The following is a 288,358-nucleotide window of genomic DNA, read 5'->3' as shown; positions in this document are numbered from 1 at the left end:
GACAAATTATAATAGTATAAACAAAACTAACAAACTTAACAAAACGCTATTCGCTATCCGAGTCATCCTCGGTACTTTGAATGTGATCCAAAATGAATCATTCAATCCCGTGATCTTGTACATTTCTGATTAAATATTGATGAATTTCAGTAAAATCGCAAGATTTGCTTTTTGTTGTCGTTTCTCGAGATATTTCAATCTCTTCAGATAAATCGTCCACCCTGTATAATTATTGCAAAATTGTATTATGCATAAAAATGTTTATTATATGATTATTAATAACAATTTCCACCCTAATACGCATGTTTTGCTAAAGAAATGTATTTCATATCGTGATATACACGAATATTCAATTTTTCTGTGGCGGACAAATGGCAAAATTTTGTACAAAAATCCAAATTTGTTTACGAATGTATATGTATTGTGGTAATTATTCGCAGAAAATGAAATTTAACGATATAACTAATAAATTTAAAAAGAAATTAACGAATTTTCCACAATACAACATAAAGGCAAGGTACGGGCACTTATTAAAAAGTTTATAAAATTAAGAGTAGCAGTTAGTTGCAGGCTAAACTATGAAATTCTTAAACTACAACAAGTGATATATCCGAATATGTCAAAATCTCAGGATATTTTTTGCCTTTCTCGAGATATGTTAATTTGAAGTTTTATATGCAAGTAATAAATAAAACCACCGTTGAAAATTTATACAAAAAATAAATCTACTTTATTAAATGTAAAAAGAATGCATATACCTTGGTGAGCATTTTCCATTGTACAGAATTATTATTGCAACACTGATTTACAATTAATGTAATATTATTTGATTTTTTGGACTCTAGAGAGTGCGACACATGGTAAAATTTTTTATAAAAATCTAAATTTGGTTACTAATGTCAATGCAATAGTAATTATTCACAAAAAAAAAATGTAACAATAAAATTAATAAATTTAAAAAAAATATTAACAATATTTATGCATAAAAATTATTGTTATATGATTAATAATATCAATTACCACCTAATAAAACGTTTTGCCAAAGGAATTTATCGTACATCGTGATATACACGTGTAGTGAGATATGCCACGTTTGTCCGCACTGTGCGCTGGGGCCCCAAATGAGAACCAAGATATGCATGCGTTTGTCACTTGATACGAGACTGTCGCGCGCCTGTGTGACGTACGCAACGTATACTTTTGTTAGAAGTGTTGCTGCATTTTAGGCGGATTTTTAATTGTTAATAACTAATTAACGAAGCCGAAGTCGCAATTTTTTTATTCTTCATTTTCGTCTTATATTATCGTCGAGAACCACCCCTTAAATTTTCTCCCACCTGTAGGTAAACACCCTGTATATATGTATAAGTTTGAGTTTTATATGCAAAATAGGCTAATTTTTATTCAAGGCAACCTTTACATCTTGATAAAAAAGCAAAACAGAAAAAAGTTAATTACTTTACATGGTAATCTGCTATTAAAACCATACAACTTTCGTTTCTCTCAATAATTCTTTTTATACAGGGTGTCCCAAAATTCCTGCATATCCCGGAAATGGGAGGTTCCTGAGACCATTTGAAGCGACATTTTTCTGTGCAAAAATGTTATCCGCGGCTTTGTTTACGAGTTATTAACAAAAAACACGGACCAATCAGAGCGCGACCTAGACGCGAATTGCCACAGTCGGCCCGGCGCGCCAACTGTCTATTGGCCGACTGTGCCAACTCGCGTGTAAGTCGCGCTCTGATTGGTCCATGTTTCTCGTTAATAACTCCTAAAAAAGCCGCGGATAACATTTTTGCACAGGAAAATGTCGCTTCAAATGGTCTCAGGAACCTCCCATTTCCGGGATGCGCAGAAATTTTGGGACACCCTGTATATATACGAATTAATTTACGAGTAATGTAGGAGGTATTTACACGTAGCTGAATCACCTTGTATATGTTTTCATTAACAAAGAGAAGCATTGAGAAGCAGAGACTGTTTTGACGTTCATTCGAGTTTCATTAAAATAATAATATGAACACAACTGTTGTCTTCATTATTTATTAATTATGTTGTATACATTATTTGTATATTGTTATATTTCTACATTACATTTGTATTTTATTTGCTACATCGAACGAATTGATATTTCAATACCATTTTGCAGTAGTATGCATACACATATACGTATACATATATGAATGTAATTATACATATATGTACATATGTGTATGTATAATCGAGAAAGTACACATAATGCTGTTATTCGATCATCACGCAAAGCTGGAGTTAAAACTAATACTAGAAATGTTCCTAGTGTAAGCTACAATGATTTGAGCGAGGTATTGGCTACAGTTGAAAAAGTAACATGCTTGATGCACAATGCTTACCACAACTTAGCCCTTGTGTGCATAGTCAACCGGGTACCCGGGTACCCATTTACTGCATTTCTTTCAGCAAACACACTTACAAAATTTCTCTGAATGTCCATTCTTTGCTCGCTAATATATTAATTAATAGTTTGTAAGGGGGTCTTTTCTAGCAGACGACTCTCGCGCGTGAACACTCACACACCGCTAGGGTACACTCACACACCGCTAGACCACGTATACGTACGCGAGGATTGCAAGGGTCCGGGATTCCACTTCTCATTTCTCGATAATGCAAAGACGGGGTTTTGTAGTACTCAAAATCGCTACATGAAAGATCAATCTTGGGCGCTGTTTGCCTCAAAAGTCCTTCTTTTACGTTTCCGAGCAATGGTTTTGCAATATTTGGCTGCATGTTGCCCGTCGCATGTTGCCCGTCAGAATTTTTTTAACAATGTTCGTGAAGGACTATACTTTGATGAGGTGCTGCGCGAAAATCGTCACTGTCACAATCAAGAATCCTTATCTACAAAGCCCAATAACTCCGATACTTCATCCACCCATACCATAAATTTGCATGTCCCAGCTGAGTTGCCGACACTTCTTAACCCTAAACCCTAAACCGCAAAATTTTAAACTGTAAATCTGACCCTGAGAATTACCAATTGAATAGAATTACATTCGGCACTTATGAGACTTACCATTAATTTATTGATCCAACAGCAGCGATTTCGCTTCTTGAGAAAAAACTTCCTTGTGCTTGCCATCCTTTATTCGTAGAGGGCTTATAAGTGGATCAGATGATAATAACATTAATAACATATGCCGTATCGATGAAAAACTGAGTTGTCGGCAGATTTTTGTCCAAAACGATCGGTTTCTGACCCACTGTGCGGCGTATTAGCCTCTCCGACGGGCAACATGCAGCCGAATATTGCAAAACTATTGCTCGGAAACGTAAAAGGACTTTTGAGGAAAACAGCGCCCTAGATTGATCTTTCATCTAGCGATTTTGACTACTAAAAAAACCCCGTCTTTGCATTATCGAGAAATCAGAAGTGGAATCCCGGACCCTTGCAATCCTCGCGTACGTATATGTGGTCTAGCGGTGTGCGAGTGTACCCTAGCGGTGTGTGAGACTTCACGCACGAGCATCGTCTGTTGGAAAGACCCCCTTCTTGTTCAAATATGTTAACAAAAGGTTATAAATAATCTACACATTTTGGTTCGCTACGTAAGGGTTAATACGAGAGAACATTTAAAAGTTTCTCTTAAATCTTCCGTCGTAATTCGTCTGTCATTGATGGAGAGTTGAACAGTACATAATATTTTTTCGACATCCCCTACAAAAAGACATCTAGGGGATTTAAATTTAAAAAAAAATATAGGAGGCCGTCGTATTATTTAAAAATTTTCGGATGTTGGGTACAAAATATGTTGCAGCTCTTTGGCGTATAAACCACTGTTGCAATCTTTCACTAAGAGGCATCGGGGGTAATACTAACGGTAAAGTATTTATTAAAAAATTAAGGTAAGATGTGGCTGTTAACCGGTAAGATACGACACGATAGTTCCCGAAGAGAGAAAGTTACTAGCTTCAACTGAAACAAGAATGATTTATAACTTTGAAACTACCAGTTTTTTAAACTCATGTTTATTAGATCTTTCCATTATTCGGCAAGTATCTACATGCTACCTGCTCTAGAAGTTATGAAACCCTTGTTTTCTTAACCCTGTATAATGGCTATACCAGCACTTATACAACACTACAATGAACTAAAATATGATGCATATAGTTTTTATTAGAATTATATTATATTATTTTAGTTGCTCTTAAATAACTTTACTTATTAAAATGTAAATAATTATTGCGTGGCATTCGCAATAACCTTATTATTGCAAACTGGAACTTTACAAATTTGCTTCCCTCGTGCATAAAGAATTAAATTACTACCACCATAATATGGCATGTTATTCAGCAATTTGACAGATAACATTATTTATTTGTACACTTGACGGTGCAGTTATCATTTAAAATGTTATTTGTTACGGTCATTACCTTGTGTACTGGGTGAGTTACGAAATACACAACGTTCAAACAACCTTGTTAGTATCAAAACTGAAAGGCAACGTTAAATTGTAACTTCAAACCAAATTGTTTTTACGGGACAAATATCATGACACAAATAAATTCCTTTTTGTTACTTTGAGAGTTATTCCAATGTAATCGATATCTCTTTAAATTACATGTTGCATTTGTAATTGAACAGGGTGTTCCATTTAAATCGACCAACTCGAATATTTTTGAAAATATTGACGATACAAAATAATGTTTCAGACATAAGTTACATGATTAAGTAGCTGTACAAATTAAAAAATTCTCTGTGGTAATAAGTAATACGTAAATTTAATAAGCTTTATCAACCCGCTATATCTTTCTGATTTGATTTTGTGACAAATGATTTTAAGGAAAACGTAAAAATTTCTAATTTGCATCAACATAGAGAGTATTCTTAGCATAATTGACACAGTAGTTATTATTATTTTTACAATCACCATATTTTATAAATCGAATCGAATAAAAGGCTTTGAAAGACAAAAGGATATATTTGGAAGTAGTCGATAATGTTTATTAAAGTTATAAATAAGTTATCTAGCAGGAGTTTTTCGAATTATAATACTGTGTTCAAAAAAACGTCAACGTTCTTGTTTTCCTCCGATTTAAAAACATTACATTTGACTGCGGCATCATTATATAATTTTCGTCTAAATGACATCCACTACCATCTTTATAAGATCTATTAAAAGTAAAATAATTGATTCAGCTAGCAGTTGGAACTAAATTGAAATGAATTAAATGCTCTGTAATGAAGTATCACTTTAATCGTTTAATCTTGAAATATCGTTCCTTAGAGTTCAGGGAAATTACAACTTTTCGTATTATAATTCAACATTGACCAATGGGAACGACATTTTATCGTATTTCGTTCAGCTTGTTTCTTTTCTTTCTATTCTCAACAGGGCCATATTAGTTTCATTCTGCTTTTATGACCTTTTCCACAAAGGTCCTATCAGAATTATGAAAATGTATATATATATATATATATTCGTAGAATTGTGCGATAAAATATAATGCAAGTTTTCTATTGTCACGTTTACCGACGTGTTGCCATAGGTTAACCCTTTGCACTCGGACCTATTTTAATTGGAAAATTAAACATTTCTTTCGACCTAGACTAATTCCATTCTGTATTAATTCTTTTCTTTGTATAATATGAACATGAAATTGATATAATACCTCACACAGTACTTAAGTGTTTAGTAATTGATTAGATACTAATATATTTAGTAATGTAGTGGCGCCTCAGAGTCGCCACTCGAGTGCTAAGGGTTAATAAGAGTAGGATATTGTAAGTATAGTTATTAATCACATAATATTCGTTAGGGATAAGTATTCATACTCCGGTACGATCATCACATCCGGATCCCACATCCGCAATAATTCCCAGTAATCATATCCTGTTATACAGGGTGTCCCAAAATTCCTTCAACAGCCGGAAATGGGAGGCACCTGAGATCATTTAAAGCAACATATATTTTCCTTTATATAAATTTATCTTATTTTCCTTTGCAAAAATGTAATCCGCGGCTTTGTTTAGGAGTTATTAATGAAAAACACAGACCAATTAGAGCGCGACCTAGACGGAGTTGGCACAGTCGGCCAATAAACAGTTGGCGCGCCGCACGTAGTGTCACGAAATGCCTGTTTTCTCGACAAAATTCAATAACTTTTGTTCTGTTTATGATAGACACATGAAACAAAGTGGGATTTTTCATTTATATTGAAAGCAATCTGAACATGATATTACTATAAATAATGTTATTTATTTAAACATTGTAAAACGATATTTATAAACAAAATTTTGTTTTATTGCTGGTTTTCAATAGATGAATTCTCAGTTCAGTTCTTCCGAAACTGAAACTTCGTTTTAAACTCTTATAACATTCGCCTCCTCGACACACATACACTCTTTCTCTACTATGCCTGCCGCAAAAGTAGGACTATTCGCTCTAGCCTAAACATTCTTTAATCACAATTCGCTTTTATAAACAAATGTGCAGTCATGCTTAATCAAAGCTTACGAGTACATAGTATTTACAATTTTTAAGTATCATTATTAATATATAAGCTATCAGAATTCGTAAATACCCTCATTTTACTGCGGGAAAATTTACACACTTTAACTCCCTAGGAGAAAATGTGCAACGTGTTTTTAAAATATATAAAAAGTAGATTAACTTTTTTAATAACTTTTTTTAAATAACTTTTTTATAAACAACTACCGGCGAGTAAAACATTTACAGCATTATTCGGAGTGATGACCTGGACAACATATTAAAAAATCAGCGAGATCGGAAGGTGTTACCTTCTTGTCAATAATTGTCAATGGTTATTACGACATTAATTTTGCTTTATTTAATCGTATCTGTAATGTATGTAATATCAAAATTCTTTTATTTATTCAGTAACCGTATCGAATCTCATATGTCTATAAGTGGATATCCGCGTATTCGGCTGCTGACCAGTTCTTGCTACATATTTTGTTAAATAACTCTGTTTTTCGCAAGACTTCGCAATTAAGATTTACATATATCAAAATATACTATCTTACTAATACAACGCAAAAAAATCCTCGAAGTGTTTTGAGGTGTTTTTTTTAACCTCTTCTAAAGATTAGGGAAACCAATAAAACTTAATGGTTTCATTTCAGGTTAATTATTAGCCATCATTTTCTAAAAAGATTATTTCTTACAAACATCTTTTGTTCATAACACAACGTAAACAAGTTACGCTATGAACTGATGTACTATTTCATCTTCCAAATTTTCGTTTACAGATTCGCTTGTAATTAATTTTCTACAGAATTTTTTGAATTTTCTTTCAAAAAATGATTTATTTGGATATTTTGATATAGTATGAACATAGTTTTCAATCGATATGAAGCAGTGACTTTTCCGATTTTTGTCAATTGCTCGTGACACTGTGCGCCGGATCGACTGTGCCAACTCGCGTCTAGGTCACGCTCTGATTGGTTCGTGTTTTTCATTAATAACTCCTAAACAAAGCCGCGGATAACATTTTTGCAAAGGAAAATGTTGCTACAAATGATCTCAGGTACCTCCTATTTCCAGCTGTTGAAGGAATTTTGGGACACCCTGTATTCTCAGTAATCTCGTTTCCGATAACCAACCATATCTACTATAAGCATCCTGTCCAACCGTATCTTACTATAAGCACCCTGTCAGTAGCGGACCAAGGCAAGTAGAGGCCCTAAGCGGTCAAAATTTCGACCCCCCCCCCAACAAAAAGTTTCAAGAAAACTCTCATTAAGTTATAATCAAAAAAGAAAAGTAGAGATGTTATGACATTTCTACGAACATTGCGCCGAAGGGCGAACAGAATGATGCCATGAACGTCTCACAGTGGGACCTTTCGTCCAAATCGGAGACAAAATCAAAGAACTTTCGATAGAAATGAGGTAGAGCGATGAAATTTTTTAAAAATTAAAGCTGAATCTTTGCAGAATATGGGAAAAATAGGGAGATTATGGTAAGAACGTTTTTTAACGTTGAGAAAATTCGTTAAACTTGCACAATTTCAAGAAAATTGTGGTTTTTCCAATACCACGCGCGGAAAAATTTTTTTTTGAACATGCTGTACTTCATTTCCCGTAGATTTTTTCACGCTGATTTCAAATCTGGTCTCAAAATTTTTCTACGACCTCAGGATATTGCAAAATCGATTTCTTGAAATTGTGAAAGTTTAACGAATTTTCTCAAGGTTAAAAAACGTTCGTACCATAATCTCCCTATTTTTCCCATATTCTGCAATGTTTCAGCTTTAATTTTAAAAAAATTTCGTCGCTCTACATCATTTCTATCGAAAGTTCTTTGATTTTGTCTCCGATTTGGACGAAAGGTCCCACTGTGCGTCGCGTCGCCGCGTGCGTATGTCCCGCATTCGTGCGCGCGATCGTTCCTTGAATTGATGGATCAACCGCGAGCATTCACTCAATAAACTGCCAATATTTTCTGTATTTCGCGACTAACGCATAATGAGTATAAATATACGCCGCTGCAGCTTCCATACTTAGTTGTTCGCAAGAATTCTGGAAATTGCACAAATCCGTCCCGTTCGCCGTTGTGCGCGGTTCGTCGAAATGTTCAGGTCTGTACGAGACATTACGTTTTGTTCACAAGAACATAAATATTGTGACAAAAATATGTACAATATGTATTTATTATTTATATTAGATTTTTCCGATTATTTTATGGAGGGTTTTTTTTAACCTTTTCGGTCATTTCCAAAATCTTTAAGTTAAGATATTTTAAAAGCTCGGGGCCCCTTGGTATCTGGGGCCCCACGCGACCGCTTAGTCCGCGTACCGTTAGATCCGCCTCTGCACCCTGTTATAATAATCGTAACCATACAATAATGTATTCGCCATAGCGTTAAATATAAGTCACTTGTTATGGCTAAGGACACATCGCGTAGAAGATAGGATGCTCCCTAACATCTATATATATTCGACCTCACGAGCCTAAAGAGTGCAGTCAGTGCAGTTCAATTCGGACAGTCAGTCTGTCACTTTCGCCCAGACTTCAGTGAGGCTCGCCGCCTCCTGGACGTCTCGTTCCGGACTCCGACGAGTCCTCGCTCTCATCCGCCTTCAAGCGATCTTACTATCTCACGCGCTTCTAATTCATTGTAATTCCATTTCGTACGTTACAACTATATTCCCAGTTATTAATTTAATAAGTGAGTCTCGCTTAGTTCTTCTACGCACATCCTCGCGCTTGGGATACTCTCCTTTTCAATTCGCGTTCTACCTGCTTCTGCATTTCCACCTCGCACGTTTGAGCCTAACCAGTTGCTCGGTGGATTCCTCTGGTTCCAACGGGAAACGCAGAAGCCACTCTTTATTTCAATATGTCAATTCCACGTATTCTCTAATTAATACGAGTATCTCATGCCGCGCTGATCCACAGCGAAAAAGGGCCAAACTCGATTCAAAATCAAAGAACTTCGATACAAATGAGGTAGTGCGATGAAATTTTTAAAAAATTAAAGCTGAAACTTTCCAGAATATGGGAAAATAGGGAGATTATGGTACGAACGCTTTTTAACGTTGAGAAAATTCGTTATACATGTAGAATTTCAAGAAAATGTGGTTTCGCCAGTACCACGCGCGGAAAAAATTCTTTTTTAACATGCTAAATCTGCTCTCAAAATTTGTCTACGACCTCAGGATTTTGCAAGAAACCGATTTCTCGAAGCTGCATATCAAGACGAATTGATTCACGTTCAGAAGTGATAGAAACATTTTGCATGTTGTGTATTATTATACACTTACGTATGTTAACATTCCGTGTTCAACGCGACTTCCAGTAGCAGGAGATTTTATGGTTTCACGTTCTCATACGGTATCTGTTGTTACAGTTAAAGTGTTTACTTCTTTGTACAGAATGTATAGCATTACTTCCGTATTATTTCACAAAGCGTTCGCTGACACTGTGCGTTATTTGAGAGAAGAGAATGGTGCGTATTTAGTTCGAGCGCGATAGAGAAAATGACTTGGTAAATTAGAATATTCAGACAGAGTGATACTAAGTGAAAACCAATTTATTTTAATTGCAAAACGTCTGAATGAAACAAATCCATGGAAAATAATAAATCTTTGATTTAAAAAACGGCACTGTTAAAAATATTGTCAACGATACATTGCCCTCAAATGTAAATGATTTGGAAACGAAAATAAGAGACCCCTGTGTATCGATGTCTCAAATGTAAATAGCAGGAACCACCAGAAGTGTATTGTGCATAGAGTATATAAAAATACACTGTTAGGTAGTTTATCGAAAACAGCACAACTTTTCTCCCCAACTGTTTCTTTAGTGGTTACCGTTTACAAGAAAAACACTGGCTAGTAAATTGCTGAACGCCCAATATACCATAAATAAAAGTCACTACAACTGTGAAAGGATATTGGTACAATTATTAACGTAATTCATTCTGCTTTCAAAAGAGAACACTTTATTTGTAAAAGAACATACAATTATCAACGTAATTCATTCTCAAAGTGTATTGTCGTTTTCAGCGCACTGGTTCGATCTGATGTTACTATGCAATTTTGCAAATTACCACAAAAATGTTCAACGTTTCGGTCTATTTTTAGACCATTTTTAAGAAAAAATTTTTATATAATTGCGTCCGTAAAAATTACTAAATCAATGTATAATATGTAACTTATGTTACATTCTGCACAATAAACCAAATGTTCTAAGAAACAAACCTACTTCCTAAGTGAACAAATTATTTTAAATTCTTTATACTTTTATAACCACGTGTTGGCTCCATGCCTGTGATATACGAACTGAGGTAAACGTTAGGATTTGAAGAGGCAATGAATCAGAAAACATCGATCGACCAATCGATATTTGGCGGTAAATATGAACCGTGAAAAATCCAAGCACAAGTTTTCACTGTTTGTATACCATACAAAGTTGTGGTAATTTATTAATTGACATTCAATCTATACTTTTGATGTACTTTAAAGCCATTAGCAGATTTTATTTATTGGACAAATAAGTATTTATTTTTTTTCAGAATGTGCAGAATGTAACATAAATTATATATTATACATTGATTTAATAATTTTTTACAAACGCAATTATATAAAAATTTTTTCTTGAAAATGGTCTAAAAATAGACCGAAACGTTGAAAATTTTTGTGGTAATTTGCAAAATTGCTTAGTTAGTAACATCAGATCGAACTAATACGCTGGAAACATCAATATACTTTGTTAACAAATTGTCGATCGAGATAAAGGAAACAGTTAGTAATTCATTCTGCTTTCAAAAGAGAAAAGAACTTATAAATAAACCTGAGGTAAGTGCAAAAACGTGATTTTGAAAAAAACGCACTTTCTAGTGCTATTGCATCGGTATAACGATTTCATTTCTATCCTATAACGATTGTAGAAACTTTCTTGTACAAACAGAACTATTTTTCACTGACAAGCAACAGCACCTATACATCGCAACCATCGATTTTGATGAAACTTTGCACATTTATAGGCCAGCCAAAAATATTGGACAGGTATTTTTTTATCACCCTCTATTCAGGTCTAAAGAGGGTGAAATTTCCCTCTGAAAGTGAAAGTGAAGTTTCAAAAACATTACAAGCACAATAACTCGAAAACTAGCAGACATTTTACATACTGTCTTGTATGGGGTTACATCAATTTTACCTACTATTTACTGTTACGAAAGCTCATTTATGAGGGTCAGGTCTAAACAGTTAAAAGACTAAAAGAATAAAAATAATACATAATATACAGGGTATTTCGTCTAAAATAGGACACCTAAATATCTCATCTATCTCTGAAAGTACAAAACATGTTTCTAACGATAATCTAAATGGTTTCAGAAGACGAATCAGATGGAAGAATCGTTTTTTATAAATCGTAATTTTTTAATCGTTGTTTTCAAGGTCACTCGTGTTTTTTTTACATATATACACACATTTTTTGTTGTTGTATGTTATAACAAATATTATTGTGCATTCATCCATGTTTAATAGCACAACCTTGAAATGACCGTGAACTCTAAAATTTGCTAATTAATGCAGAACTTACTTTCAGCAACATGTCAGATTTCAACGGTAACAGAAATTCAAAATTGTCTTCTAAATAAAAATTGTTTGATACGAAAGTTAAATTATGCTTCATACTTGTAGGAGAAATTAAATTAGACTCGTTTCATTATTATGTGTCGACAACTTGACTAGTATAGACTAGACTAGACTTTATGTGAATTTACAATTTCACAGAAATTGTAAAAATTCAATGAAATTATAATTTGGATAAACTCGTACTAAATATTATTGGACTTGATGTTTCAAAATTGTTAGAAAATTTGCAGTAATAATCTCATCTGTAACAATAACTCTAGTTACCACTGATTTGTTAACCGAAAATGTCAAAGCTGTCGATAGTGACAGCATAGTGTTAGTTCTTGGACATAACGTTACGATTCGCATTCCGTGTTCACCGATATAAATCAATCTCGCAGTGATAGGTGTTTGTTCGCGGCAACCGTAGCCGTATGAAAATTAAAACGGTATATCATGTCGAATCTCGTTAAAAGCGAACCTACTTTAGAAACGCGTTATATGCATACCGTGGCACATTTCTTCCTTATTTGTACACGTCGAAAACTGAATTCTCCACTGGTATGAATACGGTTTCACCGAGTGTCATAGAAATTTAGGTCATTTGTTTCATAGAAATTCGTTTGGTGTACCATCGAATACTTACACATTCATGAATTATTTAACACCAAACTGGCACTCATATAAAATACGATATAAAAAAACATTTCAGATACGAATGTTCTATTTTTGAAAATTCCTGTAAACTATAACATTTATGAAACTTGTATCTGGTAAACATAAAACCTTGTTTGGCAATCGCGAAAACCAGGTTCGCAATTTGGTGGTGATTCGTAAGCCACCGCTATTCAACAAGAGCCCACAACATGGGTGCTCACGAGGTACATACCTCGTGCGGTTAGGCTACGATGTCTGCCTTGTTACGGACAGTTGTCTGCACTGTAATGAGCTACAACAAAATGGTTGGGATAAGCGAGCATCTGGGTGGGATACAGATTGCTAGAAATACATTGTACATATGTAAGTATTGACTCGTAACGTTTAACGTTCCAAGTTAAACAACGCTAAAGATTTGAACGAAACGACAGTTTAGGTATACAGTAAAGTCATGATATTTCTCCCATTGTCAGTTCCGAGCGCAGGGAGAAAAATCGTGTAGAGGCACTATTTTTTATATGATTGCGTCTACCGCGCCGAAAGTAAAAAGTAAGCCGAATCTACAGGGTGTCTCAAAATTAGATCCGGAGCCGAAAATGGGAGGTTCCTGAGATCATTTCAAGCGACATTTTCCTTTGAAAAAATGTCGTCCGCGGCTTCGTTAACGAGTTATTAACGAAAAACACAGACCAATCAGAGCGCGAGCTAGACGTGTGCAGCCCGGCGCGCCGGCAGCCGAGTGTCGGTGGCACGCCGCGATGTCGTAACGAACAAAAGTTTCTCGATGATGTGAATCCTCACCAATTTCGATAAGCTTTGGATATGTTGTCAATACCATGATTCTGAACAACATTTCCCTTTACAGTTTCTGCCGATCGGCTTTAGTTTACGATATTATTGTAAAAATTTGTAATTGTAAATCAATCGATGTACTATTTCCTATCTGATTTCGATAATCTTTGGATATGTTGTCAAGACCATGATTCTGAACAACATTTCCCTTGACGGTTTTTGTCGATCGGCTTTAGTTTACGATATTATTGTAAAAATTTGTAATTGTAAATCGATCGATGTACATACTATCTCCTCGCCGATGTCGATGAGCTTCATTTCAAAGGAAAAAGATATTTAAAACATCGAATTTATAACATATTTCAAAGTCATCGAAATCGGTGAGGACCCACATCATCGGCAACTTTACCCGAACGATAGAAGAAGCACAAACTTATTGAATCAAAAATTCACTTATTCAGCCGTAAATCCATTTGACTACCACATACAACCACCACACTTTTACATAATTGTTGAACTCGTAGCACACTTTTATAACTCGTATCGATATCGAACGAAATTACTTACTCCGACGCGGAAAGAGTTCGATGCTCTTCGCGATGCCGCGCGAAACTGTGCTCTCCCAGCGTACAATGTATTCGATGAAGGCGTCGTTTAAAACAAATGAAATCGATCCCAAGGAGATATTGATTTTTCGAGAATCATATGGCATTGATTTTTCGAGAATCATATGATTCTCGAAAACACCGATTCGAAGATTATGTAAAAGTGTGGTGGTTGTATGTGGTAGTCAAATGGATTTACGGCTGAATAAGTGAGTTTTTAATTCAATAAGTTTGTGCTTCTTCTATCGTTCGGGTAAAGTTGCCGATGATGTGGGTCCTCACCGATTTCGATGACTTTGAAATATGTTATAAATTCGATGTTTTAAATATCTTTTTCCTTTGAAATGAAGCTCATCGACATCGGCGAGGAAATAGTATGTACATCGATCGATTTACAATTACAAATTTTTACAATAATATCGTAAACTAAAGCCGATCGACAGAAACTGTAAAGGGAAATGTTGTTCAGAATCATGGTATTGACAACATATCCAAAGCTTATCGAAATCGGATAGGAAATAGTACATCGATCGATTTACAATTACAAATTTTTACAATAATGTCGTAAACTAAAGCCGATCGACAGAAACTGTAAAGGGAAATGTTGTTCAGAATCATGGTATTGACAACATATCCAAAGCTTATCGAAATTGGTGAGGATTCACATCATCGAGAAACTTTTGTTTGTTACGACATCGCGGCGTGCCACCGACACTCGGCTGCCGGCGCGCCGGGCTGCACACGTCTAGCTCGCGCTCTGATTGGTCTGTGTTTTTCGTTAATAACTCGTTAACGAAGCCGCGGACGACATTTTTTCAAAGGGAAATGTCGCTTGAGATGATCTCCCATTTTCGGCTCCGGACCGAATTTTGCGACACCCTGTATAAAAGGACAGCATGTAAACACGGATCGCGCGGCCGAAGCGTATCGGTGTGAATCACTACTAATCCAATTACAAAATTTCTTTATTTTTCATTATTGAAGTCAAACTTCTTTGCTGTGGGTGCTACAATTTTCTAGCGTTACGGAAGTGACGCGGTCGAGCATTACGGAATTGACGAAATTTCGCGAATAACCTCGAATTTGACAAGTAACATTTTCATAATTAATTTACTAACTTTAAAGACTTCATTCGTGAACTTTTAAGATTGTAGAATGTAAAATGAAGCCTTGGCTACATTCCCATTTCAGTTTTATGCAGGTTTGATGCTTAAATTGTTAGTTATTAACAAATTTTGGAGAAGTGGTATGTTATGTATGTCTGTCCTTGTCACACAGTTCGACCCTCCTTGTCTTACGCATTATGGGAACTTCCGAAACAATCAGCCCGCGCAACAATTGTTAATAACTAATTAACCAGAGTTAATTTGTGCACATTTGCAATTGGATAACATAGAATCAACCTCCAGCTACTTCCACATGCAGTTTCTCATCGGATTTTGTTCCGACTGAAAGATTTATAAACAATTATCCAAACCCTTGTTCTAAACTAACCTGAAAAATTTTACCAGGTGTCAGGTAAGTCAAAAATCATACGCGTGGAGAACCACGCGCGGCAGAAGTGAAACTTCTTGCAGTCTAGTAATGTTTAGAAGTAAATTAAGATTGGAAATGGTAAATAATCCTAATGAAGCGACAACAAGATCAGGAACAACTCTCGATGCAGTATTTGCAAGACATTTAGACAAAATTGAATCAAGAATATTTATATCATATTTTAGCTATCACAAGAGCCAATTGTTTCAATGACAGAATCATAGAAAATCATAGTATGGGAAAGAAAGAGACACAGTTCATAGCATTTCCCGTACGCTCTCCTTCTTTGCGTCGCAAATTTTGATCGTTCATTATTTTTTCTACGATTTTCTATGATTCTATCATTGAAACAATGGGCTTGTGATAGCTAAATTATGATATAAATATTCTTGATTCAATTTTGTCTAAATGTCTTGCAAATACAGCATCGAGAGTTGTTCCTGATCTTGTTGTCACTTCATTAGGATTATTTACCATTTTCAATCTTAATTTACTTCTAAACATTACTAGACTGCAAGAAGTTTTACCAACTTATTTGTGGCATTTTTCTAATTAAAATGACACAAAAAAGAATACAATTTGGCCCATATTTACTCTACATGTGAAGCATAACTTTAGGTACTCCATATTCTCAATTAAACCACTAAATACAATTGAAATTATATCGTGTTTAGTGTCGTTCTAATAAGAAAAATGTCAGAAATAAGTTGGTGAAAGTTCCATAAACAAATAATGAGAAATAAAAAAATTTTGAAATTGAATTAGTAGTGGTTCACACCGATATACTCGAGCCGAGATCAGATTATGCTGAGATCAGCTCGAGCTTCTTGGCTCTTGCGGCGTTGCCGCGTCTGTGGAGTGGGTAGGCGAGTAAGAATTTTTGTGGAGCCTGTTAGGGAGGTGGGGGTGGAGGGTCAATTATGGTGTTATTGAATAGCATTTTTAAAAATTTTAAAAAATTTTTAAAAAACGCGTCTACTTTTATTTTTCTGATCTGATGTGTATTTCTCGAGGTAACCCCCATTTTCAACGATTTTTTATCCATTTTGATTTTTGTCGATTACAGCGCCATCTGTGAACCAAAATGCAAAAACTCGTAGGTCAAATGGGGATACTTTTTTCTGGATAATCCAAATCTGCAACAAAAATAGGGATTCCCATTTAAGTTTTTTATCATCCCCCACCCTCACCCCCAGGGGGTGGCGGTGTTGGTTCGAGGTTTTTAACATTGGATGTTCCCTTTCGAGACGAACAACTTTCATTACCCACCTTTTTTGATCCGATGCATAGTTCTCGAAATATTTCAATGTCTTCAGATGAATCGTCCACCCTGAATACGATTGTGACACTAGAAATGCCATGTACCACAACATCACAACTTTGGTTTTTGCGAAATATGCTGTAAATATAATAATGTAGAATCTCATATGTATGGGGTGTATATTCATTTTTGACTCTCACTGTACATACGGGAATTTATATCGATAATGTCTCTTTAACTATTAGATTTATGATAAATGAAGGTCAATACTTTTTTACGCAGAATTTTGTGCTTCGTCTGAGTTCAATAAAAAATATTCGGTATTCTATTTAAAAAACTGAACTTGACCTTCAGATTTTGATAAAAAATTGATGTAATGCCCCCCTGTATGCCCCCCTAGGATCCATGCAACATTTATTTGAACATTTGTTTTGTACAACAAATAACTTACAAGTTATTTGAGGTCGTCCCGTTACGAGACTCACCCTGTATAAACGTTTGAAACAGTTATTTTCAGAACCGTTCCAATCTCTGGTTTAAAAGCGAGGTCGGAACTCCCAATTTAGTTGATGGTATGATACACAGAATACGTACATAAAATTTCATTATAAAATAATTTTATTTTCATGCGAAATAATGAACGGAAACGCAATTCTTACAACACAGCAGACTGATTGTGAGAGTGTAGTATAACAAGCCAAACTAACTGGGAATTACACAAAAGTTTCAAGATACCATCAGATATGTATCTTCAAAAAAGGATATTAAGAAGGAAATATTAGAAAAGTGAAGTGATATGAAAAACTCTCTAAACAATACCATATTTGAAATACTATATCGTTATAGCGATTATTTAGTCTAACAAGGGAACATATTCAGATGCGAAATTCGGATTTTGATAAAACTTTGGGAGTTTATAGTTCTTTGAAAAATATTTTACACGTATTTTTTTTATCGGCAACCATCCACTTTGAAGGGGTGAAAACAGCCCTCAAAGTTGGGGGTCAAAACCATACTTTTTGAGATATCTCGGAAACCAGAGGTCGAAAAAATTTGAATTTTTTTTTAAATTGTGTGTTTTTCAATGGGCAATGTAGTCGCGCAAGAAAATTTTAACAAAAATTTTTTGTTTAAACAATATATTAAAAATTTGATTTCTTTTTGTAGTTTCTCTTATTTATTGTTAGTTAATTTTAATGTAAACTTGGGTGCGTGATCTTTGATCCAAAATAGGGGATACGTGTTTCAGGATTTTCTTTTTTTTTGCCATTTAACAATAATTATGCATAATGGAATATAGTCTTGCACCTGGCGTGTGGGGGAATTCTGGCTTGTTTTATCGAAATATAAGCATTTAGTATAAACGTATATAGTATTTTAAACAATACCACTGGATTACATGTCGTTTATTGTTTTATCAGCAGCTAAAGAAGGTGGCGCAGGTACCAGCGTGACCTGGTGCTAATTACCGCGGCGGAGTAAGGGTACCGACTTGTATGTATAGCCAATTCGTCTGCGAATTTCTGCGGTCGTTGGGCTTTCGGTCAAAATATACCTGGAGCCTTTTCAAATACACTGTGGATCCTTCAAATAATTTACTTTTACTGATTGTTTATTTTTAGATTCGTTTTTACAAACATGAAGGTCAATCTGATGAACATTATAAACATTTTGATGGAAACATATCACAGCAATAATAACAAGGAAACACCCAACAACCGGAGAAATTTGCAGGAGAATTGGCTATATATACCAGTCGGTACCCTTACTCCGCCGCGGTAATTAGCACCGCGTCACGCTGGTACCTGCGCCACCTTCTTTAGCTGCTGATAAAACAATAAACGACATGTAATCCAGTGGTATTGTTTAAAATACTATATACGTTTATACTAAATGCTTATATTTCGATAAAACAAGCCAGAATTCCCCCACACGCCAGGTGCAAGACTATATTCCATTATGCACAATTATTGTTAAATGGCAAAAAAAAAGAAAATCCTGAAACATGTATCCCCTATTTTGGATCAAAGATCACGCACCCAAGTTTACATTAAAATTAACTAACAATAAATAAGAGAAACTACAAAAAGAAATCAAATTTTTAATATATTGTTTAAACAAAAAATTTTTGTTAAAATTTTCTTGCGCGACTACATTGTCCATTGAAAAACACACAATTAAAAAAAAAATTCAAATTTTTTCGACCTCTGGTTTCCGAGATATCTCAAAAAGTATGGTTTTGACCCCCAACTTTGAGGGCTGTTTTCACCCCTTCAAAGTGGATGGTTGCCGATAAAAAAAATACGTGTCAAATATTTTTCAAAGAACTATAAACTCCCAAAGTTTTATCAAAATCCGAATTTCGCATCTGAATATGTTCCCTTGTAAGAATAAATCCAATATCTGTTGTAACAGCTGATGAATGTATGGATCTTTATGCATTTATAGCAAACTTGAGTAGATGATATTCAAAATTAAAAAAATTTGAAAATGGTAATCTACGATTTCTCATCTATTAAAATTATTAAGGGAAGAAATAACATTCAATTTCGATTCTATTTTTTGCAACCGACGCAGACAATTTTTAGTTCTCATTAAGATGCGCATATTGTGTATCTGCATATTTCTAGCAATTTCGAAATTTGTATTAACGTTGTTACAGAACGTACAAATGTTTCATTATTTCTGTAGAATTTATTATAACATTATTGTTTGAAGAAAAATAACGGAAATATGAAATAACCTTTTTATTGAAGCTAATCATTATACGAATACTATCTGTCCCCTTGTATAATAAAGACTGTCCAACAAATTTCACCTTTTTTTATATTCCCTAATTACTGTTGGGTCCTTCTTATAGAGTTTTTTGCGCTGATTCCGAATCTGTCCTTAATTTTTCTCCTATACGCACAGTTTTTGAGGAATATGGCTTTGAAAAAAAAACATATTTTTCAACTTTAAAGAAATATTGTGGTGTTATTATAAAAGATATTGAATTGTTCTTTATAGCAAAAGATTCTGTAGACTTTCCCGAATACAGTGATATCCAATATTAATACATTATGATTGTATAAACATGTTTAAACAATTACTAAAGGCGGAGAGACAACACCTTCGCACTAATTTTTGAGGATATTTTTCAATTCATCTGAAAAAATAAGGGTCCAGCGGAAAATTGAACTATATCACTCGATAGAGCAGACTTTTATCTTGAGAAACCACCCTGTTAAGTTTGGAACGTCGACGTTTTTTTCGAACCAGAAAGCAAAATATCTTTGCCCGACATGAGTTGCCGCCAGTAGCGCTTACCGCTAGAACGGGTGTTCCACGGGATACGGCGCGCCGTAAGATATTTTGCTTTCTGGTTCGAAAAAAACGTCGACGTTCCAAACTTAACAGGGTGGTTTCTCAAGATAAAAGTCTGCTCTATCGAGTAATATAGTTCAATTTTCCGCTGGACCCTTATTTTTTCAGATGAATTGAAAAATATCCTCAAAAATTAGTGCGAAGGTGTTGTCTCTCCGCCTTTAGTAATTGTTTAAACATGTTTATACAATCATAATGTATTAATATTGGATATCACTGTATTCGGGAAAGTCTACAGAATCTTTTGCTATAAAGAACAATTCAATATCTTTTATAATAGCACCACAACATTTGTTTAAAATTGAAAAATATGTTTTTTTCAAAGTCATGTTTCGGAATCAGCGCGAAAAACTCAAAAAAACCACCCAACAGTAGTTGTGGAACAAATTTGGTGTTGGACAGTGATAATTTATACGTTACCGACTATGTTACTATCAGTTTCATCAGGCATCTACTATTCCCAATTAAGTCACAATGAGTTAGATGAGCCTGTGAGAAGTGCACAGGGATAGAAGTTCACGCTGAATACTGTACGCGCAAAAGAGATTAGGAACGTACATTATCGCAAGAAGAAAATATCTACATTGAACTAGTAAATGACATATCTACATATACATATGTATGCTGTGCGGCACCGCTTTGAAATTCTGCAGGCCAAGCGGAGTTGTTCAACGGGTCGATGGTCAGGCGATTGCTAAAAAGGGGAGGTTTAGAAATTGAAATTTTCGACAGCAGTATGATCGACATTTTCTCGGGATTACAGTACTCTCATATGCAGAATATCAGGAAACTCGATTTATATGAAAAAATAATCCATGCTTCAATTGAAAGAAAATTCTAGTTGCGCTTTCCTGATTTAATATCGAAGTAATAAAAGTCTACAGCTTGCATATTTGAATTATATTGGATAATTTACTCAGCGTGGTATTGCTTTTTTACCGTGTACACAAAAATAACTACAATACAACGGTTCCTATAGGTTTCAAATTGTTCTTTCGATAATTTATTTCATGGTAATACTACTACGGTAATAATAAAATTTATTGTCTACGTTCTATCGATTTCAACGATGTTAGAATATGTTGACAAGGCTTATTCCCCTGAGTAACTTTACTCATACACAGGATGATCGAGGTAAATTGGATCACAGTTTTTCTCGTTAAACAGTAAGTATTTCAAACAAACGAAAGAGAAAGAATTAACATGTTTTGAACAAAAGTATGTTCGATCTACATATATTTCTTGTATTTATGACCTTCAAAGTCATCATTACACTGCGGATTCTTTATACAAAATAAAAATTGCTTGCATCGATTGCAAGAAGTAGAAACTAAATTGAATGTTATTTCTTTCCTTAATGATTTTAATACACATCTTCAATTTTTTAAAATTTACAACAATTTTCAAGTTCATCTACTCGATTTTCCTATACATACATGCATACAGATCCACAGTCTGGTCATTATACATACTACACATACCATACAGCATATACATACAAAATATACATACAGCATTCCTTGTAAAAAGCCGGAGGTTACCTTCGTTTCTCGAAAAATAATGTAAATATAATAACTTGACATGGACTATCCCGTTGTCAGTGAGATATACTGTAAGTTCTTCCTTTTCCAGTTTTCTGAAACACTTACTGTTTAATACGAAAAACGCTGGCCCAATTTCCCGCGAACACTCTGTATACAGTCAGCGGCAATACTAAGTGGACACCCTTAAAAATCGCATAACTTTTTAAAAATTGGTCCAGAGGACTTGAATTTTTTTAAGATGTTAGACCGGCTAGTTCGCTAGAGAATAAGTAAACAAAAATTTATTAAGATTGCAATTGGTAGGAATCATACAAAATTTAAAAAATTATGTTTTGTCAACTTTTTTATCCGAGTCTGTAACGATAATTTAAAAAATGCGACGTAACATCATTTTTAAAATTTTGTATGATTCCTACCAATTGCAGTCTTAATAGATTTTTGTTTACTTCTTCTCTAGCGAACTAACCGGTCTGACATCTTTAAAAAATTCAAGTCCTTTGGACCAACTTTTAGAAAGTTGTGCGGTTTTTAAAATGGCCACTTAATATTGCCGTTGACTGTACATAGATATCTACATTCAAGCCACTTATGACACGATACTCTGAAAACACGGTGCAACAATTGGAATAATCCTATTATGATACGATATGCTTGTAACATATTTTCCTTAATAAACTTAGTAAACTTAGACAACCCTCTAACAACTCTCTGCATTTCCCTGATTTGTAGTACTTCCAAGTTTCACTTTGTACGGTATCGATACAACACGGAACGAAGTAACCGTGTTACAGGAGGAGGTTTCTATGCATATGCCATGTGAATACACTCCGCGACAAAAAGATAGCACACTATCCAATTTTGTAAATTTTCGTAAATATAGTTGAACTACAGCGTAATTTGCATTATTCGGAAGCATACAACTGCGCATGTATCTATTTTTATGGGTAAACTGCTGCATACCTACTCAAAATTTGTGCCTTTCTCCGATAAATTCTGATGTACTTGGTATGTAATCCAGTAGATTTGTACCCGGGGCGGCTGCAGATCGAAGTTTCGATCCTGTAGGATCAATGGTTCAGTAGCTATGCTTGCTTAAAGTTGTCTCTTTTTCAGTGTTTTTGATAGGTAAGGGTGCCGCCATATTGGCCTACAGTCTGCAGTGACGACCGCGAGCCGCTTACCGAGCAGGACCGCCGCACAGTGGGCCAGAAACCGATCTTTTTGGAAAAAAATCTGCCGACAACTCAGTTTTTCATCGATTCAATTGGAATTTTTTTAAAAATGTTCGTGAAAGACTATACTTTGATGACGTGCTGCGCGAAAATCGTTAACTGTCACAATCAAGAATCCTTACCTACAAAGCCCAATAACTCCGATACTTCACACACACACACATCCGCCCATACCATAAATTTCTGCATGTCTCAGCTGAGTTGCCGACACTTCTTAACCCTAAACCCTAAACCGCAAAATTTTAAACTGTAAATCTGGCCCTGAAAATTACCAATTGAATAGAATTACATTCGACACTTATGAGACTTACCATTAATTTATTGATCCAACAGCAGCGTTTTCGCTTCTTGAGAAAAAACTTCTTTGTGCTTGCCATCCTTTATTCTTAGAGAGCTTATAAGTGGATCGGATGATAATAACATATGCCGTATAATATCTATATTTGTCTTTTTGCGGCAACACCGCAATTATTATTTGCCTATTGTGGCTCTTCGGAATACAAACCAATTGGCAGTTCAAATGTAGCAAGTACTTCACTTCCATGTTGCAGTACCTTATGAACTGATGGAGGTAGTTTATACCATGGATAAATTTTAATGCACAATTTAGCCATCTCCGAACAATATTCTTTAAATTTCACAGAATCAGCTTTCTTGTCACATGTAATGACCTGAAGAATGTTATGCAATCTTGTGATAATAACCGTGTTTAATCCAGTCACAGCAGCAACCGATTCGGCTTTTCAAAAGAAAGTTCGGGCCATGTTCCCAGTATTTGATGTACAAGCTCTCTGTTTGACAACATCAATTGTGATTGATAGCTCTTTCAAAGAATTTTGCATTTTTTCTTCCTTGCCGCCTTTAATTTTGTAGCGTTGTAGATAAGAATTCTTGATTGAGACAGTTGACGATATTCGCGAAGCACGTCATCAAAGTATAGTCCTTCACGAACATTTTTAAAAAAATTCCAATTGAATCGATGAAAAGCTGAGTTGTCACCAGATTCTTGTTCAAAAAGATCGGTTTCTCGCCCACTGGTCGCCGGTTCTTGCTGGAATATGGCGGCAGAGCCGTAACAAGGGTTTGAAGCGCCTGTGGCAAGTGTCTAACTTGCGCCTCCCCGTAACCCAATAATAACAAAAAAATTAAAAATTTTAATGTAACAAGTTAAATTTTACTAAATGCAATATATTAAATACTATTAACCTCATCAAAATGAGTTGCCTGTATACATATACAATCATGTATTATATTTGTCAAGGTATTTGTATGAATAAATAATCTATAACCTAAATAAGAACAAATTTTTATTCATATTCAATGACGACAAAATAAAAGAAATACAAAACATAGGTATACGTTAAAATAATATAATAAAAACATAAAACAGTTCAGCATATTTTATAAAGTAATTTTTCTCGTTTTTTCATTTGCAAACATATCTATTATATCGTCATAATTTAATGTTATGGCACCATCTTTTTCAATTGATATTATAGGCATATTTTTTAATCGCTCTTGTCCAATAGAAGAACGAAGGTAAGATTTTACAATTTTTAATTTGCTAAATGAACGTTTGCAGGAAGCTGTTGTTACAGGCATTGTTATGAAAATCCTTAATTCTATGTCTAGATTTGGATACGTGTTTTGTAATTAGAGTTCGTAATTTTTTTGCAAGATTTGAAAAGCGTCCAAGCGACCCTCAACCGAGTCGGTATTCTTTGTTTTGCGCCCTAAACCGTGTTGCGCCCGTGGCGGGCGCCTCTTTCGCCACGCCCTCGTTACGGCACTGTATGGCGGCGCCCTTGCCTGTCAAAAACACTGCAGATTTCTCAACTTTAAGCAAGCATAGCTCCTGAACCATTGATCCTACAGCATCGAAACTTCGATCTGCAGCCGCCCCGGATATGAATCTACTGGATTACATACCAAATACATCATAATTTATAGGAGAAAGGCACAAATTTTGAATCCAGTAAAGTAAAGAGCAGCCATTTTCATAATTACACGCTGCCGAATAGTACAAATTACGCCTTGTAAACAAAAAAATGGGACTTTTGAGGGCGATAGCGCCCTAAATTGATCTTTTATCTAGCGTTTTTGACTACAGAGAAACCCCATTTTTTGTATTATCGAGAAATGAAAACGCGAATCCCGCACACTTCCAATCCTGGAAAAAGGAGTCTACTCCCTTAAGTCGGAAACGTAAACAGTGCTGACTGGTGCAGACTGCTGCGACAAAAAGATAGCACAAAATAAAATATGTATGTTTCCAGTTAGTGTCAAGACGTCAAAGTGTTCAGGTCGGCAAGTATTTAATACTGTGCGGGTTCTAGAATTGAAATGTTGTGAACTTTTCAACAATAGGTCGCGGTAAAAGATTGACTGGTCCAGAAATATTAACAATTCAAAATTTGCGTAAAAAAATTGTTCCATTGCAAAAATTGCTAAACTGTTGAATCGTAGTCGCAAAGTTATTTACAATTCCTTAAAAAATGTAGACGGATATGGAAAAAAAGAGCGCAGATCGTCCAAAGGTGACAACTGATCACCAACGGCGTGCAATTTTAAGAACTGCATTAAATTCTGCTGTTACTGCAAGATAAATTGCAGCAGAAGCTGGAGTGAATACTAAAATACGTAATGTACAACGTATTATAAAAGAATGTAAATACATAAAACGTCAAAAATTAATGCGTAAACTACCGCTAACTAAGCAACATAAAGAAGCTCGATTACAATTTTCTGAGAAGTATGTTCATTGGAAGAAAAAATGGCGAAAAGTTATGTTTAGTGTAGATAGATTTGCTCCATTTGGGTTTAATCACTCAGTATATAGATTCAAGTTGTTTATAAAAATAATAGAGAATCGTTCCTTTGCGACACAAAATATCGATTTATCAAGCCAGCGTATTCCCACTCTTCTATTTAACACAGTTCTGTTCAGATGTACTTTTGTATTATGTTTCTTCTATTACAATTGTGTTCGTAATTAATATTGTTCGTTAAATGATCTCTGGGTTGTTTGATTTAAAATCTCCAACATTTAGTGATGAAAAGAGATTAAGGTTAGATGGACCGGATGGCTACCGTTGTTATTTCTACGATTTGCGTTAAGAACAATAAATTTATGCAGTCGACAATTCGGTGGTGGTGGAGTAATGGTGTGGGCGAGAATTGGGTACTATGGAAACACGGAAATTAAATTTATAAGTGGAAAAATGAATAGTGCACAGTACATTAGTTTAATCTACGAACAATTGAAGAGACATGCTGTAAAAATTGCGGGCACAAACTTTATTTATCAGAAAGATAAGGCAAGACTTCATGACTTCATACCGCGAAGATTGTAAAAGAATATTTTACACGCGAAAATATTTAAATTTTGGAGTGGCCAGAGAGAGAGAGAGAGAGAGAGAGAGAGCCAGGTCTCCAGATTTAAATGTTATAGAAAATTGCTGCGCCCATTTAGCCAAGTCGGTATATGCCGACGGGAGTCGATTTCGAACCCTCGACGAATTAAAAACTTGTAACGAACGAAACTGGGTATCGTTAAGCTAAAACGCGGTTAAATAATTATATAAATCTATACCAAAACGTTTATTCCAAGTTACACAAACAAACGGCGGAGTTACAAAATGTTGAGACATTATTTTTTTATACATCTTACTTTATTTTTTATAAAATAATCCCGATTATCGATCGTAAATGTTAACTATTTAATACTTAGTAAATCTAGCAATTTTGCAATAAGTTTTTCTTCTTTCCTAACGTTTCGGTTCTGTTTTGAACCTTTTCAAAGGAAAAAATTTGCGTTTGCTATAATAACTTTAGTTATGTAAATTGAGCATTGAAAAACTGATTTGTACACGCTGCTGGTTTAGAACGTGCTTTATTTTTTATCTATTTTAAGAAATGTATGCTATCTTTTTAACGCACCGATTTTTCGTTTAACATTACATATTTTCCAATGAAATTGTTTTCTTTCGTAATAAATGCATAGAAACATATTGAAATAATGTTTTATCCTTATTACCCAGTATCCAGGTCACAAACAATGTAGTATACTACTTGAAAAGCTGAAAAACCATTTATCTGTTTAATGTGCTATTTTTTTGTCGCGGAGTGTATCTACTTAGAAGTGTGTGAGATCCCGAAAATGTCGAGTCGAAATGTCGAGACGGATTATAAAAAATTTCGGGATTCTCGATTATGTCGAGATTCTCGAAGGTCTCGAGATTCTCGAAATTAACGGGATTCTTGAAATTATCGAGATTCTCGAAAATTTCGGGGTTTTCGGTATTCGATTACCGTTGTAAGACTCGCTTTAAAAGCAATCGTGGTATGAGATTTCCGATACTTGAGGCGTTTCCGAAAGCCACATTACAAAATTTATTAATTGGATCTTCTTTTTTTAATCTCGATACTTTCGAGAATCTCAATAATTTCAGGAATCCCGTTATTTTCGAGAATCTCAACATAATCGAGAATCCCGAAATTTTCGAGAACCCGACTCATCTCGTCTCGATGTCTTCCCGACCCGCCTCAACCATCGAGATCCATTTGCGGGTTCTCGCACACCTCTAATATCTGCTGAATTCAGCTGTAGCTTAGCTCTAGCTCAGACCTGGACATACGTTTTATGAGTTGAAGAAAGTTTCGTTCAAATCGGACGCGGTAATGAAATTGTGGAAACCGAAACATGGAATTTGCAGTATTGCGAATGTGTGGATTGCGTCTAATTTACTTTGGTTTCGCTTCAATCTATGCTAGGTATGGGTTAGCTCTGAATATTCGTTTATTTAAAAAATCTACTGAATTCAACGTAACTATTGCATTGTTTCCAAAATTTGTTCAATTATCATTTGATTTGTATCTATTAAGGTGGAGTGGAGTAAGTGCGTCAACGGGGCAATTTATTATAATATGAACGAAATTTCTCTAGCTTGGATTTATTACTGTAGTATAAGTTAGTATGAACTATTCGACATAGATGTCGCCCAAGAATAAAGGTGTTCTCCTCGCTAAAATAAACCAATGCCAAATAGTCACGTGCGAGGTACACGTACAACTTTGAGGTTACCCTGAACATGCAATAGTTTACAAGTCATTAATATATTCTGTGTTGTTATTTTAGGTAAGTACAATAAATATTGATGTAGGTTTACATTAAATAAACCGTTTTTATTGTATTTTTTCAAATTTATTGAGAAAAACACTAAGATGAGATGATCTTGCCCCGTAAATATTACTACACGGGGCAAGTGCGTACTATCACGGTGGGGTAAGTGCGCACTATATGGGTAACTATAAAACTAAACAATATAATTTAATGCAATAAGAAGCATTTTATAGCAGACTTGTTAATCATTCTTTTCTTGCCCCGTATCACTTGAAACAAGGTTTGAAAGCATTTTTAACTCTCAGAGACGCTCTTGCCCTATTTTCGGGGCAAGTGCATAGTAGTTGACACTTCGTACAATATGCTGTCAAAATGATAATTTTCAAGCAAAACTAGAATCCTACATTAATACTAATTCATCAGTAATAACTGTGGCAAGAGTTTGATACCAAGAGCGTTAAGTTTTTACATGCCAGTCTGAAAATACATCAGTTTAAAGTCCAACTTTGCAAAAACTAGGGCGCATTTACCCCACTCCACCTTAATGCTTTTTAACATCAAATATGTCCGTGACTCATAATACGAGATTGATGCAGGTACTGTTTACGTATGTTTACGTATTCATGCTAACCAATTTGATGAAAAAAATAGTCAATGCAATACTGAGAATTGAAAATATTTTCACGTTAGATCTCTAAAATTGAGGGTCAGTAACAGTTATACTTATAATTAGTTGGGCCAGTGGTCGGCAAACTCATTAGTCGAAAGAGCTAAATGTACAGTGTTTCGTCTAAAACAGGACACCTAAATATCTCTTCAGGTTATTGTGATGCAAAAAATATTTGTTACGTAATGTGCATATCATCAATGGACCAAATATCTGGCAAGAATATTTTTTTCCAAAGGTCATTTTTTTCGGAGTTATCAAGGTCATCGATGTATTTTTATGCATAACTACATTTTTATTTTATTGCATCGGGTAACTGATCGAAAAATACATTCAGATATGTATAATAACATGACCTTGAGCTGGATCTGAAGGTAAAACTTTATTTTCGAAGATCAGGATCATTTCAAGGTCATGTTATTATACGTATCTGAATGTATTTTTCGATCAGTTACCCGATGCAATAAAACAAAAATGTATCATAGATATAAAAATGATCTTCGGAAAAAAATATTCGTGCCAGATATTTAGTCCATTGACATCATGCACATTACGTAACAAATATTTTTTGCATCACAATAACCTGAAGAGATATTTAGGTGTTCTTATTTAAACGGACCTCCCTGTATACCGGTAATATAAACCGGTTGACATGTGATATCCATAATCTTAAATTTCGAATTCACTTGGTTTTACTGTAGGTATTAAAAATGCTGATTGCCAATTTCTATGCACTTCTGTACACGAAAAATAAATGATTGCATACACATTTCAACCACGTCAATGGAGTCCGTTGAATTCGTCTCCATGTCTGGAAAAATTCTCCATGTGATGGAAAAAAATTACAGCGTTCTACATACACATTTGAAATTTCATACATATTGTATAGAGCAAGAAATGGAATAAAAAGTTTGATATCAAATTAAGACACTTGAACATAGGGAACGTGCAACAAAAACTATCACAAAAGCATGGTCATGCAAAATAAATTATTACCAACATTAAAGATCAAAAATGTCCGATATTGTAATGTCAACGTCGATCTTTTTTAATGTTAGCTTGTTAAAAATTGTATGAACTTAGATACATATGCATATGTATATTATATTTTGTATCGGGCAATAGTTAAAGAAAAACTAGAATAATTTTAGTTTCAGAGAATTAGATTTAGAAAATATTTTCATATCAGTGTGATCATTTTTTTCTATAAACGGTAAGATTTTTCAGAATAATCATAAGAAAACAATTCTAAGGTTTCTTTGCTGAATCGACGATTGGTGTTGCTCGTTTCTGAAAGTCTCGCTTTTAGTACTCTTTCGCAAGAACACTTTGACTCTTTTCTTATTTCGACTCATAAAAGAACGTAACACGCCAAGCCTTAAAAAAAACTTTCACCCTTAACTCGTTAAAGTCGATACCCTCGAATTGAGTTCTAAGACTTCCATAAAAAAGGGATTGAAAATAGTATCGCGCATCGTGATCGCTAAAAAAGTAAGAGAATATACTTTCTTTCATTAGCAGGTAAATTGTTTGTTTTCGAACAAACATAATAGATTTCTACTTGTAAGTCAATAATTTTGATTTTGAACAACCTTAAAACAATTATTTTTATATTATACACATCGCAAGAGAACTTAAAAATATTCAATCGTGCAAACTCAGACTTCGTGCGAAAAGAGGGTCGAAATAACTTTTACCGAAATACCTTTAGTAATAAATACAATGGAAACACAAATATCGATCGAGCAAATAAAAAAATACTGTTGATAAAAAAATTGTATCAATTGTTTTATCAAATACTGAAGAGAAACGATAAAATAACCGATATGAAAAACCAAACTGTCTTCTTCCTTTCCATGTTTCTCCAAATATTAGAATCAAACCAATGTGTCAACTGTTCTAAGAACTGATCCTTAGATATTGTATTAATTTAAGATGAAAATATAACGTAACAATATTGCGGTTTTAATGTCTGCAATGTTAACAACGATTATAGTTTTACTAATCCGTCAATATTAATCAGGTCAATAAAAATATGACTTGTAAAACCAACCATTAAAATATTTCTTTTACATATATCTTTAGTACAGAGCATTTCTTATGAGATTTATATTTGAGCTATACACTGGGTTTGATCTTTACAATTACACATTAAATATACATTAAATTTCTACATTACAGCTTTCCAGGAAATTATAAATATAAAGACAAGCAATAATATTAGGTTGCTGCATTTCATCTTGTTGTAGATGTTCAATTAACTTCTCGCGTTATTCATTGTAAAAATTGCATTGCCACACAATATGTTTTATACAATAATTTTAATTTCGTTATTACATTTACGTTTGGTGCCTTCAACCTTTTACATGCATGCAAGTGAAACATTTAAATTATAATGGTCTATTCTATATCGATTTATAGTTACAATAAAATCACAGCGCAAGCCTCTGTTTGCTCACGAAGGCTTTGATTTTTGTGTACAACAATTCTGTGTTGGGGCTCTGGTAAGCGTCCATACTACAGTGGCTTTTGTTTACTGTTGAAGAAAATTTTTTCAAAATTTTGTTGGGGCACCCCACAGGATTGTTCCAATTAATAAACAAAATCTGCGCAAAGTTTCGTGTTGACACGCACTGTCCTCCTTTACGTTCGGCGTGGTCATAAAAAATAGTAGAACTACACGATCTAAGAAACAGTACCCGCAGGTTGTTCTTAGATCGAACCGTGACGGTATGTGAATCCTTTGAAAAATGTCTCTTCCGAAACACCTACAGTGAGAGTCAAAAATGAGTATACACTCCACACATATGAGATTCTACATTGTATTTACAGCATATTTCGCAAAAACCAAAGTTGTGATGTTGTATTTAGTACATGGTATTTGTAGTGTCACAAACGTATATAAACACACTTCTTAGTAAATATTCCGTTTTGTCGATCGTAACGAATTAATAGAAATTAGTTTGTTATCGGCGCACAGGTTCGATCCAAACTCAAAACAAAGCAATTTTGCAATTTAAAAGATTTTTCTCAACAACTTATATTAATGTACTGGTTCGATCTGATGCTACTACTTAAGCAATTGTGCAAATTACCACAAAATTTTCAACGTTTCGGTCAACTATTTAGACCATTTTCAAGAAAAATTTTCATATAATTGCATCTGTAAACATTATTAAAATTAATATAAAGTGTAATTTATGTTGCGTTCCGCACAAAAACCAAATGTTCTAAGAAAAACTCTTTACAACTTTATAACACATGTTGATTCCATGCCTGTGATATACGAACTGAGGACAAACGTTAAAATTTGAAGAGGCTATGAATCGGAAAACATCGATCGACCCATTGGCCAATCGATATTTGGCGGTAAATATGACCCGTGAAAAATCCAAGCAACAAGTTTCTACTGTTTGTATACCATACGAAGTTGTGGTAATTTATTAATTGACATTCAATCTATACTTTTGATGTATTTTAAACCTTTAACAGATCTTATTTGTTAGAAAAATTCATCATAAAATTACTGGTTCAGTAATGTTGCGTAACATTCATGTATCTCACGTGTTTCATACCTAAGATTTACGCTCTGATGTTTAATCATGTGAATTGTTTCTAATAAAATCCTTTGGTGTAAATTGGCTTCTTTTTCTACTATTTTTACATTTTCGAAACCAAAAGCATGGTCAAACTCTTGAATGTCTCGTCAATGCAGTGTGTTGTGCTGGAGGTAAAAATATGTTATGTCTATGTTCTCTGACCCGAGTTTTGAAGTCTAGACGTTTGTCCTATGTATAGTTGGTTACAACCATTACAAGATAAATATTTTTCTCAACGTTTCGATCCAAGTATGGATCATCTCCAAGACAATTTTGTGTCTGAAAAATACTGAATATTGTACAGAGTGTTTCACAAGATCAATAATAACCACAACATAATTTTTCACCGTACTTGCTATGTGTAAATTGTTTATAAGTATTTAAATTTGCAACTGTATTCCATGCTGGCACGAACTAAACTGAACCATGTGAACGTTAAGAGAGAACCAGTGCAAAAAGAAAGGAACGACGTATATCGACAACCAGCCAATCAGACACGATGATCGAAAAGTTTTTGAATCGATACTTGGCGGTAAATACAAATTGAGAAACTGCCTTTCCTAACCCAGACACATTTGCTTGTATACCATTTGTTCTTATGGTAAAGATTGATATTCAAAATATTTGACCCAACGATTCTAAAACACCGAGTGTTTATTTGGTGGATGAGAACAATTCTTAGAACTTGTTATATGAAGGAAACTTCATCATATACACATTACTGGTTCAGTAATGCTGCGTAATATTTATGAATCTTAGGTGTTTCGTACCTGAGATCTACGCTTTGTTGTTTAATCATGTGAATAGTTTCTAATCGTAATCTTTGTTGTAAATTAGGTTCTCTGTCTACGATTTTGGCATTTTCAAAATCCAATGCATGGTCAAACTCAAGTGAATGTTTCGTCAAAGCGGTGTGTTGAGTTGGAGGCAAAACAATATTTCGTTCGTGTTCAGTAATCTGTGTGTCTAAATGTCATGATGTCTGTCCAATATATGCGTGGTTACAACCCTTACATGTTATTGCATATACTATGTTACAACTTTTTGAAAGTGGCAATTTGTCTTTAACCGGTGGAAAACAAATTTTTTAAGTTCGTGTCAGCATGGAATACAGTTGCAAATTCGTCGTTTAATATTGCTAAATACATATTAGGTTGTCCCAAAAGTTGGTTTGCTAAAACATTAACATAAAGATTATCGCGTTGTTTGTATATATTTAGCAACATTAAAGGAACACATTCCGAAAGGAACTTTTGGGACAACCCAGTAGAAGAAACTTCCAGGGAAGACGATGCATCTTCTAGTACCAAGACTGTGTTGAGCTTTATGGTATTTACCTCAGAGGAGCACAAGGAACTGAAAGAACACAGATCGTGAGCTATAGCTAAACTTTTATTTTTAATATACCCATTAAAATTGATATTCACGCTCATTCAGACCATACCGTTGAAATCGATAGCAATTGAGTCATCAAGCGTGACAGTTATTTCCGCTTGACCCATTGCATGATTAACTAATCGCAGCGGATATATCAGTTTTCCCTGCTAGATGGGTTAATACCGACACAAGCGCAATAAAAATGTACCACTATAAATAAAATTTCCTATGAATGGTTGACTGTTTCTGGATAGTTTCAGTCGAATAAATTTGGAATTATGATTACTTATACATATGTTTCTTACATACATACAGGCAGCATAGTATAGGCAGCATTCTAAGGAACGGGGATTGTTACATTATTAAAACATTATAGCGATCGGTGATTATGGCATAATTTAGAAAAATCTATGGTACATGGCTAAACACTTTTTAATGGAACCTTCAATAGCAACAGCAATTTTTATTGTGAACTAACAAGTCACCCTCAATAACGTCATCTAATAGTTTCATTTAAGATTGCAATGTGAAAGAAAATTTCTATGCTTTCTTTTGGTACAGCACAATTATTGAAAATCCTATTAATAAACTTCCGGTAGGTAAAGTGTTGAGAGAAAATCAGATAACGGTTTGTATTCAAACGTATCGTCGTTTATTATTGTTGAAACTTTCAAATTTTCATTATTCGTATCCCACGTAATAATTTCTTTCCGTTTTTAGTATACTATAGTATAATAGAGATACCTATTTTCTGTGTTAATAACAGACTGTTTACTTTATTGTTTCAACATCAATGTTTGAAATTCAAATCGAAAATACAAAAGGAAATACAGATATTCTTCCAAAAGGAGTCCGCTCTCGAATACAATTACGTCTCTAATCGCTTTTAATCGCACAGACAACTCACAATATTTATACTCTGCCCCACTGCTTCCTCTCTTACAATTAGTAGTAGGGCAATTTTCGGCTGAGCCCCCTCTCGCCGGCCTCACCTGACCTAACAGCCCCGGTTCGATCCTTACGATCTTACCGTGCTCGTGGACCTGGTTTCGGAAGGGGTCATCACCGTAAAAGAAATTCAAAAGACGAAAATAGTAGCCACCCTAATAAATAGGTTGCCGAAGAAATAATACAGTTTATTCATATTAACCCCTTGCCCTATGATTTATTTTCCGGTTTCAGTGATTAAATCTTTTTTGTAGATCGTAATTTCCTAAAAAAGGAGAAAATTGATATAAATTGTATGCCTATATGTTTTCCAACAGCTGTATATGAATAAAACCGAAATAGAATTTTATTTCCATTTGGGTATGTTAATCGATTTCGATGAAATTTTCAGTATGTGTATAACTAACATAGATCTACAAAACATATATTTTAAATTTTCATTAAGGTCCCAAATAAAAAAGCTTTAAAAAATGCTTTTCTTATTTTTGCATGCAGCCTTGTAAATTGTAATTTTTGAAAAATCTTTTTTGCAGATCATTTAGTAAACTAATGCTTCTAATTGGTTACAAAACATCAGGTCGTTTGGTACAATTATAAAAAGGTTATACTGTTTTAAAATGCATTCATGTACTTTCGTGGCTCACTCTACATATTACTTATTCTCACTAAATAAAAATAAAAATAAAAATACGATGCTATTCAACATGTCATTGCGTAAACATTCCGTAAACGGAATTGATTGCTTTGCCCGTTGTATCTATACAATAAATAAATATGGTTTACTTTCCTCCGCATGGAATACTGTCTGAATATTCATGTCCCTCTTTGCTATTACTGCAGTTAAGACGCAGATATCAATGTCTTGCTTGTACTATGTATACATCACATCGTCTTTCTAGTTTTCGCATTTCAAACCAGCTAAAGCACCTAAAGGAAACCTTTAAACGCTTAAACGCTATGCGAGACTAATGTTCTCTCTAACGATCAGTACTTCTCTCAATATAGAACCAGTTCGCATGTAAACTTCAATTTAATCATCTCCCAAATTCAGAGTTATATCGAATTATTAAAATTAATTCCTCTTTTGGAAACAAATCGCATGTATAATAACTACACTACGTAATTGCCTCTGAAAATATTAAACAGACTTATCGTATTTATATGTATACATAATTATTATACATATATTGATGTACATTTTCAATAACAATTTTGAAAAATGGTGAAAACTATTACGAGTATTATATGATGGTCGAAATTTATAATTTATCTATTCGTACTTAAATAGCTTCTTCATGTATTAAAACTGTTTACGTAAACAATGAAATGTTTTGACAAAAAGTATGATTAATACAGCCTCGCTTTAGATTTAACGAAATACGGACAAAGATAATATCTCTCTTGGTATGAGAGAAATATTTATTTTTAAACATTTGTTACATTTGTACAATATTAGATGTACATTGTATATCATGTACGTTTAAAAAAAACAGAACATATAATACTTAATAGTCTACTATTATAGGTTTTAAACTCCAAATTTATCCTTTTGCAAATAAATTTTACCTTTTTGTAAATTAATTTCACTCTTTTGCAAATCAAATTCAACCTTTCGCAAATCAATTTCACCCGTTAAGAATATTTGAAATTAATTTTAATTATTTACTTCGATTAAATTATATATTTATTTAGACACACACGAGAACGGTATATGGCGACCTCTGGTTTCCGAGTTATCTCAAAAAATATGGTTTCGACCCTCACTTTGAGGGCTGTTTTCACCCCTTCAAAGTGGATGGTTGCCGATATAAAAAAACACGTGTCAAATATTTTTCGAAGAACTACGTATCTGTGGTTGTCAGGAAAAACGCCGCATGTCACAATTTCAAAATGAGTTTATGCGTTAATTGAGCTTTAGAGTATAAGATTTACGTATTTACCAGAAAGAAAGTCATGAAAACAAATTCGGAAGGCACAAAAAAATAATGCAATTTAACTATATCTCACGTAAGTTTCATCAGAATCAGCTTGTATCAACTGAATTTGTTCCCTTGTTACTAATGCCTCTTTAGATTAATTGCCAATTGACCACATTTGATTAATTAGCGTAAATAATAGGAGTACTTTTACACTTGCTAATTTTCTTTTTAATTGAATTAGTAGCCATTCAGAATTTTCTCTAAACTGTCCCGTGGGAGCTATCATTACTGATTTACAGGAATAGCAAGAAAATAAAAACATGGTAAAATGAGGACGAGGAGCAACCAAGATGAATGGGAGAATTTAAAACGGTTCATCGCGCAGAATAACGAGGGTTTAGAAACCATGGATTTAATGAAGGGTCCGTACCCAAGTATAAAAGGCATCTGTCTGCGAAAGTCGGAAGGATGTATGATATTAAATTGATAAATCCCCTCTACCAGAGAGTTTTTCATATGAATGATTTTATTAGTGTGAATATCGTTTTACTTCGCAGGCAGTAAATTGAGAAACAAGTTCAATTATATAGAGTTTAGTTGAATTCAAATCAACTACATATTTGATTACAATTATAAATTATATTATGCTTCTCGTTTCATTACTCGTTTGTAATAAAATTATTTATGCAACTATGTAACTGCTACACACAACGCGTCCAAGAATATTATTCCATTCGACATTCCTTGGTGAATGCTCGTTTGCATTTTACAAAATGAAAACAGTTATACTAACGCTGGAGATAAAATACATACAATGGCAAGCATATAAATAGGGAAATTGATCCGCAATTATATAACACGATATAGTTGCTAAAGAGCATCTTCTCTGGACAAAGCAACAATCCCAATTCAATTCTTTCGGATTAGATGGAAGATGTTACGTAAGACGGCGAGTAGGTGAAGAATTTGATACAAAATGCTTGAAATCGACCGTTAAAGGAGAAGGAGGTTCTGTAATGGTTTGAGCCAGCATGACTATAAACGGTTCTGGTCCAGAGTTGGGCAAAATGTAATTTCAATTACAATTACAATTACTTATCAATTATTGTAATTTGAAATTGCAGAAATAAACTTACAATTACTGTTGTGAGCTTATGAGAAGATCCCTGGTAGGAATGCGGTGACGTAGGCAAGAATGCGCACCCGATTGGTTGGCTTGGAGGGGGGGCGCCTAGGCTCGCACGCAGTTTCGCCTAGAGCGTTCTATTGGCCGACGCAGTCACCCCCACTACTCGAGTCGCGTGACGAAGAGAGGGAATCAGACGTACCCTAAGGTACTCAGTGAGGGTACTCAACGGCGTAGGCACAAAATTCAGAATACTGCTGAAAAATTGTCATGATGTAAAACTTTCTTATTTTCCTATTCTTATTATAAAATGTTCAAATCAGTATTGACATTAACATTCTACAGCACATATTAATAATCGTATATATATTATAAGCTCTCTCTCTCCCGCTCTCTCTCTCTCCCGCTCTCTCTCGCTCTCTCTCTCCCGCTCTCTCTCGCTCTCTCTCTCCCGCCCTCTCTCTCTCGCTCTCTCTCCCGCTCTCTCGCTCTCTGTCTCTAATGTAAAAAGCTAAAAAAAAAGTATAAAAAAAGTTACCACGACGGGACTCGAACCCGAGTCCACGGCATAGCAGTTCAGCTCGCTGCCGCTACGCCACACCATTACTTACAATTAGTAAAAGAGTGAACTATGTAAACTGACATGTTGCGTCCACAAAACTTTAATTTGCAAATATCTTGAAAATTACTGAATAGTTGCCTCTATAATGGGGTATATTCGTAATCAGGGGAACGAGATCTGTAACTCTGTAAAGTCTCAACTAAATCTGTGACGCGAAGGCTTTGCATTCTCCTTGTGTAAATTGTCACTTTTCATGACTGCAATAGGATCCTCGTATTCATGGCATTGAATATTGGCTGTAAGTCGTGAAACATCGTAGCCCTCCGTAAATACGGGAATCCTGCTACTATGCGTCGTGTGACGTATCAGCTGAAAGGGCGTGGTCACGCGGCGAGTACGGGACCGTCAGAGGTGGGGGTAGGCGGCGAGTACGGACCGTCAGAGGTGGGGGTAGGCGGCGCTAGCTGGAGACCCCTCTTGCCTCTGTGCCCCCCCCCCGGGGATCTTCTTGTCAGCTCACAGCAATACAAAACAAGAGATGTAACAGGCCAAAATACAGATCGTTTTGGCCAGAACGTACAATAAAGAGCGTGAGATGAAAAGAAGATGAGTTTATTTTGATTGATAGTAGTGATATTTACGTTTAGCGTCCGTGAATCCCGTTGATAGAGCGAATCGACTTACTCGCGAGAACCGGTCAAGCGACACGCGACGTTTTCGGTTAGAGAGAGCGAGAACGATTGAAGAACGTTGAGATCGGAGTAGAACAGCTGGCAGTTTACCGTCACCGTCGAACTAGTGATTGGCAGATCGATAATGCGATCAGCCAATAGAAATACCCATTTTGGGGTCGATAATCGATCCTAATCGAAGCCCGACGGTGCTGGTCTAAGCTACTGCGAGCTGCTTATTGACTCTCAATCTCGCGGTTACGTGCGGGTCCGCCAATAGCGGGGCGGCGGCGCAGTAAATCGGCGCGTTCAAGTTGCCGACACGCTCAGCCAATCCCAAACACATGTAATTAATTACTGCCCAACTCTGTTCTGGTCCAATTTGCAATATCAATGTGTTGACATCCTGCATGAACATTTGATTCCTTTTACTCAAGTAAATATGCCGGAACATTGGATATTTCAAACAGATAACGATCCCAAAGACACGTCGCAAAAGGCGAAGCGGTTTTTGGAAGAGCATAATGTTAACGTTATGTGTTGGCCATCACAGTCGCCCGATTTAAATTTAATCGAGCATCTTTGGAATGATGTAGATAAAGAAATTAAGATGAAAAAACCTACGAATTTAAACAATTTATACGCAATAATCGAAGGTGCATGGAATAATATTTCAATCGATTGCTGCATTCTCTCGACTTGTTGATTCTCTGCCTCGTCGTTGTGCTGAAATCATCAAAAAGTAGATGGCCCAACAAAGTATACAGGGTGTCCCAGAACAAGTGTAGTTCCCGGAAATGGGAGGTTCCTGAGACCATTCTAAGAGACATTTTCCTTTGCACCAATGTCAACTGCGGCTTTGTTTAGGAGTTATTAACGAAAAACGCGGACCAATCAGAGTGTCGGTGGTACGCCGTGACATCGCATCGTGACGGCGCACTGTGGGGTATTTGACCCGAAAAAGTGGAAAAAACTATTGTAGCGTTATTTATAGGTTCAAAGTTATAATATTATATATCGTTGGATTCGTCTTAAGATCAGCTATAACATTATGAAATCCAAAATACATTTTAGTATTTAAAAAATAAAATTTACCTCAATTTTTTGAAAAAAAAAATTTTTTTTAACTTTTACATATTGAAATTTGTAGACGACTAAATACTGTTCCTCTTTTGTTCGAAACATTTTTTCCTCAGATTATCGAGAACCCATGGAAGACCGTGGCGATAGTGGAATATTTGCACCGAAAAGCTGAAAATAATTATTTTTACACATAAATTATATGGAAATGATGTAAATTATTATATTTTATGCAAAATATGTGAATCTCGAAACTTTTTAGTAAACTTTGACACTCTTGTGACGCGTTTTCCCTCTTCGGTGAAGTTAGTATTTGTTGATAGCAACAAGATTCCTCGAATTGATATTTTACGTATTCCATAAAACGTTACATGTATAAAACATAAATATAAAAAATACATAGTTAGAAAGTAAAAAATAGTTTGCAAGATTATATTTAAAAACTTTTTTTTTTAATCAAAAATATCGATGAAAATTAATAAAAAATTATTGTTTAACAAATGCAAAAAAAATTTTATTTACCTATAGTTAAAAATTGCAATTTTTTAAATAATTTTAGTGAAAATTTCATTGCAATATCTCTACTGGTTCTAAAGTTACAACAGAATGGGTCACGATTTTCCAATCCAGACCAGCCGTAGCAATCGTAGCCGAACATGCAGGCGTACGCGAAACGCTGCTAAACGCTTAATACTAAATTAGCTATAAAATTTGAATCCGGACATATCCGGAATCAAAATTTGTTGGCTTATAATCACAAATCTTTACCGAATGTAATGACACCAAAAAGAGCACTCAATAAAGCTTTATACTATAACAAAATTGTCAATAAAGTTTTGTAATTTTTGAAAAGCTAACAGAATGATTGGTAATATTCAAATATTAATAACTATACTAATTTAGATGATAATAAAATAAAATCTATGCGAAAGTGCTCTGTATACCTACCCGAACAACTTTTGTAATATAAGAATTTACAGAATTTTCCTTCAAACACTTGAAAATAGCCAATGAACAGACGCTGTCTTAGAGAGTTTAAGAACGCCAAGCGCGCCTTAAAATCTCTCGACTTTCGATGAAGTTTACTACTTCACGGGTGTACAAATAGAAAAAATAATATTGCAGCCTTATTCTTCAGACCTTTAACTACAACGAACAACAAAAATTTTATGCCATACGCAAAAATTTAGAAATCGAATTTTTTCCACTTTTTCGGGTCAAATACCCCACAATGCGGCGCGGCGGCCCAGGGCGTGCAAAGGAAAATGTCTCTTAGAATGGTCTCAGGAACCTCCCATTTTCGGGAACTACACTTGTTCTGGGACACCCTGCAGATTACATTGCAAAATAAAATACATTCACAGTACATAAATCTGTATTTCCCTATTTATATGATCCCTAAAAATTTTCTTATTTTAAATTTCGTATTTATTTTATTATACTAACAATTAAGCTGAGTTAATTATCAAAACTTTATGCAAGAGTTAGCTTAAGGAGTATACTCTTTTAATATGTACAAAGAAAAAAGAGACATAATAACTACAACATCAGAAAAATGTGGTATACATTGACGGGCCAATTTCATTATTTATATGCTCGCCACAGTAGATCTAAATCTGCTCATCTTTCTGTAGTGGATAAATAAAGTAAACAAAATTGTTAAGAGCTCATTAATGGCGCCTATTAATCCTTTGCACTCGAAGCTATTTTAACTCGAAAATGAAACGTTTCCTCTGACCTAAAATATTTTCATTCCCTATGATTTTTGAAATTTATGAAATGAAATTGATATCATATCGCATACAATACCTGAATGTTTAGCCATTTATTAGATACCGACATATTTAATAATGTAATGTGTGCTGTAGCCGTGTTCTGATTGGTCTGTGGTTTTATTGATAACTGCGCAACAAAGTCGAAGAACATTTCGCAAAGGAAAAATGTTGGGATAACGAGGTTGGGAGATCAAATATAACCTTATACAGGATGTCCCGTAACTGGTGGTACAACCGAGTAGGGGGTGATTCTACGTGAAAAATTGAATCGAAAATGTAGAACAAAATTTTTTCATATGACGCTTTATTTTCGAAAAAAATAAGTTTGAATTTGTCCAGTACGCGTGCACTTGAACCAGCTTCAGCTCGACGGATTTTACTATCATACTGTTCCGAGTAGGAGAGTACTTCCGTGCTTCTTACACTGTTTACAAACATTGTCAACATGATGATATCGACAAATTTTCAAACTTATATTTTTCGAAAATAAAGCGTCATATGAAAAAATTTTATTCTACATTTTCGATTCAATTTTTCACGTAGAATCACCCCCTACTCTGTTGTACCACCAGTTACGGGACACCCTGTATATGTATTTAGTATTTATTCAAACTCCACGACATAATGAAATAAACGTCTATCAGTTGTGAATTACATTAGTATGTACTGTTCGCATATAACACAATATGATACTTTATAACTATTACATTGAAATGGAACTATATTGACGGTTAGAAAAAATTGATTCTGTGAGAGCTGTTGCTAGCTCGGTAGGCTGGCTCGGACTGACTTGACCGTTCCTTCTTAGTGTGGATTTATAGTGGAGCTGCGAGCATCGGTGATAGCGGCGCGGTGAAAAGAAACCAGCATTCGTGACAACATTTCGACACATACTAATGAAAAAGTATATATGTATTTTCTTTGTTTTTCTTTTTTTCACCGCACAGCTCACCTCGCTGCTCCACTATAAATCCACCCTTAGGCTCTGTAGTGCGGAAAAAATGGCGACGCTTGAGGTGTAATAAACGGCAAGTCGAAAGAGACCTTTCCTCCTCCGCATGTTCCGTGCATTTCGGTGTATACTCCAACAAAAAAGTTACTTTAAACCTTAAATGATGTGAGAAATTTCCCCTTCCAAGGTCGTACTACATTTTGGGGACACCCTGTAGATACAATAGCTATCCATCCTACTTAGGTTACTTCAAACTTGCAATACAGAAGTGGAGTGGGCAGCAATTATGGCTATGAGCATACTTAGTTTAGGTGTATCCTTTTTGAAAACAGATTATCATTGTGAACACTCAGCAATATTTACAATAGCAGCTTTTAGGAACCAATGTTTTCAAATTTATTATTTTTTAAAATATGTCCTTTATCAAAAAGGATCCATTAGCAAACAGCTTTACAAACTTGAAGAAAAATATGTCCATTGTAATGAGGATATTAGAATATGTATACTATTTGTATGTACTATTGTATGTACGGTATTGTATACTATTAGTATGTGAAATGTCCATACCAACTTTTCTTTTAGAAAAATAACTTATTAAATACTTGAGGCTTCAATTACCCGAGTTTTTTTTTTAATGTTCGAAGGTATAGATTCCAGTACATGTCTAACAAAATTTTCGAGAAAATTGTATTCGATCGAAATTACGAATAAAATAGTGAGTGTCCCTTTTTCCAACATTTTTATACGGCTTCTAATAAAAATTAAATAATAATATGTATGTAGTATTATATCTATGTATACATAGATACAAGATACATAGGAAAAATAATTACACTAAAAACTATGAGAATACTCAGATTTATTAATGTTATAGTCCAGGGGTTCGCAACCTTTTTCCTACCCATTTTAAAAGAATGAGATTTTCTTCATCACAACCCCCTTACATTTTTCTCTATGTATAATAAACTGCATACACCATAATCATAATACTATGTAATAGTTACACATACAAAACGTAAAGATAATACTTTGTCTAAGAATATGAACAAAACATTAGAAAAAAGTGGTTTATTAGATTTATGTTTTATGATTTTTGTACTATTGTCATATTTACTCTTTAGTTTACTTAAATAAAAGCCGACGGCGACATATTCGGCGCATATACAGGGTGTCCCAAAATTCGTGAAAATCCCGAAAGGGGGTGGTTCCTGAGACCATTTCAAGCGACATTTTCCTTTGCAAAAATGTTATCTGCGGCTTTGTTTAGGAGTTATTAACGAAAAACACGGACCAATCAGAGCGCGATCTAGACATGAGTTGCCACAGTCGGCCAATAGACAGTTGGCGCGCAGGGCCGACTTTGCCAACTCGCGTCTAGGTCGCGCTCTGATTGGTCCGTGTTTTTCGTTAATAACTCCTAAACAAAGCCGCGGATAACATTTTTTCAAAGGAAAATGTTCCTTGAAATGGTCTCAGGAACCACCCCCTTTCGGGATCTTCACGAATTTTGGGACACCCTGTATAAATCGGGAGAACGAGCGGGCCATTCCAAAATATTAAAATTTTTTGAAGAAAAGGATTATTTCACAGATTTTGCAGTATGGATTGCTGCATTATCCTGTTGAAAAATACATATAGTCACAGCGCGTGATACGAGCTGCTGGCTTGTTTAACTGATCTGCTATTAGTTCAATATATTTATTACTATTCATCTGGCCAACAACCGTAGTCCCGTTGAAAGCACCGGTTCTCGTTAGATCACCGAAGTTAAACAACGTGGAACGTGACCGGCACTAGGATGGGTGACCGACCGTCTGGTCAAAAACCGGAAAGTGACCCACCCGGGGTGTTTTTCACGTGTTGTTGGCAAAAGGTGGTTCGGAACCCACCATAAACAGTAGGTCCCGCTGAAAAGGCGATGGTGAGAGTGGAAAGAGGAAGAGGATTGGTAAATGAATTTGAAACCCTGAGGGGACCAAATATCATGTCCATACCATACCATACCATACCATATTACTATTCATCTGACCTGATAAAAAGTATATAATATATACATAGATCGTTCGACGATCGCGTGACATATCTGTAGAAACAGTTGACGAACGGTCGCATAATGCTGAGCCATACGCACAGCACGGACGTGCACGTATAAGGCAAAATTCAATGTAATTCATTAGTCAGAATCTTCACCCTGACAACATTAAAAAATCGGTGAGGTGGGACCTTTTATGCGTAATTACCCAAAATTGTGATTTATACTATATCAGATTTTAAGCACTTTCGTTTTTATATTGCCTAGATTGGTTAAGTAGAAGTTTGTAAATAGCAAACTCGAATGTATAGTTACAGTGTATGTATCTATTAATTCACTGTACAACAAATTTCAACTTTTTTTATGATTTCAATATACTGTTGGGTCCTTCTTATAGAGTTTTTTGCGCTGATTCCGAATCTGTCCTTAATTTTTGTCCTATACGCACAGTTTTTGAAAAACATGGCTTTGAAAAAAAAACATATTTTTCAACTTTAAACAAATATTGTGATGTTATTATAAAAGATATTGAATTGTTCTTTACAGCAAAAGATTCTGTAGACTTTCCCGAATACAGTGATATCCAATATTAATACATTATGATTGTTTAAACATGTTTAAACAGTGATTAAAGACGGAGAGACACCACTTTTGCACCAATGCAAAATCTCCGTCTTTAATCATTGTTTAAACCAGGCATGCACAGCTCTTTGCTCTCAGAGCAGCTCCCGTGCTCCCAAGTTGCTCCCCGTATGCTCTCAGAGCAGATCGGACGTATGGAAGGGGAACCCACCAATTGTAAACGGAGCACGAAAGAAGACTAGAAGAAGAGCGTATGAGAGTGGGGGCGGCGTCTACGTTGTTGTAGTCTGACCATTACGGCGCGCTCTGCACTTCCCCACGCCCCTCCTACTCGTCTTCTCTCGTGCTTTGTTTACAAGTCACGCTTAGTGGGTTCCCCTTCCATACGTCCGATCTGCTCTGAGAGCATACGGGGAGCAACTTGGGAGCACGGGAGCTGCTCTGAGAGCAAAGAGCTGTGCATGCCTGCTTTAAACAATCATAATGTATTAATATTGGATATCACTGTATTCGGAAAAGTCTACAGAATCTTTTGCTGTAAAGAACAATTCAATATCTTTTATAATAACATCACAATATTTGTTTAAAGTTGGAAAATATGTTTTTTTTCAAAGCCATGTTTTTCAAAAACTGTGCGTATAGGAAAAAAATTAAGGACAGATTCGGAATCAGCGCAAAAAACTCTATAAGAAGGACCCAACAGTATATTGAAAACAAATTTGGTGTTGGACAGTGTTATTAAAGTATTAAAAAAAGGAGGCCCTCCAACATTTTTTTAAATGGAAAGTATTACTGACTTTTGTTATTGTGATACCTCTCATTGAACTCAATAGCATTTACTGGAACGTTTTTTTATTGAAACGTAGAATCGTTGAAGAAACGAAACAAAACCAAAATATCATAATATACATATGATCAGGATCACATACTACATTTTATGAAATATTCCGAATCTAAGCAAGAGTAACACTCTTGACAAAATGTTCCCGGAAGTCGCCCTCGCATTACCAAGTTGTATGTAGGTACATACATAATTATATTGCTTCTAAATTGCTTAACTTGCCCGTAAACATATTCGCAAAATCAATTTCAATTGTTCGCTATAACATAAAATTAATACATACTAAAATATTAGCCCTCCTTACCCATTTCATTCCTTAAAAAATTAATTCGATATCTTCATTAGATTCTGAGAAGATAGCTTGTAACACTTTATCTGTTACACCCTGTATATTGTCATGATTGCTGTTTATTAATCCTGGAGCATCACACGTATTTTTGAGACATGTACTTCACACTCGGGTCTCAGAAACCCAAAGTTCCTTCTTAGAAAAAAAGCAGAAATGTGACTATTTAATGGTTTAGTATCCCACCTCGATGTTTCACTAGAATGCAAACAATTATATTGGGTATGGGAATAAGTTTCCGCCCCTTTTTGTTGAAAAGAAGCGTATAAACAATTCCCATAGCGTGAAAACGTTTTCCAACAGTAGATCGATCGACGTTTAATTCAATTGACAGTTCTGCAAGTGTTTGACGTGGATTTCCATCAAGTAATGCTGGGAAATCTGTATCTTCGAAGTTTTTGGTACACCATCAAAATCTTTGCCCTTACGTCGAAATCATGGTTTTTAAAGGAGCATCGTCCCCGTAAATATATAATAAATATAATATAGTAAATATATAAAACCTTTCTTTAAAACAAAATAATGCAACATGACTTCCCGCAAATGCTGCTTACTTGGAACAAAAGTCGACATTTTTCACGCAAAAATTGACTGCTGTTCACGCTGGAAACAATTGCCACTAACTGCGTTTTGAAGCTTATGTTAGACATAGAGCTTTCAAAAACATGTATTAGGTACTACGTTCCATCAAATACGCGATCGGTACTTAAGTACAACGACATCTGTCAAAAGGGCGGAAACTGATTCCCATACCAAATAATTAATGACGCTCTGGGTTTCCGAGACCCACAGTGCAGTTCCAGGGTTAATTGAAGGATTATATATTTCTCTTCTTGATGAAAATCGTTTGAAAGAATTTTACCATTGTACATACCAGAAAAGATTCCGTAGAAGTAGGAGCGAACGTCTCCGAAGTGGGATAAACAAACTGTTAATACCTTGTATCTGGGAAATGGCACGAACTTCTGGAATGACTTGATAATGTCATGGATCGGAAGTTATCTAGAACAAATCAACTGGTAGGTCGGTCATGTAAATAAAACAAGATCGCGGTTAAGTGGTAAAACGGCGAAATCAAACAGTCGGTCGTCCAGGACAACGAGGATTCAATCAGAGATCGACAAGCAAGGGATGAAAGTTATCTATGCAAGTGGAAAAGGGTGGTGGCAAGCGTGTGAACGACAGGGTCGAAACTGCCGGCACACGCAACCGTCACGAGGGGACCTCGCGCTTCATGGTACAAATGACTCTTCCTACTCGCATGCTGCGCCACATCTACACCCCTGCACCCTGCACCCTACACCCTACACCCTACACCCTACACCCTGGTTGCTGTCTACTCCTTAACCGGTTACCCCTACTTCCACTTCTCTACCGAGTGAGCCTTCTCCCTCTGATATCTGCTACCCCAGGGGAAAAACGTGGTCGGCCACGTGGAACTACCGACAATCTTCTGCGATCGCAATTTGATATTATCCGATGTAAATCAACGCCAGTACACTTCTCAAACCACGCATTCTCGGCTATACTTCGTTCGGCAGTTATCTATTCAACTTTATATCTTTGAAATACGGGTCAGCCGAGCGGAAAGGATGTCGTTAGAATTGCACACGTCATTTTCTCTCAATTTCCTTCAAGGCTAACTAACGCTTAACCCTTTGCACTCCGAATTATTTCTCAATTTTGCTGTAAACAACTCCCTACTATTTTCAGGATGTACTGGAGGTACAATGGGAGACAAAAGTACAAGAAATTCGAAATCCATCAATATATTGGCAATGAAAGCCATTCATGAGTATATTTTGCATTAAACTTTTGCGAATACTCTACCCTCTGATTGTATCTATATTCTACACAGTTGTCTACACAGTTGTCGCGTTTCCATGCTAGTAAGAGACAACACGATAAATTTCACGTTTTGTAACAGTTTATAATTTTTTTGCTCTGTAACTGTTTAGTGAATCCTAATAAATTTTGAACTTAATTAATTACATAATTTTTACTACATTTAAAAAAACTGGAGTTTCTAGTTGCGTTTTTTCAAGGTTTAAATAGGGTTTGAAGTGAAATTTGATGAATTCTCCATAAGAAGACGTGTTAAAATGTGCAAACTTTAAGTTGCTATAATTCTTAAACGGTGCAGTGAATCGAACCCAAATTTTGGTAATTGCATGAATTTAGTAAGAATTATATCTTTTCAAATTTTCAAAAATTTCGTTGTGTTTTTATATACCTCCAGAACATCCTTAAGTGTTTTATTTGAAATTTACTGCAAAGGGTAGTTCCTTGACTGCTACTTGTTTTAAACAATTTTGGTCAGTAATTATATGTTGTAATTGATATTTGTGAAACTTCTACTTGTTTTTACCTAAAAAATAAGACAATCAAATAAAGAAAGAAGAACCTAATACACATAAAAACCCGTTTTATTTACATTTTTCTTCCTCTGATGTCGGGTCACACTCGACAAAGGGTTAATGGGTTAAATATTCATTTTTTAAATCGGCTTCGGCAAGAATTTTTGTATGATTTAATGTACAATCTAAAACATGTGTATTAGATAAAACCCTGCTTGATACAATGGCTTAGGCAAAGTGGTTATCACGCACTTCTAATTTAATGTGTCCTTCAATTTTTTAACAAATATTACATAATATTGTATAATAAGATGTACACATATTAATATTCTAAAGAAACCTAATTTTATATTTTAAAAAATTGTTGAATTCCTCCTATTTTTTCAACCGTTCAAAGGTATGTAACCCCTTCAAATTATAAGATAATTATCGATACCTCCATTAATTCCTTTTATATTGGCGTATCTTTAACTATTTAATAAATAACATAAAGTCAATAATTTTTGGAGATGACATTTCTTAAAAATTGTATTCAAATTGTTTTATTATATATATTAGTTTTTAGGATAAGAATAATGAAATTCTTTTTTTAATTTACAATTTCAACTGATTTCAATTGGACAATGTACAATTTCTATTTTGTCCTTCGAATTAATGTTTAAAATGAAAATGATCCAATAATTATAATTTTTCTATTTTCTTTCATCTTTAAAAACTTCTGTAAAACTCGACACTGGATGGTAAAGTTGCGATAAAGTACTTTTAGTAAAAATGCAAAAAATTATTATCGTATTTATGATTTTAAACTTTAACAGACTTTTGCAGTGATTCCAAATTCTAGTAATAATTGTTGATACATACTAATATCCAATGAGTTGGATATTAATTAATTTATTAATATTAAGATATTAATAAATATTTTGCATAATGAATTCCTTCGGATTTGTAATTAAAACTTAAAACAGAGGTGTGTACGAAATTCACTCATAATTAGAGACCGGATTTTTATGCAAAATAAAAATGTTCTACCTGAATTCCAACAAGCTGGGGCGGAATAGACATTTCTTTTCTTTCTTAAAATGTTTAATAGGTTGAAAATAATATAACAGTATGCATTTTTAAATTCCTCTAATGTTATTACTGTTTTAAATTACACCTACTCATTCTTGTCATAAATGCATAAAATCCGCTGTCTACTCATAATAAGTAGATGTAGAAAAGGAATATTGTTTTATTTGAAACATACCTATATATATTGTATAAGAAACGTTTTATTTATATAATTTATTATATACATAAAACGTTTACCATTGTTAGTTACTAATCGTTGGAATAGTATTAAAAAATGCAGCAATCACATAAATATTTAATTCTTCTGACGAAACGGGGGAAATTCACGAAGATTTTCGTAATCGCACTATTCACAGGTTTTGGAAGATTTTCCCGCTGAAATATTCGCACACGAACAGTCGCTCGCATCATTCGTTTCGAATTGCTCGTTCGAAAATATTCACACAGTTGTACAGTGAGAGTCAAAAGTGAGTATACACCTCGAGAACACGGCATTTATTTAATGATTATTAAATATATGTTACATTAATGGAAAAGTTATTTAAAAAACATAAAGTGTAGATTGATGGTAATTAAATGTAGAAAACGTAATTCAATATAATAAATAATATTTGAGATACATCATAAAATAGTTGAGGATCTGTAAAAATATGAATCAAAAGTGAGTATACACAACTAATCAAGAATGATTTATCTTCATTTATTAATAAAATGACGTACATTTAATACTTTGTTGGTCCACCTTTAGCTTTAACTACGGCAGCTAATCGTCATGGCATGGATTCAACCAACTTACGTGTTGTTGAAACAGAAATATCATTCTATACTCTCAGTAGTTCGATTTTAAGGTTTTTCTTGTTCGTAATTTTTACTTTGCGTAAGTTCAAACCTAATATTTCCCACAAATTCTCTATTACATTAAGATCTGGAGATTGCAGCGGATAATTCAGTTGATTTGGAGCATTTTGTTATAACCAATCCCTAACAATCTTTGCTGCATGTTTCGAATCTCGATGTTGCTGAAAGATCCACGAATCTGGCAACTGAACTCTTCTAACTTCTAACACTTGCAACTAAATTTGTTCTTAAAATATCTAGATATTGAAATCTCTTGCAGCCTCAGTAAAGTAAGATTCTCGATAAAATGGGGTACCTTGAGCACCCCGCAGAATTTGAAAAGATTTGTATGATTTGATTCTGAAAAATGAATGTATAACATGTGTATTTGTGTATATTTTGTAACTTGTAGGACACGTCCTGAAGTTTTTTTGTCCGGAACAGATTGTTTCAGTACTTTCGCGCCAATATAACTGTCTCAAGGCGCAGGGCTCCACTACTCGTCATCATAGATACGTTACTGTTTTTTCCGCGCAGCGCCACCAGCGGCCATCCATCGTACGAAAAATCTTGGACGATATCGGAACACTGCTACCGTGTAGACCTGATATTGCCACAGACGAGATATAGGAATAGACCTGACATGCAATGTATTTTGGTGTCCGTCGGTATTGGTGCGCTAGCACCCCAGAGTGACTCCCATTGAGGCCCATTACTATTCAGGGGCAACACCTCTATAGAATTAAAAAGATGTATTATTATTATATATATTTCTAGGTGCACAATATTTATATCCGGTTTAATAGCAAATTATGGACATAATTTAAAGAAAATTATTGCTATCACTGGCATTTTAAAGTGTCGGTACTACAGATTCCTGTGGACACCAAGTCCCATAAGGTGTCAGGTCTATTCCTATATCTCGTCTGTGATATTGCACCAACAGACTACCATTTGTTTCGGTCTCTACAGAACTCTCTTAATGGTGTGAAGTTGACTTCAAGAGAGGCCTGCGAAAATCACGTGTCACAGTTTTTCGCCTAGAAATCACAGAAGTTCTACTGTGACGGGATTATGGCTTTACCTCAAAAGTGGTAAAAGGTGGTCGATCAAAACGGCACATCAGTGCCGTAACAAGGGCGTGGCGAAAAAGGCGCCCGCCACGGGCGCAACTGGGTTTAGGGCGCAAAACAAAGAATACCGACTCGGTTGAGGGTCGCTTGGACGCTTTTCAAATCTTGCAAAAAAATTACGAACTCTAATTACAAAACACGTATCCAAATCTAGACATAGAATTAAGGATTTTCATAACAATGCCTGTAACAACAGCTTCCTGCAAACGTTCGTTTAGCAAATTAAAAATTGTAAAATCGTACCTCCGTTCTTCTATTGGACAGGAGCGATTAAAAAATATGCCTATAATATCAATTGAAAAAGATGGTGCCATAACATTAAATTATGACGACATAATAGATGTGTTTGCAGATGAAAAAACGAGAAAAATTACTTTATAAAATATGCTGAACCGTTTTATGTTTTTATTATATTATTTTAACACATACCTATGTTTTGTATTTCTTTTATTTTGTCGTCATTGAATATGAATAAAAATTTTTTCTTATTTAGGTTATAGATTATTTATTCATACAAATACCTTGACAAATACATTATTGTATACACAGGCAACTCATTTTGATGAGGTTAATAGTATTTAATATATTGCATTTAGTATAATTTAACTTGTCACATTAGAATTTTTCATTTTTTTGTCATTATTGGGTTACGGGGAGGCGCAAGTTAGACACTTGCCACAGGCGCTTCATACCCTTGTTACGGCTCTGCGGCACATACTTGATTTAATAAACTTCATTTAAAATACGGAAAAAGCTTGATTCATTTCTGCATTAAAATACGCAGAAACTTCTTCCCCAAACCCAATACGTATGAAATACTAACAATAAGTCAGTCAGCAGTGTTCGGTCGACAACTTTCGCTCGACAAATATTATACATATGTATGTATACACAAACCTATTGGTCGAAACAACCGCTGGCATGCTCTGTTGATCCAATTACTCAATATTAATTGGCAGGTAATAGTGTAGTGAATCGTAGTTGAATCTGGGATTTGTGACCGCAACTGAATTCAAAAGGACAAGCTTATCCTATTTGAACGTGATCTATATGTAAGTATATTTTTACAAATACCTCGATTTAAAATTTGATTATTATTAGTTATTTTTACCCTTAGTACTCGAGTGGTGATTCAGAGTCACCATTAAAAATTGCTGTACCATTATTCAAAATATTGTTTACATTATTTTAAGTGGTATCTAACCAATTACTACACATAGAATGGAATTATTCTAGTTCGGATAAAATGTTGAATTTTTTAAATATAACAGCTTTGAGTGCAAAGGGTTAAAGAGAACGCTGTGATGTTTGATGATCAGATATTTGTCGTACAAACTCATATAAACACATCATGTTTTCTGTTTAGGTGTTGTTTTTACTTCGAGCTTGGCAGTTTCCGAGAATTATAATTATTAGGTCGGAAAGAAAGTTCTTACGGTTTTTGTACAAGTATTTTCATAGCTATTAAAAATTCACAATCATAAATTTTCAGGACTATCTGTACTGGCTGAGGAATCTGTATGGGGCTGGGAAAAATTATTTTATACTTTTGAGTCCGTTTTAAAAACGTGGTATTTTTTAAAAATTTATTTTTATTTGAAGAATTGTTCAGTCCATGAGCAATGGCGAAGCCAATAGGCGTTAAGCTGAATTGGAAATCCGGCGTCAGGCCCGCGTCCATGATATACGTTCCCGCTCATTCCGTTGCAGTCCGTTGATAGACATGTAGAGTAGCGTACAGACTACAGACATGTGTTACATATTAGAAGTTCTCAAAGCATTTATACTATATTACATTATATATACATTTTCTATTAAATCTCTTTGCATACAAACATAAATGAATATAGTTTTATTACACGAACAACCCTAACATTATTTAAAAATTAATGAAATTTTTTTAAAATTAAAGCTGAAACTTTGCAGAATATGGGAAAAATAGGGAGATTATGGTACGAACGTTTTTTAACGTTGAGAAAATTCGTTAAACATGTAGAATTTCAAGAGAATGTGGTTTCTCCAGTATCACGCGCGGAAAATTTTTTTTTAACATGCTATGTATCATTTCCCGTAGATTTTTTCACGCTGATTTCAAATCTGGTCTCAAAATTTGTCTACGACCTCAGGATTTTGCCAAATCGATTTCTTGCAAAATCCTGAGGTCGTTTACAAATTATAGAACAGTGTAACTTATTTCGACAAAACGGTGTCAAATTGATACGAGGGATGGATGAGGGTTAAGTATCCAAATGTTTGAAATTTTTGTGTACTATGAAAATTGGGTAAAACATTGTGTGATAAAAGAAGCAATAATCAATTTAGATCCCCAGGGAAGGGTAGGAGTGGAATGGCTGAAGAAGGTGGATGAACGGAGAGAAAAAAAGGCAAAAAGTATTGGGATGAATGAGGAGCGACGGAAGATGGGGTCTCTCTCCACGGTTAGTGAAGGGTGCGTGTGCGTGGGAATCGAGGATATTGTGCGTTTAGATGTAAGTTAGTAATATCAAAATTCTTTAAGTTTAAGTTTAATTGTAAACAATTGTATAGTTAAGTAGATATAAGATACGTTAAGTTAAAAATAAGGTTAGACTAAGAGCGACGGCAGGGGTAAATGTGGGAAAAAAGGGGTAGGGGAGGGGAATTGAAAAGATTGTAACCCCGAGGGGATCAATAAAGTGATAAATGTATATGAAGTAGGACCTCGATTAACCGGATCCCGATTGTAAACAAATATGCGCTTAAATATGATTATATTATGAAGGGAAATAAATTTTCAAAAATAACAAATTTATTTTGGAATACAATGTACATTTTAATTATGTCCCCCGGGTCTCGATTATCCATCGGGCTTTAATTTCTCCGGGCTGTTTGTGTCCCGATCAAGCCGGTTAATCGAGATCCTACTGTAATTGAGATCCCTAGATAGCGAAGAGTATAGTATTTAAAAGATTGTAACGAACTGCAGCGAAATTAAAGAATATGACAAAAGAAAAGAGTTGCTTATACTACGTATACTAAAACTTGATTCTTGCCAGTGATGTCGACAAGCGTGTGGACTTTCCGACAACTGGCTGCGATCGTAATTCGATATTATCCTACCTAAATCAACGCCATAGAGCCATACGCGCGTTTTCTCTGTCTGTTTCACATATACGAAGCACATTGCGGAGATCGATCGATAATGCATTGAGATTTATGGGCCCGCGAAGCGCTACTAGTCTAGGCTGCTGTCGGATCTTCTCGACCGTAGGTCAATCTCGTGAATCATGGCGGATTTGCTTGCAAAGGTTACTCGTTACAAAGATATACGTACGACGCGACGGTGCTCTTCCATTTAATCTTTATAGTTTCGAAATATATTATGGGGTTACTACATTCTAGTAGTATCGATACCTAGTCAAAACCAAAGCTTAAAGGTCTTTGCACACTATACCGTCACGGCAGGTAACGGCAACGGACCGCGCGGTCAAAAAGGCACCGCGGTGGTGGTCTTTCCCGTACACTACTGATCGGCACCGCAACGTCACTGAACGACACTTTCAGTGGCGCTCACCACTGGCGCGGGCGTTCGCCGCGCCGTAACTGGCCGTAGCGTAACCCATCGAACGACCTTATCCAGACCGTTCTAGTGGTGAACACCACTGCGCTGGCGGCAACTCGTGTCGAGCGAAGATATTTTGCCAAGACACCTCTGTAGGTTCGACGGTAGGGCACCAGTTCACTATACGCAGGTAGACGGTCCGGGTGCAAGTTCGACAATAGTAATAATGTTGGGGCGTACGGTCGAGTTTTTATTGCTCTATGACTGTATTGTAAAGACACGCTGTAGTGATTTGGTTATTGCGGATTACCGGGGTTTGGGCGCAGTTACTTTCGAGTGGCCAGCATTGGCACTGCCTACACAATCGCTTCTTATTTTACTGTAACGACTACGATTTTATTAGAGGGATGAAAAGAAAATTTTCGAAGCTCGCGCGAGTCGTTTCTTTTCTTTTCCATATCAATGTGCCATTTCGGATATATCCACAAACAGGATCTTGACTGGGATCTATTCTGACTCTCGCATAACACTAGTTTACAAAATGAAATTGATTTTATGTACATTTGATGAGAGGTAACTTTTCCTATGGATTTTCTCCTGCTGAATTCGAAAATAAAGGTGAACCTTCTTTTTACGGAACAGCTTTTAAGATATTTTGATTTTTTCAATTTGTTCACTCCTTTTCACTTTAAAAACCATACCTGGAGCTAGATGTGTCCGATTTGGTCGTTCTTGGTACCAAATGAAAGACATTGAAATGATGAGTAAATATGTATAGTGGCATCTTTAATTGGTTAAGCGGTTCAAAAGATATTGATGAAAATACTCCAGATTTTTAAAAAAATTAAATTTTTAAGCTTATTCTGTGGCAATAGAAACCGACAAAAACGTCCGCTTTCTCTTTATACATATACGTAAAGCAAAAAATAACACCAACCAGAAGTAAATCGGCCGAAAAATGATACAGTTATTAGCGATTGAGTGAATAAATCCAAATCCCACATTTTCTGAATATATTCATTTTTCGACAAGTGGCCATGCCGGCAATGGTTTCTTTTGTTCTCACGTTGATGCCACTGCTACAGCGAAAACTTATTTCGTTTTGAATAAAACAACACATTTTTGATTGCAAAAAACATACGAAAGAACCCAACTCTCTTTATTCTTTAGAATATTTTAGTAATAGTTTTGGCTCTTGCTCTGTCTTCGGTTGGTTTTGGGATCCGTTTCTCTCGCGAGGAACGATATGTAAAACCCTTGATAGCATCGCTCAATGGTCTTAATCTATTGGTGAAATCTCCCACCGTGTACTCTCCTAAATGTACATGAAATCAATTTCATTTTGTAAACTAGTGTAATTAGTAGCCCAATAAAATTTCTGTCCTCGACAATGATTACTAATACTAATAGCCAAAAATTATTTCCATCATCGATAGCGGTTCCATATGACCAAAAAGAATTGTTGTCCGTTATAATGGATATTTATCAGTCAATGATAATGTCTATCATCGATAAATGCAAATTTAATATTTTCAATTAACTAGATTTCCCGAATAACTTTTGTGAAATCCAACGATTACTGCATTCCTTGTGATAAAATATGAACTTTTTATAAATGATTTTTTTATCAAATTAAAAAGAGACTATTGTTTATGGCGTCTAGATAACAATCATCGCAAAATTGGCAGTATTTTTATGTTATGCGAGTAAAATTTCTTTTATAAATATTTAAAACTTTAAATAACTAACTACAGTATAACTAAAATTGTCATGAATTGACAAATATACGAAATCAACGAACCAATTCTATTGTTTGCGATCTTCATTTTATTCGTTTAGTCGTTTTCCGTTCGAACACCACATCGAGCGGCCGGCAAAACATTCTCGCCGAGAATGTCCCTTTTGCCAAGACGTTGCGCGTCGTGTCGGTGCCAGTCTAGTGCGCGCACCTCCATGGAAACTATATAGAAGAAAGTGAACTGTCGGCGCTTGCCGATATCGTGTGCGCACTTTTTCCCGTCCCGATACGTTGCCTCTCTATCCCGTCTACCTGCTGCGGCGATGCGGCCTATTGTCCGCATCCCCATTGAAATACAGAGGAGAGACCCAAAACGGCCTAGCGGTCCGTTGCCGTTACCTGCCGTGACGGTGTAGTGTGCAAAGACCTTCAGGCTTAACGTATAGATTCACCATGATAGACAATATCAATGAACTTTTCTTGTGCACCTTTCTTAAATGCTCTTGGCACAACCCAGAAAGATGCCAGAAAGATGGTAAAAGATCATCGAACAAAGTGGAAAATATTTTATTGATTAAAGTTAATTGCTTGCATAAAAAAATTGGGCTATATTACACAGATAGTGCAAACATTATTTCGCCAAGATTCATTTTGAAGGTTACATAAGGGACATAAAATGACATTTCTTGAAAAAATGTTTCAGACAAAAGTTTCTTGTTTTTTCGCATAAAATCCGAATCCGTGATCAAAAATACCATGTTCCATTTAAAAAATGTAACTTCCGCTCTCAATCACCTATTTCCGGCCGAAACCGGAAATGAAAAATATCACCATTTGATACAACGCATCTGATTTATAAAAGAAACACTTTGAATTTTTGAAAATAACATATTTTCTAGATTATAAATGGGTGGTACATGTATAATTGTATACATAGTTTTATATGTGGTTATACATATACTACTTATGTAATATTATGCGTCGCGTTTAAAAAGAAATAATTGATCAAGAAGGGACTTGATATCCCGATAAGAATTATTAATTAGAGTCGTAAGAAACACTGCACTGTACATTATACCATTATAATGACGTAATTCCATTTGTTTTTCAATATTTAACTATGTTCCACCAATCCGACCATCTTGAAACTTTTTTATATGTTAGATAAGCAACAGAACATTGTTCTTGAATTTTTTGGAAGTGGTCACTCCAAGGGTTGCTTGCAATTCCCACCCCTAAAAAATTACATGATTTTTTCTACCCTTAATAATTTGATCACAATGGTGAAAAAAATGTATGATATGAAGGAGGTAAGTTCGAGTATTTTCGTTTTTTTTATCCTCATATCTTAATTAACAACCGAGAAAAAAAATGATACAGTTAAGGGTATTTATCCTCATATCATCCTTATACGAAGGGTTAGCGACTTGAAATTTTAGCGGATTATCTTTCAACCCAAAACCATTGTTTTCCATACAATATCAATAAAAATTGTGGGTGGGGCTGCTGGACCGATCTTAATGAAAGTTGGAAAAACATCGTTTTTAAAAAAAATTGAGGTGAATTTGATTTTTTACATGCTAAAATGTATTTTGGATCTTATAATGTTGTAGCTGATCTTAAGACGAATCCAACAATATACACTTGTGCCTATAAATAACGCGAAAATAGTTTTTTTTAAAGTGGAAACTTGTTTAAAGAGAACGCTGTGTGATGTTTGTTGATCAAATATTTGTCATACAAACTCATATAAATACATCATGTTTTCTGTTTAGGTGTTATTTTTACTGCGAATGAATATTTATTTTCTTATGGATTTGCAACTTTGAGTATACTATTTTAATTGTAGATATTTGTGAGACGAATATGAATCTGTATTTTTGTTCAATTTTTCTTCGTGAAGAAGACGCTCAACTTTGGCGACGTCGCGCGTCGTGTGCTTTACAAACAATATTCATATATTTCTGACTTGCATAGTACTTTGTAGACTGTTTCGAATAAGGTGAAACAGTATAATATTATGTCGTTAGTATGGAAATATGATTAAACAATTCTTAGAATAAAAAAGATACCTCAAGATTATCAATCTTTGTGGATATTTTGTCAGTGTATGTATTATATTTCAAAATCTAAACCTGCAGGAATTATAATACTTTACACGAAAGTGATCCTTTGGCATGTGAATGGTGTTGGCTGAAGTTAGAAAGCATGTATTGTTTTCAAAATATAAATGGAACAGTTTTGTAAGTCATATCATGCCGGTAGTGGTACTCAACGCTATCGCTGAGGATATGTATTTTATTGCACCCAAATATTATTATAATACTGAATATACTGTAGTATTCAGTAATATTCAATCAGTTCATTCAATAATACTGAAAAATATGACAGTCCTATTGCGTTGAGCAGTCCGAAAAAGAGAAACTGAAGAGTCTCGTCGCGCGAGCGTTGAGTACCATCACCACCATACCACCGTGATACATCTTGCAAAACTATTTCGTCTGTATTTTGAAGATGAAACGAGATTCCTAACTTCTACCAACATCATCCGTAGCTCGAAGGATTGCTCTTTCGCGCGAAGTAATTAGATTTCCTGCTGCATGTTCTGCTTTCGAAATAAATTTAAACATATCCATACTTTCCATACTCTAGTTGTCTCTTTCATTTTAATCATTGTTTCAGCACGTCTCCGTACTAATAATTCTAATATTAAAACTGTGTATGTCATCTTATTCGGAGGAGTCCACGAAATGCACATGAATGGCAATGCACAAGAATATTAACCCTTTGCACTCGGAACTATTCTAATTCGAAAACCCAATTTTTCTTTCGGCCTGAAATATTTTATATGATTTTCTAAATTTTATCGATGTAAAACTAATATAATACCTCGTACAATACTTTATTTTTAATAAAGCAAATAATATTTTGAGTAATGTTATAAGAATTACACTGTCCAACAGCCAAAAAGTATTTCGATTCCCACTATGCGATTCTTGTAGAGTTTTCCGCGCTGATTCCGAATCTGGTTTTAAAATTTTTCCTATACGTCCAGTTTTTGAGAAAATGGAGTTTAAAAAAAAGACATATTTTTCAACTTTAAACAAATATTGCGATGTTATTATAGAAGATATTGAATTGTTCTTTACAGCAAAAGATTCTGTAGACTTTCCCGAATACAGTGATATCCAATATTAATACATTATGATTGTTTAAACATGTTTAAACAATGATTAAAGACGGAGATACACCACTTTTGCACCAATTTTTGCGGATATTTTCGAATTTATCTCAAAAAATAAGGGTCCAGCGAAAAATTGAACTATACCACGCGAAAGAGCAGACTTTTATCTTGAGAAACCCCCCTGTGAAGTTTGCATGGTCGACGTTTTCTTCGAACCAGAAAGCAAAATATCTTCGCCCGACATGCGTTGTCACCAGTGGCGCTCATCACCAGAACGGTCGTTCGCCGCTCCGTATCCCGTCGCTGCGCCGTATCCCGTCCCGAGCGCCACTGACGGAAACTCATGTCGCGCGAAGATATTTTGCTTTCTGGTTCGAAGAAAACGTCGGCCATGCAAACTTCACAGGGGGGTTTCTCAAGATAAAAGTCTGCTCTTTCGCGTGGTATAGTTCAATTTTTCGCTGGACCCTTATTTTTTGAGATAAATTCGAAAATATCCGCAAAAATTGGTGCAAAAGTGGTGTATCTCCGTCTTTAATCATTGTTTAAACATGTTTAAACAATCATAATGTATTAATATTGGATATCACTGTATTCGGGAAAGTCTACAGAATCTTTTGCTGTAAACAACAATTCAATATCTTTTATAATAACATCGCAATATTTGTTTAAAGTTGAAAAATATGTCTTTTTTTTAAACTCCATTTTCTCAAAAACTGGACGTATAGGAAAAAAATTAAAACCAGATTCGGAATCAGCGCGGAGAACTCTATAAGAATCGCATAGTGGGAATCGAAATACTTTTAAAAAGTTGAAATTTGTTGGACAGTGTTATTACTGGCGCCTCTCCGGGTCACCGCTCAATTGCAGAAGGTTAATAAATGTTACGGATTCGTATTCAGCTCGTGAAGATTTAATAATGTTTACCTACCCAGAGTTACAAATCCAACTATTGGTTCAATAGTGTGATTAGTAATACATGAAAATTTAGAGGAGCATGAATATATAATCAATAGATCACAAAAATACCGAAACGTTTAAGCTTCCATATTTGAGTAATTGTGTTATTGCATTTCAAGTGTTTACATATGTATATCCTGTCTCTTTGGAATCCAAATTAAAAATCTCGAGGAAGTGTAAAATAAATTTCTTAATTATTTACTCCATTACTCCATCAATATGAATTTGTAAATTTATTATGAACAATTGCAAATGTTATGGTATAATTTGATCGGTGCAGAAAAAGGTTGTAAGTTTGTATGAGGTAAATTTAGGTAAATACATTGCATTGCTATGTGTACAATTTTGTTAATTTTCGCAAACATAGTTGAATAACTAACAGTCCCTGTATTATACAGGGTGAGGCGCCAGAAACAGGCCACCTGAATAACTTGGCTGCTATTGGTGTTAGGAAGAAATGCATCAGGTGGAACTTGCTTGGTTTCGAGGGGGCATTAATCAGATGTTAGTAGCTTTTTTGTAGGTGGACGCGTAAAGGACATATGAAGGTCAACTTCATTTCTTTAAATGGAATGAGGCGTTTTTGAGCAAGTTTCATCTGATACATTTTTTCCTAACACCTATAGCAGCCGAGTTATTCAGGTGGCTTGTTTCTGGCGCCTCACCCTGTATATCTGTGGTTACGAGGAAAAACGGCGCATGTCACAATTTCAACTTTCAGTTTATGCATTATTTGAGATTTATAGTATAGGATTTACATCTTTATCAGAAAACATAATACAATTGAACCGATATCCTATAGCAAAGCATTAGTGACCAAAACTTTAAACGGCAATATCTCGAAAGTAAAATTATGTGACATGCAGCGTTCTTCCTGACAACCACAGATATCATTGCTTATTTAGTAATAGGTTGTATCTGTGCAGGGTAACTGCTTGTTTTCTGTCTATAGGTTCACGATTAAGTTGAAAATGTGAACAGTAGTGTTACCTGCTGCGTCAAAATGGTAGCCCAAAGTCAAATTTGTATGTTTCCAGTTAGCGTCAAGCCGTCAAAGCGTTCAGGCCGACAAGTATTTAATATTGTGCGTGTTCTAAAATGGAAATATTGTGAAATTTTCAACAATGGGTCGCAGTTTGGTTGACTGGTCCTGAAATATTAACAATTCATTTGCATAAAGATAATCGATCCATTGCTAAAATTGAAAAATGTTGAATCGTAGTCGCAAAGTTATTTACAATCTCTTAAAAAATGTAGATGAATATGGAAAAAAAAGATCACAGGTCGTCCAAGAGTGAAAACTGATCGTCAACGGCGTGCAATTTAAAGAACTGCATTAAATTCTCAGATTTACGTTAGATAGAACGGATGGCTACCGCTGTTATTTTCACGACTTACATAAAGAACAAAAAAAAACATACGCGTGGAAAATCACGCGCGGAAAACCATGCGCGGCAGAAGTGAAACTTCTTGCAGTCTAGTAATGTTTAGAAGTAAATTAAGATTGGAAATGGTAAATAATCCTAATGAAGGGACAACGAGATCAGGAACACCCCTCGATGCAGTAATTGCAAGAGATTTAGACAAAATTGAATTGAATAAAAAATGCCTCTTTTATTTTTGCATGTAACCTTGTAAATTATAATTTTTTGAAAATCTTTTTTGCATATCATTTCGTAGTCGTAGACCAATGATTCTAAAAAATCAGATCGTTTGGTACAATTATAAAGAAGTTATTCTGTTTTAAAGGGTGTGCAAACACTTTTCTCCCTCACTGTACTTATACAATAATATAATTATACTATTCTGCGAATTTTATGCATTCATGCCAAAAATACGTAGGTAGGTGTAATTTAATATTCCACGTAGGTAGTAGTAATTAGACTACGGATCTTTATGAATTTTTTTGACAAAAATCAATCGGTGTAATTTCAAGGAGTATAATGATTAAAAGAGTTCGTGAACACACTTATTACAGATTAATAAAACTACTACAAAGAGAAATGAATACCCATACGATTTCTTTGTCTTGCAATTAACGCTAACAATCTTTATTTTGCGTAAAGAGTTGCGGTAGAAATAATCTAGTAATAATCATTGAAGCTCAGATTTCTTCGTACAATATGTACCAGTGACTCCCACTAATGTTCGGACACTTAAAAAGACGATAACTGTTTTAATATCACACCGTACAATTTCAACTTCTTTGAGAAGTTAGAATAATTGGTTTGTGGTACACAACGTGATCAAAATTTTTGAAAACAATTGCAAGTTGTCGGAATTGCAGAGGAAATACTAAAAGTTGTGTCTTGCAACTTTTTTATGTGGGCTTATTTAGAAAATTTGGAAAACGCGTTTCATAGAGCTGTATCTACATATGTTCGATCTGTATATCACTCCTCAAAAGAATTAATGGATCACTTGTGCGAACCCGAAAATTCAGAGATGTCATGCAGCCGCTGTACGTGGCGCGCTAATTTCTGCGAAGCACTAACTTCAAACACAGCTGCCATAGGTAAAAAATTGTCGCAGCGAGTTCATATGGTACTCAGTCGAATCGGCAGAATCTCTGTTTCAATCTGATGTTCGGATCATGGTATTACAATCATTTCTGGTCGAGTTACAGCGAGTTAAAGGAAAAATGGAAATTGTGCATTTTTTAAGCATATTTTTAGAAACGCCTGGTATATCGAAATGTTAATGAAATTGAAAAAACAAAAGGAGTGCCTTGAAGAGAAAGAAACGCTCTTTCTATTCCTGTTTTTCACAAGATTCTACGATAATTTTTTCGCTTTCTGGAGCCAGTTAAAGTTAAAAAGCCCATATTTACTTCTATGTTGAGTAAGTCGAATAAAAAAAAATCGCACAATATTCAACAACCATACAATTTACACAGGAAAGATAGCCCTTCCAAATGATATTAACGCGATTTATCAAAAAAATTTGTTGCTCCCCATGTGATGTTCCAAAGTTGCAGAAAATTTTTGTTAACCGTCAATGTTGTCTTCATCTCGATATAGCTTTGTAAAAAACCAACATAGTAACTATTTGAAACAGAGCGTCTGAAACTAGAGGTTTCACGCTTTCAAACCATTGTTTAACGATATCGATACAGCAATTTTTGACGGAGTTATGATCACGTAAAGTGGGACCAATTTTTCGGGTTCGCACAAGTGATCCCTTAATTCTTTTGAGGAGTGCATTACACAGGGTGTCCCAAAATTCGTGAAAATCCCGAAAGGGGGTGGTTCCTGAGACCATTTCAAGCGACATTTTCCTTTGCAAAAATGTTATCCGCGGCTTTGTTTAGGTGTTATTAACGAAAAACACGAACCAATCAGAGCGCGACCTAGAACGCGAGTTGGCACAGTCGGCCCGGCGCGGCGCGCCAACTGTCTATTGGCCAACTGTGGCAACTCGCGTTCTAGGTCGCGCTCTGATTGGTTCGTGTTTTTCGTTAATAACACCTAAACAAAGCCGCGGATAACATTTTTGCAAAGGAAAATGTTGCTTGAAATGGTCTTAGGAACCACCCTCTTTCGGGAAGTTCACGAATTTTGGGACACCCTGTATATTAATGGGAATCACTGCATTTTTCAGTCGTTCCTAACAATATCACATATTTGAAGTAGCATGATCCACGATAATGACGATAGTATTCTGATGGTTCTAATTTACTGATACATGCTTACTTAATACAAATAATGAAAACCAGATAATTAAACCATTCCGGGAGACTGGTATGTGCGCCTGAACAATTAAGAATGAGTACATAATGATAAATGTAATCGAACGATGCGGACTATTTGTGAATTATACGGACGATAGTCATAGGTAAACAACAGTTACAATGACCGCGCTAACTAAAGGGAATTTAGGTATACGCGCATGGAACAATTACGACATTAAAATTACAGTATAATAATTATAATGAGAATACAATAATAACATCGGACGTACCTAATGCAGAGTCGTGCACTTTACAATGTCTGTTTGAAATTTCACTGTATGATGTATGGCAATCGAAACAGATCGGCGAACAAATGTTGCGATTTACGCTTGGTCATGAAGGATGACCATCTGTTTTTTATTTTCTTACGCGATGATTCGCACGCAAGAAATTCTTCTATCCGACCGTCCGGAGTAGTTTATTAAAAGTTGAAATTGGTCGATGTTCGTTTTGCTTGATTTTCCTTCGAAATAATTCCTGCTCTGTATCTACAAGCCACCGCCGACTTAATCGATCACCACGTGGCGAAGTAAACCCACAACTCATCCTGTAATTATTGTGCACGATGTCAATAATATCAACGCGAAGCATCGGCCTGAGAGGAGAGAGGCAAAGAGGAAAAGAGAAAAAAAGGAGAAGAGGAAAAGAGCAAAACAGAAGCAGAAAGGAGAAGGAAACGAGAGAGAGAGGGAGGGAGAGAGAAAGAAAGTAGAATCCGCTGGAAAAATGGCGGAAGTTTTCAAGAAAGTTAGTTCGATAGGGCGACGTCCCTTAAATGTGTCGACGTACTTACATGAAGGAAAACTGATTACGCGTTTTATCAGGTTTCAAGGTGTATGTTAGGGAACTTTGCTTCGATCTCTATCAGCGTCGCAAACTTTGGTATCTCTCATAATCGCGGCTCATCCTGCCTGGTTTTGCATAATGTGATCTTTTAACCTTGGATTTGATCCACTAGGCTACAACAACGTCTCGGAAAAATAGAGAAATATGTGACAGAATTAGAGAAAGATTCAACAATTCGTATGAAATACTGGATTCGTGTGAAAGATTCAAATCTAATTCAATAGTTGGATCAGGTTTGTACTTTTGTCACGAAGACACAACTGATAATATTTGCCAGTAATTACGATATTATTAGTTGTTTGAATTCAACGACTATTGTAATTGCTTCTAATGAGACCTTCTTTAATTAATGAAATGATGATATTTCCCTCGTTAGTTGTTAATTTGACAAATTAACTGAATTTGAAAATGTCTGAACGTTAATATCACTGTCCAACACCAATTTTACGTTTTGATAACTATCAGGCGACACTTCATTGTTCTGATTATTTCTGAGGGAGAATGATTCGCACTATAGCGCGTGTGACGTACCTATAATATTTAGATTGTGTCTGAAAATAAATTACAAAACTTCTGAACAAATATTGGCGTTTTAAATGTTTGTTTAAATGCTTGCAATGTTATAAAGTGATGACCGTTCTATTTGGGAGAATATAGAACAATTTGTTGAACGTAAGACAATCTTAAAAATGAGCAGACTTTTTAAAATTAACAACAAAAGTTGCCTGGTTGTTATCGGGGCGCAAGAAAGGAGTCAAAGTTGGTTGAACAGCTTATTTAGTGATACGTAAGAAGTGAAACGATAAATATTTAAATGATGAAATAAAATAAAATAACGAAATAAAATAACATCAAATAAAATTCATCTACAGTGGTCGAAATTTCTATAAAGTCATCTTCTTTTTCATAGATATTTTAAAAATACCACCATTTTTGTTGATTTATCGTATCTGGTCTTGTGCCTTGTAGACACTCGGATAGAGGGACTGCGTACTCTAGACATTCTACGAGTACTGCGTACTCGTACATTGTAGAACATTTCCTTAAATCATATTGGTACCAGTTACCAGCATATTGAACTAAGGACGAAACTCTAAGTTTCTAAGTTTCTAATCGTTGGGAGTTCGGGAGTTGGTACAGCTTGTGATTCGTCCTAAATACTATTAAGAACGTCTCGTTTATCGTTATACAGCAGGGACCCTAACTATTATAACCAAAAAGAAAAAAAGTCATGGAATAACAAGTATTTCATCGACTAAAATCGTATTGGTTACAAATAAGGATTATAAGTAACTTAAAGTAACCGAACATTTTTTCTCATGTTTGTAAATGTTATCGTTGAGAGAAATTAATTTCGATCGCTCGTAACAGTTATTGATTTGTAATAGTTATTACTAAATAGTACAACTTTAAAATGGTAGACAATCAATTATTTCATAAATATTTTATTCATAAAATTAATTGCTACAATCAAAATCTAAAGTGACAAACATGAGTTTTTCCAAAATTTCTCCTGACAAATTACACCGCAAATCATCCAGCGTTAATATTAGAGCAGAAAAGGCTCGTTCATCGCTAATCTGAGTTGCGGGCACAGCGTGAATTATGCACGCTAGTAATTACAATTCTTGGTAAACTGCATTAATTTTTTCATTTTCGAGATTGATTGACATTTAGGAAGCAATACAAATTTGTTAGAAATCGATATGAGAAAGTTGACTTTTTAGATAAATGACACCAACTTCTTCGATCCGGACTTAATCTCCTGATAAGAATCATGAATTAGGATCGTAAGAATCACTGCACCATAGAATATTGTAATATTATAATGGCGTAATTTAAAACACCAAACCGATTGTTCTTGAATTCTTTGGTTGGTTTCACTCAAAGGATTGCTTGCAACCCCTACCATTTAAAAAAATATATGAAATGCAAGAAGTAAGTTTGAGTATTTTCTTTTTTTTTCATCTTAATATCTTAATTATCAACTGAGAAAAAAATGATAAAGTTTAGGGTGTTACCTTCATATTACCTTTAAGGGCCCGTTCAGACACGGCGGAATCCGCGCGTTTTCGACCGCGCGGACCTTATTTACATTAGTGTTTATGTATTCGTTCACACGCAACCGCGCGGTCGAACAATCAAAAACAAAAATCACGCGGTCGAAAACGCGCGGTTTCCGCCGTGTCTGAACGGGCTCTAAATAAGGGGTTAGTAACTTAAAAGCATTGTTTTGCACGACATCAATAAAAAATGTCGTGGTGACCGCTGGACCATACTTATCTCGCTAGACTTGTAACTTGTGACTTGAGAGTTTCAAAATTCGGCAAATATTGTAGTAAGCAGTCAATTCATTGTAGGAATATAAACGTGTCTACCCTAGTTAAAATGTGGGGGAACGATTTTATAAGAATTCGAAAAGATTGTGATGAGTGTATTCAGTATGCGCTATTCAATATTTAAATGGTAGCGTCTTTAACTTTCCGTGGTGTAGTCGAGTTTCGTAACGCATTACCGACCGGTGATTATTGCATAATTTTGAAAAATCTATGGTACACGGGCTAAACACTTTTTAATGGAACCTTCAATAGCAACAGCAATTTTCATTGTGAACTAACAACTCACCCTCAATAACGTCATCTAATAGTTTCATTTAAGATTCTAATGGATAAGAAAATTTCTATGTTTTCTTTTGGTACAGCACAATTATTGAAAATCCTATTACATAATAGGCTTTCATGAAATTTCATAGAACAGTTTTCGTCACACTATGGTATACATTATACAATTACGCTTGAGTTTTGTTATTTTGAATTTGTAAAATTTCTTGTTATTTTCTTCGGCCTGTGACATGAAGTCCAATCCGACGACAGCATCTGGTCGTCATCGCGGATGGAATTTCGTTGACTTCGGACGAGACAAATTAACTTGACAACACGAACGATAATAGACAATTTATTACGATTAAAAAGGGACGTTAACAATTTGCAACTCGCACAACACAGTGTTCTTTCGCTTCCTCGTCTACTCTGTTCGATCCGCTATCTCGACTGCTCTCTACAACTCTTTTCGTTAGACTACTTCTCGGTTTTGGAATTGTCGTCGGTTACGCGTCGCGGGCGTTTTTTGCCTCCGCAACGGCCGATGACAACTCCTTCGCGACACCGAGCGACAACCTTACTGTTTGATGTCGCTTGCACATACACACACACATTCATACGTCACGCAACACACAACATACAGTTTGGGGGTCTTCGACCCCGCGCTCACATCCTACATTTATCCCACGAGAGTTCGGACTCGCGTAAAGACCAGCTTTCATTCGTCGCTGCGTATCTTCGGCCTAATTGGTTCAAGAAAGTGGGAGTGGGTAGTGGAATGAGAAATGATGGGCTCGCTGCGCCCCCACAATCTTCCAAGCTGCGCGAATCGGGTCCGGACTCTCGTGGGACAATGTATAGTACATCTGTCAACATTGTACATTTCGTTAAATTATCCCGTTTCTACATAATATCGAAAAAATGCAACGTGTAGCGTAATTAGAGTTTTTCGGATTTCATTTTTCCTTTAATCATAATTTAAACTTAGCGCATATTAATAATGTAATACGAAATTGGGTTATCTTGTTTAAGAAAAGCCGTTATAAATTGAAATATTGGAGTCTTTTTCTAAATTAATTAGTCCAAATACGTATTGAACAGTATAATATACAAATACATGTTTCTTTCGGTATGAATAATCTGAACATTTATTTGTTACAGGTACGTATTTATATCACCAATGTGACAATATCTAAGAAACAGTTATTGTGGGAGCCGTACATAGAACAGGAACTTGTAAGTAGAATAATGTATTGCGATAAGTAATATACATACATGTAAATAAATTTCGTATTTTGAAGGCCACGTGCTTTTCTAAAAACTGAACTTTAATAATTATGAGATAGTAGTTAATTGCGTGCGTTTAGGGGAGATAGTTCCGATGTCCTTGTTGGCGGATGGAATAAATCTTCACATTGATGTCTCAGACAGTTTTTTTCGGATACAAAAGACACGAAGGAATTTCTAAACCAGGGGCGGCCAATCTTTTATATACCATGCGTCAATTTTTTCCACACATACCTTCTTACGTTCACATATCTTCTACACTTGACTCCAAATAAGAATGTACTTACTAGCCGACCAATTTAAGACTCTACTGCGCATCTGACTCTAACGGAACTCGTTCATTGGCTAATCCCCCTACTCGTAACTTCGCCAACCACGCGATCATTGGCTGACGCCATCAATTTTATGGCTAACGCGCAACGACTTGCGCAGTACAAGTACATTCTTATTTGGAGTCAAGTATACATTACATTCATTATTAGTAATATTAAATTTACGTTGTATACAGATATTTTTATGCAAGCTAATTGATGTACATATTTAAATAATGAACTAATTCAATCGAGATGGCAGTGAGAAAATTCACTCCAATTGTAAGTTAAAAAATCAACGATTACAACGTGAATGAACTTAAAATCACTACCGTGATCATGATTCTGCGATCACTGTGATAAATCACATTTAGTGATTTTGAACGCCATCACTACTCTTGAGGGACTATGTTATTTTATCAATGGAATGGAAATTTATGTGCTAACTCTTTTCTAGTGTCTATAAACTAAAGTCTAAAGGAAACAGTTCCGCTGTATCGTCTAGTGTAGTTGGATTTTTCGTTGGACAGAATTAATGCGTTAAAGGCGTTTCGCTCTCTCTGAACATTGTTCAAATGTATTTCAAGTGTTCATAATACATATTAGAAAAAATATTTCCTTGTATTTCTGAATGTTATGTGCAGCTTTCACAGTTAAACCGAAAAATTGGTCCCACTTTACATGATCATAACTCCGTCAAAAATTGCCGTATCGATATCGTTAAACAATGGTTTGAAAGCGTGAAACCTCTAGTTTCAGACGCTCTGTTTCAAATAGTTACTATGTTGGTTTTTTTAGAAAGCTATAGCGAGATGAAGACAACATTGACGGTTAACAAAAATTTTCTGCAACTTTGGAACATCACATGGGGAGCAACAAATTTTTTTGATAAATCGCGTTAATATCATTTGGAAGGGCTATCTTTCCTGTGTAAATTGTATGGTTGTTGAATATTGTGCGATTTTTTTTATTCGACTTACTCAACATAGAAGTAAATATGGGCTTTTTAACTTTAACTGGCTCCAGAAAGCGAAAAAATTATCGTAGAATCTTGTGAAAAACAGGAATAGAAAGAGCGTTTCTTTCTCTTCAAGGCACTCCTTTTGTTTTTTCAATTTCATTAACATTTCGATATACCAGGCGTTTCTAAAAATATGCTTAAAAAATGCACAATTTCCATTTTTCCTTTAACTCGCTGTAACTCGACCAGAAATGATTGTAATACCATGACCCGAACGTCAGATTGAAGCAGAGATTCTGCCGATTCGATTGAGTACTCCATGAACTCGCTGCGACAATTTTTTATCTATGGCAGCTGTGTTTGAAGTTACTAATTCGCAGAAAATAGCGCGCCACGAACAGCGGCTACCTGACATCTCTGAATACGCTACCGCGCCGCGCCGCGCCGCACAGTGGGCCAGATCGACGCGCTAGCTGTTCATGGGCCAAAAAATCAAAGTCCTCATATCGATTTTTAACCAATGCACAGTGATTCTTATATGTCCATTACATTCGAAAACGATAATATTAATGAAAGTTATTAAAAACTCTTGTTACAATAAGCGTTCAAAGATCAAACTTTTTCAGATACGATTTATCGCCGAAAAATTCCTTTTCTTCATAACGGTGTTCTGAAAAACCTACTGAAGATTAAGTGCCCAATTTTTTTTATACGAAGAATGTATATCTATGTTGAGAACGCACCAGGAACTAAACATTATTGTTCATAATTTGTTATAAAAAAAAATACTGAGTCAACTAAGGAAAATCGTCAAAGTTTTTCACCTTTGACAAGGAATAAGTTAAAAAGTGATCAAAAGTGATGGCTCTAACAACGTGGAACATTTTCAGTAACATCTCCTCTAAATGATCCTGCAAAGTTCGCGGCCCCCCTCAGACCACCGTGAAAATTATGATGGTTTAAAGCGTCGCGTGACACGCAATTCCGCGGCGAGTCGCGTTGCACGAGACGCATTGACGACCACTCAGCGGCTCTTAGGAGTCTAAAGACCTAACCCAGACCTATCTTATGATTTTTTTTATTATACTGCCATTGATAAACATTCGAACTTCTTGCTAGCTTAGTTAAATAATTTGTATTTGAGAGACTATAGTAACAGCATCGTAGTATAGCATCACAGCAGTTTTTCCATATTGAAGACCTGTATTTTACCTTTGTTAAGAGGAATTATTGTATAGATTTTTGTTTATTCATAGATAAATAGAGTTATAAACGGAAAATATGATCAACTGAATATAGTCAGTGACTTTGTAAAATATAATACTTAATTTCGTTTAAATTTTTGTAAATCTTTAAATATAAGGCAGTAATAACACATTTTTGTGCTATTTCATTAAATGTAATAAACTTCATTCATTCAAAAATTATGGATTGCTCTTGTTTGAATGCCTGAATAGCCAGTTTCCAATTATTATTTATTATTCACACGATTTTTCAGACATTTCCGGTGGTATGACAAAAAAATGTTTTGTACAAAAAGTAATCAGTACTCAGTCTTCTACAAATCTCAATACAAAAAATTTGAATAATTTCTTTTTTTAAATAAAAAATTGTGGTCACTTTCAATATTTATTTATAACTATATATTTTTTATTTAATAACATTATAGCTGACGCCAAGACGAATTCAACGACCTATTTAATGTGGTCTTTAAGTTTTGAAATAATGGTGAAATAGGCGTGAACAGCTACCGAGCCATTCTGGCCAAATTCAAAATTTGGACCAAACTCGATTCAAAATCAAAGAACTTTCGATAGAAATGAGGTAGAACCATCAAATTTTTGTTAAATTAAAGCTGAAACTTTGCATAATATGGGAAAATAGGGAGATTATGGTACGAACGTTTTTTAACGTTGAGAAAATTCGTTAAACAAGTAGAATTTCAATAAAATATCGTTTCTTCAGTACCACGCGCGGAAAAAATATTTTTTTAACATGCTATATATCATTTCCAGTAGATTTTTTCACGTTGATTTCAAATCTAGTCTCAAAATTTGTCTACGATGTCAAGATTTTGCAAAATCGATTTCTCGAGATCGACTCAGACAAGTTCTAAGAATTGTTCTCATCCGCCAAATAAACACTCAGTGTTTTAGAATCGTCCAGTCAAATATTTTGAATGTCAATTTTCATCAAAACAACAAATGGTATTTAAGCAAAAGTGTCGGAGTTAGGAAAAGCAGTTTTCAATTCGTATTTACCGCCAAGTATCGATTCAAGAACTTTTCGATCACTGTGTCTGATTGGCTGTTTGTCAATATACGTCGTTCCTTCGTTTTTGCATTGGTTCTCTCTTAACGTTCACATGGTTCAGTTTAGTTCCTGCCAGCATGGAATACAGTAACAAATTTAAACACTTAATATAAACAATTTACACATAGCAAGTACGGTGAAAAATTATTCTGTGGTTATTATTGATCTTGTGGAACACTCAGTACAATATTCAGTATTTTTCACACGCAAAATTCTCTTGAAGATGGTCCATACTGGGATCGAAACGTTGAGGAAAATCTTTCTAATTGCAAAATTGCTTTGTTTTGATTTTGGATCGAACCTGTGCGCCAATAACATAAACTAATTTCTATTAATTCGTTACGATCGACAAAATGGAATATTTAAATAGTTCTTAAAATTGAAAAGTTGACTAACTTCTTTTAAGAATTAATTATTATTGCAGATATTTCTAATAAGAACATTTAATTTACCTTTCAAAGCTCTTTATAAAATTAAGATGGCGTTATTAATGTAACAATAGCAATGTATCTATGATACAAAGATACGATGTATCTATGATTCATACATGAGTATGAAATATTTAAAATTGCCGTATACATATTTATTCGACAATGTTAAAACAAGTAGGCTTTAAGTAATTTCTTAATTACCAATGTTTTCATTGTTGCAGAGGTAACATACTTAAAGTAACAATATCTTCTGTACTTGATTCAATAGTGTTCAATTGAATACTACGTCTGTTCGGTGCATATCGATTGTAGTCTAAAGTGGAAACTCGTGATTAAAAGCAATCGTTATCATTCTGCCTTTTCCTTCGACAATCAGAGGGTTCTGAATGGCACTCACGAGTTATCAGATACGCTTCAACGTGATGATATAATGCCACTTTTCGCGTATCCCAGTACCATGTAAACATATATGCATCGAGTGGCGTTCCCATTGAACAATATTCTAATTATATGCAGTGTGGAATCGTTTTAATTGGGTATAAGTTCACACTCGTTCTTCGAATTCTATTGGCGTTAACTATGTTCTGTGGTATTTCACTGTTTTCTCGAGCGTATAGAAAATCCAGAATTTACAGAAAATCTTCAATCGTAATAAAACGCTTTAATAATTTTGCTTTACAGAAAAAAGATATGAACAACAATTTTTAGGATACAATTTCGTGTTTTACCTGGGAATACATGCATAATAAAAGATACGTTGTATGTTACCGTTTCTATTGTTTTATCAGCTGCATTACGCGCAAAAAACGCATCATTACTTATTATTGAGTATCAATTTTTAAGGGTTTATACTTGTAAAAATCTTGATTTCTCGATGAAATTGCCCCACGATTATATCGAGCCCAACGCTATTCATTTTGCGATGATTTAATTATTTGTTAATTTAATATTTTCGTTACATTATATGTAACACAAACTTTTACAACATTTGGAGCTATAATATTCTGCTAGATGCCGCTAGTTAATATTTCAATAGCTAAAGGAAGTGCCGGGGTTGACTGTTATGGTCAACACTGAATGTCGTTCCCGTAAGACATAATTATGCGTTTTCAACATAATAAGAACAATATTGATTGAATGGATTTTCGTATTTACAAAAATTTGTGCGAGAGTCAACAAATAGAAACAGTAATGGAATGACATAACAAAATTATTTTTGTGGATACTCTTGGTTTCTTCTCCGCGTTTCTAACACTACGCCCGCAATTGTCATAATTAGAATTGACGAATTCTAAGAAAGTGGAATAAAATAGAATCTTATTTCCAGTGGTATATAGTAGCCTTTGCAGATCTGAAATAAATAAAAATTGTGCTAAATTCTGTCGGATTTTTATACTATACCCTATTTGTAATAAAGATCCGTAGTCTAGTCATAATTACGTTATAAACATAGATTAAGTCTGGTTTATCTGTATATCAGTGTCAAGGTGTGAATTTGAAGATCCAGAAAGTGGTAGGGGAGAGGCAAAGGATTATTAAGGATCTACGTTTGATTAGTTTGTATAGTTCGATATCCATTGAAGCGGGAGTTGAAGAATATTCCAACAGCAAGTGTTTGCTCTTGAGATATTTCTAGTAGATCGTTTCTTAACTTGTTGATGAACTCTGTTTTTAATGCAGCGATCTTCTTATAATGTACGGTGAATTGTTTTTATCACTTGGTGTAGAGCTTGTATATCCTGTGTGTATGAAAACATTTCTAATTTCATCGTCAAGTCTAGTCTACATGTTTATTGTCACTAAACGTACCACGACCGGTCAAATGACCAGTTCTAGATTTTTTTATCTCACAATTAATAAAATTATATACAGATGACTTCATAAGAAATGATTCAATAAATATCTTTATTAGAGCACATGTTATTATAAGAACGACGCAAAATCTAAATAAATGAATTTTTGTCAATTTTATAGGCAACCACTAATAAAACAACCCTAAATTTAGAGTACACAATGGATGCACAATACAGGATAAAATAAAAGGCTGTCAAGGATTTCGCGTGGCGATAGAAATGTGATACACTCCGCGACAAAAAAGATAACACCATCCAATTTTTATAATTTTCGCAAATATAGTTGAATAACTTCAGTTCTCGCGCGCGTATTATATGTATACATATCATTGCTCAGTTAGTAATAGGTTGTATCTGTGCAGGATAAAGGCTTGTTTTCTGTCTATGTATAGTGTAAAATGATTACACAAAGTCAAATTTGTATGTTTCTAGTTAGCGTCAATACGTCAAAGTGTCCAAGTCGACAAGTATTTAATATTGTGCGTGTTCTGGAATTGAAATATTGTGAAATTTTTAACAATGGGTCGCGGTAAAAGATTGACTGGTCCTGAAATATTAACAATTCAAAATTTGCGTAAAGAAAATTGTTCCATTGCTAAAATTGCGAAACTGTTGAATCGTAGTCGCAAAGTTATTTACAATTTGTTAAAAAATGTAGACGAATATGGAAAAAAAGCGTAGGTCGTCCAATAGTGACAACTGATCGTCAACGGCGTGCTATTTTAAGAACTGCATCAAATTCTGCTGCTACTGCAAGGTGAATTGCAGCAGAAGCTGGAGTAAATACTAAGCTATGTAATGTACAACGTATTATAAAAGAATGTAAATACATAAAACGCCAAAATACGTAAACCACCGCTAACTAAGAAACATAAAGAAGCTCGTTTACAATTTTCTGAGAAATATGTTCACTAGAAAAGAAAATGGCGAAAAGTTATCTTTAGTGATGCGAAGGGATTTACGTTAGATTGACCGGATGGCTACCGTTGTTATTTCCACGATTTGCGTAAAGAACAACAAATTTTATGCAGTCGACAATTCGGTGACGGTGGAGTAATGGTGTGGGCGGGAATTGGGTACTATGGAAACACGGAAATTAAGTGTATAAGTGGAAAAATGAATAGTGCACAGTACATGAGTTTAATCGACGAACAATTGAAGAGACATGAGGTAAAAATTGCGGGCACAAACTTTATTTATCAGCAAGATAATGCAAGTGTTCATACCGCGCAGATTGAAAAAGAATATTTTACACGGGAAAATATTCGAATTTTGGAGTGGCCAGCCAGGTCTGCAGATTTAAATGTTATAGAAAATTGCTGGGCCCGTTTAGCCAAATCGGTATGCGCCGGCGGAAGACAATGTCGAACCCTCGACGAATTAAAAACCTGTATTGAACGAAACTGGGTATCGTTAAGCAGAAACGTGGTTAAAAAATTATTTAAATCTATACCGAAACGTTTGTTCCAAGTTATACAAACAAAAGGCGGAGTTACAAAATGTTAAGACATTATTTTTTTATACATCTTACTTTATTTTTTATAAAATAATCCCGATTATCGATCGTAAATGTTAACTATTTAATTTAATGATGCTTTCGGCGCTACCGTTTCGATCACTTAGTAAATCTAGCAATTTTGCAATAAACTTTCCTTCTTTCCTAACGTTCTGGTTCAGTTTTTAACCTTTTTGAAAGGAAACATTTGAGTTTGCTATAATAACTTTAGTTATGTAAATTGAGCATTGAAAAACTGATTTGTACACGCTGCTGGTTTAGAACGTGCTTTATTTTTTATCTATTTTAAGAAATGTATGCTATCTTTTTAACGCATCGATTTTTCATTTAACGCTACATATTTTCCAATGAAATTGTTTTTTTTCGTAATAAATGCATAGAAACATATTGAAATAATGTTTAATTCTTATTACCCAGTATCCAGGTCACAAACAATGTAATATACTACTTGAAAAGCTAAAAAACCATTTATCTGTATAATGTGCCATTTTTCTGTCGCGGAGTGTACCGTAATTGGGAAATATGACAATGCGTCGTTTCGACGAAATATTGTCGCAGAGCCGACTGATAGCTGGGTGCTGCGTAAAGACAGAAGGATTTCGATGACACTTAAGACACTCGAGTTACACTTGGTAGTAGCGCAACAATGCGCGCATGCCACGATGCGCGAACTCAATCGCATTATGACGAGTTCTCGTGTGCGGACCCGCGTATCTGCGGTACGGAACTGCATCCGGCCACGAAACCGTGTCCCACGTGCTACAGCGGTCTCATTAAATGGAATGCATATTTATGGAGTCAGTGGTTGGCGGGCGTACTACACGTTCACAGATTTGAGGGATGCAGACGGCGCGGCGCGGCGAGTTGTAGAGAATAAGGAGAAAAAGGGGGGAACTAGAAAAAGAGCTACGGAAACAGCGCCGTCAACGCGTCTGGCGGAGCCGTGAGGCGTTACAAATCTCAATGGCGCACTCTGTGTTCCGATTGCCAGCCGTATGCCTTTTGATTTGAACCCCCAATGCCGACAGCCTCGTGGCTCGCAGTACTTTTATCGGCGGACGCGTTCGTGCGCATGCACGCGCCACCGCATGCGGGTTTTCGTTTTCGTTTTAGTTTTCGTTTTCAACGCTTCCCGTGATTATGATCGCATTTTCTTTAGTCCAAGCAAACGGATTTCTCCTGTTACCACGATTACACGCTGAAATTTTCGGTATGCAGTATGCAGTGTGGAGTATGCAGTTTAAAGATATGAAAAACAACACCGATTTTTTTCAAACAGGCCAGCGTGTGCTTTCAAAACGAATAATATACTTACACACGCAAGCACACGAAAATATATCAAAGAATCATGTATTTTCACTACAATGGTAGCCGATTTGAAAATTGAAAATATTTTATACTTCCTGTTTAACGTATATTCATGTTTCAAAGTTCAATCGGATTAAAAAAATGCGTCATGGATTTGTTTAAATTGCAATTTTAGTGGTGAATACACACAGATTCGACGCAATCACGTTGCAAACGGTTTAATTAAAGAAAAGTTCTTGTTTCGTTTCAGTTTACCTAACATCTTTGAAAAAATGTCTCTGTATTTACAATAGTTGGCGTATAGCTACGTAAAAATTATAGCTACGCATGTTTTTGAATATATTGTTTATTTGGAAAGCTTCATTTTCGAGAAAAACGTTCAAAAGACAAGCGTGCTATTTTACTGTAAGTACTGGCTAACTTATCTTTGCACATCACCTACAGTGTCTACTTTTGATACATAGAAATGCACGCAACATCCCAAATTTTAATAGCTATAGGATTTTTAAGAGAAATACACATCAATCCCAAAACATAATGCACTTAATAATATTAGCTTCTTGATATTGACAGGTGGATACCTTTTTAAACAGAATTATCAATTGAAGCGACTAACCTGGTAAAAGAATGTGACTCCATATTTAAAAAAAACCAATTTGATCTTCATACGTCCCCTACACACCCCCATACAAAACACTGAGTACGTCAAATAACATCTCCCACTAAATTGAACTTTTATTTGAAATATTTTTCACTGAAATCATTATTTATGCAGTAATCCAAGTGGATCCAGTTACGTGCTCCACTCTGTATAATGAATGAAATAACTTTTCGATACTCCCAAGCAACTTCTTCTTGCTAATTTTAGGTTGTAACCTGTAGGGACTCCCTCTTCTAGTATGTTCTGTTTCTTATTAATTGTAATGTGACCGTTCTAAAATTAATCCTGAGTATTACTCGTTGTTAATTATACAGGGTGTTTCGTCTAAAACAGGACACCTAAATATCTCCTCTATCTCTGAAAATACAAAACATGTTTCTAACGTAATCTAAATGGTTTCAAAAGACGAATCAGATGGAAGAATCGTTTTTTATAAATTGTAATGTTTTAATCGTTTTTTCAAGGTCACTCGTGTTTTTTTTACATGTACACACACATTTTTTGTTGTTGTATGTTATAGCAAACATTATTGTGCATTCATCCATGTTTAATAGCACGACCTTGAAATGAACGAGAACTCTAAAATTTGCTAATTAATGCAGAATTTACTTTCAGCGACATTTCAGATTTCAACGGTAACAGAAATTCGACCATGAAATTGAACTATAAATAATCACATTTATTACAGCAATAAATGTTCGAAATGATGTCCTTTCGTTGTGATACATTTCGTGAGGTGAAAAACGACAGATTGTACAGCTTTTTCGATGATTCCAGGTTTCATATCAGCACATGCAGCAATTATCGTTCCTTCATATTTTCTGGCGTCGTGGGCTGCTCTTGATAAACCGTACCCTTTAATGTCCCCCATAAGAAAAAATCAAGTGGGGTGAGATCGGGTGAACGAGCCGATCATGATACAGGTCCATTGCGTCCAATCCAACGATTTGGGAATTTTTCGTTGAGGACACGTGTTGCAATATGGGAAAAGTGTGCTGGACACCCATCGTGTTGATACCATAATACTAGACGGTCCCTAAATGGTACATCTTCTAATAAACCTGGAAGAATATGTTCTAAAAATTCAGCATACTTCTGCCCAGTTTGCGTACCGTTGATAAAATATGGCCCAATTATCCTATTATTTAGAATACCACACCAGACATTTATGGTCCATGGTCTCTGCTTATCGAGTTGTCTCAACCATCGTGGATTTTCAACCGACCAATAATGCATGTTCTCGAGGTTCACCTGACCATGATTTGGAAAGGATGCTTCATCCGTAAACAATACTGTTTGGAAAAACATTTCATCACTTTCATATTTCCGCATATCCCATTGAGAAAAGTGTACGCGGTTTTCAAAGTCTCTTCTATGGAGCTCTTGGTGAAGAGATAAATGGAAAGGATGAAATTTTTGTGAATGAAGAATCCGGAATATGCTTGTCACACTAATACCGGTTTCACGTCCAAGTTGCCTTATACTAACATGCGAGTTTTGATTAACGTTAGCGATGATATTGTTCACATCTGCTTCACGAGTAACAGTCTTACGTCACACACGAATGTTTCTGTTGACACTACCAGTCACACAAAATGTTTTAACAATACTTGAATATGCAGAACGTGATGGACAAGAACGTTCTGGAAATCTGTCTTTGTAAATTCGTATTGCTTCTCTTAGACACTCTTGAGCTTCACCGTAAATTAAAACCATTTGAATTTTCTTCTGTTCTGAATAACGCATTATGGATCGCTTGTCGATACACTGAGAAATCTAGTAGTGAGCAAACCCTTAAATACATATCTCTCTCACTCTCTATGTACACAGAGGAATGATACAATGTGTTTATTTACAAGTTCATGGTCGAATTTCTGTTACTGTTGCAATCTGAAATGTCGCTGAAAGTAAGTTCTGCATTAATTAGCAAATTTTAGAGTTCACGGTCATTTCAAGGTCGTGCTATTAAACATGGGTGAATGCACAATAATGTTTGCTATAACATACAACAACAAAAAATGTGTGTATATGTGTAAAAAAACACGAGTGACCTTGAAACTAGAGGGTTATTGTTGCTCGCTCGCTTCGCTCGCTCGCGGCTAGGACTGCTCTTGCGAGAGGGTTAGTGGTACGCATGGCTAGTAGGGCCTGCAGCTATTAATGTTTTTTATTTGGTGTGTGACTCTCCAAGAGCCACACAAAGAACTTCCCGATTCGTTAGTTGCAGTATATTATTATCATTATTTTTAGTACGTTTTCAGGGAAATTCAATAGTTTTCTACTTATCAAAATGTTTGCTATATGGCGTCGCATTAAACGAACATCGTAGGCTCGTTGCTCGCTTGGTTCCTTGTTATAGCGTACTAATGTTGCAAAATAAATTGTCTTAATTAGTTTTTCGCAAACGATACAACTTCTCATTATCCGGGTTTGCAGTATTGATCTTGGTTTTCTTCGATACTGTTCGTGGATCGGATGTAGGAATTCGGGAGATCGTCGTGGGTGAACGTTGAAGCAACTGTGGTCGTAACAACAACACTTTAATGTAATAACTATCACAAAAGGTACATAGAGTGTGTCGCAATAAAGTGATGGCCCACGATTGAGAGGAACGCGAGGTGGGACCATAAGCGCGATGCGACGAGACGTGTGTCGTATAGACGACGTGTAAGGACGCGTGTATTGACTACTGCCAACGGTTATGTGTCGAACGCGGTGTCCGTTAACAGAGTGTAGAAGAGCTCTCGATCAGCCGGTGCCTGCCGAAAATCGCGTGTTCCGCGGCCGCAGGGTGGGGGGTGCCGCGACGACGTGACGTCACCCGATCGTGGCCACGCGAGGTCGGTAAAGCCGATCGGATGCGCACTGGTTTGCCGGAACAGATACTGTTAATTTAAATTGTCCCAAAATATATAAACCGCTCAATTTTGAAACTCTGCTCAGTGCTACATACAACATTTGTAAAGTTCGTTTTTCTGATGTTTTAAAATTCAAACATACTTGTCTCCTATGTTTGTCCCTGACTTTTATGATTCGTAATCGCTTCAGCTGGAACCACTGGGAATTGACTACGTGTGATTTGATATTTTTCCTCACTCGACATATTTACAGGATTCGAGATTTTTACCACGTTTTTAGTATTGGTGTTAAATTTTGATGAATATTTGCATTTTTCATATAATCACGATAACGAGTTCTTACTTTCACTCCTACTCTGGCCAATTGAAAATCTAACCACAATATAGACGAAATTTTAGTATTTTCTTGAAAAGTAATAAATTTTAATATTCCGCATGTGTGTGTGCTCCATTAACCAATCCGTTTTCAACATCAATGTTATCAATAATTATCATATAGTTTATATTAATTTTCAATTTAATCTCAGTTATTAATTTGTTTTGAACTGATTGTTTTTTTAAAGATTGTAATATATAATAAATTTTTTTTGTACTTTCATCGATATTCTTTGAAAATGTATTCTTGGGAGTAGAGATGATTAACTCACTCTTGCATTGGGATAATTTTCGATTATTGTAAGCGGAAACATTAGCGTAAGGTACAAAAAAAATTTTTTTTACAGTAAAAAAATTTTTTTAAATTAAAAAAAATTTTTTTGTGTAATTAAGTTTGTTTCTTCGGTGGAAACTTTCCGTTCTCTCGTATAAATTGCATTGTTGAATGAACTCCTTTCGAAAAAAACTAAAAATCTAAAAAACTACTTGACCAATATGGACCAAAATCTAATCAGCTCTAAGATACGACGGGGCACATCGATTACATCATTCATCATTCTGATCGCGTTGTTACTTTTTCAGAAAACGTGAACGAAAAATTTGATACCATAGAAACAGACATACGCACGCACACACACACACACACACACACACACACGAACATTTTGTTGAAAATAGTCTAAAATGACTGCCATGAAACGTGAAGATCTGCAAAAAAATCGATTTTCGATTTTCGGGGTCATTACAATAACTTCCCTATAAAATCGGGAAGTTAAAAAAACGATTAACAAATTACAATTTATAAAAAACGATTCTGCCATCTGATTCGTCTTTTGAAACTATTTAGATTACGTTAGATACATTTTTTGTATTTTCAGAGATAGGGGAGATATTTAGGTGTCCTGTTTTAGACGAAACACCCTGTATACTGAAGAACAATGGATCAAAATACATATAGGGTAGAATGCTTTTAACAGTTATGAGAAAGGGAATACTGAGTTTAGCAATTAAGATGACAAAGAATAAAAGAATTTGTTGGAACCGTGTTCTAAAATTCTAAAGCTCAAGCAAGTGAAACGCATAGTGAATGCAATATACCAACTACAAGGATTGGCCACATGAAAAGTGCATTAGCCAAAACACTTTCTATATTTGCTACAATTGCGTAACCGAAAATTAGTTAAGGTGGAGTGGGGTAAGTCCGCCCTAGTTTTTGCAAAGTTGGACTTTAAACTGATGTATTTTCAGTCTTGTATGTAAAAACTTAACGTTCTTGGTATCAAACTCTTGTCACAGTTATTACTGATGAAATAGTAATATGTACGATTCTAATTTTGCTCGAAAATTGTCATTTTGATAGAATATTGTACAAAGTGTCAACTAGGACGCACTTGCCCCGAAAATGGGACAAGTCCGTGTCTGAGAGTTAAAAATGTTTTCGAACCTTGTTTCAAGTGCTACGGGGCAAGAAAAGAATGATTAACAAGCCTGCTATAAAATGCTTCTTATTGCATTAATTTATATTGTTTAGTTTTATAGTTATCCATTTTTAAACAAATAAGTACTTTTATGCTGAAATATGAAAGGGGATATAGTGATATTAATACAAAGTTTAAAAATGCTTTCGATTCAAGAGTGCAATGGGGCAAGAAAAGAATTATTATCAAGCCTGCTACAAAATGCTTTTTGTTGCATTAAATATATTGTTTAGTTGTATAGTTACCCATATAGTACGCACTTACCCCACCGTGATAGTACGCACTTGCCCCGTGTAGTAATATTTACGGGGCAAGATCATCTCATCTTAGTGTTTTTCTTAATAAATTTGAAAAAATACAATAAAAACGGTTTATTTAATGTAAACCTACATCAATATTTGTTGTACTTACCGAAAATTAGAATACAGAATATATTAATAACTTGTAAACTATTGCACGTTCAGGGTAACCTCAAAGTTGTACGTGTACTGTTGTGAGCTGACGAGAAGATCCCCGGGGGGGCACAGAGGCAAGAGGGGTCTCCAGCTAGCGCCGCCTACCCCCATCTCTGACGGTCCATACTCGCCGCCTACCCCCACCTCTGACGGTCCCGTACTCGCCGCGTGACCACGCCCTTTCAGCTGCTACGTCACACGACGCATAGTAGTAGGATTCCCGTATTTACAGAGGGCTACGATGTTTCACGACTTACAGCCAATATTCAATGCCGTGAATACGAGGATCCTATTGCAGTCATGAAAAGTGACAATTACACAAGGAGAATGCAAAGCCTTCGCGTCACAGATTTAGTTGAGACTTTACAGACTTACAGATCTCGTTCCCCTGATTACGAATATACCCCATTATAGAGGCAACTATTCAGTAATTTTCAAGATATTTGTTTTGTCGCGGAACTGTCGGTTCGCGAATATTCGGATCACTGCCCGCCAAGCTAATCTTGGGCAGGTAATTCAATGATATGATGAGCATAAAAGACAACAATTATTTCGCATGAAAATGAATGACGTTAATGGAAGCGTTTCGTCCCGGACCTGCTAGTGGACTCGTCAGTAAGGCTGATCTAGCAGGTCCTGCCTTATACGCTTGGTAATTCGTGACATTTACCTTATTTTGTCGTGGAAAGATTATTGGTGATGGAAGTTTTGATTACGAATAAAAGAGTCGTTTTGTTAAATCGATCGTAACTGTTTTTTATGGGGGGAAAAATTTGTTATTTGTTTTTGATTTGTGCCGAAACCTTCTTCATCGTGAAGAAGGTTTCTAATCAGTTTATGGCTGATTTTAATGATGTTTCATGAAAATGCAAGGCGATGTGTTGATTGGGCATTGCCGAATGTTTGCAAAATCCATTCAAACACACCCTTGATGACTCGTCATCCTCCACGGCCGACTTGAGCAGCCTTCAGGTGAAAGAAGAGAGTCAAAGAATGAAGTAATCGATATTACTCCAGTAAATGGTCTCTTGTGATCGAGACAAAACGCATCTAAATATCGTCCGAAGGAAATACGCGAATATTGTTCCTGCGCGACGGAACAATATTTGCAAATTAAAGTTTTGTGGACGAAACATGTCAGTTTACATAGTTCACTCTTTTACTAATTGTAAGTAATGGTGTGGCGTAGCGGCAGCGAGCTGAACTGCTATGCCGTGGGCTCGGGTTCGAGTCCCGTCGTAGTAACTTTTTTTATACTTTTTTTTTAGATTTTACATTAGAGACAGAGAGCGAGAGAGAGAGAGCGAGAGAGAGAGAGCGAGAGAGAGAGAGCGAGAGAGAGAGAGAGAGCGGAAGAGAGAGAGAGAGCGGGAGAGAGCGAGAGAGAGAGAGCGGGAGAGAGAGAGAGAGAGAAAAACTATTTTATATAATAGAAAAATATATAAATATAATAGAAAGATTTTAATTTATGGTGTTAATTAAAGATAGGATTATAATACATATACGATTATTAATATGTGCTGTAGAATGTTAATGTCAATACTGATTTGAGCATTTTATAATAAGAATAGGAAAATAAGAAAGTTTTACGTCATGACAATTTTTCAGCAGTATTCTGAATTTTGTGCCTACGCCGTTGAGTACTCTCACTGAGTACCCTAGGGTACGTCTGATTCCCTCTCTTGGTCACGCGACTCGAGTAGTGGGGGTGACTGCGTCGGCCAATAGAACGTTCTAGTCGAAACTGCGTGTGAGCCTAGGCGCCCCCCCTCCAAGCCAACCAATCGGGTGCGCATTCTTGCCTACGTCACCGCATTCCTGCCAGGGATCTTCTCGTCAGCTCACAACAGTACCTCGCACGTGACTGTTTATTATTGGTTGATTTCAGCGAGGGAAACACTTTTATTCTTGGGTGACATCTATGTAGAATAGTTTGTACTAACTTATACTACATTAATAAATACAAGCTAGAGAAATTTTGTTCATATTATAATAAAAATAACCAATTAACGGACTTGCCTCGTAGACGGACTTACCCTACTCCACCTTACAAATTTTACTTTCTTCCACACCAGTGGTACCAGGCAAAATGACTGGTGTTGGTATAAGTAGCCATGCTACAAAATTATTTTGATTCTGAATAAATTGACCAAAAATAAAATTCATTATGTTACTTTAGTCGAAAAGTCATCACATCATTGCGGAAAAAGAATGTAACATGAAGTAAGAAATCCAAAATGACATTGTAAAACCAGTCATTTTGACTGGTGTGCTAATTCTAGTGTTAAACAATATTTTGAACAATGACACAGCAATTTTTAGTGACACCTCAGAGTCTCCAATCGAGTGCTAAGGGTTAAGGATGTTCTGGAGGTACAATGGGAGACAAAAGTACAAGAAATTCGAAATCCATCAATATATATTGATTGTAGACCACTGAATATATGTAGATACAATCAGAGGGTACAGTATTCGCAAAAGTTTAATGCAAAATATACTCATGAATGGCTTTTATTGACAAGGAATCAAATGAATGAATCAACGAATCAAATTGGCAATGAAAGCCATTCATGAGTATATTTTGCATTAAACTTTTGCGAATACTCTACCCTCTGATTGTATCTATGTATATTCAGTGGTCTACACAGTTGTCGCGTTTCCATGCTAGTGAGAGACAACACGATAAATTTGACGTTTTGTAACAGTTTATAATTTTTTTGCTCTGTAACTGTTTAGTGAATCCTAATAAATTTTGATCGTAAATAATTACATAATTTTTACTACATATAAAAAAACTGAAGTTTCTAGTTGCATTTTTTCAAGGTTTAAATAGGGTTTGAAGTGGAATTTGATGAACTCTCCAGAAGAAGACGTGTTAAAATGTGCAACCTTCAAGTTGCTATAATTCTTAAACGGTGCAGTGAATCGAACCCAAACTTTGGTAATTGCATTAATTTAGTAAGAATTATATCTTGTCAAACTTTCAAAAATTTTGTTGCGTTTTTATATACCTCCAGAACATCCTTAAGCGCACCGCGTACACATATACTGGCAAGTAAATGAGTCTGATCCGTCGCGCTCCAAGGTGAAACGCCATTCGGATAAATTGGAGGGGCGAGTTTAGCTGAGCGAGCGAGAAACAGACAGGTGTGCAATCGGCATAGAAGTTTTCACTTCGGTCGTGCGGTCTTATGCGCACAATATCGATCTGTTTTTTTATATCGAAATAAGAAGGTAGCCCCTCTTCTCTTTTTGAAGTTGTTTGCTCGAAAAACAGACTCCATAAAACTACAAGTACATATGTACTTAAATATGGCTTAACTGTTGTTTATAACTGTTTAATGAATCGTTAAACGACCCATATCTACATAACATTTCTTTCTTGTTTAGAAAGTTTGGCACTTTAAATCTCGAACACCTGTATAGACATTGTGTAGATCTTGTAAAAAAGTTTTAAAAGTATTTAAGCTGGAAGATTTGATCCTTTTTCAAAATTAAATTTCCCAGAAAATTGACGGTAAAACTCATATTCAGTAAAAGAGAATCCATCAAATTTCTCAGTTGATTATTTATTGGAGCACAAAAGGATAATACAGTCAACGGCAATATTAAGTGGCTATTTTAAAAATCGCACAACTTTCTAAAAGTTGGTCCAAAGGACTTGAATTTTTTAAAGATGTCAGACCGGCTAGTTCGCTAGAGAAGAAGTAAACAAAAATCTATTAAGACTGCAATTGGTAGGAATCATACAAAATTTTAAAAATTATGTTATGTCGCATTTTTTAAATTATCGTTACAGGCCCAGATAAAAAAGTTGACAAAACATTATTTTTAAAATTTTGTATGATTCCTACCAATTGCAATCTTAATAATTTTTTGTTTACTTATTCTCAAGCGAACTAGTCGGTCTAAGATCTTAAAAAAATTCAAGTCCTTTGGACCAATTTTTAAAAAGTTATGCGATTTTTAAGGGTGTCAACTTAATATTGCCGCTGACTGTAGCTTTACACACTGAGAAAAAAAAGTAGTTACTTCAATAACACGCGTGTTATTGTAATTTTTTTACTTCGATGAATATCAATGTATTCTTTTCAATAGTATGAAAAGAAGCAAATCGTGATGTATTTGAATTGTCTATCATGAAATGATTGAAAATATTATTCGATTCAATACCGTACATTATTATTCGTAATATTTCTCTTTTTCCTTCAATCAGATATGTTGTTAAAAAAATTTGAGAAATGTATTGATTTATACTGGAATTGGTTTGAGGCCATATCTTATTTTTTTGAAAACATCGATGTCAAGCTATTCGCTTATATGATTGGCGGAAATGAGTTTTGCTATTGAAATTCAATAGTATTAAATATTAAAATAAGTTCATATGATATTGGCACTATTCAATTGTACATCTTATTGAATCAACATATTATATATTTTTTTTGTTTCGACAGGATTTTTTTCTCAGTGGCACAATACATGTAATTCACTATACATATACGTTCTGTAATGATAATGTCAAATTGTTTATGTCCAATAATTGCTCCATTGAAATTGAACAAGCAATTTGATTTATCAGTTTGTTGAAAAGTAGTTTCTGCTAGAAAGAATCGTAAAGTGGTCGTGTAACGTAAGTAGCCGATATCGAAAAACAAACTCAGATTTGTATCAGGTCTGCTACCTGCCGTATTCACTAGCCTAGAAACACTGGCGCGGTTTATCGTCTTGATTGCGACCGTATTTTATTAAGAAGTTTCTACTTCATTTGCGGTCCTCCTAAAGTTACGTTCTCAATCTGTTTGTGTAACTTCGCGATTGAATTTCAGAGCAGTTGAACGTCGTAGTTAGGATTCGTTTATTATGTCTAGTACGCACTAACACATACAGAAGAATTTTAAATCCTTTTGAACTCTTTAAGTGAAAACCGTGAAGAATAATTATATGTATAGAAGATTATCTATCACAGTTCAAAATAAGAGACTTTCGATTATTAATATATAAAAAAGTCTACCAAATATGTTTGTTAATAATATCGTTTAAACCGGAATAAAATTCTATTTTGTCGTTGTCAACATACATAGACATTAATTTTCTTTTACTTAGATCTTAATTTTATATAAAAAATATATTTGAGAAGTTCTATTATCATTAATAATTATATTACATATAATATAATTGTTTATAACATTTATAAAATATTTAATATTTAGGCGAAGTTTCCGTTTACGTCCAACGTCAGAATTGGATGAAATTTCGGGAATAGGTTCTTTTTAGACTAAACTGATAATTGGCAGAAGGATTTTTGGCGACTCGAAAACATTTTTTTTTCCATTTCAATGTCACTGGCCTATTATAATATATAATATATAATATTATATAATTTTATATAATAATAATATATAATTTATTAATATATATAAATTATTATTTATTCATATTAAATATACAGGGTGGGGCATTTAAATGGGAACACCTAAATATCTCGGTTATTATTAGTCTTACAAAAAATCTCCACAGAATAAAGTTGTACTGTTTCAAGGGGCGAATTTGACGATAGTAAAAATTTTTTCTCAAGGTCATCGATATTTTTTTTAATGGAATGAGGCATTTTTTAATACATCAATCGATGCAGCTGAACATTCGTTATAAAAAAGTAGAAACCTATGTATGTCGAAAAGTTAGTAGTTCACGAGATATTTCGATTTAAATAACTCTAAGATGTTAGCGTTTAAGTACTTACTTGTGTAACGTTTTAGTACGACGGTAATGGTGTTTTAGAGTTATTTAAATCGAAATATCTCGTGAACTACTAACTTTTCAACATACATAGGTTAGTACTTTTTTATAACGAATGTCCAGCTGCATCGATTGATGTATTAAAAAATACCTCATTCCATTAAAAAAAAACATCGATGACCTTGAAATCTTGTAAAAAAATGACCTTGAGAAAAAATGTTTACCATCATCAAATTCGCCCCTTGAAACAGTACAACTTCATTCTGTAGAGATTTTTTGTACGACTAATAATAACCGAGATATTTAGGTGTTCCCATTTAAATGACCCACCCTGTATATTATTATACATTATTATTATAATATAATTATATATTACATTATAGGTGATTCTATTGAAAAATTGATAAGTATAGGTAATACACATATGAATTTAGTTAGGTAGTAAAGGAGGAGGGAAGATTTAGTTCGAAGTACTTTAGATCGTAGAAAAAAAATTGTATGTGGGAAGAATGTAAGAAGTGGTTCGAAAAAAGGGGCAACAATGGATGATCGTGTCGAGCCGATAAAAAGATTAGCCAAAGAAGTAGGTAAAACAGACAATGCAGTCGATAGGAAAGTAACCAAGGCGAACACAGACGAAAGCGTAAGCACATCAAGGACAGAATGTCTTAGAAAAGCTCTAGCAAGGAAAAGAACAAGAAAGATAACGGAAGTAAGCACACACTTGAAAGTAGAGATCTAATAGAAGAAACGCAAATAACGCAAACAAGCGGACGGTTATCAAGGGCTTGTATCACCGGATCGGTAACACCCTGTATAAAATGTGAGTCGTAACATTTTCACCGGAAATACCTCCATTGTTTTTAATGATACGAGAAACCGTATAAGAAATAAAACAGACCAATATTGTGCACATAAGACCGAAGTGAAAATTTCTATTGCGATTGCACACCTGTCTGTTTCTCGTTCGCTCGGCTAAACTGGGCTCCCCCGAGTTTACCCGAATAGAGTTTCACCTCGGAGCGTGACGGATGAGACTCATTCACTGCCTAGCAATTGTGTACAGTGTACACAGTGCGCCTAAAGAAGTTTCATCTCAAAAAAGTGATTTACTGTAGTGAGGCAATTATTGTGGTAGAGAAAAGTTATTTTCGAGATCATATTTTCCGATGTTTCATATCGAATGTGTTCCGTCCTACGACTAGTTTTCTTCGAAATGCCGTTACGAACTCGAAATGTAGTTACTTGAATAAAATTGGAAATAATACCATTTCCAAATAATTCCTGTTGGCGTAGAGAGACAATGTCTATTTTTTTAAACGGATATTATTCGCTTAATTAATAGTATCAGCCATGGAACTGATACTTGTGCCGTAACCCTCCGTTTAGGGGTGTACTTCGTAAATTTCAAACTGCGTGTTTAAACACGTATAGTTTAACATAATAAAGGTTGCATTGACATTGTATGTGTCCCTGCAAGTGCGCTTGGTGTATGCTTTTTCTATAAGAACCCTAAATCTCTTGATATTTAAGAAAATGTATGTGTCTTGACAGTGGCAGCACTGTCGCGCCGCCGCTCGAACTCCGCTACATGCTGCCTAATAATGAAAATTACGCCTCCAAAATGCAAAAGTAGGCCATTTTAGACACCAAGCGCACTTGGTGGGTCTTTTATCTAGCGATTGTGACTACGTAGGGGCCCCAAATGTGCATTAGCGAGATGTGGTTTGAAAAGTACGGGACCCTTGCAACCTCGTGTATTTACGTATAACTGGATCTAGCGGGTGTGAGTGTGCCACCTCACTCTCGCTCGACCAAGGCCAACTAAGGACCGACACCCTCAATTGATATAATCCGAGCGGTAAGATTGTATCGTGTGATGACGTTCAATTACTTGATTAGGAGTTTGGGAGGATAATTATGGGTTTAGTGATTTGCACGAATTTACCAATAAACACAAATATATTGTGATTATAAGAAATGTATTACATTTGTGGAATTGTCGTGACTGTATAAAAAGGAATTGATATAAAGATATTATTATCTAAGACAGGGATGGGCATTTTTGCCTCAATTGAGGCAAGACTGTCCACACCAGGCTTGCCATATTCCACGCGTGCCAGGCCCATTACCGCTGCGCCCCTCGCCCATCTGCTGGGCTAAGCCCGCCTGGCTTGCCCCACTCGTCGCCACGCGTGCGCGTTGAGCAAGCTAACGGGTGTCCCATAAAGACTTCACTTTCACCCAAGCCAAGCCGTTCGTGGCGTCGCGCGGAACAAAAGAACGCCCGTTAGGTTCCCTACCTGCTCCCACTGGCGAGGAGTGGGGCAAGCCAGGCGTGCTTAGCACAGCAGATGGGCGAGGGGCGCAGCGGTAAGGGGCCTGGCACGCGCGAATATGGCAAGCCTGGTCCACACCACAGCGCCCACTGCCTCCTACCAGCTCCACCGTTACCATGGAGAAAGAACGCGCTTCGCCCGTAGCGAGCAGTGCGCATGTCTCGCGAAGGCTTCGCGCATCGCGGCCTATGCGACGAAGGCGCGTGTTGCATGGAAGAGAGGTTGGTGGGAGAATCAGGCGTTTGAGGAGCCCCACCCGTGCCCATCCCTGATCTAAGTAAGATGTACGGTGTTGACGCACTGGCAATGCGGGGGTCTCGGAGCAACTTTATAACTGCCTAATAGATTTTATACCGGACTCGCGGAATCTATACGGTTAGCCTTGATATGAAGGGGAACTTTAGCCCGATCTCACTAACAAGTTAACTCTACGAGATGCAGCACGACGTGACACGATTCGTGACCACGCTAGTACTAGCCCACGAGAGTAAAAATCTAAGGGTTTATATACCCCTAAAATGAATGGGATGGTTTGTTCATAATCTGAGGTCACGTAGGGCCAGGCTCTCTTTTTTTGTCACTTCCAATTAAATCGGGCCAGAGTTCGGTCTTCGTTAAATGGGTCAACTATGATACGAAAGGTTATCCAGGACGCCTTCTACCAGAGACGATCTTGAAGAGATTCCCGTGAGAAAGTCTAACGGACTCTGTACTCTGTTCTCCATCTGTAACAAACGCATCCTATCGACGAAATTTATTGGAACGAAAGTTCGTAGCGTTTTTAAATCAAAATTCAAAGATAAAATTCAGATATTTATTCATAGGTTTATTGAATAACATCCAGAAGAGAATTGAAAATATGTTATTGAACAAATGTGTGTGTATGTATAAATATCCTAATTTTATCTTTGAGTTTTAATTTAGAAACGCTGTAAACTTTCGTTCCAAATATGTATATGTAGTATTTTCCTGCAAAAAGTACTTACTCTCACCCTAATACGTTTCTAATAGCTTATTTATTGGATAATGCTCATTAATTAGAACGTATAGCTAACGTTAGTACAGCTAACATGTAGTCCCATTAAATGGCAACACCCAGTGTGTTTTGTTTAATTAGTTAGATTTACTACCGAGCAAAATATATTCTAAACGACATTTAAATTAGTCAACTGTATTGTAAATCATACATGAAATAAGAAGCCTAATTCATTGCAATAGCTTTATGAAATAGTATTTAGAAATAGTCCTTTCGTTGAAATGTGCGGAAGACAGTGGTACTTTAAGTTGAAATATTGGGTTGGCAAGAAAGTATTTTCGGTATTTTAAGGTGAAATAGAAAACTAAAAGTCAGTTCTAGCGCGAATAAATTAAAAATACCAACTAACGTAAATTTGTTAAAATTTATACTTGTATGCCAGTTTGATATGTATACTACAATAACAGTATTATTGTTGGCAAGACTGTCAACATTCCAGCTAACCACATTTTGTTTTTCTGTGTTAGTCAATTGCTACAAATCATAACCTCAAAATATCGAGTTCTTTCTTGGATATGTATGATATTATCAGTATGGCTGTAACTGGAAATGGTAGGTTTACGTTTCCTTTACACACTTTATGATTTATTTTATGAACTGATACTTTTTAAGAAAAATTATTAGAATGTCATAAGTTTTACAAAGTTTGCACGCATTTGCACGCGTTGCGAAGTATTTAATTTGAAAGCTTACTTCATCTCCATAAACAGCAAAGAGAAAACGCAATCCCCCGCAATCCCATTATCATTTTATTTTAATATTTTAGTGAACGTATCTACGATCTCCCGCTTAGAGTTGTTCGAAGAATGATTCAAATTGAAGAATTTGAACCGAAAGGATTGCGTTAGTGGATTACTAGAGGTTATTTTTACCAGAAGGAATGTGACCGGACACAATATTGAAGGAATTTTAGAGAACTTTATCAAAAATATTCAGAAACGTTGGAAAATAGACAATAATTATAAAGATGATTTCTGTCAAAAAATAAGACTGTTAGAATAGACCATAGTATTCCCCTTTAAGGACCCTTTAGTTTGCCACAGCATCCGGCCGCCACCAATGCTTAAGGATAGGGCGACGGACATCGGCAGCACCGGTCCGATTTCTCTCCGAAATTTTTCCTCGCGCCGGGCCGCAGCCGTCAGGTCATAAACTCTCGACGGGGGTCGCCGCTGCCTGCTGTGCGTGGCACAAAAAAAAGGTTTTTATGTGCTCTACAACTCCTTAGGTAAACTATCGGTAGGTCTCCTTTATAACATCATGGAAGACGGAAGCGTTCCTACCGCTTGGTGAATTCTTCTTAAATAATGATTTAAAACAATTGCTAAAAAATATATTAGAGACATATCTTTGTTCTGCAAATTTTCCACCGGATCTAGTGTGAAAAAATGTTTAAATATATGGTCGTATTCTACGATTCTTGCTCTTTGAAATACCGTTCTTTTTTCATTGTTCGTAACAACTTGTTGCCATCATTCAGGTTACCTGTCAATTCCCGTATCTCAATGACTAATTAGCAACATGTGTTTTCGATATACAAGTAAAATTACTTGCTTATTTAAAATGCGCCATAACTCTTTCCTTCCAACCTAATACACATATAATATCAAAAATTATTTCGGATACACCGGAAAATAATAAAACGTTAATTTTAGGGAAACCAATAGTGTCATTTCGTCCACTACGATACTTTGCAACTGTACGCATCATGTAAAAATTTCATACGACACACATGAGATGTGAAATACTCCAGTAACTACAAACAGCTGTTAGGTTTGAATTGTTTGTTGTTTCGGGTGAATAAAATTGCTGAATATTCTTTAGACATTACACCTTCCACGTAGTGAAAAACATTTTCAATTTGTTTATGTCCAACAAGTAGTCCAATACACTGTCCCGTAAGTACGAGCGATGGGGGGGAACGGCGCAGTGGGTTCAGATATAATAAACCGCTACCGCCCACTACTACGCGATTGTAGGGACTGGCAAGGCGCCATCTCGTATGGGTCCGAACTGTTGACATATGTACCCCGACGGCACAGTCTGCCCGAGCCCACCGCCGGACCCAGCTAGCCGAGCCCCAGCCCGACACGTTACGGGCTAACGCAATGCTTGGCTCAGCGTTGAGACCAAATCAGGACGATTTAGCCTGGCCCCTGTGCACAAAAGGGCGCGATTTTCACCTGCCGGGGGCTCGAGCCCAGAGCCTGACGGCCGGGCTGGGATTCAGCCTGTTTTTGAGAGGGCAGCACGGTATCACACTAATGTGGCCAATCAGTGCTTCGATTGGGCCCAACTTTTCTCGCGCATGCGCGACACAGGGCGGGTTGCATCAATGTGGCAGTACTTTGCAAATGCGTAGCAGTCTCCCTTGTTACCGACAAAAGTATAATAAGTTAATAAATAAGACCTTTGAGGGCGATTGCTGCCTAGAAGGACCTTTATCTGGCGTTTTTGACTACTGAAAAACCCGTGTTTGTATTATCACGCAATGAGAACGCGAATCCCGCACCCTTGCAATCTTGCAAATCGGCTGAATCCTAGCCCGGCCGGCAGGACCTGGGCTTAGAGCCCTCGGCAAGTGAAAATCGCGCCCTTTTGTGCACAGGTGCCAGGCTGAAACCGAGCCGGTGTGCCGTCGGGGTATTGATGCGAGCCTGAGAAGAAGGTTCCCAGGCAGGACGTATCTAGGTACGAACGCGCGGCCGATTGGATCAGAGTGGAGGAGGCAGACCTCGTTTCACACGCACTTTCGGCTGTCGTCGAAATATTGGCTACACCGGCCACACATACTGCGTAGCGTCCAACGTCAAAGTGAAAACATTGGGGCTACAGGCGCGGGGCTGTGGTGGGGATGATAGCAAGACTTAGCGATAGGCTCGCTTTGTTTATGTGCCGTTCCCGGGGCTGTTCTCTATGGAGAGGTGTATCACAGTTCATTACTATTGAGTTGGAAGTCGGCACTTTCTCGGGCAACATTTGTTGACTGTAAAATAATTTGTAGGCGCCCCGACTTCTCCGGAGGAAAATAAATGTAAAAATGCTACATACAGAGCGACTCCCACTAATATTCGGACGCTCAAAAAAGACGATGACTTTTTAAATATTCTACTATACGATTTTAACTTTTTTGTGAAGCTAGAGCAATTAGTTTACTACAGGATGGGAAAAGAAATTTAAAAAAAAAATTGCAATTGATCGGAATTGTAGAAAAAATACTAAAAGTTGCATTTTACAATTTTTTTATGTGGGCCTATATTGAAAATTTAAAAAGTACGTTTTGTAGGTCTGTGTCAATTGTGAAAGTTTCATCGAAATCGGTTAAAATTCGTGAAAATTGAAATTTTCAACATCTTTGAACGTTTGCAGCTTATTGCAACATCGACTGATTTTGAAGGAATTTTCAGAATTGACACAGATCTACAAAACGTATGTTTTAAATTTTCAATATAGGCCCACGTAAAAAAGAAAAAATTTCCTTTCGCGTCCTGTAGTAAATTAATTGATCTGGCTTTCTAAAAAAGCTCAAATCATATAGTCCAATATTTGAAAAGTTATCGTCTTTTTTGGAGTGTCCAAATATTAGTGGGAGTCATTGTATGTAGTCTTCGAGAACACACGTAGAGGGGAGTATGCACAGGAAAGTAGTAAGTAAATTGTTCATTTTACACTACGATACTTTGCAACTTGATTGACCTTGTACGCACCGTTTAAAAATTTCATACGGTACACATGGAATGTGAAACATCCCAATAACTACAAACAGCTGCACATAGAAGGTGTTCTCCTGTTCGTCCGTTACCTTAAGTCCATAAATTTTATTACAGGTAAAGACAGGTATAAATGAGGGTAGCGTAAAAATAAGTTTCGTTGACGAGCATAAATTACTTTATGACCACCGTCCGACAAAAGCCAAAATAGTTTGTCCCGACATTTCGGGCCAAACACCCCACTGAGCGATGGCTTGTTTAACATTGGTCCCCGCGAGTTTAATTTTTTTGAAAAGTACAATTAGTACAATTAATAGTACAATTAGTATAATTAATAGTACAATTAATTGACATAAATAGTACAATTACTTGACAACATGACGTGAAAAAGATTTGTAGAAAATTGCAATTGGTCGGAATTGCAGAGGAAATACTAACAGTTGTATTTCGCAATTTTTTTGGGGTGGCCCTTTATTGAAAATTTGAAGAGCACGTTGTGTGGATCTACAGGGTGTTTCACGCTATTCCTGGCCAGCGTTTTTCTTGCAAATTATTAGAAAAACATGAAAGAGGAAAAAGTAGTACATACTGTTTTTTATACGCACAACGCAACGACATATGTAATTATTCTGTGTTTATAATATTTTGTTAGATACGAAGGTGACCTTCAATTTTTTTAAATAGAATGCTTTATTATTTCTTATGTCACATGAGAGCGCGTGTCTAGTCGAATTCATTCGTATACTGTGCAGTGACCCTCAAGGTCATGCAAGGTCAGAAACGAAAGAAGCATTTTGAAATACTTGCAAACACATTGGTATTAAATATTCAAAATGCTTTTTTCGTTTCCGAGCTTGCATGACCTTGAGGATCGCTGTACAATATACGGATTTACATCTAACAAAATATCATAAACACAAAAAAATTACATATGTCGTTGCATTGCGTATAAAAAACAGTATGTACTACTTTTTCCTCTTTCATGTTTTTCTAATAATTTGCAAGAGAAACGCTGGCCAGGAATAGATCCACACAACGTGCTCTTCAAATTTTCAATAAAGAGCCACCCCAAAAAAATTTGCGAAATACAACTGTTAGTATTTCCTCTGCAATTCCGACCAATTGCATTTTCCACAAATCTTTTTCCACGTCATGTAATCAATTAATAATTGTACTAACTTTTCAAAAAAATCAAACTCTTTGTTATAACGTTTAAATTCCTTAACAACGTATTCGCCACCTATTGACACGACAAACTCTGACAAGTTCTAGTCAATAGCTTTTTAAATAAATACAGCATGTTATATTCTGCCTATGCCACGCCGGAGCGGCGCCGGAAAGATTTCGGAGAGCTTGGAATTTCTCCGGCGACGGACCGGCGACGGACCGGCTCTAGGATAGGCATCTCCTGAGGTGTAGAGGGGAGTAAAAGATTCAGGGAACCCCTGGGGTTTGTCCGCGAACCCCTGGGGTAAGACACGATCCCCAGCGCTTGGCCTTTGTGCGAGCCTCACGAATTACGACCAGCCCACCGGACACCAAACTAAATGGTCCAACATGTCCGCGCGCCGGAGACGATGCAAACTAAAGGGTCCTTTAATGAGATTGACATTCACGAACTTGAACCTGCAAGAGTTGGGAGGCCATAACAAAATTTTAATCGATGTAGTATTAGATTAATAATTATTATATTAAGAAACAAGTAGTCAGTATTGTAAATTATGTTTTATTTACTTAAAAATATTTATTAAAAATAATTTTTACACAAAATGCCAATTATTTCCTCGCACAATAATTAATTCGCACTAGAACTGACTTCTAGACCACTGTGCGCCAATAACAATTGCTATACCGTTATTCAAAAAATTGTTTGCATTATGAAATATGTTGTTATCTAATCAATTACCATACATTTAGGTATTGTATAAGGTTTCATACCAATTTCATATCCTTAAAATTTTAAAAATCATAGGAAGTGGAAACATTATAGGTCGGATGTTTCGATTTCGAGTTTATGGGGGAAGACTCCGACTGCAGGGAACTATAGGAAATTATGCAAAGAACTAGAATCTAACTAGATTTTGGGTCGAAACTTGGATTTGTGGGACGCGGCTTTTAATAAATAAATATGCTCCTTATATGAGCATATACAAATACACTGTGGATCCTTCAAATAATTTACTTTTACTGATTGTTTATTTTTAGATTCGTTTTTACAAACATGAAGGTCAATCTGATGAACATTATAAACATTTTGATGGAAAGATATCACAGTAATAATAACAAGGAAACACCCAACAACCGGAGAAATTTCCAGGAGAATTGGCTATACATACCAGTCGGTACCCTTACTCTGCCGCGGTAATTAGCACCGCGTCACGCTGGTATCTGCGCCACCTTCTTTAGCTACTGATAAAACAATAAACGACATGTCATCCAGCGTTATTGTTTAAAATACAATATATGTTTATACTAAATGCTCATATTCCGATAAAACAAGCCAGAATTCCTCCACACGCCAGATGCAAGACTATATTCCATTATGCATAATTATTGTTAAATGGCAAAAAAAAAGAAAATCCTGAAACATGTATCCCTTATTTTGGATCAAAGATCACGCACCCAAGTTTACATTAAAATTCACCAACAATAAATACGAGAAACTACAAACAAAATCAAATTTTTAATATATTGTTTAAACAAAAAACTTTTGTTAAAATTTTCTTGCGCGACTACATTGCCCATTGAAAAACACACAATTTAAAAAAAAAATTCAAATTTTTTCGACCTCTGGTTTCCGAGATATCTCAAAAAGTATGGTTTTGACCCCCAACTTTGAGGGCTATTTTCACCCCTTCAAAGTGGATGGTTGCCGATAAAAAAAATACGTGTCAAATATTTTTCAGAGAACTATAAACTCCCAAAGTTTCATCAAAATCCGATTTTCGCATCTGAATATGTTCCCTTGTTAGATTATTAAATTAAAGAAACTATATAATTCCGTTCTCTATTTAAAATATTACTGTATCTAAATCGTACAACTACTAATATTCTAAATAATATTGAAACATTTTTCCACCAAATTTTATCCAGTCCGTGGTGGATCTAATGGTAAACGGTCATTGATTTTACTATGTGGATCGTGTTAAACATTTTAAAGGTTATAAAGTGGTATATACGTAAGTGTTATACATATTGTATATGTATGTCGTATTGCAGCTATTCCAGACAAGTCAAATTAATGTTGTACAACTGTGGTTGGGTCGAATAAGAAGATAGAACTGGGAGCGTTTGCAGATTATAAAAATAATCGTATTCCTTTATTAACAAAGGCATATAATTTTCTCGCAGAAATTGGTTCTTCGAAATATAGCTATAATAAAAAGTGGATACTACAGTAATTGAGAACCCTGTATGTGTATATCATAAAATATTTCGTGCTATTACTTATAATGCATGTGCACCTTGCATTAATCAATGTTCTGATAAATTGATCTCATGTTATTAATGTGTTATGTATGAAATTTTATACAATATCTGCAATATCTTATAACAATAGCCAAACCTTTCGACAGCCTTTATTCACAGAACGACTGACATAATTTATTGTTGGAGAGTAATTAGGAGCGACTCTTATTTACCTTTTTATATACTTATTTATGTATAGATAATAACACTTACAAAATAAGATAGAAGTATTACATGTTCGTTCTGTGTTTTGATACATTCTCTATACTCTATTGCCAACCGCATATAAACAAAATCTCCCAATAATGTGTGCGATCAGGAATACCAACATTTATTGACGCGGAAAGATCAAATAGTTCAATATTTTCAAATGTGATCAGATCCACCAATAGAAAATATTGTAATGACGGAATAATGTTAAATTAAGTTATCAAAACAAACTTTCCTACAGCGGTATTTTTAAGTTTTTTGAACGGACTCTGAACGAATGATTTGTAAGCTTGATAAACGTGGGAAATGTCGCTGCCTGTTTATTATATATTGTTCATTATTCATTATTCATTATCATAATTGTTCATTAATAATATGAAGCTTTTACATACTATTAAGTAGTTTGTGTAATACATAGAATACATAGAAGTCTTCACTTCGGTCGTGCGGTGTTATGCGCACAATATTGGTCTGTTTTTTGTCTTACACGTTTTCTCGTATCATTAAAAAAATGAAAGGAGCCGATAAGAGATGAATCTACATGAAGAAATACGTCGATAGAAAGAATAAAGTTTTTTCGTTTATGATTTCGTTTTCGAGTAAATCCATGTTGAAAAATCAACGTTGCAACTTATTCTTTTTGCTCTCAGTTTTGCATTCTTGTAACAATGATCGGTTCCTAAGGGGGTAGTATAGGCTCGATTTGTAAGTAGAAAGGGACTAGAATCTTACTAGAAAAATGGCTCGAAACATGGGTTTGCGCCCAGACGTTGTTTGACCTTATTTGAGCAAATTGTGGGCTGGGTGAGGGCTCATTCTAAAGAGGAAGGTTAGATGCAGTGCGCTCCAGTCATGAGGTTAACGAGATTATGTTTATAACTAATAATATGAGGTACCCAAAGTAAAATAAATATCTAGGAAAAAAACCCGCAGATTTCAATGCATTTTTTTGTCCCTAAAAGACTTTTTGACTGCTATGATGACCAGAGCGCAGTGTGATGATCCTTCCTCTTTAGAATGAGCCCTCACCCAGCCCACAATTTGCTCAAATAAGGTCAAACAACGTCTGGGCGCAAACCCATGTTTCGAGCCATTTTTCTAGTAAGATTCTAGTCCCTTTCTAGTTACAAATCGACCCCCTTAATGCTTCTCCTTTAACTTTAAATAGTAGTTTGAGATAAGGTGTGAAGATCATTGTTTTAACGAGAAGAGATTGTTGAGCCCAGAAAGCACAAACACGTCTTAAAGACGTCCGAAAGACGTCTCCAGTTGGACATTCAGAAAACTTAAAGATGTTCCGAATGTTATATTAACGTCTTTCGATCGTCTCCTGAACGTCTTGTGTTAGGAAACGACGTCTGAAAAATTGATTTGACGTCTAAAAAACGTTCATGAGGCTTCGTTGGTCATTCGGGAGGTCTCTAAGACGTCCCCAGGAAGCCTTAAAGGTCCATAAATGTTAATTGAATTAAAAGAGAAGGGAAGAGTAAAAATAGAATTCTCTCTCTACAAACACGAGTTTAAAGTTAAACCTAGCTTTATCAGAAGAACGCATGTGGAATTGACATAAAAAGTGTAATGAAAATAACAATTACAATTAAAATCACTATACAAATAACATATATAAAATATATACAGGGTGTCCCAGACCAAGTGTAAGTCCCGGAAATGGGAGGTTCCTTGGGTCATTTGAAGCGACATTTTCCTTTGCTAAAATGGCGTCCGCGGCTTTGTTTAACAGTTATTAACGAAAAACACGGACCAATGAGAGCGCGCCCTGGGCCGCCGCGCCGCGCCGCGCTCGGATCAGAGCGTTGGCGGTACGCCGCGCCGCACAGTGGGGTATTTGGCCCGAAAAAGTGAAAAAAATTCGACTTCTAAATTTTTGCGTATGGCATAAAATTTTTGTTGTTCGTTGTAGTTAAAGGTCTGAAGAATAAGGCTGCAATATTATTTTTTCTATTTGTACACCCGTGAAGTAGTAAACTTCATCAAAAGTCGTGAGATTTTAAGGCGCGCTTAGCGTTCTTAAACAGTCTCTAAGACAGCGTCTGTTCATTGGCGATTTTCAAGTGTTTGAAGGAAAATTCTGTAAATTCTTATATTACAAAAGTTGTTTGGGTAGGTATACAGAGCACTTTCGCATAGATTTTATTTTATTATCATCTAAATTAGTATAGTTATTAATATTTGAATATTACCAATCATTCTGTTAGCTTTTCAAAAATTACAAAACTTTATTGACCATTTTGTTATAGTATAAAGCTTTATTGAGTGCTCTTTTTGGTGTCATTACATTTGGTAAAGATTTGTGATTATAAGCCAACAAAGTTTGATTCCGGATATGTCCGGATTCAAATTGCATGTTAGGCTACGCTTGGCCTCAAATGAAGAATGTAACGCGACGAGGAACGAGACAACCCCAGGGGTGCCAATCCGCCTCGGCACTACCCTGAGATTAAGAAAAGAATCGCGCCGCGACCGAATGTTCTAGAAGGCCGCATGTTCGAGAAACTTCTAAAATCCCTAACAACGCCCAAACAAGGGTTAGCAACGACTAGTATAAATACCGGTAGACGATCGCGGAGAAATCACTTTTGCTGCGCCTGTGGGAGAGGACGAGGTAAGACCACGGCCGCCCATAGGTTAGGGAGAGTACGAAGCAATGCTATCGGACGCCCGGCAGCTCAGGAGAGGACAGGGGTTGCACCTGGACGCCTCTCTGGATAAATGGGAGAGGACGGCCATGAAGGCCGGCCGCCCGCCGAGAGGAAAGAACAGGGTAGCTTCCTGGCCGCCTGAAAGTAGGTTCACCAGGTTACTCTGTACGTCTTGGAGAGGACGGCCATGAAGGCCGGCCGCCGAGCTTACAGAGGACACCTGGTGAAACCGAGTCGTCGTCGTTTTTCCCAATAGGAGAGTACGGTTGAGATAAACCGGACGCCTGATGGGAAAACCTTTTATTAGTAAAATTATTTTAATCTTTCGTTGCTAACCTTCTTCAAAGGTTTATTGTAAATTCTACGAAAACTTTCGATGTATGAAACTAATTGGAAAATATATTCTTTGTTCAGAGAGAAATCCCAATTCCTATTCCTTGCGATACGAGAGAGAGAACCTGTTCCTACTAGTATGTCGGATCCTACAAAAATTTTGACGCCCAACGTGCAGGCCGAGGCTCACGACCTGAATTCCGACTCCATCTCCAATTCTGACCTGAGTCCCAGTCCAAGTATCCAGTTTTCACCGAGCCAATTTTCCCAGCTCCTGGGATCCCTGAACGATAAACCTCCTGTTTGTCTAAAAAGTTTCACGAGATGTAAGGAACGTTTCGATGGCTGTCATGACTACATGAAAGTCAGCGCGTTCATCGCCGCTATCTCGATATTTAAGGATATCGAAAATATTAGCGATGAAAACGCTTTGAAAGGATTACCACTGCTCTTCGAGAAACACGCAGCTATCTGGTGGCGAGGTGTGCGAGGATCCGTATCAACATGGAAGGAAGCCTTGGATACGATCAAAACAACTTTTGCACCTCGACGTCCCGCACATCAGATATACACGGAGTTGTTCCGGACCACGCAGGACGCAAACACTCTGACGGATCTGTTTATTAGCCAGAAACGGGCACGGCTGGCAGAATTGCCAAACCCGCACCCGGAATCAGTCCAAATAGACATGATCTACGGTCTCTTACGCCTTCCACTTCGGAAGAAAATTCCCCGGGAATCGGTAAAAACATTCACCGACCTGATCAAGCGTGCCCGAGAAGTAGAAGATCTCGAGAAGGAGACCCAGGGTAAACAACGACAACCATCTACGCATTACCATCGGACGGAGGGGATATTTGCCAAACCGTATCCCAGGGACCACCGCCGCTGCAATATTTGCCGCCGCCCAGGACACGCCACCGCCGACTGCCGTTTCCGAAAAAACAACGTGCCAGTACCGAAGCCAACGACCACCTCAACCACGCTGCAGCCAGGATTCACGCAGCCCCCAGTGAGTCGCACTCCGCTGCAATGCTACGGATGCGGTAAACCGGGAGTCGTACGCAGCAAATGCCCGGACTGCACGAAGACGGCCAAAACCCCGACGTCTGCAGCATTTTGCACAGTAAGTGCAACCATACATCCACGACAGCGACCAGCGGTCGACATCACCATCGCCGGAGAAAAAGGGCAGGCCTTCTTCGATACAGGAGCGAAGTGCAGCGTTGCGAGTCAGAGCTTGTACTCTCTGTTGAAGACGAAAGGCTACCTATTCGAAGAACGGAAAATGGAAGTCGCGCTGGCAGACGGAAACCCACGCATTCAGGGTGTTAAAGCGGCTCATCTTGAAGTAGAGCTTCGTGGTCGCTGCCTCCGGACCACCTTCATTGTCTTGCCGGAAGGAAAGGACAACCGAACTCTGCTGGGCGTCGACTTCATCGAAGACGCAGGAATTGTATTGAATGTTCCGCAGCGGACATGGCATTTCGTGGAGGCACCAGAAAATCTACACGATTTCCAGGATGAAGTTCTGTTTGGGAATGCATCTTTCGGCAAGGGGGAGACAGGAGTCCCTCTATTATCCTTAACGACAGATGCGATTCGCGAGATTCAGAATTTCGCGAAACCTCCGCCGAAATGTCTGAGCCCGATTCGGGAAGTTACAACAACACTCCAGGCTTACCTGCAGGAGGAAATCGAAATGGAGGAACCAGTGCCAAACGCAAATTATCCAGATATCGACAATTTTTTCGAGAGATGCATCCAAACATTTGAGACGAGGATGGACATCGCTACCGTCGACATCGGGGAAATAAGGGAGGACGAAGCGGTAAGTATCTCCCCCGAAGAAAAGCGAAAACTCTGCGACTTATTGAGAGAAAACGCTGATTTATTTCAAGCCAACACATCACCGAGCAAGGAAGCTGTCCATAGAATAAACACCGAGGACCACGCTCCAATCGCTGTGCCGCCATATCGCATACCACCCGCAAAGAGAGAACTGCTGCGCACCGAAATAGAAAAAATGATGGAAGCAAAAGTCATCGAGGAATGCGAATCACCATGGGCCGCACCCGTAGTTTTAGTGCCTAAAAAGGACGGCAGTATTCGGGTTTGCGTGGACTATCGCAAACTCAACGCCGTTACCATTACTGATTCGTATCCTCTGCCACGGATCGACGACCTGCTCCATTCGGCCAAGAGAACGGGATTCATGTCTGCGCTGGATCTACAATCAGGCTATTGGCAAATTGGCGTACGAGAAGAAGATCAAGACAAAACGGCCTTCACGACACCTTTCGGAATTTTTCGATTCAAGCGGATGCCGTTTGGGTTGAAGAATGCACCGGCTACATTTCAACGCCTCATGGACCGGATGAGAGCTGGTTTAGGAGATCGCAATATTCTCGTCTATCTGGACGATATATTGGTACTCTCCGCCAACTTCACCGAGCACCTCGAGGACTTGAGAGCAGTTTTTAACAGACTTCGCCAATTTGGTCTCCGAATGAATCGGCAGAAATGTCGTCTGGGATGCCCGAAAATCAAATATCTTGGACATGTATTGACAGCAGAAGGCATCCATCCCGATCCTGAGAAGGTCAAGGCGATCCAAGGCATGGCTACACCGGCGAATCTGAAACAGCTGATATCCTTCCTACAAACTTGTTCATGGTATAGACGTTTTGTACCAAATTTCGCTACAGTTGCCCAACCTCTGACCCAGCTAACAAAGAAAAAGGCAACCTGGGAATGGAAGACGAGTCAACAGCAAGCATTCGAGCACCTGAAAGGAGCCCTTATGAGTCCTCCGATTCTGCAATACGCCGACGAGAAACAGTCCTTCATCATACGTACCGACGCCAGTGCCTATGCCATAGGAGCAGTTCTGTTACAAGGCGAGAAGGAATCGGAACATCCCATTGAATATGCCAGCAGATTACTGACGGCGGCGGAACGCAACTACTCAACCACCGAGAGAGAGGCATTAGCAGTTGTTTGGGCTGTTGACAAGTTCCGAGGATACATCGAAGGAACTCCTGTTACTATCGCCACGGATCATCAACCTTTGAAATGGCTGATGTCTCTGCGCTCTCCAAGCGGACGACTCGCCCGATGGGCACTGTTATTACAACCTTACTGTCCGAATATTCAATATATTCCAGGTCGATGCAACGTTGTCGCCGATATGCTGTCAAGGTTACCGAGCGAACCATGGAACGAAGAAAGCAGTACGGAAATCGCAGAAATTTCCGTCGACATACCAGCACGAGGACCAGCAGTAACCCGAGAGGAACAACTAAAAGACGAGGCCCTGAAAACCATAATCGAATCACTTGAATCAACTACACGAGACGACGAAATGATTAAGTGGACCACGAGGGGATATTTGATCAACAACGGAGTGCTCTACCGACACGCTCCAAATGTGGACATGGAAGAAGCTCAGCTGGTAGTACCTTCACACGAGAGGAAAGAAATTCTTCGAGCATACCACGACGATGCCACTGCGGGCCATTATGGAGCTCAGCGTACGCTACATCGGATAATCAGCCGATACTTTTGGCCTGGGATGAGCCGAGAAATCGCAAATTACGTTCATGCTTGCGTGGAGTGTCAAAGGTATAAAGCAAACAATTTGAAACCAGCCGGTTTGTTACAGATGCCCGTCATGCAGCAAAGATTTGAAATACTCGCCATGGACCTCTTTGGGCCTCTGCCGACCACAATGAGGGAGAATCGATGGATCTTCATCGTGGAAGACGCAGCCTCACGATGGGTGGAACTGTTTCCACTGCAGCAGGCAACGGCGGAAGCCTGTGCAGAGATCCTCATCAACGAAGTTATGCTTCGTTTTGGTATGCCACGGCGAATCATCAGCGACAATGGCACTCAATTCATCAGCGGGGTCATGCAGCAGGTAGCCCACTGTTTTGGGCTGCAACAGGCGTTCACCCCTGTCTATCATCCCGAGGCCAACCCGGTGGAACGGAAGAATCGCGATCTGAAGGCGCAGCTTGGAATCTACGTCGGTAGAGACCACTCTACATGGGACGAAAGGCTGCCAACCATACGATTTGCGATGAATTCGGCCCGGTGCGTGACAACCGGGTACTCAGCAGCCTTCCTTACGTTCGGGAGAGAGCTGAGAACGCCCGATGACGCCAATCGGGACTTGAGGACCATCATCCAAGCAGAAAATTTCCTGCCGGAAATTACTCCAAAACTGTTGACACTGGCGGACACGATGCAGATAGCCCAGCAGAACCAGGAACGTCAGCAGGAGCAGAGGAAGGAGTATGCCGATCAACGACGCCGGCCCAATCCTGGTTACGAGAGAGGAGACCTGGTGTGGGTAACCACTCACACCCTCAGCCGACGAGAGAGGAACTACACAGCGAAGTTCGCACCAAAGAGGGACGGACCATACGTGGTGAAGCGCCGCATAGGGTCCAACAGCTACGAGATCGAGACCCGTGAGGACCAGCCTGTGTGCGTAGGGGTGTACCACACCTCGGCGCTAAGGCCCTACAACGGAGCACGGGCGAACCCACCACCAGATCCAGTAACAACCATCCGTAAACGAGGGCGACCTCGTAGGCAGCACGAGGGTCAATCAACACAGCGTCCAACGAAGCAAGCTCGGCGCAAATGAAGGAAGTCCTGGACTACTCGTCGAGGACGCCGTCGTGTCCAGAGGGGGAGACTGTAACGCGACGAGGAACGAGACAACCCCAGGGGTGCCAATCCGCCTCGGCACTACCCTGAGATTAAGAAAAGAATCGCGCCGCGACCGAATGTTCTAGAAGGCCGCATGTTCGAGAAACTTCTAAAATCCCTAACAACGCCCAAACAAGGGTTAGCAACGACTAGTATAAATACCGGTAGACGATCGCGGAGAAATCACTTTTGCTGCGCCTGTGGGAGAGGACGAGGTAAGACCACGGCCGCCCATAGGTTAGGGAGAGTACGAAGCAATGCTATCGGACGCCCGGCAGCTCAGGAGAGGACAGGGGTTGCACCTGGACGCCTCTCTGGATAAATGGGAGAGGACGGCCATGAAGGCCGGCCGCCCGCCGAGAGGAAAGAACAGGGTAGCTTCCTGGCCGCCTGAAAGTAGGTTCACCAGGTTACTCTGTACGTCTTGGAGAGGACGGCCATGAAGGCCGGCCGCCGAGCTTACAGAGGACACCTGGTGAAACCGAGTCGTCGTCGTTTTTCCCAATAGGAGAGTACGGTTGAGATAAACCGGACGCCTGATGGGAAAACCTTTTATTAGTAAAATTATTTTAATCTTTCGTTGCTAACCTTCTTCAAAGGTTTATTGTAAATTCTACGAAAACTTTCGATGTATGAAACTAATTGGAAAATATATTCTTTGTTCAGAGAGAAATCCCAATTCCTATTCCTTGCGATACGAGAGAGAGAACCTGTTCCTACTAGTATGTCGGATCCTACAAGAAGAAATATTATCCGAGGTAGAAATTTCTGATGTGTTTTCGGATGAAAATTAATGGTAATAATTTTTAAATGTTCTTATAATATACAGGGTGTCCCAAAACTCGTGAAAATCCCGAAAGGGGGTGGTTCCTGAGACCATTCTAAGAGACATTTTCCTTTGCACCAATGTCAACTGCGGCTTTGTTTAGGAGTTATTAACGAAAAACACGGACCAATCAGAGCGCGCCCTGGCCCGGCGCGCCACGCCGCGCCGGCAAGCGAGTGTCGGTGGTACGCCGCGACATCGCAACGAACAAGAGTTTCTCGATAATGTGAACCCTCTCCGATTTCGATGTGCTTTGGATATGTTGTCAAGACCATGATTCTGAATAACATTTCTCTTTAGACTTTTTGGCGATCGGCTTTAGTTTACGAGATAAGTAACTTGTAATTGTAAATCGATCGATGTACTATCTGAACTATCTCCTCTCCGATTTCGATGAGCTTTGGATACGTTGTCAAGACCATGATTCTGAACAACATTTCTCTTTAGACTTTTTGGCGATCGGCTTTAGTTTACGAGATAATCGTAAAAAAAGAGAAGAAGCAGAAACTGATTGAATTAAAAACTCACGTATTCAGCCGTAAATCCATTTGCTGCTTCGAAATGTGTGTCACTGGGTCACTCGGTGACGAACTGCACAGATGTCTTCAGGTATACGGCAGTACCGAAAGTCAAGGGACGTACGGCCAGGTCGACGAACTGCACAGCCGGTGGTATGAGGCCTAAGAGATGCGCGGTCAAGTCGACGATCCAGAATTTCACTTTCACTTTCGAATCGATAAATAATTCGTATGTTTATTTCACACAGATGCCTTGAAATTTTTCCACACTCACAATCACTGTTCACATTTGTCAACACATTACATTTTAAGAAGTTGAAAATAATACTATGGTGTTTTGAAATTATTTTAATCTCTCTACTGTCTTAAAATGCACCTACTCATGTTTGCTGCAAATACATGAAATCCGCAGTCTAGTGATTGCATTACCTGATTGTTGTGATTTGTGCAGCAGTACAAGGGATATGGCAATTATTACACTGTCCAACAGCCAAAAAGTATTTCGATTCCCACTATGCGATTCTTGTAGCGTTTTCCGCGCTGATTCCGAATCTGGTTTTATTTTTTTTCCTATACGTCCAGTTTTTGAGAAAATGGAGTTAAAAAAAAAGACATATTTTTCAACTTTAAACAAATATTGCGATGTTATTATAAAAGATATTGAATTTTTCTTTACAGCAAAAGATTCTGTAGACTTTCCCGAATACAGTGATATCCAATATTAATACATTATGATTGTTTAAACATGTTTAAACAATGATTAAAGACAGAGATGCACCACTTTTGCACCAATTTTTGCGGATATTTTCGAATTTATCTCAAAAAATAAGGGTCCAGCGAAAAATTGAACTATACCACGCGAAAGAGCAGACTTTTATCTTGAGAAACCCCCCTGTGAAGTTTGCATGTTCAGCGTTTTTTTCGAACCAGAAAGCAAAATATCTTCGCGCGACATGAGTTTCCGCCAGTGGCGCTCGGGACGGGATACGGCGCAGCGACGGGATACGGAGCGGCGAACGACCGTTCTGGTGGTGAGCGCCACTGGTGACAACACATGTCGGGCGAAGATATTTTGCTTTCTGGTTCGAAGAAAACGTCGACCATGCAAACTTCACAGGGGGGTTTCTCAAGATAAAAGTCTGCTCTTTCGCGTGGTATAGTTCAATTTTTCGCTGGACCCTTATTTTTTGAGATAAATTCGAAAATATCCGCAAAAATTGGTGCAAAAGTGGTGTCTCTCCGTCTTTAATCATAGTTTAAACATGTTTAAACAATCATAATGTATTAATATTGGATATCACTGTATTCGGGAAAGTCTACAGAATCTTTTGCTGTAAAGAACAATTCAATATCTTTTATAATAACATCGCAATATTTGTTTAAAGTTGAAAAATATGTCTTTTTTTTAAACTCCATTTTCTCAAAAACTGGACGTATAGGAAAAAAATTAAAACCAGATTCGGAATCAGCGCGGAAAACTCTATAAGAATCGCATAGTGGGAATCGAAATACTTTTAAAAAGTTGAAATTTGTTGGACAGTGTTATTAGTGCATAACTATGTGTTGACAAATGTGAACAGTGATTGTGAGTGTGGAAAAATTTCAAGGCATCTGTGTGAAATAAACATACGAATTATTTATCGATTCGAAAGTGAAAGTGAAATTCTGGATCGTCGACTTGACCGCGCATCTCTTAGGCCTCATACCACCGGCTGTGCAGTTCGTCGACCTGGCCGTACGTCCCTTGACTTTCGGTACTGCCGTATACCTGAAGACATCTGTGCAGTTCGTCACCGAGTGACCCAGTGACACACATTTCGAAGCAGCAAATGGATTTACGGCTGAATACGTGAGTTTTTAATTCAATCAGTTTCTGCTTCTTCTCTTTTTTTACGATTATCTCGTAAACTAAAGCCGATCGCCAAAAAGTCTAAAGAGAAATGTTGTTCAGAATCATGGTCTTGACAACGTATCCAAAGCTCATCGAAATCGGAGAGGAGATAGTTCAGATAGTACATCGATCGATTTACAATTACAAGTTACTTATCTCGTAAACTAAAGCCGATCGCCAAAAAGTCTAAAGAGAAATGTTGTTCAGAATCATGGTCTTGACAACATATCCAAAACTCATCGAAATCGGAGAGGGTTCACATTATCGAGAAACTCTTGTTCGTTGCGATGTCGCGGCGTACCACCGACACTCGCTTGCCGGCGCGGCGCACAGTGGGCCAGAATGGCTCGGTAGCTGTTCACGCCTATTTCACCATTATTTCAAAACTTAAAGACCACATTAAATAGGTCGTTGAATTCGTCTTGGCGTCAGATATAATGTTATTAAATAAAAAATATATAGTTATAAATAAATATTGAAGCTGACCACAATTTTTTATTTAAAAAAAGAAATTATTCAAATTTTTTGTATTGGGGTTTGTAGAAGACTGAGTACTGATTACTTTTTGTAGGAAACATTTTTTTGTCACACCACCGGAAATGTCTGAAAAATCGTGTGAATAATGAATAATATTTGAAAACTGGGTGTTCACGCCTATTTCACCATTATTTCAATACATAAAGACCACATTAAATAGGTCGTTGGATTCGTCTTGCCGTCAGCTATAACATTATTGAATAAAAAATATATAGTTATAAATAAATAATGAAGGTGACCACAATTTTTTATTGAAAAAAAATTTTTTTTGGAAATTTTTTGTATTGATATTTGTAAAAGACTGTGTACTGATTACTTTTTGTAGGAAACATTTTTTTGTCACACCACCGGAAATGTCTGAAAACTCGTGTGAATAATGAATAATTTGGCCACGATTTCGATCGAACTCACCACTGTGCGCGTGTCACGCGACGCTTTAAACTATCATAATTTTCACGGTGGTCTGAGGGGGGACGCGAATTTTGCAGGATCTTTTAGAGGAGATGTTGCTGAAAATGTTCCACGTTGTTAGAGCCATCATTTTTGATCATTTTTTAACTTATTCCTTGTCAAAGGTGAAAAACTTTGACGATTTTCCTTAGTTGACTCAGTATTTTTTTTTATAACAAATTATGAACAATAATGTTTAGTTCCTGGTGCGTCCTCAACAAAAATATACATTCTTCGTATAAACAAAAATTGGGCACTTAATCTTCAGTAGGTTTTCCAGGACACCGTTATGAAGAAAAGGAATTTTTTCGGTGATAAATCATATCTGAAAAAGTTTGATCTTTGAACGCTTATTGTGACGAGAGTTTTTAATAACTTTAATTAATATTATTGTTTTCGAATGTAATGGACATTTAAGAATCACTGTGCATTGGTTAAAAATCGATATGAGGACTTTCATTTTTTAGCTCATGAACAGCTACCGAGCCATTCTGGCCCACTGTGCGGCGCGGCCGCCCACGGCGCGCTCTGATTGGTCCGTGTTTTTCGTTAATAACTCCTAAACAAAGCCGCAGTTGACATTGGTGCAAAGGAAAATGTCTCTTAGAATGGTCTCAGGAACCACCCCCTTTCGGGATTTTCACGAGTTTTGGGACACCCTGTATACATATATGTATACCGGGGGTGAGTCATCCAAAGTGAAACAGACGTATATCTTCGAAATTAAGCATTTTGGTTAAAAAATGTTTCTGACAAAAGTTGTATGGTTTCGAGGGGGCCATAAAATGGCGTCATTGATTTGACCTTGGATAGTCGTTTGAAAATCACGCAAAGGTCATCTTCAATTTCTTAAATAGAAAACCCTATTGTTTATTGCATATTCTTCTAGCTTGTTTTCAGAGCTTTCCAAAACACTATAATAAAATATTTTTTTCTTAAATACTTTTCAAGTTACAATAGTGCAAATATTCCACTATCGCCTCGCTTTTGCAGGGGTTCTCGATAATCTGAGAAAAAAATGTTTCGAACAAAAGAAGAACAGTATTCAGTCGTCTACAAATTTCAATATATAAAAGTTAAAAAAAATTTTTTTTTTTTTAAAAATGAGGTAAATTTGATTTTTTAAATACTAAAATGTATTTTGGATTTCATAATGTTGTAGCTGATGTTAAGGCGAATCCAACGATATATAATATTATAACCTTGAGCCTATAAATAACGCTACAATAGTTTTTTCCACTTTTTCAGGCCAAATACCCCACTGTGCGCCCCACAGTGGGGTATTTGCCCTGTTTAGCGCGCCAAAAGTCGAAATTTTTACTTTGTTCAAAATGACTAAAACTTTTTACCCATGTACCTGAATATATATGCAAGTAATCTACAATAATATTTTTCCATAAACGGTACTATTTAGTAACCTATAGATACTTGAAAGTAACATATTCTCGTGACCGAGAGAAGCATGGAAAAACTTGTGTTAAAGAAATGATCTTTCTCACAAGTTTAGTGTCTCAAATCGAGATAAAAACATACCTAGGATGTAAAGGAAGGTTTATAGAGTAATTTTACTGCTTTTTGTTTTATACTCTTCGGTGGTTTTGATAGAATAAACAATTAAAAGTGATATAATTTTTTTCAGAAAATTAATATGTATCATGTAATAACTTTTTTTCTCTGCAAAACACCCCTCCAATTTTTTTAGGGGTTAATCATTAGACATTGCTCTATACAATCCTGAAAAATTTATATGCGGTCTCTTGCTGTAACATACCTTTTTATGCGATTTAGATCAGTATGGCATGAACCGACCGTATATCATATGACTGATAATGATGAAATAACTGAGCTGTAGGTGATAGATACTTGGAAGTAAATGAAGGAAAATGAAAGTCATTATTGCTAGAATATTAATTTATATTATAAAAAAAAATTAATAAAAATTAATTAATATTTATAATATATTTTTTTTTTTACGAAAAAATGTTTGAAACAAAAGTTTAACAGTATTAACTTCAATATAAACTTCAATATATAAAACTTCGAAAAAATTTTGTTTAAAACAAAAAAACAAGGTCGCTTCGATTTTTTAAACATTAAGTTGTATTTTTGATTTGATAGTGTTGTAGCTGGTGTTAAGACGAATTCAACGCGCTGAACAGGCCAAATACCCCACTGTGCGCCGTGACATCGCGCGGCGGCCCAGGGCGCGCAATGATTGGTCCGTGTTTTTCATTAATAACTGCTAAACAAAGCCGCGGACGCCATTTTTGCAAAGGAAAATGTCGCTTCAAATGACCCAAGGAACCTCCCATTTCCGGGACTTACACTTGGACTGGAACACCCTGTATACACGGTGTTTAGCTACAGGTGGGAGAAAATTTAAGGGGTGGTTCTCGACGATAATATAAGACAAAAATGAAGAATAAAAAAATTGCGATTTCGGCTTCGTTATTTAGTTATTAACAATTAAAAATCCGTCTAAAATGCTGCAACACTTCTAACAAAAGTGTACGTTGCGTACGTCACACGGGCGCGCGACAGTCTCGTATCAAGTGACAAACGCATGCATACCTTGGTTCTCATTTGGGGCCCCAGCGAGGTGAACATGTTTAAAAAATCGTTGGACGACATTGAACCTACCTACTCGTTAAAATCCACAAGGGCATTTCTAATATCCGCCCTATGGAATTATCAAGTAGAAGGGGTCAATGCCCTTTCACTTTTAAATTCTTCTCAAACATCTCCACAAATCCTTATCCTGCACTATAATTGTTCATAACACCGTACCTAATATACTGGAATAAACGCTCTAGCACTATTTACAATATCATACACACGCACTACGAGTTTACAGAGAGTACAAGTTTACTGAGGGGAATGAGGAGAATGTAAAGAACTGGTAATCCTTTAATGTTGAAACACTGCACTTTATTGAACTTGATGTACGTCGCGAGACTCGCTCACAGACGGAGCGGACATCTTGAGGTCGTGTGATTTCTGCGAACGGAAATCTTCGACGCGTGCGAGAAGAATCGTCCGTACAAGCTAGCATCCGTATGCACACTGATTCAAGACAGCTGATGAGGTCGATGCCAGATCGATAAAACAAATGAAGATCTACAGCAAACTACCGCCCAAACATCACGCGTTGCTATACCAATACATTGTCTATCCTATTTTCACGAATTTCGTGATTCTTTCTCATTCTGTCTGTGACCGCGAAATATCTCATGTGTGTGCATTGACCACATCAGCTGTCTTGAATCAGTGTGCATACGGATGCTAGCTTGTACGGACGATTCCTCTCGCACGCGTCGAAGATTTCCGAACGCAGAAATCGCATGACCTCAAAGATATCCGTTCCGTCTGTGAGCGAGTCTCGCGACGCAAATCAAGTTCAATAAAGTGCAGTGTTTCAACATTAAAGGATTACCAGTTCTTTACATTCTCCTCATTCCCCTCAGTAAACTTGTACTCTCTGTAAACTCGTAGTGCGTGTGTATGATATTGTAAATAGTGCTAGAGCGTTTATTCCAGTATATTAGGTACGGTGTTATGAACAATTATAGTGCAGGATAAGGATTTGTGGAGATGTTTGAGAAGAATTTAAAAGTGAAAGGGCATTGACCCCTTCTACTTGATAATTCCATAGGGCGGATATTAGAAATGCCCTTGTGGATTTTAACGAGTAGGTAGGTTCAATGTCGTCCAACGATTTTTTAAACATGTTCACCTCGCTGGGGCCCCAAATGAGAACCAAGGTATGCATGCGTTTGTCACTTGATACGAGACTGTCGCGCGCCTGTGTGACGTACGCAACGTACACTTTTGTTAGAAGTGTTGCAGCATTTTAGACGGATTTTTAATTGTTAATAACTAAATAACGAAGCCGAAATCGCAATTTTTTTATTCTTCATTTTTGTCTTATATTATCGTCGAGAACTTACCCCTTAAATTTTCTCCCACCTGTAGCTAAACACCCTGTATATATAAATATATATAAAATAATAAAATTGAAGTTTAAATTGAAGAGTTGAAATTGAAATTGAAGTTGATATTGAAAAATTGAAGTTGAACTGGAAGAGTTGAAGTTGAAATTGCAGTTGAAATTAAAAGTGAAGTTGAAATTTAAGAGTTGAAATTAAAAGTGAAGTTGAAATTTAAGAGTTGAAATTCATGTTAAAATTGAAAATTACGTTGAAATTGAAAAATTGAAGTTGAAATTGAAGAGTTGAAATTGAAATTGAAGTTGATATTGAAAAATTGAAGTTGATATTGAAAAATTGAAGTTGAAATGGAAGAGTTGAAGTTGAAATTGCAGTTGAAATTGAAAATAATGTTGATATTGAAAAATTGAAGTTGAAATTGAAGAGTTGAAACTGAAGTGTTGAAATTGAAGTGGAAATTGAAAAATTGAAATTGAAGAGTTGAAATTGATGTTAAAATTGAGAATGATGTTGAAATTGAAAAATTGATGCAAAAACACTAACTCGAACAAATAATACCAATTCTAGTACTGCTAGATTATGGGCATATAAAAACCATACTGTTTATGTTCTTAAAAACGTCTTCTTAGGACGTAAGACTTTCAGACTTGAAATAAACGTAAAATGGACGTCTTTCAGACGTCGTGTACTATCTGGGAGGTGTCCGAATAATTTATATTTAATGGCAGAGACTTAACAATGGATTATTGCCAGACGATAAACATAATTTGTGCGACAATAATGGTGAGAAGTTTAGGTGTCAACTTGTTTCTAAAGGGTGATGTACATACATACATATTGTATATCAAGGATATGTGGAAGGGATATCTAAGTGAGTTGATACATCTCCGCTAATGCAGTCGTGTGCTTTCCAAGGGCTAAACAAGTTCCACTTGATTGTAAAAGTCTTGCGACGATTAAAGCTCGAGACGGCTAATGCGATTAACTAAATGAAACGCAACTGCGACGTTGCTTAACCGTCCTTCGTTATTATCATTACCGAATTAATATGTCCGAGATTAATTTTCCACGACTTATCTAGTTTAACTTGAAGAGCATCTTACTTCGGCCGGGTAGCTTCAGCAATGGCTGAACACCGACAGCTGAGTGCTAGGTAATTGAATATTAGATAATAAATAGTTCATAAATAAACTTTTCGTAACCGGAATAATTTCTTGCTTTCTAAATTATTACATTTTATACCTTGATTTATTCTAGCGTTTGAAAGGATTTCAAGTTTCACTTTCAGAATTCAGAGAATTTTCCGAAAATATTTCTGGCATAATACCAGCTTCATGACTGTGCACTATACATGATATAACTATGCATAAATGAGCATTATTGAGCTACCGAATAGAATAACCTCACACGTAATGGGTATATCATGATTTCTTGGTAACAACTACAGAAACCGGGTAACTATAGATCACACCGACCTAGATCACTTTCTCAGAAAGTAACCTACTACAACAGTACGACCATAATAGTTTAACCTTGATATAAATACAGAAAGTATAAGCACAGTAAAATGACTACTTTCAAATTTCTCAATTTTCTCGCATACTATTTAAAATAATATCTTCCGTAAAAGGGTGAAATCATTATAGTCTAATTTAATACATTAAATTAATTATATTAGAATATACATATATTTTTATTTTAACAAATATGAAACTGTGAAAGATATAAAACATCTAGGAATATTGTTATACGTAAAAATAATATTAAAAGGTGAAATAAATTTTTATTCAACTACGGCCTCCCGTAATCGATGCAGAATATTTTTATTTTGGATAAAGATCCGTAGTCTAACGATTACATCATCTCCTGATATCATTTCCCCGTTTTTAATAATCCCGCATGGATTTATTTCAGTCCGCGTTATTATACCGGGTGAGTCATTTAAAGTGAAACAGGCGTAGGTTAAAATGCCCAAATATGAACCACTTTTTGTTAATGTCATTTTTTTATTATTCTAGAATGCTCTTTTTCGACCAAAAAATTACCAGTTGTAGATGCATTTCCTCCCTATATGATTCTGGGGTCAAGTTTGTTAAAAAATTAATACAGCTTGGGAAAAATATTTTTTTTGTGATGTGTCATTTGCAGGTTCCAGCGAAAGGGGTTCCTAATATGGTACACCTTGAGTCCCTAATGAACCACTTTTTGTTGATGTCATTTTTTGATGATTTTAGAATGCTCTTTCCCGACCAAGAAATTACCAGTTGTAGATGCATTTCCTCCCTATAAGATTCTTTCACACAATCGTCGTAGTAAGAAAAGTGTATTTCTTAAAAACAAAAGCTAAGCTATTGCAAAAATTAGGTAAAATTCGTAAAATCAATGAAATGAAAATTTGACTGGCTTGCGGCACTTTAAAAAATTTATGTAGAACTCGGGAATAAAAAAATTTTTCTTCCCGATGTTTCGTTCCACTCTGCTGTATGTGTTACTCAAGGACCGGCGCAATTTGTAACCGAATTATACGAATTTGTGAGTAATTCGGGCATCATATTATTTAAGGGTTGCCTGTGTATCAACACATATTTCCATCTGTACTTTTCGTGTTATTCCATCTTCCCCCGTCGCGTCGCGTCGCCGCGCCGTTTTCCTTTTCAATTGATCCATCTGTACTGTTGCCGCTTCTTCTATAAACTCCCGTGTCTCTTGTTTTTTCCCCACAGCAACTATTCCGTTTGATCCGTTTAGTAACTTGTGAGCAATATGTGTTCCCTCCATTTTTAAATTGAGATCTTCCTAGCAAATGTAGTTATTTCTTTACTCCTGTTTCTTCCCTTATTTATGTTCCTCGTTTATATGTGTTTTAATTTTCTCTTCCACACATATTCTAGTATTGTTTGCTTTATTTTTCAGAATGTTCAACTCCTACTTCCTTTCCAGAAACAGCGTCGGAAATAGAAGGGGGTAATTCCCGAGGTGGTTCTAAACATTTTTCTTCTTTCCCAATTCGCGACGAAACACTTCGCGTTCGTGTTATTAACGAAAAACATGGACCAATCAGAGCGCGGCTATAGCGGACGGATTCCAGCTTGTCCAACGGCAACGCTAAGCTCAGCGGGACCTGTCGTCGAGACGGAATCTGTCTGCTCTAGCCGGGCTTCGATTGGTCCATATTTTTTTTTTTTTTGGTTATTTTACGTCGCACTTAACTGCCAGGGTTATTTCGCGACGGGATTGGTCCACATTTTTCGTTAATAACTCGAAAACAAAGCGTTTCACCGCGAATTGGTAAAACAAAAAGGTGCTCGGAATCACCTTAGGAATCACCCATTTCTTGTTCCGACACTCTTTCTGGGACACCTTGTATACACTCTTTACTTTGATTCGATGTCTTCTAAACTAGGTACATAAAATGTTGCAAGCTGTTTTCTTCGAAACCACACAAACTATCGACTTATTTCATTAAAGAAAATTGAGACAGAGCGACTTTGTGAAGACTTTGAGTGCTTTTTCTTTTGTTGTTTCTGACACCTCTATGGTGCAATATTTATCAAGGTTTCCTAGCTTCTATGATTATGTCTCGATATATATGTTGTTCGTAAATTACATTCTTTTAGTGAAGTGAAGACATAAAGGCAAGCTGCAATTTTTAATTTAACAATAATATACTGGGTGCACCAGATAAAGTGTTACAAGCTGTTTTCTCAGAATCTAATAAAGATATCGAATTAATTTTTTTCCATTAAATGGTTAAGGCGGGCTAATATTTTATTATGTATTAAATTATTTTGGAAGAGAAAGGGAGTCCCCAACATTTTTTAAAATGGAAAGTATTATTGATTTCTTGTTATTGCGATACCTCTCATTAAATTCAATAGCATTTACTTGAACTTTTTTCTTTATTGCGCATAAGTTCTGTTCGTGTGGCAGTCGCCGTTTCCCAGCAGGTAGGTCGTGTTCCCAAGTCACACTTTTCCTTCTTTTGCGTTTTTCTCGAAACTACATTTTTACAACTGGTGTAACAAATATCTCGGAAACTATACGTCCGATTTACTTCAAATTTGATACACATAATTCTAATAACATTATCTGTCATGTAGCATAGGATTCTTTTGATACAACATCCCAATTGTTTATAACAAAGTTTGACTTTTTTGGTAAAAATTTAATGTTCGTTTTCACTTTCCTCGCATTTGTACAAAAATGGTTTTTTCTTTAAATACCTATGCTACATGATAGATATTTAATCAATAAACAATAAAATCATGAGTTTTTTAGTTTCGAATAATCCTGTGCATCACAAACCGTTACACCGCCTGCGCGCGTCCTGGCGGAGGAGTATTGCAGGACAACGGATACCTCGGCCATTTTTAAATATTTCTTTGTAAAATTTACGCAATATGTCCTTGAATGTATGCTCTGGCTATATATAATAATTAAATAATTGTCACATTCATAGTCTCGTAGAAAATAATTCGTATACTTTGATGTCATTTCGGCCTCCTCAGAGTGGCGTAACCCCTTAAGTTGATATCTTCATTAGATTCCGAAAAAACAGCTTGTAGCAGTTTATTTGGTACACTCTGTATATGAAATGAAGAATACTTTGACATCGGCCGACAGAAATCGTTGGGGGAAAATGATCAGCGGCGCATAAATAATTCTTCAGACCTTAGACGAATATTCAGTACTGGTGTCTTACCGAAACTTTAATCAAATTCTGCAATTTAAAATACGTTAACTGCACTATAACAGAAAAAAATACAGATTTCTTGTTCATCAATAATTCCGACAGTAGTTTTATATGTTCATAGTCTTATAATCTAAAAATAATTCAATATTTCGACGAGAATGAACAGAATTTGAAACATTTCTCACTCAAAATGCGTCCATGTTAACAGTCTTTCAACACGTTAAAGTTTCCGTTCAGAGAATTTGTTGCATAGCACTTCGGGACCGTTTCACGATTGGCTAACTCTGCGTATAGCACTTAACGTGCGCCGACCGACACCACTCGAAGGACCACTTGATGTGGGAATGAACTTTCAGTATAATTTTTGTGGAAACTACTCTCTAACTCTTGGCAAGTGAAGCCGAATAATTTTAATTCGCATACAGTGAGAGTCAAAAATGAATGAAAACACCCCATACATATGAGATTCTGCATTATATTTACAGCATATTTCGCAGAAACCAAAATTGTGATGTTGTAGTACATGGTATTTCTAGTGTCACAATCGTATATAAACACACATAATAGTGAATTACGTTTCCAATGTTTTGTAAACACATGCCTATCTGAACTAGGATTCTTACGAACGTGTCAAAAATGAATATGCACAGCAAAAGTACTGTCCAGTGAAAGAGTGTAACCTAGCGGGACGGGAGCGGGGGCAAGAAGGGAATTGCGGACGCTCCGCCTGATCCCCACTTTTCGACTCACGCGTAGCTCCCGCCGTTCATAGGCGTAGGAATAGATGTTGCTACTATGCATTTCTACTATGATAATTTGTAAATAACTAATAACGCGCGCGCGATTTTATTCCCTCCTGAGGGTGGGCGAGGAAATTATTTCAAAATCTTCAATGGAAACCCCATTCTCAACGTTGTATTTCTCCGACAAATCGAAGAGGGGACTGTTCGACGCGCCACTGTGGGCGTGTGGCGAACTACGTCTTATTACTAGGTATCAAAGGCAGTGCAGTGCGGTCAGAGGTCACATTTCTTTCAGAATTAGAACTGAAAGCATCTTTAACACTTTCTTTAACAAAATGAATCCTGCAACCGTAGAATAAAAAATTGAAATGATTCTAATCAATGGAGAACCAAGATTTGCTATAAAAAAGGGTTTCCCATTGAAGATTTTGAAATAATTCCCTCTCCCACCCTCAGAAGGGTCAATTACGGTGTTATTGAATAGCATTTTTAAAAATATCAAATACGTCTACTTTTATTTTTCTGATCTGATGTGTATTTCTCGTGATATCCCAAATTTCAACGATTTTTTACCCATTTTGATTTTTGTCCATTACAGCGCCATCTGTGAACCAAAATGCAAAAACTGCTAGGTCAAATTTGTGTATTTTTTTCTGGAGAATCCAAATCTGTAATGAAAAATGGGGGTTCCCATTTTAGTTTTTTTATCTTCCCCCACCCTCACCCCCAGGGGTGGCGGTGGGGGCTCGAGTTTGGTATCATTGGATGTCCCCTTCGCGACGAACGACTTTCATTACCCATTTGTTTTGATCCGATGCATAGTTCTCGAGATATTTAAATGTCTTCAGATAAAATGACCACCCTGTATAATACAATACGTCTACTGTTGTGAACTGACGAGAAGATCCCCGGGGGGGCACAGAGGCAAGAGGGGTCTCCAGCTAGCGCCGCCTACCCCCACCTCTGACGGTCCGTACTCGCCGCCTACCCCCACCTCTGACGGTCCCGTACTCGCCGCGTGACCACGCCCTTTCAGCTGCTACGTCACACGACGCATAGTAGTAGGATTCCCGTATTTACAGAGGGCTACGATGTTTCACGACTTACAGCCAATATTCAATGCCGTGAATACGAGGATCCTATTGCAGTCATGAAAAGTGACAATTTACACAAGGAGAATGCAAAGCCTTCGCGTCACAGATTTAGTTGAGACTTTACAGAGTTACAGATCTCGTTCCCCTGATTACGAATATACCCCACTATAGAGGCAACTATTCAGTAATTTTCAAGATATTTGCAAATTAAAGTTTTGTGGACGCAACATGTCAGTTTACATAGTTCACTCTTTTACTAATTGTAAGTAATGGTGTGGCGTAGCGGCAGCGAGCTGAACTGCTATGCCGTGGTAACTTTTTTAATACTTTTTTTTTAGCTTTTTACATTAGAGACAGAGAGCGAGAGAGCGAGAGAGAGAGAGCTTATAATATACATATATACGATTATTAATATGTGCTGTAGAATGTTAATGTCAATACTGATTTGAACATTTTATAATAAGAATAGGAAAATAAGAAAGTTTTACGTCATGACAATTTTTCAGCAGTATTCTGAATTTTGTGCCTACGCCGTTGAGTACCCTCACTGAGTACCCTAGGGTACGTCTGATTCCCTCTCTTCGTCACGCGACTCGAGTAGTGGGGGTGACTGCGTCGGCCAATAGAACGCTCTAGTCGAAACTGCGTGTGAGCCTAGGCGCCCCCCCTCCAAGCCAACCAATCGGGTGCGCATTGTTGCCTACGTCACCGCATTCCTGCCAGGGATCTTCTCGTCAGCTCACAACAGTACCTATACTGTAGATCGAATATTAGCAATTTATTTATGTATACATAAATCTATTAACCCTTTGCACTCGAATGGCGAGTCTGAGGCGCGACTAAAAATTGCCATACCATTTTTCAAAACATTTAACATTATTAAAGTCTGTATTCTATAAATTATATAAAGCTCAACTGTTATACTATATGTATAAGAAAACAGGTTCAATTTGATGTGCACAATGTAAAAAAGATTACATAGAACAAAAATGATCTGGGTTGAAACAATTATCTTGATTTTGGAATTCAAATTGCTTCGAGTGCAAAGGGTTAATGATTTATAAACAAAAGAGCCAGAGTTGGAGTCGGAGTCGATATATTTTTTCCGACTCTGACTCCGTCTCCGAGAGTCGATATAGCTTTTTCTTACTCCGGTTCCGACTCCAGTGATCAGCAATTACTCCCAAACTCCGATTCCGACTCCGAAGTACTGGTTATAATAACGGTTTACTGCGAATGTAGAGAAAATGCACAATGCAGGCCCGATTACCTTATGAAGAATGGTACCCTGAGCGAAAGATTCTTTTCAGGCAGACTTTTATTAATACGTACAAGTTGTTTAGAAGTACTGGAAGTAGGGTTGCCAACCGTCCCGGATTGACCGGGATTATCCCGGAATTGAAGTTGCTGTCCAGAATCCCGGCTGAATGTCAAACTGTCCTTTCAGAGGAATTTCAGAGGAAACTGTACTATTGGAAAACCTCATAACAATATAATTTTAGATTTATTATTATTACTATGCATAAAAGAGGACCATCAGGCTCGTATAATAATTGAAATTAACAAAAACAAACATGAGCCCTTTTGGTCACGAATTATTTATTCCTGGAAAACAATAATGGCTGTGCTAAGCAGTTGTTTGAATTAAATTATGATTTTTCAGTTGTATAAAATATCTCCGAGCAGGTCCCTAAGGGAATACCGAATTACCGAATTCAGATACACCAAGCATTTATTTAGTATGTCCTTAATTCTATCTTGTCAGTATTGTCACACAACTATTGTATAATATCTCGTATGTAATAACTCATTGTCGCATAAAGTTGTTGTTATACAATTTAGTTAATGAATTGATTCACACAATGCAATTATTTAAAAATCAAAATAATTCATTCGATTTAAGTTTAAAATAAGAATACATTTTTTACAGTTATTTATCGAACAAAAAGACTAAACTGTTTGAAATAATTAATTAGAGATGCTAGTAATTCGAGACACAGACGGGAAAACAGTTTTATCCGAGCACGCTCCTGAGGGACTACAGAAGTTGGTTCTTTTTTAAAAATTTCTCTTCGTGCATCGATGCACGTGAACCACTGTAGCTGGTATTGTTAATTCGCTTATATCCTTTTTGTCCGAACAAAAAGGTAATTATTTCTATTCGGACCGAAAACCGCCTAACGAAGCAACACGCTTGCTTCATGGTTGAATCTCCCGTACTTTTATTTTTCTTTTGTGTACTTGGTATAAAAGGCTTGTTGTATTTTATTCGCTATTCTCTGCGTGAGCATCGCCGTACGTAGTCGAGTTTTTCAGCATTTTATTATCCGATACACCGTTCCCTCCCCAGAATTTCGTATTTCTTTATTTGCTAGCAATCCCGTCGACGTGGTGTCAGTTTTATTAAGCCGAACGATATTGATTGATATGAGGCTTTTAATTAATCCAACTAGTTTAAACAATAACAGGAACAATTAGAATGAGTTAAAAATTACATATAGAATATTTAAGTATTTCTGAATAACTTCTCAAATTCGTGTACCGAATTTCGCTAACTAGCGACGATACTGAGGCACACTGGCGGAGTTGATGTTGATCACAACACCTCGTTGAAAGAAATTGAATGATTGTTACACAGATTTTTATTTACTACTTTAGCTTTTTTATTTACAGACATTTTTTAGTTCTTGTTAATAGATGTCGTTCCAATCATTATAATTTAAACGCTTCATTAGCAAGGGTTAACTTTATAACTAACAGTGCTTCCCAATGCGGAGCAGAATTTCAAGACCTAAACCATGTTACAGTCAGAGTTGGGCAAAAATTTAATCAACGATTGACGACTTCCGAGTTTGAGGTCATTTCAAGGTCATAGTGTAATATACTGTTAAATTCGTCTCGACGTCAGAATCCTATGATGTCCAAAACATATGGTGCCATTTAAAAAAGTCAAGGTGACCTTTACTTTTTTACTTAAAAAGCATTTTTTCAAATTTAAGAATATGCGAACATGTAGCTCACCAAGTACTGAGAAACTTTTGTTTAAAACATTTTTTAACTGCACTACTGGAAATGCCTAAAAAATGGCGACATAACTTAACGGACACACCCTGTATAAAACACATTAAAAATAATCATAATGAAGTATTTGATCGTTTACTTGAAGTAAGGTGGAGTGGGGTAAGTGCGCCCCCTTGTTTTTACAAAGTTGGACTTTAAACTGATGTATTTTCAGTCTGGTATGTAAAAACTTAACGCTCTTGGTATCAAACTCTGGCCACAGTTATTACTGATGAATTAGTATTATGTAGCATTATAATTTTGCTTGAAAATGATCATTTTGATAGAATATTGTACAAAGCGTCAACTACTATGCACTTGCCCCGAAAATGGGGCAAGAGCGTCTCTGAGAGTTAAAAATGCTTTCGAACCCTGTTTCAAGTGCTACGGGGCAAGAAAAGAATGATTAACAAGCCTGCTATCAAATGCTTCTTATTGCATTAAATTATATTGTTTAGTTTTATAGTTATCCATTTTTAAAGAAACATGTACTTTTATGGTGAAATACAATATGAAAGGGGATACAACAAAGGGGTTAAACCAAAGTTTAAAAATGCTTTCGAACCTTGTTTCAAGTGCAACGGGGCAAGAAAAGAATTATTATCAAGCCTGCTACAAAATGCTTTTTATTGCATTAAATATATTGTTTAGTTTTATAGATACCCATAGAGTACGGACTTACCCCACTGTGATAGTACGCACTTGCCCCGTGTAGTAATGTTTACGGGGCAAGATCATCTTAGTGTTTTTCTCAATAAATTTGAAAAAATACAATAAAAACGGTTTATTTAATGTAAACCTACATCAATATTGGTTGTACTTACCTAAAATAACAACATAGAATACATTAATAACTTGTAAACTATTGCACGTTCAGGGTAACCTCAAAGTTGTATGTATACCTCGCACGTGACTGTTTGGCATTGGTTGATTTAAGCGAGGAAAACACCTTTATTTTTGGGCGAAATCTATGTCGAATAGTTCATACTGACTTATACTACATTGATAAATACAAGCTAGAGAAATATCGTTCATCTATATATATATAAAAGCGAAGTCCTGACTCACCTATCAACGCCCACGCTAGACCCTTATTATAATAAAAATAACCAATTAACGCACTTGCCCCGTTGACGCACTTACGTACTATTACGCACTTGACGTATCGCTGCTACTGTCGCTGGCACTCCTTGTAGGGTGTGTGTAACTGTAATGTAATTTAAATTACATATCTATTTTCTATAATTATATTTTCATTTACACAGGAAGTACGGTAAGTATTTCATCATTTCAACTTACTTCTCATCACCGAATTTTTTAACTACTGGTGATAAAAATAAAAAAATAAGGTATCATAATCGACATTATTAACCGAAATACGTATTATATAAATTTTTGATAACTATAACAGTACTACACGCTTCACAATTTTCTTCACCGGAGATCGTTCGCTGTTTGCGTCAACTAAAACACTGATGCCACGAAGTTCAGACTGAAAAGTTCTTAAGGGGATATACAAGAATTAATTCTAACAGAAAATAAGGGTCTTGCATCTTGTTATTCCAGAGCGCAGTCTCCTGAGTGCGTGCGAACGATAGGTACTTGAGCGTCCAGAACGCTCGAATATCTCGTGCGTCTAGTTCTTAAGGGGGTAGTACACCCTCGGATGTAACTAGAAAATAACTAGAATCTTACTAGAAAAATTGGTCGAAACATGGGTCTGCGCCATGTCGTTGTTTGACCTTATACGAGCATATTTTGAGCTGGGTGGGGGCTCATTCTAAAGAGGAAGGTTAGATACAGCCCGCTCTGCTCATCATATAAATCAAAAAGTCTTTTAGAGACAGAAAAATGCATTGAAATCTGCGGGTTTTTTCCTAGATTTTTTCTCTACTTTGTGCCATCATATTATTAGATATAAACATAATCTCGTTAAAATCATGACCAGAGCGTGGTGTGATGAACCTTCCTCTTTAGAATGAGCCCTCACCCAGCTCAAAATATACTCGTATAAGGTCAAACAACGACATGGCGCAGACCCATGTTTCGACCCATTTTTCTAGTAAGATTCTAGTCCTTTTCTAGTTACAATCCAGGGTGTACTAGCCCCTTAAACCTGTAACGGTTACATCCTTACCGGCGCGAAACTATCCCCATCAGAGACCACCGCCGGAACCCCGCGCCCGCCGCACCGACAAACACGCCGCGAAACCGCGAGCGCAACTCGCGGCCGCGAGAGGGCCGCCGCGGCGAACCAGTTTCTCGCGAGAGAAACTGAGCACGCTCGGGGATAATTACCCCGAGCAATCAACGATAAGGGAAGTCAGTGCACCACCGTCTACCGACCAGTAGTCCTCCGTGACGAACACCGACCGACACCGTGTGCCAGACTTTGGAAGCGAGAGTGAGTGAGCGAATGAGCGAGCGACTCCCTAATCCTGTGATCATACCTTCACCCGACCAACCGTCCTTCCTGGCCCAAGTGGTGAAATACCGACGGGAGTCCCTCCACCTCAGTGGCGAAACGCCGAGTAGGAATCATCCGGCCCAAGTGGTGAAACACCGACGGGAGTCCCTCCACCTCAGTGGCGAAACGCCGAGTAGGAACCAACCCGGCCCAAGTGGTGAAATACCGACGGGAGTCCCTCCACCTCAGTGGCGAAACGCCGAGTAGGAACCAACCCGGCCCAAGTGGTGAAACACCGACGGGAGTCCCTCCACCTCAGTGGCGAAACGCCGAGTAGGAACCAACCCGGCCCAAGTGGTGAAATACCGACGGGAGTCCCTCCACCTCAGTGGCGAAACGCCGAGTAGGAACCAACCCGGCCCAAGTGGTGAAACACCGACTGGAGCAGTGATGCCAGAATCGGGGACGCGAGGACGCTTCCCCTCCAGCACAGGTTCCCCCTCTCTGACGGACCGTCCTCGCCGTAGCTTCTGCTGCGCACGCGCTACACACGAACGTACTTCTACTCTGCCCGTGTGAGTGCATGCTCGATTGCACGCGCGCTACACAAACAAGCGTACCTCTACCATGTCCGTGTGACTACCTGCTCGACCGAACGCGTCGGCGACGCGTTCCTTCGATTTTCACCAATTTTCATGTTGCCGAAGTTTCGGAAGCACGAGTCGGAAAGTCGGGATCTGGAGACGGCGCGCATTTGAATCCCGGGACGGCGCGGCGCGGCGCGGTGCACATTTTGCTATAACTTTTGATCTAAAAAAGATATCGAAGCGAAATTTGGACTAAATTTTTTTTTTAAAAACCGGGTTTAATGGTTCATCCTAAAATATGTTTTGTATTTCTTAAAAAATTTTTCTCGTTGATTTTTAAAGTTAAGGTAGTCCAGAAGGCCCCCAACACAAATTGATTTTTAGTCGAACCATGCTCAATAAACAATTACGAAAAAATTTATAAATATTCCACTTAATAGCACACATGATTGAGATTTTTTTCAGATTTTTCAGATTATGCAGACATGTTTAAAAAAATTGAAAATCTCGAAACATTCGAAGAAAATGCATATTTCGTATTGAACTTTTCGAGATACCAGTTTTATAAAAATTCATTAGTCCGATATTATTGAAACAATTGTCCTTAATTTTTCTCAGAATTTTTTATAAATTGTATCGTTGTTAAAAAATCAAAATCAATTTTTTCGATACTTCTTTGTTGATGTATTATGTAATACTGAATATTTTTATAATCAGAAAAATAATGTACAGACTTGATAATGCAATATAAAATATTTTATTTACGTTATATTTCAATATACATATGTGCATCACTCCTAACAATTTTGGTAATCACATAATTATTGTAACGACATTTTACATATATCAGGTCGTTAAGTATGAAACTAGACAAATAAAACACAAATTTCAAACACATTTGTCAAGTTTCATACATCTCCGGTTACGAAAATCGATTTTAAATGGTCCCTGCCTTTCTACAACATAAAAAAACACATAGTCAAAGGTATAATTACAAAGTACTTACAGAATGAAATATTAATGTAACGATACACTTCGCTTTTCTTTGAAGTCATTCTTGAATCTGCTATTTCATTACCGCTGACACCCAAGCGTTGCTATATTCAAAGAAAAAGTAGACATAATTAAAATCGTAATTCTAATTGCAATCTTGTAGGACTCAATATAAATAGTAACGTATACTTATCCTTTTTTATCGATGAATATGGTCACTCACTAAAATAAATTCCTAATAAGATAAAAAAATGTTAAAAACCCATTAAAAAGTATTAAAAACGCGACAAAGAAACTGTAGGCTGTTTACTATAATAATAATAATAATAATAATAGTATTTTATTTCCCATTTCGGGGTACAAACGCGGACCTCCGCTCCGCTTACAAACTTCACCTTCCTTATCTCTTCATTCTTAACTTAAATTTACACTTAAACACGAGAGAGAGAGAGAGAGAGAGAGAGCACACCGTTCACTCATTCCTCACACATTCTTCTTCACTCATTCACACACTCTGGACCCCCGGTTCCGCTGCTCATCCTTTCTCTCATCTCTTCCACTCTCTTCATCCATACTGTTGGCTGTTTACTATATGAACTAAACTATCGAACGATTAACGAAGAAAACACGACCTCATTAGTTCGAAAACGAGTGCAAAGTTAATTGATTATAACTTTGCGAGGGCGATGAATTTTCATATAAATGCTTTCCCGACATAAGGGATAAATGTCTGTCATCGACAGACATGGTGCGACTAGACTCCTGTCTAGCTTTCAAGGATGTGCGCACCACACACATGGAATTTAATAGGCCAGCGCCTATTTTATTCCTTCTTCGAGATTTTATGTCGGGAAGCAAAGAGAAAATTCGCTCGGCCTCGGCATTCGAGTGCGGAAGACATCTGACCGTGTTTATTAGAGAAGTTAAAAGGGGGAAACGAAGAACATGATTCGGGTCTGTTTGGTTACAGATGTCTATCCACATATCGTCAAAAGACAGATTCGACCATTGGTCCCTCTGCGACCGGGAAGTGCCGTAGTACAAGAAGTCCCACTTTTTTTGTAGATCTACGGCACTCCAATTCCCTAATTTATTAGCGACAGCTACGAGATTTTGAAAAGTTAAATCTCTGTCGCTGTTAAATAGGGAATCGGGCGATTTGAAGACCGTCAATTGTCTGAGGAAAATATCGTCATGAGGAAGACGATTTCTCAATTCATTGCATAAGGTCACATAAAACCTTAAGCAATTTTTCTTTAAGGTGAACACCTCAACTTCCGCCATTCCATCCCTAACTGCCTCTTCCAAATAATCGTGGCATCTGGAACCAAGCTCCACTTGATCTAGTGGAACTTGATTTGATTCCAACGAGAAATCTATCGCCCTCACCTCGCTAAGCCAATCCAAAAGCGCTGGTTTTAAAATCAATATTAGCAGATTCAAGAGAATGACTTCAAAGAAAAGATAAGTATAAACTATACTATAAAGTTATACATTAATATTTTATTCTATACTTTGCAATCATGACTTTAACTAATTTCTTTTTTTGTTATGTTGTAGAAAGGCAGGGACCATTTAAAATCGATTTTCGTAACCGGAGATGTATGAAACTTGACAAATGTGTTTGAAATTTGTGTTTTATTTGTCTAGTTTCATACTTAACGACCTGATATATGTAAAATGTCGTTACAATAATTATGTGATTACCAAAATTGTTAGGAGTGATGCACATATGTATATTGAAATATAACGTAAATAAAATATTTTATATTGCATTATCAAGTCTGTACATTATTTTTCTGATTATAAAAATATTCAGTATTACATAATACATCAACAAAGAAGTATCGAAAAAATTGATTTTGATTTTTTAACAACGATACAATTTATAAAAAATTCTGAGAAAAATTAAGGACAATTGTTTCAATAATATCGGACTAATGAATTTTTATAAAACTGGTATCTCGAAAAGTTCAATACGAAATATGCATTTTCTTCGAATGTTTCGAGATTTTCAATTTTTTTAAACATGTCTGCATAATCTGAAAAATCTGAAAAAAATCTCAATCATGTGTGCTATTAAGTGGAATATTTATAAATTTTTTCGTAATTGTTTATTGAGCATGGTTCGACTAAAAATCAATTTGTGTTGGGGGCCTTCTGGACTACCTTAACTTTAAAAATCAACGAGAAAAATTTTTTAAGAAATACAAAACATATTTTAGGATGAACCATTAAACCCGGTTTTTAAAAAAAAAATTTAGTCCAAATTTCGCTTCGATATCTTTTTTAGATCAAAAGTTATAGCAAAATGTGCACCGCGCCGCGCCGCGCCGTCCCGGGATTCAAATGCGCGCCGTCTCCAGATCCCGACTTTCCGACTCGTGCTTCCGAAACTTCGGCAACATGAAAATTGGTGAAAATCGAAGGAACGCGTCGCCGACGCGTTCGGTCGAGCAGGTAGTCACACGGACATGGTAGAGGTACGCTTGTTGTGTAGCGCGCGTGCAATCGAGCATGCACTCACACGGGCAGAGTAGAAGTACGTTCGTGTGTAGCGCGTGCGCAGCAGAAGCTACGGCGAGGACGGTCCGTCAGAGAGGGGGAACCTGTGCTGGAGGGGAAGCGTCCTCGCGTCCCCGATTCTGGCATCACTGGACTGGAGTCCCTCCACCTCAGTGGCGAAACGCCGAGCAGGTACCAATCCAGCCCCAGTGGCGAAAGCCGAGTGGGAATCCGCCGCGAACGCCGAGCCACAGCGCCTCCGCTACCCCGAGCGTCCGCTACCCCGAGCGTCCACCACACCGAGCGTCCGTTAAACCGAGCGTCCGCTACACCGAGCAAGCGCTAGTACCGGCCGTCCACCGCGACGTAGGTCCACCTTGGCTCTTCGGGGTTCCGCGACCTTGACAGCCGACTGACGCGGCAACGCCTTCCAACGCACCGAGTAACCGTCACAAACCTATACATATATTCCCTTTCTTTAATGACTACATTTCCATATAAGATAATCCTCATGTTAAGGATATGTAAGCATTTTTTTAATGCTTTTAAAAAGTGTAAATTGTTAAAAGTTTGCACTGTTTGTATACGGATTAAAAAGTGCGAAAAACTGGATTATACGAGTATACTTGAAGTGCACCTCCTAACACATATAAAACCACCATTAAAATCTGTTTTCTGATATTTCAAATTGACATGGGAAACGTTCAATTTTACTTTGAAACACCATTACTGTCGTACTAATTGTAATACGTTACACTAGTAAATAAAGGCTAATATGTAGTACACACACACGACAGTAATGGTGTTTTAAAATTATTTAAATTGAAATATCTGCTGAACTACTAACTTTTCGACATTCACAAGTTAGTACTTTTTGATAACGAATGTCCAGCTGCAAAAAATACCTCATTTCATTTAAAAAAATGAAGGTGACCTTGATATCTCTAAAAAAAATTACATAAAAACAACAATTTTTTGGTATCGTATGAGCCCCATTTTACCATTCAGCTTTGTCCTTCAGACATTTTACGTATCTTTAAAAACAACAAAGATATTTGAGGTGGCAACGTTATGTGACTCACCCTGTATAATTCACTAATAATAAGATTTCTGCGGACCGTAGCAGAGTGGTCCCGGAGCCCGCTTTTTGTGGCCAAAACTATTGTAGCGTTATTTCAAGGTTTGATGTTATATTATTATAGGTCGTTGGATTCGTCTTGATACCAGTTAGAATATTATGAAGTAAAAAATATATGTTAATACTTAAAAAATTGAGGTAATCTTCATTTTTTTATAAAAAAATATTTTTTCTTTAACTTTTTGTATTGAAGTTTGTAGAAAAGTGAATACTGATCAATTTTCGTTGCAAATATTTTTTTCATATCATTAGAAATATTTGAAAAATTGTGTTAATAATGCTCACAGTGTAGCCAAGATTTAATTCTTCATAAGAATTATATGAAATCTAGTATTGAGGGGTTTTGGGGGTCTCTGATTACGAATCTGACATTAAAACTTCAAAATTAAAAATTCAAAATGGCGGATCCAGTATGGCATACTACTACTAATACGTAATAATTTTTGCTTTACCTAATAAGCTTTGCCATCCTGGAAACGAGTCTATCCCCTTAACGAATGCTTTCTTCATTCGATCACTACGATACTTGAAAAAACTAGCTCGAAAAGTTTGGGCTGGCTTTGATGTTTAGATTGATGAGAAAAAACCATTTCTGACTCGGCGAGCTGTTTTTTCCGCCTTTGTCAACTTTGGTCCCTACTCCTGTCGAAGTTTTCGTGCCATTCGCAAGCGTCGAACCTTGAAAGGCGATTCCTAATTTTCCACCAGTTTGGGAAACTGACCAACCCCGTGTCTGCTAAAGAAAGAATAATAGCTCGATGCTACAACGAAACAGACAGTATCTACACTGATAAATAATAACTGTATAAATTATATGTATTGTAGACTGGAAGCTTTATTCAACTGTTCAGTTCAAAGTGTAACCGCTAACTGCTGTTTCAAACGGAATACAGATACAACGAAGGCCTGGTTGTCATCCGCGGTTTTTATATGTTTGGCCTTAGAGCGCGAGTCGTCGTTGGCGACGAAACATAGAGCGACGACCGCGTGCCACAACATGCTCGAAGAACGGCACCTCGTCCTCGCGCAACAGACACACACGTGGATACACAACTGCGCAAAGGTGTTTCTTTTACAGTATAATTTTATAAACTATAATATAAACTGTAAACGATAGGTGTGTAATTAAGTTTAAAATGCGTGACGCGTTCAGAACGTAGCATTAGAGCACGTACTTACTTCGAACGTCTGCTTGTTAAAATAGACGTAGAATTATAAACGGCAGGAACCGGCAGCAAAAATTTACATGTGTATATGTATGTTGAAGGTCTAAGCTTTCAGAAAAATCAAGTCTGAATGCTAACGTTTTTAAACGTTTTTTTTAAACTCTACCTAAAGCTTACATTGCACTTAAATTTATATCCTTCGTATATTGATTGTAACATGCTTATGTTGCCATTAAATAACTGAAATATACCTGCTCACACACACATACGAATATACAGTACAAATTTTCATTTCAGCATTGTGTAAGGAATAATTAAACTATTTAGTTGTTCCTCCAATTTCATAATTTTGAACTTCAAACGCTATATCTGCCCATACAGTTATCCGAAAGACCTAATATTTTGAATTTTGAAGGTTTCAAAGTATTCTTGTTTGAGAGAAAAAAAAATTTGTTGAAATTTGAAAGTCGAAAAATTGAATTGTGGCCACAAAAAGCAGGCTTCGGGACCACTGTGCGTAGTAAGTCTACAGCAGGGTTGCCAGATGCTGCCCCTTACGTTTCCGTCCCTCGCCACCAAACTGCGTTAAGCCTGCCTTCGCTTCCCCCACTCTTACCACTGCCGCAGCCGCGTACCGCGTGGAGCATGCTACCGAGTGGCGCAGAAAACACCGTACGCTTATACAAGCTGATTTGCTTCGGAAAGGTAGGCTATACTGCTATAATGAAATAAATTTATTCGTGTATTGTTAAATAAACACAAATTAAGGTTTGAAAAATGTATATTTGCGACCTGCTAATTACAATCACTGCTATTGCTTTCGCTAGTATTCTATTCTACCTAAAGGTAGGCTATACTGCAATAACGAAATAAATTTATTCTTGTATATTGTTAAATAAACACAAATTATGTTTTAAAAAATGTATATTTGCGATCTGCTAATTACAATCATCGCTTTCGCTGGTAAATTCGCTTTCGCTTCCTATAATTAAATTTTCAAATTCTTGCGGTATACTTTCTTTCTTGTACATATCGCTATTAAAATTCTGTATAAAATCGTCGCTTATAACATAATCGCTACATTTCATATGAGTATTCCTAAATTCTAATTTAACTCTACCGAGTGCAGCAACCATTTGAGGCTGCAGTCGATTGTGATCTGCCGTTTTCATTTCACTTATTAGGGAGAAAAATCGTTCAATTTCAGCGTTTGATTGTGATAACGATAAACATGCCAGTGCCAAACTTGAAATATTATTAAATAGTTTTTTACCGTTACTATCACACATGTCATTAATTTCGCACCAAAATTGAACGATTTTTCTCCCTAATAAGTGAAATGAAAACGGCAGATCGCAATCGACTGCAGCCTCAAATGGTTGCTGCACTCGGTAGAGTTAAATTAGAATTTAGGAATACTCATATGAAATGTAGCGATTATGTTATAAGCGACGATTTTATACAGAATTTTAATAGCGATATGTACAAGAAAGAAAGTATACCGCAAGAATTTGAAAATTTAATTATAGGAAGCGAAAGCGGTGATTGTAATTAGCAGGTCGCAAATATACATTTTTTAAAACATAATTTGTGTTTATTTAACAATATACAAGAATAAATTTATTTCGTTATTGCAGTATAGCCTACCTTTAGGTAGAATAGAATACTAGCGAAAGGAATAGCAGTGATTGTAATTAGCAGGTGTCGCAAATATACATTTTTCAAACCTTAATTTGTGTTTATTTAACAATACACGAATAAATTTATTTCATTATAGCAGTATAGCCTACCTTTCCGAAGCAAATCAGCTTGTATAAGCGTACGGTGCTTTCTGCGCCACTCGGTAGCATGCTCCACGCGGCACGCGGCAGCAGCAGTGGTAAGAGTGGGGGAAGCGAAGGCAGGCTTAACGCAGCTTGGTGGCGAGAGACGGAAAAGTAAGGGGCCTGGCACGTCTAGCATCTGGCAACCCTGGTCTACAGTACTGTCCAGAGCACAAGAGAAAGGGGAACGAGGCAAGAGGGACGCAAAGGCAATCTGAATGGTCAGGCTTCTTCCCTCGTTCCCTTCCCGCTAGTTTTCTCTCGTGCTCCGCACTGGTGGTATACATTCGAAAGTTTAGGCAAAAAGACAAAAACGTGTGACAGCAGCGAATATTGTTTCGCGTTTACTGACAGTAAGAAGGACGAAGGAAAACAGTGGAATATTGACGAATAAACGAATAAGAATGAAAGAGCTCAAACAGTTGTACGATGTTTTGATCAATCGCGTGACAAATCATAACAGACAACACGATAGGGTAAATCTTGTAGTAATGCTTGGTGTGTTTGATAACTGTAGAGAATCAAAGTATTCGTTTTGAAGCTGAATTCACATTGGAAATCTTCTTTGAACTGTGTACTTGTCGAACAACAATACATATCCAATCCGTCAATTCTTAACCTGCAGTAGAAATTTTATTACTGTTGCTACCTCTTTGCACTGAACTTGTACAACGTATCGCATAATCGATTACCGAAGTCTGATCAATTCTATTGTTCGTGATCTTACTACATATGAGATCTTCTACATACAGGGTGAGTCACCTAACGTTATCACCTCAAATATCTTTGTTGTTTACATGATGTCAAATTTTCACATAACACTTTCATAAATCACATAACACTAAACCTACGGAGCCTTAAAAGTATCTGGTTCATGTTCCCTTATAAAAATGACAAGATTGATTTTATTTAGACTTTGTGCAGCTTCTATTATAATATGTGCTCCACTAAAGATATCTATACAATCGTTTCTCATGAAATTATTTTTGTTATATGAATAATCGTAAAATAAAAAATCTAGAACCGGTCATTTTGACCGGTAATGATAGGTTTAGTGTTAACGTTCCGGTGCTATGTTATTTCGGGATTATTGGACCAAATCAAAATGCTTTTCTTCAAATTGCAAGCCTTAGGAAACTGTTCGAGATGCTTACTCCTACTACAGTAAAGTCGCGTTTACTGTCATTCAATAGAGAACACACAATAGCCTGTGTTCTGCACGGACAGTGATCGCATACCGACATTATTTTTTATGACTGCGTCTACCGCGCCGGCCGCTCCTACCGCTCCTACCGCACCGAAAGTTCAAAAGAAGGCCGAACGTAGAGAAGGACAGCATGACAGTGGAGTGGGTACGCACTGGACAGTGATCGCGTACCCGATCGCGGACAGTAAACGCGACTTTACTGTATATTCCCTTTGAAACACTTTTTCGTAAAGCTATTTTCTATTTTTTGTTATACTAACTACCACACCAGTCAAAATGACTAGTTTTACAATTTCATTTTAAAATCCTTCCTTCATGTCACACTTTTTTCCCCGCAATGATGTGATGACTTTTGCAGCGATAAACGTGCAATATAATGAATATTATTTTTGTTTAATTTATTCAGAATTAAAATAATTTTGTATCATGGCTACTTATTCCAATTCTAGTCGTTCTGACTGGTACTTCTCAAAGTAGAAAAGTATCCTATAATTTGTTTAAGATAGTAATAATTTCATTTTTAAGATAGTTATAAATCAATAAATATAAACATGTTCTATTATAACGTATTTTTTAAAGACCAGTCATTTTGGCTGGTTTTGGTACAAATAGCTTCGTCTTAACTGTTTGTAGTTCTACTGTTAAGAACCACTTTAAATCAGGGACTTATACCGGTACGTAAAATACCGGTATGATACCGGTATATTTCGGTTATTTCTTCCTAACCGTTATAGAACCGAAATATCAGAATACCGGTATGACGTCATACCGGTATTTTCATATACCGGTATGGTTGCATTCAGAGATTCATACCGGTACATACAATACCGGTACGTAAAATACCGATAACCGATATGAAATACCGGTATTTTTCGGTTTGTTGGGGAAGGGGAAATGGGGCAAGTGGGATATTCCGCACGCTTCGCCCGATCCCCACTTTTCGACTCGCGCGTAGCTCCTGCCGTTCATAGGAGAAGGAACAGATGTCGCTACTACATACAATGTATTTCTACGGCGACTACGCCAATGGATTCTCGTTCACCGCATCGCTCGCTCTGTCTCGCTTGGTTTTATATAATAATAAAATATATTTATCAAATGTAAGTTTTTATATGAATTTTATAATATGAATTTGGTAAAATTTTAGATAATGTTAACGAGATTTCCCGCTTACGGTCACGAAACAATTAAGAATTATATAGCTGACACTGGAAAACTACACATAAACCAATAAACTAGTAATATATTAATTATACATTTACCGGTAATTTTTTCGGTTCCGTATTTCATTATTTACAATTTTTTAGTATCTAATTTATATTTCCAATTGTAAGATATTCTTATTTGCATTATCTAGTGCCGTAACGAGGGTATGAGGCGCCTGTGGCAAGTGTCTAACTTGCGACCCCCGTAACCCAATAATGACAAAAAAATAAAAAATTTTAATGTAACAAGTTCAATTTTACTAAATGCAATATTTTAAATACTATTAACCTCATCAAAATGAGTTGCCTGTATATACAATAATTTATTTTTCAAGGTATTTGTATGAATAAATCATCTACAACCCAAATAAGAACAAATTTTTATTCATATTCAATGACGACAAAATAAAGGAAATACAAAACGTAGGTATATGTTAAAATAATATAACAAAAACATAAAACATTTCAGCATATTTTATAAAGTAATTGTTCTTGTTTTTTCATTTGCAAACGCATCTATTATATCATCAAAATTTAATGGTATGGTATGGTATGGTATGGACATGATATTTGGTCCCCTCAGGGTTTCAAATTCATTTTACCAATCCTCTCCTTTTTCCACTCTCACCATCGCCTTTTCAGCGGGACCTACTGTTTATGGTGGGTTCCGAACCACCTTTTGCCAACAACACGTGAAAAACACCCCGGGTGGGTCACTTTCCGGTTTTTGACCAGACGGTCACCCATCCTAGTGCCGGTCACGACGTTCCACGTTGTTTAACTTCGGTGATCTAACGAGAACCGGTGCTTTCAACGGGACTACGGTTGTTGGCTCATCAAAATTTAATGTTTTGGCAACATCTTTTTCAATTGATATTATCAACATGTTTGTTAATCGCTCTTGTCCAACAGAATAACGTAGAAGAATTTATGATTTCGGCGCCAGAGAGGTTCGATCAATTTTATACATATAACTATATACGATAACGTAGGTACGATTCTACAATTTTTAATTTGTCAAACGAACGTTTGCAGGAAGTTGTTGTTATAGGCATTATTGTTATGAAAATCCGTAATTCTACGTCTAGATTTGGATACGTGTTTCGTAATGAGAGTTCGTAATTGTTTTGCAAGATTTCAAGAGCATCCAAGCGACCCTCAACCGAGTCGGTATTCTTTGTTTTGCGCCTCAAACCCAGTTGCGCCCGTGACGGGCGCCTCTTTCGCCACGCCCTCGTTACGGAACTGGATAATGCAAATAAGAATATCTTACAATTGGAAATATAAATTAGATACTAAAAAGTTGTAAATAATGAAATACGGAACCGAAAAAATTACCGGTAAATGTATAATTAATATATTACTAGTTTATTGGTTTATGTGTAGTTTTCCAGTGTCAGCTATATAATTCTTAATTGTTTCGTGACCGTAAGCGGGAAATCTCGTTAACATTATCTAAAATTTTACCAAATTCATATTATAAAATTCATATAAAAACTTACATTTGATAAATATATTTTATTACTATATAAAACCAAGCGAGACAGAGCGAGCGATGCGGCGAACGGGAATCCATTGGCGTAGTCGCCGTAGAAATACATTGTATGTAGTAGCGACATCTGTTCCTACTCCTATGAACGCCAGGAGCTACGCGCGAGTCGAAAAGTGGGGATCGGGCGAAGCGTGCGGAATATCCCACTTGCCCCATTTCCCCTTCTCCAACAAACCGAAAAATACCGGTATTTCATATCGGTTATCGGTATATTCTGTTGGCCCAATACCGTTACCAAGATTATACCGGTATTACGTCACACGGCGTAATACCGGTATGAAAATTTTACCGGTATGCGTAATACCGGTATAAAAATTTTAACCGGTATTAAGTCCCTGTCGCAATACCGGTATACAAATTTTACCGGTATTAAGTCCCTGCTTTAAATAGGCTTGTTTGAAGTTTTAGTAGCAAATTGTAAGCAGACCTCCAAAATGTACTATATAAATGCAATGATTCAATTCAATTATATTTAATATTTATCTGTATAGAAGTACATATTAAATAGAAACGTTATGAGATAGTCAAATTTCATCTAAATCCACAAATAGTTGTATTATTATTAGTTACACATTAAATAATTATCGGCATTTTGTGTGGGTTCGCATCGGCCCCAATAATTCACTTATGGGTTAATCTGTTCCTTACCTATCCCTATCGTCACTTTAGCAGTTCTTGATCAATAACAGCAACGTGTTATTGATTTGTAATACGTGGTAATACGTTGTTTTAGTGTAGACCAATTTACAGAAAGTAATGGCACGAAGATGCTACTCGGGACATATCATCATAAAAGATATCATAGAATGCTGGAACTCGAATTTTTCTTATTGTTAGTAGCCTATACAGGATGAGTCACCTAACGTTATCACCTCAAATATCTTTGTTGTTTTCAAAGATACATTAAATGTCTTCAGGACAAAGTTGAATGGTAAAATGGGGCTCATACGATACCAAAGATATTTTTGTTTTTATGTAATTTTTTTAGAGACATCAAGGTCTCCTTTATTTTTTTAAATGGAACCACCCTTTTTCAAACATCAACAATAATAGTCACTTTCATTACGAATTCAGTGACTAAAATTACACAAGGTCATTCAAGGTCACGGACAGAAAAACGTATGAAACTAAAATATGGAAGCAGAATACCTGTATTTCATAAATGTTCGAAATGATGGCCGTCTACGTCGATACATGCCTGTAAACGGGCTCTGAGGGAATGTTGAACTCTGACAAGTTCATCCGAGGTGATATTCGCACATCCTGCGATGCATATCTTCAACTGTTGTTGAAGCATTTTTGTACACAGTCTCTTTTAGCAGACCACACAACAAGAAATCCAGTGGACTTAATCAGGTGAACGTGCTGGCCATGAAACAGTTCCACCTCGGCCAATCCATAGGTTTGGAAAACATAATGAGCAGAACAGCCGTCATGTTGGTACCACATATCATAGCGGTTTTGCAAGGACCAATCAACGGCCCAATAATGAACATTCCGTAGATTAATAGAAGCGTGATTAATGAATGTTGATTCGTCCGTAAACAAGACATTAGAAAAAAATGAACGATTTTGATGTAGTTCCCATTGACAAAAATTAACTCGATTTTGAAAATCGCGTGTAATGCCTGATGTAGGGATGTGTGTCTAGATGAAATATGTCGGGACAGAACTCGTGTTGTGCTACTTTTAGTCCGGTCAACGTAAAGTTGTAGAGGGAAATGGAAGGAACAGCATTTTTAACTTTGGGTCTGTGTTTGAACTAGTTAGGAGGTAAACATACTAAAAGTCCCCACTCCTAGGCGGTGAGCGGGGTGCAGGGGGGCACGTAGAAGGTCCCCTTTTTCGGCTTTCGGCTTATATCTCGCAAACTATGCACCCTAGCGATAAGATTATTTAATATGAAATTAAAGCTGACAAAACGTGCCAAAAGATTGATTCGATTAAGTTTTTCGCTATCTCGCATAGTTTCCGAGATATCCGCGCTCAAAGTTCACTAATTATGAAAAAGAAAATAGCCGGGTGAAATTCGCCTCCGGCGGGATTTTATTCGAGCTTGAACCATTCGATAGCCTACCCAAAAAGACCCCTCCCTGACAAGTTTCAGCCCCATATCTCATCTGTAAGGGTAGTTATTGAGAAAAATCGAAATGCCAGTTTTTGGCTCATTTTCCCTAAATCTGAAAACCCAAAAAAATCTGACACATTTCGGATACCAAACCACATATTAGGTATCATTTCCAGATTTTTCCGTTGCAAACTACGGTTGTAAAAAATGAAAAACACGAAAAGAATCGAAGAAATGCAGATTTCATATAAAAGTAGGTCTCGTACCACTTCAGAGATAATTTAGCAATATTTGACTCATGTTTGCTTCTCGCGCAATTTCTCTCAACAAAGATGCTTGAGGTGATAACGTTCGGTGACTCACCGTGTATATTATATCTGTTTCTATCAGTTGATTGCTGTTAACAAGCTTACCCCCTCGACAACAACACAGGACAAGTCAGTCCACAAGAAAACCTTCACCTTTAATATTGTTTCTCGTTAAAAATACATATTTACTGGTAAGACGTATTGAGATTCTGCAAATCAACATGAAAAATTTATATACGCAGTGTCTCAGACGTAAAACATAGTCTAAAAAACACACTTCGTTAATTTTTAACGATGGGAGGAATTTATAGGAGGATTAAAGTGATTTTGAAAGGCGAAGACCATTGAACAAATCTTGTTTAAAATGCTGAAATTTTCGAGGAGTTTAGATATCATCAAATTGTTTTTTAGAAAATAAATTAGTTTACCTCCATTATGTACGTCTTGTAGTGGGTAGTAAATCAGAAATCCCATCAATTATGAATTTTCCAGCAATTGTGAAGATTGTTGCCTGTCTGAATATTACACTGTCCAACAGCCAAAAAGTATTTCGATTCCCACTATGCGATTCTTATAGAGTTTTCCGCGCTGATTCCGAATCTGGTTTTAATTTTTTTCCTGTACGTCCAGTTTTTGAGAAAATGGAGTTTAAAAAAAAGACATATTTTTCAACTTTAAACAAATATTGCGATGTTATTATAAAAGATATTGAATTGTTCTTTACAGCAAAAGATTCTGTAGACTTTACCGAATACAGTGATATCCAATATTAATACATTATGATTGTTTAAACATGTTTAAACAATGATTAAAGACGGAGATGCACCACTTTTGCACCAATTTTTGCGGATATTTTCGAATTTATCTCAAAAAATAAGGGTCCAGCGAAAAATTGAACTGTACTACGCGAAAGAGCAGACTTTTATCTTGAGAAACCCCCCTGTGAAGTTTGCATGGTCGACGTTTTTTTCGAACCAGAAAGCAAAATATCTTCGCGCGACATGAGTTTCCGCCAGTGGCGCTCGGTACGGGATACGGCGCAGTGACGGGATACGGAGCGGCGAACGACCGTTCTGGTGGTGAGCGCCACTGGTGACAACTCGTGTCGGGCGAAGATATTTTGCTTTCTGGTTCGAAGAAAACGTCGACCATGCAAACTTCACCGGGGGGGTTTCTCAAGATAAAAGTCTGCTCTTTCGCGTGGTATAGTTCAATTTTTCGCTGGACCCTTATTTTTTGAGATAAATTCGAAAATATCAGTAAAAATTGGTGCAAAAGTGGTGCATCTCCGTCTTTAATCATTGTTTAAACATGTTTAAACAATCATAATGTATTAATATTGGATATCACTGTATTCGGGGAAGTCTACAGAATTTTTTGCTGTAAAGAACAATTCAATATCTTTTATAATAACATCGCAATATTTGTTTAAAGTTGAAAAATATGTCTTTTTTTTTTAACTCCATTTTTTCAAAAACTGGACGTATAGGAAACAAATTAAAACCAGATTCGGAATCAGCGCGGAAAACTCTATAAGAATCGCATAGTGGGAATCGAAATACTTTTAAAAAGTTGAAATTTGTTTTATCGATATGCGTAAAAGTAGTTGTTGAAGATCGGATACGAAGATCAGTGGGAGTTCATGAAAGGTCAGTGATAGTATGTCCACTGGTGTCACACACACTTTTAATGTAACGCAGTAGAACTAAACTTAACAATAGACGCGATGTACAACAATAATTATACGCGTATGCGGTGTGAACGACGATGGGGTGAGACGACTGCTAACGGTTGTACGAAGTATGGAAAACGTAAACATGTAAAGCGGTGGCCGTTAACAGTGCGAATGACTCTTGATCAGCCGGTATCTGCCGAAAATCACGCGTTCCGCGGACGCAAAGTGGGGGGCCGCGCGGCTCACGTGACGTCAGCCGCTCGGCTACACGACGTCGCACAGTGTTGCGATTCGAGGTAGTAGCTGGACAAAACTCTCTTGTTATGACATTACACTATAGAGCCACATAGTTATGACTAGTTATGACTATCGTGTGTTATGTGGCTCTATAGTGTAATTTTAACATAATAAATTAATAGTGAATAAAAAATAACAAAACAAGATAAATAAAATTGAAAATAAATGTATTATATTTCATCACTAAATTCTTCTTTACATGATGACATAGCGCTTTCATTAGACGAATTTTCGTCTGATACCAATAAATTCCTTAATCTTGGCTGAAGCGATTTATACTTCTTCGTATGTGACACTCTAAAACTATTTATGAGTGGATCTGACGAGATTAACAACATCGTCAACAAGTCTTTATTTGTGGCAACGCGTGATATTTTTCGTGTATGATGTCCTCGGTATCTTCTGCAGTCCTTATTTCGAGCCTCGTGAGCCTCTTCCGAAAGCTGACCAATAGGTACAATGCAATTGCGAATTATGTCAGAGCTGTGATAGAACAATTTATGCAAAGTTACAGGCATAAAATACCAAGAATATGAATTTAAATATATATCCTTCGTTTCTAAACAGAAAGCATTGAATTTCTTTATATCAATCTTTTGGCTGGAAGATATTGCTTGATAAGAAAATGACTCCCAAGTTCTCTATTAAGTTCTGATCAATTCCTGTAATTTGTGAACTCGCAGCAGAATTTTTAAAAAATCGTCGAGCCGTGTTTCCGTCATTTGTGGAGCCATATCCCTGCTTTGGCATATCTTTTCTAAGTCCCAATTTGTCCTTTGAATTTCACTCTTTCTCACCTTTAAATCAAATTTATCTTTTGCATCTCTTGCCATTTTTTTATGTGTAAATTTCTTTCGAAATGCTTCAAGTTTTCGTCCGGTTTTATTCCATTTTTCATTTATGCGACTGCAAATTTTAGAAATGTTAGTCCGTATAGATCTCTCAGCTTCTGTAGATTTTATTTCTATACATAATTTGTTTAAAATAGAATTATATATTTCATTGAGACGATATTGTTTTACTCAAAATCATTCCACACGTCGAAAAATTCCCTTGGTGAAACAGCGATTACTGTTCCTAAAAACATTAATATTGTTCATTTCAGCACATTTCCGCACTTTAAAATTTACATAGAAAGAAAGCTTGAAGGCTGCTCTAATGCTCGCAACAAAATTTATTGCGTGTATTGGCGTGGATTATCTACTTTCAAGTGTTTATATATTACAAGTATAACCTCAAAAATAAAAATAATTGGCGGAATTTATTAAAACAAACAAAGGCACCTTCACTGTTAGTTTCCATCATAAACATTTAGTTTTAGATATGTAAAATATTATATATAAAACTTATTTTGATAATATCAGTTGACATTGCTTTTGAATAAGAACATATAATAACTGCCATAAGAAATGTAGTAGAGTTTGAAATTAGAATGCTAATAGATTTCTGTCGGTAAAACAGATTTCGGACGTTATACCGACAGCGAAATATAAATATTCTTATTGTATAGACAGTAGTTCATACGAAGAACATCTATTTTTTACGGAATTAAGTTATGAGTTTTGTCCATGTAGTTATCATTGATCGAAACACTGTGCGTCGGTTGAAAACAGATCAGTTGAGCATAGATCGGCCGGAACAGTAGTCGACAAGGAAAATAAATCGACATGAGTGATCTCCGCTATCTCTCCGCTATAGTCTGATCTGTATCCTCTCATTTATATGCTAGCTTTACTACAAGATGTTCAATGTAATCTGACTGAATAATGCAATGGTAGCCTACTGAATAATTAATAAATAATCATATTAATTCTGTACCTTATGCACACTACGTAATAATGTAATAAATAGTTAAAATAATTTATGCTACAAGTATGTGCATAATATATTAATATGCATAACTGCTGTACGTAGAAAACATAGCAGTTTGTATTTTCGCAATTTATAGTTGGACATTATATTATGTTGGTACAGTATAAATGTTATTACAAAGATGATAAAATATTCTGCGGTCATGTTAGGAACACTCAGGATTGTAGGAATAATAATACAAAGCAATTTTTTCTATGACAGTATTATGGTTTAATTCTAATTGAAAATCAACATGTGTGATTATTCCCATCGACAACAACCTATAATAACCGTAAGTCGAGAATTACAAAATCGTGTTTGCGGAAACTCTGTATCTTCGATGTTCTTCTCAAACAGTGTCTATTAGAGAGATGTTTTCACAGAAACTTTACTATCATATTCAGTATGTTTCTCCAATTAAAAAACATTATCTACTCTATCGATTAGAAGGTTCTCTTTATAGCTATATTAATATAAATCGCAAATAGATAAATTTTAGGCTCTTTAATATATTGGGTTGGCAAGAAAGTATTAAACGAAAGAAAGTTATAAACGACCAGAAGTGGTAAAAAGGCCGAAAATCATGAAAAATTGCAATTTTCACTACTTTTGATCGTTTATATAATAATTCAAATAACCAATTTCAATGAAATTTTCCGAACGTATATAATTCATACGACTTTACAAAACATATCTTATAATTTTCGTCACTGACCCAACTAAAAAAGTTGTAAAAATCAAATTTTGCTGTTGTTTTTCACAATTCCGACCAAATGCATTTTTTCAACTTATTTATTAGACGTCATTTACTAAACTGATTCTTCTAGCCTTCCAGAGAAATTGAAGTCGTTTGTTCCATTCATAAAAGAGTTATTCTGATTGAAAGTGTGTGGAATCAGTTATAATCCTTATTGTATATTTGTCAAAAAGCAGCGTGTAAAAACCATAATAAAAATATTTGCGATACATGCATAAAAGCTGAAATTTATGAAGAAGATGATTCTGATTCTGACAATGCATCATTTTATTATTTTGTTTCCACAAAACTTCTTAATTTTTTAATTTTACATTATATGTTTAAAGTATTGTATACTTGTCTTTTAAAAATCAATAACATTTCAAAAATGCTTTTGTTGACAATTTCTTAACATTTTACACGAAATATGTGTGGGGATGCAATTACAGCCCGGTACACGATTAACATTAGAATCACAGTACACTGAGTGAAGGTTAAAATCGCATTGCATCGTAAGTTATACAGGGTGTCCTAGAAATGTTATATTTCCTTGGAAGGGGTAATTACTGAGATCATTTGAAGAAACTTTTTCGTCCGCGAAAATGTTCTCTGCAGCTTTGTTAAGAAGTCGTTAACGAAAAACTCGGATCAATGAGAGCACGGCTACAGTGGATGGATTCCGGCTTGGTCAACGCAAACGCCACACTGAGCTGTAGCCTGCTCTGAATTGGTCCGTATTTTTCGTGCATTTCTCCTTCAACAAAGTCGCCAGGAATATTTTCGCAAAGAGAAAAAGTTACTTCACAGAATCTCTTTCGAGGAAGTACAACATTTTTGGGACACCCTGTATATTGTGCTGATAGCGATATGTATTGTTCAAAATGAGTATCTCGTATCTCTGTATGGACACAGACAGACGTGCATCCACTGGGCACTGGGTACAGCTAGTGCATATCGACTAGGTAATTACTGTGTAGAACTGTAGAGTATATACATAGAGTACAAGGCAGTATAGGAGATATACTGCACTACCACCACTACACATAAGTAGTGTTCCTTCTCGATAATTTTTTCTCGAGAATTTCTCGAGAAATTTTATAATTGTTTGTTTCTCATTCCTCGAGAAATTTAAATCTAGGAAAATTCGTATGAATCTCATTTATTTTATAACATATTTTCGAAAATGAACAAATACATACAGTAAGGAGCATAACTGGTTCCACACACTTTAAATCAGAATAACTTTTACATGAATGTGGACCAAACGACTTCAATATCTCTGTAAGGCTAGAAGAATTAGTTTAGTAAATGACGTGTAATAAATAAGTTGAAAAAATGCATCTGGTCGGAATTGTGAAGAACAATACTAAAAATTGATTTTTACAACTTTTTTAGCTGGCCCAATAAAATTTAAAAAATGTCTTTTGTCAACTGGTATAAATTATATACGCTCTGAAATTTCATTGAAATTGGTTAATTGGTTTACGAATTATAAACGATCAAAAGTGGTAAAAAGTAAAAAGGCCAAAAATCTTGAAAAACCGCAAATTTTTAACACGTGATCGTTTATAATTCGCAAACCGATTATCTAATTTCAATGAAATTTTTGGAGCATATATAATTTATACCAGCTGATCAGACACATGTTTTGAATTTTCGTTATTGGCCCAGCTAAAAAAGTTGTAAAAATCAATTTTTACTATTGTTTTTCACAATTCCGTCCAAATGCATTTTTTCAACATATTTTTTACACATCATTTACTAAACTAATTCTTCTAGCCTTACAGAGAAATTGAAGTCGTTTGGTCCATTCATAAAAAAGTTGTTCTGATTTAAAGTGCGTGGAATCAGTTATGCTGCTTACTGTATGTCCTACCATCAGTCAAAATATTCTACATTTTAATGTAGGTATTTAAATATCTCTGTTACTTGTGATTATACGAAACAATGTCAGAGAAGTTTGCACTGTTCAATAAGGTGAATATAATGGCAAAATACAAATTTTTTGGAAATCATATTTCGAAATTTCAAGGTCATCGTTATTTTTATTCAAAGGAGGTCATATAATTATTCTATATTGCTATTCAGAAAAAAAAGACAAATCCAACGATATGTCATGTTCCATAGTTAAGGTGAATTTCACAATTTTCAAAATTTTCAATTTAAGTGCGCCACGTCATCCTTTTATCCGATCGATCTCAAACTTTGCACAAATTTTTTTCTCACCTAAAGGAACAATAATGGATAGTTGCGTGCATTGTATCTCGATAAAAAGTTTTCTCCAAGTACAGCTTAGGTCTACCCTAATGTACATATTGAACAGGAATAAACATTGAGTTAATGTTTTCTGCGCTTTCGATAAATATTATCAACGATATTCCAAATATCATAAGTTTTCCAATATTTTGTTATTTTATTAAAAATTCTCGAGAATTCTCGAGAAATATAACCTTATTTCTCATTTCTCGAGAAATGAAAAATGTTGAGAAATCAGGAACACTAAACTCGCCCCTCCAATTTATCCGAATAGCGTTTCATCTCGGAGCTCGACGGATCAGACTCATTTACTTGCCAGTAAATGTGTACGCGGTGCGCTTAACCCTTAGCACTCGATTGATGACTTTGAGGCCCACTAAAAATTGTTGTATCATTGTTCAAAATATTATTTAACACTAGAATTACCACGCCAGAATTCTCGAGAGAATTCTAATCTTATTTCTCATTTCTCGAGAAATGAAAAATGTTGAGAAATCAGGAACACTACACATAAAGTCTTGCTTGCTTGGTTTCTTTTATCCATCACAATTGTTCTTTTTTTTAAACCTTCGCATTGCTGAGTACATTACGAAAAGAGAACCCTTTGCCTTACGTTGTAGGTTACAGCTGTAGATTAACAAAACGAAAAGGAATTTTATTTTGGTTTGAAGAGGAAATTAGCAACATATATATGTATTAGATTCTGTTCTGAATCTTCATCAACTTTGCAACGAGTGTGCGTCAGTGTCGGTCACGAGTCTGACACGATACTGTAGGGCCTATACATAGTATCACATAGTATGATGAAGATTCAGAACAGATTCATTCAATCCGAAATAAAATTCCTTTTCGTTTTGTTAATCTACAGCTATTGGGGAACGTACATATTGGCACACAATAGATATAAATTTTCTCCTGCTTTAAGATATTACGATCTACAAAAAAGCTCTAATCACTGAAACCGTAAAACCCAGTAACACAAAGACATCTTAAAGACGTTTTTAAGACGTCTGCAGTTGGACATTCAGACGTCTTAAAGATGTCCGGAATGTCCTATGAACGTCTTTAGAACATCTTCTGAACTTCTTGTGTTAGAAAATGGTACGTCTTGAAGACGTCTTCAATACGACTGTTTGACGTCTAACAGACGTTCAGGAGACGTTCGTAGGACATTCGGGAGGTCTTTAAGACGTCCCTAAGAAGTCTTAAACGTGCATGAATGTTTATTAAAATAAATAAAGGGAAGAGTAAAATAAGATTTCAGTAAAATAAGTGATAATCTTCAAACGTTTCTAGCTCATTGCAACATTAACCGATTTCAGTGAAATACAAAACGCATTTGTTTTAAATTACCGTTACAGATTCAGATAACAAAGTTGACAAGACATAATTTTAAAAATTTTGTACGATTCCTACCAATTGCAGTCTAAACAAATTTTTGTTCACTCATTCTCTAGCAAACTAGTCGATCTAACATCTTAAAAAAATTCTCGTCCTTTGGACCATCTTGAAGAAAGTTATGCGGTTTTTAAGAGTGTCCACTTATAGTATTGTCCCCGAACTGTATATTCTCGACTCCACGTTTTCGAGGCAATAAATTTATAAACTTGAATTTCAAATTCATCTAATTTAAGAATCAGTTTTAGCTTCTTGGAACCACGTATTTTTAATGCGCTGCATCATAAGCGATGCGCCCGAGCGCTGATTGGTTTTAAATAGCAGGCGGCAAGTTTATTATCTCGAAATAGAAATTGTGTTTAAAGCACTGTATAACCACTGTTTTACAGTTAGAGCGAGAAACGTTCATTAAGTGTTATCAGTATTTACGAATATGATAAGCACGTAAACGCTTCCGTAGCGTTTCTATGTAGTAGCCAATTCCATAAATTTGTATAGAATATGTATGTTCATAGCATTCCAGTGCAGAGTTGGGCAAAATTTTAATCAACGATTGACGACTAAATTTCTACTTCAATCGTTAATCGCAATTAACAATTAATCTCCTCGTTTAGTCGTTAATTGCGATTAACGATTAAATTTCTACTTCAGTTCTTAAAAATTTTAATTCTTAAAGTTTAAAGTTCTATAAATTTCTACTTTAGTCGTTAATTGCGATTAACGATTATTAATCGTCAATCGGATAATTGATTAATGATTAACACACTGCTGAAATTTCGAAATTAAATACGTAATCAGAACTGTATGAATACTGAAAAAAATGTAAACTGAGTTTAGTTGTATTGTCATTTAGTCTATTCTTTTATGTTTGAAGTTATTATTCCTGAAAAGCTACGACCATGTTTTTGTTGAAACATGTTTTCGTTGAAATGTATTATTATTTCTGTCAATTCCCCATCGGCTCTCTGCTCCCTCTCTCTCTCTGTCTCTCTCTCCCTCCTTATTACAATTTATGGGTAGACCATGAGCCAATTAACTTCAACAATTGATTAAATCATTCGATTTTTCGATGATTCCTTTTTTTAATCAACGATTGACGATTAAATCAATCGGTTGAATCAATCGCCGATTTTTCGACGATTTCTTCATTTAATCAAAGATTGACGATTAATTTCATCAATCGATTGAATCAATCGTCGATTTTTCGACGATTTCTTTCTTTAATCGTACACATTAATCAATCAATCATGATTAAAATTTCAATCGATTAATGCCCAACTCTGTTCCAGTGTTTGTGTCCAATTCCAGACACACATATCATTATATCTATACACAGATGTTACTACAGTGAAAAAGATGAAAATAGCTGGTATAAGACTGAAAAATAAATTTAAACAGTTTCTATTTTTTCATATCATGTGTGATGCTATTGTTCTTATTATTTCGTTGAATTCCATTCAACGCACGCTAGTTGTTACAAGTGGAAAACCAAAAATTGAATTTAGTCCCTTGGACTTAACTGACATGCTGATGGAAGTAAAACATAATTACAGCAATGATTTGAATACATATTCAGAAAGTATTCCAAAAGCTGGTAATTTTAAATTCGAAATTCAATTATTGTATCTATTATTTTATGTTTAGTAAATATACATAAGAACGCAGAAAACCACGAAGATATTAGCTTTCCAGCAAGAGAACAGAACTCTGATCGTGTACATTTAATGATTACACTGTCCAACACCAAAGTTCCACAATTACTGTTGGGTGGTTCTTATAGAGTTTTTTGCGCTGATTCCGAATCTAACCTTAATTTTTTTCCTAGACGCACAGTTTTTGAAAAAATGGAGTTAAAAAAAAAAGACATATTTTGCAACTTTAAACAAATATTGTGGTGTTATTGTAAAAGATATTGAATTGTTCTTTACAGCAAAAGATTCTGTAGACTTTACCGAATACAGCGATATCCAATATTAATACATTATGATTGTTTAAACATGTTTAAACAAGCATTAAAGACGGAGAGACACCACTTTTGCACCAATTTTCGAAGATATTTTTCTATTTATCTCAAAAAATAATGGTCCAGCGAGAAATCGAACTATTCCACGCGATAGAGCAGACTTTTATCTTGAGAAACCACCCTTTCAAGTTTGGAATGTCGACTTTTTTTCGAACCAGAAAGCAAAATATCTTTGCCCGACATGAGTTGCCGCCAGTGGCGCTTACCGCTAGAACAGGCGTTCTATGTCGGGCGAAGATATTTTGCTTTCTGGTTCGAAAAAAACGTCGACATTCCAAACTTATCATAATCATAATGTATTAATATTGGATATCACTGTATTCGGTAAAGTCTACAGAATCTTTTGCTGTAAAGAACAATTCAATATCTTTTATAGTAACACCACAATATTTGTTTAAAGTTGAAAAATATGTTTTTTTTCCAAAATCATGTTTCTCAAAAACTGTGCGTCTAGGAAAAAAATTAAGGACAGATTCGGAATCAGCGCAGAAAACTATAAGACGGACCCAACAGTAATTAGGGAACATAAAAAAAGTTTAAATTTGTTGGACAGTGTTATTGAATATACACTCTTATCAATTTCAACACCAATCAAACAATTACTTTCTTACAAATTATATTACATTATACATAAATCTTTCATTGATGAACTATTGAAACAGAGTTTTATTTGATACAAGTTCTTGTAAAAATTAGTCGAAGTAAGCCATTTACGAAATTTTCTTTGGAAGAAGTAGTAATATTTTCGGACAATGTGGCCGAAGATAAAAAAACAGTAATATTATTACGAGTAGCTATGTTTTTGCATTACTGTTTTAGAAAATTACTAAATTTTAATGCAATGTCGATGTTTGTATTTAAAAATGTGTTCAATATTATGTATTTGTTTTAAGTAGTAGTTTCAACAGCGACGAAGGTAAGAAAATAGCATGATTTCTTAAAGTGGGCGTAGCTGTAGTTTGTACTGATGTACGATTTTTTATGCTAGTAATGCAAGTCACCATACTCTCATTAAATGCGTTCTCTGAAAAGAATGAATGCTGAAGACGAATGGTATGTTCGGGTTGTTTTATTACATAGTCCATGGTGATCTATTCTTGTCATATAATTATATATTTTATTTCAATAACAAGATTGTGCGAAAAGTCATACAGAAGCAGAAGTTAGTCTGATAACGTGATAACTAGATTGCGGATCTTTATGCAATTATAGCTTTCGAAAATTTTCAAAGAACTGCTGGGATATAAAACACGACAGAATCTAGTACGTTTTGAATTTATACAATTTTTATTGATATCGTATGCAAAACAATGCTTTTAGGTCAAAAGATAATCCCCGAAACTTTTAAGCTGCTAACGCCTCATTTAAGGGTAATATGAGGCTAAACATCCTAAACTACATTTTCATTTTTAAACATCATTTTTTTCGGCTGTTAATTAAGGTGTTAAGATGAAAAAAACGAAAATACTTATATTTACCTATAAGTTTAAAGATAATTTATTAGGGTCGTAAGAAACACTGCACCATATATTGTACAATAATATTATAATGGAATAGTTTCATTCGTTTTTCAATTATTATTTAACTATGTTCCACCAACCCAAAACTTTATCTTTATCTTGAAACTTTCAGGTATATTAGATAGGTAACTCACACAAAGGGTTGCTTGCAACCCCCACCTTTAACAAAATTAATATTTTTTTCTACCCGTCATAGAGTAGTTTCTACCCTTCATATTAATTAATTATGCTTACATATTAATTCACAACTGAGAAAAAAGATTATAAAGTTTAGGATGTTTACCCTCATATTACCCTTAAATGAGGGGTTAGCGATTTAAAATTTTGGCGGATTATCTTTTAACCTAAAAGCATTGTTTTGGGCACGACTTAAAAAAAAATGTTGTGGGGGCCGCTGGACTAATAATTGTGGTTATTTACGTAAGTATTGTGTATGAGAGAAAAACATTGAAAGTTATGTTCTATTTTCCCGATATGCACCAAAACAGTGGTGTAAAACATTTGCCATATTTAAAGATTACATTTTTATTCTCCTCAGAATGGTCTGCTCGTCACTGTGAAATTGATCTATTGTATAACAGAAAGTCACAAAAATTAGCATGTAGAAGGAATTCCAGTCAGATTACATGTTGGGTGCAGGTATTTTCATTATTGTTCGATCTGCTAATATCAACAAATGGGATTATGTAATGGGTGAAGCATACTGAGTACGGAAAAATGAGTGAGGGGTAGATAGAGTTTCGCAATGTTGGAGTTTGTGTAAAAACTACGAAGTACTACGAACTTTAATGAGATATTTGAAAGTACAACATTTATTTCTTGTACTTCAATGGAAAACTATAACTTGTAATGTTGAAATACTTGTGTATTATCAATTAGATAACTTTCCTTTTATTTTAGCATGCAAAATATATGCATAAGTGCATGAAGCCGCTTTCGTTAAAATCATATTAATATTACATTTGCGGCAAGACAGGATCTGGAAAGCATAAAACGAAAAATATGAGACGTTATAAAAACGAAACCGAAGTCCATCAGTTTTGCTACGTCGGTATCAGATAGACTTTATTGACTTTGCGCGTCATTCTTTATGCCGTTACTGTCGTGTATCAGTCTGCCAAATTTCATCGACGTGTGAATACCACAACATGTGCTAGATGTAATTTAACCCTTCGCAGTCGAGTGGCGACTCTGAGGCACCACTAAAAATTGCTGTACCATTATTCAAAATATTGTTCACATTACTAAATACAGGTTGGTTCACGCAACTTGCACACCTATACATATAACTTCTAAAGTGTGTATTGCACGAAAAAGTTTTGTATACAGAAGTTGCATGGTCTGAACGAGTACATCATTGTAGTGTATTTATTTTTCTTACAGGTGGAAGCGTTTCGGAGATTTGAAGGTCGACCTTGTTTTCTTAAATGGAATACTATATTTTTTATACCAAAATATGGAAGAATGTCGAATTCTGAGTAAAAAAGTATTGAGCTCCCAGATAACACACGACGCATTAAAGACGCCCATTTTACGTCTATTTTAGGTTTGAAAGTCTTACGTCCTAAAAAGATGCCTTTAAAACGTCTTTAAGATCATACAGAGTGTGGTTTTTATATATGTATAGCTATAATCTAGCAGTAAGTATTGGCATTGGTATTATTTGTTCGAGTTAGTTTTTGCTTCAATTTCAAAAAATCAATTCGAATTCCAATTCCAATTCAAATTCAAATTCCAATTTCAATTTTAATTTTACTTCCAATTTCAATTCCAATTCAAATTCAAATTCCAATTTCAATTTTAATTTTACTTCCAATTTCAATTCCAATATTAATTTCAATTTCAATTTCAATTCCAATTTCTATTTTAATTCCAATTCCAATTTCCACTTCAATTCCAATTCCCATTTCAATTCCAATCTCAATTTCAATTCTAATTCCAATATCAATTCCAATCTCAATTTTTATTGTGATTTTAATTGCAATTTCAATTTTTATTATTTTTGTTGTGATTTTAATTGCAATTGTTATCTTTATTACACTTTTTATGTCAATTCCACATGCGTTTTTCTAATAAAGCTATTTCTTGGTTTAACTCTAAACTCGTTTTTGTCGATATCTATTTTCACTCTTGCCTTCTTTTAATTTAATTAACATTTATGGACCTTTAAGACTTTTTAGCGGTGTCTTAAAGATCTCCTGAACTTCTTCTGGACGTCAAACAGACGTCTTTAAGACGTACTGTTTTCTAACACAAGAGTTTCAGGAGACGTTCGCTAGATGTTCGTAGGACATTCGTGACATCTACAAGACGTCTGAATGTCCAACTCCCGACGTCTCAAAGACATCTTTAAAACGTCTTTGTGCTATCTGGGCTTCATTAGCCCAAAACCTAATAATTAACGTGTAAAATTTTCAGGAAATAAAGTGAAATTACTCGTTATTATTAGGTTTAGGGCTAATGAAGGTCAATACTTTTGTTCTCAGAATTCGACATTCTTCCATATTTTGGTATAAAAAATATAGTATTCCATTTAAGAAAATAAGGTTGACCTTAAAATCTTCGAAACGCTTCCACCTGTAAGAAAAATAAATACACTACAATAATGTATCCCTTCAGTCCATGCAACTTCTGTATACAAAACTTTTTTGCGCAACGCGTACTGTGGAAGTTATATGTATAGGTGTACAAGTTGCGTGAACCACCCTGTATATCGGTGTCTAACCAATTACTAAACATTTCAGTATTGCGTGAGGTATTATATCAATTTCGTATTCATACAAAGAGAAGGATTAATATAGAATGGAATTATTCTAGGTCGGAAGAAATGTTTAATTTTCGAGTTAAAATAGCTTCAAATACAAAGGATTCATATTGAATATATTCAGACACTTAATTTCGAGTTAATCCTTATTATACTAAATATTATTAGGTAAGTACATGTATTAACGACAACCGGAAATTATTTTTCAATGATATTGCTGTTCTGTTGCAAATATGTATGATAAATCCCTATACATGTATAATGTGGGTTACCATGGGTTCGTCGACAACTCATTTGACCGACACTGTTTTGATCGACACGATTTGACCGACGATAACTTTCGTCGACACTGTTTTCCTCGACATTGTGAAATCGTCGACAAATGATTTGACCGACACTATGTTTTCATAGACACGGTCAAATTGTTGACGTCTGCTGCTTTCATCGACAGTCCGTGTTTAGCGACAGGTTTGATTCGTATTTGCTAATGTTGACTAATCATTATTATCCCTCTTATGTTCTAGACGCATTTAGTTGCTTGTATAATAAAAAATAAAGAGAAGTACAAAGCATTTCTTGAAATAAACAAGCTTTATTAATAGGTGCACACAAATGAACAATTTGACAAATACAATTTTACCGTGTCTATGAAAACATAGTGTCGGTCAAATCATTTGTCGACGATTTCACAATATCGACAAAAACATAGTGTCGACGAAAGTTACTGTCGGTCAAATCGTGTCGATCAAAACAGTGTCGGTCAAATGAGTTGTCGACGAACCCATGGTAACCCATATAATTTAATGGTGACTCAAAGAGAGTTGCCACTAAAAATTGCTGTATCATTATTCAAAATATTGTTTACATTACTAAATATGTTGGTATCTAATCAATTACTAAACATTTAAGTATTGTGTGAGGTATTATATCAATTTTATATTGATACAAAGAGAAGGATTAATATATGTAGAATGGAATTATTCTAGGACGGAAGAAATGTTTAATTTCGAGTTAAAATATCTCCTAATGCAAAGAGTTAAAGATCGTGCGGCTTAGCAATTAGTATGGATCATTTCCAGAGTTTAAAGTTAAAACATTCTCCCTTGAGCTTTGATTTTATTATTTCATGGTTATTCTTTTCCTTTTGGGACGAAAAATTTTGCACTTTTTTATACAGTTCTGTACATTTTGACGAATGAAATCTAAGAATGCAAGTTTTACAGCGCGGCATTCATTCGTTCAAAAGTTATACGCATGTAAAGTTAAGCGATTTCAAACCTTTTTGACAGGTAAAAGCGCCGCCATATTGGTGTTTACTGATCTGATCCAGTGTCAAAGTCAAATCGGAAACCCACACGACCACACCTCTACTAAATTAATAAATAACAACATTAAATAATATAAAATTAAAATATAGTTTTTGAAGATTGGAATTATTTTCAGCATTTCTGACATTATTTGAAGCGATAAAAAACACTAGAAAGACACTGTGACAAGAAAGAGAGAGAGAGAGAGAGAGAGAGAGAGAGAGAGAGAGAGAGAGAGAGAGAGAGAAAGGAAACGATCATTTCCAACATAATTATTTCTAAATACTACATTTCTAATAATATCAAGTTTTAAGTGTTACGTCAAAAGTCAGAAGTGCGAAGCAACAATTCAACAGACATTGATTATAATTGTATTTAATGAACTTAATTTATTAGAACAATAAAACTGTTACGAGCCAGGGCCGCGAGTAGCACGAGTGGCCGGCGAAGGGTTATTACCCTAGGAATATGATATAAATTTGTTAGTTAAGGAACGCGGACGAACCCAATGCAAAATTGGGGAGCCGCTAGGATTACTGACAGCGAGGACGAACCTGACGCGAAGTCAGGGAGCCTCTAGGAATGGAGTCAAACGCAGACGAACCCGATGCAAAACCGGGGAGCTGCTAGGATGTTGTATAATAGCACAGACGAACCTGATGCGAAATCAGGGAGCTGTTAGGATGCGGACGAACCCAATGCGAAACTGGGGAGCCGCTAGGTTGGATAAATCTCTGTTCGGACAATTGGAATGTCGCGAAAGAACCTGATGGTTAATCAGGGAATTGCTAGGATAATTAGTAAGCCTCGTAACTAGTATAATTTAATTGATACAATCCGAGCGGTAAGATTGTATCATGTGGGGACGTTCAATTACTTGGTTAGGATATTGGACGATAATTATGGGTTTAATGAATTTGAGTTAATTATCAAAGAAGACAAATATATTCTTACTATAGAGTTTCGTTCTACAAGTGTATTTGTGTCGCGAATGAACTGAATTTAGAATAGGAAAGAAATTGAAAGGTGATATTACCTAAGCTAAGACGCACGGTGTTGACGCACTGGCAATGCGGGGGACTCGGAGCAACCTTGTCACTGCCTAACAGATTTTAGACCGAACTCGCGGAATCTGTACGGTTAAACTTTGATTCAAAAGGAACGAACGTCCGATCTCACTGGTAGTTGACTTCCGAGATGCAGCACGACGCGACACTATTCGTGATTACGACAGTACTAGCCCCCGAGAGTAGAAATGTAAGGGCTTATATAGCCCTGCAATGACGGGTGGTACTTGTCAGTACCCTTCAAGTGAACATTCGTATTTTGTCAACGACCAGTTGGTCGTGCGTACGTTTGGGCCCTAAACTAACCTAAACAATTATGTAGATTTATCTAGGGAAAAACTCTGTTCGTTTATCTAGGACGGTTCCTGCCAGAGATGATATTGAACACCTGTTCGTCATCCGTAACATCTCCCCACCAAGAAGAAACATCGCGGTTCCCGTGATGCTTTCTCATCAGGAAGGAAACGTCCTAGATACAATAGACTTTAAGAAAAAAAAGAAAAAAGTGGAGAGAAAAAAAAATAAACTGAAGAGAAAAAATTTTTAACGAGTGTAGTGTAGGTGTAAGTGTACTTATTGCTAGGTGGTGCTCAGGTAGAGACTGCTGTCGGTGGAGGTAGTCCTGCTCCTTAGAAGATCGTTATGCATGGTTTCCATTTGCTGCTATATTACGGATTCGGACTATATTTGTTATTAGTTCCGATAAATAGTCTCCATATGTCTTCAAAATTGTACCGGTTGGAAATGAGGTTGGCTCTCGAGCCTGTTTACCAAAAATTAATTCATATGGTGTGAAGTTGGTAGCTTCATGAACAGACGTGTTATAAGAAAACATTGCAAACGGAATTAATAAATCCCAATCCTCGTAGTTCTCCATATAGTGTTTGAGGTATTCTGTAAGAACAATATGGCTTCGCTCCAATGATCCATTAGTTTGTGGTCGGTATCCGGAGGTGGTGATTTGTTTAATCTTGAATATTTCTGACAGATTTGTCATAAGAGTTCCAATAAAGCTGGTTCCCTTATCCGTGAGTATGGCTCGAGGTGTCCCATATATTGCAATAAAATGCCGTGCAAAAGCATCTGCGATGGTAGTGGCTCGGATATTAGGTATCGCTACTGCAATACAATATTTGGTTAGATTGTCCTGCATGGTGAGAATGTATCGGTTCCCTCCAGGTGTAATTGGTAATGGTCCAACGGTATCTAATGAAATTTTTTCAAATGCGTCCAACGGTGTGTCGGTGATCAACATAGGTTGTCGAGTTTTCGTTCTGACTAATTTTTGCTCCTGACAACTTTTACATTTTCGGATGTAATCCTGAATTTCGTTGCGCATGTGCGGCCAATGAAATCTTGATCGAATGCGATTGTAGGTTTTTGTAACTCCTTTATGCCCTCCTATTAGGCTATCATGTGCTTCATGGATGATTTCTTGCCTGTCTTCTACGGAAGGTGTAGTAATAACACAGTTACATATTGTAATTTGATAAGTTGAATCTGTAAAGACTTCTTTTAATGCTTTGAAAAGTTCATCAGGCGATGATTTATGATGATCTCCGGTGGCGGATATTCGAAAAGATTTGCTCCTATTTTGTTCTAAAGCAGATTGAAGAGTTTTCAATCCATTAATTATATCCAATCCTTTTGGTTTATCATAGAAGTTATCGGAAATTACAATGCTGAAGGTTTTAAATAACCCATTGTTTGAAATTATGACCTGTCCCTTTTTCGGTCGTGCAGCTAAAAGTTCTTGCTTATTTATCAATCCCGTGTCCAGTAACAGTTTTCCTACGGGGGTTATTAGGTTGCGATCAGCTGATATGAAATGTACATAATGGTCTTCCTTTGCGGTAAGGGTGTTTGAAGAAATGCTAATCCTCTGTTTCGGTTCCGGCGGCGCTTCCAGGTCAGTTTCGGTAGAAGAACCATCGGTATCGGCGTCAAAGAATGGGTAAGGGTCGGCTGTGCGATCAGGTAGTTGCCGCGTCCTTGCTTTGCGTATTATATTGTTTGGAAATCGAATTACGTTGGGTTGCAAAATTCCACCTATTTCAGGAAATGGTACCTGCGGTATGTTGGGTACATCCTCCTGTAAATTGTTCCTATTCTCTATAACGGTGTTTTCCAGTGGCTCCTCAAACGAAATTAAATCACCAGATAAGGTCGTATTCTTATCCGTAGAAAAAATTTCCGTGGAGTTTGCTGCGGGCAAAAAATGGTGTGCGTTGTCCTGATCTTCGTCTGGCATCACTATCTCTTTAGATAAACTCGGAAGAGTTCTATTTATGTTAATAATTGGTGAGTGTTGAACCTTCCCCAGGGCGGGTTGTTCCGTCTCATCTGAACTGCTGCTTGTTTGTTGATATTTCGGCCGTTTTTCTCGGTCTCGATGTAGTTGTCTGACGCGTTGTCCTATTGAACCAGCGTCGACAGCTGTTTTCGGTATTTGGATTTTAAAATCGGGGTCTTTGAGTTCCCTCGGGGTGAGTGGTAAACAGATGGAAGTAGGATTACGTGACAATGCATCAGCATTCTTATTTGTTTTTCCAGATTTATGGACGACCTGATAATCATATTCTAATAGTCGGAGCTTCCATTTCATGAGTCTTGATGTCGGATCTTTCACAGAATGTAGCCAAACTAATGGTCGATGATCTGTAACCAATGTGAATTTTGTTCCGTACACATATGGTCGGAAATATATGACGGCGTATACCATTGCTAAACATTCTTTTTCCGTGGCTGAATAATTTCTCTCTGCTTTGTTGAGGCTACGTGATGCATAAGCGATCGGCAGATCATTTCCTATTTCGCCTTGACTAAGCACGGCTCCAACGGCATATTCAGAGGCGTCTGTTGTAATGACGAATGGTTTGCTGAAATCTGGATATTGTAAAATAGGCTCTCGACAGAGTTCTTCACGTAACTGCTTGAAACTGTTTTCCTGTTCTTCAGTCCATTTGAATTTTCTGCCCTTTCCTAGAAGGTCAATTAGAGATTTTGCTTTTGTAGTGAAATCTGGTACGAATCTTCGGTAATATCCTACTAAACCCAAAAACTGTTGTATATTTTTCTGTGAGGTAGGCGTTGGGAAATCCTTGACAGCCTTTAATTTTCGGGGATCAGGTTTTACTCCCTGTCTTGAAATAATATGTCCAAGGTATGCAACTTCTTTTCGTAAGAATTCGCATTTATTGGTTTGAAGAGTTAAACCATGTTCTCGCAAGCGGTTTAATAATTTCCTGACTTTAATGTTGTGTTCGTGTAATGACGCAGCGTAAACCACGATATCATCCAGGTAAATGAAAACGTCCGTTCCCTGGAGTCCAGTTAATACCTGATCCATGAGGCGTTGAAAAGTAGGTGGTGCATTTTTCAAACCAAACGGCATTCGTGAAAATTCATAATGTCCATTAGGGGTGGTGAATGCTGTCTTCTGTCTGTCTTTCGGATCCATTTCTATTTGGTGAAACCCACTGGCGAGATCGAAAACGGAGAAGTATTTGGCTCCTCCGAGACGATCCAATATTTCCGTAATTTGAGGCAGTGGATATTTATCGGAAATGGTCTTCTCGTTAAGCGCACGAAAATCTATTACCATGCGCCAACGTTTGTTTCCTTGCGCATCTGGTTTTTTGGGTACAATCCACAAGGGTGAATTGTACGGAGATTTCGACGGAGTAATAATACCATCGGATAATAAGCCATTGATTTGCTTTTTTATTTCCTCTTGGTGTACAGGAGGGTAGCGATACTGTCTCGTGTTAATCGGAATCTCATCAGTTGTATGTAAGGAGTGCTTGAAATCAGATGCCTTCCCTAATTTATCTCCGGGGAGATAAAATCGATCGGGAAATTCCTTTATCAATGCGGTGATGCTACACCGTTCTTCTTTGTTCAGGTGACTCAAATTTAGCGTTTCGGAGATTCCCTGTATCCTATCTTCTCTAGTTTTGAAATTACAATGTTGACGTACCTCTGAATAAATATCTTCATCTGATGTGCTCAAAATGTCGTAAGGTTCCACGATTTGTGGCTCTATTTCTACGTCTATGGCTTCCTCGCTAGTGTTGGTTGCCATAACATGACATTTTCCTCCGTCGTTCAGGATGGCGGCTTCTCCTATGTAGAGTTGTTTGTGCGTTTTTATGCGTGGTAAATAGCCTTCTTTTATCCTTGGATTAGCTATTCTTATGGCAATCTGTTGAGATGTTCGGGCATCGATGCGATGTTTGGTCCGTACATCTGAGTCCTGCTGGTAATTTGAAAATCGAATAGGCCTGATGGGCTTATTTTTTAATACCAGTGTCCCATGGTAATAAGAAATTTCTGCTTCTTCCTGTTTTAAAAATGGGCTTCCTATAAGTCCATCTGCTTCTATTGCAAGGCGCTTCACTACGTAGAAAAACGCAGGAGCTTCGTGTATGTGAAGTATCGTAGTTCCTAGAGTGCGAATTGGATTTATAGTAAGACCAGTTATTTCAATTTCTTCGCGTGAAACAATTTCTGCTCCTTCTCCTAAAACGTCAAGAACGACTAAATTTACGGATGCTCCACCATCAATTAGAAATTCTCCCGTGCCTGATTCCAGTTCTGGGATTTTGATTTTGATTCGTGGTGCTGGAGCTTCCTTGATGAGGGTTTTTCCTCGAAGCGGACAGTTCTTTGGCGAACTTCTTTGTTTTCGCTCATCATGTCGCCTGTACGGTGAGCGCGATCGAAGTTTAAAGATTTGTTCGATTCCACGGACGAATCTCGCGAATCTCTTTGGAATCGCGGACTACGCGGTCGATTCTTGCAGAATTTTCCATCGTGTCCGGATGTTCCGCAATGCCAACAATACGATTTTGACATGCGATTCCTATCGGAATTTTTAAAAATTGTATACCGTTTCTCTCCGTCTCTCACAATTGACGAATCCGAACGGTTGGAGGGGGAACCGGAGGGGCTCCTGTGACGCAAGGTCCAGGCAGACGCTCGTCCTTCTCTTTCCTCCTCAAAACCAGATGGTCTCGTGCGTTGATCCCTGTGTCGGTCATATTTGCTTGGAGATAAGGGATATGACACTTCACGATCGCGGTAGCGAGAGTCCTGGTCATATGAATCTCGGCGGGACCACCTTGATGGTGATTCACTCCGAGGCGACTGTCGTCGATTCCTTAATCTTTTATCTATCTGTAGCACGGCGTCGTAAGCATCCTCCAGATTTTTTATATCCTTCAAGATAGCCGACACCTTCAGGGAAATCCGATCCGGTAATCCATCGATGAAGTTTTCAATGACGTCCTTTTCCATCAATTTGATAAATTCTTCAGCATGTGCCTCGTATTTTTCCCTCATGGCTCCGCGCGTACAGTAGACCAAGTGGCTTGTCCTATCGATGTATTGTCGTAGGCTTTCTCCTTCGCGAATATGTAGTTTCGCGATTTCCACTTGATAATATGATAGGCTCTTGCCGGGAGCGAACCGTTTCTTCAAATGTTGAATTAACGCTTTTACGGTAGTAAACTTGTGCTCTAATGTGCATCTACGTGCTGGCCCGACGAGCTTAGTAAGAACAATTGCCAGATACTCGGTTTCCGTACCCTCCGGAATCAAAGTTAACCCGTCCTCTAAAGTTTGCGCGAAACGAATCAAAGAAGGGTCTTCCCCGTTAAAGGTCGGAATTGTCGAAGTAATATTCTGTAAGCATGTCTTTTGCGTCAACAGCGACATAGAATTTGCAAGTGAAACCGTCAAGTTCATTATGTCAACGGAAGAAGTATTTGCAGCTGAATTCGGCATTTTTAAAGAATGTTACTAGAGAAAACTAGTATATTACCGAAACCTTTCAACTAGGAAAACTAGTATATCGAAACCTTTTAACTAGGAAAACTAGTATATTATTGGTATAAAAGCGTGACTAGCGAAAACTAGTATATTGCTAATAATATTAAGACGTAACTAGGAAAACTAGTATATTGTCAATACTCAGCTACGAGTAATTTAACGTAGCAAACCCAAAATTAAAGTGATCCTAAAATAATTGAACGGATCCCACCGCTGTCACCAGTTCTGTTACGAGCCAGGGCCGCGAGTAGCACGAGTGGCCGGCGAAGGGTTATTACCCTAGGAATATGATATAAATTTGTTAGTTAAGGAACGCGGACGAACCCAATGCAAAATTGGGGAGCCGCTAGGATTACTGACAGCGAGGACGAACCTGACGCGAAGTCAGGGAGCCTCTAGGAATGGAGTCAAACGCAGACGAACCCGATGCAAAACCGGGGAGCTGCTAGGATGTTGTATAATAGCACAGACGAACCTGATGCGAAATCAGGGAGCTGTTAGGATGCGGACGAACCCAATGCGAAACTGGGGAGCCGCTAGGTTGGATAAATCTCTGTTCGGACAATTGGAATGTCGCGAAAGAACCTGATGGTTAATCAGGGAATTGCTAGGATAATTAGTAAGCCTCGTAACTAGTATAATTTAATTGATACAATCCGAGCGGTAAGATTGTATCATGTGGGGACGTTCAATTACTTGGTTAGGATATTGGACGATAATTATGGGTTTAATGAATTTGAGTTAATTATCAAAGAAGACAAATATATTCTTACTATAGAGTTTCGTTCTACAAGTGTATTTGTGTCGCGAATGAACTGAATTTAGAATAGGAAAGAAATTGAAAGGTGATATTACCTAAGCTAAGACGCACGGTGTTGACGCACTGGCAATGCGGGGGACTCGGAGCAACCTTGTCACTGCCTAACAGATTTTAGACCGAACTCGCGGAATCTGTACGGTTAAACTTTGATTCAAAAGGAACGAACGTCCGATCTCACTGGTAGTTGACTTCCGAGATGCAGCACGACGCGACACTATTCGTGATTACGACAGTACTAGCCCCCGAGAGTAGAAATGTAAGGGCTTATATAGCCCTGCAATGACGGGTGGTACTTGTCAGTACCCTTCAAGTGAACATTCGTATTTTGTCAACGACCAGTTGGTCGTGCGTACGTTTGGGCCCTAAACTAACCTAAACAATTATGTAGATTTATCTAGGGAAAAACTCTGTTCGTTTATCTAGGACGGTTCCTGCCAGAGATGATATTGAACACCTGTTCGTCATCCGTAACAAAACTACTGTGCGATTCAATGGGAGGAATTTTGTACAATTTTTATTTATTTTGATATACAAAGGCTGTTTCCATTAAAAATAGAATTTCATAAATAGTAAACATCAATCACAATAGAAAACATTCGCAGTCTAGTGGTGTTCCTTTAAAACAACGATATAGCAAAGCTACTGATCTTTTCTGAAGTGTAAGCATATCAATCTAGTGAGTTGTATTCTCTTAATAATTGTCGCTGTTTTAACGACCAATAACCAGCAGCAGTGCAAATGGATTTAGCTTTTACTAACTTTTCTTATCCCCGGTAAAATTGTTATCTTCAGACATAATGTTTAATAATGGCAATTCAAATTAATTTTAATTTAATTCGAAGCAATTTAATTCAAATTATATTTTAAAAAATATAATTTCATTACTGAAGACATAAAAGTGGGTGTAACTATACCAGAGCTGGGGAAAATAGTATTTTAAATAGTAAATAGTAAATATATATATAATCCTATTTATTTTACAGTGTCTGTACAACTTTGAACATAAAATATTTTATTTAATGCAGTAATTTTTGAAAATAAAATATTTTATTTGATGCAGAAATTTTTGAAAATAAAATATTTTATTTGTTGCAGTAATTTTTGAAAATAGTATTTTATTTTAAGAATATTGAAAATATTTGAGACTTTGTCTTTATTTTGAATTTCAATATTAAATATTATTGCTCAAAATAATGGTTAGCATTCAATAGATTCCTGAGTATAAATAGTTTCCTGGTGATAAGATACACTGTGTATGTTTATCAACAAACCGCAGTAGGCACATGCTGTAAACTGAAGTGGATATAGGCAGTAATAGCAGCAATTAAACAAAAAAATAAAACGCAAATGTGGCAAATGATATAGTTTCTTATATTGAAGACCACTTCTTCTTTAAATTATTGAGAAATATTAAATACGTAATGCGATTTCTGAAAGTATTAGGTATAACAATGCAAAAACTAAAATATTCTATTTTGTGTTTCAGATTATTAAAATAGAAATATTTTACTTTGTGTTTCAGATTATTAAAATAGAAATATTTTATTTTGTGGATGAAATTGTTAAAATAGAAATATTTTATTTTGAGGTTCAGATTGTTCAAATAGAAGTATTTTATTTCGAGGTTCAGATTGTTCAAATAGAAATATTTTATTTCGAGGTTCAGATTGTTCAAATAAAATACTAGTTCCTTTGAGCAAAATAAAATCTAAAATATTAAATAGTATTTCAAATATTTTTTTCGCCAAATAATGCCCACCTCTGAACTACACTTACGAAATCAATATTTCTCTCTCTCTCTCTCTCTCTCTCTCTCTTCGAAATTAAAAATATTTTCCAAGACGAACATTTGATATTGATAATTATGTTACTAATTTTCTAACCCTCCGTTTACAATTTTTATCAAGTGAACCAGGAATTTAACGTAATCTTTAAACGTAAACATGAACATGTTTTTTAGAAGAAAACCAAAAGAAAACTCACAGCGGAAAGAGAATGATCAGAACAGGTATGAATGATAGAACAGGTGGATTTAACATTGCCTTTTTTAGACTATTTGTAGAAGCAATGTTTTAAGCGCAGGTACTTGAGAATGCAAATGGCTGTGTTCTTCTACTTTCTCGCAAATTTTGTCTCACAATATCTCGAAAATCGCGGAAAATTAAGCATACGTTATTATAATAATACAAATAGAAATTACCGCAATCTATACCATAATGTTCTGTCGTGACATGTAATTTTAAATGTAACTAAAAAATTTGATCATGTGTTTAATTCGTTAAGTGTAAATATAATGATACGCTAACACCTTAAGCACGGTGTGAAGTATACATGTTTATGTGCTTTCTATAGAAAAATTCAATACTCGAATTTCTTATTCTTTCCAAATACAAAAGGTAATAAGTAAAAGAAGGTATTGTCAGAATAATATCTACAATAAGTATTTCACATGAAAAGATATAACTATAAACATTCAGAAGAATTATTTCAAATAACTGTAAAAATAATTCATTTCTACATAGATGTCCCGTAAATTTATATGAAAAAAGTTGCATTGAAACGAAACTGAGCATCGTGTGCAATTAAAAAGCAAATTACCATGCATGAATAGTATCTAGTGTCAGTTGGTTACGTAAAAATTATTAAATGCTCGTTAATTCGCTTTGATTCTGTTTGAATCGACAGGAAGATTATTTTTTAGCTTCATTAGTTTTATTCGAAGCGGAAAGTGTTTAACGAAGCAGCGGGCGAATTCACTGTTTGATTGCTCACAGTTCGACGTCTGCTTTGTGTCTGCTAACTAGAATCACCCGTTACTTCTAGGATCGATTTCAACGTTTAAAAATTATGATGATTGGTGAAACGGAGCATTATAATTCGTTGAAAAAGTTATATTTCCAAAAATACATGTTTCCAAAATGATATACAGACAGAGTAAGCTGTAACGACATACATAAATATCTACATATACATTCTATAGTGATAAATATCTGTCATATCATTCTGTCATATGACTTTTGTAATAATTATTGAATAATCATAATGTAATACAGCAATTGAAATTTCTGTTAATTCAAAGTTTGAACTGATTTCGTTTATCGTTGAATAAAATACTGTAAGGTTAATATAAAAGGTAGAAAAAGAAAATAACAAAATACGTCCACAACTAAAATTTAAAAGAACTATTATAAAGAAGAATGCAAATAACCATCTCCAATATTTCGAACGGTAGTGTATCATAGGTGATACTGTACCCCAAATTAATTATGGTTTCTGTCTTTAAATATCTTCGTTATTAATATTTGTGTCCTGTTATATTGTTTTTAAACTGCGGATCTTTATGCATTTATAGGAAAATTGAGTAGATAAAATTCAAAATTGTTGTGAAATTTAAAAAATTGTAGATGTCAATATATGATTTTTCCTCTATTAAAATCATAAGGGAAGAAATAACATTCAATTTAGTTTCTATTTCTTGCAGTCGATGCAGACAATTTTTATTTTGCATAAAGATCCGCAGTCTAATTATTTTATATCAAAACAGATAAATCTGTTCGTCTTTAAATGCTGAAAGCTATTCTAAAAGTAGAGAATCATGTCTAACCCAATAATAGAATCATACGTGTACGAAATAAAATGTAATTTAATGTGTTTATCTGTATTGTTTGTTTAGTTTAGTTCAAGTTAGGTCGATCCAGTTTTTATCTCCTGTCTCTCATACAGTTTTTGACAATAATTAAAAAAATTAACCAGTATTCTATAACCGGAAGCCAATTTGATATGTACTTGAAGTTATTCTAAATTCGAATGGATATATTATTTTAGTATTGCTAAACATCAAGTGTACTCTGATCGGAGAAGCATAAGACAAAGTCAAGGTAGAAAATAGAACAGTATTTGATCAATGTGTTCGCTGACTCAAATTAGAATATAATAAAAGCATCTTATATGTAATTTTCAGCATGTACCAGTCATTATCAGATAAATGCAGTTGGTAGTACCATTTTACTTTTTATGTAAATTACTTGAACTTTTCAAAGTACATTAAATTGTATTAATACTGAATAATAATCAATTTTACTTACATACGTCGCGTCGTTACTTTACATCAAATAGACTGCAGAATAACCTCTTATTGCAGGTTACAACTGTACAATAAAAAAAAACCATACATATTTGAAAGTAGTGGAAGTGATCCAAAATTATACATACAGTGGGTAACGAAAGTATATACAAAATAACTTTTTTATAATTGTACCAAACGACCTGATTTTTTATAATCAATTAGAAACATTGGTTTATGAACTGATATGCAAAAAAGATTTTCCAAAAAAATATAATTTACGAGGTTACATGCAAAAATAAAAAAGGCATTTTTTAAACTTTTTTATTAGGGCACTTAATGAAAATTTAAAATATATGTTTTGTAGATCTATGTTAGTTATACACATGCTAAACATTTCATCGAAATCGGTTGACGCAGGAAAAAACGACACGCATCGAAAGATATACGATTTTGTGGATTTTAAGCAGAAACTGATCAAAAGTCGTGTAAAACTACGATTTTCAACATTTTTAATCGCTTGTAGCTCGTGTGTATGTTAATCGATTTTGATTATTCGTCTTCTTATTCGTCTGCAAGCAAAACTTTTTCGTACTTTTTTAAAACATCCTACATTTTCTTTTCTGACAATAATGTCGATTGGTTGACACGTGTAATGACATTTCTAATGCTATTTTCACAGGAATATGTGGTTTTAATCGTAAATATTCAACGTCAACCAAAGTGACCTTTTCTGTTCTAATAATTTCGTTATGATTTATAAGCGCGGTATCTAATAGTCCAATTATTAAAATTACGCAATCTAGAAGGTTTCTAGAATGAAACTTTTATGGACGTGAAAACGTCGCTCTAATAACATCAATTTATTATATAGACATTTGAGCCGTTTGAAAGCCTTTGCCTTACATTAGTACGATGAAAGATCGATATTACCAATCCAATAATTATTTAAGAAAGATGCGGCTGAAGTTTGAAGGCTGCTTAAATATTTAAACTCCGTAATGCAGCAGAGCGACGATTAACCGGCTTAATCGAGAAAAAGGGAACTCGAATAGATCGAGACGACAAAAATGTAATTTAGTAGTTTCAATCATTGCAATCATCAGGTCGAAAACCAAATTGGAATTGCAAGATAATAATAGTCTGAAAATAGTTGCGAAGGACAGAAACAATTACCTACTATTAAAGTAAGTACATATCTTATCTTAATTTCGGTTCGATCAGTTTCAATATCAATTCTGTAGTAATCATTTTATGATGGACCTAGAATTCTGATAAAATTCTAACATTTCCCGCGTCGCTTCAATTTTGCGCAAGAGGTTTCTAATTAATGAAATGTATGTACAATTTCTGGAATTGTCTTTCAGAATTAATGAAGAGTGATACTTTACGAATGTCTGTACACAAAAACGATGTGGTAGTGTTTACGATTTTAAACTGTGTGCGTCTAACGACTTATAAACAACGTTTTCTCCGTACATGATAATCCAAAAAAATCCAAAGTGCAAAACATTTTTTGTAAATGCATTTGCAGTATTTTTAGATTCTATGCGTCTAACTGCTTATATTGGGTTTTTCAGGGACCATGACTGTTATAACGAAAGAAAAGAAAAGTCTTACAATTAGAATAACAAGTATTTCATCGACTAAAGTCGTATGGGTTATAAATAAGGGTTGTAAGTAACAGAAAATTTTTTCTCTTGTTGGTAAATGTTATCTTTGAGAGAAACTCATTTCGATCGCTTATAACAGTTACCAATGAGAGTTTATTTCGGTCGCTCATAACAGTTATCGATGGGAGAAGTTTTTTCGACCGTTCATAACAGTTATAGATAGGAAAAAGTTATTTCGATTACTCATAACAGTTATCAATACGAGGAGTTCATTTCGATCACTCATAACAGTTATTGACAAAGCAAATTTGTAATAGTTATTATTAAATAGTACAACTTTCAAATGGTAGACAATTAATTATTTCATAAATTTTTTATTCGTTACATTAATTGCTGCAATCAACATTTAATGTGACAAACTAACAGATTTTGTGTTGTTCTTATGGTCTGTTACGTTCCGAACATAGAATTTCATATTCAGGCAAAGACTTGGATCTACGTTAAATTCCAAATTCACTCTTTTCTTAATCTAATATCTAGTCTAGTCTATCTAGTTCAATCGTTACTAAATTAAACTCTTTTAAACGTCTAGAATCGTTCAATATTCATTTCAATATTTCATACCGTTCAGTATTACGCCTTTACGCCATCTTGTCCATTGTCTAATCGTGCGTGTGCTGTTCAGTTTTATTACAGGTTTTCTACAGCGTTAAATATTTGGTTTGAGCACATACATAGACTCGTACGTCACACATTAACAATTTATATAAATAGTGTTCAGTGTTCATTTGGTGTGAGTTGCTTTCTGTACCATTACAATTTGATTATATAATATATTGTTCATGATCACGTGCGAATAATACATATCCAGTAGTAATACATATTCAAAGGTTCATATTTTACACATGCTAGTCAGCATTCAATTGTTCAACATATAATATTGTATGATATAATCCGATATTCTATATTATCTTTTGATAGAATATATTTATGTTTATACTAGAGTTAAACGCTTAGACTCATTGGCGTCATTTACCATCTCTTCCTTTCTTTTTAGCGATTAGGTGAAATTTCCCATCAGGGAGTAGTGTCTCTCCGAACCCATTTTAATGAATATAATTATTTCTGCATTGCCTACGGGAATCCGCGTGTATCTCAATCAGACTTTGGTCAGAGTGAAATTCACGTAGGCAATTCGTAACAGGTCTGTTGATTCGTCTTGTTGTACGAATTCGTCTCCTCAATGAATTTCACAGACTTGCTCCATCCGAAAAAGAGTAGACAACTCAATAATTAAATAAGCAACCAAGATGAATTTTCTCATCAATAGTTATTATGAACAAAAGTGAAACGAAATTCGATCATCGATAACGACGATAACTGTTATCAACGATCGAAATAAAGTTCTCTCATTGATAACTGTTATGAGCGATCGAAATCTTTCATCGATAACTGTTATGAGCGATAGAAATAAATTCCTCTCATCGATAACTGTTATGAGCAATCGAAATGAACTTCTCTCATCGATAACTGCTTTGAGCAATCGAAACAGCTTCAGTTCATCGATAACAGTTATCGAGGAGGATCCAATTTTTTGAACACTAATAAGCAACTGTTACTCTTGTAACCAAAAAATATAAAAATCGATATTTTTTAATCATTTTGTTCTTCGAATTCTTTTCTTTATATTTTGTGTACATTACCTTAGATTTCAGTAATAATCAACTTTTTATTAATGATTTTTATCGTAGAAAATTTTAGAACAACTGTTATTTTTGATCCCTGGGATTTTTTGTTCTTCTAATATACAGGATGTTCACAATGGTAGTAAACAACGTTTAATTCGTATATAATAATTCAGAAAAATTCAAAGAGCAAGACATTTTTTGTCAATATTTGTCAACAAATATTAGATATGCGTTACATTAATGGAAAAGTTATTTGAATTTATCCCATAAAGTGCTTCTTGCAATACCATATCTTGAAGGCGTCTCTTTTAAGCTAACTTTTTTGCCGGAGTTTTCTAAAGTGCACTTTTTACATTATTTTCATCCTCCTTTTCTTTTACTATTTATATTGCTTAGATTTGTCATTCAACCACTGAAACCAAAATAATAAACAGTAATATATAACCGGTTTGTTCGGAACCAGGGGACAGTGTACGTATTAAACACAGTGCCGTAACGGGGGTATGAAGCGCCTGTGGCAAGAGTCTAAATTCCGCCTCCCCGTAACCCAATAATGACAAAAAAATTAAAAATTTTAATGTAACAAGTTAAATTTTACTAAATGCAATATATTGAATACTATTAACCTCATCAAAATGAGTTGCCTGTATATACAATCATGTATTTGTCAAGATATTTGTATGAATAAATAATCTATAACCTAAATAAGAACAAATTTTTATTCATATTCAATGACGACAAAATAAAAGAAATACAAAACATAGTTATATGTTAAAATAATATAATAAAAACATAAAACAGTTCAGCATATTTTATAAAGTAATTTTTCTCATTTTTTCATTTGCAAACATATCTATTATATCGTCATAATTTAATGTTTTGGCAACATCTTTTTCAATTGATATTATAGACAATAAATTTTTTAATGTTTTCGGCACAACGGTTCGATCGTTTATTACGAATTATAAAGCAACTGCTAATTGTCAAACAAAATCAACGTTTCGATCCCAGTTTGGATCTTTTTCAAGATTTATTTGAATCGCATCTGTAAATTAAATATGTTGTTGTAATTTTGGAAAAAACAGAAATATTAAATGATTGATTGTAAGAAAAATTGTTCATAAAGACACACTCACTTGCTTTGGGGAAAATAAATTTATGATAAATGTGAGACACGTGTGTTTATTTAATGCATATTTAATTTACAGACGCGATTCAAATAAATCTTGAAAAAGATCCAAACTGGGATCGAAACGTTGATTTTGTTTGACAATTATCAAAGTTGCTTTATAATTCGTAATAAACGATCGAACCGTTGCACCGAAAACATTTAAAAATTTATTACCAGCAAATACGATCGATAGAAGAAACATAGATATTATAGATATGTTTGTTTATCGCTCTTGTCCAATAGAAGAACGAAGGTACGATTTCACAATTTTTAATTTGCTAAACGAACGTTTGCAGGAATCTGTTGTTACAGGCATTGTTATGAAAATCCTTAATTGTACATGTCTAGATTTGGATACGTGTTTTGTAATGAGAGTTCGTAATTTTTTTGCAAGATTTGAAAAGCGTCCAAGCGACTCTCAACCGGGTCGGTATTTTTTGTTTTGCGTCCCAAACCCAGTTGCGCCCGTGGCAGGCGCCTCTTTCGCCACGCCCTTGTTACGGCACTGATTAAACATCAATTTTTTGTGAAAACCAGTGCACTGAATACGCAAAAGGTATAGGTAACTTAAAAGATACTTACAATAAGATATAATAAGACAATTCACACGTTTTTTGGCCAAGATAATTGCAATTGCTTGGTCCACGCTTAGCGAGACCTGTCGCATAGTGGGCTGGATCGAGAAATTTCCACTAGCATTCATTAAAAAATCATTTCTGTATACTGATAATTATTTTCAAATAATATTTAAAATCGTTTACTTGTTACTTATTTAGTACTTTTCCAGATAATTTAAATCAAAGATGTCTTTGGTTAGAAATTTCAATTTGTAATAATGAGATACTATTTGGACCTCAAAAGATATTCCTAATCAAAGTAGAGGAATTTTCACAATTTCTGTGCCTTCACTGTATATTATAGTTTTAATATATTATTTAAATTAATTTTGAATTGCCAATGTAAATCCTTATCGTAACGGAATTCTCTTCACTTTAAAAGAAGAGCAGAGAAAAAATATTAAATAGGTTAGCGAGGGCATCCAGATGAAAATGAGAATTTTTCTTCTGCAAGACATACTATTTTCAAAATGTCCAACTTTAAGTGTTTGTTACGATTGCAATTTTTATTATGTATTATTAGTTTCTTTATTTTCGAGGTAGATAGATATTTAGGAAGCAATACAAACATTTTTCAAGAAGTTCATTTTTCGACAACATGTCACTCGATTTTCAATTCGGACCACTGTGTGTCGTCGAACCGGTGTTTGTCGTTAATAACTCCTTAACAAAGCCGAGGCGAAAATTACCAGAGTTGGGCAAAAATTTAATCAACGACTGACGACTAAATTTCTCCTTCAATCGTTAATCGCAATTAACAATTAATCTCCTCGTTTAGTCGTTAAAAAATTGTGGTTAACGATTAAATACTTATTAATCGTTAATTGCGATTAACGATTATTAATCGTCAATCGGATAATTGATTAATGATTAACTGCTGAAAATTCGAAATGAAATACGTAATCAGAACTGTATGAATACTGAAAAACATGTGAACTTAGTTTAGGTGTATCATCATTTGGTCTATAATATAAACTCTGTTTACGTGCTTTTATGTTTGAAGTTATTATTCCTGGAAAGCTACGACCATGTTTTTGTTGAAACATGTTTTCGTTGAAATGTATTATTATTTCTGTCAATTCCCCATCGGCTCTCTGCTCCCTCTCTCTCTCTGTCTCTCTCTCCCTCCTTATTACAATTTATGGGTAGACCATGAGCCAATTAACTTCAACAATTGATTAAATCATTCGATTTTTCGATGATTCCTTTTTTTAATCAACGATTGACGATTAAATCAATCGGTTGAATCAATCGCCGATTTTTCGACGATTTCTTCATTTAATCAAAGATTGACGATTAATTTCATCAATCGATTGAATCAATCGTCGATTTTTCGACGATTTCTTTTTTTAATCGTGCACATTAATCAATCAATCATGATTAAAATTTTAATCGATTAATGCCCAACTCTGGAAATTATTGCTAGGGAAAAAAATACTTCAAATGACCTCAGGAATCACGTCTTTCAAGAAAGTATGCTTTGTCAGTTGATTGAACCAGACTACTAGATTACTGTTAATAGTATTATTACGCATGCCAATTGAAACGGTAGGAGTTCAACATTGAAACATTGAAAGGTGTGCTCGATATTTTGCGGGAAATTTTTACACTTTAGTTAGTTTATTCCTCGTACAGTTCATCTTGAATAGGCATACTTTGTTTATAAATCGAAAAAGAAACGAGGAGTAATCGGGTCTGGAATAGTAAAGGTTTTATTGTAATTTGATTGATTATTAAGCACTTAGACTAACGTTTCATTTCATCGAGTTTGATGAGAGACTGGCCTGTATATGTATATGGCCTGAACGTATAGAACGAGATTATATGACAAGTATGCTTCCCAAAGAGGCTTTAATAATACAGATTCAGAATGTCTTGTTTACCAAATGCTGGTATTCAGCAACAATGAACGCGAGAATTTGGATGCAGAACTCGGAGAACTCGGATCTCTGCAAACACTTGATAACTTCTCGTTTTCAATGGAAAGTCAGTATGCGTTATAGAAGCTTTTTAGCATTGTCGCTTTGAAGATCGCCCGACTATTACTTCCAAGCGAGATAACGCGCTAAAAGGAAGAATGGAAAAAAGAGAAAGGAATTTGTTACTTTCGTGAGGAGTCCAGAAAACCCTTGGAAAATTGGACGAATGCAAGAACGCGTAACAGCGTATTGTAACGATATTCAATGGAATTTCGTACGCAAATTCCTCAACCCTTTCTGTCTCTCTTCGGTATTTCACTCAAAACGTGAACTACGTAATTTCAAGCAATTAAATACGTCCATGTGACTTATACGTAGCTATATACTACTCTGCTTTGAATTAATTACTCGTTCGTCCTCGTAAGTTGCTCGTACTCGGAACCTGTGTCTGAATAATGGCCAACTATTAATTAACATATTATTGTAAATCTCCAGTGTTAACTTCAGTAACGACCTGAAGGAAACCGGAAAATTTATCAAGATGTTATAGTTTAAACAGTGCTACTGAATCTAAAAGTTTGAAATACAAATATGTAGTGAGATTTATCTACATCTGCATGTAGATTCTCTATCTACATCTGTATGTGACTCTTCCCACTAATATTCGGACACTTAAAAAGACGTTAACTTTCTTGATATTGGACCATATGATTTGAACTTTTCCGAGAAGTTAGAGCAATTGGTTTGCTACACAAAGTGAAATTTTGAAAAAAATTGCAAGTTGTCGAAATTGCAGCAGAGAAAATACTAAAAATTTAATATTTTTGCAACTATTTTATGGAAAATTTAGAAAACACGTTTCGTAGATCTGTATCAATTAAACATATTCTGAAAATTTTATAAGAATTGGTTGACGTTGCTGTGAGCTACAAACGTTTAAAGATGGTAAAAATTGCAGTTTTTCACGATTTTCGATCTCTAACTGCAATAAATCTAAGGATTCTTACATTTTTAATGTTATTTTAGTACGTTTATTTTATAAATAAACGTAAACCCTCAATTGATATTGAAAAGTTTGCGTTGGTCCATTCCGTGTAATTGTCAGCTATGAACGATTTTTGTATGGATCATACATCAGATAACGCGCGCGCACACAAAAACGCACGCATACGCTCGTTTGAAGGTGTACACTTTTGAAGGTATACACAGTAGCCTTTAAAACACTCTGGTAAACAGCAACTAGCAATATGAACTTTTAATATTCGGACGGCGCGGCAGCAGCCGATTAAAGTTGAATTTGGCAGAGGGAACTCATGCGCTCGAAATTCGTTATTCCCATTCCAAGGATAATCGTTAAATGTAGAAAAATAATTTTGGAAATTTGTAGAAGGCTCAAGTTAGGTAGATCCAATTTTCATGTTCTGTCTCTCATACAGTTTTTGACAATAATTAATCAAATTAACCAGTATTCTATAACCGGAAGCCAATTTGATGTACTTGAAGTTATTCTATAATCTAATGGATATGTTATTTTAGTATTGCTAAACATGAAGTGTACTCTGATCGGATGAGCGTAAGATAAAGTCAAGGTAGAAAATCTCTAATTTTCTGCATATACCAGTTGATATCAGATAAATACAATTACTGACAGGGCTTGAAAACAGTTATTGTACGGGATTGGATTCGATTAAATGGTTCAATCGTAACCCCGCTGCGCTCGACGAAAAATTAATCTCGTGAGGGCTGGTTGGATAATGTGGTTGATGATGATGTGATAGCGAAGTACAACACTTGAAGTTACAGTTCACTTAATAAGTAGAATTCTCCTTTAATAATCAACTATTAATATGTACAAGTTTGGTCTGACAGCGTATTATCATGTTCGTTCGGTGGTTGAGAAGAATCTGATGTTGTGAAAAACGCTTTCCAGTTGACTAGATGTCTTTTTGGGGGTACAATGAATGAGTGGTTGGAGACAGTGTTTAGGGAAAGAGAAAACTACAGAAGAGAGGGAAGGCTGGAAATGATAATAAAGAAATAAATTGCAGGGACATGGATGACCTGAGGGCTGGTGAGTTGGAGAAAAACCAGAACAATTTTGCGGGGGGTTTCTTACGTCATTTTCGACTAAATCGGGGGTGTAGAATCGCGCTATGATGTCCACGACATATAATTTTGTGACACCCCGTATACATACATGTATGCGTTATACTCGTATGCATCATCAAAATGTTCCATTTTTATGATACACACATATGTGCAATGACGTTACATACAGTGAGAGTCAAGAATGAGTATACACCTCGAGAACACGGCATTTATTTAACAATTATTAGATATATGTTACATTAATGGAAAAGTTATATAAAAAACATAAAGTGTATCTAATGAATAATATTTGAGATGCAACATAAAATAGTTGACGACCTGTAAAAATATGAATTAAAATTGAGTATACACAGCTAATAAAGAATGATTTATTTTCATTTATCAATCAAATTACGTACATTCAATACTTTGTTGGTCCACCATCAGCTTTAATTACGGCAGCTAATCGTCTTGGTATGGATTCAACCAACTTCCGTGTTGTTGAAACAGAAATATCATTCTATACTCTCAGTAGTTTGATTTAAAGGTTTTTCTTGTTCGTAATTTTTATTTTGCGTAAGTTCAAACCTAGTATTTCCCACAAATTCTCTGTTACATTAAGATCTGGGGATTGTGATGGAGAATTCAGTTGATTCGGAGCATTTTTTTGCAACCAATCCTTAACAATCTTTGCTGTATAGTTAGGACTAGATCTTACTGAAAGATCGATTAATAAAAGCTAATTCACCGACTCCAGAGGCTGCCATGTTACCCCAAACTATAATATTACCACCGCTAATATTTCGGTTCTAATTCCGTATTTTTTCCTCCAAATTTTTGGTTGCCTTTTTCTTCTAAAAATGTTGAATTTACTTTCATCAATGAATAATGCGTTGTTCAAAAATTCGAGTGGTTCGTTTATGAATTTTTCTGCGAATTGTAATCGCAAAACGCGATTCTTTGCACTTATCGCTGGTTTCTTGCGTGATACACGACCATGCATACTTTGAGAATTAAATGATCCACGAATTGTACTCTTATAGATTTTTGTTGTATTTCAGATATTTCTTGAGCTAATGAAACTGCACTGGTAGTAGGATCTTTTTTCACTATTCGTGTAATTAATCGGTTTTCTGTTTCACTTAACTTTCTCGGACGACCGAAACGAGGAAAGTTTTTTACACTTTTTGTATCTTTATACGTGTCTATGATTTCTTCTACAATTCCATGACAACGATTTACTATTTTCCCTATTTCTCAAAGTGATTTTCCTCCGTTTCTTAATTTAACAATAAGTTTCCTCGTGTCTTCTGAAGTTTCTGTACGTTTTTCACTCATAATACTGTTTATGCACTAAGAATTTCAAAGTAATCAACGCTGATGAAAATTTACACGAATTCACGCTCATTCAGAAGTTATTGCTTCTAGAAAACCACTTTACTGGACTTTCATAACAGACTAGCTACTTTTGCTGCGTACGTTCATTTTTGTCGCGTTCGTAAGAAACCTATTTCAGATAGACATTTGTGTAGAAAACATTGGAAACTAGAAATACCATGTACTATAACATCACAACTTTGGTTTTTATGAAATATGCTGTAAATATAATGTAGAATCTCATATGTATGGGGTGTATACTCATTTTTTACTCTCACTCTGTACCTCTTTAATTGACGAATAAAATCATATAATGATCAGGGGTGTGCGAGAACCCGAAATATTGGGTCAGGTCGGGAACACGTGATTTTTTCGAGATCCATACACACATATGTATAGGATTTGTCAGAATGTGGGGCATAATTTCGGTGATAAATTTAGCACAGCAAAACAAGAAGAAGCTTCATGTATAAATGAATGTCCGATATGACCTTATTTTCGAGTTGCAGTCGTGTATGCCTCTACGTAACTCGTTTAACAATTTGAGTTCCATGGCGTATGATAGTAACAGAGCAGTTTCGGGTACCGACCTTGTCACTTCAAGCAATTTCCGTAACATACGGAGACAGTACTATACAAAAACTGTGATAACTCGAAACAGTCTTATCGAGCATATATTTATACATATTATGAATCTTTTACCGTATTTTAGTAATTTCATAATGCAATATTGGGGTTATTCAGATATAATGTATATTTTGGTACTCCCTATACAATATGTACATCTCTTCAAATATGAAGATTCTAATTTACTATTCAACACTTGATTTACCATTCAACATTTGTAAGACACATGCATGTGTGATATTTTATAGTGAATGGGTAAGTCTGCCGGAAAGTTTTGTTCAATTCCAAAAACCATGTTTGACACTTGTAATAGGTACGGTGTGTCACGTCCGGTGGTCCAGCCATTAGCAATAATTGACAAAAACAATTAGACATATGTATGTATATACATATACCGGGTGGGTCATTTAAAGTGAAACAGACATATATATCTCGGAAATGAAGCATTTTGGAGAAACATGTTTCACAAAAAAGTTGTATGGTTTCAAGGGGAACATAAAATGGTGTCATTGATTTGATCTTGGATAGTCATTTGAAAAAATCTATAATAAAATACATTCTCCTTAAATATTTTTCAAGTTATGCTTGAAAGTGACAGTTAATCCTTACCACATTTATATATATGTATTTATATAATACAGGTAGGTCCGTTTAAATAAGAACATCTAAATATCTCTTCAGGTTATTGTGATAAAAAAATATTTGTTACGTAATGTGCATGATGTCAATGGACCAAATATCTGACAAGAATATTTTTTTCCAAGGGTCATTTTTTTCGGAGTTATCAAGGTCATCGATGTTTTTTAATACATAACTACATTTTTATTTTATTGCATCGGGTAACTGATCGAAAAATGCATTCAGATATGTATAATAACATGACCTTGAAATGACCTTGATCTTCGGAAATTAAAGTTTTACCTTCAGATTTACTTTCAGACTTTTCTTAAATGGAATATTATATTTTTTTCTTCAGAAAATAATAGCAGGTACTGAGACAAATCCAAAAAGGTGCTATACGATATTATTCTGAGTGGGTTAAAGGTAAATCGTTAGCTTACGTTCCGCATCGACCGACGGCCGACAGCTATAATAACCGCTGCTGAGTGGTATCGAATGCGTCGGTACTAAATTACTGCGGTAAGACTCGATATTGTAAACAAAGTTCGAACTTATTTTACACGTGCTATTTTCATTAGTACTTTCATGATGGACAAATTAGTTTGAGACGTGCATTCAGTGACCGAAGAGTCAAAGTATCAGAATTTTTAGTTCAAAGTTATTATTATTTCTGTTTAATTATTGTACTGTTACATTTACCTTCTGTTAGTGTACTACTTCAGTTCTTTTCTTTTAGTGTGATTGCCTCGTTTAATCTTATTAGTGTGTTGTGTGCCTGTTTAATAAATTCAAATGTTGCTAACTGTTAAACAGAGGGTATAATTAGTTCTTCTACGGGGTGATGGATACCTATCATACAGTCAAGTCAGTAGTAAATTCCGCTCACATGGAGATCAATATCGGAGATCATTACAAATGTGCATTTTCAATGATGGTGGACACGTAGACGACAATTATGATTATAATTTATAATTTATGGCATCGACAATAGTCCTCAATCTGTTTATAATATCATAATTACAGTAACTTGATACGGATGCAACCGATGCGCGACGGTGCTCAGCAGCGGCTGCTGGCTATTGGCCATCGACCGATGCAGGATGTAAACATAAGCTAACAATTTACCATTATCAAAATCAGAATAATGTCATATAACACCTGTTTGGATTTGTCTCAGTATCTACTGTTAATTTCTCAAGAAAAAAATATAGTATTCCATGTAAGAAAAGTAGATTGATCTTCAGGTTTCTTTCACTACTCCAACCACAAGAAAACAGTTAATACATACTATGTAATGTAGCCCGTCATACCAAACAACGCCTTCCGAGATATCCTGCTGTTCTCACTTAAACAGGACACCCTGTATATGTATTTGTACTTAATACATGTTTAATAACAATTATTAACAAATGCAAGTACTTTAATATAATAATATACAGGGTGTCCCGTAACTGAGGGTATGTTGGCGTGGTTGCGTCCGAGGATAGAATAAGGAGCAACCACGATGGCGGTGCGCCACCTAGCGGGAGCGCGCAGCGACGAGAGAGAAAAATGTAATACGCGAGACGGTCTGCAGTCAGCAGTCAATCAGTAAGCATTATACGACGTTAAATAAAAGCACAGTATTATACGTTCCAAAGTACGAACCTAACCGGCTCATTATTCATACAAACCCACGCACTTACACTACAAATTGGCGACGAGGATCAAGGATTGAAACGGAGTCGCAAACTGGTGACGAAATTTCGGGAGTCAAGTGAAACGTACATACAAAGGTTCAAAAAAATTCAGTTCGAACACGTGTTCCCCAGAAAGGAACAAGAACAGAATAGCCGAGATACAAGTGCAGAATACATACATACATACATTATTAGACATTACAAAGTGCTGTGCATTACATACATAATACAAAAAAATGGCTGAAGTGATTTTGCAAGGCTCGTTCAGCATTGATACATTTGATCCGACCGTTACGAACTGGAAAAGATGGCTGCAACGTTTCGAGGGAGCTACTACAGTGTTCAAAGTACAAACAAATAGTAAAGTGGCATATTTGCTACATTTCATCGGGGCGGCAGCATTTGATATGATAAGTGATAAGCTGGCTCCGGAGGATCCGTACAAGCAAACGTACGAGAATCTCATTACGAAGTTAGAAGAATTCTACGCACCAACGCCATTGGAGATTGCGGAGAATTACCGTTTTCACTTACGTAAACAAGCTGAAGGTGAAAACATACAGACGTTCGTTGCGGCGTTACATAAGTTAAGTATAAACTGTAATTTCGGCAATTATTTAAAAACTGCTTTGAGAAATCAATTTATATTCGGATTGGCAAGTAAACGGGCACAAGCGCGTCTGTTAGAAACAAAAGATTTAAATTACGACAAGGCAGTACAAATTGCCACGTCAATGGAATTGTCGGAAAAAGACGCGACGCAATTACAAGCAGGAACGGCTAAAGTAGAATACGCGAATTCGGCACAAACGAAGAAAGCCATACTAGACAGGAAGGGCCAAGAGACGTGGAAGAAACCAGCGTCGAAGAAGTTAGACGCCCAACCACGGGCTACATTCTCAGGGCCATCACATAACCTCCCTCGGACAACGACTAATTGCGTTTGTTTCAGGTGCGGCGCGAATCACTATGCTACAAGTTGTAAACTCGATCGAAATATAAGATGTAAAAACTGTGGTATCGCGGGACATCTGGCTAAAGTTTGTAAAAAGAAGAAACTAGATACGAATCAGATGGAAGAGGTTATGTTCGTCGAACATGTAGAGCATAGAGAACCATACAAAGTTACGGTCTGGGTAGAAGGTACACCAGTGAACTTCGAGGTCGACAGCGGAGCGGCGGTTACAATTATGAGTAAGCAAACGAGTGAGCGATTGTTTCCTAATAAAAAGTTAAAAAGTACTACATTGAAGCTACAAACGTTTTGCAAAAATGTCGTTGAGATTGTCGGAATGTACACTGTAGAGGTTAGGTACGGAAATATTAGTAAACAACTGAACATCTACATTACAAATATTGACAGAAAGCCTTTACTAGGCAGAGAGTGGATTAGACAATTAACGATTACATTAGAGGAAACGGTCGCACAAGCGTTTACAATACAATCTAATGAACTAGATAAAATTTTGGGGAGTTATAAAAAGAAACTCGACCCGAACTGTACAAAAATTCGGGGCATGCAAGCGCGATTTACATTAAAGGAGAATGCTAAACCAGTGTTTTTAAAAGCGCGTACGGTACCATTTCGTTTACTTCCTAGAGTAGAAGAAGAAATCAAAAAGTTAGAGAAAGACGGTATTTTCGAAAAAGTTAATGCGTCTGAATGGGCTACACCCATTGTTCCGGTATTAAAGAAAAATAATACAATTAGAATATGCGGCGATTTTAGCGTTACAATTAATAAGCATTTGGTCATCGACGAACATCCGCCCCGACAAGCGATGAACTCTTCGCAGCAATGGCGGGGGGAAAGAAATTTTCAAAAATCGATATACAACACGCGTATTTACAAATGGAAATTCATCCAGGGGATCGCGAACTACTTACATTAAATACACATAAAGGACTATACAGATGTACAAGGTTACTGTACGGAGTCGCAAGTGCGCCAGCAATTTGGCAACGATACATGGAAAATTGTTTAAAAGATATTCCAGGAGTTACTGTGTTCCTCGATGACATTAAAATTACAGCTCCAAACGACAAAATACATTTACAGCGTTTAGAACAAGTATTAGATAGACTTGGCGAAGCGAATATACAAATTAATGTTGAGAAATCCGAATTTTTCAAAGATACAATAGAGTACTGCGGATATACAATTGATAAAGATGGTATACATAAAACAAAAGCAAAAATGGAAGCGATTGATAAGATGCCGCGACCGAAAAACATTACAGAATTGCGAGCGTTCATCGGTTTTGTAAATTATTACGGCAGATTTATTCAAAACTTGAGTTCATTGTTAGCTCCATTATACTACTTACTAGGCAGTCAGGTGCCATTCAGGTGGACTCAAAAATGTGAAACGGCATTTTTGGAAGCGAGAAAACAGTTCAAAAGTGAAAAAGTTTTAGCACATTTCGATCCGAAACTGCCGTTAATTGTTGCGTCTGATGCAAGTGCATACGGTGTGGGAGCGGTACTGTCACACAAATACCCAGATGGGTCCGAACGTGTGTTGCAATACGCGTCGCAATCATTGTCAGAGACACAACGCCGCTACTCACAAATCGATAAAGAAGCGTATGCGATAATTTTTGCGATTAAAAAGTTTCATCAGTACCTTTACGGTAATCGTTTTACACTGTACACTGACCACCAACCACTAGTACAAATATTTTCGCCAACGAAAGCACTACCAACGCATAGTGCAATGAGAATGCAACACTATGCGCTTTTCTTACGCGGTTTTTCTTTCGATATTAAGTACAAAAATACAAAATTACACGGTAATGCGGACGGATTATCCCGTTTACCCATACAGGGAGTACCAGAATTTCGGTACGACGTAGTAGACGTTTACGAGTTAGATAACATAAATACATTGCCAGTCACAGTGGGGGACATAGCTAAAGCAAGTGCAGCTGATACAGATTTACAAAAAATTAAAACAGCATTACAAACCGGACAGCAATTGAGTGCACGCGAAAGATTTAATATTAATCAAACGGCATACAGTTTACAGCAAGGAATTATTTTGTGTAATGATAAAGTAGTGATTCCAGGGAAATTACGAAATAGAATATTACAAGAATTACATACAGGTCATTTTGGAGTAATCAGAATGAAACATTTAGCACGTGGAATATGTTGGTGGCCAGGCATAGACAGAGATCTAGAAAATATTACAAAAAATTGCGTACATTGTAACATGAATAGAAATAATCCAGCGAAGGTAGACACACATTGTTGGGAACCTACAACGACAGTCTTTGATCGTGTACATATTGATTACGCGGGACCGTTTTTAAACCATTATTTTCTGGTAGTGGTTGATTCATTTTCAAAATGGCCAGAAATACGGATTGTTAAGAATATTACGGCAAAAATAACAATCGAAAAATGCAGAGAAATATTCAGTACATTCGGGATTCCTCGCATGGTAGTAATGGATAACGGTACAAATTTCCGTTCCCAGGAATTCGTGTCTTTCTTAAAAACAAACGGGATTACCCCGAAGTTTACGGCACCGTATCACCCAGCAACAAATGGGTTGGCGGAGCGTTTTGTACAAACGTTAAAAGCAGGATTAAAAAAGAGTTTAGAAAATAAGGCACCTACATACGACAATATTCATAGAGCACTCCAACAATTATTGCTACAATACAGAAGAACAACGCATGCGAACACCAACAAATCGCCAGCGGAAAGAATGTTCGCTAGAAACATTAGGACACGCCTGGATCTTTTACGACCCGCCGAACAACGGGTACATACAAAGAATAAGGAGACCGGGAAAATACGTTACCTCAAGGAGGGAGAGAGAGTGCAGTGCCGTAATTACACAGGCACAGGAAAGTGGCGTTTCGGAACGGTCAGGCAGAAGCTTGGAAAACTACACTACAAAATCGAGCTGGATGACGGACGAATGTGGGAACGCCACATTGACCAGATACAGAAGACTGGAGTGGACATGCAGAGACAAGAGGATACAGATCTGGAGTTAGATTACGAACCTCCAGAAACGCCAGTAACGCAAAGAGAAGAACCGAACCTGCCTAATCCGCCAGTACGAGACATATCACCGGAACCACGAAGGCCCATTCAAAACCGGAACCCGCCACGACGCTATGGTGATTGGCGGGAACATTAACACCTTCTTTAAGGGGAGGGAATGTTGGCGTGGTTGCGTCCGAGGATAGAATAAGGAGCAACCACGATGGCGGTGCGCCACCTAGCGGGAGCGCGCAGCGACGAGAGAGAAAAATGTAATACGCGAGACGGTCTGCAGTCAGCAGTCAATCAGTAAGCATTATACGACGTTAAATAAAAGCACAGTATTATACGTTCCAAAGTACGAACCTAACCGGCTCATTATTCATACAAACCCACGCACATACACTACAGGGTACAACCGAGTAGTAAAAGTAGTAAAAAAAGTAAACCGAGTAGTAGAGTAAAAAAATTTTATTCTACATTTTCGATTCAATTTTTCACGTAGAATCACCCCCTACTCGGTTGTACCACCAGTTACGGGACACCCTGTATAATTTATATATATAATATATACTTGAATGTTGTGTGGATAAAGAAAGTTTGAGAAGGACATCTATAAATGTTGGAACTTGTATTTGAAAATTAGCATATATCAAGTATTTATTGAATATTTGATCTATTTAAACATATCATGTTGCAATTTGTACTGTACAGTGTGCATGTTTGGCTTGCTTGTTACCAATTTATTATAATTATACCGGGTGTTTCGTCTAAAACAGGACACTTAAATGTCTCTTCAGGTTATTGTGATGCAAAAAATATTTGTTACGTAATGTGCATGGTGTCAATGGACCAGATATCTGGCACGAATATCTTTTTCTGAGGGTCACTCTTTTTGGAGTTATCAAGGTCATCGATGTTTTTTGATACATTACTACATTTTTATTTTATTGCACCGTGTACCTGATCGAAAAATACATTCAGATATTTATAAAAACATGACCTTGAAATGACCTTGATCTTCGAAAATTAAAGTTTTACCTTCAGATCAAGCTCAAGGTCATGTTATTATACATATCTGAATGTATTTTTCGATCAGTTACTAGATGCAATAAAATAAAAATGTAGTTATATATCAAACAACATCGGTGACCTTGATAACTCCGAAAAAAATGACCTTTGGAAAAAACTATTCGTGCCAGACATTTAGTTGTCCTTATTTAAAGGGACCTCCCTGTATATTATAGTAAAAATCGCATAAAATATAAATAAATTTAATCTTGTTATTTTTATAATACTATACATATACATCAGTCACTTTTGATGGCACATATTTGTGCCAGATATCTGGTCCATTGACACCTTGCACATTACGTAACAAATATTTTTTGCATCACAATAACCTGAAGAGATATTTAGGTGTCCTGTTTAGACGAAACACCCCGTATACTATCACAGGCAGTTCCAACTCTGTAGTAGCTCCGGAGCTATTCGAGGCACCTTCCCCGCGGCCCGCTTAGATTCTTCCCCCACTATTAGACTTCATCATTATATGTTAGTACGCGCGACGCACACGCACACATTGTAACCGTCGAACTTGGTCCCTGTTCCCTCCCACGCCGCCACTGCCACCACTGCCGGCCAACTCACTAACTCTACGGCTGTCCGCAGTGTCGCCAGAAAGTGACCGAACCGTCACTCGAGGGGAATACAAAGTACCCCCTCTCTAATGATCAGAGTAATATGTGACACGTTGCGCGTGCGCGATGGAGACGCAACAACGACTGACATTTCGCAGGTTTTAGGTTATTGCCGCGTATCGTATCGTACATATTATGTACATGTACCTACTTAATGAAATGAATCATGTGGGTCGTTCTTTATTATAAATAAAATTAATTGTAACATGTGGGAGTTTCAGTCGTGAAGCGAAGTATGAATGCTTACGATACGTACAATTGAAAAAATCTTGAAATCTGTATGTATGTAGTACTGAGTTACATTCCAGTAAAATCAATAAATCATAATATATTTTAACACTGTTAGCCCTCATACGCTCCTCAAAAATAGTTGCATAAAAGAGACTGGGATATAAATTCACTCATTTTTCTTCTACACGATAAATTGACAAATTATGTTTTATTTGTAACGTTACATTTTAAAGAAATACAACTCACAACATAGACATAAATGGATCAATAATTAAATAGTATGTGAAATAAGTAAATGGGTGAATTTTACGCGACAATAACCTAAAACCTGCGAAATGTCATGTCATTGTTGCATCCCCATCGCGCACGCGCAACGTGTCTTCCATTCGCCCAGGGGGTGTAAGCTGAAATGGAAATAGTTGGTCCAGTATATGTAGTTCGACCCTAGTGCTGAGGTGGCGTTGGTGTCGCTGCAGTTTTTGCGATACATATACCAAAATTTTCAATGCTGTTATAAGATCGTCGGTGGGCCAATCAGCTAAAGAGTTGGACTACCAAGCGGTAGACCGAGGTTCGAATCCTGTTGGGGTAAACAGTTTTTTTTACAACCGTCTACCGCTTTATATCTATATATACTGCCATTAGTTCGGCCCTACTACTGAGGTGGCGCTGAAATACTGGCCACTTCTTTAACACGGCAGCTTGCACCCCCTGCATTCGCCCCACTAAATCCCCGTCGCGCACGCGCAACGTGTCACATATTACTCTGGTCATCAGAGAGGGGGTACATCATTTCACCGTGACTCCCCTCATCTGGCGACACTGGCTGTACGTAGCAGTGTTGCCATATGAGGGGAATCACGGTGAGATGCTGTACCCGCTCTCTGATGACTTGACCAGTCTACGGCACGGGCACCGTGGTTTACGGTCGTAGTGGGGAACGTTGGAGTGTGCACATAGTGCTGAAATAGGTTAGTGGAAGGGGAAAGGAGGAGAGTACATGATATCCGTTTTGGTGCCAATCTGGTGACACTGGTACGTACAGTACGTAGTAGGGAACCTTGCAGTACTCGGAGGTGAATAAATTGAAACTAACTCTCCCTGTACTATGGTACATATTCAACTACGAATAAAATCGAATGGAAATAGGAGAATCTGTGATAATAGTGTACGTTTAGACGAGTGGATAAATTGATTAGTAGCGTTACGCTCATGCGATGAACTGCAATGTAATGAAGGTAAATTGCAATAATTGTTGGTGAATTCGGAGTTACGTTTATTCCATACGGGGCCTTTCATAGAATCCGTTACGGTGATAATGTGTGGAGCTTACTTTTAAAGGATTAATTAAATATATAAAAATAACTGGTTTCATATTCTAAAAATGTGTCGGAAATTATAATTTGTCATCATTTGGTAGTCTCTATGGAAGGAAATCCCGCAATCGAAGACTGATTGTCGAAAATTATTCTAGTTTAATTTAGTGATTATTCTAGTTTGATTCTAATCTTTTGTTTCGTTTTTCTAAAAGATTCATGTAACATAAGGATTTCTACATATAACGCGAGAGTAGAATTTCTTGTTCTGGAGACGAATGTGGATGTGATCTCGATGCGCACCGATATGATCGTGATTCTTTAATCATTCACACAGGTAATCCCTTTCCAGATTCAAATGATAATCGAATTTCTGGTAATAATCTGCGTTCTTCCCTGCACCGTATGTATACAGGGTGTCCCAAAACCCCTTCAAGTCCGGGAAATGGGAGGTTCCTCAGGTCATTTGAAGCAACATTTTCCTTTGCACCAATGTCAGCCGGGGCTTTGTTTAGGAGTTATTAACGAAAAACACGGACCAATCAGAGCGCGACCTAGACGCGCGATGCCGCGTTCAGCCTGGCGCGCCGGGAGACGAGCGTGGTGTAACGCCGCGATGCCGTAACGAACAAGAGTTTCTCGAGATTATGTGAATCCTCCCCGATTTGGATGAGCTTTGGATATGTTGTCAAGACCATGATTCTGAACAACATTATCCTTTGCAGTTTGTGTCGGTCGGAAGAACTTTACTTGTCAATTCATATGGGTGTGGATCTCTTTACCCGACTTACGGCAACTTTACTCGAACGAGAGAGGAAGCAGAAACTGATTGTATTAAAAACTCACTTATTCAGCCGTAAATCCATTTGCTGCTTCGAAATGTGTGTCACTGGGTCACTCGGTGACGAACTGCACAGATGTCTTGTCACGCCGTTTACCTTTTCGCGAACGAATCGGTAACCGGACACGGGGAATTATGGCTTGGAGGCCGGGCCACGCTCGGTCGCGCGAAACGTGGTCCTCCCGGGACAAACAATCACTCGCAGACTCGGAATCGAACACTTCTTAGCAGATCGAATTATCGAAACTCGGGCGCCAGGCACGTTACCGTGCCACGTGAAAACTCTCGAACTTGTACCGAGAAGTGTCGATTCTTCCGAATCCACGAGGATTGCGCGATAACCATGGATAGCCTTGAATTGGCCCAGGATTCCACGTGGGGAAAAGGACGGGGCATTCCCCGCGGCGGGAACGTTTCTCACAGGCGAAATAAGTCGTAATGAATTGGGCAAACAACAACCGTTTATTGAGAACGGGATGGTCAATTAAGCCACCGGTAGGAACCGGCGGCAGTCAGAGTATTTGCCGGCGCGACGGCGCACAGTGGTCTAAAACGCGAAATTTAGTGACATTTTGGTATAACTTCTAAGCTATTAAAGATATCGACGTGAAATTTTGGGTGTAGGATATTAACATGTAATCTTTTTTAATAATGTATAATGTGGAATACTTTTCGTTTATGTAATAGTTTTTTTTACTATTTTTTAAACATATTTACAAATTTAACAACTTTTAGCAAATTTTTTTGAAACGGAATACATTCAGCTTAGTCAATATATTATTTTTCTTTTTTGAGAAATCGCTATTTGAATAAAATTTGTGTCTTGATTTTCCAAAGCCTCCGGAGAAAATTTATCTGATCCTTATAAATTCACAATCTATAGTACCTGTATAATGCACAAAGTGAAATGTAAACAATTATAAAATCTATTGCAAAATTTGCCACCGAACAGACAAACAAACAAACAAACAAACAAACAAGAAAACGAGCTAATAAAAACGTGGTAATAAATATAATAAATTCAGATTTGTACGGAACGCCTCCATTCTTAATAAATAATAAATAGCAGAATAATAAAGGAAGAAATGTTGAACACGGAAAATAGTTAACATAATAAATGTTCAACTATTTATGTACTTACCAAATATTAGTGGAACGATATGTTTTATCACGAACGAGATATAACAAACACAAAATATAGATATAAACGCAATATAACAAACACAAATTATATAACAAATACAAAATATAAATTACTGTAAACAACGTATGACTCGTGCTGAGTTAAAGTATGTTGCAGTGAGTGTGTGATGATGAACGAAGTGACAACAATATAAATTTGGAGTAGGCGTGAAATTGACGATCGGGCAAACCAATTCATCGATAGCATTTTTTTCTGAATATTGATGGGAGAAACGGTCGTATAAGATGATTGTTTAAAACGTATACAACGCGTTCGGAGAATTATACTTAATTCTCCTTGTATATTAATATAAACTGTACTAAACGATGGTATAATACTGAACTAATGCATAAAGTATACTGAGGTACGCACTAAATATAAACTGCACAAAACAAAATTTAAATAAAAAGGTAAAAACATAGTATATAACGCTCAAAAAATTGTAGCATAGCATAAAGATTTGAAGTGTTTCAAGTCTAAAGTGTTTCTTACAATTAGTTGTCACGGAGTCCCGACGATGGATGCGAGAACCAATACGCACAGGCGCACGGACGGCTTTAAACAATAATAACTTTTGATATAGGACGATCTAGGAAATGATTTTTGCATGACTACATAGAGGAAAGTATGCTGAAAATATTCCATTTTGTCAAATTCTATGACCTCTTATGATTCAAAAGATATTCCTTGCGAAGTCTTGATAATTTTACAAATTTTCTTCATTACATTTAGCGTAACATTTTTAATGCATTACAAATACTAATTTTCAATTGACAAAGATTAATTTACAGCTTAAAGATAAACCTTTCATTTAAAAAAAAATTGGAAGGAAAATATTAAACAGGATCGTCAGGGCATCTTAAAGAAGTAAAGCAATTTTTTCCATGAGAAAGGCTATATTCAAAACTTCCAACTTTAACTGTTTGTTACACTAATGGTTTTTATTAAATTTTATTAATATTTTCATTTTCGAGGTTGATGGATATTTAGAAAGCAATAAACACTCAACAGATATCTAGTATATGATACAGTTGGTTTTTGGGCAAAATGTCACTAAATTTCGCGTTTTAGACCACTGTGCGGCGGTAATATTCGGCGGATGATCGGCCGGTCGCGCGTGACCTATTCTATTTCGCGTCGAGCTCGGCAGTCACAGGACTTCGCGTGCAAGATACAAGCCTAGAAGGCACGATTTCTGCCGAGCTCCGGTAGAATACGCGTCGCTAAATAATCGGACTAGGCGAGGACGGCAAACACGTGGTGAGATCGAAACGGGCGCGTCGCGTCGTCCCACCGTGGAACTTCCCACCGTGGAACTTCTTGGAAAAATATCGTACGCCCCGCAAAACCACTCGGGGTCGCTACGATATACTGCTTCGGCGCCATTTCGAGAAAGCTCGTCTCGGTCGTCGGACACGCCGAAGCACTTGGCCCGCGCAACGAGGTTAGAGAACCTGTCAAATGACGTCCCGAGCCAACACGAGCGTTCACAGATCTTCGACAATAATAACGTGACCGGCACTTACCAATGGAGGAGTCTCGATAACGTCCTCGGTATCGGCCGATGCAAAAACTAATATTTGAGAACTCGCGATCTTAGAATCGATATTAACTGATTGCTGTCCTTCGTCCTAGAAAACTACTTCGTGTCGGCTCGGAACGCGGAAGCGGAGCGTCCCCACTACTTCCTCATCTATCTTCGCTGTCGCGACGGTCGGACCTATCGCGTGGCTCCTCGCTGCCGGGCCGAATTCAGTGAATTCGGACCCAGGCCTCCGATAACTGTTTAGTTTCTCGGGGCCGCGTCCGATAACGCTGCGAGGGCGGTAGGGGTGGACCCGAGCCATTCCGGGTGGGCTCTCATGGCCATTCCCGGATGAGAGTCGACAAGGTTGGGCCGTTGGACATCCCTAAGAAGTAACTTCCTTGTCGGCATCTCCGGGTTGACGGATCCGAGCTCGGTCCAATCCCCGTTGTCTTCTCCGTCAGCGCCGTCTCGCGATAGGTCTGCCGGGCGTTTTCTCGTGGTGATTATCGCCAATTAGCAGTCAAAGATAGGTATCGGCTCCCCTTGCAAGGGAGCAGGCCCTGAAACCTCGTGTCGCGCCCAGCGGCGCGACATTCAAATGCGATAAATTGTCCGCCGCTGGAAACCGGTTGTCTCCAGGGAGATCGATCGCTATGCCCGCCTCGATCTGCATCGGCTCGAAAGTGACCCGGTCTCTGTTAAAGGGTTCGGATAGACGTCGGCAAAACCTGCCACGTCACAGTCTTTAGGTATACGGCAGTACCGAAAGCCAAGGGACTTACGGCCAGGTCGACGAACTGCACAGCCGGTGGTAGAAGGCCTAAGGGATGCGCGGTCAAGTCGACGATCCAGAATTTCACTTTCACTTTCGAATCGATAAATAATTCGTATGTTTATTTCACACAGATGCCTTGAAATTTTTCCACACTCACAATCACTGTTCTGTAATGGATATTTTTATCCATTGTAACAATCGCAAAACACACTTAAGATGAACTGACAAAATGGCGCACTGTAAACAAACTAAATGACAAGTGACGCTCAAACTCCGCGTGAGTATAGAGGACAGTTGTGCCAACTTAGCGACAAAAAGAATTTCAACAATCCCTCTAAGCGGGCTTTTTAAATTATTGATTCCCGATACTTTCTTGACAGAATGTTCTGTAGGTAGAGAGCGGGAGTCGCTTAAAACGCGTTGTACAATAAAAATTAGGCTCCAGCCGTTGTGAGACGTTGTAATCGTTTCGCGTCTGTAAGCACGAATCTGAAAAAACCGCTCACAAACATTGTGTTAAGGTCAACTTTGCGGTCCATATTTGTAACAGATCTCCACCAATTCTGAGTTGCAGAATCGAGCTATAGTGGTCACGACATATAATTTTGAAACACCCTGTACTTACTCGTGTATATGATCCTAGCGGAGAACTACAATTGATTTTAAAAAAATTCATTATTTTAGCAAGTAACTTGAGCTTCCAAACGGAGAAGTTATTTTATACACTCCGTGTTGGATTCTAATGGTCGTCACTCACTAGAACGCACCACCGCGCCGCCGCCTGACCACCTCCGCTGTTTTGACTTTCTTCTATGTAGTTCATAGTTCTATGTTTTACATCACGCATGGGCAAATTTTTGCTCGATCGGAGGCATTTTCAAGGGATACGGCACTACGGCCGCCACGAGGAGCGAGACGCGCGGCCGGGAGAAGTGGGGGTATCCCTTGAACATGCATCCGATCGAGCAAAAATTTGCCCATGGGTGATGTAAAACATAGCACTATGAACTACATAGAAGAAAGTCAAAACAGAATAGGCGGTCATGCGGCGTGCCGCCGCGATGCGGCGTGCCGCCGCGGTGCGGTCTAGTATGTGCCAACCTTAAACATCGAATACGACAACCACAATGTATACTTTTCTGACCAGTTTACCAACACATAAAAAAGACTGGCGTGAATCGGACTAACACAACCCGCGAAATTATAAAATTCCCGTTACTTTTCAACACATCTCGTATGTAATTATTAGACTGCGCATGTCAATGCAAAATAAAACATGTCTGCATCGATTCCCAGACACAGAAGCTAAATAAAAATGTCTTTTTTCTTTTAATTATTTGATTAAATTGGAATTAACCCTTAGCACTCGAGTGGCGACTCTGAGGCGCCACTAAAAATTGCTGTACCATTATTCAAAATATTGTTTACATTACTAAAAATATGTTAGTGTCTAGTCAATTGCTAAAATGTAAGTATTGCGTGAGGTATTATATCAATTTCATATTCACACAAAAAGAAAAGAATTAATATAGAATGAAATTATTCTAGGTCGAAAGAAATGTTTAATTTTCCAGTTAAAATAGGTCCGAGTGCAAAGGGATAACACGTTGACGTTCTTAAATTTTTATGTCTACTGCTTTAAATTGTATGTACATACCAGTTTTTGTTATAAATGCATAAAATCCGTAGTGTGTCTAGTAATTATAATATAAAATAAATATCAATATAAATATCAAAGGAAAGAATGTATTTGTATTGTTTTCGTCGTAGGGACAATTAAAGTCTCGGTCAAGCCTTGTCGATCGATCAAGATGATATTGAGCGCATGACGCGTGCGTTATTAAATCCATCCCACGTCGGCGTTGTTAGCCCGAAAAACGACGTAATTCTGAGAAATGGTCAGAAATCGTCGAGTTAATATCGGCAGAGGGAACATTGGTGTGTTCGGCAGGTAAGAAAAGGACGGTGGCATGCCGTGTGTCGTGTGCAATACGGACGTCATGCAACCGTGCACGCAACCACAAAAATCTCGTGCAACACACCATCACTTTACGCCTTTCTGCGCGCCCCTATGCCTACACGTTTCTCTACGTTTAGCTGCCGAAGTCTACTTAAAAAATCATGCACCATCATCTACAAGCTGTTCGACCGTAAAATACCAGTTAGACCAAGTTTTCATAAATCCAATCTTTTATTAAAACTGAAGAAAGTTTCTCGCAATGAACATTGATAGTACATCTGTTTAATGATATTTAATTCGCTATACATATGTATATGTCTATGCGCTGAGCCAACTGAGCTGTTGGAAACGTGATTCATATTTCTAGATGTAATGTTCATACTGTAGAAATATTAATTGAGTTGATTTCATTTTTTAATTACTTCTGTAGAATGCTCAAGGTTTATCAGAGCCTGATAGGCTTACAGAATAAATAGAACGTAACAATTTTAAGGTTAGCTCAGTTCTTCGCGGAAAAAACGTCGAAAAAATCGGTTTTTATTTTTTTTAACAACGGCGCACCAAACCAAAAAATCTGAAAAAATTCATGAACAATACTTATAACAATATACTGCTACTGTAAAAATATAAATGTTGTCACTCTAAAACTTCCATGTGAAATCTGCATTTTTTCGATTTTTTTGAGGTTTTTGATTTTTTACAAGCAGGATTTCCATTTTAAAAATCTGAAACAAATTGCAAAGTATGTATTTGGGTTTTTGACATGTGTCAGATTTTTTTCAGAATTTTTAAACGTCATTAACTAGGGAAAATAGGCCAAAAACTGATTTTTCGTTTTTACCCCATAACTACCCTCCCGATCGAGATACAGGGTTGAAATTTTGCACAGTATGTTTTTTCTTGGTGCTCTATCGAATGGCACATCGTCGATAAAATTCGGCTCAAGGGCATTTTTGACTATCTTATCCGGCTATGCCCTTTTAGTACCCTAACGGCGTCCAAGGTTAAAAACATGCGGTCTCATAGTGGTCATTCATAACTAGACTGCGGATTTTATGCATTTATGACGAAAATGTTTAGGTGAAACACAAAACAGTAAAAATATCTGAAGATTTGAAAAATACGATTATATTGCCTGTGGCGTAATAAAATTATTAAGACAAGAAATAAATGTTTGTGCAACTCCTATTTTTTGTAATTGACTTGGAAAACTTTTACTTTGCATAAAGATCCGCAGTCTATTCATAACTGACACTTATTTGTTGATGTAACAAACTTTGAACGCGGATATCTCGGTAACTATTCGAGATAGCGAAAAACTGAATCCAATCAATCTTGTGGCACATTTTGTCAGCTTTAATTTTGTATAGAATGGTCTTATCGCTGGGATGCATAGTTTCCGAGATATAAGCGGAAAACCGAAAAAGGAGACCTTCTACGTGCCCCCCTGCAACCCGCTCACCTCCTAGGAGTGGGGATTTTTAGTATGTTTACCTCCTAACTAGTCCAAACAAACACCCCAAGTTAAAAATTGTGTACCTTCTATTTCCCTCTACAACTTTTCGTTGACTGGACTAAATATTAATAATAAAGTTGTTAGAAACAGATTCTATAATTCTACATCGAAGATGTGAAATTGAAATATAAGAACATATAGAATGTGTCAATCAAGTCTTCATACATATAGATATCATATACAAATATGCATTATCATTTCTATTCAATATAGGAAATCATAAAAATAGAAATTTGATAGAGGAAAAAAAAGTAAAAATTCAATACAGGAAAATTGAAATTCAATCTCAAATAGTAGTTCAATACGGGAATAGTTTTCTACGATAGTTCTATGATAGTTGATCTATAGGATGATTTTTTAGAGGCCGCAAATCCACGTTATGCGAAATAAATATTAAAACTCGCTTACAATTAATCAATTTAGTTTTATAAGTGTGCATTTTAGTTTTACAAGGTGTATTTGACTCAGAAAGCTAAACGGATATTATCGAGACGCGCTCTGAATAGCTTTACACAGTCGTCGTACTAGAGCCACGTGAGAAACAGACCCTGTCGAATTTATTGTTGTTACTCCTTATTGTATATTGTTGTTCTTCATTTCATTTTCCTGAAAATTTGCATACCAATTTTTAAATCCCAAATCAACAAACGAAGAATTAAAATATATTCTGTCACAATTGAATAAGTTGTTAGTCCTTTCGGAAAGTGTGTGTACAGGGTGTCACAAAATTATATTTTTTTCCGATTTAGTTGAAAATGACATAAGGAACCCCCAGCAAAATTGACCTTGAACAAGAAAAACAAGGTAAAAAAAACAAATTTTTTTAATATTAAAAATCTTAAATCTTAAAAGAAAACTTCGGTATAAAAATTTAAAAAATCTTAATCGTTAATAGTATCTGTGATCCATAGGGTAGGGCAGGCATGCACAGCTCTTTGCTCTCAGAGCAGCTCCCGTGCTCCCAAGTTGCTCCCCGTATGCTCTCAAGAGCAGATCGGACGTATGGAAGGGTAAACAGAGCACGAGAGAAGACGAGTGGGAGGGGCGTGGGGAAGTGGAGAGCGCGCCGGAGTGGTCAGACTACAACAACGTAGACGCCGCCCCCACTCTCATACGCTCTTCTTCTCGTCTTCTCTCGTGCTCCGTTTACAATTGGTGGATTCCCCTTCCATACGTCCGAGCAAGGTCACTGCTCCGACCCTGCTCAGGAGCAGGGTCGATTGCTCCTGCTCCCAAATCGTCCACCTGTGCATGCCTGGGGTAGGGTATAGATCAATCAGGGATCCTTAAATTTGGTCTTTTTACCTTGTTTTTCACGTTCAAGGTCAATTTTGCGGGAGGTTTCTTACGTCATTTTCGACTAAATCGGGGGTGTAGAATCGCGCTATGATGTCCACGACATATAATTTTGTGACACCCTATACGTGCGTAGATGGAAAAGATAGGTGGACTCGACTTTTTAACCGACTTCGAAAAGGAGGAGGTTACTCAATTCGATCTGTATGTGCCTTTTTTTCTCACATCTGTCGCTCCTGGCTTGGTTACTTAAAACCGTGCTAGCTATTGCTGAGAGCTGACAAGAAGATCCCCGGGGGGGGGGCACAGAGGCAAGAGGGGTCTCCAGCTAGCGCCGCCCACCCCCACCTCTGACGGTCCGTACTCGCCGCCTACCCCCACCTCTGACGGTCCCGTACTCGCCGCGTGACCACGCCCTTTTAGCTGCTACGTCACACGACGCATAGTAGCAGGATTCCCGTATTTACGGAGGGCTACGATGTTTCACGACTTACAGCCAATATTCAATGCCGTGAATACGAGGATCCTATTGGAGTCATGAAAAGTGACAATTTACACAAGGAGAATGCAAAGCCTTCGCGTCACAGATTTAGTTGAGACTTTACAGAGTTACAGATCTCGTTCCCCTGATTACGAATATTATTATAGGAGCATTATAGAACCCCATTATAGGAGCAACTATTCAGTAATTTTCGAGATATTTGCAAATTAAAGTTTTGTGGACGCAACATGTCAGTTTACATAGTTCACTGTTTTACTAAGTAATGGTGTGGCGTAGCGGCAGCGAGCTGAACTGCTATGCCGTGGGCTCGGGTTCGAGTCCCGTCGTAGTAACTTTTTTTATACTTTGTTTTTAGCTTTTTACATTAGAGACAGAGAGCGAGAGAGCGGGAGAGCGGGAGAGAGAGAGAGAGAGAGAGAGAGAGCGAGAGAGAGAGCGAGAGAGAGAGAGAGAGCGCTTATAATATATATACGATTATTAATATGTGCTGTAGAATGTTAATGTCAATACTGATTTGAACATTTTATAATATAAATAGGAAAATAAGAAAGTTTTACGTCATGACAATTTTTCAGCAGTATTCTGAATTTTGTGCCTACGCCGTTGAGTACCCTCACCGAGTACCCTATGGTACGTCTGATTCCCTCTCTTCGTCACGCGACTCGAATAGTGGGGGTGACTGCGTCGGCCAATAGAACGCTCTAGTCGAAACTGTGTGTGAGCCTAGGCGCCCCCCCTCCAAGCCAACCAATCGGGTGCGCATTCTTGCCTACGTCACCGCATTCCTGCCAGGGATCTTCTCGTCAGATCACAACAGTACGGGACCGTCAGAGGTGGGGGTAGGCGGCGCACAGTGGTCTAAAATGCGAAATTTAGTGACATTTTGCCCAAAAACCAACTCTATCATATAGATATCTGTTGAGTGTTTATTGCTTTCTAAATATCCTTCAACCTCGAAAATGAAAATATTAATAAAATTTAATAAAAACCATTAGTGTAACAAACAGTTAAAGTTGGAAGTTTTGAAGATAGCCTTTCTCATGGAAAAAATTGCTTTTCTTCTTTAAGATGCCCTGACGATCCTTTTTAATATTTTCCTTCCAATTTTTTTTTAAATGAAAGGTTTATCTTTACGCTGTAAATTACTATTTGTCAATTGAAAATTAGTATTTGTAATGCATTAAAAATGTTACGCTAAATGTAATGAAGAAAATTTGCAAAATTATCAAGACTTCGCAAGGAATATCTTTTGAGTCATAAGAGGTCATAGAATTTGACAAAATGGAATATTTTCAGCATACTTTCCTCTATGTAGTCATGCAAAAATCATTTCCTAGATCGTCCTATATCAAAAGTTATTATTGTTTATAGCCGTCCGTGCGGCTGTGCGTATTGGTTCTCGCATCTATCGTCGGGACTCCGTGACAACTAAGAAACACTTTATACTTGAAACACTTCAAATCTTTATGCTATGCTACAATTTTTTGAGCGTTATATACTATGTTTTTTCCTTTTTATTTAAATTTTGTTTTGTGCAGTTTATATTTAGTGAGTACCTCAGTATACTTTATGCATTAGTTCAGTATTATACCATTGTTTAGTACAGTTTATATTAATATACAAGGAGAATTAAGTATAATTCTCCGAACGCGTTGTATACGTTTTAAACAATCATCTTATACGACCGTTTCTCCCATCAATATTCAGAAAAAAATGCTATCGATGAATTGGTTTGCCCGATCGTCAATTTCACGCCTACTCCAAATTTATATTGTTGTCACTTCGTTCATCATCACACACTCACTGCAACATACTTTAACTCAGCACGAGTCATACGTTGTTTACAGTAATTTATATTTTGTATTTCTTATATAATTTGTGTTTGTTATATTGCGTTTATATCTATATTTTGTGTTTGTTATATCTCGTTCGTGATAAAACATATCGTTCCACTAATATTTGGTAAGTACATAAATAGTTGAACATTTATTACGTTAACTATTTTCCGTGTTCAACATTTCTTCCTTTATTATTCTGCTATTTGTTATTTATTAAGAATGGAGGCGTTCCGTACAAATCTGAATTTATTATATTTATTACCACGTTTTTATTAGCTCGTTTTCTTGTTTGTTTGTTTGTTTGTTTGTTTGTCTGTTCGGTGGCAAATTTTGCAATAGATTTTATTATTGTTTACATTTCACTTTGTGCATTATACAGGTACTATAGATTGTGAATTTATAAGGATCAGATAAATTTTCTCCGGAGGCTTTGGAAAATCAAGAAACAAATTTTATTCAAATAGCGATTTCTCAAAATATTGAAAAATAATATATTGACTAAGCTGAATGTATTCCGTTTCAAAAAAATTTGCTAAAGGTTGTTAAATTTGTAAATATGTTTAAAAAATAGTAAAAAAAACTATTACATAAACGAAAAGTATACCACATTATACATTATTAAAAAAGATTACATGTTAATATCCTACACCCCAAATTTCACGTCGATATCTTTAATAACTTAGAAGTTATACCAAAATGTCACTAAATTTCGCGTTTTAGACCACTGTGCGGCGCTAGCTGGAGACCCCTCTTGCCTCTGTGCCCCCCCCCCCCCCGGGGATCTTCTCGTCAGCTCACAGCAATACACAGCTCTTACGGCTCCTGATTAGTTCCTGCATACGAAAATGCGAATATCTCGAAAACTAAAAGCAACCCCCTATATTGGAAGAGGAAGAAGTTGTTCAAAATGTCGAAATCTATAACATATTTAAATTTTATCAAAATCGGAGAACAGTAAAACAAGTAAAAAAAAATTTTAATGAAAAAATAAATTAATTAATAAGTAAATAAATATTTATTTTCTTGTCATATAACCGTTGTACTTGTGGCATGCTTTCCACAAATTTTCAAGCAAATTTGTAGGCTACTTTGGTTTTTATAGATTTTTTTCCGCTTTTTGGCCATTTGGCACCACTGTGCGCCGCGCCAACTGTCTATTGGCCGACGGTTCCAGCTGACGTCTAGGTCGCGCTCTGATTGGTCCGTGTTTTTCGTTAAGGGGGCCGTCTCCTAGCAGATGACGGTCGCGCGTGAACACTCACACACCGCTAGAGTACATTCACACACCGCTAGACCACGTATACGTACGCGAGAATTGCTAGGATCAGGGAAATGCGTTCTGATTTCTCGATAATGCAAAGACGGGGGTTTTTATTAGTCAAAATCGCTAGATAAAAGATCAATCTAGTGCGCTGTTTGCTTCAAAAGTCGTTCTTTTACGTTTCCGAGCAATGATTTTGCAATATTCGGCTGCATGTTGCCCGTCGGAGAGGCTAGTACGCCGGCGTGACTGCAGCGCCATCTAACGGGCAACATGCAGCCGAATATTGCAAAATCATTGCTCGGAAACGTAAAAGAACGACTTTTGAAGCAAACAGCGCACTAGATTGATCTTTTATCTAGCGATTTTGACTAATAAAAACCCCCGTCTTTGCATTATCGAGAAATCAGAACGCATTTCCCTGATCCTAGCAATTCTCGCGTACGTATACGTGGTCTAGCGGTGTGTGAGTGTACTCTAGCGGTGTGTGAGTGTTCACGCGCGACCGTCATCTGCTAGGAGACGGCCCCCTTAATAACTCCTAAACAAAGCCGCGGATAACATTTTTGCAAAGGAAAATGTCGCTTGAAATGGTCTCAGGAACCACCCCCTATCGGGAAGTTCACGAATTTTGGGACACCCTGTATAATAAATATAATATAGTAAATATATAACACCTTTCTTTAAAACAAAATAATGCAACATGCCTTCCCGCAAATGCTGCTTACTTGCAACAAAAGTCGACATTTTTCACGCGAAAAATTGACTGCTGTTCACGCTCGAAACAATTGCCACTAACTGCGTTTTGAAGCTTAGACATAGACCTTTCAAAAACATGTACTACGTTCCATCAAATACGCTATCGGTACTTGAGTACAACGACATCTGTCAAAAGGGCGGAAACTTATTCCCATACCCAATAATAATTTTTCTTAAAATGTATCAGTTCATAAAATACAGGCTGTTTACCTACAGGTGGGAGAAAATTTAAGGGGTGGTTCTCGACGAAAATATAAGTCGAAAATGAAGAATAAAAAAATTGCGATTTCGGCTTTGTTATTTAGTTATTAACAATTAAAAATCCGCCTAAAATGCTGCAACACTTCTAACAAAAGTATACGTTGCATACGTCACACAGGCGCGCGACAGTCTCGTATCAAATGACAAACGCATGCATACATTGGTTCTCATTTGGGGCCCCAGCGAGGTGAAAATGTTTAAAAAATCGTTGGACGACATTGAACCTACCTACTCGTTAAAATCCACAAGGGCATTTCTAATATCCGCCCTATGGAATTATCGAGTAGAAGGGGTCAATGCCCTTTCACTTTTAAATTCTTCTCAAACATCTCCACAAATCCTTATCCTGCACTATAATTGTTCATAACACCGTACCTAATATACTGGAATAAACGCTCTAGCACTATTTACAATATCATACACACGCACTACGAGTTTACAGAGAGTACAAGTTTACTGATGGGAATGAGGAGAATGTAAAGAACTGGTAATCCTTTAATGTTGAAACACTGCACTTTATTGAACTTTATTTACATCGCGAGACTCGCTCACAGACGGAACGGACATCTTGAGGTCGTGTGATTTCTGCGAACGGAAATCTTCGACGCGTGCGAGAAGAATCGTCCGTTCAAGCTAGCATCCGTATGCACACTGATTCAAGACAGCTAATGTGGTCAATGCACAATGCACACACATGAGATATTTCGCGGTCACAGACAGAATGAGAAAGAATCACGAAATTCGTGAAAACAGGATAGACAATGTATTGGTATAGCAACGCGCGATGTTTGGGCGGTAGTTTGCTGTAGATCTTCATTTGTTTTATCGATCTGGCATCGACCTCATCAGCTGTCTTGAATCAGTGTGCATACGGATGCTAGCTTGTACGGACGATTCTTCTCGCACGCGTCGAAGATTTCCGTTCGCAGAAATCACACGACCTCAAGATGTCCGTTCCGTCTGTGAGCGAGTCTCGCGATGTAAATAAAGTTCAATAAAGTGCAGTGTTTCAACATTAAAGGATTACCAGTTCTTTACATTCTCCTCATTCCCATCAGTAAACTTGTACTCTCTGTAAACTCGTAGTGCGTGTGTATGATATTGTAAATAGTGCTAGAGCGTTTATTCCAGTATATTAGGTACGGTGTTATGAACAATTATAGTGCAGGATAAGGATTTGTGGAGATGTTTGAGAAGAATTTAAAAGTGAAAGGGCATTGACCCCTTCTACTCGATAATTCCATAGGGCGGATATTAGAAATGCCCTTGTGGACTTTAACGAGTAGGTAGGTTCAATGTCGTCCACCGATTTTTTAAACATTTTCACCTCGCTGGGGCCCCAAATGAGAACCAAGGTATGCATGCGTTTGTCACTTGATACGAGACTGTCGCGCGCTTGTCTGACGTACGCAACGTATACTTTTGTTAGAAGTGTTGCAGCATTTTAGGCGGATTTTTAATTGTTAATAACTAAATAACGTAGCCGAAATCGCAATTTTTTTATTCTTCATTTTCGTCTTATATTATCGTCGAGAATCACCCCTTAAATTTTCTCCCACCTGTAGGTAAACACCCTGTATATCATAAAGTGTGTGAAGGGAACGTAAACCTACCATTTCCAGTTACAACCGTACTGATAATATCATATATAACAAGACACTAACACAATTTATGCACACTTCAAGAAAGAACTCGATATTTTGAGGTTATAATCTGTAGCAATTGACTAACGCAGAAAAACAATATGTAGTTACTGGAATGTTGACAGTCTTGCCAACAATAATACGGTGATGTGATTTACTAATTTTGCTCTTGTTTTTGTAGTATACATATCAAACTATCATACAAGTATAAATTTTAATAGATTTACGTTAGTTGGTATTTTTAATTTATTCGCGCTGGAACTGACTTTTAGACCACAGTGCGACGCTGCACAGTGGGCCAGAAACCGATCTTTTTGGACAAGAATCTGATGACAACTCAGTTTTTCATCGAATCAATTGGAATTTTTTTAAAAATGTTCGTGAAGGACTATACTTTAACTGTCACAATCAAGAATCCTTACCTACAAAGCCCAATAACTCCGATACTTCACACACACACACACATCCGCCCATACCATAAATTTCTGCATGTCCCAGCTGAGTTGCCGACACTTCTTAACCCTAAACCCTAAACCGCAAAATTTTAAACTGTAAATCTGGCCCTGAAAATTACCAATTGAATAGAATTACATTCGCCACTTATGAGACTTGCCATTAATTTATTGATCCAACACCAGCATTTTCGCTTCTTGAGAAAGAACTTCCTTGTGCTTGCCATCCTTTATTCTTAGAGAGCTTATAAGGGGATCGGATGATAATGACATATGCCGTATAATATCTATATTTGTCTTTTTGCGGCAACACATTCGGGAGTTCTCAGCTCGTGATTTCCCGAAGACTTTATTATTTGCCTCTTGTGGCTCTTCTGAATACAAACCAATTAGCAGTTCAAATGTAGCAAGTACTTCACTTCCATGTTACAGTATCTTATGAACTGATGGAGGTAGTTTATACCATGGATAAATTTTAATGCACGATTTAGTCGTCTCCGAACAATATTCTTTGAATTTCACAGAATCAACTTTCTTGTCACATGTAATTACCTGATGAATGTTATGCAATCTGGTGATAATAACCGCGTTTAATCCAGTCACTGCAGCAACTGATTCGGCTTTTCTAAAGAAAGTTCGGGCCACGTTCTCAGTATTTGATGTGCCAGCTCCCTGTTTGACAACATCAACTGCGATTGATAGCTCTTTCAAAGAATTTTGCACTTTAACTTAACGATTTTCGCGCAGCACGTCATCAAATTATAGTCCTTCACGAACATTTTAAGAAAAATTCCAATTGAATCGATGAAAAACTGAGTTGTCGGCAGATTTTTGTCCAAAAAGATCGGTCTCTGGCCCACTGTGCGCTGCGCATTCCCAAATGCGAATATTTTGCCTTTCATGGGTTTTGTAGAAGAAAGTACATATTTTCATTCTGTAATTACAGAATTTTCAAAAGTTAATGAAGTTTCCATATACCCGTGTTCAAAGGTAGTCAATTTTTTGCTTCATGCATTTCAGCTTTTAGAATGGGAGTAATTTACGCGTATTCGCCGAATCTCCTGTTTGATTTCGTAATGTAGACTCTGTTCTATAATTCTTGTAAAAATCAGCTGTCACTATTTGCAACTAATTGTTTAATGTAACTTTAAAGTAAGTGAACAGTTTGCGATCACTCATAAAGAGGGTTTAAGATTTTTGTGGTTCATAGTACTGACTGAGAGGAGTAAAAAATGCTTAATCAATGTAGGTCATAAAATTAATACTTCTAGTGTCAAACGGAATTTTATGTTTTCTTGTGACAGCACATAAACGAATAGGATAGCTGTATGAGATTTAAAAGACTGACACCTTATATTACCTACTTACTTAATTGTATGTGATATGAAGAATGTTTTGTGAAAGATTTTTTTTAATATTCTGAAAATTGACAGGATTAGAGTAAAAATTCCACGAGTAAACATGACAAGCAATGATGACTGTGTGCCCACACGGCGATAGACGAACATTCAGTAATCAATGAAAACTCTGAACAGGATTCTGGTTACTATAAATGTTTTCAGAAACGACGACTTTCGGTTTTCCGTAAAAGTCAAGTGACTGGTGACTACCTGTCTATCATAAAATAAGAACCTGACGCGATCGTGGGGCCTCGGCTGCGGCCGCGAAGTCTCAATCATGGTCGGGAGGAATCGGCCTCGGTCGTAAGTGTTTTCCCGTAATAAACACGAATTTTTGGAAAAAATGGCTATATTTCCCTGTCTAGAGAATGTCAATATCTCTTCGTGCGTTTTGCCGTGTCCATCGTTGAATAAAATTTCATTGTGTGTGCTTTGACAACAGTTTTTTATGACTATAAAAAGTTAAAAAAAGTTTTTTTGTGGTCCAAATTACCATAAATTTAAAGATTGAAGTCTCCCGGTTACAACGACTCCATACAAGTTGCAATAGGAAGCTGCGTCTGATCATTATGATTTTTTATCAGCCAGATTGGCATTTGGGCCCACTGTGCGCTGGCTCAAAAAACACATGTTGCTGCTACTCCTTTGTTGGAGTGGACGTGGTGGGGACCGTCTTACCGAGCAAGAGAAGGAGAGAAGCAGCAACATGTGTTTTTCGAGCCAGCGTCGCCCAGGTCTACCTTACACTGTAAATGTTTTAAAATATATTTTCTACTCTTACAATAATCTTTTCATTGCAATCTTTGCACTCGGAGCTATTTTAACTCGAAAATTCAACATTTCTTACGACCTAGAATAATTCCATTGCATATGATATTGTTCTTTTTATGAACATGAAATTGATATAATACCTCATACGATACTTAAATGTGTAGTAATTTATTAGATACAGCAATTGTTAGTGGTGGCTCGAGTGCTAAGGGTTAATTTTAAACAATATTCTAATACCGCATTGTATCGAGACTATGAACAAATATAAATAAGTGGAAGAGCGAGTGTAGTCGTTACATAAACGCAACATATGAGCTGATGGAGGCATAAAGAATTTCCTCCGAAACAAAAAGACTCTTCACCTTAGACAGAAAGAAATTTCTCTTAACTAGGAGGTCATCATCGCTAATGATCTCCGTTCCTACTATTTAAATATACATGACATTGTGTCGTTGTTTTTAAAAAAGGATACTCGGTCCTTCTGCGAAAGTATGAAAACATTTATTTGTTTTCCAACAGTGCACACTTATTATAAATTTGCATCATCATCTCCTAACCCGCAAATATACTGAAAAAAACATTTGTATGAAAAACATTTCACGCTGCTTATATATGTTATATTAAAAATGGTGGATAATAGACAAAAATTTCATTAACACAATTAAATAGTTTCGACTGATAGAGACGTTTGGAGGACTTCATTATTTCAAGATTTTTTTAGAAGTGTTTGTTTTTTTAGAAGTGAACAGTATACTAATAAATTGCTTGTATATAATTTGACAATATATATATATATATATATATATATATATATATATATATATATATCATTGCCTTAAAAGTCTCCGTTTGCACACTCAATTCATTTTTTTTCGTAACGTCATTCATTCCGAATTATTAAAATTTCATGCGCCGATCATTTATATCTTCCTTATTTTCATTCTCACAATTAGAAATTTAATTTATAGCACATGAGTATGCAAAATATAATATGAAACTTCATGCAATATTTAATAGAATCTTTATTTTACGTTCCACCTAATATATCTTTTGACAACTGATACATGTAAGTTTCTTTTTCTCACTCTATTGCAAATTAGTCTCTGGAAAGATACATTAGCATAAACATCAGTGTAGTTATATGCGACATTCAATTATGGTTGATTCGAAGCTTTTGAGCGGCGGTGTACAGCGTCTCTGAAAAAAACTTGACCTTAATTTTTTATCCACCGTATATTTGTCGGTGCAGAGTTAATATGTGTTATGCGAGCGTGGCGTTTTACTCATACACATGTGAACAGGACATGCACGTACAACAACTCGTGTGGACCTACTTGTTGTAAGGAAAGGGTGGACTAGTGGGGTGGTGGGTTGTTTTGTCGCAAATCATAGGTGTTGCGACGAGCGGGCGCACGATCTAGTCGACGATTTCTTTGTAAACTACCGTTGTCGCCACGAAGACTCATTATGTCCGACCGGACCGGGGGAATACAATATGGACGTTATTTTTAGAATTCTGAACTCTCGGTCGAACCCTTCGCCTTGTGCTGAACCCTCGAAGATTCATGTTAAAAGACTGATTAATAAATTCAATTTATTCTACTATTAAATCATTGAATAATTTTCATAGCATTATTACCATGTCACTTTTCCATCAAAGTGCAGTTGCAGCCCCCCGCCCCTTTCCTAAATAGATTTTTAATGAATTTTTTAATGATCAAGAGACAAATAATAACATACAGTACCGTGCAAAAGTTTTAGCCCTCCCTGTAAAATTTTAATCATATTCGAATAAGTAAATTATGCATACTTGTTACCATGCTGTAGATTTGAATACTTCATTGTGTCTTCTGTAAAAAGCACGCATTTTCCCGGGTTTATTGTAAAATGCAGCGAATCAAAAAATGTAGATGAACTGTTTGAGGTGTTACGACCAGAATAGCGGAAGATTCCCATTCAGGTTATTAATTGAATACATGAAAGCTGTACGAGAAGGGTCGACGCTGCAACTAAGGTAAAAGATGGCCATACAAAATAGTAAAGTGTTTGCCAAAATCATATTATTACGTTATATAATATTATAACATTATATGTCGAATGTGGTTGCCAGGAAAAACGCCGCATATCACAATTTCAAAAAATTTCAGTTTATGGATTAATTGAGATTTATAGTATAGAGGATTTACGTCTTTATCAGAAAAAATCGATATCCTATGGCAGGGGTCGGCAACCTTTTGAGTCGGATGAGTCAAAAATTACAATTTACAAAATTTCAAAGTTTTTAAAGAGCCACAAAATTTTTTCTTGCCAACAATAAATAGTACTCGCATAAATAATTTATTCATATTTATTCATAAGAAAAAATATCTGTTTATTCATATATAAGTAGTGTTTTTCACAACAAATTAGATAATATATATGTATATTGTATGTATGTACATACATAACTTTGAGAAGATAATTCGCTTCTAACTCTTTTACTTGAAACAACAAACTATACGTCTCAGCCAAAGCACTGGTGAAGACGCCAAATTGTCTTGCGTCGAAAGCGAATTAAAACCCACATAGAAACATGCGACGACGGCGTCATTCGAGAGCTTCCGACGGACTGACGACAGTGACGACGCGTGTCACGGGGGAGGGGTGCGGTGAAAAGCGAGTACAAGTGGCTGAGAGATAGAATCGGTGCCTAATCCTCGTTAATCAGTTCAGAACGATGTTTAAATGTTTTTTTTTATAAAATGAATAATATTTGCGTATGGAACTAAAGAGCCGCAGCTTCACATCCAAAGAGCCGCATGTGGCTCGCGAGCCGCAGGTTGCCGACCCCTGTCCTATGGCAAAGCATTAGTGACCAAAACTTTAAACGGCGATATCTGGAAAGTGAAATTATGTGACATGCGGCGTTCGGCAACCATATATTTTTTACATTAGAGAACTGCAGTGGACAACGAAATTCATTTTTGCTCCTTGGCAGTTGCAATACTATTGCTAAAAATCCAACAAGGAGTGTATACAATAACTTCTCCGTTTGAAAGCTCAAGACAATTGCTAATATAATGCATTTTTTCAAATCAATTTTAGTTCTACACTAGGATCATATGCACGAGTAAGTACAGGATGTTTCAAAATTCTATGTCGTGATCATTATAGCGCGGTTCTGCAACTCAGAATTGGTGGAGATCTTTACAAAAATGGGGATCGCAAAGTTGACCTTAACATTGAATCCCAAAGTCAAAATTGTTTTTTATTTCATCGTATAGCACACATCGCAACGAACAAAAGTCTGAATGGAACCCTGCGTCTCATGTCAACTGTTCTCTTAGAAAACGACATTAAAGTTTCGTAAATTATTTTATTTTAAATGTCCACAGAGTGTCCCAAGATGGTACAAACGTGGAGAAGATGATTCTACTTGAGAAAATATAGAACAAATTTCTTTCATTTGCCTCCCCCTTGCCGTGAAAACGTATATCTCTTTAATCGTGGGGCTTCAGTTTGAAAATTCGGCGAACACGCGTGCTATTGAATAGGAATCGTCCGACGCGTCTGTTTATGACCGACTCATTCTACTTCTTAAGAACGCTAGCTACGCGAAACTTGATGGATTTTTAGTCAATTTTCTGGAACACGACACATGTTTCTCTGTGCCATCTTTCGTTGGACGAATAATATCAACGTACAGAATCGTCGAGAAATATCTGGAATATTTTCGACAAAAAAGTTGTAGGTAATGCAAACATAACCAAAGCAATTACGTACAAGGCAACTCTCTATATAAGCCACTAATTAGTGAACAAGTGAAGGAAGATGTGAGTCATGAATCGAGAATACGACCAAAGAGCGGCAATAGCCGAATTGCTTCCCGCCGGAAAATCGCCCGCGAAAATCATTGTGTGGTTTGGCTAAATGAAGATGCAAGTTTACGACCTGGCCAAGAAATTCCGGAGTTCTGACAAACAGTAAAAGGGAACTGCATCAGAGGCAACTCACAGGAATCGTTCTGACCGCAAAGGATGCGAGAAACTCTTTATCGAATGGAAGGAAAAGATTAATCATCAGACTGCGGATCTGTATGCATTTATGGTTTCTGAAAATGTTAAAAAAAGCTGGAATATAAAATACGATAGAATTTTGTACTGGTTTCATTTGTTTTGGATCTACAAAGGCTGTTCCCGTAAAAAAATATGATTTTATTTCATTCCATTTTCTTAAAGTTTGTCGCTTTACGCCCTGAATGCCCTATTATAAATAATTACCAAAATTTATTCTACATCTATACTTGATTCAATTTTCCTTAGAAAAACCTCCAGCCCAATTTTACCACCAGATCTGAAAAACACCATAATTATTTTAGAACAATTTTTTCCTGTTTACTTCACATTATATGTACGGTAAAGTCGCGATCTAGCTCCCATCGCCTGTTTCGAACAGGGACAGAGATCGTGTAGCGAAACTATTTTTTTATGATTGCGTCGACCGCGCCGAAAGTACGAACGATGCCGAGCGTAGAAAAGGACAGCATAAACATTTCTTTCGACCTAGAATTCCATTCTGTATCGATATTTTTCTTTGTATGAATATGCAATTGGTATACTACATACAATACTTAAATATTTAATAATGTAAACAATATTTTTAATAACGATACAGTAATTTTTAGTGGTCTCTCTCTCTCTCTCTCTCTCTCTCTCTCTCTCTCTCTGAATCAGCACTCGAGTGCTAAGGGTTAAACATACTAGACATATTAAACATATTAGACACCGCTAATAATAAAAAAACAATACAAATGTGCTTCATCAAAATTTAAGTGGTAGCCTGTAGTATTTTGAATTTACCTAATTGGAACCATGATCCAATTTGTCCTAATTTCCAAACCACGAGCAATTTTATGCTTTTATCAAGTTGTTCTTCATGCTTTTAATTAAATTGGGAAATTCCGACTTGGCTCGTGTCAATATTTATTCATCTCCCACGATTCTAACGAAATATTATTGTATTTATTTTATGGTACATGATTTTCAAATAATACTACCGCAGGCAATTTCCCTTTTCTTCTTAGTTCCGGTTTCTGTTAAAAGTTACGAGTAAACAATAATTTGGTTGACCGATGTTTGGCATTTCCACAAACCGCTACGTCGTTTGTTGGAAACAATGTTCAATTAAATGTTCTCTAATTTCGAAATCCAATACGCTCACCAACATTTACTTGTGCACACGTGTTTATCAATATACTCCAATTACTGGATCGTTCGGTTATATTCAGCATGTAAACCATAACACTGTGTATCGTAACAGTTGCAGTATTTTATTCGAATTCTTCAGCGTGTCGTTTTTATTCATTTATTTGAAAACTTTCCAGTAAAAACCACCGTGCCATTTTGTTTATTGTACCACACCTCAGTGAATTCGAACAGTTAACGAAAGTCATTTTCTTTCGTATATAAACACAATAAATGTATCTTCAAGGAACTATTTATATTTATTTATTCAAAATAATATATTTTTAGTATACTTAGGTCGTAATTTACAATACAAAAATTTGTTCTGCATTTTCATCGTGAAGAATATAATGTTTAAGCATTTATAAACATTTGTGTACCTATAAACATTGCTTATGACCAAATGTTGTTAATTAATCGGTTGAGGTTATGAACAGCCACGTGTTAGGTATCGAATTTAATGAATACATGTGTACAGTGGCCGAAATAATGATAGGATCACTAGCCGCATGGGCTGGTTTACTGCTTCTACTTTTATTTTCGTTTTCGGAAGTGCACTGTAGCATTTGTTTTTATTTCGCAAGAATGCGTTCTCCGCATTGTGTAAGCAGTCAGTCCACTATCGACAGTATTAGTGTAAAGATGTACCTGTTCCCAAAATACTTTGAAAATGATCGAGTACAAGATACGAAATAATCTTAGGTTCACGGAGAAATATTTAAAAATCACTATTGATAGTGCAATTTTCTGAACGGTTTTGTATGGTAAGTACACAGATTTATGAAGTTTAAGAATTATACAAAATATTTTATGTTCGTTTAATATTATTAAAGCACAATGACACGGGGAAATCGTTAAACGATAACGAGAAGTGCCAAATTATTGCTTTCCACAATATGAGTCTCTCTAACAGAGAAATTGCAAGAAGATTGAAAAGGTCATTAAATTTCATAAACAATTATTTAAAATTGGAAATAAAATACGGCAGTAAAAAATCTACAGGTTATCCAAAAAAATTAACACATAGGGATAAAGATAAAATTTTTCAAGAAGCACGGCAAAATGTGCTTAATGCCTCCAAAATAAAAATGAAATTAGATTTTCCAGTTGGTGTTCGACGTGTACAGCAAGTTGTGAAATCGAGTGGGACACTTAAATATTCCAAAAAGCGAAAAAACCTCCGCTAACTAAATTCCACAAGAAGGAGAGATTAAAGTTTGCAGAATATCATGTCATGGACCAAAAAGTGGAAGACGGTGATTTTGTCTGATGAAAAAATATATAATTTGTACGGCCCAGATGGGTATTAATATTACTGGCACGATCTGGATGATGAAAAAGTGTAAAAATGACAAGAGTACCTACATGGAGGAGGATGTATAATGATTTGGGCTGCATTCGGCTGGAACGGTAAGACTCCGATAATGTGATTCCCTCCAAAAAGCAATGCTGAAAAATATCAGGAATTATTGTAATACGTACTGGGTGAATATGGCGACAAAATTGGTGGACCTCCTTTATTATTCCAACACGATAATGCAGCGATACATCATGCAAAAACAATTAGAAACTACTCTAAGAGGGTAAAAATTGAAGTTTTACCCTGGCCATCAAGGAGTCCGGACTTAAGTCCGATTGAAAATCATTGGGGAATATTAGCACGAAAGGTATACGATAATGGAAAACAGTATAGCACTGTTTCAGATATGAAAAATGGGATTAGAGAGGCGTGGTCTGAAATTAAATTAGAAACATTACAAAAATTAATTTAATCAATTCCACGCAGAATATGTGAAGTTATAAAACACAAAGGAGGTTCAACTAAGTACTGAATTATTTTTATTTTTTATTTTTTTTAAATTTTTTATGTGACAACACATAATGAACCTATGTTTATTTCGAACTAAAATTCAAGAGTTGTAATAGAAAATTTGTAATTGACAATAATTAACATTGTGTTATTCAATTGAGATGTGTATTTTGTTAATTTTATTAGAATCAATAAATAATAATAAGTATAATCAAAAATACTGCATTAAACACAACATTATGTCAACAAATTGAAGTGAACCTAACATTATTTCGGCCACTGTATGTACAGTACAGTGACTCCGATTAATATTCCGACACTCTGAAAAACACCATCTTATATAAAATACCTACAAAATCTGTCATAAAAAATGAAATAGCTTTATTTTTGTTATAAAAAAATGAATAATTATTAAACAGATGATACGAATAAGTGAAAATATTAATTTTTTTATTCGTATAGTTCGATGTGAATACGTCTGAACCACGTCGGAAGATAAACAATTTCAATTTTTGAAAATTAAGGTCGTGTCAACATCATATTATTATACATACATGCATGAACATACGAAATACATGTATAATGAAAAATAAAAATGCCTAAAAAATCTTGGATATAAAACATTCTTGGTGGACATTGATCTTTAGATAGCATAAATATTATGTAAAAGAATGTTTATGCTAATTCTTCATAATTCGAAGAGATGTAAAGCGACCTCATTTAAATGGACAATTATTGACAAAGTGTTGCCACATATTTCGTGTCGTTTATAAGCGGGCATTCTCTTTGAGTAATTACGCAATGTTAGTAGCGAAATTTTGTGTTCAATTTTAGTAAAATGTCTAAAGATGTACTGTATACTTACTGCTTTCAATACAGGTAAGAAAGTTGAAATTGAGCGATGAGACACATTGTTTGCGTAAAATTACATAAAAGAAGTTGAATGTAGAAGAGTACCGGTGTCCCACCCACTGTACTTTCTAATAAGCATTCCGTTTGTGGAATTTTTTCATAATTATGAATTTAAATATAGAAGAACCGTTGCACAATATTTCACATTTTTGCTAATGAAACGTAATGAATAACGTGTTTTATTAAAATTATTGCATTACTCGTAGAATTATAACACCGACTGAAAATGAAAATATGTATCGGTTACTACTACAGCATACATATACATACATGTGGGATGTGAAGTGACGTAACGCGCAGACAATTTTCTCTTATTTCGTGACTTCCTTTATTACGTATTATTTCCTCTCGTTCTTTCATTTTCTTCTTCCTCATCTTCTCACCGCTCTGTTTGTTTGTATTTCTGTCCTACTCCCTCTTAGGTTGTGTCCTGTCCTTTTTACTTCTTTCTTTACCTTTTTATATGTTTTGCTCGTTCCGGGCCACGATAAAAGTGATCACAACGTAGCAGAAAATTGTCTGAAACTTACGGCTACCTTCTGGAACGCCAATGTATACGCGTACGTGGATAGGATCATATACGTATACTTGTACTACGTGAGCACGCTGTGAATTATAAATGGTGACCTTCTGGAACATACACTCCGCGACAAAAAGATAGGACATTATACAGATAAATGGTTTTTTAGCTTTTCAAGTAGTATATTACATTGTTTGTGACCTGGATACTGGGTAATAATAATAAAAAATTATGTCGATATGTTTCTATGCATTCATCACAAGAAGAAACAATTTTATTGGAAAATATGTAACATTAAACGAAAAATCGGTGCGTCAAAAAGATAGCACAGATTTCTTACAATAACTAAAAAATAATATATAAAAAAATAATGTCTTACTATTTTGTAACTCCGCCTTTTGTTTGTATAACTTGGAATAAATGTTTTGGTGTAGATTTATGTAATTTTTTAACCATGTTTCTGCTTAACGCGATACCCAGTTTCGTTCCAAATAATTTTTTTATTCTTCCGTCAGCATATGGCAACGATTTGGCTAAATAGGCCCAGCAATTTTCTTTATATTTCAATCTGAAGACCATAAATCTGGCCACTCCAAGATTTGAATATTTTTTTAATATTGCGCGGTATGAACACTTGCATTATCTTGCTGATAAATAAAGTTTGTGCCCGCAATTTTTACAGCACGTATCTTCGATTGTTTGTCGATTAATCTAATGTACCTTGCACTATTCATTTTTCACCTATAAACTTACTTTCCGTGTTTCCATAGTACCCCATTCCCGCCCACAACATTGCTCCACCACCACCGAATTGTCGACTGCATAACATTTTTTGTTCTTTACGCAAATCGTGGAAATAACAACGGTAGCCATCCGGTCTATCTAACGTAAATCTCTTCTCATCACTAAAGACAACTTTTCGCCATTTTTTCTTCCAATGAACATACTTCTCAGAAAATTGTAAACGAGCTTCTTTATGTTGTTTACATAGCGGTGCTTTATGCATTAATACAGGGTGTATAAAAATGGTCCTCCGTTGTGGGGGTGCATCTACACCTTTGTATCGGTGGACATATGTAAACGACACTTTCTGCAAAATTGTTTATAACAAAGAAAATTATTGTTAAAGTTTGTTTTCACATCGATGCCACCTACACTTCGGGACAAAAAGATAGCACACTTTTCAAAGATAGCACAATTTCAATTAATGTAATTTCTGTTTATTAAACATTAGAAATTCAAGTTTTTTATACACTTATTTTTAGTACTATGTCTTTCTTAACATATATGAATGAAATGAAACAAAGCTTCATTAACTTATCCATTTTTATTGAATGCAGTAGAATTATCAGCGAAATATAGACGTACAAAATGATAGCACACTTAAGGATGTTCTGGAGGTATACAAAAACGCAACAAAACTTTTGAAAATTTGATAAGATATAATTCTTACTAAATTAATGCAATTACCAAAGTTTGGGTTCGATTCACTGCACCGTTTAAGAATTATAGCAACTTAAAGTTTGCACATTTTAACACGTCTTCTTATGGAGAATTCATAAAATTCCACTTCAAATCCTATTTAAACCTTGAAAAAACGCAACTAGAAACTCCAGTTTTTTTTATATATAGTAAAAATTATGTAATTAATTATGTTAAAAATTTATTAGGATTCACTAAACAGTTACAGAGCAAAAAATTATAAACTGTTACAAAACGTCAAATTTATCGTGTTGTCATTTCACTAGCATGGAAATGCGACAACTGTGTAGACCACTGAATATATCTACAATCAGAGGGTACAATTATTCGCAAAAGTCACTTACAATTTTTTATAATATGATGACAATTTGATTAAAAAATAAATATAACATGAAATTCACTAATTAAACGAAAGCTTTTTAAATTAATCTATTTTTTTAATGCAAAATATACTCATGAATGGCTTTCATTGCCAATATATTGATGGATTTCGAATTTCTTGTACTTTTGTCTCCCATTTGTACCTCCAAAGCATCCTTAACGAAAAGTTGAACTATAACTGAATTAATCGATAAAAACCAATGCTCAATATTTTGTAGAACAATTTTTTAATACTCTCTTTTGGCTAATATTCTCCCATTCGTCCAAAATGCTCTAGTTTTAATCGTTAATATTTTGGAATTGAAGGGATGGATGGATAAAGGTGTCAAGTTTATTTTCTGTAAAAGAGTTTTTAACAAAATGTGTTCTCCTTTTTTGATTGAAGATAATTATTATCTTTTTTTGTATTAGAGATGAACCATAACAATATGTATATATATATATATATATATATATATATATATATATATTTGTAATTGATTTGTGTTATTATCTTCATTCATCAAGAAAGGACAACATATCTCGCTAAAAACTCTTTTACAGAAAACAAACAATTTGTTACTTGACACCTTTATCCATCCACCCCTTCAATTGTCTGCCATTTTGGTACACAGCTCTGGCAAGATGTCCCCAACAATTTTCAATAATGTCGAGGTTGGAGCATAACTAAGCTAAACAGCATAAGTGTTTAGTTGTTCATTTATCATTTCAATATACCGTTCACTATTCATTCGTCCTTTTTAAAATTTGATTTCTGTTCTACCCCAATATCCAATATCGGCCCAAATTATCACACAGCTGCCTCCCATTTGGCGACGCGACGGTTTAAAAATAGCTGTTCTTCATTCTAATTATGATAGTAATAGCCTACGTCGTCTGGATCATCCAAATTAAATCTTTTTTCGTCAGTAAATATGACTCTTCGCCGCTTTATCCTCATATGTATATGCTTTTCGGCAAATTGTAAGCGGAGCGCTTTATGCTCCTTCTTCAACCAAGGTTTTTTCTGCAATTATCTTCGCCCACAGTGCTTGCATTTTTGTAAAACATAACGTACATTCTTTCCGTTAGTGTTTACGCCAACACTTTCAGCGATTTGTCTCGCAGTCATCCTCGAATTTGATGCTGTTCTCAATGTTGCACGTTTTTCGCGGGCAATTAAACTTTGTGGACGCCCAGAACTCTTCTTTTTCCCGTAATTTTCAGGATTTTTTAACAAGCTCATAATAACTTCTCGGCAACTATTTACAATTTTTGATATTTGTGTAATTCAATCTTGTTCTTCCTTTAACTTCAATATCGTATGTACTTCACATAGTACACTTACAAGGGAAGGACCCCAAGTGTCCGACTTTGATTTTGATGATTTTTTGTGAGACGATGGTATATGAATACCTAATGATGTCTGCAAGATATTAGGTGTAGTTACTCAATAGTTTTAAAGATATAAACAATTAAACTTTCATACCTTGTTGATATAGCATGATTTGCAGCTCAAGTTTTCGAAGTTCCATTAGTCGTGTAAACAGGTTGCGTGAAAGTTCAATTCTTTATATCTTTAAAACTATTGAGTAATTACACCTAATATTTTGCAGACATCATTAGGGATCCATATACCATCGTCTCACAAAAGATTATCAATATCGAAGTCGGATACATACTTGGGGGGTCCTTCCATTGTTAATTTTTTTCCACGACCCATTCTTAACACTTTAGTATGTTGTTTTATTAATTAAGCACGCCCACTTTATCAATTACGTTTTGCAATGAATGTTTGCTCTTCAGTAACTTCTGCACAACTGACAAGTGTAAAACTGCTATTTGTGCTATCATCTTGTCCCGCTTGTGCCATATTTACGATTTCATTTCGAAAATTCTATTGAAGTAAATATGGTGGATGATATTCAGTACATTGTACGTACAGGCATGTCAGAATATGTTGACATATTAAAATATTCATTTTCTTCAGTTTATTGTATCAAATGAGGAGAAATATAGAAGATGTGCTATCTTTTTGTCCCGGAGTGTATAGTATGTACTCATCGAGAAGAGAAGAAGTTTGAAAGGAGCCCCATATCGCAAACAAATAGTTATTGACATATAAGCTGTTAAAGTTCTTGCAAACTTTGCTTGTGTAGAATTATACGTACAGACAAAAGCCTACTACTACAGTCCACACGACCGTATCGATGAAACAGAACATAATCGTGTGCGTGCCTTAAGGATGTTCTGGAGGTACAATGAGAGACAAAAGTACAAGAAATTCGAAATCCATCAATATATTGGCAATGAAAGCCATTCATGAGTATATTTTGCATTAAAAAAATAGATTAATTTAAAAAGCTTTCGTTTAATTAGTGAATTTCATGTTATATTTATTTTTTAATCAAATTGTCATCATATTATAAAAAATTGTAAGTGACTTTTGCGAATAATTGTACCCTCTGATTGTAGATATATTCAGTGGTCTACACAGTTGTCGCGATTCCATGCTAATGAAATGACAACACGATAAATTTGACATTTTGTAACAGTTTATAATTTTTTCTTTTTGCTTTGTAACTGTTAATTACATAATTTTTACTATATATAAAAAAACTGGAGTTTCTAGTTGCGTTTTTTCAAGGTTTAAATAGGATTTAAAGTGGAATTTTTAAAATGTGCAAATTTTAAGTTGCTATAATTCTTAAATGGTGCATTGAATCGAACCCAAACTCTGGTAATTGCATTAATTTAGTAAGAATTATTGTTGAGCCGTTCATAATCTCGCGGCAATAAGCACGCGACAATATAGCGACACCTGTAATAGGTTATTGGTATCGTGCGGTTCCCGCGCGTTCTTTGTTCACTGTTCTTCACGTGTCGCATGTAACCGCATGCAGTCGCATGGTCGGCATCGCAATAGTTGATAATTATGTAATATTATAGTATTTCATTAAAGTGTGTGTGTGTGTTCCATATTAAACAATTATCTTTTTATACACATACTTATTCTGTTCCCACGGAACAAGACCTTATATTCCTAACAATTATCTTGTCAAATTTTCAAAAATTTTGTTGCGTTTTTATATACCTTCAAAACATCCTTAAGCCAAACGAAGTTTAAAGGGACATTCGTCGCTAGGCCCGTACCAACTGATCGTCTCCCTGCCCATTCGGATCGTTTTATACTACTGTAGTTATTAAACTATATTTGCGAAAATTATAACAATATTGGATAGTGTGCTATATTTTGTCGCGGAGTGTATGCCCAACCAGAGCTGGGGAAAATAGTGTATTTTAAATAGTAAATAATAAATATAATCATGTTTATTTTGAAATATGTGTATAACTTCGAAAATAAAATATTTTAGTTGATGCAGTAATTTTTGAAAATAAAATAATTTATTTGAGGCAATAATTGTTTTTTGAAAATAGTATTTTATTTGAAGAATATTGCAAATATTTGTATTTTGTCTTTATCTTCAATTTCAATTTTAAATATTATTGCTGAAAATGATGGTTCGAATTCAATACATTTTTGAGTGTAAATTGTAAATCGTTTCTTAACGATAAGGTAAGCTGTATGTTTATGCGGTTTCTCAGAGTATTATAGCAATGGAAAAAGTAAAATATTTTATTTCGTATTTAATCTAAAATTTTAGAATAGAGAAATAGTTAAAATAGAAATATTTTATTTTGTGGATCACATTGTAGAAATAGAAATATTTTATTTTGAGGTTCAGATTGTTAAAATAGCAATATTTTATTTTCGAAATTGTATATCTTATTTAAAATACTATTTTCTTTGTGCAAAATAAAATCTAAAATATTAAATAGTATTTGAAATATTTGTTTCACCAAATAATGCCCACCTCTGTGCCCAACCACGAGCTTAGAATTCTCTTCAGTCTGTAATGCCTAAGTATTGTTGGGAGCAGATAGTAAACTCCTCATTGATGAGCCACGAGTAAAATCATTCTAGGAGTATCATGCTAGTTAACAGACGAGATAATGCATAACAAATATTAGTCCTCCAAATTCCTCATCATTGTCGATTTATATACAAACTTTTGTTTTACTTACATACAGGCTATTTGGTCATTAACTTTCGTGTTTAATGAGAAGAATAATTGCCTAGTCTAAAAAAATTACCCAACTGGCCTACTCTATGTGCACAAATAATATAATCAGTATATGTTTGTACAGTAGGGTGATCCTTAATTTTCAATCTCTGATTTTTCTCGTTTTAGTCCCCAAAATATGACACAGTATGATAGTAGTAGAAAAGTTTTCGAAATAAAAGTTGCATTGGACAGCAGGGGTCGTAGCGTGGCGTTAATCTTTTGTTGCTAGGTGGAGAAGCTTCAGAGATGTGAAGGTCACCTTTAGTGTTACTGATTTCTCAACATTCTTCATTTCTCGAGAAATGAGTAATAAGACTATATTTCTCGAGAATTCTCGAGAATTTTTAATGAAATAACAAAATATTGGAAAACTTATGATATTTGGAATATCGTTGATAATATTTATCGAAAGCGCAGAAAATATTAACTCAATGTTTATTCGTGTCCAATATGTACATTAGGGTGGACCTAACATAAGCTATACTTGGAGCAAAATTTTCATAGAGATACAATGCACGCAACTATCCAGTATTGTTCCTTTAGGTGAGAAAAAAATTTGTGCTTTGAGATCGATCGGATAACAGGATGACGAGGCGCACTTAAATTGAAAATTTTGTAACTTGTGAAATTTACCTTAACTATGGAACATGACACATCGTTGGATTTGTCTTTTTTCTGAATAGCAATATAGAATAATTATATGACCTCCTTTAAATAAAAATAACGATGACCTTGAAATTTCGAAATATGATTTCCAAAAAATTTTTATTTTGTCATTATATTCACCTTATTAAACAGTGCAAATTTCTCTTCTGACATTGTTTCGTATAATCACAAGTAACAGAGAGATATTTAAATACCTACATTAAAATGTAGCATATTTTGACTGATGGTAGGACATACAGTAAGCAGCATAACTGATTCCACGCACTTTAAATCAGAACAACTTTTTTATGAATGGACCAAACAACTTCAATTTCTCTGTAAGGCTAGAAGAATTAGTTTAGTAAATAACGTGTAAAAAAATATGTTAAAAAAATGCATTTCGACGGATTTGTGAAAAACAATAGTAAAAATTGATTTTCACAACTTTTTTAGCTGGGCCAATAACGAAAATTGAAAAGATGTGTCGGTCAAATAGTATAAATTATATACGCTCCCAAAATTTCATTGAAATTAGTTAATTGGTTTGCGAATTATAAACGATCAAAAGTGTTAAAAATTGCAATTTTTCAAGATTTCCGGCCTTTTTACCACTTTTGATCGTTTATAATTCGTAAACCAATTAACCAATTTCAATGAAATTTTCAGAGCGTATATAATTTATACCAGTCGACAAAAGACATTTTTAAAATTTTTGTTGTTGGGCCAGCTAAAAAAGTTGTAAAAATCAATTTTTTGTATTGTTTTTCACAATTCCCACCTAATGCATTTTTTCAAAACTTATTTATTACACGTCATTTACTAAACTAATTCTTCTAGCCTTACAGAGAAATTGAAGTCGTTTGGTCCACTCATATAAAAGATATTCTGATTTAAAGTGTGTGGAATCAGTTATGCTCCTTAATGTATGTATTTGTTCATTTCCGAAAATATGTTATAAAATTAATGAGATTCATAAGAATTTTCCTGGATTTAAATTTCTCGAGAAATACTGTAATTTCTCGAGAAATGAGAAATAACCAATTATAAAATTTCTCGAGATACTCTCGAGAAGGAACACTAGTAAATACACCTTTGTTTTTTTAAATGGAATGCCATGTTTTGGTGCTTGTTTTTTGATAGCGGCTATTGGAGGCGAATCCAACTAGGTGCAACATTATGGTCCTCGAAGGTCAGCAGAGGCGATTTATGACAAAATCTTAACTTTGGTAGTTCTAGTGTTAAGAGAGCTCAGAGTAGCGCAACCATTTTGATCATGATATGTCTGTGGTTGTCATGAAGAACGCCGCATGTTACATAATTCCACTTTCGAGATATTGCCGTTTAAAGTTTTGTTCACTAAAGGTAGACGCACACTAGACCGCACCGCGACTGCACGCCGACCACCCGCTTCCACTGTTTTGACTTTCGTATATCTATTTCATAGTTCTGTTTTACATCGAGCGTGGGCAAATTTTTGCTCGATCGGAGGCATTTTCAAGGGATACCACCACTTCTCCCGGCCGCGCGTCTCGCTCCCCGTGGCGGCCGTAGTGCCGTATCCCTTGAAAATGCCTTCGATCGAGCAAAAATTTGCCCATGCGTGATGTAAAACATAGAACTATGAACTACATATACGAAAGTCAAAACAGCGGAAGCGGGTGGTCGGCGTGCAGTCGCGGTGCGGTCTAGTGTGCGCCTACCTTTATGCTTTGCCATAGGATATCAGTACAATTGCATTATGTTTTCAAGCCTTTCGAATTTATTTTCATGACTTTTTTTCTGATAAAGATGTAAATCCTATAGTATAAATCTCAATGAATGCATAAACTGAATTTTTTTTTAATTCTGACATGCGGCGTTTTTCCTGGCAACCACAGATGTAATCACATCAATAAGATGCGGTAATAAATACAGTATTATCATATTCAAACTATTCCTCGCATTTCCGACCTTCCATCACATTAAGGGTCATTGTGTACTACGCGCGGATTGACTTGAGACAAGTGGTACAAGAAGCGGGCATAGACACATTTTATTTGATTAGAAATACGTAAAATAAGTAAAAAATGTTAGGAATAGAAAACTATTTTATTGAATATCCGGGGAACTAGAAGGTATAGACATCAATTCCTTTTCCAATTGTATGCTTTAATATTGAGAATTCACTCATGTGAGATATTGAAAAAGGAGGTCATTAGTTTCAATAAAATACACAAGATTAAAATTTTTTTGTCATATTTTTAATTAAATATTAATTTAGGTTTGTGTGTGTGAATTCAATGAAGGTATGTGTTTCTAGAATTATTTGTTTATTTTATTTATTTTGTTTATACCCTAGATTTTTCGGCATACTTTCAAATATGCAACATTGACTACACATAAGAGCAAAAGACCTATTCGTTCTTTAGTGATATGTGGTAAGCCTGCTCACTGTTTATATTGGAGGTACTTATTGATTCCCAACAATTTGAACTACATACGTGTGGACATAAAAAATAGGTATACAAAGATGATAAAACACCAGAATTGAAGGTACGCGACGATCAAATTCAACAATAAGATAATTTCTTAGAGGTAGACTCAAGTAGTAAAATCTGCACTTTAGTAATTTTATCTATTCTCACATTTCTTGTAAAATATATTTCCAGTGTAGTGTGAATTATGAAACGGATCGATGGACACAATTGAATAAAACTCGAGAGAACATTATATCAAACTTGAAAAAGGAAATCCTGAAGTTACAGATACTCGAGTTCCGAGCCAGACCGATCTAACTGAGAACCGACAGTTAATTTGAGACCCGGCTCTTGATTCAGGACTCAATTTTTCAATTCAAACTAGTATTTAAACTTTCAAGTTTCGAAACGTTTTCAGATTATGAAAATCGGGGTCTCGGATCGAAGGTTGGGTTGCGAAATGACGGATAACCGGATATATTTATGCGTTATCAAACTTTTGGGGTATTGATCTGACCCGAGTCATAATTCCGGGCACCCGCATACCTCCGCACGCCATTTGAAGAATAGTATCGAATTCAGCATTACTTTTCCCATAAATCACAAAAGAAGCGGAGTTTAATTTTTAGTCAAACAAATCCTTCAGGTAGTTGCAACACATTTAAACGGAGAAATCTAAAAGAAGATGCCGTTATGACCCCACACACTGTGAATAGAAAGAAACTGCCTTCACTGATGAGAAAATGTTTATCTTAAATGGAATGGTTGGCTGCTGTTAATATCTTCATGATTTGAGAAAAATTAAATTTCTGAAACAACGTAAAGTGCTAATACATAGAAGAAATGTTATATGTATTTAATGCGATTTATAGAATTATATGTATAATAGAATAATATGAAACATTTGCCAAGTACCTAGATTAACCTATTGCACTCCGAGCTATTTTAACTGGAAAATTAAACATTTCTTCCGACCTAGAGTAATTCCATTTTGTATGATTTTTTTTCATTCATACCTCATAAAATATTTAAATGTTTAGCAATTGATTAGATGCCAACATATTTAATACTGTTTATAATATCTTGAATAATGGTACAGCAATTTTTAGTGGTGACTCCGAGTCACCACTGAGTGCTAACGTTTTTTCTCGAAACATCGTTTATATTCTACCATTATTCGTACCAATTAGAGGTCGGCATTAGAGATACATATACAGGGTGTCCCAAAATTCCTTCAACAGCCGGAAATGGGAAGTTCCTGACGTCATTTGAAGCAACATTTTCCTTAGCAAAAATGTTATGTGCGGCTTTGTTTAGGGGTTATTAACGAAAAACACGGACCAATCAGAGCGCGACTTGGACGCGAGTTGGCACAGTCGGCCAATAGATAGTTGGCGCGCCGGGCTGACTGTGCCAACTCGAGTCTAAGTCGCGCTCTGATTGTCCGTGTTTTTCGTTAATAACTTCTAAACAAAGCCGCGCATAACATTTTTGCTAAGGAAAATATTGCTTCAAATGATCTCAGGAACCTCCCATTTCCGGCTATTGAAGGAATTTTGAGACACCCTGTATAAGGCAGATTGCTGTTTTGGTCTCTCGCATATTTCCGACATTTTTCATATGTAATAAATACGTTTGGCACTCGATAAAATTGTTGAGAAATGTCGGACCACACTAGATATTGTATGAGGTAAAGTCTGCTCGTACAAACCTCTACAGCCAACTCGCAGAACAACATCGCCATAAACCCCATCACAGGAAGACACTAACAAACTCGACACGGTCAAGGAAACCCATAACCGTCGAATTGAATGCAGTTTTCATGTGCGGCTGGTCTTAAAAGAGAGGCTTGCTCCACTGCAGTGAAGAGGAAAATCGGCGTGCATTTCTCTTTTTCGCAGTGAAAACCCATTAGAGGGTAGAATTCAGGAATACGCCAATTACGCGATTTCTAAATTCTCCTGGCGAAGCGTATAAGTGCGTTCAAACACGTCCAAACTCATTTCAACGGAATTATAAGTGCGCAGCTCAGGATCGACAACCTTACGATCAACAAATATACGTAATCTATCGACCGAGAATCATCTATCATAATTATAATATCTGAAGTGGTATCAAGAGATGATACTAGACTGCGGATCATTATGCGTTTATAGCAAAATTGAGTAGGTGAAATTCAAAATTGTAGTAAAATTTGAATAATTGAAGAGGTCAATTTCTCCTCTATTAACACCATTAACACTAAACCTACCGACCATCAAAAGTGACTGATGTACAAAAAATAACAGGATTAAATTTATTTATATTTTAGACGGTTTTTACTATGATACAGTGGCTGAAATAATGATAGGTTCACTAGTCGCGTCGGTTCAACGTCAAAGAACTTTCGATAGAAATGAGGTAGAGCGATGAAATTTTAAAAAAATTAAAGCTAAAACTTTGCAGAATATGGTAAAAATAGGGAGATTATGGTACGAACGTTTTTTAATGTTGAGAAAATTCGTTAAACATGTAGAATTTCAAGAAAATGTGGTTTCTGCAGTACCACGCGCGGAAAAAATTTTTTTTTTACATGCTATATATCATTTCCCGTAGATTTTTTCATGCTGATTTCAAATCTGGTCTCAAAATTTGAAATCAGCGTGAAAAAATCTACGGGAAATGATATATAGCATGTAAAAAAAAAATTTTTTTCCGCGCGTGGTACTGCAGAAACCACATTTTCTTGAAATTCTACATGTTTAACGAATTTTCTCAACATTAAAAAACGTTCGTACCATAATCTCCTATTTTTCCCACATTCTGCAAAGTTTCTGCTTTAATTTTAAAAAAATTTCATCGCTCTACCTCGTTTCTATTGAAAGTTCTTTCATTTTGAATCGAGTTTGGCCCAAATTTTCCACTGTGCGCGGCGCCGCGCCGCGCCGCCGCGGCGTAAATCCAATTTTTCAACTTTAATATATTGAAAAAATTTTTCTTCCTATAAAGTAACAACCCTTCAAAGCTCCCAAATCCAAAATATTATTCATTTTAGATAATTCTGTGATGAGATACAGCGTTCTAAAGACAAAGTCAGAAAATTCAAAGTAAAATGAAACGTTTTAGATTTCAATCATCAAATATCAGAAAATAGATTTTAATGATGCTTTTATATATGCTAGTAAGCGCATTTCAAATATTTAATCCATTTTTAAGCATTGTTTAGTCCATACACGAATAGCGTAAATTAATAGCATTACAAACTTTGAAAAGTATTATACAAAAACGCTTAATACCGCTAGGTTCGGACTTATTTTATATAAAAGCTTGAACATTTACTAAGAAGATCATGTCAATTTTAACTGCAATCTTGAACTAGAAACGGATTTTAACAAATACTGGCCCGCGGTTATTCGACGCCTGGATACGCAGTTCCACTTGAATTGTATGTATATTGTATACGATTTCTCTGCGCCAGTCAGAGACCCCGAAAACCTCTCATTACTAGATTTCGTATAATTTCTACGAAGAATTCAATCTTAGCTACAATACTTTTCCGCGATTTCTAGAAAATAGTATGCATTGTGAGAATTGTTAACAAGATTTTTCAAATATTGCCGATGATCTGACAAAAAAATGTTTCCAACGAAAGTTAATCAGTATTCACTTTTCTACAAACTTCAATACAGAAAGTTAAAGAAAACTCTCTTTTTCTTATAAGAAATGAAGGTCCCCTCAATGTTTTAAATATTAACATATATTTTTACTTCATAATATTCTAACTGGTATCAAGACGAATCCAACGACCTATAATAATATAACATTAAACCTTGAAATAACGCTATAATGGTTTTGGCCAAGCGACCTCTTAGAAGTTAGCCCCCCACTTGTTAAATTAAATACTTTCAACAGTTGTGCTGAACTTTAAATCGTTGTGCTGGAGAAATCGGAAGTTGTGCTGACTTGTACTGGGCTAGCACAACTCGGATATGCAATATTAAGTTTGTCGGATCACCGGAAAGCCTAATTAATGATATACTATCGAAGCGCGAAGAGCCGCGGACAAGAGTAAAGTGCCCTTTTAATCGTTGTGCTGGAGAAATCGGAAGTTGTGCTGACTTGTGCTAGACTAGCACAACTCAGATATATGATTATGTGCTGTTTGGATAATTGTTACTAACTTAAACGTTAATTAGGTGTCCAAAACGATTATTTACCATAACTTCTTTATTTATTATTTTTATAAAGTAATACTTTGGCACAATCTTAGCACAACCTAGCACAATTGAGAAAATTGAAAAAAATGAAAAGTGGGGCTACTCAAAAAATCGTTTTTTTCAATTTTTAGTCTTATTTTTGATATTATAGCTGTAATATTCAAGCACAATGTAGCACAAACTTAGCACAACTCAGCACAGCTGTTGAAAGTATTTAATTTAACAAGTGGGGGGCTAACTTCTAGGAGGCGAGCTACCAGCGCGGCGGTAGCGTATTCAGAGATGTCAGGCAGCCGCGCCCTGTATGTGGCGCGCTAATTTCTGCGAAGCACTAACTTCAAGCACAGCTTCCATAGGTAAAAAATTGTCGCAGCTAGTTCATGAGGTACTCAATCGAATCGGTAGAATCTCTGCTTCAATCTGACGTTCGGATCATGGTATTACGATCATTTCTCGCTGAGATATAGCGAGTTAAAGGAAAAATGGAAATTGTGCATTTTTTAAGCATATTGTCAGAAACACCTGGTATATCGAAATGTTAATGAAATTGAAAAAACAAACGAAGTGCCTTGAAGATAAAGAAACGCTCTTTCTATTCCTTTTTTGCACAAGATTCTATGTTACTTTTTTCGCTTTCTGGAGCCAGATAAATTTAAACAGCCCATATTTACTTCGATGTTGAATAACTCGAATAAAAAAAATCGCACAATATTCAACAACCACACAATTTACACAGGAAAGATAGCCCTTCCAAATGATATTAACGCGATTCATCAAAAAAATTTGTTGCTGCCCGTGTGATGTTCTAAAGTTGCACAAAGTTTTTGTTAACCGTCAATGTCGTCTTCATCTCGCTATAACTTTGTAAAAAACCAACATAGCAACAATTTGAAACAGATCATCTGAAACGAGAGGTTTCAGGCTTTGAAACCATTGTTTAACGATATCGATACGGCAATTTTTGACGGAGTTATGATCACGTAAAGTGGGACCAATTTTTCGGGTTCGCACAAGTGATCCCTTAATTCTTTTGAGGAGTGTATCATATTTAAAAATTACTATTGACAGCGCAATTTTTTGAACGTTTTAAAGTTTAAAAATTATAAAAAATATTTTATGTTCGTTAAATATTATTAAAGCACAATGACACGGGGAAATCGTTAAATGATAACGAAAAGGGCCAAATTATTGCTTTCCACAATATGAGTATGAGTATCTTTAGCAGAGAAATTGCGAGAAGATTGAAAAGGTTAATTGTCATAAACAATTTTTTAAAATTAAAAGAAAAATACGGCAGTAAATGACCTGTAGGGTCATCCAAAAAAAGTAACACATAGAGAAAAAAGTAAAGTTTTTTAAGAAGCACTGCAAAATATGCTTAATGCCTCTAAAATAAAAATGAAATTAGACTTGCCAGTTGGTTTTCGACGCGTACAGCATGTTCTGAGATCGAGTGGGACACTTAAATATTCTAAAAAATTGAAAAAACCTCCACTAACTAAATTCCACAAGGAGGAGAGTTTAACGTTTGCAGAATATCATATGCCATGAACCGAAAAGTAGAAGACGGTGATTTTTTCTGATGAAAAGAAATTTAATTTGGACGGCCCAAATGGGTTTTAATATTATTGGCACGATGTGCGTGATGAAAAAGTGTAAAAAGACAAGAGTACACGGAGAAGGATGTATAATGGTTTGGGCTGCATTCGGCTGGAACGGTAAGACTCCGATAATGTGGTTCCCTCCAAAAACCAATGCTGAAAAATATCAGGAATTATTGGAATACGTATTGGATGAATATGGCGACAAGATTGGTGGATCTAATTTAATATTCCAACGCGATAATGCAGCAATACATCGTGCAAAAACAATTAAAAACTACTTTGAGAGGGTAAAAGTCGAAATTTTACTCTAGCCATCAAGGAATCTGGACTGCAAGTCGATTTATATTATCCGATTCAAACAAAGTCAGCGGAGTATTTGTTAGACCGGATCGACAAAACTTTTTTTTCGAAATCGAAGAAGCTCTGGGAAAAGTTATGTTTCGACGCCCTAATGGCAGGATTAAAATCTCAAAGTAGTGCGACGTTGTCTTCAGATTGCGCATTGAGCCCAAAATTTGAAAATTGAGGGAAAATTTCGACATTTTTAAGCATGTCAAACTCGAAATATATTCTGTTATGGACGGCGCAGAAGCAACCAAAAACTATGATTACACATAACACTGTCCAACAAATTTCAACTTTTTTTATGATTTCAATATACTGTTGGGTCCTTCTTATAGAGTTTTTTGCGCTGATTCCGAATCTGTCCTTAATTTTGCTCCTATACGCACAGTTTTTGAAAAACATGGCTTTGAAAAAAAAACATATTTTTAAACTTTAAACAAATATTGTGATGTTATTATAAAAGATATTGAATTGTTCTTTACAGCAAAAGATTCTGTAGACTTTCCCGAATACAATGATATCCAATATTAATACATTATGATTGTTTAAACATGTTTAAACAATGATTAAAGACGGAGAGACGCCACTTTTGCACCAATTTTTGAGGATATTTTTCAATTTATCTCAAAAAATTAGGGTCCAGCGGAAAATCGAACTATACCACGCGATAGAGCAGACTTTTATCTTGAAAAACCCCCATTTGAAGTTTGCGACATCGACGTTTTTTTCGAACCAGAAAGCAAAATATCTTCGCCCGACATGAGTTTCCGCCAATATCGCATAAAAAGAAGAACGTTGAATCGTAGACCACTAAAAACTCTCATCGTGCAATTTCTGTCACACTCTGTGTACGTGCGTTTGTTTGTGGACACTCGCGAGTGGCGCGCGGATGATTGTTCCTCTCAAGGTTGTAAAGTCGACTCGCGAATGTCGCTTGATTAGGATTTTGCCCGCCAAATTAATATTGGGCAGCCATTTCAATGGTCGAGTGATAACGAATGATAGCGATTGATTCGAGTTAAAGGAAAGCGTTTCGTCCCGGACCTGCTAGTGGACTCGTCAGTAAGGCTAATCTAGCAGGTCCTGCCTTAGACGCTAGCGGACGCGAGGGATCTTGACTGATGCGATCCCATTTTCGTCGGTTTGTCCTGATCGCTGGTCAAGGACATACCGGTGTGCAAAGCCTTGCAAATCGTATGAATGATTGACAAAGACAACGGCTTGTGCGTTGTACTTCTCTACCCGAGGACTGCATAGTGCCACGGCGTTTGAGCGTAAAACTCAACTGTGTGATCTCGACCAGTGTCGCCAGATGAGGGGAGTCACGGTGAGATGATGTACCCCCTCTCTGATGAGGGTGTCACATCTTACACTACTCTGGTCATCAGAGAGAGGGTACCTTGTATTCCCCTCGAGTGCTGGTTTGGTCACTTTCTGGCGAGTCTCAGTGTCGCCAAGTCGCCAGCAATCGAGGGGAATCAAGTACCCCCTCTCTGATGACCAATTGACCAGTCCAGTCTACGACACGGGCACCGTGGTCTACGGTCTTAGTGGGGGACGTTGGAGTGTGCGCATGGTGCTGGAATGGGATAGTGGAAGGGGAAAAGGAGGAGAGGAAATGAAACCACTTTCTACCTCAACTGGCGACACTGGGCGACTCTGATCTCGACCAGTGTTGCTAGATGGTACGGGAAAACTCGCGCATGCGCGACGATTCCAGCGTCACTGAAGTACGAAATCGGGCACCTTGGTTGCCCCGCATAGCTTCGCACAATCTTTTCTTCTCGATTTTCAAACATAACGTTTAACATGCGTATGTTATATTAAAATTTGATGTGTATGTACATGTAATATATAAATATATTCTAATTGTATATATACAGTAATGGACAAAAGTTTAAGACCGCTCTAAAGAAAACTTGCCCCACAAGCTACGGACTGTAGAACGCAGATACGTTCCTGGATTCGCCGCGCATGCGCGAGTTTTCCCGTACCATCTAGCAACACTAATCTCGACTTCCAGTTCTAACGCGATGTTCTCGAGGATCCCCTATGCGCGAGGCGGCGCGGCGTTTCTCAGTTTATCCAGTGGTGCTGTGTCGCCGATTGCCATGAGAAAAGAAAATGCACTGGTTGGTTCCTGCCGAAAGTTGCATTTCCCAATCAGCACACTTTTGACTGTTCAGGCCTCCTTCCCGTAGCTCTGAATGAGGCCTTGCGAAGGAGGACTGATAATTTTCGAAATTTCGATAATTAGAAACCGAAAAAGATGCACAAAAAACTAAACATCTGGCAGATGCCTCAAATGGTCGCCGAATGACAATAGTTTACTTCATCCTCGAAGAAGGTTTTCAGTAACGAAAGCCACGTGTACGGTTCCTGCGCGACGGAACACTCTGCTTTTTACTTGGTTTACACGTTTTCAAAAGGTGTGATGCTCCTCCCTAAAACAGATTATCTCATTATACATATACTATATGTAAATTCGCATTAAAACCTAGTCCGCACTGCACGTTGACATTAACCATTCTATCATTTGGCATGTAAATCGGTGACTGTTTACGTTCACGGTTGTGTACATTATGTACACACAGAATAATTGACAGAAGCGTGGCAACAAATAAGTAAAGGGAGTACAATGTTTTGGACGAGCATTGGTTACGATGGAAAGACAGACCTCGTATTCATCGATGATTAAATCAATGGCATCGCTTATCGTAATTCAATGAAGCAAAGTATTGCTTCATGATAGCAATTTCATAGTTCATACTGCCAAAATTGTTAAATATTATTATTTATCTGAAAGTATTCCATTCCATGGTTGATCAACCTATACTCATACGCGATTGAAAGCATACGAACGCTTGCAATTCTAACATTCAACTAATGAGATATGTATGTTAGATTAAAGATTAAAGCATTTGAGATGTAATATCTCAGATATAACAAGGGATGGGTCTCAAGACTACATAAACAAAGTTATAAAATAATTTAACACTAAACCTACAACGACCAGACAAATGACCGTTTTTAAAATTTGGATTAGAATTTCCTATACATATATGTACAACGTAATTGCACCGCCTTTAAACTTCACGGCTTTTCCTACAATATACGTACAATACATTCTTCAACATTCACTTCTTTTTTTATTGTTTGTTTTCTGAGAAAAATGTGTAATCTGTCTTAACTACTCCACACACACACACACACACACGTCGGTCATTTGACCGGTTGAACGATTTATATCTTTTTGTAATACTAGTCTCTCACAGACTCAATTCTGAAACTATAAAGACGTTATAAACGAAAGGTAATGCAGGTGTGGCTTGATTTTAACCGAAAAGTGCCTTCCAGGGTCTACTTTACGGCGGCACCCCCAAGTGTTTACAGTTCTCGTTCGTATATCGGCCTCGCGGTGACATTTGCCAGATGGGTATCCGAAGCGCTCCGCGAAACCTCCTATGACTGTAAAATAAATAAAATCATAGCCGAAGGGAATACCTAGACATCTTCTCACAGATTCATATCTTTTATTATTCAGTATTTTTATTCCATTATTATTCCACTCTTATTTTATATATTATATTACGTGTTACAAGAGTGTCATTTTCAAAAAAGTGAACAATACCAACAAAACGTCGTAGTAAGTTTCACATTTTATCTTTTATTAATATTTTTATCCATGTTGATTTACATTTTTATATTTTAGTTTTTATTTTATGCTTTGAATATTCATCCCCAAAATGTCAAGACATTCAAAGAGTATGAATTTATACTTCTAAATAAAAGAGGCTATACTTTTATACTGTCAAATTGGCTATTATCTACAGTAAGGAGCGAAACTGAACCAATAACCACAAGTTTGGTATAAATCATTATTTATTGCCAGGAATATAGAAGAATAACAAAAAATCAACATTATAATTATTTTTACCATAGTTAGAAGTAACTTAAGAAGTTTTTTTCAATACTTAATGTCTCCTCGTTTAGCAATGACAACGAAAATAGATTGACTCGGTTTTGCACCGGTCCCTACAAGAAATGTTTACGTGTAATGTTCTCGTAGTATGTTTACATCTAGCACTTTGGTATGTTTACAAACTACTAGTCTACGTCTTAACACTCAGTTCTTCGCAATCAGTCGAACGGAAAAGCACGCAAGTGAAGTAAGAATAAATATGAAGTCAATTGCTCCAAATTGTGTAAAAAAAGTCATTTCTCTTTTGAATGACGGCTTGTCAACACGTAAGACAGCGAAAACTTGCAGTGTTAGTCAATCGACAGTGCAGAGAATAAGAAAAAAATACTGTAAAAGTACATTATTAAATGTTGGAGGAAGACCAAAAATATTATCACCGCAGGATGAACGAAGGATTATACGGTTTGTCACATCTGGTGAAGCTTCAAGTTCCATTATGGCTGCAAAATTATTAAAAGAAGATACGAATATACAAATAAGTCAGTGGACAGCACGAAGAACCCTCAAAGGAGCTGAGTTTAGAAGCATTAAGAAAATAAAGAAGCCAATGTTATCGAAAAAAAATATTAAACGTCGTTTGGAATTTGCTACAAAATATCAAAACTGGACAACTACTGACTGGGAACGGGTTATTTGGTCAGACGAGACCAAAATTAACAGAATTTGTTCAGATGGCATGTCTTGGTGCTGGATTCGTAAAAATGAAAGGCTTAAACCACGACATGTGTAACAAACGTTAAAGCATGGAGGCGGATCCTTAATGTTCTGGGGGTGCCTAACAGCATTTGGTGTTGGATCACTGCACCGAATTAATGGCATCATGAATCAGTACATATACAAGGATATTTTACAAGATCATCTCATAGATGCTGTTGAAAATATGCCTTTTGAAGAAAAAAATGTAATGTTCATGCAGGATCGAGACCCTAAGCACACTGCTAAAAGTGTAAAAAATTGGCTCAGTACTAAAAAATTTTCTGTTCTGGATTGGCCTGCACAGAGCCCTGACCTCAACCCCATAGAGAATCTATGGGGTTTACTAAAAAGACGACTTCGGGATTCATATGACTCCCAACCAACTTCAATCACAGATTTGTATGATAGAATTCAAGAACAGTGGGAACAAATATCTCCGGATTATTGCAAAAAATTAGTAGAAAGTATGCCAAAGCGAATTAGTGCACTTTTACCAGCACAAGGGTTGTGGACGAAATATTAAAAATAAATAATATATTAAATGCTGCCAAGTATTGGACGTGGTGCAAAACCGAGTCAATCTATTTTTGTTGTCATTGCTAAACGAGGAGACATTAATTATTGAAAAAAATTTTTTAAGTTACTTCTAACTATGATAAAAATAATTATAATGTTGACTTTTTGTTATTCTTCTATATTCCTAGCAATAAATAATGATTTATACAAAACTTTTTGTTATTGGTTCAGTTTCGCTCCTTACTGTACATTCTATATTAACCTTTAACTACCCGCGCTGGTGTAAAAAGTACACCATTATTTTAAAAAATGCTGTCCCATCACAGTGCGACTTACCCCACCACTCCCGCTTCATGTAACCTACGCCCAATGTATACACAAGATACATACGAAGTATTATTCTGGTGGCGGCACGTTGAACTGCTGTTTTCATGTATTCATTCGTACAGAAGAAGGAAATGAAGAGGAGTCGCCACCAGCTTTGGCAGGTATTTTGATACGAGCGAGATGTTTTATCTGCGGTAGGAAGAAGAATCGAGTAACCACTATCATCTGCGGCAGTTGCAAGAGATCAGTATGTAAACAACATATGACCACCGTTATTACATGCGATTCGTGCAAGATCGGCGAACAGAGCAGATTTTCTTTTTTTATTAACAATTATTATATTCATTTATCGTTATTTTCTCAATAAATATCGTAATTCATCAAGATAATGTATTTTCTTGTACTAATACAATGATATATGTACTTAATCACACAGTGATACATACGGTGTACAAAATACACCGTGCGAGTACTTAAGTGAAAATTCAGGGCGCGGGTAGTTACAGGTTAAAAAAGTTGTTTTAAAGACCGGTCTTTTGTCCGGTCGCGGTAGGAATAGATAACATAAAAACTGTCGGTAGGGGTTTAGCGTTAACAATATATTTATACCGTTTTTGCAATACATATATTGTAAACACCTACCAGACGTGGCTCGCAAAAGTATTCGAACTTCGAACTTTGGACAACTAAGAATTTTTTAAACAAACAATTTCCAACGCTCACAGAATGGAAAAAACATTGCTTATTTCACTAGCAGTCAGTCCAGGCGAAACAGTGTTAAAAATTTCTGTCACAATTTTCATTATAACATTATAAAAAAATGAATCGCAAAAAATCCGAAACCAGCAAGTCAATTAATAGTAAACTGGTATGGGGAGAGTCGTGCAGTACCGACCGGCGACCATCCAACTGTCGTGCAGTACCGACCAATCAACCGTCGACCAGTATAAGCCAAACTTTTCTTATCTGTAAGTTCAATCTGTTAGCATTTGAAATGAAGTTAGAAGATGTGTATTTAATCTTTCTTCTACCTTTTTCCACAGAAAAATGTCCGAAATTCCAAAGCAGAAAAAACCATCATTACCGCTTACTTTAAATATTAACGATAATTTTTCATTAACTTCTTTGCCTGGTGTAACTTAAAATTTCATGGAAATAGTGAAATCAATCCCTCCTAGAAAAGACACATTAGAGTTGCAAACAAAAAAGAGAAGAAACGGACGCAACAATCCGAAATCTATACTTCGACCGTTTTTATAAACGAAGTTCAGAAAAAAAAGAACCTGGCTGAAGAAAAAAAGATAAATGCGGAGAAAAGAAAAGCTGCAAGAAACGAAAAAGTCAAAGAAGCAGAAAAAAAGCTGCAAGAAACGAAAAAGCCAAAGAAGCAGAAAAAAGAAAAGCTGAAACTCAATTAAGGAAAGGAAATAAGGAAAGATGTAAAAACTGAACAAAAAAATTACATAATATATAAAAATATATAATTATTTGATTATTTGTATAAATAAAATTTGAATAAAAATGCGTATTCTAACATCTAAATGTCTTTTTTTAACATTATTAAAGATTTAGACTGAAAAATCTACTAAATACTTAATTGGTTGGTACTGGACGTCTGGACGACAATTCTTTGTTTCCTTCAAATTCTAATATCTTTATTCTTACAAATAATGAATACTAATTATTAAATTTCCCAAAATTAATTTCTCGCCTTTTATTAAGTTCCCTTTGTGTTACAAATTCCTTTTTTAAATTTTAATTTTTACCGATTCTAGTCCATCTAATAACAAGAAAACTTAGAGCGGTCGGTACTGCACGACTCTTCCCTAAGGAAAGGAAATCATACAGTGAAATTGCAAAACTTATAAACAGAGATAAGTCCACGATTCATTATATTGTGATGGAATTTAATACGCAAGGTAATATTGCTAGAGTAAGCCTCGTTGTGGACGTCCGAAAAAGCTGACTGAAAGAGAAGAGAAAACAATCGTACGAAAATTCAGACAAGATCTTTTTTTATTTCTGGATCACAATTGGCATCAATGGTGGCTACACAGTTCCAGAAAGAAGTGCATCCCGAATTGTGTCGTCGATTATTAAGAAATAATGGTTTACGTGCACGAGCTCCAAGGAGAAAACCAATTATTAGGAAGAAAAATAAAATTAGGCTCTCTCTTTTACAATTAGCCGAAAAATTTATTTATAAGAGTAATTCGTTTTGGGACACACTATTATTCTCCGATGAGAGTAAATTCAACGTTTTTGGTAGCGATTGACGTAAAAGAGTTTGGAGGAAACAGAACACAGAATTGGAATCGTGAAATCTACGGCCGACTATTAAACATAATGGTGGATCTGTATTAGTTTGGTTTGGGGCTGTATGGCATCTAGTGGAGTGCGAAACCTTGTGTTCGTTGACGGAATAATGGACAAAGCAAAGTACTTAAAAATTTTGCAGGAAAAGTAATTATTGGTTTCAATCGGACAATGATCCTAAACATGCCGATAAAATAGTCAAACAATGGGCATTGTTTAATGCTCGACACGTGTTCCACATCCACCGCAAAGTCCCGATTTAAACCCCATTGAACATGTATGGGATGAGGTAGAAAGGAGATTGAGAAATATACTTGCAGTTATTACTTCGAAAGAAGCGTTAAAACGAAATATTATTGCAATACGGTAATTACATATACATATAATAGATCCAACGGTTACTTCTAAGTTAGTTCACTCAATGGAAAACGGACTTAGGGCTGTTATAAAAGCAAACGGTGGTCCAACTTCCTATTAAAACTTTAAATTATTCAATTTAAATAACTATTACATGTTCCGTTCGAATACTTTTGTGTGTCACTTCTAGTACGTTTTTATAATAAATGTATTGTAAAAACGATATATATTGTTGGATTATTTTCTATTGTTACTTATGTAGTCTAAGACCCACCCCTTATTATATGTATATGGCAAATTACATCAAATACTTCAATGCATATTTCATTAGTTGAATGTTAGAATTGTAAGCGTTCGAATACTTTCGCGTATGAGTGTATCTCATAATCTCATATAAGAAGAAAATATGAATTGTTTGTAAATCATTAATGTTTGTCTGATACCGCAGCTGACTTTAGTTAATTATTTTATTTTAGTTTTTTTTTTATCCGAAGAGAAAAGAAAATATATATTTTTTGTATGGCTACATTTATTTTAACCCTCTGCACTCCTTTGTCGAGTGTGACTCGACATCAGAGAAAGAGAAATGTAAATAAATCGGGTTTTTATATGTATTATATACGTTTTTCTCCTATTTCTTTAATTGTCTTACTTTTTAGTTATAAACAAATACAAGTTCCACAAATATAAATTACAACAAAGTTTGAATAATATTTAATATATAATTAGTAAACAAAATTGTTTAAAATATGTAGTAGTCAAGGAACTGTCCTTTGAAGTAAATTTCAAAAGAAACACTTCAAATAGTAGGGAGTTGTCGGTAAGAAAATTGGAAAATAATTCGGAGTGCAAAGGGTTAATGCTTAAATGTTGATTACAATTGCATCTATAACATGTACATTTGCTAGGCTTTGTTAAACTTTGTTTGATATCTTCTTCACGAGTCTGACTCTACATATAACACGGCAAGTTTGAAAGACTTATTTGGAGACTGATGGTTCAGAAATCTACCGCTAGAGGGCCTAGGAGATGAACTGCTTTCCCGCAGTTAAAATGATACGGTGTAGATTTGAAGTATCGTCCAGAAGGGAGGGATAGCATACTTACCTGGCGTAGAGGTTACCGTGATCACGAAGGCGGTTCCTCCAGGGTGAGGCTCTTCCATTGCACTTAGGTTGTAGCTGACTCTTGCGAATATCCCTAATGTGGATATCTCGAACGTATAATTTTTGTTAGTCGGGACTGCGTTCGCGCTCTCCCGGATAAATAAATTTATAAAATTAAAATAGTCCACATACAAACAATATCATAAATTGTTCAAACGGTTTTCACAATCGTTTAGCTGTTCAACGCATGCATGTTTATTCCAATATAAATATAAATACATGTAAAGTTTACCAGACTGGCTGATCTTTATGCAAAATAAAAATATTCCGCATTGATTGCGCGCGCGCGCGGGAAGCCGGAATAAAATAAAGTTATTTAATTCCTTAACGATTTTGTTACGTTAAAAACATTACAATAATCTTGAATTTTTTTAAATCTTTTACTGCTTTATATTTCACCCAACAAATGTCTTCATAAATGCATAAAGATCCGCAGTTTAGTTATTACTATTACGACGCGAAAGTGAATTGTGTGCCCGATTTTAGCGGTGAAAATTTTCAATTTTTAAAACTGCCACAAATAAGTATAGTGCTACAATAACCAGAACAAAATTATCGCCACAGATCTTTTATTTCTTTTCCAAGATTCTGTCTAAATCACGAACATAAAATATTTTACATGAATATTAATGCCAAGTTTCTTTTTAGGTGAGTGCTCTATTCAATTTACGCATTGAGGCTGTATCACGTAAGTAATAGTTGTATAACAAATTACGATATGCTACGGTAATATTTAATTAATCAGTTCGTCATACATGAATATACTGGGTTATGTATATTAGACTGTTCCAAAAGTTTCTTTCGGAATGTGTTCCTTTAATGTTGCTAAATAAATATAAACAATGCAATAATCTTTATCTTAATGTTTCAGTACTTCCTAACATGAATTTGCATTATGTGCATGAATCGAAAAGTAACTTTTGGAACAACCTAATATGATCGATGTACACGAGAGATTTTCGTAATATACACATTTGTTTAGTGCAGTAAAGTCTTGATCTAAAAAAGACCCTTGGGTCTGTGCTGTTTCTTACATCGCACAGTGGGCTGTATGCCCGATTTCAGCGGACAAAATTCAATTTTTAAAACTTTATATAAATTGTAAAATTTTTGTGGCTTGAGTTAGTTGAATATCTGAGGAACAATCTCCCATCATTCGTTTTCCCATTCATGTATCCATAAAGCACTGAAACTTGTCGGAAGTTTGAAATTCTGTTAAAACGCTTTCATTTTTCAACGAATTCACCTATTAGTAATAATTGTTACCTTATTTACATACACTAACAGATTTGGTTCATAGAAGTTTTTTTTTAGCTAACAATAAGTATAACGTATACTTTTAAGAGAAATTCACTTTTGTAGTATATACATTTTTTTAGTTATTATTATTATAGGATCTCAGGAAAAATGAGGGCACCGCCGCACAGTGGGCCAGAATGGCTCGGTAGCTGTTCACGCCTATTTCACCATTATTTCAAAACTTAAAGACCACATTAAATAGGTCGTTGAATTCGTCTTGGCGTCAGCTATAATGTTATTAAATAAAAAATATATAGTTATAAATAAATATTGAAGCTGACCACAATTTTTTATTTAAAAAAAGAAATTATTCAAATTTTTTGTATTGGGGTTTGTAGAAGACTGAGTACTGATTACTTTTTGTACGAAACATTTTTTTGTTACACCACCGGAAATGTCTGAAAACTCGTGTGAATAATGAATAATTTGGCCACGATTTCGATCGAACTCACCACTGTGCGCGTGTCACGCGACGCTTTAAACTATCATAATTTTCACGGTGGTCTGAGGGGGGACGCGAATTTTGCAGGATCTTTTAGAGGAGATGTTGCTGAAAATGTTCCACGTTGTTAGAGCCATCATTTTTGATCATTTTTTAACTTATTCCTTGTCAAAGGTGAAAAACTTTGACGATTTTCCTTAGTTGACTCAGTATTTTTTTTTATAACAAATTATGAACAATAATGTTTAGTTCCTGGTGCGTCCTCAACAAAAATATACATTCTTCGTATAAAAAAAAATTGGGCACTTAATCTTCAGTAGGTTTTCCAGGACACCGTTATGAAGAAAAGGAATTTTTTCGGTGATAAATCATATCTGAAAAAGTTTGATCTTTGAACGCTTATTGTGACGAGAGTTTTTAATAACTTTAATTAATATTATTGTTTTCGAATGTAATGGACATTTAAGAATCACTGTGCATTGGTTAAAAATCGATATGAGGACTTTCATTTTTTAGCTCATGAACAGCTACCGAGCCATTCTGGCCCACTGTGCGCCGCCGCGGGAATCGAACCCCGGCCTCACTGGTGGTAGCCGATCGACTAACGCGCTCACCCACGGAACCCTCCCATTCTTCCCAATCTCCTACAGTATACTTGATCTGGGGGTCCTGATCCCACAATATTTAAAAATAACCAACGATTCAGTCACTTTCTTTATGATTCTAAGACTTTGGTAACGACTTTGTTATACCTCCGGGTGCGATCGGGTGTTCATTTCTGTGCCATTGTGTCCTTTGAAGTTTTCTGATTAAGATGCAAGAAAAAAGGCTGCTACTACGCGCTACTCCGTGTTTTATAGTTGATCTACGAAAAAATGGCCATCGCGCGCGCGCGAAAATCGCAGCATTTCTCACATCCTGCATGTTCGCATTCGCTATATATCTTCGTATTAACTTAAATAAATACTAAATAATAATAATAAACACACAATATATACTGAAATAAGAAAACAGTATACACATGAAATTTAAATAATACATTATACAGGGTGGGGCAATAACTATGTCCACTTTGAGTATTGCCTTTATTTGTCATAATATGAAAAAATGTCAAGGACAAAATTTGCGCGGTATAGAGGGAGACATGTTGTGACATAAACATTATCTGCGTGAGTGGAGGCATGGAGGAGATCTCAAGGTCACCTTGATTTTTTAAAATTGAAACATCTACTTTTTGTATCATGAATCGATGGACTATCGAATTGTGAGTAAAAATCTATTAACCTCCATATGTCTTAAATCAATTAGTTAACGAGATATTATCGAAATAATTTTCTTTCTTCTTTAGATAATATCTCGTTAACCATTAGGTTTAGGACATACGAAGGTCAACACATTTATGCTCAGAATTTGATACTCTATCGATCTATGGTATAACTAGAGGGTTATTGTTGCTCGCTCGCTTCGCTCGCTCGCGGATAGGACTGTTCTTGCGAAAGGGTTAGTGGTACGCATGGCTAGTAGTACCTATAGCTATTAATGTTTTTTTTTATTTGGTGTGTAACTCTCCACGAGCCACACAAAGAACTTCCCGATTCGTTAGTTGCAGTATATCATTTTCATTATTAAGTGTACGTTTTAAGAATATTATACGTTTTGAGGGAAATTCAATAGTTTTCTACTTATCAAAATGTTTGGTATATGGCGTCGCATTACATGAACATCGCAGTCTCATTGCTCGCTTGGTTCCTTGTTATAGCATACTAATGTTGCAAAATAAATTGTCTTAATTAGTTTTTCGAAAACGATACAACTCCTCATTATCCGGGTTTGCAGTATTGGTCTTGGTTTTCTTCGATACTGTTAATTTAAATTGTCCCAAAATATATAAACCGCGCTCAATTTTGAAACTCTGCTCAGTGCTACATACAACTTTTATGAATCGTAATCGCTTCAGCAGGAACCACTAGAAATTGACTACGTGTGATTTGATATTTTTCCTCACTCGACATATTTACTTGATTCGATATTTTTATTATTGGTGTTAAATTTTGATGAATATTTGCATTTTTCATATAATCACGATAACGAGTTCTTACTTTCACTCCTACTCTGGCCAATTGAAAATCTAACCACAATATAGACGGAATTTTAGTATTTTCTTGAAAAGTAATAAATTTTAATATTCCGCATGTGTGCTCCATTAACCAATCCGTTTTCAACATCAATGTTATGAATAATTATCATATAGTTTATATTAATTTTCAATTTAATCTCAGTTAATAATTCGTTTTGAACTGATTGTTTTTTTACAGATTGTAATATAAATTTTTTTTGTACTTTCATCGATATTCTTTGAAACTGTATTCTCGGAAGTAGAGATGATTAACTCACTCTTGCATTGGGATAATTTTCGATTATTGTAAGCGGAAACATTAGCGTAAGGTACAAAAAAAAAAAATTTTTTTTAAATTAAAAAAATTTTTTTAAATTTAAAAAAAATGAAAAAAAAATTTTTTGTGTAATTACGTTTGTTTCTTCGATGGAAACTTTCCGTTCTCTCGTATAAATTGCATTGTAGAATCAACTCCTTTCGAAAAAAACTAAAAATCTAAAAAACTACTTGACCAATATGGACCAGAATCTAATCAGCTCTAAGTTACGACGGGACACATCGATTGCATCATTCATCATTCTGATCGCGTTGTTACTTTTTTAGAAAACGTTAACGAAAAATTTGATAACATAGAAACAGACATACGCACACACACACACACACATACGAACATTTTGCTGAAAATAGTCTAAAATGACTGCAATGACCATGAAACGTGAAGATCTGCTAAAAAATCGATTTTCGATTTTCGGGGTCATTACAATAACTTCCCTATAAAATCGGGAAGTTAAAAATAGGACATTCTGTTTAAAAAAATTAAGGTGACCTTGAAATCTCCTCTATGTCTCCACCCACGCAGAAAATGTTTGTGCAACAACATGTCCCCTCTGAACCGTGCAAATTTTGTTCATAACATTTTTGCATACTATTATAAATAACGGAGATTATTCTTACACTTTTCGATAGTGTACATAAAATAGACGAATAACGTTAAAATATTGATTATAATCCGCAGTACTTGATTTAAAAATAGCTACCAACTTTACAATCTAATACGCTCCCCTTTATGAACAAATTTTGCACTCCAAACATCCGTTTCAGCAAAAACGGTATACAGTACAAAGAGTAGAAATTTCAAGCTTTAAAATGGTTGTTTTTCATCAAATTTGGATAAATTTTAGCAAAGTTACAGCAGTTTTAATACTGAGCGAATTTTGAACTAGCTGTGACCGCTGAAATCAGGCATAGAGCCCACTGTGCGACGTTTACTAAAAAGAACGGTATGGGAATGGAAATATTAAATATTGTCAAAAGAAATGTTTAATTTTCGAGTTGAAATAATTCCGAGTGCAAAAAGGTTAATAAATAAGCCGAATTGCTATTACTACGTCTACATATGTAGTACATAGAGCGGTGACTTGTGTTAATATTTACCCCTCGGTGTTATTTTTACCCAAACATAGCTGTTTGTTTTTTCCGGAGTAACAGTTCTGGTACAGTGCATGATTCTTCACATTCGTGAAATTTTTATATAAAAAATGTCGCTCAAATTATTGCTTTGATCTCTAAAGCAATTATTCTACTTTGTCACACATCGATAAACTCATAGCTCATTGTCTAATCTTGTTACAGGTTTACTCCTGTCACTGTCGCCTATTTTGTGATTTTATTCTTTTTAAACTATCTAATACATTCCTTCTTCCTTGCTACAATATTTAGGATATGTAAGTATGTATGCAAATCTGCAATAGCTTTCAAAGTCTTTGTACTGTAACTGTTTCCTTTATCTCGACCGACAATTTGTTAATAACGTATATTAATGTTTTCAGCGCATTGGTTCGATCTGTTTAGACCATTTTCAAGAAAAATTTTCATATAATTGCGTCTGTAAAAATTATTAAATTAATATAAAGTGTAATTTATGTTGCGTTCCTCACAAAAAATCAAATGTTCTAAGAAAAAACAAACCTATTTGCTAAGTAAACAAATTATTTTAAACTCTTTACAACTTTATAACACATGTTGATTCCATGCCTGTGATATACGAACTGAGGCAAACGTTAGAATTTGAAAAGGCAATGAATCAGAAAACATCGATCGACTCATTGGCCAATCAATATTTGGCGGTAAATATCCAGTAGGAAATAATTCCACTGTTTGTATAACATACGAAGTTGTGGTAATTTATTAATTGACATTCAATCTACTTTTGATGTATTTTAAACCTTTAACAGATTTTATTTGTTAGAAAAATTCATCATAAAACATTACTGGTTCAGTAATGCTGCGTAATATTCATGTATCTTAGGTGTTTCATATCTAAGATTTACGGTATGTTGTTTAATCATGTGAATTGTTTCTAATAAAATCCTTTGGTGTAAATTGGCTTCTTTTCCTACTATTTTTACATTTTCGAAATCAAAAGCATGGTCAAACTCTATTGAATGCCTCGTCAATGCAGTGTGTTGTGCTGGAGGTAAAAATATGTTATGTCTATGTTTTCTGATCCGAGTCTCCAAAAGTCTAGACGTTTGTCCTATGTATAGTTGGCTACAACCCTTACAAGGTATTGAATAAACTAAATTGCAGTTTTTTACCAATGGTACTTTATCTTTGATCGCGGGGAAAAATTAAATAATGTGGTATTTTGAAAATTGTGTGAATTCCTACCTTTCTGAATATTCTCTTAATATCGTTAGAAATATTTTGAACGTAAGGAATAACGACGGTATTTTTCCAATTTATTGTTCCTGTCCTGTCTTTGAACTTTGCAGTAAATCAATGTCGTGACGAACAGTGGACCGCGGAAACTTGCTGGTCTCTGCTTATGCATTCAACAGACTAATCTAATTTCCAATTTGAATCTCGACTTCCGATAATTGTATTCTACTTTCAAGATAATGAAGGATCCGTAGTCTACGAGAAAGTAAATTTCGATACGCAAGATGGTCTCGATGATCGAACTGCTTAAGGGATCTTCATAGTTCAACACTGTGATTTTAAAACATACTATGTATGATGAATTTTTTAAGGCATTACTTTTATGACATTTCTTTTATGACATTACTGATTCTAGAGAAATCCGAAAAGTGGGTGAAAACTCTGAAAAGGTCTCAATAATGGGATTGTTGATCCTTATTTTATTAATGAGGTACTAAGACGGCGAATATGTATAGTACGTAACGTCTCTATCGTACAATTCGGTTAAATTGGAAGAGAATGTTGCATTAAATATTTATTGGACTACGTGACACTAACATGATGGTTAACCTAGCTCATTATTCACGAGCAGCTATTTAAGTGCTCAATCAAACATTCCCAAACTGGTTGATTTAGACAGGAACCGAGCATTTCAGAGGACATGATTAAACGTATAATTAGAGCTTCCTGCCTTCTTGCATCAGGAATAATCGAACAACATTGCAAATAACGTTTATTCGTTTTTCATAGTGCATAGCGTCCAATGGATATCACTTACATTAAAGCATTTTTAACACGAATTACACACACACGTTCACGTACCATTTCAATCCCTTTCTTCTTCGAACTGAATCCTTTATTTGATGTTTCAATTAATACTTTCGATATATTTGTATATGTTTCATCGTTCGCTACAAGATATAATGGAGCTTATGTAGATTGGTTCCCCTATCAAAAATACAGAGCGCATTAATTGAAAATAAAAGATTGATTCTAAACGTGAAAGTGTCCACAGTACGTTATATTCAAATTAATCGTGAACTAAGTCTTCTAATGATTTCTATTTTGTAACTCTACAAAAATAATTCGAGAAAGTTTCTAAATGCGTATTAGACGCCTAAATCTGTTTCTCCTTTCAACCAGAATATGTTGAAACGAATTAACGATTAATGAAACGAAAAGCGTTTTGAAGTCTAACGGTAACAAAGTATACGACCTTAATCGTTGCTATAGAAGATTTCTAATACTTAAATCTGCATTCAGAAAATTTTTAATATTTTTTAATCTTTTTTCGTTTCATGATATTGTTTGGAAAATAAAGAAAACATTTAAGTTTGCTTTAAGACCTGAGGCATCAATTATAAAATACACGTATATAACAAAACTGGTTTTATATAAAATTTTTTAAAAGTTAGTACAGTTTTGAAACGAGTGTAAATTTTCCTGGAAACTGTTTACTAACTTTCATTGAAACTGTTTGTCGATCATCCATGAAAATGTGTCTGGCGTTCTAGCTTTATGTAAAATTTCATTTTTACCACGTTTTTAAAAAAATTTTTTTTTTGCAATTGATTTCAAACTAACTTCCCGATGAGCTAGAGGCTTGAAATTTTAAACATAGCTCAGAACTGGATGACAATGCATTATTCAAAAAAATTTTTTTTAAAAAGTCTATCCGTTTCGGAGAAATAACAATTAAATATTTACCTACGCGTCGCAATACCGTCTGAAATTTACTACATGTCTCTGTTATGATCTCATCAAAATGTTTAAAATCGATTCAAAAATTTCACACACACAAGACTAAAAAGCAGAAAATAATTATTTAAATAAAAGTAAATTTTAAAAAAATACCACGTTTTTAAAATGGACTAAAAAGTATAAAATAATTTTTCCTAGCCCCGTACAGATTCCTAACCACGTACAGATAATCCTGAAAATTTGTGATTGTGAATTTTTAACAGCTACTCAAATACTTGTAAGATTTAAAACGAAAAACGTGGGGCGCATGCAACAGATAATTGATGCATGAATAGTTCACCTAAATTACTAAAAATTTTATTGCTTCGCAAATGATATGAACTGTTGTGTGAGATTTCTCAACGGCTGCTACTCTCTACACTCCTTACTATTATCTTGCGCCCCACGTTTTTCGTTTTAAATCTTACAAGTATTTGCGTAGCTGTAAAAATTCACAATCACAAATTTTCTGGATTATCTGTACGTGGTTAGGAATCTGTACGGGGCTAGGAAAAATTATTTTATACTTTTTAGTCCATTTTAAAAACGTGGTATTTTTTTAAAATTTATTTTTATTTAAATAATTATTTTTGTGATCGTAATTTCGATACGATTCCTTTGTCACATGTACATAAATATAAAAACCCGGTTTCGATATTTCCAAATTCATTATATCTACGTTTCAACTATATCTACTGGGAAAATTCTTTTCTTTTTCTTTTCTTCTCTCATCTTCCTCCCTTCTTCATCGACCTAACCCAGACCTTCGATTTTGAATCAGTCAACAAAATTGCAAGTGTACAATAATTCTTTGTTGTTTCTTAATGTATCAATACTAGGTACATAGATACTTTAATCTTCAGGAACCTAATATTATCCTAGTAGGATATACACAATCTTTCCTTGATCTGTCTTGTCTGACCTTGTAAGTACCTATATACATATTTGAATACCCAATACTAAAAGCATAATGCGGTGTTCCAAAATTCGAGGGTTTCGTTTGTGAGTTTTTCAGCCAATTGCAATCGCAAAACGCGATTCTTTGCACTTATCGCTGGTTTCTTGCGTGGTACTAGGCCATGCATACCTTGAGAATTTAATAGTCTACGAATTGTATTCGCACTTAGAGATTTTTCTTGTATTTCAGATATTTCTTGAGCTAATGAAACTGCACTCGTAGTGGGATCTACATTTAATTACTACTACATTTAACTTTTTCGGACGACCGAAACGAGGAAAGTTTTTTACACTTTTTGTATCTTTATATGTACTTGTCTATGATTTCTTTACAGTTCCATGACAACGATTTACTATTTTCCCTATTTCTCGAAATGATTTTCCTTCGTTTCTTAATTTAACAATAAGTTTCCTAATGTCTTTTGAAGTTTCTGTACGTTTTTCACTCGCAATTTTATTTATGCACTAAAAATTTCAAGGTAATCAACACTGATGAAAATTTACATGGATTCACGCTCATTCAAAAATTACTGCCTCTGGAAAACCACTTTACTGGGGTCCCATGGAAATTGCCGACACAAATTTCCCCGACTCGGTTTTCACCGACAACATTTCACCGACTCCAGATTTAACCGACCGAGTATGTATTATCATACTGTGGTCGTCTCGAGTCGTTGTCGACCAAATTCGTTGTCGCTCAAAATCGTTGTGGATCAAATTCGTTGTCGGTCAAAATCGTTTTCGGTTAAAGGCGTTGTCGGCCAAAATTATTGGCGGTCAAATCTGGAGTCGGTGAAATGTTGTCGGACTATCTTTCATAACAGACTAACTACTTTTGCTACGTATATTCACTTTTGACGCGTTCGTAAGAAACCTACTGCGGATAAGCATTTGTTTACAAAACATTGGGAACGTCATTCACTAAGATGTGCGTTTATATACGATTGCGACACTAGAAATATCATGTACTACAACATCCCAAATTTGGTTTTTGCGAAATATGCTGTAAATACAAATGTAGGATCTCATATGTATGGGGTGTATACTCGTTTTTGACTCTCACTCGTCTCACTGTATATGTAGAATGTATATTATAATATAGTCCGTACGTAGTAACGTTTTTGCCCAATAAGCATCAGGCTATTCTATTATTTTTGTCATATTTCGGTACCTTACTATACAAATGTATTATTTTTACACAATTTTGTACTTACTATACAATTTATTTACTAATACTTGTTTTACAGAAATTATTACTTCCCCCCTAAATCTAAAGGAATGTATCGATCTATCGATATGCGTGGTTTTCTTTTTCTGATTGTCGAGCCCGCAACGAACATTGAAGAAATATCAAACGATCAGTTCTCACGAACGCTGAAAGAGTTCGCAGCAAACATTCGACAAGTTTCTGCGAACACGTGCACAAGATAAAATCGACCTTCGCGTCGACTAGTTCGAGACGACATCGATACTTTAGCAATACTTCCTTACCATAGAACTTTGGTAACTTGAAAATTCTGATTTTTTTTCCAACTCTTCAAATCTGTAGAAGTCTTTAAAAGAAGTGTTTTATAATATATTTATAAAATTCCTTTTTTTTCATTCAGAGAAGAAACACCTTTTAACAATTTAACAACCTTATTACCCTTTCATGTTTGGTGGAATTGTTCCACATTCGTAATGAATGCGTTGTATAAAGAACAAAACTGCTCCAAATTGTCGACTTTGTTTCCCAAGTTTATCTCTGCATATCAGCATAAAGAAATCAATATTTCACTACTACAAATATATACAATATACATACATATATATACGTATTTAATTGAATGATGCTTTTTGGCGCTACCGTTTCGATCACTTAGTAAATCTAGCAATTTTGCAATAAACTTTTCTTCTTTCCTAACGTTTCGGTTCAGTTTTGAACCTTTTTCAAAGGAAAAATTTGCGTCTACAAAACAATATATATATGTAATACAGTAAGTAAGTATTTAGAATAGGTGAATTGAAATTGAGCAAAAAGGATATTAATACATACGGATATATACGCAAACTTTTCCTTTGAAGAAGGTTCAAAACTGAACCGAAACGTTAGGAAAGAAGAAAAGTTTATTGCAAAATTGCTAGATTTACTAAGTGGTCGAAACGGTAGCGCCGAAAGCATCATTAAATTAAATATTTAACATTTACGATCGATAATCGGGATTATCATATACATACATACGTGTTATGGCGGATTATCTAATACTTTAAATGCAATAAATCAATCATTGTACAATACAATTTGTATATATGTAAAGATATTGTTTGTCATTATATCTTATAATTAGACTGCGGAACTTTATGCAAAATAAAAATTGTTTGCATCAACTACAACAAACAAGGGCCAAATAATAATTTCTTTCATCCTTTAATAATGTTCGTAAGCTGCAACTAATACATTGATGTTCTTAAATTTTTAAAATTTGTCCATTGTTTTAAATTGCACCTACCCATTTTTGTTATATAAATGCATAAAATCCGCGGTCTACTTATAATTATACTGGGTGCTTCTTTCTTTTGCACAGTGGTGTACCTACATGTTTATGTGTACATAGTATAGTTAAATTGGTTTCTTCACGAACTATAAATATACGAATCGTAATCTCGAAATCTCAGAAGTTGATTTTTGAACAAAACGTTTTCTTTAGAATTATATTTACTTCGACAATTCGTGGATATTAGTGGATGTATCAACCACTATCTTTTTTGTGTTGTCTAGCTGAAAAAATATATGCAACTGTTCTATTAAAGATTAATTTGAATTAAAGTTTTTACAGTGTCACTGAAACCAGAGTTGGGCGTTATTCGAATGAAATTTCATTCGAATAACCAGCGAATAAAAATTACGAATAAATTTTTATTCGCTGGGTTATTCGAATAAATTTTTATTCGACTAAATTTTTATTCGAATGAATTTTTATTCGAATAACCCAGCGAATAAAAATTTATTCGTAAAAACCCAGCGAATAAAAATTTATTCGAACAACCCAGCGAATAAAGATTCATTCGAATAAGCCAGCGAATAAAAATTTATTCGAATAGCATAGCTCAGCAAATAATGGTGTCGAATGACATCGCGTCACCGACATCGCACGCGGCGCTCGGTTCGGCAGTCGGCACCAGCGACGTGTACTGTTGTGAGCTGACGAGAAGATCCCTGGCAGGAATGCGGTGACGTAGGCAAGAATGCGCACCCGATTGGTTGGCTTGGAGGGGGGGCGCCTAGGCTCACACGCAGTTTCGACTAGAGCGTTCTATTGGCCGACGCAGTCACCCCCACTATTCGAGTCGCGTGACGAAGAGAGGGAATCAGACGTACCCTAGGGTACTCGGTGAGGGTACTCAACGGCGTAGACACAAAATTCAGAATACTACTGTAAAATTGTCATGACGTAAAACTTTCTTATTTTCCTATTCTTATTATATAATGTTCAAATCAGTATTGACATTAACATTCTACAGCACATATTAATAATCGTATATATATTATAAGCGCTCTCTCTCTCTCTCTCTCTCTCTCTCGCTCTCTCTCTCCCGCTCTCTCTCTCTCCCGCTCTCTCGCTCTCTGTCTCTAATGTAAAAAGCTAAAAAAAAAAGTATAAAAAAAGTTACTACGACGGGACTCGAACCCGAGTCCACGGCATAGCAGTTCAGCTCGCTGCCGCTACGCCACACCATTACTTACAAGGAGACCCCGCGTATCGAGACACCCAGATCTGAACGAAATTTTGTGTGAACATAGCTTAGACATCCTCATGAACTATCCCATTGGCTTTCTCTTGAATGGGCACCCGTTTTCGAGATAATCGATATTGAAATGCGACATGTAAGTTATATTCAATGAGTGAAAGCCTCTTGTCACAGCAGTCTGTGGCCCAGTGGGTTGAGCGAATGTCTACCACGAGGTTGGTCGGGGTTCGCGTCCCGTGTCGGCATTTTTTTAAAAATATTTTTTTCACTTTTTTTAAATTTTTCTACGTTCTACACATTATTTTTAATATAATAAATAACAAGTAATCTAGTTTTACGATAGACAAGATATATGTTTGATAAAAATCTAACATATTCGTTGTGGTAAGTATTATAACGCAAATTATTTTTGCTGTGTTGAGGCCTTTAGCCAAAATACGAAGACTCTAATAAATTATCATAAAACAGTATCTTTTCAACTTCAGTCTTTTAAGTAATCGCCCTGTAGCGGCCATCGGCACGCACAATGAAACATTTGGCGTGCAAATGGTCGGGACGGTTTGCGAGGCAAGCAGCAATAAAGCTATTTTTGAGCCGTTTTTAATGCGTACAATTTATTGTTAGATGTTGTAGACCAGACCTGGGCGACAATGGCCCGAAAAACATATGTTGCTCTACTACTTTGGGACTGTCTTTCCGAGCAAGAGAAGGAGAGAAACAGCAACATGTGTTTTTCAGGCCACCGACGGCCAGGTGAAGGGATAAAAGGAAGGAAAAGAAATGAAAAAAAATATAAAAGATAAAAAAAAATATAATTATATAATATTATATTCATTTATACGCCAACGTGAACGAGGTAGCGTTTCCGGAAGATTTAAAAAAAGAAAAGTGCAACTGCAACGAAAGTGCAACAGTATTTGTGCGGTGTTCGTGGTGCAGAATATACTTATGTTTCGGGTGCTTTTTCGACGACCATCACCCCACTACGTGCTGGCGGGAATCGTGGTGTTAATATATTTAATTTCTTGCTTATTTGTTGTAAACTTATTTTACATTATTGAAAAAACTTCGAAAAAGAAACAAAAAAATTTCCCCGCGCGGAAACATATATCTTGTCTATCGTAAAACTAGATTACTTGTCATTTATTATATTAGAAATAATGTGTAGAACGTAGAAAAATAAAAAAAAAGTGAAAAAAAATATTTTTAAAAAATTGCCGACACGGGACGCGAACCCCGACCAACCTCGTGGTAGACATTCGCTCAACCCACTCGGCCACAGACCGCTGTGACAAGAGGTTTTCACTCATTGAATATAACTTACATGTCGCATTTCAATATCGATTATCTCGAAAACGGGTGCCCATTCAAGAGAAAGCCAATGGGATAGTTCATGAGATGGTCTAAGCTATGTTCACACAAAATTTCGTTCAGATCTGGGTGTCTCGATACGCGGGGTCTCCTTGTTAGTAAAAGAGTGAACTATGTAAACTGACATGTTGCGTCTACAAAACTTTAATTTGCAAATATCTTGAAAATTACTGAATAGTTGCCTCTATAATGGGGTATATTCGTAATCAGGGGAACGAGATCTGTAACTCTGTAAAGTCTCAACTAAATCTGTGACGCGAAGGCTTTGCATTCTCCTTGTGTAAATTGTCACTTTTCATGACTGCAATAGGATCCTCGTATTCACGGCATTGAATATTGGCTGTAAGTCGTGAAATATCGTAGCCCTCTGTAAATACGGGAATCCTACTACTATGCGTCGTGTGACGTAGCAGCTGAAAGGGCGTGGTCACGCGGCGAGTACGGGACCGTCAGAGGTGGGGGTAGGCGGCGAGTACGGACCGTCAGAGGTGGGGGTAGGCGTCGCTAGCTGGAGACCTCTCTTGCCTCTGTGACCCCCCGGGGATCTTCTCGTCAGCTCACAGCAGTATGTGTATCGTGGCAACAAAGTATGTGTAAAGATAACGAAGGTCCCAGTCCCGGACTTAGGGTCTGTCACCACTACTAACCTAATCACTAACCACTACTATTTAGGCGTCAAGCGTTATTTGGAATAATTTACTACTGAATAATTGTTTACACCGAATGAAATCATTATTACATTCACGAATAAATCCTCATATTTTGTTTATTATTTTTTATTTGTTACAGTTACGGTTACGGTTAGGATCCCTGCCCTCAGCCTCGAGGTGTCGGGTGTCGATTGTCGATTGTCGCCGGCGCCGCGCCGGCTGCGCGCTGCGCATATTCTCCGGCCTTTATTCTTATTCGTTGCCGTCATTTAGAATAACGAATAACGAATAAAAGTCCCGGGATTCATTCGTGACTAACGAATAACGAATAAAGCGTTATTCGTTAGCTACGAATAATTTCCAGCGAATAAAATCGTTATTCGTTATTCTCGAATAAATCCTGGGATTTATTCTTTATTCTTTATTCGTTATTCGAAATAAATTTTGCCCAACACTGACTGAAACCATTATTTTTCTTACTATTAGTAATAGTGGCCATTCTACACTGTTTGTGCTTCCCACCGATTTCAATATTTTCGTGCAGTGTAAATGTTAGCTAAAGGATACGAAACTCTTGTAGCAAAAAAGGAGTAAGGTAAAGGTACCAGTAGTTGACCATTTTATAGAAAAACATAAAGAATAAGATTTTTATAAGCCGTTTGATGAGAGAGAGAGAGAGAACCTCGGATGACATACCATCTGTTGGTTAAATTTCAAAACAATTACATGCATAGTACCAACGGATGTCTGAATCACGGTGCATTATACAGGTGTGCCGACCTAGCATCTCTGTAATGCTGAAAGGAGGCAGATGAGTCGTAATTCTCTGGCTGCCGCCAGACGGCGCATGTTTCCAGGTACCGTACGTGTGCGAATGAGTTTGTATGTATTCAGCAGCGCGTCTGAGCGATGGTAGGTAAGGCGCTTTTTTCGCGCATGCGCGAGTTTCGTCAGCACCGTATCTACGTCCGAAGTTTGTGGGAAACTGTGGCGGTCTCGGCGGCGCCCTACGCCGCGCTGTGCCGCTGTCACACAGTGGGCCGAAAAACGGGAATAAAATATTGCAGCGTTATTTATGGGCTCAGGGTCATAAAAAAGTAGGTCGTTGGATTCGTCTTGACGCCAGGTATAACATTATGAAATTATGCGAAATTAGCGAGGTGGCCAAGGTACCCGATCTTCGTACATGACTGAGGCCGTCTGAGGTTAGAATAGCCGCGCATGCGCGAAAAAAGCGCCTTACCTACCATCACTGGCGCGTCTGAATACACACCCAATCTCATTCGCACACGTACAGTACCTGGGACTATGCGCCGTCTGGCGGCGGCCAGAGAATTACGACTCATCTGCCTCAGTTTTTTTAGGGAAGTCGGCACACCTGTATAATGCACCGTGGTCTGAATTCATTAAGGTTAGTAATATGCCGACATATTTATATTTCTTTAACGTTTCTGTTAAGGACAGCTGTACGGTTCAGGTAAAAAAATCCATACTTTTTGAGACTGAAGTATTTGCTTTTTAAATTCTCACAGAGTTTTATGAGTGATAAATGCAGTGTTTTTGTTATTCTAACTTGAAAAACAATAGTATATTAGGTTGTCAAATACTGAATATTGTTTCTGAACAATTTTCAGAAGTTGACAGGCGTCAATTACTGACGTGACTCATTTAAATTTGTTTACGATTTATAATGTATCCATTTTACTTCTACGATTGTTAGGAGTACAAAATATAATTCTAAATTTTGTAGCATGCTGTGTTTTAGAGGATGACCACATGGTCAATTATTGATTGCATTCACGGTCAAGTATTGACCAGTGTCCACTTTTTTAACACTTTACCGACCGATAGCCTATTAATCGGTGAAGAAAACGGACTGCTGAATAACAATAAATGGCCTGCCTGGTTGCCTGTTGAAAAAGTTGTGAACGAACACGTAATATTTTTATATGAAGGAAAACATTTCCCCGGAAAAATTCTGCGTGCAAAACTAAATAGTCCAGTCGCCAGGTACTTTTAATAGGAAAGTATTCCGAACTTAATGAAATTTTGACACGTCATTTAGGAGTACTCTGGGGTATCGAATCTCAGTTTTCGACCTCGAGGACCCTGTGCTAACTTGGGGTGGGGGGAAAAACCACGATTTTTATTACCTTGTTTTGGTTTTTCGCCTATTACTCAAAAACTGTGGGTCCTACGAACGTTTTTCTGCATTTTTTGAAAGAGCATTAAATTTCCTTCAAATTTCACTAGTCAAACGTATTTTTTGATCCAATAGGTACCGAGAAACAGGCGTTCAAAATTAGGAAATGTTTCTCAAAATGTCATTTTGAGCCACACATTGTGACATTTAGGAGGAAATTGCAGGTTTTTGGCTCACAAATTTAGTTTTTCAACATATCTACATATAATCTACATACTATGTATACCCCTTCCATTTTCACACTCCCCTTCGGACACCCCCCCCCTCCCAACCCCCGGGAAGACGAATTTGAGAAATACGTAAAAAAGGTCTCTCTTTCTCCAAAAACCCTAACATTGTACTCTTATCAATCTGACTTCACATGGTTTCAAAAATGTGTACAAAAGTTATGCCTCTCCGTCTTTAATGATTGTTTAAACATGTTTAAACAGTCATAATGTATTACTATTGCACATCACTGGATTCGGGAAAGTCTAGAGAATCTTTTGCTGTAAAGAATAATACAATATCTTTTATAATAGCATCATAATATCTGTTCAAAGTCGAAAAACGTGTTTTTTTTTCAAACTCAAATTTCTCAAAAACTGTGCGTGTATGAGAAAAATTAAGGCCAGATTCGGATTCAGCGCTAAAAACTGTATAAGATACACCCAACAGTTATATGGAAACATTTTTGTTGTTGGACAGTGTAATTTGCTCCGTTTTTCCCTATATTCGTCAGTTGCCACTTAATTTCATAATTTAGAACGCCTGTTTCTCGGTGCCTATTTGGTAAAAAAAAAGATTTACCAGTAAATTTTGAAGGAAATTTAATGCTTTTTCCAAAAATGAAAGACAAAAGTTCCCACAGTTTTTGAGTAATAGGCGAAAAACCAAAACAAGGTAATAAAAACCGTGGTTTTTTCCCCTTCCCCAAGTTAGCACAAGGTCCTCGAGGTCGAAAACTGAGATTCGACACCCCAGAGTACCTCTAAATGTCGTGTCAAAATTTCATTAAGTTCGGAATACTTTCCCAATAGACGCCTTTTTTCGACCTGCCGACTGGACTAAAAGCGACTATTTCATCCATGGAAATGTATGGGCGATTATGGAAGTGGCCAGAGATGCCTGATGTGCTGGACTACGAGTGGAAGGCTGTACTTTCTCATATCAATGAGCCCATGAAATCGAGCAGAACTCGCAACGTCTACTCCAGGCATGCACAGCTCTTTGCTCTCAGAGCAGCTCCCGTGCTCCCAAGTTGCCCCCCGTATGCTCTCAGAGCAGATCGGACGTATGGAAGGGGAACCCACTAAGCGTGACTTGTAAACAGAGCACGAGAGAAGACGAGTGGGAGGGGCGTGGGGAAGTGGAGAGCGCGCCGGAGTGGTCAGACTACAACAACGTAGACGCCGCCCCCACTCTCATACGCTCTTCTTCTCGTCTTCTCTCGTGCTCCGTTCACAATTGGTGGGTTCCCCTTCCATACGTCCGAGCAAGGTCACTGCTCCGACCCTGCTCAGGAGCAGGGTCGATTGCTCCTGCTCCCAAATCGTCCACCTGTGCATGCCTGGTCTACTCTGTTCCTGAATTTACCTTTTTATGGAATTGATTTGTTTTATTTCTTATTTTATTCTTTAATTATAATTTGTGCTAGTAATTGTTGAAACTAAATGATAGTAAAACGATTCCCAACATTATTGCTTTAACCCTCTTTCTAGTATAAGTGGTCAACTACTAACGAACAGAACGTCAATTACTAGATTTTTCATTCTCAAGAGTGGTCAACTTCTGAAGCAATTACTGAATTTTTTAAATATGTTTCTTAAATTTGTATAAGTAAACTTTTTTTAACAAGTGGCCTTGGTACACAATCTAGAAGACTTAAAGAGTGTCTTGAGGCATCGACTCTCGCTATTTGATGACAGAGCAAGTGGTTACTATTGTTCGCGTGGAAAACTTCTCTTAACTGGTCAACTAAATACTAGTATATTTCGGAAACTATGAGAGATAGCGAAAAACTGAATAGAATCAATCTTATGGCACATTTTGAGAGCTTTAATTTTGTATAGAATGGTCTCATCGCTAGAACACATAGTTTCCGAGATAGCGGAAAACTGAATAGAATCAATCATTTGGCACATTTTGTCAACTTTAATTTTGTATAGAATGGTTTTATTGCTGGGACACATAGTTTCCGAGATATAAGCGGAATACCAAAAAAAGGGTCCTTCTACGTGCCCCCCTGCACCCCGCTCACCTCCTAGGAGTAGGGACTTTTTAGTATGTTTACCTCCTAACTAGTCCAAACAAAGGCCCAAAGTTAAAAATTGTGTTCCTTCCATTTCCCTCTACACCCCCCTTATGAGCATTCATTGACTGGACTATTACTTTTAAGGCTCGGTTGGTTTAGTGTTAATAAATAATGGCAAGAATCACTATAGCGCGGTTTATTAAGGTCATATTTGTAATTAGGGACTGTCTAATTTCGTGAATGCATGCATTCAAATTTACTTAAAAATGTGTTGTTGTTGGATGCAGTAGGTATGCCAGAAAGATAAATTCGCGACAAAAAAGGAGCTTTGTTGACCCGCCTTTTGTAAAAAATGGGATAAATGGATATCATGTCCTTTGACCGAGGAGAATAAACAGGCGACGCGACGCACAGACTCGCGTTGGTGTTGCTTCTGGACTCGTCAAAAAATAGAGGTCAGATGGAAAGATTTACTTCATTGTAACTAACGCTTCTTTTTGTCTGTGTCTATGACAAACATTTTCGTGAATACATATGTTCGAGTAACTGTGTTTTAAATGTAGAATTTCCCTCAATGTAGGATTTCCCTCAATTTAATGATTTTACTTGAAAACACTAAAAACATGATTTCCATTCATAAGAATGACGTTCTTGTTACTGCAGTTGTTGGAATTTTCCTTTAGTTGGGTGATTCGGTCATTTCTGTTTGAATCAAGTGACAGTTCGAAGGCTCCTAAAAAATAACGACGAAAGTGCATCACGGTTGAAGACTTGGAGGGTAACAAAAACAGGGGAAAGCATAGAATGAAAGATACAAAGGTATGTACTTGCTAAATATATGTATTATGATATGTGTAGATAGGATCAATATTGTAGGAAATGAAGTATACATATAAGAAAGGAATGAATACATGAAATTCGCGTGAGGGGATGTTGTAAATGCGTGGAATCTAGTTTGTAATAAACACAGCGTACGAGTATTGTTAGAGACGGAATGAAAAAGAGCAGAGTCAGAATTGAACAGAATTGAACAGAGTTGAACAGAGTTGAACAGTGAAAGAGTGCGGTAAAATAAGGTGATTAAATAGATAAAGGAAGAACCAAACACACATATAAGAACCCGTTTTATTTACATTTTCCTTTCTCTGATGTCGAGTCACACTCGACAAAGGAGTGCAAAGGGTTAACACAGTTCCATAATTACTAAGTTACGACTATACAATAAAGTCGCGTTATTTTGGAAACGGCTGTGTTCTGTACGGAGAAATATCGTGTAGGGCAGGCATGCAAAGGTGGACGATTTGGGAGCAGGAGCAATCGACCCTGCTCCTGAGCAGGGTCGGAGCAGTGACCTTGCTCGGACGTATGGAAGGGGAACCCACCAATTGCCACGAGAGGACGAGTGGGAGGTGCGTGTAGAAGTGGAAAGCGCGCCGGAGTAGTCAGACTACAACAACGTAGACGCCGCACAGTGGGACGAATGTACGAAAACCCGCGACATTGACTAAAATTTGAAGTTTATTATAAGACTTTGGTGGCATATACAGGGTGTCCCAAAATTCGTGAAAATCCCGAAAAGGGGTGGTTCCTGAGACCATTCCAAACGACATTTTCCTTTGCAAAAATTTCATCCGCGGCTTTGTTTAGGAGTTATTAACGAAAAACACGGACCAATCAGAGCGCGACCTAGACGCGAGTTGCCACAGTCGGCCAATAGACATTTGGCGCACCGGGCGGACTGTGGCAACTCGCGTCTAGGTCGCGCTCTGATTGGTCCGTGTTTTTCGTTAATAACTCCTAAACAAAGCCGCGGATGAAATTTTTGCAAAGAAAAATGTCGCTTGGAATGGTCTCAGGAACCACCCCCTTCCGGGATTTTCACGAATTTTGGGACACCCTGTATATTGCTGAGAGCTGACAAGAAGATCCCTGGCAGGAATGCGGTGACGTAGGCAAGAATGCGCGCCCGATTGGTTGGCTTGGAGGGGGGGGGGCGCCTAGGCTCATCACGCAGTTTCGACTAGAGCGTTCTATTGGCCGACGCAGTCACCCCCACTACTCGAGTCGCGTGACGAAGAGAGGGAATCAGACGTACCCTAGGGCAGGCCTGGGCGCGGTTGGCTCGGGGAACACATGTTGCAGCTTCTCCTCTTCGTTTGGTCGGCAAGTCAGTCCCCACCACGGTCACTCCGACTCTTCCCTTAGCCTTAGCCTTAGCCTTGGCACGAGCACCCCCACGAAATTAAAGGAATTGGTAAATGCCGCTAGTTCCACAGCTTCGGGCAAGGGTCTTATGTGCGTGTACATGTTTACATAGTAGTGGTGAGTAACCTGCCGGTGCAGCATCGTGGGGGTGCTCGTGCTAGAACTAAGGCTATGGCTAAGGCTAAGGCTAAGGGAAGAGTCGAAGTGGCCGTGGTGGGGACTTACTTGTCGACCAAGCGAAGACGAGAAGCAGCAACATGTGTTCCCCGAGCCAACCGCGCCCAGGCCTGCCCTAGGGTACTCAGTGAGGGTACTCAACGGCGTAGGCACAAAATTCAGAATACTGCTGAAAAATTGTCATGACGTAAAACTTTCTTATTTTCCTATTCTTATTATAAAATGTTCAAATCAGTATTGACATTAACATTCTACAGCACATATTAATAATCGTATATATATATTATAATCCTATCTGTAATTAACACCATAAATTAATATCTTTCTATTATATTTATACATTTTTCTATTGTATAAAATAGTTTTTGAGAGAGAGAGCGGGAGAGAGTTTTCGTAAGTTTATTCCAGAATTCATAATTCTCTCTCTCTCTCTCTCTCGCTCTCTCTCTCGCTCTCTCTCTCTCGCTCTCTCTCGCTCTCTCTCGCTCTCTCTCTCCCGCTCCCTCTGTCTCTCCCGCTCTCTCGCTCTCTGTCTCTAATGGAAAAAGCTAAAAAAAAAATATAAAAAAAGTTACTACGACGGGACACGAATCCGAGCCCACGGCATAGTAGTTCAGCTCGCTGCCGCTACGCCACACCATTACTTAGTAGAAGAGTGAACTATGTAAACTGACATGTTGTATCCACAAAACTTTAATTTGCAAATATCTGGAAAATTACTGAATAGTTTCCCCTATAATGGAGTATATTCGTAATCAGGGGAACGAGATCTGTAACTCTGTAAAGTCTCAACTAAATCTGTGACGCGAAGGCTTTGCATTCTCCTTGTGTAAATTGTCACTTTTCATGACTGCAATAGGATCCTCGTATTCACGGCATTGAATATTGGCTGTAAGTCGTGAAACATCGTAGCCCTCCGTAAATACGGGAATCCTGCTACAGTAATTTCTCGTTCGTTGCGAAACTGCCGGGGGTTTGAGTTCGCAACGAGCAAATAGGGAAGCCTTTTGTGATTTATGACTGCGTCCAGATACACGCCGACCGCGCCGAGCGAGACTTCAATAGGGAGCCGAACATAGAGAAGGACAGAATGAAATACGGATCGCGTGACCGAAGCGTGTCGCCGTCGCCGGCACAATTTAAAGGCCCGTGAGTTCTTAGAATGTATGTAATGGCAGTGATGGAATTGTTAATTTTCCATTAGGCTTTTATGGGACTTTCACTAACTCATTTCTGGCATTTTTCTGATTAAAATAATACCAAACACGATATAATTTGGCCAATATTTAGTGGTTTAATTGACGATGAAAGTTTCGAACGTAACAAAGAAGAGCGTATAGGAAAGAAAGAGACAGCGGACAGTCGTTGCCGCCGTGCGGAGCGACTCGGCCGACTCGGCGTTGACAGGCAGTGGAGTGGGTAGGCACGTCGCAACGAGCGCGTAGTACATTATTCCCAACGAACGAGAAATTACTGTACTATGCGTCGTGTGACGTAGCAGCTGAAAGGGCGTGGTCACGCGGCGAGTACGGGACCGTCAGAGGTGGGGGTAGGCGGCGAGTACGGACCGTCAGAGGTGGGGGTAGGCGGCGCTAGCTGGAGACCCCTCTTGCCTCTGTGCCCCCCCGGAGATCTTCTTGTCAGCTCTCAGCAATGCAAGTCACGCTTAAAGTCTGTCTCATGAGAGAAGGGACTTGGGTAACGACCAGTTTGTGTCGTTCGCTGCGCAGGTTCGCCCTGATTGGTAGTACTCCCAATGCACAACGCATGCGCGCAGTGGCACTGAAGCGACGCCACGCGCCGCAGCGCTGCAGACTGCCTCATTCGCGTTCTACCGGGTGCACTCAGGTGTACTGCATTACGCACGCTTCCACAGTTTTCTTTGTGTTCTCTTTGCACAGTGTTTTTGAAGTGTCAAAATTATGTAGATACAATATATTAACACACATCTACAAAAAATGTACAAATTATATATAAAATTAAATAAAATATATTGGGTCTTTACATAATTCAATCATATTCTTTGTGTGTAAATCGTAATTTGTACATTTTTTGTAGATAAGTGTTAATATAATAACACATATCTACAAAAAATGTACAAATTATACAAATAAATTAAATATATTATTTATTACGCGTGCAAATAGTCCCGATTTCCCATTCCGAATCATTTCATGCTAACCCGTTTCACTCCGGTACACCGTGTACATGAATACTCGCGTCGAGTAGAGTGGGGAGTGGGTAGTGGAGTGGGAGCTCGGAGGTTCGCAGCAAGCCGCTGCCTCAGTCGAGCTGCGCGAAACGAGTCCCTTCTCTCATGAGACAGAGTTTAGTGGATTCCCCTTCCATACGTCCGATCTGCTCTGAGAGCATACGGGGAGCAACTTGGGAGCACGGGAGCTGCTCTGAGAGCAAAGAGCTGTGCATGCCTGGTCTAGAGCGGGCCCTGCCACAAGGCAACAAACCGCTCACATGTATTTGTATACGGTGCGCGCCATTCATGCGTCGTAGATTTTCTAACCTCACATATGGCAACATATGATAATTTTGTAATAAAAAAAAATTTCACAAAGATGTGATTTTTTTCCTTATTTTTCCCTTAATATATTAATATCAATTTATATTAATATTTATATTAACATATTGTATATATATACACTCTTTTTTAGTAATGTTTGATAAGTAGTAACTGTAAACAAAATATCGTGCATTTAAGGGATAAATTAAAAAAATACTGTTTGAAAATAAGCATCTGTTGTGTTTGTCGAAGAATCAAGTCACGCGAGAATATATAAGCGTTGTAACGTTTATAACATATTTATAACAATAACATGTCGTGTCTTTTCGAGTAGAACGTCGCTTCTGGATTGATCGATTCAAGGAATAGTTTGTGAATGACGAGTTCCGTAATCACCCTTCAACTGGGTTAACACCAGTTAAAGGCCACACGGCTTAATGTGTGTCCGTTTGCCTAGCTAGTGTACACACGTGTTACGTAGATGTACGAAGTTGATTAAATCACTTGCCGAGATTCGGCCGGGAGAGCGCGATAATTATCGCTCGTTAGTTCGTTATGTTATCTGAGTTAGTAATCAATATCTGTGGAAATCTGAAACATTGGACAGCTCAGTCCTTTGATATATACATATACATACATACATATATTTGCAATCTTCCCCGCGTTGTATTTTAATTAATCGTAAACTAAAAGGCTAATTTATCTATCATTTGCCATTCGGAAAGTGGTTATGGAATATTGCCTGGCTGAAGCGGATCAACTATAGAAAATAATGACGATGTGCTTGAGCTTGTGCACATACTGCAATCGATTACTATCAAACTCAACGATTCAATATTTCATATTAAATTACACGTAATATAAATAATACTGTGGTATTTAGGTGAACAATTTTTCTATTGATATAGTAGAATACATGCTCGTTAGGAGAGTTAGGAGTATTAAAAATATTTTGTACAATACAATGTATAACTAAAACAGATGTATCCTACACAGATTTAGATCGCAATCAGTGATTACTACAGAGTTGGGCAAAAATCAACTAATAATTAAGAATTACTAATAGTCAGATTGATTATTAGTCACAACTTAAAAAAAGTCAGTGAAAACTTTTTGATTAGTTAGTGATAACTACATGGAACTAGTTAGTCACAACTCTAAGTAATCAGCAGTTATTGCTTATTAGTTATGATTAATCATTAGTTAGTCTAAATGATCAGTTATCAATCTTTAGTCACCAGTCACTATTGTGCGATTAACATACATTAATATGTATACTTAAACCATATCGGAATTTGCAGTGACCAAACGTGTCATAATCAGTATTTTATACGTTTATAAACTAATAGGATATTTTTTTGTTATTATTATGTGTTATTTTAACTTATAACCATTTTTAGTCATTAGTCATAGTGAAATTCTGCTTACCTGTTTAGTCATTAGTTATGGCATTATAGTCAGTATTCAATATTCATCCTTAATAAAAATTTAGTCATTATTCATTAGTCATTACGCTCAAATACTTCAGATGAGTCATTGCCCATAGTCACGCTCAAGTATTTACTTAGTCATTAATTATTAGTCTCTATTGTAAAGCTTATGAAGTCATTAATCAATAATCATAATTATGACTAGCGTTTGCCCAATTCTGGATTACTAGACTGCGGATGTGGAATCAAATAAACCCTTACATATTTTCAGTGGCGGTAGTCATTCGACATCTGAAATAAATAAGAAATGATACTAAACTCTATTGAACTTTATATTCATATAATATCATATTTATATCCAGTGATTACAATGTAATCGTTCTATATTAAATACGACATTTGCAATGACTAGATTAGTAAGCGCTACATTACTAATCAAATATTTGATAATCTAATGAACAAATAAACCGATGGCAGATCTATACGCAAAGGTTCGCTGGAGGATCGCATTCGGTAGTCAACAAACAGTATTAGGACATTATAAATAAGGAATAGTATTTCCATTATGTGTCTAGTATGTAGTACTTGTTTGAGCACCGTCCTTTTAAATTCGTATAGTCCATATTGCTGGTTTAGAACTGTCTACAAACATTCACTCTAGTCCAGTCAATGAATGCTCATAAGGGGGGTGTAGAGGGAAATGGAAGGAACACAATTTTTTACTTTGGGACTTTGTTTGGACTAGTTAGGAGGTAGACATACTAAAAGTCCCTACTCCTAGGAGGTGAGCGGGCTACAGGTGGGCACGTAGAAGTCATCTTTTTCGGTTTTCCGCTTATATCTCTGAAACAATGCGTCCTAGCGATAAGACCATTCTATACGAAATTAAAGCTGACAAAATGTGCCACAAAATTGATTCAATTCAGTTTTTTCCTATCTCACATAGTTCCGCGCTCAAAGTTCCGCGATCCAAGATATCCGCGCTCAAAGTTCACTAATTGTGCTGAAAAGTCAGCTAGTCAAATAAGGCTCTTCCTTTTCACAATTAATGAACTTTGAGCGCGGATATCTCGGAAACTATGCGTAATAGCGAAAAATTGAATGAAGTCAATCTTATGGCACATTTTGTCAGCTTTAATGTTGTATCGAATGGTCTTATCGCTAGGACGCATAGTTTCCGAGATATAAGCGGAAAACCGAGAAAGGGGATCTTCTACGTGCCCCCCTGCACCTCGCTCACTTCCTAGGAGTGGGGACTTTTAGTATGTTTACCTCCTAACTAGTCCAAACAAAGATCCAAAGTTAAAAATTGTGTTCCTTCCATTTCCCTCTACAACTTTTCGTTGACTGGACTACTCGTTTATACACTTGTTACGTCCTGACGTGGACGTTTGAAAGATTTGAAGTTAAATTTAAAGATTCGGATTGAAGATAAAACGCAGTTTTGAACCTACCTGCATTCACCGGCTTCAGTTCGGGTAATTGAGGATTTTCTTAATACTAATTGTAAGTGACCTTGTTTGAGGATTTGGATATAGGTGAAATCGAAGTTGGGTAAACTCTTTAAAAATGATTTGACGTTTTGATTTAAATAAAAATGAACAAAGGTATATTTTAAACACCAAATTTCGAATACATATAGTTATTGTGATCTTATTATAAATTGTTAGTATTTACCGTACGCTGATTTCGCTCGAGATTCGCTTAATTTGACGCTCAAACGTTCGTTTGAATGATCGCTTATGGTGGTGGTGATGATGATGATAATGATGATGATAATCCAGCTGGTGTTGAAGATGATGATAATACTGATGCAGAAATCCGGCGGGTTAACATGCCTTCACGAGCTTAACTGAACTTTAAATACTGAACTCAGAATATCGACTGACTTGAACTTTGAAATATTGACTGACTGTGACGAACGACGTAATGATTTCGGACGACTTTCGAACAGCGACCGAATAAATTCGAACATGGACTGGGTTGGATTTCATGAAGAGCCATCCCTTTTATAGATTAGTCAATCCTTTGTTCTGAGCCTAATCTCCATGGGGTGAGTGTATCCTCGAGCATTCTTCGAAATCAGTTTTCCTATGAACTATTACCTCTCGACCGGATGAAGAGTCTTATACATTCTGCCAGTTAATTAGTCACCAGCTTATTATTTATCAATCTTTGTTCATTTCAAAGTATCGATCTTCACATTCTTCAGCGATGAACAGTTTTTAACGGATATGCATTCGCAATTTATATTTCAAATCATCGCTTTATATTTAATAATAATACATTTCGCTGTGTTCTGAATTTATTCAATGATATTCTAAATTTAAGTCGAGTTTAAGTTTAAAATAAATCACATGAGTTAACAATTCCATATAATCAGCTGTGAAATATATCTTATACATTTTTCTTAATTCTATTGGTTCTGCCACTCGCAATATGATATAATATACGACAGATCAATATTAATTATCAACAATAGTATTTAATATTTAATTTCTCATACAACATTATTAAAATATATGTTATACATGATTATGATCAATTATTATTGATGGCTGAACCAACGGACGTGATACACTAAATTCAAACAAAAATTGTGCTTGTTTCCTGAATTACACATTGTATCACGTTAATAATGAAATATACGTATGCATACTTGTAGTGCACAAAATTGATACCTTTATTGTCTCCACTTGCAAGTGCAGGCACGCCACTTACAATTTAATTATTATAACAATTCTTAAATATTTTGAACTGTCTGATGTTTCCATAATTAAATACAAAATAGTGAATAAAGCAACATATGTACAGGGTGAGTCTCGTAACGTGACGATCTCAAATAACTTGTAAGTTATTTGTTTTACAAAAAAATGTTCAAACAAATGTTGCATGGTTCCTAGGAGGACATACAGTGCTGCAATCAGATTTTTGTTAATTCGATTTTTTATCAAGATATAGAGGTTACCTTCAGTTTATTAAGTAGAATGCCCAATATTTTTGATTGAACTCGGATGAAGCATAAAATTCTGCGTAAAAAGTATTGACCTTCATATATCATAAATCTAATAGTTAACGATTATATATGATGGATATAATTTCCCATATGTATAATAGCTATTACCTGGAAGATAGTAGGTGCTGGAACTGATACCCTCAATTTGAATAAGTACATATAAGAAATTATATCGATCATATCTCGTTAACTATTAGATTTATGATATATGAAGGTCAATACTTTTTTACGCAGAATTTTGCGCTTCATCCGAGTTCAATAAAAAATATTATTAAATATTACTATTTAATAAACTGAAGGTGACCTCTATATCTTGATAAAAAATCGGAGTAACAAAAATCTGATTGCAGCACTGTATGTCCCCCTAGAAACCATGCAACATTTGTTTGCACATTTTTTTTTGTAGAACAAATAATTTACAAGTTATTTGAGATCGTCACGTTACGAGACTCACCCTGTATACGTATCGGTTGCGTACTTAAATATTTATTTTTTCACAGATGTAACCGATCATGGTGCGCCACACACTATTTCGTTTTCTACTACATTAACAAGGGAATATACAGGGTGTACCAGATAAAGTGTTACAAGCTGTTTTCTCGGAATCTAATGAAGATATCCACTTAATTTTTTTTTAAATTAAATGGTTCAGATTTCAGTATGTACTACATTTTTCTATTAAATGGAAAGTATTATTGATTTTTTGTTATTGTGATATCTCTCATTAAACTCGATAGCATTTACTTGAACTTGTTTTTATTGCGCATAGTTACAGAGTTATAATGAACAATTTGTTGTGAATTGAAACGTTGAAGAAACGAAAATATAATATAACATGGTTTCGCTCTAACACGATAAGAAAATTGCGAAAACCTTTGTACAACACACAAAAAAATGTTTGTTTTTATGTAATAGGTTTTCGGAACGGAACCCCCGTTTTTGTACTGGCTCTGGGTCTCATATAACACGGTTTCATAACACGGCGTTTTAGGAACCTATCTACCGTGTTATAGGAGGGTTACCTGTAATCTATAAAGAAAACCCTAAATTCTACTTACTCTTCGCATTAGAACAATACAGTAAAAAACTGAATATATACATTTTGTCAAGAAAGTACCGGGGATCGATCATTTACAAAGCCCGCTTAAAGGGAGTGTTGAAATACTTTTTGTCGCTAAGTTGGCACAGGCACAACTGTCCTCTATGTCCACGCGAAGTTTGAGCGTCACTTGTCATTTAGTTTATTTACAGTGCGCCATTTTGTCAGTTCATCTCAAGTGTGTTTTGCGATTTTTACAACGGATAAAACTATCGAACAAAGAATCGCTGTGTGTCGAAGCGTTGAAAATGTTACATAAGGCTTACGGTGAATCGACTTTATCAAAAACACGTGCGTATGAGTAGTACATACAGTCGATACAGTGCATTTAAAAGCGGTCGAAATGTGGTGGAAGATTGCCTCGCTCTGGTCCGCCATCAACGTCTTCAACGAAACTTCACATCGCTAAAGTAAAGGAAATGGTGACTGAATATCGTCGTTTAAGTCTGAGAGAGATAGCCACTGAAATTTCTGTGTGTCACGAATCAATTCGTACCATTTTAAACGATTGTTTGGGCATGAAACGCGTTGCCGCTCGACTAGTGCCGAAAGACCTGAATTTTCTGCAAAATCTCAATCGCGTCAAGGTCGCTGAAGACAACAAATCTTATCGAGCAGCCACTGTATTCCCCTGATATGGCTCCGGCCAACTTTTTTCTTTTTCCAAAACTCAAATTACCACCTCGAGGCACCCGTTTTCAGTCGATAGGTGACATAAAAGAGAATTCGCGGCGAGTACTGAAGTTGATTCCAAAGAATGCATTTAAAAAAATGTTTTGATAATTGGGTTATTCGTTGGCATAAGTGTATTATTTCGAAAGGGGCCTACTTTGAAGGCGATACAATAAATTTGGATGAATAATACATATTTTGTGTTTCATTCACCAATTCCCGGTACTTTTCTGACAGAATGTATACTACAGTTTAGTGTTCGAGATAATCATTTGTTGAATAATTGATTTAGTAGTTGGTTGGTATTATAGTGTAGAAGTAATTCCGGAAGTTATTAAGGGTGGGCCAAGCAAGGCTGCACTTTACAAGTAATTATACCGAAATTAAACTATTAATTTATCTATCCGACTCGCCTTGTTCACAGCGATGAACATGGGACGAAGCGTGAAAAGCACAGGGTGTACCAGAGCTGCGGGAAAGAAGTTACACTTTACGTGAAAACTTGGGAAAAGTTCTTAAATGAACGAGTAAACGACAAATTTGTCGTCACACTTTGCATAGAAAATGTAGCTGCTTAAATCGTTTGAAACTTGTTCTATGTGTATCGCCGATCGTTAACAGATTATTCGCGAACAATAAGAATTGTTGTCTGTTGATAATCATAACAAGTTATGTTAGGATAAACTGTACAATGATTGGCACCCTAAGCCAAAATCGTAGTAAAAATCTTTTTATCTTTTCTTGAAATGTTTGAACGAGCTTAACTTGCTATTATTATAAGCTAATAGAGATTTTCCAGAAAAATCAAATAGTTTTACGAGTCATAAATCTTTTATTATAAAATATATTCAGTGAATAACAATCGTAAGACAAATAGTACAGTCATTGGCACATTTGGTACAGTTATTGGCACAACATGTATCAGTTATTGGCACTGAAGAACTGAATAGGAATTATTAACTTAATAAAGAAAAATAATGAAAATAGTTGGTACTGCATGTAGGTTTAAATTCTGCATAATATATAATTTATGTCTGAACTAATATCATGAGCTTAATACATACGTAGAAATAGCTTGAGACGAAGATAATGCTCAAAGAAAAAAAAGGAAAATATTTTAAAGTTTACACGTGTCATCCGATTCAACTCTTCCTTTTGTGGTGAATGTTCCTCTTGTGTAAACGAATAATTTTATTTTTGTTTATTTAAGATTAAGGTTATTTATTTATGATGTACAGTTTGTAGCTTCTTCCCTCTCCCTTTTTCATTTTTCCCTTTCCATTTCTTTCTTCCGCCGTTTTTGTTGGCCATGCCATTTTGAATTGCCTCTATGTATTGCCTGAAGTAAATCTGCCTCAGAGTATTTTTTAGTATATCTTATCCTTCTTCTTCTTCTCTCTCTTCTCTCTTCTTTAATTAATATATAAAAATGGACGTTTGTATACATATATGTATATGATTAATAGACTTCGAAACTGTTTGACTGATCAACATGAAACTTGGCACATATATGTATTTTTTGATGGATAAGGTTTTTACGCTATTCAATTTGTTGTAACTCGCCGCTGTAGATGGCGCTGTAATACATCAACTTCTATACCGTTGAACCTATCGCTATGAAAATTGGTATACATAAATATTTGAGCACGAGGAATATTTTCGCGCTATCCACTTTGTAACTCGCCATCATATTGACGACAAAACAGAATCTTCTGTGACAGATAAAAACATGCTTTTAAAAAATACTGAACCACAGCAACGCGTGGCGGGGGAAAGCTAGTTCTATATAAGAATATGAGTGGTTTGCACAAGTAGGTAAATAAATAGTAAAACGATTAACTCTCTGACGTCCATTGTAATGATTGGCACCTTATTATCCTATAGTGATTGGCCCCTTCAATGTACAATGATTGGCAGTGCCAAGAATTGATAAGAAGACTTATTTCAACGAATTACAGTCATATTTCTAATTTGTTTTAAAGATCTAAAGCATTAATCTTTCGAATATTAAAAAAATCCAAAACTGTATATCTAGTAATTGGCATAGGTGCCAATTAATTAAACTTCCATACAAATAAATGAGCAATTCATTGGCATCTGAAAATCTGAGGTGATATCTGACATAATCAGTAAGAAGTAAATGTTAAACAGACTATTTGATTTGTAATTAAACATACACGCACTTATTACATATGTAATACAGTTCCAAATTAAGGATGTTCTGGAGGTACAATGGGAGACAAAAGTACAAGAAATTTCAAATCCATCAATATACATATTGGCAATAGAAGCCATTCATGAGTATATTTTGCATTAAAAAAATAGATTAATTTAAAAAGCTTCCGTTTAATTAGTGAATTTCATGTTATATTTATTTTTTAATCAAATTGTCTTCGTATTATAAAAAATTGTAAGCGACTTTTGCGAATAATTGTACCCTCTGATTGTAGCTATAGGACAACACGATAAATTTTACGTTTTGTAACAGTTTATAATGTTTTGCTCTGTAACTGTTTAGTGAATCCCAATAAATTTTGAACATAATTTTTACTATATATAAAAAAACTGGAGTTTCTAGTTGCGGTTTTTCAAGGTTTAAATAGGGTTTGAAGTGGAATTTTTTATGAATTCTCCATAAGAAGACGTGTTAAAATGTGCAAACTTTAAGTTGCTATAATTCTTAAACGGTGCAGTGAATCGAACCCAAACTTTGGTAATTAAATTAATTTAGTAAGAATTATCTTGTGAAATTGTCAAAAACTTTGTTGCGTTTTTATATACCTCCAGAACATCTTAAGTTATGAAGCGATAATGTCCTCCTAGCATTGCTAACAGTCATATATGGAACTCTGTTATAAAAACTTACCACGTTGCTTTGAAATATACTTAAGAAGCAATAAAGAATGATTTTTCTTACCAGGAATTCTTAATATTTGCCGTTTAAGTCGAAAGTGCCAATAACTACTGAAGTGCCAGCAATAGTACAATTTACCGTATGTGTTCTCGCTGTTATCTTAATTCAACATGTAGGACTATCCTAATTGTCTGATGCTTTCTAATTGTAAGAATCAATGGCATTACGCAACAACAGAAACTCATTTTCTCGTTCAACAGTCAACTGTAATTGAATTGGTGAAATAAAGAACAAATATTTAATCTATTATATTTAAATCGCAGCTCTAAATAGGCGATTAAGTTCGAAAATCCGAGATACACAATTCACAGTTAAATGCGCGGATTATTATCCGTTGCGTTGTAGTATTCCGCTTACGGATGCAAATCAGTTAACATAGTTTCTATGAACTTTGCAGAAAAAATACAAAAATTTCTTTTCTGATGCAACTGGTAAATATTACATTTTTTGTTAATTTTACTGAAATTTGAGTAAGGTGGAGTGGGGTAAGTCCGCCCTAGTTTTTGTAAAGTTGGACTTTAAATTGATGTATTTTCAGTCTGGTATGTAGAAACTTAACGATCATGGTATCAAACTCTTGCCACAGTTATTACTGATGAATTAGTGTTATGTAGTATTCTAACTTTGCTTGAAAATTATCATTTTGTACAAAGTGTCAACTAGGACGCACTTGCCCCGAAAATGGGGCAAGCCAACCTACTATTTCAATGAATGAAAAGGAATGCGCCTCTTAAAAGAGTTTCATTTAGCAATTTTTGCAAAAAGTACATTTGAATATTAATATTAATGACAACATTATTTATCATACCTGAAATAGTAAATAAGTTGTTGATTAATTCGTTGATTATCCTGCGATTATCAAATTCCATCAAAACTGCAATATGCAATAGGTATTAAACGCAAAGTGTATTTCCACGACAACCCGCGAGTCACGAGTATTGAACTTAGGATGGGTGAATTCAAATATAAATGGGAAAAGCTCGCGCGTCAAAGTGGTTTATATTCAATACTACCGATTCCGAAGATTTCTTTGGGGATCCTTAAAGCAGTCAGGTTTCGTGGTGGTACGGAAAAAGGAAAAGCTGTTGTATGTGTCACGAATAAATTTTCCATTGGTATGTATGCACGTATCTATATTTTACATGTAATAAATTAATATTCAAATAAAGTTTCTTAGTTTATACTAAGATTCTATATGTTACACACTTTTTTGTAATTTTTAAAAAATCATCATTTCATTTTTTAAAAAATTGAAAAAAAAATTTTTTGTATAATTACGTTTGTTTCTTCGGTGGAAACTTTCCGTTCTCTCGTATAAATTGCATTGTTGAATGAACTTCTTTCGAAAAAAACTAAAAAAACTAAAAAACTACTTGACCAAAATGGACCAAAATTTAATCAGCTCTAAGTTACAGCGGGGCACATCGATTGCATCATTCATCATCCTGATCGCGTTGTTACTTTTTCTGAAAACGTTAACGAAAAATTTGATTACATAGAAACGGCCATACGCACACACACACACACACACACACACACACACACACACACACACACACACACACACACACGAACATTTTGCTGAAAATAGTCTAATATGTCTGCAATGACCTTGAAACGTGTAGATCTGCTAAAAAATAGATTTTCGATTTTCGGGGTCATTACAATAACTTCCCTATAAAATCGGGAAGTTAATTATATCGTGTTTAGTGTCATTTTAATGAGAAAAATGCCAGAAATAAGTTGCTGAAAGTACCGTAAAAAAATAATGAAAAATAAAGAAGTTGTAACTTAATTGCATAATTAGCAATTAAATGAAGTGAAAGGTTCGAATTATGTAATGCAATTACAATGTAATTCAAATACTGTGTATATAAAATACAATGTAATTAAATCACGTAATTCCATTACAATGTATTTACATAAATCAGGATAACTCTGCTCATGATCTAATTGTAAGAAGCAGCACGGACCCGAGGGTTTTCCTTAGCTTACTTAGTTAGATCAAGGCTGTACCGTACATTATATGTATGTATGTCTAAATTGTCAATCTTTCTTTAAAAAAAAAAATCGTTTCAAATAATTGTCTGTTGGCATAAAATTTCAAGAACGATTTATTTCACGAATTGATAAAAAATTAGTGCTTGATCAAGTTCTGTAACGTGTAGACGCACATTACCGTGTAAATTACTGATCCAAATAGACGTTGATCCTAAACAGTGCGTACATACAGACGATTCTGTTGGCGAAACCTCCATTCGTATTATTAAACATTACTGGAGCATGCGATCTGGTGAATAAATTCCAGCGAAATTGAATACCCGTCAGACTTTTCAAGAGCCTGATAATTAGACAGGTTGAAAAATGTATTCGCACAACTCCGCCGCCTTTGACCAGAGTCGGCGCCACGGTGGTGGTTTCTAGTGTACTGACAGAGAGGACGATGATGCTTAAAAAGCGACATTTAGAATAAAAAACGTGAGCGCAAACGAGAAAAATTCAGCGTGAGAAGAATACGTGTTTTCTTAATTACGTTTTTGTTATACTCCCCCTTTTACTATTTTCTTTGCGTCTTTCAACAGTTCTGAAAGGAACCCCGACAATTTTACCGTATGTTGTAGTTGTGCTTTTAACGTACAATATAATCGCAAATCTTTCTATAATATTTAATTTCATACTTAAGCGTGAAACATGATCAATCCAACTATTATTACTAGACAGCGGATCTTTATGTAAAATATTGGGTATAGGAATAAGTTTCCGCCCCTTTTTGTTAAAAAGAAGCGTATAAACAATTCCCATAGCGTGAAAACGTTTTCCAACAGTAGATCGCGATCGACGTTAAATTCAAAGACAGTTCTGCAAGTGTTTGACGTGGATTTCCATCAAGTAATGCTGGGAAATCTGTATCTTCGAATTTTTTGGCACACCATCGCAATCTTTGCCCTTACGTCGAAATCGTGGGTTCGATGGAGCATCGTCCCCGTAAATATATAATAAGTAAATATAGTAAATGTATAATGCCTTTCTTTAAAACAAAATAATGCAACATGACTTCCCGCAAATGCTGCTTACTTGGAACAAAAGTCGACATTTTTCACGCGAAAAATTGACTGCTGTTCACGCTCCAAACAATTGCCATTAACTGCGTTTTGAAGCTTACAATTAGACATAGACCTTTCAAAAACATGTACTACGTTCCATCAAATACGCGATCGGTACTTAAGTACGACACACATCTGTCAAAAGGGCGGAAACTTATTCCCATACCCAATAAAATTTTTATACCTGTATTGCAACAAACTGAAGAGAGGTAGAAATATATTTTCTTCGTCAATACGTTTAATAGGTGGAAAATAATATAACAGTGTTTTTAAATTCTTTTCATGTCTTCACTACTTTAAATTATATCATCTCATTTTCGTCATAAATGCATAAAATCCGGAATCTAATTATTACACTTGCATATTACTACACACGTTCTTAACTTTTTTCATTACTATCACAAATAAACCTTTGAATTAAGAATGTTTTCAGAACACTGTAATTATTATTACCGAATAAAAAAAGGCATTTCGTGTTCCCGCTTTTTAGCAACGATAAATTACATAGCGTTTTACATTGTGTACAGAAAAGGTAGATTCACTTGTAGATATTCTTATCGAAAAGATCCCGTTTACGCAGAATACTAAATCAGGATTCAATGCAAAATGATATTTTATTACACTTCGCTTTCAGTGAAATATTTCGTTCAATCCGAACCGTAATGAATATCTCATTTATAATGAACGTTTTATTTAATTCCTACGCTGAATTACAAGCTTCTCCGTTTATTAGTTCTCGTTACGCTATTCAACAGTTTCTACAGACTGTTGCTGTTAGTTCGTTTGCTATTAGTTCTTAAAAAATGGAAAGAGATACGACAAAATTGCTCTGGCGAAAGATGTTCTATTCTTGCAAAGAAATTTGTTTATATTTACGACAACGTTATTGTATAGTGCTAGTAGTATAATTTATTGATTTCCCTTTGATAATGTAAGCCAAGGGGTCGGAATAGAGCGTTTTCCGTTCTCAGGGAAGAGATTAGACAAATTCTAATCGAAATACACAATAAGAATATTTTCCATACATAACATAGCTCTAACGAAAATTAGACACATATCTAGGTGCACGGTAGTGCACCAGCCAAGTTCTCGCACTACCTCCTTTTACACGAAACAACGTAGCCGTTTTTTAGAGGTTTATAACTCGGCACTGGAGGCAGATGGAGAGATGTAATTTCGTACACTTGTTAAATGTTATCATGTCTTAATATTGACAAAATATTAATCGTCCAACATTAGTAGGTTCCGAGATATAGGACCTCAAAAATCGCTAAATTTGTCACTGACTGACTGACTGACAGATCATCAAAACATTTTGGGTACTTCCCATTGACCTGCAAGCTTGAAATTTGGTACATAGATCCACCATAACAAACACTCAAAGGAATAATTATCAAAGTTTGAAATTTTACACCTTCAAGGGGTGGTATTGAAAAAAAAACATTACGAAATAGGTACGTAAGATAGAACATTTCAGCATAACACACATAATTATACGTTTTATTAGCTTCGACGTCGCAACAAATACTGATGAAAAAAACAATCGCTCTAACATAAACAAAAGAAACTGCACCAAGCATCGTCTATAGCGGCGGCGGGGGGCAAACGGATCCGACCGTCGCCGGCAGAGTGTTAATCTTCGATACATTGAATTTGGATTTTGTCTTGCAGATTAGAAAAGGATTCGTTTTCTTTGATACCTACTTGATAATTGATGAAATTTCAACAAAAATTGATATAATCACAACAAAAACATCCTGTAAACAGGAGCCAAGTTCCTATGGCCGTAAAAAGTGGTGAGATCAAACAAAATACGGCCAAGTTCGTTAGCTTAGAAATACCTCTTGCAATACTGAAAAAAGCGTTTGTAAAAATTGGCTTAAAAGAACGCTATTTATTTTTTAAAGAGTTACATGGAGGGCTAAATTATTCAAACTTGGCCGCTATCTAACACCTTTTATGGCCATTGGTTTAAAAAGTAACGGCCAAGTTTGGATAATTTAGCCCTTCGTAACTCTTTAAAAAATAAATAGCGTTCTTTTAAACCAATTTTTACAAACGCTTTTTTCAGTATTGCAAGAGGTATTTCTAAGCTAACGAACTTGGCCGTATTTTGTTTGATCTCACCACTTTTTACGGCCATAGGAACTTGGCTCCTGTTCACAGGATGTTTTTGTTGGGATTTTATTTGCCATGAAAAGTAACATATGATCCACATTTATGTAGTACACAAACTTCTACGATTTATGAAAATTTAAAATTGACAATTTTTCAAAATTCTCGACGGTGACATTGTAAACACAATGCGTGAATTCAATTACATATTTTGTCTTCTGTGCGTTATAAAGTGTCGCTACACAAGACAGACAACCTGTTTTCATTTAGATTTGATCGACAACACTTTCGAATCGGTATTTAACGTAGTTTTTACGTAATTCGTCCGGAATGCTGTAAATTTCCATTTGCTACGCACGCAAGGCGTGGTACTGGCGGAAAAAGGACAGTGTGTGACCATCATGCTTGTTTACCGCCGGTGCCTATTGTTTACCAAAAACCCATTTTCATTCCCGCTATTGTGTTCCTCTTGTAGCATCAGACATGTACCAACACTATAACGATTGATTCGAGTCCTTGTTCTCTTGAAAATTTACGAATGGCGTCATGATTTCACTATACCGTTAATTGTCAGTTTAAACGAATCGCTTTGTCCTGCTATATCATTCAGATCCTCCATAACTTGTGTAAACACTGAATGTTTCTACTGTGATCACTCATTTTATTGCACTGTGTAATGCGGATTTCACATCGCATAACAGCAATGCATTTTCTGCGATTTTTGCCTAGTAGTTTTATTATAATTGCCTAGAATTGTCTAGACATCGTGTTTGGGTTTGTGCTACGATCGAGTGGAACATTGTCATTTTCGATTTATTTATTGGCATGCTTGACCTTAGGATGGATTTATAGTGGAGCAGCGAGATGAGCTATGCGGTGAAAAAAAAGAAAAACAAAGAAAATACATATGTACTTTTTCATTAGTATGTGTCGAAATGTTGTCACGAATGCTAGTTTCTTTTCACGCGCCGCTATCATCGATGCTCGCAGCTCCACTATAAATCCACACTTAGAATTAAGCGGCCTATTCACGACCAAGCATTTTGCGCAACATGATTGATCGTGAATGATAGTGATTGACTAATTGCGCAACGAGCTGTTGTGTAAAATCAGAATTTTCTGATATTTTGTGCACAACAAACGGGTTGCGCACAAACCACGCATACGAAACTATAGTACGTATTAGCAATAGTTCTTTGCAAATATCTCGAAAACTAAGACCGAGCACCGGGTAGATGTAATGGCAAAAGTTGTTCAGAATGTTGTCCTTGACAACATATGTCAAGGTCAAGGTGATCCGAGATGGGTGTGTGTAGTGGCTCGTAAGCAAACCAGTTCAAACTAGCTGCAAATAAAACCTACTTCAAATCACTCTTTCTTCGCGAATATCTCGGGAACTAAGGCCGAGCAACGGATAATTTGTAAAGCAAAGTTGTTCAGAATGGTGTCCTTGACAACATATGTCAAGGTGAAGGTTGTTACGTACGGAAGCTTTGCCTACGTGACTTTTGCTTCCTTCTTGAAACCACGTGTTCATGCAGGAGGTCCAGCCCGTATGCCCAAATAAGCAGTTTTCCTCTTATGGGAAATTACATACATCTGGGAAACAGACAATCTTCCAAATTTCCGTTTAGCCCCACTACCATTTTCTGAGCAATTTCACTAGTATATAAAGGGCTCGGTCTTGGCCATCACGGGCTTAGTTGAAGACTGAACACGAATCTGTACGCGTCTTGTGACATTGGGTTTTATTCCCTCTTGATCATAATAGCTAGAAAGAAGTTTCGAAACGCGATTCTTAAGGCAAGTCAACTCACTTACCCCCGCATTTCTCAGTGCGTCAAAACCGAGAGCTCGGGAATTAGCTTCCGCGAATAATACGACACACTACAAGTGTATTTCCATTTTACTATAGAATATATTGTACTCTTGATATTAGATAATTGAGAGTCTTTAATATCATCCCTACATCCTTTAAACTCCAGCAGCTAGCATTTCACCCATATCGATAAACCTTTACCGCTCGAGGTTTATCAACAATTCTATATAGAGTTACGAGAGAGAGCTGAACTTCCTAATACCCTACCTTTTCCGAAATCCTGTGACACCCGGTGGTGAAACAGACATCGGCTAGTTCACGATTTCCTATCTAGTGGCGACCTGGTGGTGAAACAGACATCTGCTAGTCCACGAAAACCCTTTCCCTATCTAGTGGCGACCCGGTGGTGAAACAGACACCGGCTAGTCCACGAAAACCTATCCTGTGACACCCGGTGATGAAACAGGCATCGGCTAGTCCACGAAAACCTATGCTGTGACACTCGGTGATGAAACAGGCACCGGCTAGGTCACGACAATCTTGTTCACACGAACAAACCTCGGCCACGTCTATCTGCCAGTCCTCGGCTCGTAACAAGGTCATCCGAGATGGCTCCCCTCAAAGCTATATTTACCCTTTTGTAGTGCCTTTTGTAGTTGATAAACATCTTCTTTTAACTTTCTCCATAAAAAAATCCTATGGCGTTAGGTCTGGTGATCGCGGTGGCCATTTTCGATGTCCAGATCGTCCAATCCAACGATTCTTAAATGTATTGTTCAAAATATTAGCAACCCTTTGGGCAGAATGTGCCGTCGTATTGGACCACAAAAACTGCCGCACATTTAATGGAACATCATTTAATAAATTGGGCAGTACATACATCTATCAAAAATTTTGCATACTTTGTTTGATTTGAAAAGTCCCCTTGCCTTCCTGACTTTTTGTCATGAAGATCAAGTGCCATGACTTCTCAACCGGAGAGTACCCCTGAGTGAATGTAAACGTAAACAAACTTTGTCGAAACGCTTAAGACTAAATATCTGTAACTTGAAACTGATGAGAATATTCCATTTCATAAGCATTTACGATAAATTTTTGTTTTTCATCAATTTTAAAGTTTACGCCCTTGAATGATCTTGGATGATTATATCGTTGAATTTGTCTCGAAAGGGCTACAATCGTAGGAGTTCAAAAATATGTGGTTCCATTAAAAAAAACTAAGTTGACCTTGTAATCTACTAAGCACCTCCACTTGATAAAAAGTTATGTAGACCACGTAATGGACCCCTAGAAACCAAACAACTTTTGTCTGAAGCATTTATCCTATCTCAAAAAATGGAGAAGTCATTCAGGTGGCTTGTCTTAGGTGACTAGTATTATATCATGTATTTCATACTACAGGGTGGCGCAAAATGATGTTTCTGGTTTGAATTCTTAATAACTTTTTTATTTCAACATTTTTCAATTTTTTTCAGAATTTTGTAAACAAGGTTTCTAGAATGTCATATGGAAAGATACACAACAGATACTGCAAGGGAAACAATGGCTTTGTTACGAGACGTCTTTGGCGAACGCATTATTTCGCGCAATAGTGACTTCAACTGGCCACCGCGTTCACCGGACTTAACCGCTCCCGACTGTTTTCTTTGGGCGTATTTGAAAGAGCGAGTGTACGTCAATAAGCCAGCGACCATTCCCCAACCATTTCCCAATATTCGCAATGAAATGCGTGCAATAACACCTGAAATTTTGCGAAAAGTCATGGAAAATGTGTTAGAAAGAGCACGAACGTGTCAAGCAGAAAATGGCCGCCATTTGCGAGATGTAGTCTTTCACTTCTAGTTCAATAGAATTCCTCTTTTGTACACTATATTTTTTCCAATATGTATGTATTTCACTCTAAAATTAAAAAAGTTATTACGAATTTAAACCAGAAAGATCATTTGGCCACACCCTGTAAGGCAGGCATGCACAGCTCTTTGCTCTCAGAGCAGCTCCCGTGCTCCCAAGTTGCTCCCGTGTGCTCTCAGAGCAGTGACCTAGCTCGGACGTATGGAAGGGAAACCCACTAAGCGTGCCTTGTAAACAGAGCACGCGAGAAGACGAGTGGGAGGGGCGTGGGGAAGTGGAGAGCGCGCCGGAGTGGTCAGACTACAATAACGTAGACACCGCCCCCACTCTCACACGCTTTTGTGGGCCCAAAGCTCTATTTGCCTATTTTGAGAGCGACAGAGCGATACAAAACGGGCGAGACAGAGCGAGCGATCAATCAATTGCAACAATCAATTGCCATGGTCGGCGTAGTCGGCGTAAAAGTACATACATAGTATGTTTGTAGCAATACCTGTTCCTACTCCTATAAACAGCGAGAGCCACGCGTGAGTCGAAAAGATTTTCCCGAAACTTGCAATATTTGGAGATCACGTATCCAAATGTATTTTAGCAAAGCAGTAGCGCGCAGTTCTCAATATTTTCCGAGAAAATTGCATTGAAAATCGGTTTAGACGCGCGATTTGTAAGGAGTTCGCGTTAAAAGGTTAACAAGAAAATGAGTAGCCGAGGGCGTAGCGAGAAATACTAGTAATCGGTAGGTTGCTGGTTCGAGTCCCGTTTCCGATATTTTTTTTCTTGAAATTGATACCTACCACAATTTTAAGTTTTAAAATCTATTATTTATAAGTTATTTTTATTTTTTAACTAGAATGTTTTTTATTTGTAGACGTCGGGAAATAAATCGAACATAAAAATAATACAGAATGTTATACATACACCGCTTTGTATATTGCTGAGAGCTAACAAGAAGATCCCTGGCAGGAATGCGGTGACGTAGGCAAGAATGCGCGCCCGATTGGTTGGCTTGGAGGGGTGGGGGCGCCTATGCTGATCACGCAGTTTCGACTAGAGCGTTCTATTGGCCGACGCAGTCACCCCCACTACTCGAGTCGCGTGACGAAGAGAGGGAATAAGACGTACCCTAGGGTACTCAGTGAGGGTACTCAACGGCGTAGGCACAAAATTCAGAATACTGCTGAAAAATTGTCATGACGTAAAACTTTCTTATTTTCCTATTCTTATTATAAAATGTTCAAATCAGTATTGACATTAACATTCTACAGCACATATTAATAATCGTATATATATATTATAATCCTATGTGTAATTAACACCATAAATTAATATCTTTCTATTATATTTATACATTTTTCTATTATATAAAATAGTTTTTGAGAGAGAGAGAGAGAGAGAGAGAGAGAGAGAGAGAGAGAGCGGGAGAGAGATAGAGCGGGAGTGGGAGAGAGAGAGAGAGAGAGAGCGGGAGAGAGTTTTCGTAAGTTTATTCCAGAATTCATAATTCTCTCTCTCTCTCTCTCGCTCTCTCTCTCCCGCTCTCTCTCTCTCCCGCTCTCTCTCTCGCTCTCTCTCTCCCGCTCCCTCGCTCTCTGTCTCTAATGTAAAAAGCTAAAAAAAAATTTTTTAAAAAGTTACTACGACGGTACTCGAACCCGAGCTCACGGCATAGCAGTTCAGCTCCCTGCCGCTACGCCACACCATTACATACTTAGTAAAATAGTGAACTATGTAAACTGACATGTTGCGTCCACAAAACTTTAATTTGCAAATATCTCGAAAATTACTGAATAGTTTCCCCTATAATTGAGTATATTCGTAATCAGGGGAACGAGATCTGTAACTCTGTAAAGTCTCAACTAAATCTGTGACGCGAAGGCTTTGCATTCTCCTTGTGTAAATTGTCACTTTTCATGACTGCAATAGGATCCTCGTATTCACGGCATTGAATATTGGCTGTAAGTCGTGAAAATCCGTGGAATCCTGCTACTATGCGTCGTGTGACGTAGCAGCTGGAAGGGCGTGGTCACGCGGCGAGTTCGGGACCGTCAGAGGTGGGGGTAGGCGGCGCTAGCTGGAGACCCCTCTTGCCTCTATGCCCCCCCGGGGATCTTCTTGTCAGCTCTCAGCAATACATCGGACTTGCTCTGTCGCTCTCAAAATAGTCAAATAGCGCTTTGGGCCCACGAAAGCGTGTGAGAGTGGGGGCGGTGTCTACGTTATTGTAGTCTGACCACTCCGGCGCGCTCTCCACTTCCCCACACCCCTCCCACTCGTCTTCTCTCGTGCTCCGTTTACAAGTCACGCTTACAATTGGTGGGTTCCCCTTCCATACGTCCGAGCAAGGTGACTGCTGCGACCCTGCTCATGAGCAGGGTCGAGTGCTCTTGCTCCCAAATCGTCCACCTGTGCATGCCTGCTGTAAGGTGTCCCACCCGATTTCGACATCTTGATTTTCTCGCTATTGTTACTCGTAACAAAAAATGTTTCAGCAGAGGCTTGAATGGTATCGAGTGGAGCATATTTTGATGTTATTAGTTTTTTCGTGAGTGGACGCGTAAAGGTCATATAAAGGTCAACTTTGTTTTTATAAATGGAATGAGGTATTTTTTAATACATCAATCGATGCAGCTGGACATTCGTTATACAAAAGTACTAACCTATGTATGTCGGAAGGTTAGTAGTTCAGGAGATATTTCAATTTAAATAACTCTAAAATACCATTACTGTCGTACTAATTATAAGACGTTACACAAATAAGTAAACATTAACGTCTTAGTACGACAGTAATGGTTAGACTGCGGATTTTATGCATTTATGACAAAAATGGGTAAGCATCATTTAAAGCAGTGGACATATTAAAAAGATTTAAAGACATCAGCGTATTGGATTCAGTTTAATTAGATAATTAAACGAAGAAAGAAATATTTATTTCGCTCTTGTGTCTTGCAATCAATGCAAACAATTTTTATTTTGCATTGGTAATTTATTTTGCCTAGTAATGGTATTGTAGTTTTTATTTTTACTTAAAAAGTTGACCTTTATATGACCTTTACGCGTCCACTCACGAAAAAACTAATAACATCAAAATATGCTCCACTCGATACCATTCAAGCCTCTGCTGAATGGGTGAAGCCTCGGGTGGAGCACCCTGTATACTATACATGTATATGTATATTGTCAACGTATTTTCGATTAAGTTCCGTTGTACCTTGCAGATAAAATACTAATTAACGGAATACAACAAGCATAACTTACCGTACGAAGACCATATTGCTTCTACGAAACCAAACATTTTCTTCCTG

General features: G+C 36.3%; 1 non-coding gene across 1 annotated transcript; it reads left to right on the top strand.

Moving 5' to 3' along the window:
• Window positions 1-242,629: 242,629 nt before the first annotated feature.
• LOC143213826 (U1 spliceosomal RNA) lies at window positions 242,630-242,792 on the top strand. Its single transcript, XR_013010045.1, has one exon. It is a non-coding gene; the product is annotated as a U1 spliceosomal RNA (small nuclear RNA).
• The last annotated feature ends 45,566 nt before the right edge of the window (window positions 242,793-288,358 follow it).

Source organism: Lasioglossum baleicum, chromosome 11, assembly GCF_051020765.1.
Source record: "Lasioglossum baleicum chromosome 11, iyLasBale1, whole genome shotgun sequence".
NCBI lineage: Eukaryota > Metazoa > Arthropoda > Insecta > Hymenoptera > Halictidae > Lasioglossum > Lasioglossum baleicum.
Note: the sequence above shows the minus strand (reverse complement) of the source record. Positions and strands in the feature narration are given on the sequence as shown.